The 288358-nt window shown below is 37.1% G+C and overlaps 1 protein-coding gene and 1 non-coding gene across 3 annotated transcripts; both read left to right on the top strand.

Moving 5' to 3' along the window:
• Positions 1 to 71143: 71143 nt before the first annotated feature.
• LOC129242754 (connectin-like) lies at positions 71144 to 272979 on the top strand. 2 transcript variants are annotated; one of them, XM_054879574.1, is made up of 4 exons: positions 71144 to 71222; positions 167252 to 168416; positions 174979 to 175195; positions 271910 to 272979. In XM_054879574.1, the coding sequence occupies exons 2-4, from the start codon at positions 167490 to 167492 to the stop codon at positions 272893 to 272895; spliced, it is 2130 nt and encodes a 709-aa protein (XP_054735549.1). In that variant the 5' UTR covers positions 71144 to 71222; positions 167252 to 167489; the 3' UTR covers positions 272896 to 272979. The 2 variants fall into 2 exon arrangements, with proteins under 2 accessions (XP_054735549.1, XP_054735548.1); XM_054879573.1 differs by lacking the exon at positions 71144 to 71222 and adding an exon at positions 150186 to 150228.
• Positions 99031 to 99221, top strand: LOC129243318 (U2 spliceosomal RNA). Its single transcript, XR_008582293.1, has one exon. It is a non-coding gene; the product is annotated as a U2 spliceosomal RNA (small nuclear RNA).
• Positions 272980 to 288358: the final 15379 nt, after the last annotated feature.

Here is a 288358-nt window from a genome sequence, read left to right as displayed (position 1 = left end):
ACTGGGCGAAGCTAAAGCTTTTAGTTTTGAATTGATTTCTTGTCCAAGCTTACTTACTCACACACTTAACCTCCATTACAAATCTGCACCTCCTACTATTACTTTATTAAATACTAGGGTCCCGTTTTGGTCTCTATCTCGCGACCCTAGTCACGGAGCGGCATGAAAAATACTCTGGACTAAAGCATTCACCAACAGCTTCTATTTGATACCCATATTGTACATACACATCCGAAGGTTACCCGGGTCCACGTTTTGACCTATATCTTGAGCCTTATTTCCAAAATAAAATATAATCCTCGTGGATGATGTAGCTTTCGAATGGTGAAAGAATTTTTAAAATCGGTCCAGTAGTTTTTGAGCCTATTCATTACAACCAAACAAACAAACAAAGTTTTCCTCTTTATAATATTAGTATAGATGCTTATTTTTAACCAGAAGTCCTATTTAATTTGCACCACGGAACTTAATAGATATACAGTGTATTCCCTCTTAAGTGGACATCTAAGCGACTGAAAAACGTGTCCGCTTATGGGAGGCGTCCGCTTATGACAAAAGAGTAAAAATATGTTATAGGAGGGTTGCCCGCTCAAGAGAAAGAAATTTAAAAAATTCTTTAGGATTTGAGGTATGTACTTTAATGTTGCGGTAATGAAATGGTGTGGAGAGAATCCTGAATCCTTAATGTTGCGGCTATAAAACTTTGCGGGGAGAGTCCTGTATCCAATCCTTGTCTAATAAGCGGCTATACAACTTTTGCGGGAAGAATCCGGTAGCCAATCCAATAATGAAATCCGTTGATTCAATTTGAAAATTACAATTTTTCTCATTTTATTTTCCAAAATATTCCCTTTATATACATATTTCTTTTCAATCAAGGCCTACTTATTTCCACAGAAAATTATAACAAATAACAAGAGTTTAAAAACCTTAAAGTGTTTATAATAAAAACATATTTCACAAAAGCGATAAGTTCCATGCATGTATGTAGGAGAACAAAGGACTTATTTTAATTCAATACTTAGTTGGACTCAACATACTTAAAAAAGTGTCCGTTTATGGGAGGTGCCCATTAAGCGAGAGTGTACTGTATATAATTAACTCAAAATAAAAGTGTTCTTTGGCTGTTTGCCCTAGCTATTTCTCATTTTGCTTTATGTGTCTTGTTGTTTCTCCACAAATGGGGGGACTACAGTTTTATGCCGCCTACACATGGCAGATGGTTTTTATGAGAAAACATGGCAGAAACACACTTGTAGGTTTCCCATTGCCCGCCGAGGAGCGACTGCTATGAGAAAAAACTTTTTCTATCATTGTGTTTCATGATCGAACTTGCGAACTTGAGCACCACCGAATGGTAATTACGTACTATTTTTCAATGTTCCATCTACACTTGAGTTATAATTTCTCAAATCAACAATTGAATCCTCATTTATATTTTTATAACAGCATTAAGTATTGGCCATAAAATTATACTACTAAGTTCTTAGGATATAAAGCTGCATTAGTTCTGCGTCAATCTCCGCTGATGTGTCAACTAACGCCGTATTCTCGCTATTGTTCTTTAAGCTTTTATTAAGATTTTTTTAAAAGTAAGAGTAGCGTGAAGAATATCTCTACAACAGGACGATTTATAAGGAGTTATAGCTAAATCAACACTCCCAATAGATTTTATAACGGAGGATAACATAAAATTTGCCATTGGCAGCTTCAAGCCTTACAAATCACCGGGACCTGATGGAATCATCCCCGCTGATTTGCAACACACAAAAGATACGATTGCACCTACACTCGCCCTAATTTTTGAGGCAGCGATACTTCTTAACTATATCCCCAAGAAATGGGCAGAAATAAAAGTGGTATTCATTCCCAAAGGAGGGAAAACCATACATACGAAACCGAAGGACTTCAGGATAATTAGTTTATCATCCTTTTTGTTGAAATCTTTAGAGCGGTTGCTAGATGTGCATATCAAAGGAAGGATTAGCGACAAACTATCACCTTCCCAACATGCATACAGCAAAGGCAAATGAGTGGAAACAGCACTCCATGATCTAGTTCACACAGTCGAGAAATCACTTCACTACAAAGAATATACCTTCGCTGCCTTCAGGGTGCCCTCAATAATATATATCCGGAAGCAATTGCCACTTCGCTAACGGAAATGGGAGTAAGCAGTGCACTAGTTTCGTTTATAGAACGAATGCTAACTGAGCGAACGATAAGCGCATATTTGGGTGACGCATCCATTAAAAAATTTCCGATCAGGGGTACACCACAAGGTGGGGTAATATCTCCACTTCTGTGGAACCTAACTGTCAATAATCTTCTACAAGAACTTGAAAAAATGGGAGGTAAAATAATATCATATGCTGATGATATTGTAATAGCAATCTCGGGGAAACACCTTCCAACATTATGTGATCTCCAACAAAGATCTCTCAACAGATTATCACTTTGTTGTAAAAGTCGAGGACGAGAAGTAAATCCGGTAAAAACGGATCTGATACTTTTTAGTAGGAAACACAAAACACCTGCACTTCAACAAATATTCCTAGGAGGGAAACCACTTAGAGTAACAGAAAGGGCAAAATATATAGGACTTGTACTAGATAGGAAGCTAAATTGGGGGCTCACAGTCGCAGACAGAGCACGCAAAGCAATGACCGCAATGTACTCCTGCGGAAGGCTTATTGGGAAGAAATGGAGATTGGTTAGGCAAATTCTCTACTACGGTATTGTAATATGGTGGGATGCCCTTCAGAAAAGTGTGAACATTAAAAAGCTTGACAAAGCCTTCCTCTTCCTCTGCTACCACCAGCTGGTACCGCATCGAATACTTTCATAGCCTGTTCAGTATCTGAAACCGAAAAAGTTCGGTTAAATATTTTTATGCGGTTGGGAATTCCTCTAACTGCTTTTAATCATCCTGTGATTTCTTTAGTTTCCGCTAATCTTTAGTTTCGAATATCTCGAAAACGGTTAAGTTTTGCACATCATATCATGAAGTTACCATTATTATATTGCTCTCAAATATCTAGGAGAGCTCTCCGTGTATATTAACCGTGTATAATATTTGGTTTCTGGTAAGAAAAAACCTGGTTTAGGATCAGATTTTTTTTGTCACGACAGACTAGCAAGTACAGCACTCAGACACAATTAATGCCATTGTACTCGGGCTCCTTCTTAATTTTCTTTAAAAGCACCTGACCAGAAATCTGAGTAGACCTTGTGGTGCCGAAGACCTCAGGCCTGATTCGAGCGAAGGCTGGACAGACGCACAGAAAGTGGTGCGCCATCTTATCCTCCTCTCCACATGCTGGGCAGAGTGCACTGTCTGAGATGCCCACCTTTTCCATGTGTTTTGTCCATAGAAAGTGGCCCGTCATCAGTCCAACCAGCTGCCTATAGTCCGTTCTACTTAATGACAGGAGGATCTGCGATAGTTGATCGGACATGACAGATAACATCAGTTCTGCCCATCTGATGCCTCTCTCAGCCTGCCAGACTTGCTTGTGGGTTAGAGTAACCCGTTTGCTAGCTGTGGCTTTGATGGTTGCAGAAGCGAGTGTCAGAACGTGCTTCGGGCTAAAGAAGTTGGCCTCAGAGCCCATCCAAGCTAAAGAGTCAGAGATCTCGTTACCCGCGATACCCACATGTCCCAGGATGTTATGTCTAACGAAGTAGTTCAAACTGGTTTTGCAGAACTCAACTACCCTTTGCTGTCGCTGCAGCCATCTGTTTTCCAACACTAGGTTCATTCCAAGAGCAAAATGTATGATAGTTTTGCCCCACTGGATTCCACGTAGACACCAGTGCGGGAACCGTGATGGGTCTTGTAGACATCCGTAAAAATGCGAGAACAGTATTTGCTGGGCTCATTTTCATAGTTTGACCTCAATTCAGCCTGTGGCAGCACCACACTGTATTTCTTAACAAGTACGATCTTGATTGCATGGAGTCAAAAATCAGTAAATATTTAAGGTTATTTGGCATTTCCTTGCCACGATGAGATTTTGCAACCTGGCCATCATTTCAGAACCATCTTGAAAGTAGAGAGCAATGAATCTCGTTATAATCAAACTTCGAACGTAATGAAATAAATCTTAAATCTCAAATGAATCTTAAATCTCTCATTGGGCTCTTATATAATTTTTTGTATTGAAAAGGTCTATTCACTTAAGATGTCTATGATTCAAAAAACCTTTACGCATACCAATGAAACAACATATTGATTCAACCCTCCTGCTTACTAAAATTGGCATGCCACAGCTACACATACGTGTGCACACATCTACTATCATACATAATCGATTGCCTAAGCCTTTTGGCCAGCTGCCAAATAGTTTGTCTGCGACTACGCCTACGCCGCTATGGTTGCATACCATATAACACAGTAAAATATTTCATAGTTCGACAAGTGCAACTAACTAAAATTCCACAAATGCCTTTCTTACATAACTGAAATAAAACGAAAAATTTTACTGTATAACCGATTCATAAAATATGCCTTTGATTTATTGACATCTTTAACCGAAGACGGTTCAAAAATATTTACAGCATTCACCACAGCAGCTAACTCTCACACTCGCTCTCTCACTCACTTCTCGTTAAGAAGACACTGCCTGAAATCGCCTAAGTGGTGGGCACGCATTACATATGTACGTATGTATGTATGTAAAGGCTTAAAAAGCCGCATCCGCTTCTTAGTTCCCAAACCTTTATAACCTTCATCGTTTTATTGAATTTTTTGTTATTCCCATTCTCTTAAATATTAAATTTTTTGTCTGCATTCCTGTTTTTTTACACTATTCATAACTAAACAAACAAATCAAGATTTAGTAGCCTTGCGCATCCTTTTGATTTCTTTTATATATTTCTCTTAAGCCTTTTCTTTGTGCTTTACGTCCTCCACATCTGCCTGCTGCGCAAGTTGTTGCTAACAGATAAACCTCTTTTATTGTGGACTTTTGCAAGATGCTGTGAACTGCAAACTTTGTAATGTATTTAGCGTTTTTTGCATAACTTTTTTGCTTATTCTGTAGTTTAGTGGACTTTTTTGTAATTTTTTTATCTCATTCATGGCGGGTTAGCCTGTTTGGTGATTTCCAGGTAACCAACCCTTGTAAGTTTTGCTGTTTGGCAGCTTATCCCAGCGTGTAAATCAAAGAAAATAGCAATTCTGTTCCTGCCTTGAAATGGAATTTAAAATTTCAGAATTTATGAAAACCTGTATATGTGCCTATGTGCACACTTATTCTTTTTAACCCATTCGGGTCATGGTCGACTAATTTAAGTAAACACAAATAAATTTGAACCAATAAGTGGCCTTTGATATGCAAGTAATCCCAAAAATAAATATTTACCTTTTATAAAACAAACAAAGAATGGAGTATATGTATGTTCATTTATTGCCGTAGCCATTTTTACATGATTTAATTTCTTAGCAAATTTGTTTCTAATATATCTAATATTATACATACACATATATATTTATATATATATATATATATATATACATATATAATTGGCGCTTCCACCCTTCTTGGGTGTTTGATCGAGCTCTTCCTCCTATTTGTCGCCAGCGTCTTGATGTTGTTGTACAAATGGAGGCACCTACAGTTTTAAGCTGACTCCGACCGGCAGATAACTTTTTTATGAGCAGCTTTTGCATGGCAGGAATACTCTCGGACGTTTAATGGCAAACGCTTAAATGCAAACTGCTTAGGGGCGACCGCTATTAGTAAAAAGCTTTTTCTTTTTTTTTGTTGTTTTACGGAGATTCTAACCAACGTTCTTCTCAGAATTCCGAATGGTAGTCGCGCACCAACCCATTCGGCTACGGCGGCCGTCAAGTAATATTGGATTGGGGAAAAAGTAATCCACTATCTTTGCGTATATCTTTTTGCAGAAAATCTCGCAGCAAAATCTGCAGGAAGACTAAAATCCCTAATGGAACAACATACAGGACCTATCAACATGGAACAATAAACTCGAACAATGCAGTCAATATGGAGTGGCCCCAGTTTTAAAGGGGGGAAAATGTTCAAGATCACTAACGAAAACAATGATGGCGTAAGAGCTGTAACTCCAAACGCAATACACTTATCTCTTTTAAGGACGGTTTTGAAATGACTAGTGGAGTAAGCGCTCGGACATACTGGCCAGAGTTAGACCTAAGGAAGTCGTATAAGCTTTCATATTACTGCAATCTATTTCAGGCTGAGGTTTTCGCAGTTGGAAAGGCAGCAGATTTAGCCTGTGTTAATACTGGTTGCAACTCTAAGGCTAGCTTTTACATTAATAGTCAGGCAGGAATTAAAGCAGGATCGTCGAAGATTGTTTTTCAAAGGACGAAAACAGTAGAGAGGTTGGCTGCGAATTGTAAGCTTTATATATATTGAGTTTTAGACCTTATGGGAGTTGGAGGGAACGAAATAGTAGACGGTATAGCGAAAGACGGGGTCGCTTTATCTTGGGATCCTGTAAATGAAATACCAAAGTCAATAGCATCGCTATTCACCGAACTAGACGAACCTTAATCTTATTGATGTCTTTCGGGCGAGTAAATTTTTTTTATAAAGTGTCGTGAATTTGTCTAGTTTTGAGATTTTTTCTATTTGAAATATGTATGTATGTTAAGTATGGCATGTATATTTTACTGGGTCGAAACAAATGGCATAAGTCCACCCCTGTATTTAAAACTTATGTTGAGAGAACTTGTTCGTCTTTTCATTAATTGGGGCTTCAAAGTGGCGGATCCGAAACTCAACGCGCTACCAAATATCCTTGATTGTTGCGCCCCCTCACATTACCTCGCTCTCAAACGGATGCTCAGAAGTTACCCAGAGGATATTTAGGCAAGGCCCGGTAGTTGTGAGTTGCTTATACCTTATGCTGAAGAATCGTTCTGGTCACTCCCAAGTGAATGGGAGAGACTTTCTCCCACTTGCGTCTGCATTTACACACGCAACTATCTAGCTATGTGAGAAACCGGAATCTTACGCGCAATCCCTAATTAGGTCGTAGCAGTGCAGTTTCAGATCTGGCCAGTCCACCGTGGGGTAAATACGGTCTTCCCCAGTATGAGGACCAAGCCAACACGTACTTGCAGACAGCACCTATTTGCAGACTACAAGGCAGCCTTTGATAACCCGATTGGGTATACCAACTATATCACCCTGATATGCAGACGGCACGCTACGGCTGTGCAGAATGATGTTGAGCAGCACACGAAGCTTCGTCTAGAGAGGAAAGGACCTCTTCGAATCTTTTGGTACCGTCCGAGGTTTCAAGCAAGGTGAGGGTGTGGCTCGCAGGGAGGGGGTAAAAGGAAATGGAAATTGTTCTATGAAAGTATCCAGCTCCTTGCGTATGCTGATGTCGTGATGATCATCGATCATACCAGTCGAGATATCGCCGCCGCTTATACGGCTACTGAAAAGGACTCCTCATGATTGGGTCTAAGGGTAAACGCAGACAAAACCGGATATATGCTAACGCCCTGCAGGGAGTTGCAGCGTCTTGAACCACAAATCGGAATTAACACTATAAATTCCAAGTGGTCATGGATTTCATTTATCTCGCTATTACCATCAAATACAATCTCAGCCTTAAAATCAAGCAAAGTATAACTCTTACCAACAGGTGCTACTTGGGCTAAGTGCGCAATTGAGTAGTAAAGCCCTCTCTGGCCGAACGAAAACAACACATTACAAGACGCTAACCATTCCTGTTCTTCTCTATAGCGTTGAAGACTATACAGTCAAACAATCAGATGCACCCGCTCTTGGAATTTTCGAGAGGAAAGTACTTCACAAGATTTTTTATCCTGCTCGTGTAGATGACAGTTACCCCATTCGAATGAACCACGAGCTGGATGAGCTTTACGGAGATATTGACATAGTCAAACGAGTCATCCTGCAGCGATTAAGATGGCTGGGTGATATCGTCTGTATGGAAGGAACTACTCTGGCGAAGAAGGTATTTAAAACGGTAATAGGCGGTCGACAGCGAAGAGGGCGTCCTCGTGTCTAGTGAAAGGACCAAATTGAAGATAGCCTGGCTTCTCTTAGCTTAAGAAACTGGAGAAGGTGCGCAGAACTTATTCGGTAAAGTAAATAAGTAAGTTGAGGGGACTTCGGCACCATAAAGACATTTTTTATTCTTTTAAAACAGTTTTCTATTTCACTCAGTTGTTTGTTACACGATTTTCAGTCCTGTCAATAAAATCTTTAAAAACATAAGTTTATAGCTTTTGCATTGTATAACGACCGACCTGATCTAAAGCAAATGTTTAAGATTTAATATTTACAATATATCATGAAATAATGAAGCCTGCGAATGTGCCAATAATAAAGTCCAAGTTCAGCATAAGAGGTTTGAAATAATTCTTTTGAAACAGTTGCGCATTTTTGTTGCACAAAAATTCTTGCAAGAGCTTGAAAAGTTTAAAATGCATTCTATCAAGTGTCTCGAAGTGTGGCATATTGTAGACTATTTAGTTAAAATGTACGAAACGCAATGTGTGAATGTAATATATATGTGAATAACATATTTTTACTACAATAAGTTCTACGTGTTCAGTAGATCTCAGACATTACATTGATGACTGAATGCTGTTACTTATAACGGGAGCAGCACAGTTTATTCGAATAAAATCCTTTTTAAAAGCGTTTCATAGTTCATGAGACACATTTTTTTGCATATTCGTATGGCACCACCAAACTTGTAATTGCTGCTGTTTTCACGTATGTATGTTGGTTGGTTGGTTGGTTTGAGTGGTGATTCTTCCAGAATCCAACTAGCGCTTCCGCACCATTTTGTTGCCACATCCTCATTACCAACTTGTTTACCATTTACTTACGGCATGCCTATGTCCAGACTCTCGAACAGCGGCCTGCCCAGGGTTAACATTCTGTCCTTCCATAGAGCAGGGCATTCACAGAGGAAGTGGAAGATTGTTTCCTTTTTCTCCGGTTGTTTACAACCGTGACAGTATGTGTTGTGAGGGATGCCCATTCTGGCTGTTTGTTCTCTGACAGACCAAAGACAGTTATGCCTGCCGTTAGTCTCCAGGCGTCCCGTCGTCTCATGTTTAACAATATTGACGATTGTTTGAGGTTGTAGGTGGACCATAACGTTCTGCTGCTTTTGCATTTCGTCTGGTCGATCCATCTACAATCCGCGATTCGAAGGTATTTTAGCGAAATTGTACTCTTGACTGCACCTAATGATGTGAATACCGATTCTTCAAGAGCATTATTCATGGCAGATCCTCCTCTTGCCAGTTCATCTGCTTTTTCGATACCTTCAATATTCCGATGTCCCGGCACCCAGATTAAGGTAACTTTATGGTTTACACTCAAGCTAGCTAGGTGAGGCTATTCCTACTTTGTTCCACCACTATAGAGATTGCAGTAGCTGAATCCAGTGCCTGGATGGTAACTTGGTTATCCGAAAGGATAGCGATATTGCCCTTAAAAGTGAAATCTGCGATTAGTAGCCTACAAGCTTCCCCAATTGCCAGTACTTTCGTCTGAAAGACACTGCAGGCATTGCGGAGAGGCACAGATTTTTCAATTTTAAGTCTATGGGAATATATACCAGCTCCAAAACCGCAATCCATTTTAGAACCATCTGTATAGACTGTAGTGCCGAAGTTGTTTAGTGAGAACCCTTATTCCTTTCCTCCATAGATGGAAAGAGAGTGGCAAAATTCCTATTGAATGTTACTGTTGGGACGTTGTAGTCAATCCTTACTGAGGTTAACTGAGTTTGTCGCAATAGTAGACTGGCATGACCATACCTTTTTTCTTTCCAGCGACCCGCTTTGTTTGACCAAATGCCGTATGTCAGTGCTTTGAGAGGCTCCCTAGGATATGATCTGATTGCACCGACCGTTATTGCACATACTGATCTTTGTATTCTGCCTCGTAATTTGGTATTGTTATCTCTCCCTAGACCTTTCCACCAAACTACCGAACCATACGATGAAATTGGCCTTATACAACCATAATGTATGCTTAGGTTGAAGACCCCACCTTCTTCTAAGCATACGTTTACTGGCTTATAAAGTAGCTTTTCTTAACCGTTTCACTGTGTTCTTAATTGCAAAAATATTCCAGCTGGTTTCTTACATTTTTGTTTTTGCTTTACTCCAAACTTAAAGTATGTACTAACCACATCAACCTGTTGTAAAAGAGTTTCGTAATACTCAACTGTGGCAAAAGCACATAAAGTGTGTGCAAACTGAAATCACTTTCAGGCATTTCTTCGGCATTGCTTTTACTCGCCCTACACTTTAACAAAAATGAACATTCCACACACATGCACATATACGTAAGCGCAATAAAAAGCAGTCTTCAACATTTGAGTAATCCATACGTAGAGAATGCACATTTACATATATACCCTGCAGGGAAAACCCAAGCTAGTAAGCAAGCATTCCAGTTCAAATGCTGGTACTAAAACTGTAGTACTGATCAATCCTATCACAATGATTAGAAAATAATGGTTCGGCAAGATTCTACGAGAGGGTCGAACTCCAAAATCCAAAAATCTTCCACAGAATCTTTCTCTCACACACTCCAAGCGTCAGTTCATCGGATGTTGTCATCGTCCACGCTTCTGCGCCATACGTTAGGACGTAGAGTGTTAGTTTTGTTTGTCGAGAGAGGACTTTACTACTCAATTGCCTACTTAGTCCAAAGTAGCACTTGTTGGCAAGAGAGACCCTACGTTGGATTTCAAGGCTGACATTGTTATCGGTGTTAATGCTGGTTTCTAAATACACGAAGTATTTTACAATCTCGAAATCATAACTGTCAACCGTGACGTGGGAGCCGATATGCGAGTGCGCCTGCTGTTTGTTTGATGACAGGAGGTACTTCGTTTTGTCTTCGTTCACCACCAAACCCATTCGCTTTGCTGCTTTGTCCAGTTTGGAGAAGGCAGAACTTACAGCGTGGTTCTGCGGCTCGCACTACCTTTACCAACATCAGGCTAATGATGTCACACAACAGCGAGTCACCCTGCCTGAAACCTCGTTTGGTATCGAACGGCTTGGAGTGGTCCTTCCCATTTCAGACGGCACTGCTGGTGTTGAGCAACGTCATCTTGCAAAGCCGTATTAGTTTTGTGGGGATACCAAATTCAGACATCGCGGCATACAAGTAACTCCTTTCCGGATTTTCGAATGCAGCTTTGAAGTCGACGAAAAGATGGTGTGTATCGATTCTCCTTTCATGGATATTTTCCAAGATTTGGCGTATTGTGAATATTTGGTCGATGGTAGACTTTCCAGGTCTAAAGCCACACTGATAAAGTCCAATCAGTTGGTTGGCGGTGGGATTCAGCCTTTCACACAATACGCTCGCTAGAACCTAATAGGCGATATTTTGAAGACTAATCCCGCGGTATTTGGCACAGATTGCAGGATCGCCCTTCTTATGGATTAGGCAGAGCACACTTAAATTCCAATTGCATAAGAGCTGATACATGTACCTTACCAGTTCCTCGCCGCCATGTTTGAATAGTTCAGCCGGCAGTCCGTCGGCACCCGCGGCTTTGTTGTTCTTTAGCCGCGTTATCGCTATTCTCACCTCGTCATGGTCGGGTAACGGAACGACAATTTCGTCGCCAGCAATTGGAGTATCGGGATCTTAACATTCTCTGTAACATGCGCAGCTGTCACTACCATATTTAAGGGTGGAACTCTACAAAGACTTAAGTAAGATGAATGAACAAGTGGTATCGGAAAACCATATTATAATGGTGTGTAACATCTACGAAAAAGGTTTACCAGCACCGATACACCAGAAATGCAATTAAGCAAAGCACTTCAATTGAATAAAACACGGATATGGCCATTGCAGACAAATCTTCGCAGCAACCGGAAACGGTAAAATATGAATTCGAAATTGTTGTTATTATATAGGTATATGGTATGTGTAATTGCCTCTTACACCCTCATCTGTTAGGATGTTCTCGACCAAACATTTCACGCATCACTACAACCCGTACAGGCCATTGGAAAGTAGGGGATCATGCAGCTAGACTCAACCTATCCTCAAATCCCTTCTGCAGAAGCTATCAAGCGGAGGGGGTGAAGGAAAGTCGTTTCCACTACGTATGTGAATGTCCAGGGCTAGCTAAGGCACGACTTCGCTCCTTCGGTAAGCCTTTCTTACAGCAAATTAATGAGATCTCAGACATCGAGATAAATAATTTGCTGCTATACTTGGACCTCACAGTGGTAGAAAAACGGTGCTGGTCACTACTTAGGATAATTTCAGTAGAAATACTTAACCACTTAAATAATAAAAATTAAACACCCTCTTTGTTTGTTTGGCCGAACTCCTCATCCCATTTGTGGTGTGCGTCTAGATGTTTTCCCCACAAATGGAGGAATCTACAGTTTTAAGCCGACTCCGAACGGCGGACGGTTCTTTAAGAGGAGTTTTTTTATGGCAGAAATACACCCGGAGGTTAGCCCTAGCCTGCCGACGGGTGACCGCTGTTAGAAAAAACTTTTTCTATTATTTCCTGTTTCGTGCACGCGAATTCAAAACTGTGCACCAGCGAATGGTAATCACGCATCAACCCATTCGGCTACGGCGGCCGCTATTATTGCTATTATTTATGTTTCTAAATTAAAAACCTTAAATTGTATTTCTTAATTAGTTCTACACCAAAATTGTTTTAATTTTTTTGATTCACTTAAAGTCTAAGATTGAACCAATGTTTAAATATTTCATTACTGTACCTGAAAAAAGTTTCATTTATTTTGAAGAAAAAACACATTCTATATGCCCTTTTAATATTATTTAATAAGAATATTTTGAAACGTTGAAATGAATATTTGAATATATGTACATTTTTTCTTTTACATTTTAACCGGCTAAAACTGGATACCTTGGAGACATATTGGAATAGAATTGTTTTGCCAAGTGTGAACTGATGTTTTGTTGATACAAGGCCGGACAGCTGACAGTTCCTAGGACATCGTCGTGGTAAAGTATCACTAACATAATAAAAAATAGAACCCGAAATGGTTGAGCTGGGTCGTAATCTATTATTTTACGACTAGTATTTTTACGTGCAAGGTGCCCCACCACATAACTCACCACATAATCGTCATTAAGCAACAGGTGTATACTGCACACAGAGAACACACAATGCCGAACAGCTCTACTTTTCCCATACAATTCCTCTTTGGACATTTTTTTTATTGTTTTTCTCACCGTCAACGCGTTTTTCGCAATGTATTTCACACTTTAATTTGTTGGGCGCTCAGTGTGCCAGCGCCAACAAGTGCTTTTCATGTTCGTACACACCGTTTTGTTCCAGTTCTTGGTGCAGTTGTTGGAATTGGGTGCGTTTTATATAGCAGTATATGCTTAGTAATTGTGTTGTAAAGTGTGAATGGAAGAAGGCAGCAAAGTACTCGTTTCCGTGGCTGCGCTTTTAGCGTAGCATACATTTGTGCGTTGTGATATAATATAAAGAATGCCTTTCTTCCGAGGCGCTACTATTTTACTTACGACATTAAGCGAAGTTTTTGAATAGTGCATAACTTTTTTCTATAGTTGCTATAGTTTATTTAAAAGCAAAAATTACTACAAATAAAACAAATATTACTCTAATAGATACGCAATTAAATAACATTCAATGCAAGAGTAAATGATTTTTATAACCGCCAGCTCTTGTGCACGAGGGTTAATAGATTGTTTGTACAACGATTGTATGTAACAGCTCAAGGCTCAGAATAAGGAGAGGAGTGGATATAGTCCTGTCTGTCTGTTCGTCCGTCTGTTCAATCGTCTACATGACAACATCAACAAAAATTAATATATTGTATTTTAGCGAAGCATGGTACACATAATACAATTTGTTCTTGGTTTTAAAAATGTTAGAAATCTATCAAAAACGAAATCCACCTCACATGTTACATTTATTTTCGAAAAAGCAACGAAAATTGTATCTCTGTTAAAAATTATATAAAATTTTAAAAACTGAAATTTTTACTTTAAGTGTAAAATTTTGCAGTATTCAAAATTCAAAATGAGCGTATTCTTCTTCTTGATTGGCGTTATAACACTTTATGCAATTTTGGCCGAGTTTAGCAGAGCGTGCCAGTCGTTTCCTTTTTGTGTTTTTCGCGCCTGTTGGGCACACCAAGTGAACCCAAGTCCTTCTCCACCTGATCTTTCCAACGCAGAGGAGGACTTCCTCTTCCTCTACTACCACCAGCTGGTATCACATCGAATACTTTCGGATCCAGAGCGTTGGATGCATTCGGACGACATGATCCAGCCAACGTAGCTACGGGATGGTTTTTATGGCCGGAATTGGATGGTATTGATCTGGACAACGTTTATTTTCAACAAGACGGCCCTAGGCGCTATGTGCCACACAAGCAACGAAACCATGATCTTTAACGGGAAAAGTTTCCGGATCTGTGATTTAACACCTTGCGACTTTTTTGTTTGGGGCCACGTCAAAGAGAAGGCTTACGTCAACAGCCCAGGGTCGATTCAAGACCTCAAAGATGGAATTCGTGAAGCTACCGAGGACATAGGGCATCTACTTTGCAGTTGGATTATGGAAAATTTCATGAAAAGGATATTGTCCTGTAGGCGTGTTCATTTGCCTGATGTTATTTTCCACTATTAACGGCATATCTTCCTCTTTATAATGAAATAAACATCCGATCATTTGTATTAAAAAATAGCTTTTTTTTTTGAATATCAAAATAACACTTCTTATTAAAAAACCCTTATAATTTTTGACGCTAAAACTCAGAATTGTTTTCCTCTGCTACTATTCGGAAGCCCAAATTATGCATTGTTTCATAGTTTAATTAACTTTTCTCTACTTTGTTTAAATTGGTTGAGAACAATTAAAGTTCCACACGATTTACACCATTCTTTCTTCTTCGACGAACACACCACATCACTCTTTCTTCCTATTTCACATGCTAATCGACGACAGACCAAGCGAAGCCAATGCCTTCTCCAGTCGGTCATTCGAACGAAGTGAAGGAAAGTGGATTTGCTCCTGCTGTGCTACTCTCATGCATCGTATCGATGGTTCCTCGCGAGTGGTGAACATTTTTGATCGCCACTTGGGCGTGGCCTGGACTCTCATGCTGCATACTGGTCAAGCAGCTCACAACGTAAACATTTCACGCAGGTATTATCTGAGTAACTCCCTAACACCCGTTGGTTGAGTGATGGCGAAAGCAGGTGCCGAGGTTATTGCGGACATCTTCATGAACTGTCTCCTTGTTTTCCAAACTCTGTGAAGTAAGGGCGCATTTGCTAAAGTTGGCACATAGTTGAAAGATTGCCGTAGGACTCAAATTTCTGCACAAGAAACTTGATTGTATTCAGTGAGGGCGATTGCAGTAACTTTGCCGGTACGCACGCTGAGTTAAGATATTCAAAATTTTTTCACAATAAAATTTCGCGGTAGGTTAAAATTCTGTCAAAACGCTATAGAAGAAGCTGGTCGAGCAATATTTTATTCTATCAAAGATGTTAGGTAGGTAGTTTAGATGGCAAGAGTCCCCTAGGTACACTACAAGTATAATTTACGTGCCGTTTGGATATCATAATGTGGACCACTACCCGCGAAAAAAAAAATAAAAGCAATAGAAAAAATTTTAGGGAAGAGGAAACCGTCCACAACCATCCAGTGCTCTTGATGTAGTCGAGAAGAGAGAGGGAATCTAGACTGGAGAATTTCTTCAAGCGATGCCTAAAGGGCACGCTAAGGAATCTCAAACTCCTAGCCGCCAGTGCCGGACATTTGCAGAGAAAGTGCTCAACAGTCTCTTTCTTTGCAGGTTCTGCAATAGGGGTTGAACGGAATTCCAAGCTTCTACGCATGAGTACCGCGCACCCAGTGAACACCGCAATGAGTTTGGAAATTGATTGGCGGGGGATTACCATCACCTTAAGAGTTCTGCTTATATCGTATTAAGGCCATAGTGTTTTCGAAATAGCACATGGTGAGACGGACCTTCATCTGTCTTGCGCTTTTTTAGAAAGAAATTGTATAGTTTCCTTTTAACAACGGTCAAGGGGCACCGATGTCTGAGAAGGGGACAACTGAAACCGATTCTGTAAACCTTTTCCTTGCAACCTCATCGGCAAATTCATTTCCCTCTATGTGCCTGTACCCAGGAACCCAGATAAGACAAGTGTTTCCTGCACGTTCGAGACGTTTGAGATCCTCCTTACAGAAGTTTACCAGAAGAAAGCTGCAATGCAGCGACGACAGAGCCTTGATCGCAGCTTGACTATCGGAAAAAATATTAATGTCTCCCTCACAATAGGGATGATGCCTAAGCATTTTGCATGCCTGCAGAACCGCAAAGACCTCTGCTTGAAAAACGCCACTCGTTTCCGGCAGTTTAAAAGAGACCGAAATATTTGCTGATTTAAAGAAAACCCCCGCTGCTACTCCAGATTCCATCTCGGATCCGTCAGTGAAAACAGAGGTCCTATATCCGTGCCAACTCTCCGCTCTTTAGAAACCTGCCTGCTCGGAAAGAAAGCCCTAGCACCACCCTCAAAATCCAGTTCGAGGATGGAAAGATTAGTGCGAAGTACAGAGAAGGAAGGGGAGATGTGCTTCAAGATGCTACTATGTCCTACAGAAAGTTGCCTCCAAAGGCCAATCTCCTTCAACCTAATAGCGCTCTGAGCAGCAATAGATTTAACTCGCAGATCCACAGGAAGTAAGTGCAGAATGGCGTTGAGGGCAGCAGAGGGACATGTTCTACAAGCACCAGTTATGCCCACACATGCAGGTATCTGCACTCTCTCTAACTAGTTTAGTGGTGTTGTAGACTTTCTGAAGAGCTGCCCACCAAACTAGGCACCCATATGTTAAAATTGGAAGAACCACTATGTTGTACATCCAAAGTACGACACGTGGCCTGAGACTCTATTTTTTGCCGAACATAGATTTACAGGCGTAGAAGGCTATACTGGCCTTCATAACTCGATTTTCTATGTGCAGCTTCCAGTGGAGCTTGAAGTCAACTATTACACCAAGATACTTGACTTCCGATGAGAGTATAAGACACTGGTTGTTTAATCTTGGAAGCTTAAAAGGTGGACGCTTGTATTTTCTGGTGAATAGCATCAACTCCGTTTTGTCAGAATTGACTCTGAGACCGCAACTGGCAGTCCAACTACTGAGTGTAGCCAGTGCAGTCCAGAGACCATAGGACCATGTCATCGGCATATGCTACCACCACCTTAACCCCTGGTAAAGTAGTTTGCATCTAAAAGGCTTTTCTACTTTACTAGTTTTTCCCTGTTAAGCAACAGGTATTCACAAAAATAAATGTATTATCCATCTCCAATAACACTAGCCGGCAGCGCCTTAATTACGCAAATCACATCATACAACCATATGCGTGCGTAGGTACGGGTGTAATTTTACATAGTGTAAAACACTATTTTCATTTCTGTAATTACTTATTGTCCTTAATACATTCACATGAATACTAGTTCACTTTGACGGCTCTCTCTTGTTACAGGGAAGACCTTTCAACAGCCTACAAATTGAATTACTAACGCCCATTTCCAAGCGCGGCCATTCCAAGTGCGGTAACTGTGCACTAAGGCAAGTACGTAATAAGGCTAGCATGTAATTATGCACATATGCATATGCATACGAGGTGTGTTCAAACAATAAGGTTAGTTTTCTCTAAAAATATTTATTTATTCATCAATATCTAACAGTAGTTACTCCCCTTCTTTAGATATATGCAATATAGTATGTACACTTTTTCCCAAGTTTTTTTCAATCCTCGAAGCGATTTGGTATTATCTTGAGCTCATGCAGCGATACCTTCTTTATCTCTTTCATAGTTGCAAGTGTCTATTGCTTTATAGGTTTCCTCAGTTTTGGGAACAGGTAAAAGTCACAAAGTAAATCAGGATCATCATTGAGGTCATTCAATATCTCCTAAGCGATGTTATTGCGAATAAATTGCATCCGAAAAAATTACATGTCACGAGCAAGCCGCTGTGCTTCGACGATTGCCTAAAACAATTTTCTTCGCTGCTTCATCGCTTCCAACCGTTGTTGACGTATTGGGGCGCCTACCTTGGAATAGTTTGAGCTGCTCGTAAGTTTTTTATTTAGACCAGGCGCTTCATTTGTTATTGTCAACATTTCCAATGTTTCTTCTCCCTTATTTTTGTCCGATTTCACTTGGAGTCAGTTCTCCTAGTTCATAGTGCGCTTTGGCTTGTCTCGGTGCACGTTTCATGTCGCTTTCTATCTGCTTTGTACATATGTATATTGAGGTCGCCTTGGCTTCTTCGGTGCCTTAACGATGTGTAGAACTTTCTTTGTGAAATCGAATTCAAACTTTCCCTAGACATGATCATACCAGCGAAGATATTTTGTTGTAATTTTGGCTCAACATTTTCGATTTTACGGCTTCCACGAATATATGGGTTTGATACCTTGCCCTTGCTTTGTGGACGATGTTGACCAGCATTCTCATTTACGCCGTTTAAGTGTTTCTTCGTCTAGGTTTTTATATACCATCTTTTGGCTACATTTGAAAAGCTCATTTTATAGATTTTGTTTTTCAGATGGACAGGCATCCTTCCATCGCATAGCACAACGGTTGGAAATTTCCATTTTAACAATTCTGAGTTTACCCTACGCTGCTAGTTTTCATTTTCTTCTCCGGTATTTGTTACAACCTCAACCCCAAGTACTTGAACCTGGAGACCTCATTTGGTGGGCTGCCACCCAGCAGAATCGTTGATATGCTCGTTGTTGTTGAATTCTTGGAAAACACGCAGCGCATTACTAAATTTCAAACACCTAATGGAACATTTTATTCTATTTTTTGCATACAACTTTATGCATATTCATTGATTGCATTTACGACAGCAGGAAATCTGCGGGCACACCAAAACACGTATAGCCTTTGTATGCATTAAAAATAATTTAAATATGCCTTATAGTTGAAAATGTAAAAATATGTCCGGGAAATGCGGGCAAGAAAACGAAAAATCGAAAATACTATATATGCCACCGGTGAAATTTGAAAATCACTCACTTATTGAACGCACCTCATATGCTCGTATACATGCAACCATCACGAAAACATTAATAAGGTTTCTGTTCACTTTGCCACAGAAACTTATTTATGGCTATACTACTTGCACAGATGGACATACATATGCATATATGAACAGATACGCACTTAAATGGTAAGCCTACTTTTATTGTCACGGTGTGCGCGTTTTACATGTCACAATCACTTCCGTTTTTATAAGGAAATTACTTTTGAATAGCATAAAGCTAACGAAAATATATCTACATCAGTATAATTGCAATGTACTATCATTTGTTTACATGTAGTAATGGATAGATGGATATTCCCTTTATTTGGTTTTGATTTGACACAAACGATGATTATAATAATAATGAAATAATAAAAATAAAATAATAAAAATAAATAATGTATATAAAATAAAAATAGCAAAGTACTTACAACAATGAGTCTGTAGTCGTCTGCCGAAAAAATATACAATATGATTTATCCAGAGTCCAACTAGCGCTTCCGCACCATTTCGTTGCCACATCCTCGTTACTAACTTGTCTTATGTTATTTACAGAATGACTTTATTCAGTCTCCGAGGTTTAAGGGGGCAGACGGACAGGGGACGGCCATATTTTCTCATTAAAATTATTTAAAAAGAAGAAGTCAATATATTTTTTTCAAAATTGGCATACAGTTTATTTATACATTTTGTTTATTTTAATCATTTAAAATGGCGGATGTACACTCAATTCTTCCAGGAAGGTGGCAGCGGGGCTTCTCAATCGGCGGGCATTGTAGCATCGGCGTCAGTGACCTGGATACAAAAAACCAATAATTTTGTTGTTTATTAATGTCATAATTTCTATATGAATTAAACAAAAATGGAAAAAAACAAATTCGCGGAATAAAATGCTTCGAAAAAGCAACAATGAATTGTGGGGCGAATTTTCCTACTATTTTTGCTTCGAAAAAAATAATTTTTCCAAAAAATTTTCGAAAACTTGTATTCACATAGAAAGTAATATCATAAAAAAGATGTGTGCAAAATTTCAGAGAGATCGGTCAATAACTTTTCGAGTTATCATGTACGCCAATTCGAAAAATATAGTTTTGAGAAAAACGCGTCTAAAGTTTGAATACAGCGTAACTACACCTCTCCCAGCGCTCGAACGCAAAGAATAGAGTAGTCATGGTTGACGATCTATAATGTAAGAAATACTTAAATTTATGTTCTAAATATTTTTTGACATATTCTTAAAGGGTTATATTAACATCTTATGAAAAAAAGAGTATTTAATTATATATGTAATATAATTTTACAGGTATCTTAAGAGGGTAAGTTGTTGACGTCAAAGCCAGCAAGTTGTTCGAGACTGTCGAATAATGGTTTGTGCAGGGTTGACATTCTCACCTTCCATAGGGCAGAGCATTCATAGAGGAATTGGAAAATAGTTTGCTTTTTCTCCAGTTGTTTACAACTGTGACAGCGTTTGTTGTGAGGATGCGCATTTTGAATGCTTATTCCCCGACAGACCAAAAGCCAGTTATGACTACCGTGAGTGTTCAAGTGTTCCGTCGTGTCATTTTTAACAATGCTGACTTTTGTTTGATTTTGTACAGGATCCGGTACTCGAAGGGTAACCAACTTCAGACCGCTCGCACAGTTGATGTACGGGCTGTTAGCTGGCTAAATGGCAGTCCAGAGTATTGTTTACAAGCACGAGGAAGCATTTTGCCGAAAGTAAACGCCAAAAAAGAAAATCAGTAATGGATTTCAAACGTAGTGCGATTGCAGTATATTTGGATGGAAAATCACAACCAGCGATGGTGATAATGATACTGGTAGCATAGCGAAACGTCATGAAATTGGTCATAATAAGACTGCTACATCACGTGAAATGGTTCAAAAAGTGAAGAAGCGACTTGGGCGAAATCCCCGACGGACTTGAAACTTGAGAGAGCGAAGGAGTTCCTTCGCGTGGCCGAAAGCGGTAAATTTCCAAACAGTGTGTTTTCTGATGAGAAATTTTTTCAAATTGAGCAATTAGTATACTCCCAACACAATAGGGCTTATTTGGCGGACCGTTCATACGAGAACCATCGACCAGGAGGCAGCACCCGCCATAGGTAATGGTTTGGGCCGCTCTAACCGCAGGTGGGCGCTCTCCAATCGTTTTTATCGCACCTGGCGTCATCGGGAAAGTATTCTGGAGATTGATTTCAAGCCGTGAGCAAACAAACATTTTGTTGGCAGACCATGGATGTTTCAACAGGTCTCGGCACCATCTCACAAAGCTCGAACGAATCAAGAATAAATAAAATACAACGTTCCGAACTTCACAACATCCACACAATGGCTCTCAAATTCACCAGACGCAAATCCGATGGATTATTCTCTTAGGGCCATTTTGGAGAGCAAAGTCCGAACAAAACGATTCACCAGTGTCAAGGTGCCGAAAAAAGCCATTGTCCGCGAGTGGGCCTGCAAGTCACATTCGGGTAGCTTGCGATTTGTTTCTGGACCGTCTCAAAGCCATAGTCAAGGCAAAGGTGGTCTTATCGAGCAAAAGTAAATTGGTTCTTAATTGTGTATTATTTTCACACAATTTTTACATTGAATTGAATAAAAGTAAACTAAATTCATGGCCGTTTTAATTGGTTACACTTCGAGTGCCGCACCCTGTATGTGAGCCGTGAGGTTTTGCTAATTATGCATGTCGTCTGGCCTCTCGATTTACATTGTCTCCAATTTTATCATCATTTTTAATATGCTATTATTTGTGGCTGTTTTTTGGTTGGTTCGTCTTTGTTACTTCTAGCTTTAGAATTACGAACTAAACTCTGTTGATTATTTAATTTTTTGATTGTCTTTTTTATTAATAGATAACTATAATTTAAATTTATTTTTAAGAAGTCATCACGCAATATGTCGGCTAATATATTTTCAGCCGACTGCCCATTGAATGCTAAAATTTTATCATTGCTAAAAGACATCCACTTATTTTCGACACAAATGTGAAAATTTCTTACAATTCATACATTTATTCTTACCTTTGCGAGATCTATTCAAAAAATAAATATCCTTTCTTAATTTTACAATGCTTTCTTGTTCTGTTGTTTGTTTGTACTTAAAATTTTGTCAATAAAAATATTAGCGCCCTTTAACTTTTTTGAATTTCGTTCTTTCCATTTCATTCTGATAAGCTTTGCGAACTGCAATATTTTGCAGCCTCAGCTGCTCTTTACACAATTTTTGAACAGCCTTCAATGGCAATACATCCTTTGATAATCCTTTTACCAATAGTTGATTTTGTTTGCTTTGACACACAAGTTTTTATATTTCCTGACGGTGCACTTCTCTTTCCCTTTTTATTTGGTTTAGTTCTTTAGCATTGCGTTTTATTCGCTTAACGTTTCGCTCTTTACACCAATAGACTCCTTGAGTTCGTTTATGTCGTCTTTAAATGCAATTCCTTCAAGTTTTTAATACAACAATTTGTTTTGATACCTTGAATGGCTATGAAAGCAAAGATATCTTGCAAAGACAGCTCTGGTGACATCGATATTTCTCCTTTTTGCAGCAATAGGTGTTGTGGGTGTACACTGCATTTTTTGCATGTTTTTGTTGGTTACACAGTGGTTTCTGTCTTCGCTAACAGATGTTTGGCTTGATCTGTTCCCACTTTAGAGTGACGAGCTCAGCTGTATTTGACACTTTTAACGAAACCGGTATTTCATTTTTTTGCTTTGTTCATTCAGTTTGTAAATTCACTCAAAGTTTACTAACTTCGCAAAAACTTCAAAATGCCGATTTTTAAATTTCTACAATTTCAGCTGGGAATGAGTAGTAGCACTACGCCGTCACTCGCGACCATGTATTGGAGCATAGAGCGTTAACTACGCCTCTTCGCCAGCGTACACGGATTTGAGCTATATATGTATAACACATTTTCCAGTTCGTTCCACGCAAGACCAAGAGAGTTCAGTTTAGCTTCTATTGAGTATCTCCAGCTGGTACCTGGCTTAGCCACTTTATCTAAGCGTATGCCCTACTACGACTTTGCTTTGCAGGCTCGTCTTGGTTATTGTACAGGGCGAAAAAGTTTGCAAAACACGGCGTAAGTAGCGGTTGACAAATATTTGCAAGCATCTCGTTATTGCCCCGGTAACTTTCCATGTGGTGCCATCATATGGAAGCACAGGTTTGACATTTCTAGACGCGAGAATGCCAATTGCTTTGCTAATTCTACGCACAACATCTACTTCAGTGCCGCCCAGGGATGGGACCATGCAGCCAAGGCAGCAAGATTTCTCTACACTTTCATACAGTTGTGTGTCTACTGCAACTGGTTGTGGTATGAACTCATTGAGATGCAACCCTTTCGTTTTTATAGCGTTGATCTTGAGGCCGGCAGGGCTTGAGTAAGCATTTTCATGTCGCAAAGTGTATACGCTAGTAAGCAGATATCATCCGCGTGTGCCAGGTATATGAGAAAATTATTACTTATCTGCCACTGAATGGCTGATTTTCATTACTGAAAGCAGCCCTCGATGACAAGAAGAAACAACATCGAGGACAATCTGCATCCTTCTCGTACGCCTCTCAGCACCTGGAAAAGCTCCAAAGCAATCCTTTCTGCAGGACGTAGCCGCTTGCGCCTCTATAGTTCTCCCTTATCAGAGCAATTAGCTTATCTGGAAAACCTCTTCTTCGCAAAGAAGACGAGATGGTTTCCCGATTGGTGCTGTGAAAGGCTTGCTTTTTCAAAATCATTAAAGTGACCATGCGGCCATTTACAGGATAAATAAAGCACTTTCCAGGTAAGTTACCGGTGTAACCACAATCTAAAGCTTGATATTACTCTATATTTTTTTTTTCAGGACACCTCTTGAAACCACAACGACTCTCAAGTTTTTTCTATTTTTCATATTATTTACATATGTATGTATAAATATAAGTATATATAAAATCTATCTATGTATAAATCTATATGTACCTATATATGCGTTAAATATATATACAAATATAGAAGTGTGTGTACATATGTATATGTTGTAGTGTGCATATACACTTCCAGTAGTTAAGTAGCAATCGCCTACGTCTGATATATGCAAAAAAAAAAGGAAAAAACATATATTGCATTATAGACGTCCAGTAAAGTAAAACAATATAATTTATTCTCTCTTAACGTGTAGAAAAGTATTGAGGCTTGTGCCAATTACTTCACTTTGCGAGAAAAGCCCTACATTCAGTTTGCAACGGTTGTGGAAATCATGCTTTGTTTGTATGGAAGTAAAACCGGAGCACACAATGTACTCACAAGCGCATACATATAGAAGTATATTTGTGTGTAAATCTCATTACGCGGCGTATTCAAGCTTTTACTATTAATAATGCAAAACCACTCATTCCAAATTCCTTTACAAACCGATTTCTCTACAGTTCTGGACAAGCAAACATTTTTGGTTTGACTGATTTTTGCTTTTAATAGTTCGGCATACATACGTGTATATCGAAAGAACATACATATTTTTCTCCCACGCGCACTTGTGCCAATTTTGTTCACATAACCGTATAAAGGAATCGATATAGATATAGATATATGCTTATATACTTATGTATAGATATATGCTTATATACTTATACAAACATGTTCAGAATGACTCACTAACCTCCCATATAACGGTAGTATTAAAAAATGTTTGTTTTGGTACGATTGATGAATTATTACAAATTGGCGGCCCCACGCCCTCGTTTGGGTAAGTTCATACATCTCCATAAGGACTTAATAAAACTCTAAGGTTAAAAACCGCGGCCTCTTTTAATGAGTTAAGACTGCATTTCCGTCCCTCCATCTGATGTTATAACCTAACGGGTGATCAGATTGGAAATACTTTTCCCAATAGGGTTTTTCTTATAGATCACGCATGACTACAGTCAAACTAAATGCATAATTTTTTTCAGTATTCATTAGCATTTCATCATGGAAAGACTTATGCCTCAACAATGTTTACAAATCGTACAATTCTATTTCTAAAATCGACACTATTCGGCAAGCCATCGCTAAAATTGAGAATACCTGTAATTTTACATTATTGGATGATACTCGACCGATTAGACCAGGTACTGCACGAAGTAAAGAGAATAATCCGGGTTTAGATGAGAGTTTTGCCAAAGACTTGGAAAACGTATTTTATGGCACTATTGGACCGATTTTACGCAAAAATCTGGGCATGAAACAATACAAAATAAAGCTATTGTAAGATTTGAAGCCAGCTGATCTTCTTAAACGTCATAATTACAGTCAATGGGCTCTTGAAAAACTCGCCTAAGATCCGTATTTTACGCCCGATGAGGCTCATTTTTGGCTTAGTGGCCAAAACTTCCATTTAAATCAATCATTTGGTGCGGCCTATATTTCTTCAAAGACGAGGCTAGCGCCAATGTAATGAATGAAAGTGAATGGCGAATGCTATTGCGCTATGATAAATGATTTTTTTTTATGCCGGAAATTGAAGGCCGTAATCTCCACAACATTTGGTTCCAACAAGACGGCGCTACTTGTCATACAGCCCATGAAGCAATGGAATTACTGCGTCGTATTTACGGTGAGCAATTTATATCTCGTCACGGACCAGTGGATTGGCCACCAAGTTGGTGTGATATCACACCTTTGGCCATTTATTTGTGGAGGTATGTAAAGTCTAAATACTTGGTGGATAAAGCATACTTAATGGGCATTGGAAGCCAACATTATTCAAATTGTTCACGAGATACCGACCGACCGAATTCCTCCAGCGCGTCATTCAAAATAGATTTTTACAGATAGCCGAGTTACGGCGCAGTTGGGGCCACCATTTGAAAGGGATTATCTATAAAAAAATAACTGTCGTGAATGGTTCAATGTTACATAAAAGTAATAAAGATTGCCCAATCAATTTGAATTTTCGTTGTTTTATTTCAATTCAAAACTCGATAACTTTAATTAACTCCATTTTCCATGAATTTGTTTAATTTCGAAAATTAGCAGCAAGACCAAATTAAATTTTACTAAAACATGCGACGATATTTACAGTTTTTCATTTTTTGTATCTTCTTTCTCTTATATTTTAGCCCACACGCCTATATGATTTACATTCATTTAAAGATTGGGGTACTTTTCATGCTCAGCTTGCGGCAAGAAAAAACTGTGCTCTGACTGATTAGAGTACTCTAAGATGAAATTGAAATTCGAAATTTGAAAAGGTCGAGCCAAGCAGTACCAGGAAATTTGGTGGCTCCTAAAACACTCAGGCTAAAAAGCGCATTGTATTTAAAGCTCTGGAAAGAGGGTAGATAGTCAAGGAGGGAAGGAGAAAAGTATCGGAGAAAGAGATAGGAAGGAATAGAGATAGTTAGTCCTGTGAGAATTTTCCAGATTCTTTGGCAAATCTGTAAATATCCTCCAGTTTTAGAGAACGAATATTACTCATTCTCGCGACATCGGAACCCAAAACTCGTAGCCGTGTACTGGCAAGCTCAGGATACTCACAGGTTTATGAAGATTGCCTATATAATCGCTTATCCAATTCACGATTCTTGCGGAACTGATTCTGATTATTGGCTCTGCCCCTTGTGGGGGAACCGCTAATCCACGGTTGGCCAATTCATCGGCAATTTCGTTTCCTTGAACATCGGAGTGTTCTGGAACCCATATAAGTACAAGACTGTTTTGTCTTGCGACAGAATTAAGCTTCTTCTTACATTCTTGAACAATCTTTGAGGTTTCCTCCGCGTTCTCTAGGGCCTTCAGGGCAGCCTGACTGTCACTGAAAACTCCAATCTGTTACCAGCTCCATCTCCTCTCGTTTATCCATTCGGCTACTGTCAGGATGGCAGAAACTTCCGTTTGGAAAACAGTTGCCCTTTCCCCCATAGCATAGTGATACTTATTACTATCGTTTAAGTACCATCCGGCTCCAGACCATATTGCATTCTTGGACCCATCGGTAAAGAAAATATCCGTGAAACCTCCCTGCATGCATTCTGAATTGCTCCATTGCTCAATGGAAATATGACATCAAATTTCCTTCCAAATGAAACTGTGGGTATCAGGTCGTCTTTAGAGGCAGTGGATTCTGCTCAGATACTCTAAGATAGTCTGAGAAGAAACAAAACAACACGACCGCTGTAAGACACCATCACTCCAAATTAGCCAACCGCTAAACACAATACACCTACAGTTAGGGTGTCAGGCCAGAAAGATGTACTAGTGAACTGTACAGCCGTAGAATTGGCGAGAAAAGGAATCTTCCTCACCTCTAACTTCTTGCAATCTCTCTTCTAACAGGCAAACGAAAGATTGTTGGTTGAGCCCACATATGGTAGAACCGACAAATCGACTTTTGGCCAGAATTATCCCTGCGTACTACCCAATGTGTATGCCGGCGAACAGGTTTTGCTACAGCTGCAATGACATCGAGGAAATCGAATGCGTCGAACACTACGCTTATCACTGCCCTACTATGCAAGCGAAATGAAACTTTACGGTAATCATGTCTAGCAGACCTGAATAAACGTCAATAACGGTATCATTTATGCAGTATTATTTGTTCATCTATCGCCTCTTTTGAATGATCGTTTAAAAGGTAGCGAAATGATGTTAAGTATCCTATAATAAAAAGCGAGAATGAGTGGTGTTGAAAATGTTGTCACACAAATTGTGGACCTACAATTGTAAAACGCCTCCGAATAGCACAAAATTTTCCGCAGTAAATTTACTAATGACAGAAATGCACTAAGAAATTTATTGCTACCTACTCAAATCTTTTTCGGTCATTTGCTATTTATGCACACAGTGGGCATCGAACCGGTGAAAGGGATGCACAAATCCACTCATCTACGGCGACCACCTTATGAATAACCAAGTGTATACCCACGTAGTTAGTATTCTATAAGTATTAATTCGCGCTATTAATTTTATTTTTTCCTGGCATGAGAAAAACGTAGAAATCGTTAACCTCGAAAGGAATTGAATAACAAATTGCATCAAATTCTGAATAAAAGCGGAGGGCATGAATGCATTGGCGTTGCTGAGGAAAATCAGTAGCTTTATAGATAATGGGAGCCTGCGAACAGATAGCAAGCGCTCACGACATACATACAATAAATATGCAAATATGTAGATACATACATATACAAGTGTATGTATGTACATGCGCACACATAATCAGATTTTTATTCAAATGGCTATATGAAAATGCTAAGTCGGCATTGGTATGTGAGCTTAACAACATCCGTTTCCGGCGCCTGCCCGCACAATCTCACTTCCGCCAGCTTGTAGATAAATGAATGAATGAGTTCATATGTGTGGCGTCAGTTGCGTCACAAATAGAAGTTGCTTCTTTTTTTTTGCCTTACTTCCCAACTTTTTTTGCGTTCTCTCTGACTGAATACTTTGCCAATTGGGTTTCTCACAGCACCCTAATTATGTGAAATATCATCAGTGAGTACTGCTACTGTGGGATAATATGGCGTGGGAGGACTGGAGTGAAGAGCATGTACAAACTTTTATTTGTGACGGATATCATTTACATACGTTATTAGGGTGGTATAACGGCTTGCCGAAATAAAGATAACTAGTGCTACGTATGTACGTATGTCGTTTTATTTGTGTGTAAAAAAAAATTAAAAAAAGCCTAAATGTTTATGCGAACTTAGCATCTCTGAAATTATTCTCTGAGCCATGTATGCATGTGTTTAATATTTTAAGCTTTATTATGTTTGTACAGTTTTTGTTAGCCATTTTATACATTTATTTCGTATTTATTGTTAATAGTGTACTATTTTAGTTCTTCGTTTGAGTTATCAGCAGGCACGTTAAACATAAGCAATTAATTTTAGGCTTAATGATAAAGCAAAGCACCCTTGTAGGCGCACTAACAGTTTTTGCAGTCAGTACGTGCTTTACTCACTCAGAATGACACAAACACAATGAAAAACTAGAGTCCACTCGATGATAAATTAAAACTTGCCTTTAATATATCACGTCGCATCAGAATATTTTTGGCTTTTGGTACAATAAATTACGAGTTCACTTAAGGAGGCGATAGTCAATGCGTAATAAACTTTATTTGTTTTAGTTCGCCTTCGGTATAATTAATTCAACTGTTCTACTCTCCTGGAAAGATTAACTCTCAATGTTCCAATAAGTAATCTGCGTCGGGCCCCACTACTTTATGATGCGAATTTCAAAGTATGTAAAAAAATGTTAAATTTGCTCCCTTGACTAGGGTTCTACCTGAGCCGAATTATGTTCCTGATTTGGACCCCCTTCTGCCTTGCGGATCTATCCGTAACCGTATTATATGACTATCTCATTTTCGAAGAATTTCGTTCATTTGGCTAAATAAATATATAAATATTGTAGAATTTTTTAACTCCTGCTTCGAAAAAAAATTATACCAGCAGAATTTTTTGCAATGTAAGATATATTTAATTTAAAGTAAAGAGAATTAATGCATGCTTTCTAATAGTATATACTTCCGATCAAGTGAAGCCCACTACAAATAACACAGAGTGCACTGTAGAAGATGTTAGTCTCTTTCAATCAAACTTGGAACACAAATTACTCTTTGCCCATGGTTTGCATTAAAGCTTACATTCCAATTTCTGTCAGTATATGTCAAAACATTCTACCATGAAATTCTATTGTCGATGAAAAGAGTATATGAAGCCTACCAAGAAGTTTAGTTAGTTCTGAAAACAATTTGGGTGTAAACTGATTTCCTATATCTGAAATTTAACCGGTACTTTGAAAACTGAATTTCTAGCCGTTGCTGCTGAAACGCCCCTAAGTATGCATATATGCTTCTGGTGAACGAGTAAACATATCAACTATTATAAAAAAGTAACGATATCTTTTCGAAGTGGTTAGAGGTCCATACAACATACAGGGTGCGCCATCTTTTATGTCGGTATGAAAACATTGAATAACTTTGAAAAAAAAAAACAACTGATTTGTATAAGTGTAGCCGAATGGGTTGGTGCGTGATTACCATTCGAAATTCACAGATAGAACGTTGGTTCGAATCTCGGTTAAACAGCAAAATTAAGGAAAACATTTTTCTAATAGCGGTCGCCCCTCGGCAGGCAATGGCAAACCTCCGAGTGTATTTCTGCCATGAAAAAAAAGCTCCTCATAAAAAAATATCTGCCGTTCGGAGTCGGCTTGAAACTGCAGGTCCCTCCATTTGTGGAACAACATCAGGACGCACCCCACAAATAGGAGGAGGAGCTGGGCTAAACACCCAAAAAGGGTGTACGCGCCAATTATATATAGGTCAGTGGCGGATCCAGGATTTCATAAAGGGGGGGTCCGGGGTATTTTAGACGAGTGTTTTTATTAAAAATCAATTTCGTGAATAAAATGTGGCATTATTCGCGCTGCATGTCGTGACTAGCCGATGAAAAAACTAATAGCTCTAGATATCTTGTAAAAAAAATTCTAAAAATAGTAAAGGACTTTGATTCAAAATTACAAGAATAATTGGCGGTTTTTATACATCGTGGGACACCTTCATAAATAATTACGCCTATTTAAGATACAATATATTATAACATGTGTTGGAGCCAACTTGCAATTCAACCATGTATAGTTTAAGTACGAAAAAAATAGCAACCCTGTTTGTAACTTCTTTACTTCTTCTTCTTGTATTAATGCTTACTGTGACTCAATTCACTCCAATAAAGTTCTTCAAACGAAACGATCGTGTTTATATATAATATTATATATTTAATTGCGCTTTTCTCTAACAACATGTGTTGCTATATAACGGCAAGAAAGTTACCATGAAAGAGCCGTTGCAGCTTTTCCTTATCGTAACGGCGACACCCTGTGTACTGTTAACTCGAAATTTTAAATAGCGCGCCAACGAAATCGCGATGACGGCGCCGAGTGATTTTTCCCTAAGTTTTTTTGGTGAATAACTAGGCTATCTTTAAACACGCATGAACATGCTTCTATTCTTTTGTTTCTTTCAACGAGCAGAATACATTGTGTCGAGCATTTGTTGACAAGTAGTTAATGTGATTGTTAATACGCCTCCTAACATGAAGAGAACATTATTTTCTTATTTCGAGCGCCTTGATCCAGAATCAGAACCAAAAATAAAAAAGAAGGAAAAACAGGTAAAGTTAAAAATTTGTATCCAAGAACAGTCAGTGTACAGTTGGTGCTCAAATTAATAGAATCACTATGAAAAATTCAAGTTTCAGCCATTTAACTGATAATAATCAAAGAATAGTCTATTTTTAATATGTTGTTTATTAAATTTCTATAATACGACAAAAACAATATTCAAACCAGTCTTTTATTAAAAAAATATCGAAAAAAAAATCAAAAAATCAATATTTTGCGTGAGTACCTCGTGCAGCAATTAAAACCGGAATCCTTTTGGGTATGCTTTCAACGCATTTTAAGCAGTTTGTTTTTATTTGGTCGTCATTTTTCCAAATATTTTGCAGTCTTTCGCTCAGTTGTTCTTTATTTGTAATATTATCTTTCGATATTTCTGTCTTTGTTGACTCTTAAAGGTTCTCAATTGGATTGAGGTCTGGTGAGTTTCCTGGCCAATTAAGAACCTGAATTTTTTGCTCTTACAAAAAGCTGCTCACAAAAAGCCAAATATATCGAACGGTAATTTCGACAAAGCAATGATTGCTACAATGTTTCACATTATACAAAAAAGTAGCACTTCCTAACATTTTTGCAAACTACACGTCATTAAGCTCGGCAATTTGTTCCTCTACAGTATGATTCTAATAATTTGAGCACCCACTGTAAGTAAAAAGTTAACGTTTTTTGTACAAGATATTTTACTGTAAACAATCATTCTGTGTATACAAGTGTTTTCACTCCAAATCTTTTTAACTCGTGCATATTTTTATTATAACCCAACATGCAGAGCTTGATTAAGGAAATGTATCACTCTACGTAGTTGGCTTTTTACGTTCTTTACCTCTACGAAATATCATTTTTAGTTTCAAAATTCACAATATAATTTACAATATGAATGAAAGTAAAAATAAACTACAAATTCTGGATTTCTTACTTATTGTTTTAGATTGAAAACACAGAGAAGTCGAACCTTGATGAAAATACAGTAGAACAAACTTTAGAACAATCTGTAGAACAATCTGTAAAACAATCAGCCGAAAAAAATACGTCAATACAAAACGAAACTCCACCCTCGTTCAAAAACGACATAGCTTCAGCCACAACGAAACTCTCGAGTAAAAAAAATGCAAATGAAATTCTAAACATCGTCAATGATTCGTGCGAATTACATTAAATTTTCGAAAGATCGTCCGCCATATTGGATCAGTCATTTTTAATTTTAAAAAACTAACATCAGATTCGTAATCAGCGACACCAATGTCGAACATACATAGTTTTTTAAGCATCTTTTGCGCCATTAAAGAGGGCGTTAAGAAAATGAATTTGCATGTCTAAAAGTCTTAAATTCAAAATAGTATAACTTTTTTTTCATTCATCCTAGAAGTCTTTTAAAAAATGGATTTTAAAGCTACAGAGTATTACTTTGTTGTGGAAAATAAAAAAAAATTTACCTTACTCAAAAAAAATTCATAAAGATGTCCAAAATCGGCATTTCTTGACTATTTAACCATAAATTGCCAAAAGTCCTGACGTGCTGAAGCATTTTCAAGATCAAATTCGTTTTCAGCACAAAAAAAACTTCAAGAGACACTCATAGCCGTTTTAGAAATTGGACAAAAATGAAATTACGCAGGCCTGTGTAATTATTCAAAATTTTGAATTGCGTCCGTCGTATTATAATTGTTTTTATTATAAAATAAATTAAAAGTGGAAGAAAAATCTAATAAACTGCTAATGCATATAAAAAAATATTGTTTTTTTTAACTTGACTCATACAGAATTGAACATAAAATTTTAGAGCATGATTCCAATGGGGGGGGTCCGGACCCGAAAACCCCCCCCGTGGATCCGCCCGCCACTGATATAGGTATATATATATATAAAGTTGTTTTGCAAACACTTAAGGCTATTTTATTCCCCATTGTTTAACCAATCACTGCACTGAAAGAAATTTTAATGAATTTCCATATGAAATAGAATATTTGAAAATGTTGGAATGAAATATAAATTATGTTTTTTGAATTTTAACTGGTCTCAAAGTAGATTATTTAAAATGATATTGGAATAGAATTTTTTTGGCATGTATGAAATGGTATTTTGCTAATGCATGGCCGGACGATTGGCATTTCGTAGGACATCACCATATCAAAAATATCACTTGCTGATAATACATTTCCGCCTAGGTTGCAGGTTTTTGATTTGAGAGAATTGTCAGCGGTTTCCACTGTGTGGACATGGTACTTCGTTACGTACAAGGCCTGCGAACAAGGAACTAATAAAAAGAATTAATTTAAAAAAGCCTTTTATATTGATTTTACAAAATCTAATTTATTTTAAATTCATTCAAGAATATTTAGCTTTCAGTTTTGTAAAAATGAAAGAGATAAATATTCCAATAACATATAATACAAACAGAACAAAACATGCATTCGCCTTCAAAATCCATTAGAAAAATTGTAGTTAAATAAAATTATTTTTCTTCCAAATTTTCCTTAAAATTTAATAAAAAGCCGGATACCCCTACATTTAAAAACTTCCTTCAGACGTTTTGACATGGCATTGACAATCTTAGAAATTTCCGTCGAGGATATTTCACCCCATACCTCGCACAGTACTTTCTTGGGCATAGCCATTGAGGTAATTTGCATTCTGGCGGGTTTTTTATTACAGTAAATCCCATTGGTGCCGTATAGGATTCAAATCTGGTGATTGTGGTGTTGTTCGAAGCTGATGAGAAACGTTATAGAGTAACCAAAGCTTTTAACTATGTCAGCAGTATGCCTCGGATAGTTATCCTGCTGAAAGTAATAGCCATGCCCGAGACCTAATTCCTCAGCGTTTTGCATAAAATTTTTTTTTTTTCAAGATATTAAGGTATTCATATTTTTCCATTGTGAACTCAATGAACTCCATTCTTCCAACACCTTTACTAGCCATGCATACCCATTTCATTGCTCTATCACTATCATGTTTCACAGTAGGCATTAAGTTCAAGCACCTTACCCTTTTGTCACCACACAATCGTTCGCCCTTTGATTCCAAAGACGCAAAACTTGCTCTCATCGGAGAAAATAACCGTTTTGCAAAACTCCAGAGGCTTATTTATTCGTTCGCTTGCGAAAGCTTTTGCCTATTAATTGACGATATGAAGAGATTTTTGCGCGCGAGATGTCCGGCAGCCTCGGTAGTTTAGCGTAAGTGCACTAGCCTGCCATCCCAGAGTTTGTGGTTTCGAATCCCATGTAACCCACGGTCCTCGCTCTTTTCCAACTTTACCTGTTTTTTAAAAAATAATAAACAAAAAAAAAAAACAAAACTCCTCTAATTCTATTCCTCAACCACAAAAGCTTATCCTTTCAATCCTTACTCCCGCACAACAGTCTGCGCATTAATTGCATAGCTGAAACAAGCAAAATAAAAACAAAGAAAAACACATAGTTACACATTGCAACAGTGGCGCCAATACGAGGAAGCGGGCAACCATGGTAATAGCGCAGACACACGAAATTTAGTGAAGTCCTTCATCATCTGTGCGATCCTTCGGCCAGAAAAAGGTAAGACACAGATGGCGCTCCAAACAGTAAGAAGACGTTGTTCCTAAGCAACGACAGGTGGGCATACCCACTATTTAGGACTGATAGCGGCAGGCTAATTACCTACATACCAAAATTAAAACAGATTGACGAAACCATCGCAAGACTGAGTCTTGTCGAGGACATATGCTCCCTAGGGGAGTGAACAAGCAAAAAAAAAAAAAAAACAACTGGCCAGGATATCCTGCTTTCTTTAAAATTTTGCGAATTGTGTCAGTACAAACAGTCTTTTTAAAACTTTATTGCACATTTCGGCTAATTTTGGATGCTGATAGACGTAGATTCTGCTGCTTTGCAAAAAACACCGGTATTTTTATGATTTTTCAGCACTCTTTGAAAAGTTGTACCATAGTTTCCCTTTCAGAAAGGCTCCTTTCCTTTAGTTGGCATTGTATATTTTAAATTTGAAAATAAATTGAATAGCATGAAAACCGTCTTAAATTTTTACTTTTACGAAAACAAGTAAGAATATAACTTTCCGACACTTTTACACGATTTATGACATGGGGAATACCCGTTTTATTACATGTACGCATACATTTTCTACGCTGTGAATGGATCTTTGTTATAAATTTATCGATAAAAAATGATGCCAGATTTCCATTGCTTTAACTGCTGTGAGATTGTACAAGAGACTAGCAGTAAAGCATAGAATGTGATTTTTCTCGGAAATTTCATAAAGATAAGAAAGAAAATAAGACAGAACCATGCACTCAGACCTTTTCTGCCGAGTGTATGTACATCTAAATTTTAGTCGTCGGCAACCAATTAAATTGTATAGATACTGACTATCTAACATACAAAACATTGTTGTACGCTTCGATAAGAATACAATAAAAAAATCTAATAAGTGATAAAATAAATGCAAAGCCAACACACATACGCTGTGAAAGATGGGTTTGAAATGAGTTTGAGTTATGATATTTTTATGAGATTTGACAAGTGTTTTGGCTGGTGTTTGCGCTAGGACACGCTAACAACAATAAACCCAAAAGTAAGCAGCGAAGGGAACGTTATATACAATGGAAAAGAGATAGAATATAAAAGTGAACTGGTCGTATTCTAGTTCTTAACTATAATAGTATCATCTCCTGCTGGGTATATACGTATGTGCATACTTAGGAAAGTATGTGTTGCATGTATCTAAGTACATATGTATATTGCTACCAAATCAGCCTAAGTCTGCTCCGTTCACATACCCTAACTGCAATAAGTAATTCGGATTAATGTCAAAGTGAAAGGATTTCGTATTTTGAGCCTCACTCTTGTCAATACCCTCTTGCCAATGAGACTAACGGTGAATCTACAAAAATTGTAGGTAATGCATCTTTAATCTTTTGTTCGCCATTCTCTTCATTTTTGACGTAAATACCATATGTACCCATGTATATTACAGTTTTGGATTTTATTTATTTATTTTTTCTCTAATAGGACGTTCTCGTTGTGCCGTAAGACCACATTCATACAGGGCAGCTTTTGCAGCAAGTAGCGAGTAGAAGAAGCAACTGGTATAAATAAACATAACCTTTGCATAAACCCGTTTACATATGGACATTTTTCCAAGTACATTTCGGGCGTTTTTTAGCAACATGAGAATTGTAGATATCGACAACTATGTTTTGACTGATGGGAATGGCAAACTGTTCGCGAAGTTTGTAGAGCACTTGCGGCATCATGGGTGCTTATTTTTTTCTGTATTGAGGAACGAAATGAATGAAATGGATTTTTGTTTCAAAATATTAATCAGCTGAGCATCGATGGCATTTAGTCATATTGAAGTCATCATTACAGCCATAAGGCCAGATTTATTAAAACAAGTAGTCAAAAATAGACTAATCAAATGAACCATGTAACTCAGGGTCGCGGCGGACATATGCCGGATATCATATTCAAAAGCAATATTTCTGTTTTGTATTATCAATTCAAGTTAGCAAGATCCTAAAAAACTTCCGATACGTAAAGGGTTTTTCAATTGGCGCGGGTCGATTGTGGCGCCCTGTGGCAGCCATTTTGTTTTGGTGACATCTGTCAAATCTTTTGCTTATTATTCAGTTGTTTATGCCAAATCATCATGGCAAGTTACACGATTGAACAGCACGTTCAAATGATAAAACTTTATTATCAAAATGAGTGTTCATTAACGCAAACGTTGCGCGCATTGCGCCCATTTTTCGGTAGACGTGGTGGCCCTTCAAAGTCGACTCTTCAACGTTTGGAGGCCAAATTTGAGACGACCGGGTCAGTAAACAATCAGCCAACACCCGTACGTTCAAGGAACGCAAGATCAGCCGAGAACATTGCCGCGGTCCGTGAAAGTGTACAGCAGATCCCGAGGCAGTCTATTCCTCGCCATGCACAAGAACTTGGCCTTTCGCAGACTTCAACTTGGCGAATTTTGCGTCGGGACTTGGGCCTACACCCGTACATGATCCAACTGACCCAGGAGCTTAAAGTTGATGACCATAGACAACGCCGTTTGTCCGCTGACTGGGCTTCGAATCGTTTAGAAGTGAACCCCAGTTTTGGGCGAAAAATCATCTTTAGTGACGAGGCGCATTTTTGGATGAATGGCTGTGTTAACAAACAAAATTGCCGTATATGGGACGACACCAATCTACGCGAGGTTCACCAGGTGATAATGCATCCTCAAAAAGTTACCGTTTGGTGTGGATTTTGGGCCGGCGGCGTCATTGGTCCGTACTTTTTTGAAAACGATGTTGGTGAGGCGGTCACCGTCAACAGCGAGCGCTTCACAACGATGATAACCAATTTCTTATGGCCCATATTGAACCATATGGACCTAGACGATATGTGGTTCCAGCAGGACGGCGCTACGTGCCGCACAGCAAACGCCACGATTGACATTCTGCATGAACGATTTGAGGGTAAGGTTATCTCTCGCACGGGTGATGTGAATTGGCCACTAAGGTCATGCGATTTGACCCCGCTAGACTTTTTCCTGTGGGGTTTCTTGAAATCTCAGGTCTATGCAAATAAACCACAATCGACCGATGCTCTAAAGGTGAACATAACACAGGCCATCGCTCAAATTCAGCCGGATCTATGCGGAACAGTCATTGAAAATTGGACCATTCGGTTCCGTTCCATCGTAAGAAGCCGAGGCGGGCATTTGAATGATGTCATATTCCACACTTAATGGCATATATGCGCCTTACATATAAAAAAATAATTTTGTCAATAACTCACACACAGCTTGTTTTATTTCATTTCAACATCTACCCGCCCTTATTGAAAAAAACTTTATAAATGATATTTAAATTTTTTCATAGAATAAGTATATTACCAATATTTTTTTAATACAATATTTAACTTTTTCTTTAATATAAATATAACAATTTCTGATGGAATATATATCAAAATATTTCTTGGCATACCTATGCAACAACAACGTAGTAACATATGCACAACATTAAAGTATATAGGTATGACTTTGTTTTTCTTTTACATTAATAATAAATCTTAAAGTAGTGTACCCCTAATAAACTAATAAAAGCCGAGATAGAATTTTGCAATACTTTTCTTATCAATGTTGCTTTTGACTGTAGACTTAGAAGAAAAAGAAGTTATCGTGCGTGAACGGGACAGCCAACAACAAAAGAGAAAGCGCCGATATAAAGCCAATAAAGTTTCCGCAGTCCAAGCACCAGTTTGACCCCACATCTACACCTTCTACTAAATGAGTTTTAATATCTGGAAATTTTCGGTTCTGACTTGGCGCCCACATGAGGCACTTCGAAATTGCATCGAGCAAAGTTGAGTTGTCAAACCACGAAATGGCAGATGGTCTTAAGGCAGGGTTGGTAAGAGAGAGATTTTTTAATAGTGACATTCGCGGTTTCCTCCTGACTAGTTTGTTTTAACATATGGAAAGTGTTGATGTAGGGTAAGGTTATGTGTTTATGAAGAACTGTCGAGTTTCCACGATAGGTTGTTTAAGAAAGTCATAGTCTAGTTTGACAGTTATTTGCTTACTTACAAAAACATATGCAAATTTATACGCAATACATAAATACGAGAAATTGGATGCTTGGATAAAAATCATTTCAATTTATCGGTCGAGAAGTAAATATTTATTGGGTACGATGTGGTATAGTTTGAATCAAATGCATTTGTTGCCTAATGAGTCGAACAGTGATGCCAAATTTAGCCAAAAATTAGGTTGCATATTCATAATTACCAATCGAAAGAGATATTTAACACATCTTTATTCGTATGGTAAACTCCGACTTATTTTGGGTAGTGTTTGCTAAACACAAAAGCCGCCCTTAAACTCCTGTCTATGCCGAACGTAAATGTGCTAAAAGTTTCAGTGTAACTTTGTTTTCATAACAATAGATGACTTAATTGGTCTGCGCCTGCTGTTTTTGACATTTACGTCTCCCATTGGCTTCAATTTTCTTGCTTCTAGGCAGGATTAGTTTAGTGACGTGCTATCGAAAAACATTTTCTAGTTAGGGTATATTTCATATGAGAATTTACACACTCGGCAACAGATATGCTGATCTGCTTGAAAGTCCTTGCTAATGATGGGTAATTGCAAACGCACTTGTTCCCAGGGGTATTATAATTTTGTTCATACCTATAACGGTTATATGTAACAGCATAAATGAATTAAAATTAATGTAAACATTTACATGTATATATACCAAAATTCGTCTGTCTATCCGCACGATAACTCGAATAAAAATGTATATATTATACATATTTGAATATAGCTTTGTTCAAAGGAATTTGGTATTAAAAATTGGGAAAATCGGTAATGCTTATTTTTTATTTTTAAAAACGAAAATAAAAGTAATATTTTTGTGGTCAATAAAGCAAAATTAATTGCATTTGGTACAAATGACAACCCCAGAGAAAGAAATATGCAAGTAAAATTCTGAACAATGCGCGGTCCAACCGCATTTCTATCCGGCACAAATTTAATCCTCATTACATTTTCCTAAAATGTATATAAATATATATACACATACTAGAAAAAGTCGGCGTTCACCTATGCAAATATTCTTTGCATTAGAAAAAGTTCAAAACAATAAATATTTCAGAAATTTTTTTTAATGAGTTTTATTTAGTTCACTTAAACGTAACTATCACACATATTTCGCTACCAATAACAAAATCACATTTAAAATGAGATCACATAAAATTAAAAAGGCCATTCAAACTAAACGGAAAAGTTTGCGTTCACTTCAATAATAATAAAATAAAAGGCTTAAGATCATAGAAATGTTTTAAAATTAATAGCTAGTTGGATATCCACGCCTTTTTATGACTTCTAGAAGGCGTCTTTTCATTGATCCAACTAGTTCGGCTGTTATTTCTGGACTTATGGCTTCCCATTCCTCTTTAAGCGCGTTCTTAAGCATTTCCTTACTAGTTATTGTACGCTCTCGTATTTTTTTTTCTAGAATGTCCCATAAGTGCTCAATGGGGTTAAGGTCAGTTGATTGTGGGGGTGTGCGAAGTTGTTTTGGAACATTATACAACAACCACAACCTAACAATCTCTGCTGTGTGTTTCGGGTCATTGTCCTGTTGGAAAACAAATCTTTCACCGAGTCTCAGTTAGATTGCACTTTCTCTCAAATTCGTTTCTAAAATATCGAGATAATCATGTCTGTTCATTATCGACTCAATAAACTGTATATTTCCAACGCCTGAACTAGCCATACACCCCCATATCATGGCACCTCCTCCCCCATGCTTTACCGTAGGTACCAGATTTTGCTTTCCAAGTGCCGTTCCGTTTTTCCTCCAAATAATTTTACGACTTTTTATCCCGAAAATGCAAAACTTGCTCTCATCTGAAAAAATCACACTATTCCAAGACTCAGGTGGCTTGTTTACGTATTCCTTGGTGAAAGCCATCCGCTTAAGTCGATTTACTCGCGATATGAAGGGTTTTTTTCGGGCCACTCTGCCGTAAAATCCGATTCTTTTTAGAATTTTTCTTACTGTATCTGGATGTACTTTCTTTTGGTATTTTACTTCTATGTCTTTTGAAATTTGGCTTGCTGTTAGTCGTAGATTAGACTTCACAAGAATAGTTATGTTACGTTCCTCTCTTTCCGTCAGTTTTTTTGGACGCCCAGAACGAGGCTTAGACTCCAAACAATTCGTTTGCTTGAAGTTGTTTATCACTCTTTGGACCGAGGAGTATTGCCTCCCAACAATTTTCGCGATTTCGCGATAGCTCTTACTATTTTGCCACAAACTTGCAATGATTTTCCTTTCACCAATATCTATTTCTTTTCGCCTTTGGTCCATAGTAACAAAAAATGTATTTCTAATATCAATTTTTCCCTCTTCAGATTTGTTCTTAACCACGTCAACTACATGAATGATTTAAAATTAAATTTAACGTAATTGCCATGAAAATAATCGTCACTATTCGAAATGAACGCACACTTTTTCTGCTCAGCCTATTTAAGTAACTGTACTACAATCCCGTTATCTGAACACGACGCAGCTCAAACTCCAAAAAATTTTGTTCATACCCTCTACGAATAATTTTCTTTGAAATAAGTGAAAAGAAATAACTGAGAGTTTTAAGATAAACACGTTAAATTATTTTAATACTTTATAACAGTGGGTGAACGCAGACTTTTTCTACCATGTGCATATATATAATTGGCACGTACATCCTTTTTGGGTGTTTGGACGAGCTCCTCCTCCTATTTGTGGTGTGCGTCTTGATGTTGATCCACAAATGGAGGGACCTGCAGTTTCAAGCCGACTCCGAATGGCAGATATTTTTTATGAAGAGCTTTTTCATGGCAGAAATACACTCGGAGGTTTGCCATTGCCTGCCGAGGGAGACCGCTATTAGAAAAATGTTTTTCTTAATTTTGGTGTTTCACCGAGATTTGAACCGACGTTCTCTCTGTGAATTCCGAATGGTAGTCAGCAACAACCCATTCGGCTACGGCGGCCGCCAACCTAACCTATGGTTAAATTTTGGTTTGTGAGCTTGTGAGTTTTATCAATAGATTCATAAATCGGAAAGCTATTACCAATGTAGAATCAATTTGTCGAAAACCAGCTGCCTTTTATTTAGCATACTTCCCATTTGCTATATAATTTAGCAAATCATATAATAGTTTCATATAGATTACATTTATGTTTTGAAAAACCCCCAACTTATATAAAAAATTACTAGGGCTGAGATACGGAAATAATATACATGTAATTTATTCTAAACTTTCCATTTTAAATTTTAATATATCTGGCCACACGCGTTACACTGTGCGTTGCATTTATTTTTCTTTCCAGGCCAGTATGCAACATGCCCCTGATATAAAAGTATTGTCTTATAATTTTCGCTAGTTTCAAATTAGTGCTTGATTACATCATATTAAATCCGATCCACCGATTGATTGCGTAATCTGGTTTAAATTTGTACTGATATATTCTTTTCTATCTAGAAGTGCTTCTAGAAGCTTGGTAGAAGCACATCCGATAGATCTAATTTTAGGTCACTTTTTCAGCATTTGCATTTTGAGTTTTGAATAGCTTGATCAAAAGTATATTTAAATGCATAACTTATGGGCGTATTCTCGATATTGGTATGTAAAGGGTGGTTAAGTTTCAAGGGCCGGTGCTAATTTTTAATAAAATACATTTTTTAGGAAATGCTTGTCGATTATCTTTATTATGATAATATTGGTAGGGCGGAATTACGTATAAAACAAAATATCGGCCAAATGGCCGCCGCGGTCTCAAAGGCACACCTCCATCCGATGGTCCAAATTTTCGATGACGCTTAGACATAATTGAGGTTCTATGCCGTTAATGTTCCGAATTATCTCATCCTTCAGCTCTTGAAATGTTGCTGGCTTATCGACATACACCTTTTCTTTCAAATCACCTCAAAGAAAGAAGTCCAACGGTGTCGTTGACGTTGAGGTATGGTTCACACTCAACATTTGCCCTTGAAATTTAACCACCCTTTATATATTTAAATTCACTAAAACTAGTAAACTAATCATAAAAATTTAAGAACTCCGTACGATGAATGAAATAATCTTTAAGTAAAGCTGTAGGTAAGGCTGCTGAAATAGCATTTGCAAAGACATCAAGCAACGCTCAAATAAATATGGGCCTCTTCTTTTCGCGAAGAGTTAGCAAGCGGCGAATAGATGAAGTAACTGCTACAAATGAACACATGTCGGCAACGCGGGAAAAGAGCGGCCTTAAATTACATGTGTTGGTAAGGCAGTGTGACTAATGAGCTGTAGCCATACTCGGTAGCAGCGAATCTTACTCGATAACTTTTTTGTTGCCTTCGCATGAAGATTTTTCGTCAAGTTGATCAAGCATAGAGTTAGCGAGCGGGGAAATGGCGAACAGAAGAGGCCTTATGTACGTTGACAGCCAAGCGGCGATAAAAGCAACATACTCATATGAAATTTCATCTAAAAATGTTCTAAATAGCAGGAAAGCTATAGTAAAACTAGCTGCAGGCAGACGGCTGCACATCTATTGGATACTCGGACATAAAGGCATTGCAGGAAACTAAATTGTACATGCCATTTGAACAAGAAAACGTCATACATATTAGAACCCTTAACGACGATCTACAATGACATCGTTGCCGACATGAAAAGACGGATAGACAGGTCGTGGAACGCAGATAAATACGCCAGATCTGTACTGGCTCTATCTAGAAAAGAAAGCAGAACTATGGTTGGTTTACTGACAGGCCACAATTTGTTAGCAGAGGTTAGAATGTCACTCCGGGTTAGAGCTTGAAAGCTTACTGAGAATCGAAAAACACGCAGGCTTATTACTAGATGTGCTTATTACTACAGATGAATGTAAAGGTCTAGCTCTATCTAGCACCACTAAGGACCAATAGGTCTATGTGATGGCTTTCGGCCAGCCAGGTCAACCTAATCTAACCTGTACTATATATGTGATGGCTTTCAGCCAGCCAGGTCAACCTAACCTAACCTAAAATATATGATCAGTTTCTAACCTGCTGACGCACAATGCAAAAAACGTGTACAAATCAGCTGAAAAAAATTCTGGCAGCAAAAAACTGACGGACAGTATAAAAAACTGACCAATGCAACAGTTCCAATTTAGAAAGCCTTATTATAGCTTCCATGGTAACTATCCCCTCTAACTAGTCTAGTCAGCTCATATTATATTATTGCATATTATATAGAGTGATTAGCTTTGAGGTACTTTTTGCAATAGGGTTTCTTTAATAGATCATGCGTGACTACTATCAAACTAAATACATCATTTTTTCAGTATTCATTGACATTTCTGAGGGAAATACTCATACCTCAACAACGTTTAAACATCGTACAATTATGAAAAGTTTTCATCCCTGGCAAACTTATATTGTAAATACATAACCGATCAGCGATAGAGACCATCAGCCCCTACATCCATTCAAAACAAATGTTTCGTGCGGCTTATGGGGTGAATATCGGCCGAAGTCCTCCAGTGAGTCATTCAAAATAGGAGTTTACGTAAAGCCGAATTACAGCGCTATTGCAGACAACATATGAAAGGGATTATCTTTAAAAAAATAAATTTTTGTGAATCGTTCTACACAAAAATAACAAAGATTGTCCAATCTATTTGAATTTTCGTTGATTTATTTAAATTTAAAATCCAATAGCACTAAATTGAGCACCCTTTATATCTCTAAAGGATATGCATGTTCATATGTATTATGTATTCTTATGCAGACTTGTGTTAAAATATGGAGAATTGGCTAATAATAGCATCATCAATATTTTTCAAGTTTGTATTGCTGAAGGCATTTGATGAATATACAAAATAACGAGCTCGAAAAATTTAATTTGATATCTATACATAGTATAATATGTAGGTATGTGTGTAGCTTCTATGTATTCTTTGTTGGAAGCAAAATGTCTTAATAACATTGCTTTTATTCCAATATTTTTATTTACAATATAAAAAAATAACGAATAAAATTAGATTTCATTCAGCAAGCAAAGCTACCTAGCAGGTACATTTCTACTATATGAAAATCTACTGAAAATAAGCGACGCCAAGTTATACGAATATATACACATACTTATGCACTTGTATGTACCCAAGCAACTTGTATGTAGCAATTTGTTAGCAAATTAGTCCATTATTTTAGGTAAGAAATATCGAACTACAGATTACTATCATGAAAACATTCTATAACGCAACTATTTTTGCGAATGAAAAAGCCCTCTCCGAAAGTTTTTCATATTTAATAAGGGAGAAAAACAAGAAAAACTCAACACTTCTACAAATTAAATCAAATAGCTACAAAAGGTGCCCGGTAGGAATGTATATATATGTATATATATAATTGGCGCGTACACCCTTTTTGGGGGTTTGGCCGAGCTCCTCCTCCTATTTGTGGTGTGCGTCTTAATGATGTTCCATAAATGGAGGGGAGGGACCTACAGTTTCAAGCCGACTCCGAACGGCAGATATTTTTATGAGGGAGCTCTTTCATGGCAGAAATACACTCGGAGGTTTGACATTGCCTGCCGAGGGGCGACCGCTATTAGAAAAATATTTTTCTTAATTTTGGTGTTTCACCGAGATTCGAACCTACGTTCTCTGTGTGGATTCCGAATGCTGCCTTACTAATACGCATTAAATGCTTCCAACTCAGTGCTCGTTTCCAGTGCTGCCAACCTATGTTTATTAATGCGAGTAGCTTCATCTATGCGCCACACGCTAACTCTTGGCGAATCGAAAATGTTGCTCTCGAACTGGGTAAACGGGAAACATGTTCTACCCTATATAAAAAGTTAAGATCAACGTTGCCCCTCAAAATAATTTTTATAAAAAACTTCAACTAAATTTTATTTTATTTATTTATTTTATAAATCACATGGAATTTGTGCAAGTCTTAAGTTTTCCTGTTTTTTTTCTATTATGAAATATGCAAAATTTTCCGAGAGTGTTTTTCATTCGTAAAAATACTTGTGTTATAGTAAGTATTTTATAAAATGACTTTTTTGTGCCGATTATTCCCCACATATTTTTCTATCTCTATTACAATGCTCCAGTGGCAACGGTCTACTACCTAGGACATGCAAGTATTAAATAACGTACTTATACATACATATGTACATAGATCAAAAGTCAACTTTTAAAACGAGCTGATGGTATTGAAGCCCTGCTCATGTTTATTCTGTTAAGCTTTCAAATTATTATAAGTTTAGTAAATAATAATAATAATAAGCACTTGTATCGAAAGCAATTCAAAGAGATTGGAGCTATTGATGTACACCCAATGGTTGACGACTCGTCAGCCCATGACTGGTGAGTCTCTGGTATTGGCGAGTAGTTACGCTAAACAAATCCTCCCACCTCATTTTTATCACTCCATTTCGTTACAATCATTGCCATGGATATGCATTTCCGCAGAAAAGTCATCAAGCAGTATGTAAAGTTTAACAACCTCACTTATTAGCCTTTATTGCACCAATTTCGGGCATCAAACATTTCACTATGAATAAATATTTACATACAACTTAGGTGTGAGCAAATGCGTGGGAGTGATGCTTGGCATAGTCGAGCATATGCACACAAACACAGCCTTCTCGGCTTATTCATATACAGGTTCACTGAATCCATTTGGTTGTTTTTCTATTTTGGTGGACTGTGCAGCACCATAAAATAAACAAACTTTTCTAGTTCCGTAGTGATAAAGACGAGAGAAATTACTACTTCCAATCAAGTGACGGCCAACTGACAATGAAATGAAACAGCAGCGCTTGCGGAGAAATGCTGAATAAAGCGGATATAAATGAAATAAATAAACGAAAGCAAAAAAATAAAAATAGAAAAAAATATAGCAGCGACGCTAATATATCAAGCGCCCACCCATTGTGCGGTAGGTAGCAGTTCGAGCTGTTAGTCTTGCTGTTTCAGTTGCCTCCTCACAAATTTCTTTCTATGCGTCCGCATGGAAGCGGGGAAAGTAGCCATCAATTGTAGTAATGGCTTCACTTGATGCAATGTCGGCGGCAAACGGAATTCACGGTCAACACATCAGCGCAAATAATGGCCATGATGGAGAGATGCCTGGTAGTGACGAGTGCCTGATGATGAACGCCTTCGCCGGCTACAGTGTCATATTAATGGAAATAGGAATTACATTACAATGTACGTCTGTATATGTATGTATGTAAGGACAGTTAAAGCTGTAAGCTAGTGGTTGGAAAAGGGATGGACGACGAGGTCAGTCTATCACACGGACTGCATGCTGATAACAGAAAGGCTGCCAGATCCTTGGTTGTTCTTAGCTACTGACAGCATGACAACTTTGTTAAAGGCGTTGATAGAGCTGGAAATAAAAAATAGTAGGCAGACCAATCGTAGAAAAAAAAAACAGAAACTGGTAACTAATATAAGTTCTCAATTTCTGGCACATTGGCCATCTTGTTTTAGTTAAAAAAAATAAAAGAAAAAACTTCTAAAGCCTTGAAAAACAAGTAAGAAAGGTTAGGTGTATATTTTAGTAAAATTTAATTTAGGCTGGCTGTTATTTTTTCAAATCAAACAATCTTATAGATAATGAGCATGAAAGCTTGTAGCATTAAATGGAGGCAGAGAAATTTTGCCTTTACATGTGCTATAAAAACTGGTCGGGGCTTTTATCTGAACTCAATAATATTTATGTTACATCAAAATGAGGTGGGGAGCAACGAAAAGTGGGAGTGGATAATAACTTATGAACTATGGCTACGAAACACATGGGCAGAGAAAAAAATACTCAGTACAACTATATGTACAAAACTCGCAGCGGGTAATTATAGTAGTAAAGCTGGGCATTTCGCGAGTGCTCAATGTCACTAGTCGGCTTCCCCAACTACGGTTCACCCCTCTTGTCTGAGGCCTGAGTGTATGACCATATACATATATACATATATATTTTCTTGGAATATAATACTCGTACCAGAATTGTGTCAACTTTTACGTTCACTCAATCAAATGCAAGCACGCGTTACGTTGAGCGCGTTTGTTTCCATGTGAGCAGCTTCTCATATTCGCAGCTCTCTTAAAGCTTATAAGACCTAAGTAAATTTTATCTTACCCACAGCAGCTTGTTGGATTTCGAACAAAAAACCAAAAATTATACGAGTACGTTTCAGCTGTAGTGTAATTCAGTCAAAATTGGAATCCTGAAGGAAAAAACTGTGTAACTTTTTTTTTGGTTTTTGTAGGCCTACAATTGGAAAAAAATGGAAGTCCACTTCAGGGCATCCTTACTGGTTGAAGTCAGTAAAAACAAACCGAAGCGTAGCCTTACCTATGCTACGCAAATTTACCGTGATTTCAAAAAAATGGTTTCCATTTTTATTTCCAAAGAGGGTAGTTAAAAAACACATTTTATTTGTTGAACAAAACAAATTTTGGTTGAATTTGGGCTAAAACATTGTATGTCGGAAACTACGCATAGCTTGCATATTTTTTGCCGGTCTTGTTTCATTCCCGTACAATTCTTGCACAATCGGCAGCTAAATATGTGCGGTTTCACATTTCAATCGTAACCGCGCTATTTAATCAGATTGCTCATTTTCGTTTGATCTTTTAAACGCCTGAACTCCAACATAAATAGATGCCAATCGTATGGGTTTGTTGCTCTTCACCAACACTGTATTCATACAGCTCCATAAGAAACTACACATACCTGCTCCTGTAAATCCACTTCAAGAAGGGACGTTAGAAGAACCAGCAATTTTAAGAGACGGGAACTGAGCACGAGGCCTAAAACCCACACTGCTGCGAAACCAGATTTTTTATCTTCACCATCGATCGAACTAATATTTATAGACAAATAAGCGGATGGAGTAAGTGAGTCAGCCTTTGTTAATTAACCGCAGGCATGCTGAGACATTTCTTCCTCAACCGGAGAGATTTCTTCTGGCTTGTACTTCGGGCCTTCCAATTCATCTTCAACTAAAGGGTTTTCAAATCAGAGGCTATATTTCGATATTTAACGGAAAATGCTATTTTTTACAATAATATAAATGATCGGATGTTTATTTTATTATAAAGAGGAAGGTATGCCGTTAATAGTGGAAAATAACATCAGGCAAATGACCACCACGACGACGCTTACAGGACAATATCCTTTTCATGAAATTTTCCATAACCGAATTACAAAGTGGCTGCCCTATGTCCTCGATAGCCTCACGAATTCCATTTTCGAGGTCTTGAATCGACTCTGGGCTGTTGGCGTAGACCTTCTCTTTCACGTGGCCGCAAATAAAAAAGTCAAAAGCTGTTAAATCACAAGATCTCGGTGGCCAATTGTGATCACCTTTTCGAGAGATAACACGATCCGAAAACTTTTCCCGTTAAAGATCATGGTTTCGTTGCTTGTGTGGCACGTAGCGCCTAGGGCCGTCTTGTTGAAAATAAACGTTGTCCAGATCAATACCATCCAATGTCGGCCAAAAAAAAAGTGTTAATCATCTCTCGGTAGCGCAATCCATTCACCTGTAACACCTGTTATTGGAAAACCCTTTACTAAAACTTTCATTATTTTCACCTAACTCAACTGATTCCATTAATTCCAGTAACTCTTCTTCGCTCAATTGAATTCAATAAAATTGAAAAATAAAATAATTTTAACTTAAACCGGCAAGACTGCTTCAAGCGGTCTTAACGTATTTGCTTTTAAAACTCGAATCATTTTACCTTTTTATTTAAACGTTATATATACGCTAAATAAACTCACTTTAAACACTAATGATTCTTTGTTTTATAAAACAGAACTTTTAGCGAAATCTTTTCGGACTTACTCGTTGACTTTTTGCACTCTCCTGGCCATAAAAGCAAAACGAAACACTGTGATATACCTGTTGTTTCCGCCAAAATAAATGTGGATGTGATTTCTAAAGGTTTCTTAACCAAATTGAAGGAAACTTTATTAAATTTTTTTTTCTGGAAAATATAAGCAGCCTCAGGTCAGAGTTGCGTGTTTATTTTTCTCTAGAAAACTTGCCATTTCCTGTAACGCTTGAGCAATTTACAAACTTAGATTAACTAACACTAAACGTCTTTCTTCTTCTATTTATTAAAATTCATAAAAGGTGGCATCTCTGTCAAATTAAATGTCACAATGAGCGAATAACGGTAAGAGTAGCATAAACGACTAATGTAACATAGTAGCCAAACTATTAAATGCAGTTATTTTTCAGCTGCAGAAGCCGCACCATAGGAATCCTTAACTTTGCGCAAAATATGGAGTGATTGATTTTATCTGTTACGTGACGTATGCTATGAACGACTGGCTCATGGATATTCGCCATTCCTTACCTGCGGGTCTTTAGCAGCCAGTTGCAAAAACTCGCAATGCAACTAGAACCTAGTAAAATAAAAGCGGAATTGGGAATTGCTTAAATTTGAATATAACAAAATTTATCTGTTTTTCAGTCGAAAGCGCTGTTATTCTGGAACTTCTTAGTTGACTGTCAACAGAAATTAGGTCCGCAACTAAATCTTGAGTTAATAGAAATAGTTTTTTGAACTTTTTCGAACTCTTCATCTAGCCATTGTCTACATCCTCACGTTAAATCATAAGCAAAATACTCGAAGGACATACTCCATGATTAAAAAGTACCGGGAATGTTTAAATAAAGCAAAACAGAGTTAAATTGCAGGCGAATTTATTAAATCTCCTTCAAAATATGACCCGTCTGAAGCAACACATGTGCCAACGTTTAACCCAGTCCTCCATGCACCCCTGGTAGAGCGACGAAGGGATGGCCTTCAGCTATTGCATCGCATTCTCTTTGATCTCCTCTATCGACTGAAATCTCCTTCCACGAAGTGGTAACTTCAACTTGGGAAACAAAAATAAGTCGCATGGGCCATTTCAGGTGAATACGGTGCTTGCACGATGGTGTTTGCTTAGTGTTTGGTCAAATAATCCAGCACAATTTGGGCTCGGTGCGGTGGCGCATTATCATCATGAATTGGTTGCCCACATTTCCGGCCAGCCAGGCAGATACTAATGATCTGATGACGCTAAAAAGTGGCAGATGTATGTTGGAGTCCTACCAACATAAAAAAAAAAATATGGACCGGTTCCCACGTGCGTGATTAGTTTAAATTAAGCATTTCCGGTATATACCAAATACGGCGATTTAACTAAATTTTGCCGTTCCGCCGTCCGTCCGTTCGTGCGCACGATAGCTCGGGAAAAATAGATATAGTTCACAATAGTTTTTTATTCTCATTTTCTTTATTTTGTTTATTGAATCTTTTTTGAATAAGAAACTAGCAATAAGTTTACAAGTCTTATGTGCTAGAGTATAATGTTTCCTTGAATTTGCTAAGAAACTAATTATTGTTCAATGAAACATGTATATGATTAAATCGGAAGTGATGGTGATGCAAGTGAGTGAATGGAAGAAGCCAGAAAGGACGGGTATCCAGTCTCCGATTCTTTATGGCTGGGAGACGGAAAGACCTTGTTCCCAGTCACTCTTAAAGCTTCCGTTGCCCCTCACGACGATTAGTGCGAATTCTTTTTTTTTTTTTTTAATGTGATGGAATTGGAGGGAAAGAGCTGGCAATGCTGTCGTTTGGTGCACATATTACTTTTTGTTCAAAAATGTTTTAAAAATGGTTAAAATTGCTCATAACCAATGGGTGGTGCTACACCCGCTTTTGAGTAAATGCATATATCTTAATAACGACTGAATAAAACTCGCCCCAATTTGGTACATGCACTGCTCTCCATCTCATTTAGATCCGGCTCTAATAAAGGGTCTTTCAAAAGACGCGCCCAATGTTGTGCAAAAATAATTTATAAAGGGTTTTTCAATAAGGGCGGGTAGATGTTGAAATGGAATAAAATGGCATTTGCTGTGTGGCACGTAGCGCCGTCCTGCTGGAACCACATGTCGTCTAGGTCCATATGGTTCAATATGGGCCATAAGAAATTGGAAGGGCCACCACGTCTACCGAAAAATGGGCGCAATGCGCGCAACGTTTGCGTTAATGAACACTCATTTTGATAATAAAGTTTTATCATTTGAACAAGCTGTTCAATCGTGTAACTTGCCATGATTATTTGGCATAAACAACTGAATAATAAACAAAAGATTTGACAGATGTCACCAAAACAAAATGGCTGCCACAGGGCGCCAAAATCGACCCGCGCCAATTGAAAACCCCTTTACAATAATTTAAATTCTTTCATATTTCACGATTTTTATTTAAAATACGGAACTCAACATTTTATATAACATTTTTATATATATATATAACATATAATATATACTCGTACAATATATAGTACTTAAGAATGTTGGTTCACACTGCAATCGGTTGCAAATAAACTAACGATCAGTACAATTTTAGTAACAAAAAGATAATTTTATGAAGAGATTTTCATAGTCCCTTTCTTAAGTGAACAGCCGTTATGAAACGCCATGTTGTTTAACTCGATGGAGTCGTAGGGTTTGGCCTGAGGTGTTGAGGAGTTTACCAGCATTCTCATTCCCGTGCCTTTGTAGCCTGGGTAGTGAGATTTTGCTTGTTTTTTAATTTCTTCACCGACCGTAGAGACCTTGAGGACACGATGAATAACTCGACAATTATTTGTGAAAAGTTGAATCATTTAAATGTCCACATTGAGGACGTCTACAGGTAAGATCCGCCGAACAGTCGATCGATTCGTGAATGCCTATTTGTTGGGAACGTCGAGAAGTCGAGTACAGCAATATCATCAACAGAATATCCAATTTTCGGTCTATCAGTTCTTTTTCTATTCTCGAGATACCAGTTTCTTGACATTTTTTCAGCAACCTTTGAATTGTCGACTCATTTGGACAATTATTTCTACCAAAAAAATCACGAATATTACGATATGTCGTTCTTAAAGATCAACTATTTTCATAATCAGTTTGAATAATTTTAACGCCCTGTTCTAACCTTCAAAACTGTACATATGTCTACTAGACAAATGTCAAAGAAGACATAAAATTACCGTATTATTCACTACAGACATCTAGGCGTCACTTTTGAAAGACCCTTTATTATTGAGATCCGATAGAAACGAAAAGCCTCTTGCTCAAACTTTATATGCTTAAAAAAAGTGTAAAATAACGCAGTTCATGCTCAAAAATATGCGCGAATGTCCAAATGTATGTACGAATATATGCTGCATTTCAACGAAAATCACGAACCACGTAATGGTGAACGAACTATAGAAAAAGTAAGAGGAACAAGTATGTATTAAGTCAAAAGGTAAAACGTGCAGGTACAGTTGGTAGCTACGGTGGGTGGATATGCGGGTAAACAATGCAAGCAAAATAATAACATTTCCCACTTAAAATCACAGGAATAGAAATAACAGCAGCTTATATATGCACGAATGCATTGAACACATTAATAGCAACAATATGTAAACAAAAATGCAGGAATAATAAACGATAAAAATGGGGTTTCGTACAGAATGAAAGCAAATACACCAATAACAATGCTCGTGCAACAAAAGAACTTATTTTTTTTATATCAAATGCAACAACCAATAGTTACAACATCAACAGCAAATAGTACGAATGAAAAAAATGAAATTGGTCATCATTGGCAGTTGAAGCAACAGTTGCTGCAGCAACAACTGTACCTGCAATGCAGCAGGCCGAAAATATAACAGCAGCAAATGCGTCTACTCAACACACCACGCATACTCACACACGCGCAGCCATTTACATATGGATGCATATATGCATAAGTTTTCATGCCCAGCATTCGCTATAAACTTTCACGCCGAAAACAAAAAATTGAAACAACGTAGCATTTCCTCCATTGTATATTTCTATATATGATACATATCAGAGAACTGCACCGTCTCAGTGTAAAACATTCATACGCTTCGCTTGAACAAAAAAACAGGCCTTTGCGTTCAAACGATCGAACTTGTTCAAATAAGTTATTGTCATTGTTTATTTCAGCTCAATCAAATCATGTGCTGCGTTTTAGCTCTCCGATGTTATCACCAATCGTCTTCATAGCAGCCGTTTCGGGTATTTGCTCGTTCGGCTATACATTCATTTTTTTGAGCAAGAATAAAAGGGCTATAGAGCCAAATGAGCCGGTTTGAACACATATGATCCCGCATGAGTTTTTGCTTGTAACTAACGATAGCAAAGTAAAAGCAAAATTTAAAACAAAAACACTATATTTTCATATTTGTTTTTTTCTTAAAACTTATAATAAAACACGAAAGAAAATAATGTAAATAAGGAAACATTGCTGAAACCAACTAATCCTTTCAAATACGAAACGCAATTTACAGCGTACATTGTACGCCAACGCTCGTTTGCTTGAACATGTGCTATTTACAATAATGACAATTACTTCTTTGAACAAGTTTGATCGTTTGAACGCAAAGGCCGATGCTAATTTCATTCAATGCTGCTTTTTGTTCAATGATTAGATTTGAGCCGAAGACATTAGATCATACGTGTTGACTGAGCTGAACTAGCGTTCGCCTGCATGAGCTGACTGCACTTGACCAAATATTTTGGTTCAATTGACTGAATGTGAGCAAGAAATTTAGCGTATGAACAACTCAAGCAAACAGTGAGCCATGCAGGTCTCTGATACATATATACATATGTATACGAAGGTGGCGGCCGCCGTAGCCGAATGGGTTGGTGCGAGACTGCCATTCGAAATTCAGAGAGAACGTAGGTTCGAATTTCTGCCATGAAAAAGCTCTTCATAAAACATATCTGCCGTTCGGAGTCGGCTTGAAACTGTAGGTCCCTCCATTTGTGGAACAACATCAAGGTGCACGCCAAAAATAGGAGGAGGAGCTCGGCCAAACACCCAAAAGGGGTGTACGTGCCAATTATTTATATAGGTATGCATATGTATTTTACGTAAGTTGATAGAAATATGCCGCTAAAACAATTTTTGCTGAGAAACAACCCCCTAAGTTTCTACGAAAACTAAGTAAAATTTAAGTCTAACAAAGCTCTAATTTTGCATTAGGAGAATGTAAAGGAGATGTGTGAAAGAACTAAGACCAGAGTGTGAAAATTTGTGTGAATTTTGTTACCAAGTTTGGCTAGGCTAATCTGACTACATATAATAATAAGAGAAAGAATTGAAAGAAAAAAGTTATTTGAAAACGAATTACACCAGCCCCACTGCTGATTCTGTCAAATTAGTGAATACTGAGTAGCGGTCGGCGAATTGTGTAAATTTTGTCTTTTAACAATCCATATTTCAATAAAAAAATCGTTCGAATTACGCTCTTTCTTTAATTTTATTTCCCTTCGGACTGATGGAGAAACCTGGAGCATTCAGAATCGATGTTTTTGACATTTACCACCTTTTCTCAGACGTAGTTACAAAAACATAAACATATAAATATATAAATTCACAATTCAAGCAAATACCAATTCATGATTTAGAAGCTCTACTGAGAAGTTTGGATACGAGTCGATAGAAAAAGCCATCTGAAATTACATAGAACACAGTCTGGCTATTAAAACGAAACACATACATATTTCTGTTTTTTTAAGGTTTTTTCCATAGACTGAATCGCTTCATTTCATCCACCTCAGGAAAATATCCTTGAAATATCAAAACCTTGACTGAAAAAATATTTTTTTTTTGCTTCACATTTTAATATTTGAACTTTAATTGTAGCGCCTATCCATCAACTGCCAATTGTCAAACAGCTGACTGTTGTTTTGCCGACTACCGATCAAATTGCCAAGTTTGCCACTGTGGCCACGTCGTTACTTGGCGCTTTCGCTGGATTTACAAAAACAAAATATAGATACGTAAAACTGCCAAGTAATGAAAGAACGAGCTCGGTGTGAAAACCTCTAGTAGTTCAAGATGAAAAGCAACAATAATTGAGTAAAGAAACAACCGTAAAGTAAACAAACACAAAAATTCGAGAACTGTGCTTGTGTAAGTTAACCCAAACCAAGTTAACAACTCTTTGCTTCTTATATTTTTCATTTATTCTTTTTAATTAAATTGCTTAATCAAATTTCATACTGATTTCTGCAATAAGCTTATAATGCAAGTATTATAAAATTGCTTATTTAAGTTCCTAGAATTAAGTCACGCCACTATTTTTATTAATATAAATTAAGTAGTTTACTTGTTAAGCGGCTTTTTGGTTTAAGAACTTGAGTGAATACAGTGTGGTCAGTTGGACCGATAACAAAAATTTTTTTAGAACTTGTATTTTTCAAGTTCTTAACTGGCGCCCGAGCATTGAGTAAAAAGTCGGTAACTAGGCTCCGGAGTAGCGCAAAAGCAAAACGGGGGCATATACATATGTGCCAGCCTGTGCCGCAACAACAAAAAAATCCGTAAAGAATAAATGCAACAACAAAATCCGTAAAGGATAAGTGAAACAAACAAAATCCGTAAAGAATAAACGCAACAACAAAATCTGTAAAGGATAAGTGCAACAACAAAATCCGTAAAGGATAAGTGAAACAAACAAAATCCGTAAAGGACAAGTGCCATCCTTGATGCCAACAAAAATCCGTAAGGGTTAAATATTATATTAACAATTTATAAAAGGCAAGTACTGAAGGGAAGGAAGTCTCCTGAGAAGCAGAAAAAATTAACACCAAGTCCAAAAAAAAACATAAAAGAGAAGTGATCCTGTGAAGTGAAGCGTACCATCATCAAAATCCAACAAACAAATCATCAGAGAGGTGCTTCAAGGGTTCAGAAAGATTATTTGCATCGTAAGTTAAGTTTATTCTAATGATATAATAACAATCAACAACTTTAATTATCACATAAAAATAAGAAAGTAAATAAAAATTTGAGTTGAGTTAATATTTCTGTTACAAAAAAATATATATATATATTATATAAAATGGCGAATCCGAATAATTTGGTAAGGCCCCCCATACTTCCCTCAAATTCCGCTCCTAGTACTTCGCAAAATGCTCAGTTAAGTTTAGACGATTTAAGAGTTCTTATTTCGGATACAGCGGCGGACGTTTTTAGAAACCAAGGACTTCCGGCTATCCGAGAAACTCTCAATCCAAACGCTGGATTAGCCAATATTAGGGACCAACCAATAGACGAACAGGGGGAAAATCTAAATGATATGGACAAAATACCGGACGTCGTGAAATCTTTAAAAGAATTCTCTGGGCCACCAGGAGGATTTCATTCGTGGAAGAAAAGTGTGGACAGAATTTTGACAATATACGAACCTATAAAGGGAACGCCGAAATATTACGGAATTTTGAGTGTGATCAGAAATAAAATCACAGGTAACGCTGACATAGCGTTAGAGTCATATAACACACCGTTAAATTGGAGTGCAATCTCACAATGCTTAATCACATATTATGGGGACAAACGTGACCTATCTACTCTGGAATATCAGATGACAACTCTGGTACAAGGTAGTAATAGCATCCAAGAATTTTACCAAAAAGTGTACTCACATCTTTCACTAATATTGAATAGATTAGGATGTCTTGAAATGGGTAATGAATCTCTTACTCTGCTGACAAAGGCATATAGGGACAAAGCTCTCGACACCTTCATTAGGGGTTTAAATGGCGACTTGCCTCGCCTCTTAGGGATCAGAGAACCGGTGGACTTGCCACAGGCTCTTCACCTTTGCCTCAAGCTGGAGAATCAAAGCTTTCGCTCGAACCATGCTTACAACGTAAGATGGAAACCACCTTCACAGCAATACTCAAAGCGAAACTCTGGACAACAGCAGAAACCAATATTTCACCTACAATTAGCCTATATTCCGCAACCAAGCCACTTATTTTTTAACCAACGAGAACAAAATAACGCGATCCCTCCTCGTCCACCTAGGCAACAGCCAAAGCCAGAACCAATGGTAGTGGACTCAAGCAGAATAACTCCTAGAATAAATTATATGAATAGGCCACAACCAAACCAAAATTTTGGAAAAAGGCCACAACAATTCGGTAATCATCAACAAGCAAAAAATCAGAGAACGTATCATATTATATTAATACGACTGGAATAACAAACGAACAACAGTTAGATGAAGATAAGCAGTTTGGCGAACCAAGTGACATCCATTTATTAGCATGATAAGCTCTTCGTTGCCATATTTTGAAATAAGGACGGAGAGCGGAAAGACGCTAAAATTTTTATTAGATACAGGATTAAGCAAAAATTATGTTAAGCCGGAATTAGTAAGTAAGCGTATAGCAAATAAAAATCCTTTTTTTCCAGGTCAATAGTAGGCGGCATAAAAATTAGCGAGCATACATTTGTAAAACTCTTTAAGTTAGATAATAAAATAAAATTTTACCTAATGCCCTCTCTAAAAACATTCGATGGTATTTTGGGGAACGATACCCTTAGGGAAATATTATGGTATTAAGTAATGGTTTCAAAGTACACCTTAAGCAACTCCCGACGCAATGTGTAAATGCAATAAACATTGAAGAGGAAAATGTGTCAAACGAACAAGAGAAAGGAATGAAAATAATTGCAAATACATATAGTAACCTTTTTTCAGAACCAGATGAAAAGCTTACGTATACAACTAGAGTAGTGGGCGAAATTAGAACCACGACAAACTCGCCGGTGTACACGAAGCTCTACCCTTACCCTGCTTAATTGAAATCCGAAGTAGAGAGTCAAATAGAAAAGCTTCTAAAAGATGGAATCATAAGACCATCTAGGTCTCCTTTTAATTCTCCGGTATGGATAGTTCCTAAGAAACCAGACCAAACTGGAAAAAAAACAATATAGAATGGTCATAGACTACAGGAAGTTAAATTCAATCACAATTGCCGACAGGTATCCCATTCCAGAGATTTCAGAAGTCATCTCTCCACTACGAACTAGTAATTTTTTTTCAGTTCTCGACCTTAAAAGTGGATTCCATCAGATTCCCCTAAACAAATCTGATTTGGAAAAAACTGCGTTCAGCATAAATAATGGAAAATATGAATTCACACGGCTGCCGTTCGGCCTAAAAAACGCACTGTCAATTTCCCAGCGTACGCTTGACGATATCCTACGGGAATACATTGAAAGATGCTGCTATGTTTACATAGATGACATCATTATTTTCAGTAAGTCAGAAGAAGAACATTTTAAACACATAAAAAATATATTCAAAGCTTTGGAAGAATCCAATATGAAAGTGCAATTAGACAAATGTAAGTTTTTCAAAAAAGAAGTAGATATTTTAGGCTACGTTATTACACCCCATGGGATTAAAACTAATCAGGAAAAGCTTAGGGCTATACAAAATTTTCCTGAACCACAAACCCTTAAAAAGCTTCGTAGTTTTCTTGGCATGTGAGGATACTATAGGCGGTTCATCAATGACTACTCAAAACTTGCTAAGCCCCTGACATCCCCTTTAAGGGGGGAGGAAGGACGAACGTCCAAAAATAAATCCGCAAAATTACGAATAAGTTTAAATGATGATGCTAAGGAATCTTTTGCCAAAATAAAGAATGCACTCACTTCAGAAGATTTAGTACTTGCTTACCCAGATTTTAGTAAAGATTTTGAGCTAGTAACAGATGCCTCAAACTTTGCTATCGGTGCAGTGCTTTCACGAACTGATAGACCAATATCATTTATCTCTAGAACTTTAAATAAAACGGAGGAGCATTATGCGGCTAACGAAAAGCAAATGTTAGCTATAATATGGGCTCTTAACTCTTTGAGAAATTACCTGTATGGGTCGGTTAAGGTCAAAATATTCACAGACCACCAACCGTTAACCTATGCGCTAAGCAATAAGAATAACAACAGTAAAATGAAGAGATGGAAGGCTATACTCGAAGAGTACAACTAAGAAATGTTCTATAAGCCAGGAAAGGCGAATGTTGTAGCAGATGCTCTATCTAGGATAACGGAGCAAGGGTTAAACACGCTATCAATAGCCACGAACTCAGACGAAAGTTCGACTCATAATTTAATCCTTGGTTCTGAGGCACCTATAAATGCCTTTAAGAATCAAATATTTCTGAATAGGGACGTAATGTCATCATATCAATTTAAAATAATATTTCCCACGTACCACCGTCATATTATAACAGAACAAGATTATTGCGAGGAGAAATTGATTTCCATTTTGAAGAGATATTTAAATCCATCAGTGATAAACTGTATAAAAACAGACGAACAAATTATGGGAAAAATACAGGAATTGTACCCATTACACTTCCTGAAATACAAAATAAGATTCCCCCAAGTAATGGTGACGATATAATTAGCAAAGAAGAAGAGGAGAATATCATAATCAGGGTGCATGACAGAGCACACAGGAACTGTAAAGAAAATCGTACTCAAATTCTTGAAAGGTACTATTTCCCCTCAATGGCGAACAAAATTAAAAAAATTATAAAAAAATGCGTAATTTGTAAAGAAAACAAGTATGATCGTCACCCAATGAAACCCCAAATCCAGCCAACACCCACACCATGTTGCTCCGGTCAGATAGTTCACCTAGATACATTTTGATGCAAAAGGAACTTAGTTTAATTAACGACTACGATAGCTATAGCAATACGAAAATTGTAGTACTTTTCCAAGAAAATAACATTATCCTCACTTTACTAATACCTCAATTCTCTCTTAGTCCTCTAGCCAAAATCCAATTTGAACCATTACCAAATATTGCAAACAAATCAGTGTTTTTGAACCCATCAGAAATATTAACAGATAACTCTAATAAAATTTATAGTATAAATGTGAAAGGCAAATTAGAAAAAAAAATTGATTTCAATACAAGCCTATCTTATTGATATATGTATACAACCGCTATGTAAACGAAATTATGATACCCTTAAGCAAAAGTATGCGTGGGAATAAAAATGACATTGTCTGTAATTGATTTTTGCAGAATATATTATAAATATCATACTTTAGAAAATTCTTTTAGTTGTTTTTCTTGCACTAATTTAAATTCTAATTTTTATAACGGTTGTTATTGATTTCAAAGCATTTTTTATTTATTGTTTTCATTTGCGCCTGACTTCCGCCGTTTTGTCTGGTGAATTAAATGAATTTTAAATGTTTACCTATCTACGAATCGAACTAGTCTTTCTCTCAATTTTTCTCGTATGCACTCATACAGGCAGGCGTATAGGACACTTGAGAGCACGTAACTCTTTGCCAACGAAAATTTACCAGGACATTGTCATTTTACGCCAGCTAACGAAAGCTACTCGTAAAATGAAAATATCTGGCGAGTAGAAATATTTCAGAAACAAAACAGCCATTATGGAACGAATTGAAATGAAACAAGTTGAAACTGTATGGCAATCCGAACGGATATGAAAGAAAAGCACTAAACACAAAAATACATACGCACCATTCTAGTTATGAGTGAGCAAACGATGATTCGTAAACAGAGCGAGTTGCTAATGATAAATATTGAGCATCGGACAACACGCAACCGCTGCAATCGGAGATAATGTTAATGTTTCAATTGGAATCGCTGACTCTGTACTCTCTGCTGTTGTTAGTGCATAGGTGTTGGTAGCAGCCCTGCACCGGGCAAATAATTTCCACCACTCACCACCCTCTATGGGCAACCGAACGCACGAGCCTATATCTAGCAGTAGCTGTGGTGGCGGAGTAGTGTTCTGCTTTGGCAGTTGTTGTCGTGCGCTTAGTCTTCGTTGGACGGTCTGTGTGTTAGCAACGTGTTGCTCCTCTCATTTTTCACATTTGACAATTTTTCTATTACTCAAAAAGCAATTGTGCTGTGCATTTAACGTTTGCGAATATTGCGTATCTATGTGCTAGATTTGGGTCAAAATAAATGCGAAAATGTGCTAAAACGTAAAAAATTACTTTTCTTGCTTTAGTGAAGCAACAGAAAAAAACGAAAAGTAGTTAGTCAAACTTTTAGATGCGATCGGGCTTACAAACAATTTGGCGGTCTGCAGACATTAAAAGCACGTGCATGTAATCGTTTCGTTTTCGATTTGCGTGAGTGTAAGTGAAACGTTTTTTGCCTAACAGCAATGCAACAAGTTTTGATTGTTTATTGAAAGTGAAGCGTAGCGATTTTAAAGCGAATACAACAAGAAAACTGAAATAGCTCAAGGAAAGTCAGAAATTTAGTTTAAAAAGTGGCAATTAAAGTGAAGTGCATATTTTGAAATTAAAATATTTGCCAATTTTATGTGCTGGTTTGGTGTTTGTTTATTTTTGGAAGAAAAAAGTGAAATATTTATGCGGTTAGTAAGAAAATTAAAACGATAAAATACAGCAACGCAAAGATTGTTACACCTTTAATTAAATAGATAACTAAAACGTTTCAAAGTTTTCAAAATAAACATCAACGTGTATTTTTTCTACATTTTTGCAAATGCAAATTAGTAGTTTTACAAGTTTATTATTACCAAAATTAAAAGAAATATATAATTTGTGGGGCACATGGGGAAATTTATTAAAAAAAAGTCAATAGGGGTACTGGTATATGTGTTTGTTGCTATAAAAATACCGTTAATATTGGCAATAATTTGAATATATTAGTTGATAAAAATTTGTACAATGTTTGAATGCCAAACGAAAAATTAACCAAATGATGCTTCCTTTTGTTAAGGAGTAGGTTTAGAGGGGCAATTATTCAATATTGTAGGATTTAAATATTTTCGAATTATGGGAGAATCTTTCAACGTATTTATATAATTTGATATAATAAATTAAAAATAAATTTTATATAAAAAACAACACCACATATTTGACCTGAGAGCTAAAAGTGAAGGATCTGGGGAAAAAGAGCGTTTAAATTTATAAATAAAATTTATAAAATATAAATAGAGCGGCAATACTAAGTATCGTTTGGTTAACTCTTCGCTCTGCACTCAAACATTGTGCACATTTTTATTGACTAATATATCGAATTTCTTGTCAGTATGTAGCGAGTCTTGTTTAGAAAAGACCCCTGAATGTAGTTACTTTCTCGTATTCAGTAATAGTTGCTCTACATTATAAAAGTGTTTTTTGCTAATAACTTCTGAACGCGAAAAAATCTATTCGCTTCTTCAAATTATTAATACGGGGGACAATATCCATCGACTGGTACTCCCATCGTCTTTTTTATTTTTTTCATGTGTCCACAAAGTAGATAATTATCAAATATATTTCAAAAATTTTTTTGGTTTAATTGCGAGAATTCTCTAATTAGCATATGTGTAGCTTTTACAAGTAAATAAATAAATATAACCAAAATGAAAATGGAAATAGGAAGAAACCATCTGAATTGTATCGATTAAGAAGAAACATACAATTATCCAATGAGAGTAGTTGTAGATGAAGGGTGCTTTCGCTGGCACTGCGCTTGTAATCAAAAAGTCATGAATTTGATGATTACTAGTCATTAACGTTACGCATGGAAATGTAGTAATTAAAAAAGTTGTACTAACTAGGTGAAGAAATGCTGATTTCCGATTGAATAGATTTTTTTCCAATAAAACCTGTACTGTGTAAAGTAGTCCGCTTGCTCATTTAGCAGGAAACGATCAAAGAGCTGCGAATGAAAAAATAACTTAGGCCCAATGTTTTAGAGATTGTTGAAGCCTTTCTATACCTATTGCTGTTATAGTCACTTATAACCACACAAAAAAAGCTATTACTTTGCTGAGGAGAGTATATCACTCATTTGCGGCAAGGCTATCGTAATCCAACACAAATTCTTTTAGACAAGTATACAGAAACGTCCACTAGCTCCGAAAAAAATTAATGGCGATACCAATTAGCAGTATGCACTTACTTTTACTTAAGAATACATAGTGAGTTAAAAACTTTGAAGTTGCTTTTCCTCGCAGCAAATGAGCGAATTTTAGGTAAGCAATGGAATTTTAGGCTTTTAAATAGCCCTTTTAGAATTTGATTTCAAAGGGGAGGTGTACTTTTGACACTTCAGCTTAAACAATTTATAAGATAGTTTACAAATCCTTTACTGTTTTGAAAAGATAGTTTTACATTTGCGACTTCGAAAGAAAATGCTAGCGCACGTATGTATACATATATAAGTATAACACATAGCTATTTTTGAACAAAAGAAAAAGTATTTTCTTTGTTAGGTCCGGGACTTTTCAGCCCATGTGTTATATATCATGGGCGTGCAGGAACTGCAACTGAATTAAGTGGCGGTTAGCTATGGCAAGGCAACCGTTTTTACAATTAATTTTGCTTTCAAAAATGCTTGCTCTGCCTTTATAGATTACCAAACCTTTGTTCGAGGCAGTTCATTTCAACTTTATTGAAGCTTATTTCTACCTGGCGGTCCTGTTTTTCTTTATGTTTTTTTATTTTTTTTATTGGGAGCGCTGTAATATGACACCAGTGTTGCCGTTTAAGAAAATTAATAACATGCCAACAATATGTATTGAACTACTCTTATTTTTTTCTCCTTAAGTTACATGCAATATTTATTTATTGTTTTTAATATGAGTAACTAAGACTTTGGAATGTGAGAAAGCATAAAATTTTTTTTATTTATTATTAAAAGTTGTATCTACCTTTGTCTGCCAACATTGTCGGTTAGGTGTCCATGAGTTGAGTTGAGTTGAGACTTGGTATTGCTACATCTTGAACCATCTCAGCCCCTTCTTCTCAGCTACCCTTCTCTCCTCGGACAAAGATTTAGACATCTGGGCTGTCACTTTTTTACTACACCTCCGAGTGTTACGGGTTTAAATATCACACACCTAGTGAAATTCATCTAGTAATTAGCCACTGTTGGTCGTCATCCTCTAATGGAAAGCCTCTTCTTCCTTTTTCCACTTGTCTGGTTCCTTTCCTTCTGCTTTAATTTTTCGTATCGCAGCCGCAATTCAATTTATCATAATCAAATACATTTTTAAGAAGAAGTTATCGCTATTACTAATAAGTGTTAAATAAACAAGCCTCAGAGTCTACATTGCAAATTAATTTAGAAAGGTCTGCGGGAAAGTGTGATTAACCAAAAAGTACAATAGTTTAAGAGAGTTGACCTTTATGCCCGGCTTCTTGAAATTGAACGTACGGTGCTAAATTGACTGATATAAAACTGTTTATACTTCATTTTATTTGAAAGGGCCAGCCACCGCTTGTATTTCTGCTCCTCATAAAAAATGCCTGCCGTTTGGAGTAGCAATGGCTGACAAAGGCTCCGCATGCTTTTTAATATTATATTATAAAAACTAATAAAAATGTATTTAAAAATTCTCAGATCGGTAAACGATGCTGCTTTGTTTGTTACGTGAAGATTAAATGAAAAAGATTTCGCAATAAATCGCCATGAGGAACGACGTAAAAGAGTGATGTGCGCGTAACTGGGAACAGCCGCATAAATTTTATCAAACCAGGATCGCCCACAACGCGCAAAAAATGGCGAAACTTTTTTTCTGTTTTCGTCACTTTCCTCCAAAAAATTTTGTACTAACCATTTTACGTTTTCTTTCCGAAATCTGTAGGTATAAATTGCGGCTTCTCTCCTTTGGCGAACAGACAACACGAATAAAGTATATTAGCAAAACAAAAACTTCTAGGACCTCAATCGCCTGCTTGCCCAAGTCAAAGTATAAACTAGTAATATAATATAATAAGGGCGCGTACACCCTTTTTGGGTGTTTGGCCGAGCTCCTCCTCCTATTTGTGGTGTGCGTCTTGATGTTGTTCCACAAATGGAGAGATCTACAGTTTCAAGCCGACTCCGAACGGCAGATATTTTTATGAGGAGCTGGCGGCCGCCATAACCGAATGGGTTGATGCATGACTACCATTCGGAAATCACAGAGAGAACGTAGGTTCGAATCTCGGTAAAACACCAAAATTAAGAAAAACATTTTTCTAATAGCGGTCGCCCCCCGGCAAGTAATGGCAAACTTGTATTTCTGCCATGGAAAAGATCCTCATTTGTATAACTAGCACCAAATAAAATAAAAAACAAAAATCCGAAAATAGTTTAGATGAACAATTTTTTAATTATGTTTTTTATGGTATTTCTAATGAGCGAAGAAAGCGCCACTTTACTTTCCTTATATATTTTTTTATAAATAACAATTTGTTAAAATCCCCATCTTCATCAAATACAAATTATATTCATCATCAACATTGTTATCATAATTATCTTCATCACTATTATTTTCATCAACATCATCACTTTGCGGAACTTCCATGGTTGATTTAATGCGTTGAAACTGTTCAAAAGCTTATTGATTATATCTTCATTTGTTTTTTTTTCGGCTGCACTTGCGAGACAAGTTTTCTGTATAGTTCTTAAAGTCTTTGTTTCGTGCTTCCGGAGCTACTTCAGACAATTGACCGGTACATAAAAAAGCGTGCGATATCTGGTCCATGCATGATAATGCTGAAAGTCCTGAACGAAAATATTCCGTTAGAATCTTTGTTTAATCTTTAGGTGTAGTACTAAATTCGCGTTTAAGGATAGTTTATCTCCACAGCAGTGCAATGTTGCCAGAATCATGCATTTGACTTGCCACGAAATGTTGCTAGCAACATTGATTGTCAAATGAGAAGAAGCGTCCAATTCATGAGCATCAGCTCAGAAGCAATTGGCAAATTTTGATACGAAAATTATTTTTAAACATATTAAGGGGTTTTATACCTTGTGAGCCCGAAAAAATGGATGACTGTCATAATTTTTTTTGAATATGTTTTAAAACTTTTATTCAAATGAGGCATACTACTGTGGGCAAAAAGGAAGGTGAATTTGGTTGTAAAATGAAAAATCTTTATTTATTCTTGTAAATAAATTTCATCCCCTTCAAAATAATCCCCTCTCGATGAAATACACTTACGCCAACGATTTTTCCAATCCCCGAAACATGCCAAATAGTCCATTTCCGGTATAGCCATCAGCACCTTCTTCGATTCAGCTTTTATCTCCTCAATCGACTCGAAACGCGTTCCCCGGAGTGGTCTCTTGAGTTTTGGAAATAGCCAGAAGTCACACGGAGTCAAATCAGGCGAATACGGTGGTTGCAGAACGATATGCGTGGAATTGTTGGCGAAATGGTCACGAAGAACGAGTGCAGTGTGAGACGGTGCATTATCGTGATGCAAAAACCAAGAGTTGTTGGCCCATAATTCTGGTCTTTTTAGACGAATTACTTCACATAACCGAAGCATAACGCTGAAATAATATTCCTTATTAACAGTTTGGCCAGGTGGAAGGAATTCGTAGTGCACCACACCACGAAAATCGACAAAAACTGTCATCATGACCTTTATTTTTGAACGACTTTGACGTGCTCTGTTCGGTCTGGCCTCGCCCTCAGCACGATATTCGTTTGATTGGTCGGTTGTTTCAGGGTCGTAAGCATAAATCCAAGTCTCATCTCCCGTAATGATGCATTTGAGCTTGTCCTGATAGTCTGAAAGCATTGTTTCACACACATCAACGCGACGACTTTTTTCCAAGAAATTGAGAGTTTTCGGTCCCAAACGAGATTTGACTTTTCGTAGGCCCAAATGGCCTTTCAAAATGGTTTTCATAGATCCTTCTGATATTCCGATCATATCAGTAAGGTTTTTAACAGTCAACCGACGATTTTTGAGCACTAACTCCTTCACTTTATTGACTTGTTGGTCATCTGTAGACGTCGATGGTCGTCCGAAGCGCTCCAAGTCATCAACACATTCTCGACCCTCTTTGAAGTCTTTGTACCACCTATAAACATTTTTCTGCGACATGGTCGAATCACCAAATGCCTTCTGCAACATGCTAAACGTTTCCGCAGCCGAAATTTCATACCGCAAACAAAATTTGATGGCACTTCTCAATCAAATCAGACATTGTAAAAATCGAAAAATGCACTCTTGGTCGTTTGGTAAACACAGCGTAAATATATTACTGATAATGACATTCACATGAAAGTTGGCCCGGATGTTATTAACAGTGCTGCCAACTCATGAAAAAAATAACTAGAGCGAAATTTTAATCCCGCGAAGTTTGACAAATAAATTCACCTTACTTATTGCCCACAGTAGTATATGATACTGAAGGGTAATTCTCGAAGAATACATTTTGGTGTTTTTATTTTAAAACGAAACGCCGTTTTTTAGAAGAGGCTCGCGGTGACCACGGTAGCGCATGAGCAGCTCAACTGAAATAAAAAAATTAAATGATTATTGTAGAAAAATGTTTTTTAGTGAATCTGAACGGTTTATTTACCAAAAAAATTTTTTTGTCGATATGAAAACCGCTTTGCACCAAAAAAAAAACGATTTTGGAGGGGTTGAAAAATTAAAAAAAAAAAATTAATTCCAGCGAATTATGCAAATATTTATAAAAAGTGAACCGTTCATATTCACGAGGTTGTAATTTCGAATAATTAAAAAAAGTTTATGCAAATTGGTCAAATAGTTTTTGATAAATAATGATCACCGCGACGGTAATTGTCAAAAAACACGCCTTCGAGATATTCGCGTCTAAAGTTTTGCGTGCACTTCATTTATGGATAAGCTCGCGCGCTTCCACGGTCTGTAACTTTCGTTCTAGTGCTCCGATATTTATGATTTTTTGAATTTATATTTTTAAGATGATGCACTTTTAGAATATGCCATAAAAAAGTTTTCGATTTTTTAGTCCAACACAAGGTATATAACCCTTTTACACACGTAGAGTATTTTACATTGACACAAGAACACATAAAAAAGTTTTACTAACTCTCTTTGCGAAAACGTTTCGCTTAAAAATGCCATGTCGACGGAGGATTTGAATTTAGACACTTCACTCGCAAACAAACTATCAGTTTTCGCTCAATTTTAAATGATTTTAATTTAATCTTACGGCGTGAACTGAGCATTACTTTGCCGTGAGATACATACGAAAATTCACGCATAGTTTACGTCGATGCAATTTTTAGGGATTTTTACAGGCAATTCACGTGAATCGTGTGCTTAGTACTATGACTTAAAAACAACTTAGATAAAGCTGGGCAATATGAAATATTAAACTACGTTTTTTACTTGGGCGCATACACAAAAGAAACAAACGCCAACCCTCAGAGCGATATAGAATTTCATTTCCTTTCTTTCGGTACTAAAGGTTTCTTTGCGCTTTGAACATTAGTTTTTGAATTATAGGAGTTTAATTCGATATCAATTGGCCCCAGGTGCGATGCTGGAAAAATTATTTTCTGATAGTTAGCAAAAAAAAAAAACTTAACTGAAATTTTTATTCATGCTGATGCAAATTGGAATTAATGCATTGAATGTTAAGCATTGATTAGTTATTAATTAGATTCAAGTAACGTCTTGACTGCGACTGGGAATTGTGTGTTTCTAAACTATGTTGAGTCGTTGTCGGCTGTTGTCTTGGACTAGCCTATCACATCTTCTTCGTTTTCCTTTATATCGAGGTGGAAAAGAATGATTTTGCCATTTGTTGAAATATGCAATGAAATGAAAATGCACAGTTTGCCGCTAAAATTCTTCTCAAAGCTAGTTCAAATTTCCCATTTGCTAGCATTTGCCACATTGCTAGCATGAACTACATTTTATTCACACGGCCGAATGTATCAGTGAAAGCACATAAAGGGAGAAATGCAATAATTTTAAACTAATAAATAATATTAAGGGGGTATTCTGGTCTAGACGCCTTAATTTTAGGTATTTTTAAAACTAAGATAAAAAAAATGAAACACATTTTTACTATCCATTTTTTTATGGTTTTTATTAATTTTGGAAAAGTATAAAAAAAAAATAATAAAAAAAATAAAAAAATCGTGGAATTACAGGCCGGCAGAGTGGGGGCTACATAAAAAACGGTGGTCCATGGTTGACATGATTCCAACCCTTTAAGAGATCTTAAACGAACAAATTAAAAAAATTCTCCATTAGTTAGGATGTCGCTATCGAATTACGCCAAATCAAAGAAAAAAAATTCCCAACATGGCGCCAACTTGAAAAAAACATTTTTTACCCTCTTTTTTTACCTTTTTTTTACCCTTTTTTTCAAAAATACTTCAAACATACATTTTTCAAAAACCGAGGCAGGCGCGATAGATAAATAGATGTATAATAAAAAGTTCTTATCAAACTTCAAAGCGATCACCAAGCCATCTCAAAAAAAGTATATTTGAGAAAATCGCATTTGAAGTTTGAGCGCCAATTCCAATAGAATAATTTAGATCATAATGTTTACTACTTACTCTGCATTAATCGGCGATATATTTCCAGGTATATATTATAGAAGTATAAAGTATATATATACCTATGTATAGAATAAATAAAGGTTGCGTGGGATACGAAAGATTTTCTGGAAAGAACGAGTCCTCAAGTCGTCCGGTAACATCTGCCGTTCATTGTGCGATTCGCTCCACTCGGCCGGCTTACACGCCGCCACGTCACTAAATCCGCTGTATCTCCGAAAATAATTCGAATTTTGGAAAATCCATTGAAGGGAAAAATTTTGAAGGTCTAAACTTTGAAAATCGATTTTTTCAACTTTCTAGACCAGAATACCTCCTTAATTAGCATCATCTGAATAATGAACTCTACGTTTTAGTTGACTTAAATTTTATTGTTTGCAAACCTTCATATTATCTCTAGGCAAACTTTTTAAAGTTTGTTTTCAGTTAGAAATTTTAATTTCTTTATTTTTTACATAAAAAAATATATGTGCATACATATGAACATATGAATTTATTCCATTAAAGCAGAACGTTTGTTTAACCAATTAAGCACCGTGATTTTCCTATAATAATTTAAAATACATAAGAGTATGATGAAAAGTGGATTAAAATTAAATAACATAAACACATAAAGCTGTGAGTAAAATTCTTGATTAAAAATTTTATAAATATATTTTAATTGCTAGGCGATTAACACATCTAACTTTTACTGAGAATTTACAATTCCGTTAAAGAAATGTATTAAATACATGCAAACACATATATACATACATATATATATAAATATATATATATATATATATATATATATATGCATAGGTATGTGTTTATGCATGAATTAAAAACAACAAAATTATTTTCTTTTACTAAATTAATTTCATTTACATACCAATGCCTGGCAAAGCTAAATTAAACGATGGTGCAGAAATAAATAAAGCAAAAATAAAACCCTTAAAGGAGCAACAAAAGTGGAATATTAAACAAGAAAGCGCACAGCAAAAAACAGCAAAAAAATCTACACTTAAAACTCAATTTAAATTTTATCGTGTTTGCATTTAGAAGAAATGCCGATTGACAGCTATTGCTGAAAATTACATCAACTATTTACAAAAGGGAAAATATAAATAAATAAAAGTGAAATTATATGCAAAGGCAAACAATAGCGACAACAAACAAGTGAAAATATAAATAAAATACGATATTTACAACCTGCCCACAGCAACGCGTTGCCACCTCTACATCACAAGCAACAAGTAAGTCCTTGCTATCGTCTTATCATTTTTTCTTCCTTTTTATAGAGTAATACTTCCCTTCTTTTTCTTTGTAATGTTTTGTGTATGCAAATCCGGAACAGCTTAGGCAATCGTTGACGACTACATGAAATGCTACCACCTTTTCATGAAGACTCACACACATTCATACGTACATATGTACTACATATACACACCATATACGGGTATTCGAGCGAAATATTGCGCAAGTTAATTCCGTTGCCAAAGCACTTCTGTGCATAAGTAAATTATTCGGTGAATGTTTTTTAAAAAACCTTAAGCAAAAACACGAGTAGTTTGTAAAAAATTTAAAAATAAAGTAGACATTCGGTTGTTGGAAATTTTACGTCAACTTTCACGTCACTTTTACTACCTGCTGCTTTTTGTTTTATAAATGTCGCCACAGCTGTACCGAGCATAAACATCAATCAACATCAGCAACAAATTTCGTAACATTAAGAGTTCGCCGTTGCTTTGCTTCGCGTTCATTCTAGGTTTTAGGCAAGTTCCACCATTTTTGATTTATTTATTTGCACCTTCTTCTTATTCTGCTTCTTAATTACCTGCCCATAAAGCGACCACAACTCCACTCAACATTCGCAAACACTCACGAGCACACCCACACATACACGCACCTATACATATTTATGTATACATCTTAGATATCTGATTTCCCTGCCAACCGGGGAGCTCACACTTTTGATGCCTCACTGCCACTGTTGATGCCTTTGGCATCAGTCAACACGCTGTCGACTCGCTGTCGGCTGGCTGATGAGCACTCATGACGGTTGCTGGCAGCGGTAGTTATATACCGTTATTTACTTGATGCCTACGGCTCAGCCTTCTGTTTGTGCTTTGTTGAGTCCGTAGGCGACCATTACGTTAATTTAAATTTCAAATGAAAACAGTAAATCACTCTTTGACTGCTTTCTAACTACATTCGTATTTAGCATGTGTGTGTGTGTGTGGGTATCAGTTTTAGTTTAGCTTTAATCCTTACGTAATACTCGATTTGCTACAAGCACATACCTTGAAGGCTCTCTCTACCTTGTGCCTAAGATACTATTACCTTCATCAAATTCTTATTGATGTTCATTAAGGTCCTCACAGTTGGAAATATTTATGGTGTTCACAATCGCTCTCCCTAATCGGCATACGGTGCGAAGGATGCAGATGCGCTTAATTAAATTTGAGTATAGCTATATTTTTAGTATACACTATATTTTATTGTAACGGTATTTTCATCTATATATAATTTGATGGGCATAACATTATTTTTCAACCGAAGATAAGTTAAATACTTTAAAATGAAAATAAAAAATGATATGAAATAAAAATAAATTCTAAAATCATTGTCTAACTGGTAGATATTGACCTACTTGAAAACCCTAAACGGACAGTCAGGCTGAATTCTTCCAATGAAAAGAAAAATACGACAGCATCTGCCTTATTGCCTTAAATATGGGACTCAACAATACCAATTTTTAAACTGACGTAGCTGAGTAGCTGAATGGGTTTCTGCGTACGTAGACGAACGAGTAAAAACATCAATATGTAGAGAAACTTTTCTCTAAAGAGATCGTCCCCCAAATGGCAATATTAAAACTCCAAGTACGTTTTTTCTCATAAAAACCATCTGCTCTTCGGGATTTGAAAAAGAAGATTAAGACGTACACCACGAAAATGGCCGATTTACTACTAATATTTCATAACTCTTGGTTGACCTTAACAAGAGTCTTTCATCAGTTTGGTGGTCGTAAGCAAGTGTCTATGTGGGCACCAATAGATCTCGGGTGCAAACGCAGCAATTTCCTTAGAAATGCTCTATAACACTGCATAGAACAAGAAACAACTATACGCAAACTCTCTTACCCTCGCACAGTGGTCGAAATAAGCGATCTAGGAGGTCTTAATTTAAAGAGATTGAAATTCAAAGTGGCGAAATGCCGCAAAAATTCTTTTCCTAGCCAATAATCCACTGCAGGGATTAGCATTATCTTTTTTATTGTTTTTGTTTTGCTTTGCTTTCAAACATAAGAATCGTTGTGTCAAGTGTAGATCAAAACTTTTTCGCCTTGCATACTGAAACTCGCTACATCAGTAAGCAAATTCAGTTTTATGACATAACTAAAATATGCTGTTTTATGATATGTCTACAAATTTTTTAATTAAAAATTGTAGTCAAAGTTAACCTTGCAAAAAAACCTAATGCGAGTATTGCGGAGAGCAAAACTCATGAAATTCAACCCTATTCAAGGTCATCTTTGTTTTGCTAATTGATGTGATTCGTAAATGTGCAAAATAAGTTGCTAACTTTTGCATACCCAAAACACATCTTCGCCAAGTTTCTTCCATTACTAACCAAGCCTTTACTGACGAGTTTATTGTAGCGGCGATTGTGCCAAAGATGAACTCTAATAAAGGTGTGGTTAAAAAAATCAGGTAGTGTCTTTGTCCAGATGCCCAAGTTCCTTTGTTTTGGATAAAGAAATCGAATATGAAGAGCTTAGTTCAGATGAAAGCACGCAGATTCTGAATGAAGAATGAATAAAATTTAATGTAAATAAGTTACAAAATATAGCTTAGGTTAGCTTCTTGTGGCAGTCGGCTTAGAGTAGCCCACACACTTAGCGCCTACTGTTTACTTTTCATGGAACCAGTTAGACTCTCTTATGAAGTGTAGGATAGATTTTATCCCGACACCGGATAGTTCCTTGAGAGAGTCAAAATGGTACTTTCGTAAGGACCTTGCTCTACTCCTCTCTATGCCTCGACAATTACTGACATAATTTTTCTTCTTACATCTATCAAATAAAACTAATTTTGTGAACATTGTAAATCATTAAAAATATCACTTCAACTGTTACTGGAAATAAAATAATGGAAAATAATTTTTTGAAAACTTCTTTAGAATCGTTGGGAGTGATTTGAGAATCGCTGAAACGAAAAAGCGACACTATGAAGCGTTATATGTTGATATACTTATATGTGTATGGCTGCGTACTGCTGAGCCACGCTGGTGTAGTGAGTATTGTAGTATGTATACTACACTGCCTAATACTTGCTTAGACCAAGCGCCCTACGAATGTTTGTGTGTATGTTAGTACGTCTGTATAGTATGTATGTATATACGTTACGACGCTCATAATAGCAACCGCGTGTGCTGTATTGCGTCCGTATTTTTATATTCCTAAATATTTTCATTTTTAAATATTTACCGCAATTGCAGGCAGTGTTGCAATATACCACAATCAAAATGACGGTGCTCGTATTGTAACTCCACAGATAGATCTGAATGCACAGCAACTAGAATCACTGTCTGTTCAGCTCTCTAAAGTGGGAGAAATATGTGCATGCGAAACCAGATTGAGCAATGGAAAAACAGTTTTAATTGTGGCAATTTATATTTCACCGAATCAATCAATAAATAGCATCACGGAATTCATTCACGAAAATTTAATAAAGTATACACCAGAAGTATCGCGGATACTTAGAAAAGATTGCGATAAAGTTTCAATGATTTTAAGTGGCGATTTTAACGTAAATTTTGCATTGGACACAGCGGTTCCTTTAATTGACTTTCTCAATAAAACATTCAATTTAAAAATGTGTAACAATCGCACTGAATCGACAACACGATCAAAAACAACATTTGACGCGGTATTTCAAAGATATGTTGACAACATCGAAACCAAAGCATTTGTATCATATTTTAGCTATTATAAGCACATCGTATCATTTGTTGAAATTGAAAACATTGAGGATGAATAATAATAAAATGAAGAAAATAAAATATGAACTTTATAGCAATATTATAATGAACCTATAATTATCCCGCTCCTAATGCTGCTTTCGTCTCATTCTCTCTCAGTTTGTTTTACGGAAGGTTTCACTTCTATCGCGTCTAACCGTTAAACTGGTATTTTTTTTAAATGTTCCAGAAACTTAGTCCGTATGTACGTAAAACAAAAAATAGTGTAGCGCTTCTTTTTTCGAGATATGAATTAAATTCCGCTAGATTGACCAATCCGACCACTGTGTATCGTTGAGTTTCAACTTCACTGTACTATTCTATATTCTATAATAATAACAAAAAAATGTTTGTGGGTGGAGGCGAACTTATTAAATAAATTGAATGGAAATGGAATTAACTCTTTCTCATTATTTAAGTGTAGCTATTATTTTTTCTTTTTCTTAATTTCATCGCCAAAATATTTGCATTCGCCTTTTTCGACAAAAAAAAAACACCCCTTTACAAATAAAAACGGGATTAAAAACCAGTTTCACTCATAATATACAAATTTTAAGTTGAAGATATATATATATATATATATATATATTGTAAATAGGAAATATATATAATATATATATTTCGCGCGTACACCCCTTTCGGGGTTTCAAGCCGACTCCGAACGGCAGATATTTTTGCATTTTACCGGTCTAATATGCGGCCCAATCAGAGTCACCACTTTAAGTAGTTGGCAGCACTGGACTGGTGAGCAGCTGATAGACGAAATGTTGTACTACTAGAACTAAGGCCTCAAAAATAACTAACGAAAACAGTTCGTTTTTACGTTACTGGAAAAGTGTTGGGATTTAAATATTTCTAGTTATTTGGTTTAGAATCAATTCAATTGAAGCGAGATAATTTAAATGCAAGTTTTAATTAAAGTTTATTTTTAAAATTTTCACAAAGCCTCTTATTTACTTTTTGGCTTCTCATTTTAATTCATGTTGGGTACATACTTATATATCTATGTGCCATGAAGGATGATTGAGTGTTGGTTTATGTAAATAGGTATATATGTAAATATTCTAAACTTTGCTTTAAAACTGGAGGTAATTAAATTTTATTTTGCTTTAACTTATTCGGTTCGCCGTTTCACAAACTTGTTTTTTGTTACCCACTTTTTATGTTGTATTTAAAAATTGCAATATTTTATGTATGTACTTCTTTATTTTTCGTGTTCATTACTCTTGAGTTTGAATTATGAATAATTTCATTTAAACCTCATTTTCTGAATTTTTTGCTTATTTATGTATTTTATACTGATTGTGCTTTCATTATATGTATTTGCATGCGGGTGAACCGCGCACTAAATAATAATAAAAATAAGATTGGTGGCGTGGAAACTGAAAATTCCCTTTTTTTTAAATATCCAATCAATGTTTCTTCCAGTGTGGCATCGCTAACGACAGTTATAAAAAAATAATTTTTCCACAGAGCTCTCACTAGAAAAAGAGTTTAGCATCCAGTCATATACTTAAATATGTTCTGAATTAAAATCACTGGATATCAGAGCCGTCGACTTTAATTAAATTTATGATTTAGTCATTGAATCTATAGTACAAAAAATAGAATTAATTTATGGTTTATTGATAAGTGAGCAAATATGAAAACTATTATACATAAATATAATTCATTTTAATCGATATGAGGCAGTTGGAAGGCTAGGGCCGAAGGATGATAGATTGATAGGATTAACCATTCGCTATTGTGAAAAACGAAATTGTGAGAGTAATTTCGCCAAATCTTGGAAAAAACCCATGAAAGGAGAATCGACACCCACCATCCTTTCGTCGACTTCGCCAGTACGAAAAGGAGTTACTCACGTGCCTCGGTGTCTGAATTTGGTATCCCCGCAAAACTAATACGGCTATGCAAGATGACGTTGCTCAATACCAGCAGCGCCATCAGAATTGGGAAGGACCTGTGATTCAAAATGAAGCGCGCTGTAAGCGTAGGTTATGTTGATAAAGCATTTAATAACTTTATAGTGTTTTATTTTAAACTAGGTATTACTGTTGTTGCGAAAGTGGCACTGGCAACCCATTTCGCATTTTCTCATCCCCCAGTTTCTCTCTCACATAGCTGCAAACCCAGTTCTTTTTTATTTAACCGATGACGAATACGCCTCCACGGCGCAGAAAACGAGTGTAAGTTGCATATACATTTTGATATTGAATTGTAAAACTTATTGATCTCAATAAAGTTTTCAGCTCCTTATTACTAATATCGCTACTTCACAGCTTTACTGATAGGTTTGAAATTAAGCTAAGGAAAATTGTTTTAACTGCGCATCACACTGCCGACATCAACATCTGTATTAAATGTTTTTATATCCACTCATTCTAAGAGAATTATAATTTTTTCATATACCATAATAATGTGGCAGCATACAGAATTGAGACAGAAATATGTATAAAGGTATATAATAAAAGGCTCAGGATAAAATGAGGAGGCGATTCAGTCCTGAATGTCTACCCGTCCGTCTGTTCTTATCATATATGGTATATAAATATATTTCAATGAAATTAAGTACACATATTACTCTTAGCCCAAGGAAGTTTGCCACTCCCACTTTGGGGTCCGTACGTTTATCTCAGTATCGACTCCATAAAACTCGCCAAAAACGTGGTACACATATTGCTCGCCAGCTCTTTTAGGTCAACCAGATCTGTTTGTTTGTTTTCTTTTTTTTTAAAGATTAGTCAAAAAAACAAATTGTCTTACAGACTAATACAGATACAACTGTACTAATACAATACACCTGCAGAACCATCGGTCACACCTCAATAGGAAACTGGAGTTCAGGTTGCAAGGACTACATGACTCCGTACTTTAATTGGGAGTGAAGGTTTCGCACTACAATTGAAGAGGAGGGATGGTACAAAGGCATGAAGCCTGGCCATAGAACTTTTCACATCTATACAGACGGCTCTAAGACTTTAGACGGAGTGGGAGCGGGTATTTACTGCTCAAAACTATGGATAAGGCAGCCTATGAAGCTGCCAGACCACAACAGTATTTTCCAAGCGAAAGTTTTGCTGTGGGGAAAGCCGCGGAGCTAGCCTACACTAGAAAAAGAAAGAATTCAACAATTAATATATACGTGGATAGTCAAGCAGCAATAAAAGCAATAAGCTCATATTGCATTAAGTCCAAAAATGTTCGATGGAGCAGGGAGGCCATAGAAAGGCTAGCCACATACAGTAGGCTGCATATCTACTGGGTACCTGATCACAAAGGCATTATGGGGAACGAAATAGTAGATGAGAAAGCAAAAAGTGGTGTTAGACTACCTTTTGAGCAAGATATCAACACACCAAAACCGTTAAACACAATATACAACGAAATGGATGACCACATGAAAAGGCGAGTGGAAGCTAGGTGGACTAATCTGACGACATACAAAACAGCAAAAGTCATGTGTAGAACTAACGACAAAAACTGACTCAATTCGCACTTACGCTCTCGCAAAAGGACTACAGAACTATCACAGGAGTTCTAACAAGCCAAGCTGCACAAGCGTACAAGATCGGGATTGTTAACACGGACAAATACAGGATATGCAGAGAGGATGTTGAGGAAACTTTAGAACACCTTCTGTGCGCTTGTCCGGCATTATTAAAAGCGCGACTAAGATGCCTGGGATCCCCACTGTTTGAGGGTCTGGAGGACGTCTCAAAAGCTGATCTCCCAGCTCTACTTAGATTCGCCAAAAGCGCTGACATCCTACATGATGTCTACTTTCAGTATTCATAAAGGTCGGCCTCCATCTGGTATCGCTAGGGACCAAAAGGCCTATGCGTGGCTTATTGCCAACCAGGCTAACCTAACCTATATAATTATTATAATCTTAATCCGTAAGAAAAAATTATAGGAAAACATACTAAAAAGGTTTATTGAAAGAGTGTTTAGAAAAAGCAAAGTCTATTCCAAAACATTTGTAAATAGTAATGAAATCGATCAAAGCTCTCATGACAGGACAATTCTTTGCACAGAGTTCATATAAGCTAATATGGGAAAAATCACAATTACGAAGGGCTCTAAAGAGGGCATTAAGATAGATTCGCTCGATAATATAGAGGCAATACATAACACCTTAAATAATATTAAACACGAAAGAAAGAGAGAGAACAGATCGCCGAGACTGCAGAGATTTCAAATTGATAAGCGGAAATTTAGAATAGTGTGAGTGTATGCTGCCATGAAAACGAAGGGAGCATATAGCAAAGCCTTTGAAAACCTTTTGGATAGGTTCAACTCGAGATATATGACAGGTCTGATAAAATCTCCATATGAAATTTTCGGTTGTTCAATAAGTTTTGCAATTCCATAAGAAAAACACAATTTTATGGCTTGAAATACATTTTCAAAATTGATGTTTATGGATGGTCGATTTACACCGCAGCTGCAGCCAACATTTGAGAGGGATTATCTTCGTTTAAATCCAATATCTTTAAATTGATCACCCTTTAATATAACTTGCACTTAAACCCTTTTTTGCTTATTTGGCCGAGCTACTCCTTTAATTTTGTATGTGCGTTTTGATGTTTTTCCACAAATGGAAGGAGCTATAGCTATTAGAAAAAACATTTTCTGTCGTTCGGCGTATCATGCCCAGGGTTTTAAACCTGTCATGATATAAGCCTTATAAGTAGCTCGAAAATTTTAAGTTTCAGAGAATCTCAAGAATTTTGTACGTACTGAATCAAAATGTTTAGGTATTAATTGCGAAGAAAGGCTTTGTTAGTAAGAAATATTTGTGGTCTACAACCTGATGGTTTATTTACAAATGGACTTATGTATGCTTAATAATGCTTATACCCCCGCACGGCAAGTGTCTTTTCCGCGGGTCTTTCCAATGGCTATGATGCATTCAGTAGAACACCGTTATGTGACTAAATTATTGAAGCTTTTTGCTGAAATTCAACACACTCAGTAGCAACCGCTTCATTACAAATAGTTTTCCAGTATATTGAAATAAAATTGCTCAAGCATGTGTTTGAGTACTTACACAAATTGTAAATTGGATTTTCATTCATACATACATACATACATACATGCATATATGTATATACATATAAAGATAACAACTCTTCGCAAAATATAAATTTATAAAAGTCTGAATTTTTCTTAAGTTCATACATACGCATTGCTCTTAAAAAAATTGTATGTACACATAGTTCAATGATTAATTTTAAATTTAATTGTTTTCAAGTTGATTTGCTAACATTTAAATTCCTCAAAAACCACGGACAGTAGTGTGGCATTTGTGTGGTAAACATACATGAGTGGAAATGTGTCAGAAGAAGAGAAACGTTTTACAAAATAAATGCAACTGTAAATGCACATGCATAACATAGTTCAACATACATAGCAGAAGTTGCAAGTAAATCACTGTCTCTATGGAATTTCCCATTTCTCTGTGTTTCTTGAATGTGCATGTATCGGGTGTTTTTTAAGAGCTTGAGAACTTAAAATGATAATATATATATAATTGGCGCGTACACTCTTTTTGGGTGTTTGGCTGAGCTCCTCCTCCTATTTGTGGCGTGCATCTTGATGTTGTTCCACAAATGGAGGGACCTACAGTTTCAATCAGACTCCGAACGCCAGATATTGTTATGAGGGAGCTTTTTTATGGCAGAAATACACTCGGAGGCTTGGCATTGCCTGCCGAGGGGCGACCGCTATTAGAAAAATGTTTTTCTTATTTTTAGTGTTTCACCAAGATTCGAACCTACGTTCTCTCTGTGAATTCCGCATGAAATATAGTATTGTTGGAATAACTTTTTTTATAATCTGGTAGATAATTCCATGGCATTTAATTTTTCAATGTCCAGCATACGCCCGTCGCGGCTACGAGTTACATGGTCTATTCAATCAGTCCATTTTTTAACTATTTTCTCCAATAAATCTTTATAATAAATTTAAATGAGCCTAATCAGCAAAAATGCGGCCCAAACTATGGCCTTTTGGCTTCAATTCGTGCACGAGCTGTATTTTATAGGCACGTAAGCCAAAATCTTTACATACAATTTTCCACGTAGTCAAAGGACATATGCCAAAAAAATTGAAAACGACGACGGATCTACATTTCGGCATCTTCTTCAACGCTTCGCTCTATGAACTACGCGAACAGATAATTTTTGTTTTTTAAGTAAATTTCCACAATTTGAAAGTGTTTTTCTGCCATGAAACGAGTCATGTTGACTCGCCCAACCTTAATGAACAGAAACGTCAGCACAGTTTGTAATTCTCAGTTATAGTTGTTGATATCCACAGTTCTCTTGCAGCTAACAAAACACCCGATACCTGAATTGGGTATTATCTATTAGTATATACGAGTGAACACATAGTCAAGTCTGTATGTTTTTATGCCAGTAAATTCATATTTGAATTGGATGGGTGTTTGAGCAAGGCGCTATGTGCCTTTTGTGAGAAATATTAGGAATTTTCCAATGAAGCTTACAGCAAATGTTGTCTTAGTGTTTATTTTGCTAAAGCTAACACCATCACTATTCAGTTAATAATAGTTTTTTAAGTTATTTGTTCGTAAAGTTTGTTCTCAATCTTCACCAAATTTTGATAAAATAATTGCACTTACCACATATGTATTTTTGTCTAGTTTATTAGATAGTTTTACATATGGGCGATTTTTTATTCCACATTTTCGCCTGTACAGACAATATTTTAATATATATATACATAACATTATAAATATTTAGGCAATCAAAATCTATAAATTCAAAATGGGGGCAAGCAAAATATAGGAGATGAATCATCCAATTTTGTTTTTGAGTGAATTTTTCACTAAATAAAAAAATGTATTCTTAGTGCTGGACATTTGTATTTTGACCTTTACACACTCTATTGCTTGTCTGTTTATCCACTCCAACTGCCAGTTCACAAATGTGAAATATAATTGGCGTACGACTTGCGTACGACTTCACTTGCAAAAATTATGAATCCTCTGACAGGGTGATTAATTTTGTGCCATATATGGTGCTTTTATTCTTTTATTATCTTCTATGCCTCTTTTATACCGCTTGTTTTTCCAGTGTCCAGCAGCACTTCTTTCTGTTGAACGATGACTATTTATCACTATTTATGGTTGTGCTAAATACCTCCTGCTGAGAATTATATTCAGTTAACGAGTAATATCTTACCCTGCTCCTTCCATATGCCTAGCAAAAAAGTAAGCTCCAAATTGCCTAAGTCTTAGCCTGGCAAAAGCAGGACAGCTAAGTGGTAAGATGATTCCATTACATATTCCATATTACAGAAGCTGCCGCAAAGGAAATTTAAAGTACAATTCAAAGCGCACATGAATTGTACCTTCATGACTTTAAGTTAGCTTAGTTTTAAGTTAAAGTGACAGCTGCTTCACGCGATGCTTGTTGAAGGTCGGCTAAGAAAAAGATCTTTCCTTTTCCCGCCTTACGAAGCGTAGGATGCTGCGCATGCTTCTTGAATTTACGTGCAACATAATATTTAAATACCTAACAGCATCGCCTTTAGCTGTATGAAACAGTAGCAGGGTTACTTTTCAACGCAGTTTACTTCGTATGCGTTTTTGTAGGTGCAAAAGTCTTTAGATATGAAGTCCTCCTGTTTTTTACGAGAAATTCCATTAGTCAGTGACCAGCTAATAGTCAGATTTTTCTGATCTCAAGTGCTATCTGTGACCCATTCATCTTTTACTCTTCTAATCGAAGTGGATCTGAGCCAAGGAGTTTATGAGAGGAATGTGTAAATCTTGTGTTTTGACCAAAACTTACAAAGAGTTAATCGGTTATTTTTTGTCAAATATTGTAAAGCAGCGTAAATTTGTTTAAGCCAAAGTGCGTTCTTCTACTGTTCTTAGTTACAGTTCTCAATAAACAGTTCTGCATGTAAACGTAGACTAAGGCTTAGTAAGTAAGTGTAAAATTAACGTTTTAGTGGACCACATTCCCCATGCGTTCGTTTAGATGTGAGTTAGAGGCAAATACTCGTATAGCAGTTGATCTTGGGTTTAGATGTATTACTCGCACCTCTCAGACATTCTGTGTTTTGATAAACTGTAAATATACAGAACTTCCCTGAGTCGAAATCTAAAATCTCTCTGGGTTGCGTTGCTGCTGGCCCTGATTTTGTCAATGAAGTTTGCTGGAAGAAGACTTAGAAGAAGTTTTAAAAGTATAGCACATTGAATAACGGAAGCTTTTAAATTCTTTCTACATAGTCTTATTTAAAGCAAAAGGAGTACTTTTTACAAACGGTACCATTTAAGTGCGTTTTTTGGCGGTTTTGGCGCAATGTGTATTGTGTAAGGGAATAAGTTTCTGCCCTTTCTTAGCCAAAGTTACAAATTATTTAAACAATTTAATAATATATGATATTATGTTAAGTATGTGCTATTGGAAGCTACCATACCACTCTACTCCATCTGCCAGGCAGCATACGAATTCTTCTGACGAACAATTCGAGTTCTTTGGACTTGATCCATTCATAGAGCCAGTTTGCGATTCTCTCGTAAGAAGTGAACTGCTCTCCATCAAGGGCTGGTAACCCAAAGGTGCAATGTCTGGGGAGTCCGGCAGGTGGGGCAAAATTTCCCAATTCAGTCCCTCCAAATATTTCTGGACCGATTTAGCAACGTGTGACCTGGCGTTGTCATGCAGCAAAATCAGTTTGTCATGTCTACCGTCTAATTCCGACCGCTTTTCTTTGAGAGCTCGCTTCATATGCACTAGCTGCAGTCGGTAACGATCTCCAGTGATGGCTTCAGATGGTTTAAGGAGTTCATAATAGATGACACCCTTCTGATCCTACCAGATGCACAACATAACCTTTGAAACATGAATAGTTTTTTTCGCTATCGATGGACCTGGTTCACCTGGCAGGCTCCAATATTTTCGACGCTTAGGGTTATTATAATATATCTATTTTTCATCGTCAGGGACGATGCGATGCTGAAAATCTTTTCTTTTCTTTCAGAAAATCTGTTCTTTTCTGCCTCAAGAAGCATCTCACACGTGACCAAACGTCTCTCCTCTAGATATCCGTCTCCTTCAATTGATGTGGCACCCAGTTAAATGATTTCTGGATCATTCCTATCGCGCGCAAACATTTACCGATGGTTGACCTGTGGACAGCCAGCTCTTTATACATATCAACAAGGATTCGATATGCGTCTTCATCCAATAATTGTTTTATTTGAGTATCACCGGTGCGCCTTTGCGATCTTTATCACGTAGAAATTGCCACTTTGGACGCATCAAAACCACTCTTTACAAGTTGTATTTCATGGAACGTGATCACCGTAAATATTGATCCATATAAGACACGTTTCAGCTGCACTTTTCTTTAAAAGATAATAGTGAGCATTGACTTTCCGCTGTGTTTTGGGACGAACGTAGATATTTGTGACGTCAGAAAAAAGGGGGCTCTTTACACTTCAAACGAATGTGAACTACTGCGATCGAGACCTCACATATACAAGTTAACACGAGCGACCAGCTAAGCAAAAACAACGGATACGTCGATGCCAACAATGCTGGGAGCTATGCCTCGCGCCGTAATATTATTCCTTGCAGTAAAATGCAAGAACGTAAAATAGCAGTTCCCACACAAATCATAGAGCGGAAACGTCGACGCACATAAATGTTGCGAGCTATGCCAAGCAACGATATACGGTCCCTTGCAGTAAAATGCAATACCAGCGTCTTTGGAGCGTAGAGCCAGCTTACGTTTAAGAATTAAGGTTATTATTAAGTCAGTTGAATTTGTGAAATAAAGGCCGACGGTTATCACCTCGCTAAGCACTAATTCTCTCATTTAAGCGCAACACCGCGTGTCATAAAAACACTGTGAAAAACGCATATAATTAATTTACACCTTCAAAACACCAGTATATTACTAAAGCGAACACAAAAATAATATCAGCAGTCACACCTCTTTTACGAGGGTGAAGACTTTTTCTCACACCCAATACCCTAACTACAACAGATATTTGCAAATTCCAGGACATTTGGTCCAAGCTCGGCCATAAGCTATGATTTCACAATTTGTAGGGTGAAAAGTAAAGTACTGAGGCTGGGCTACACCTAAGGTATGGTCACATATATTTTCATGAATGTACTCTCAATCCGCCGAGTTCAGAACGAACATCTAACAAAAATCTGTGTATCAAAAAAAAAAAAAAAAAAACAATTATTTCAATTCTATATAGACTAATCCTCTCTCAAAACTTTGCACGATTTTGTGGTCTAAGCGTATGTGCCTGTGCCTTTGGAATATTCAAGCTGCCATTATGAGAGGATGCCCGCATTAAAAATTCTGTCTGGCTTGGGTCATAGTAGCACAGGACATTTCAGTCGCTCTATTACGCAAAAACTGCAAAAACTATTTCCTAGAAGATTTTCTAAAGATCCTACCCCTAACTCACACAAATATGCTTAGCACACTCTGCAGATTCAGTTGCCATGTAGATGTCTAGACAACCCTTATCAAGATACATTTAAATTTTACTTATGAAACCATAAAAAATCTACAAAAACGTCAGGCAATAAATTAATTTCCGGCATTTATAAAAACTGATGAAAATATTGTGCCTCTATTTATTTTTCCTAAGGACCTTATTAACTACGCCATCGTTAACAAAACCGCGCAAAGGTTTACAGTACATTTTTCAATAATTTGCATAGCTCTAAGTGCTAACAATTTCATGTATGTGTTGACGCTGTTTTAATATAGTGGCTTCCAATTTATTTTAAAAATTCGTTTTCGACCACAAAATTAGCAAAAACATGCCGACAAATAAAACACAAATTAAAACCCAAAAGAGAAAAAGCCGAAAAGAAAATAGCCACATTCATAGAGGAAGAATTTAAAAGAAAATGGGCAAAAACTGTTGCCTATGCAAAGGCGCACAAATCGGCTTAATCGTGTTTACTCATATAAATAGCATTCTACTAACTTATTTGCTCACATTCGTACACAATTGCCGCTTGTTGCTGACACAGGAAAATAAACAGGCTATGCAAATATATGTACATAAATAAATATCTACGAGTATGCAATATACATACACATTCATATATATGTATGTACATACAGCATTAGACTTACATACATTGGTATATCAGCTGAGTGGTGGCAGATGAGGTTGCAGGAAGCCGGCAAATAAATTTTAAAATATGTTAAATAGTGGCAAATAAGTAACATAAGAAAATTATAGCAAAAGTGCCACTGAATCACTGCGACCACTTGAAATATTTGCATTGCAACAGTAGTGCTCAGCAACAACAACAACAACAACAACCAAAGCCAACTGCCTGCTTCGCAAAGCCATACAAAACTTTCCAAGTTTTTGCCATACGACCAGCTATTTTTTTCATGAATATTATTGTTGCTTTGTATATCAACAGTTTGCAAGCCAAGGAAAAGCAGAAAAGCATGGCTTACATACTCTCTAATTTTTGTTGGTTGCCGGTCCGTTCTCCAAACTGACATTACGTTGCATATCTTACAGATGGCATACAATTACGCGCGAGCTGCAACAAATCTGAATCCCTAACTGTACTCGCACTGCTGCTGTCACAGCAAACGAATGTGAATCTGCAGCTGTATAGAATATAAACCCTGTCGAAAATGCCGCTTGTGCCGAATGTGTCCTTTGATGAGACTAATTGGACCCTTTTGTACCCAAACGGGTATGAAGTAAGACTAGTCGTTCACGAAATTTACATATGTATATATTATATGTCGTTCTCAGAACTCGAAAATAAATTTGATTTAATTTAATTTAATAAAATCTACGCGAAACAACACTGAAAGTTGGATATTGTTGTTGTAGCAGTAACGTTGCCCTGTCAGTGTAGTGTAATCACCGGTCGTCTTCGTCTAGCTCATCTAACTGTAGACCCAGGAAACTAGCTGTTTCGAGATGTTGGGTCCAGAGGGAGGAGTGTTAGATGAGTGGGTTTGATGGGGCATGTGAAGAGGTGGTTAGTATCGTGCGGGGTGCCTTCACATGCCGAACATCATCAGACATCTTGTCGCGGTCCTTATGTCAGTGTCTGTAGCTTCGGCCACTGCGTATAACTGGTTCCAGGCGCCCAGACGGGCGCAGCATAATTTAGGACCGATCGGCCTATTGCTTTGAAAGTCGACAGCAACATCTATTTGCCTTTGCCCCAAGTGCTTCCGGTAAGCGACTTGAGGAACTTGTTGCGATTCTGCACTTTAGTTGCAATAGCGGTTGTAAGCGCTGAGAGGGAGAGTAAGCTGTCAAAGGTTGGCTTAATGCCGGTGGGTTATAGCGTTGATGTACCGCACTTGAAGTCCGTAGTTCAATTTAAATTTTATTACAGGCAACGGCACTCTCGAATAGTAGACTATGCTAGCTGGGTGCTCTCAGCTTTGAAAGGCTAGAATCCATGCCTGAACTGGAGCTTGAGCTGCTCCTAAAATTCGCGAACAGTACACGCATCTGGAGTGATGCATATTTTCGCCAAATAGGACTCTGATCTGGTAGCGCTATGGATCAAAATGTTCTCTGCGTAGCTCCGGCAGCGAGTATCACCTAAACCTTATCACAGACAAATTTTATTTGTTACTTTTTTTTGTTCTGAATGCTGCAGTGTTGTTTTTAATACAAATGTTGCAAATGCAATTTTAAGTTTGATGTGAAAAATTCACAGCCTTCAGTATCTCAAGCTGTAAGTTTCATATTTGCCATTGTCGTCATGTGAAAGTGTGTGGTTATTTACGGGGTCAGCTCAATCTTGTTACTTCGAAGCAGCGTTTCCAAATTGTAAGGGGGTCTTCTGGACTCGAGGCCCTGAAATGAAGGGTTTTTTTGGGGATTGATTGTGACAAATCCTGTGAATATTTAAAATTTTTTTTTTTTTTATTTTAAAGGTACATGTCTTGGCTTTTAAAAAATGGTTTTGACTTTGAAAAAATTAACACCCGCGACCTTGAAATGGCGCTGAAGACGTCCACCTCCAAACGAAACAGGTATCCATTTTGGTCACGGTTTTTCCATCTGGGTAATCAGAAAGCAAAAATTAGATATGCGTTGTCTTCAGAGTTGCCCTGGTTAAGTTTTCCCGTGACAGATTTTTTTTTTTAATTTTTTTCAAAAGTTATGCAACAATTTGCAAAAAAAATTTTTTTTTGCTCATTTTTTGAACTTTAAAAGGTTATAAAAATGGAATGAAAAAAAATTTCAAAAATCGTACACGGGGAAACTTAGCGGTAAGTTTTCCGAACCTTTTAAGACCAAAACCATTGAAATCGGAGTATAACTACTATGAAAAGTGTGACCAAAATGCTTAAAAAACACGATTTTCGGGGAAACGCGTTTAAAGATAAAGTTTATGATAAAACGACCGGAGGAGGGTACACTTCGGTGCCCAGAAAAATGTGAAAAAATGCGATTTTCAAAAAATCCTTTCTGTGGCGTATTCTCGCATACACATACAACAAAATTATGGAAAAAAAAAATCGATTTTTTTTCGCTGAAGACCAGAAGACCCCCTTAATACCCAATTGTTCCGCATGGAGAGTAACCCCGGAACACTCTTTTTAGAGATTAGTCTCACAATTTCTGCATGGTAATATGTGAATTTGTCACAGGTTTGTGTGTGTGCGTTTGTCTTTTGGTGCGGCAAAAACGTGGCAACGCAGTGGAAAATAGCTCAAGTGCCTTGGGAGATTTTGACTGTTTGTGCAACAGCAACTAATACAGCATGAACACACTCACACAGTTAAATATGAAGCAGTGGTTTTATAAAAAAGGGGAACTTCTAGCTCTTAAGCTACTATGTATGAGTGCATGAACTGATATGTACATACATACATACAGCCATGCATTCATATACGAGTATATATGTGTTATATGAATTTATGCATGTTGGTGATAGTGTGCGTGCTTGTTTGGCAAATATTTAAATTTGATTTTCATGCAACTCACTTGGAAATGATGTCGGGATTTATTGAGCGAATTATAAACAATTTTCGTTACAAGTGAAAAAGAGCTCTTATGGCTTGAAAGCAAACGAATGAAAGTTGTGGGACTGTAACACAAATACATATACAAATACACTGACACGCAGTTACACTCAAAAAAGAACTAAAACAGAAAGCTTCTGCTCGTCTTCGCTACAAACGTACAACAAAAACTTAAGCTTACTAGACTAAGACTTAAACTTCATGTTCATTTGTGTATTTGTGTAAAGTACAATTATGTGCATGCATCCCTGCACACAGAAACATACACGTAGATTTTGAATATATGTACATGCATACACATATATCTGACTGTGTGTGTATATAAAAACTTTATGTGCAAATTTAAATTTATATCACATGCTTGGTGCGTGGAGAATCTCAGCATTTTCAAATAAATTATAGTTCCTCAGCAATTTGAAAACTCCTCGTGCTTTAGTGCACACTTACTGTTACTTGCACGCATGTTTGTTTGTATGCCACATATATGTATGTACGAGTATGCATGCCAATATATTCATTAGCTGGGTATATAAGCATGTGCATCCAACCATTCACAACCTGCACAATGCATCGTTTACTAATCTCGTTACAAATTAGTTTGTTACACCTCACCCCACCCGACCCTGTTCTAAACGCCATACTCTTCGCCATTGCCATTCCTGCAGTCGAAGTGTCTCGACGAATTACTGGCGAGACTTTCTTTGGTGCTCCTGCGTCTTCAGTAGCAAAAGATTAAATTGAAATTTATGTCCTTGACAAAACGTTAAGTTAAGACAAATTTTTTACTTGTTGCACATCGAAACTGTCTTTGCACTCCTTCTCTTTTTTAGATATTTAGCTTCTGCTTAGCAGTAACTAACCGCTTCACACAAATCTCATTGTTTTTTTGCTTGTAGGAATTTTTATGTACGAAAGTGTATTTAGCATATGTACATATGCTCGCATGTTGACTTCCTATTTCTGGTTAAAGCTTAGCCTGTTGTCTGTTGTCGATGTTTGTGGCAAATGCGGCCTGCAAATGTAATAGACTTGAATAAAGCAAAATACTAAAATTTGTTTAGGTTGAGATGGTTGCCCAGAAAGAGGGCACACGTGGTCGTAGAAATCAAATTCGTCGTTTGTTAAACCATTGCAGGGGAAACAAACTGATAGCATGGAAGGAGGAAAGAAGGGCGGCGGAGGGCTGAGTATTTGTGGATGACGACCGAGTGAGTTACGAATGTGTAATCCTAGTTTAGTTTAAATAAGTTTATCAGGTTTTGAACCCAAAAGCATCTCCTCCTTCGCTCTATCGAAAAGTGGCCTGATGCTGAGGACGGATCCCGGTACGGACGGAGCTTCACCAATACTGACAACATGCGACCTGACAGATTATATATTCATGTCGAAAGGAACTTCCTCTACTGTAGACCTATCATCTCGCATCACTTGCGGATGGGTAAGCCATTCCGTCTGACATCTCTTTCGTAGAACTTGAGATTTGGTAGACTTCAAATCATGATATAATCTTCAGCGCGCTTAACACTGGATCTAAGGTTTATGAATACTTCCAGTCCAAAAATGTTATACTTGCTTTCATCACTAAAGATTAGGTTTTCCCAAAAACTCACAACTTTTTGGTTTATAGATGTTGGCGAATAAAAGTCGTTTTTCTTTATTTATTTTTATATACGCGAAGGTTTTCGTCATACACTAGCGTGGGAATAATGTTACTCCTGAGTACTCTGCGCTCTGTCTCATCGGATGCTTGAATGTGAAACGTTGTCTCTAGTTGTTAGTTGTAGTTGTTAGTTCTTGGGGCTGATACATCGGGTTCGCTTTATTTTCCTTCAATACTTGGCGTTCTTCTCTGGTTGTCAGCAACTGTAGTCGACCACCACGCATTATATTTTCTAAATTACCGCAATCTTTACAACGTTTTCTATCTTTTGGCGACATCGACTTTGTTGTCAGCACTTTTTTTAAGTTTTAAAAATTATTCGAAAATAAAACTATCATCATTGGAATAATAATGATGTTACAACATAGCTGAAAAAATTAAACATTCGAAGAGTTGAGCTCTACACGCGTCGAGCTACTCTCACTACTCGACATCCGAGTATGAAGAGCTCTATACTAAATTTGAATTCTACCAGGAATGAACTTGGATCACGTACGCGTAAGTGGATACATTCAGCTTTTAAGATGATTGCTAGACCTTGGTAACAAAGTTTGGACAGTAAATTTACTGACAAAAAAACAACTAACTTTCATACCTGGTTTATCACAATTCGAACACTTTTTCAATATTTTTGCAATGTTTAAGAACAAACGTATTCTCCCTTTATAAAGGGTTTTCAAATAACAGGTGTTATTACCCAAAAATATCAATGGTTTCGTTGCTTGTGTGGCACGTAGCGTTTCCTGTTGAAAATAAACGTTATCCAGATCAATATCATCAAATTCCGGCCATTAAAAATCATCTCTCAATAGCGCAATTCATTCACCGTAACTGTTGCTCCAGCTTCATTTTCGAAAAAGTAAGGTCCAATGTCTTCGCCGGACCATAAACCGCACCTAACAGTCACACGTTGAGGATAGAGAGGCTTTGCAACAATAACTCTTCGATTTTCTGATCCCCAGAATCGACAATTTTGCTTGTTGACGAAGCCAACGAGGTGGATATGGGCCTCATCACTCAAGATGATTTTTCGATGGAATTCCGGATTATTTTCATGTATTTCAACGACGCAATCAGCAAATCAAAACACGACGTTGTTGATGATCGTCCGGCTTGAGTTCTTGTGTTATCTAGACTTTATAACGACAAGGAATGGATAAACCTGGGTTTTCTTCAACACTTTCGGCTACAACAGCAATATTTTCGGCTGTTCTTGAGCGACGTGCACGGGTTTTATTCTTCACATCACTACCTTGTCCCAACAGCTCGAGTTTTTTCACCAATTTCTTGCGGTCCGACAAGGTGCTTCACGATGATGCAAAAATTTCCTAGTTTTGCGAACCGTCTCTGCCAAATTTTCACCATTTTTATAGTGAATTTTAATCATTTCAATGCTTTGTTTGAGCGTGTATCGTTCCATTTTTATTAATGGCCTGGTTTCTACTTGTCAAATATCAAAAACTGACGGCTTCAAAAGTGATATCTACCGTAATAGCGACCTATTCAAAATAACACCTGTTATTGGAAAACCCTTTGCTATATTATCGGGCAAGATAATTTTTATCTGCAGTCTGAAGCATTTTCCTTTCCAGTTGATAGCAAAGGCAATGTATGTATGAATGAGACCAACGTGTTTCCATTCGTAGTTTTGTTGCGCTCGCATGCACATCACTTTTATGCTATGTCACTTGCCAGAATCGACTAAGTTCGCATTCGGTTCAAATGGATCTATCTACGAAGAGAGAATGCTGACTACAACCTGAAAATGATGAGATGCCTATACATATTTTATTTGAATATCCGCCCTTCACTAGATCATTTCTCCAAGAAATGTATAAATACTCCTATTTCTGCAAGGAATGCAACAACTGAGAACCTTTCTGTTTTTACTTGGATTGTAATTGTATCATACCAGGTACTGCCAGAGGAGTCGTGAGCTTTCAGGTTTGATCATAATTCATCAACACAAAGCAGTTCTTATTTAAGTGAATCTGTGATAAAGTGGAATGAAAGAACAGACCCACGATAAGATCATCGTTATAAGGAGAGAGAAACCCTAAAGCCGGAATGATTTCACCCACATCAATCAGTAGTAATGCAGAAAGGCCGAGCCTTCAGCAAACCCATAATAGAGCTTTCCTTAAATCATCCAATTTTGTTTTAGCATAAATTTTTACTAAATAAAAAAATGGCTTCATATCTTCGAGTCACGCTTTGTGTTGATTTATGCGCCAGTTGTGGAGGCAATCGGCTTCAGCTCAGTTGATTTTGATAACTGATTGACCGTCCATATTTGCTTCCCTCTGAGTTTTGCTTTACTATTGCTTAAATATTTTCAATATGGTTGGAATAAGTGGACTGTCAAGGCCAATCAATCCCATTTTAATGTTTCTACTCTACACACAATTGGCTTTAATGCTTGGGATCATTGTCTTCTTTTAAATTCAAGTTCTCCCAAACATCTTCGTAGCTGAAGGGAATACTTCTTTTTGATAAATTTTATTCATCAACACTGCATTCAAATTGTCGGTAAACAAAAATTAGTGGTGAAAAAGCCCCAAATATGAAATGTAACTGGTGAACAGTTTCTTGATGTTGTCGATTATCAGCAGTATGCCAGGACCGACGCGTCAAATATTCGCCGAAAAGAAAGATTCATCCGTGAATATTTGCATTCTGAATTCGCCTTAGCCTATGCAAGTCTTTTTTCAATGTGTGATAAGGAGAGTAGCGGTTTTTTCTGTACGTAAACATCCTCGAATCATGCCTTTGAATGCAGTAATACCACTTTCCTTAAAACTGCTTCAGCTTCAAGCAACTATAAGTTTGTTTTTGTCACAAATAAATAAATGACATTCTGTTCTTACTGTGGAGAGATATTTTTTAGATGGGCCTCGTCCCGGAAAGTCAACGTTTTTAACTTTAGTATACCATGTAGTATACCAAATTTTTCCGGTCACACGGACTTTAAAGTTTATTAAACCTACTAACTGTGCAAGTCAGTTGTAATATAGAAGTGCATAACAAATGTGAATCGAAGTACTCTATTATCCCATTCAAATTAAACTAAACAGTCGCACAGAAAAAAAAGCAAATCACTGATGTAACTGTGAATATTTAAGTTTTTCGCTTAATACTCAGCTACGCGCTTAATGCATGCAAGCCCAAAGAAAGAAATTTCCAAGTCATACATATACATATGTGTGTGCGCATATATGTATGTAAGTGGAAGTATGCTGCCAAAAAAGTAGCAGTAAATACCATTGGAGCAAAACATGTGTTTCGGCTGGATTTAATTCAGTTAATTGTCTCCGCCATGACTAATGTTTTAAGCGCGCGGCAAAGTTGACTGTCTCTGAAACTTTTTATGCCTAAACAAATGCATGTTTTGCAAAACTGTATAGATATAAGTACATAAGTATGTACACACATACATAGCCAGGCATAGTTTTTGTGAATTCAACTGCGATGACTATGCAAAAAAGGTGGCATGTCTAAAAATAAACGAGGCGCCTCAAGTAAAACACGCAAATATTTTTACAAACGCATATCTAGGAAAGTATGTTTAGATGTATTTACTTATGTAGATACACATACATATACACATGTATGGATGTAAATATGTATTAGCAAGCAAAACTTATGTATATACACATACATGCATGCATAAACGTAAATGTGTATTAACAAGTACACCCGCCGAGTGTCAGCAGCGCCAAGTAGATGGTTTATGCTTCACCTCCAACTTCATGCCATTTGTTCATTACACTCTTTGTAGTTGTTGTTGCACTTGTTTTTTCCTTGTCATGAATTTGCCTTAATAAACAAACGTATAAAAATTCTTGGCTATATAAAACCAAAATGGCAAAGAATAAATAAATGAAATAATGGCGACTTCTGTTTTTGTCAACGTCACTGCTGCCACTTTTGATGGTGATGTCGGCGGTGTTCCTCGCTGTTGGCTGATGTTGCTAAGCGAACGTGACAGTGTCGTAGGCAATTTCAGTGGTTGTAGGTTTTTTTTCATTTTTAAAGTTTTAAATTGTTGTCACTTAGTTGGTAATAAAAAAAGTAGTAAACTACGTACTAGCAATAAAATACTTACATGCATACTTACATAGATACGTGCATACATACATACATGCATATTGAGCAGAATAATAGTGTTGCTGTCGCGCCACTTGTCGCGCCAAAAATTATACCTTGAAAAATATTTAAAATTTACTAAGAGCTCTTTTACTAACGAAACACTCACACATTCATGCATATATTGAAATAAAGCCAGTAGAGAGCAAAGTGGCCAGAAGTTTTTATTTTTTTGCATAAATTGAAATTAGCCAAACTTGATAAAAAAAAAAAATCTGTACCATGAAAATATGTGATGGCACTTGAAAACTTGTCTAATGATTGGTAGGAAAATTTTCTAATTTTTGTCAGCTGTTTGCTGCACATCCGAGATTATGACAGCTACTGCATTATATGTATTGGCTTGAATTGATGTGGCAAAAAGTTCGCTCGTGTGCAGGATTGTGCAACTTTAACATTACCCCGTCCTTGGCCATCTACTCGTACAAATGTGGGTGTATAGGTTAGCTTAGGTTAGCCTGGCTGGCAACAAGCCACGCATAGACATTTTGGTCCCTAGCGATACCAGATGGAAATCGACCTCTATGAATACCGAAAGTAGACATCATGTAGGATTTCAGCGCTTTTGGCGAATCTAAGCAGCACTGGGAGATCAGCTTTTAAGACGTCCTCCAAACCCTCAAACAGAGGGGCTCCCAGGCATTTTAGTCGCGTTTTTAATAATGCCGGACAAACGCACACAAGGTGCTCTAAAGTTTTCTCAACATCCTCTCTGCATTTCCTGCATTTGTCCGTGTTAGCAATCGGTATCTTGTACGCATGTGCAGCCAATAGATTATGATCTATTAACATACCTATGATGGTTCTGCAGTCCTTTCGCGAGAGCGTAAGTACGAATTGAGTCAGTTTTTTGTCGTTAGTTCTACACATGACTTTTGCTGTTTTGCATGTGGTCAGATTAGTTCACCTATCGTCTATGTGGATGTATAGTTTCTTATAATTATATTCACTTTTTTATAGTAAAAAACCAGCCATAATAACTTATTCACTATATCATCTCAACAAATGAAATATAGAGTTTATAAGAGACAAAACAACTGCCTCTAATGAAATTGAAAGGGTTTATTCAAACATTCCTACACTTCTCGACTATGATTGGAGAACATTACATCAAATACATTAAAAAATGGTTATTTTAAGTTTAAGGTGGGTAATTCTTACTGAACATTAAAAAAATTATTAAGCATAATGAAAAGTTCTGAATTTTGTTCGCTAGATGTCTCTTGAAAACTATACCCTATGATCAGAGAGTACCGGGAATGTTTAAATAAAACAAAACAGAGTTAAATTTCAGGCAAATTTATTTTATCTTCTTCAAAATATGGCCCGTCTGAAGCAGCACACATGCGCCAACGTTTAACCCAATCCTCCAAGCACCCCTGGGAGGCCGACGAAGGGATGGCCTTCAGCTCCTTCGTCGCATTCTCTTTGATCTCCTCTATCGACTGAAATCTCCTTTCACGAAGTGGTAACTTCAACTTGTGAAATAAAAAGAAGCCGCACGGGGCCATAATAGGTGAATACGGTGCTGGCACGAGTGTATTTACTTGGTGTTTGGTCAAACAATCCAGCTCAACGAGAGTTGTTTGCCCACATATCCGGCCGTTTGCGACGTACAGCATCTCTCAAACGCTTCAAAATGGATAAATAGTGACAGATGTGTGTCTTACAGTCCTACCAACATAAGAAAAAAATATGGACCAGCTCCCACGTGCGCGGTTCATATAAATTAAACATTCCCGGTACTTTTTGATCATAGGGTATCTCACAGATAAGTGACATAATGCTTCAAAAAATTATATTTGCTAGTTTGTATTTGAAACTGTCAGTTGTGTGTTACAGCATTCGTAAATGTTGTTAAAAAGGGAAATTTTAATGCGTTCTTGAGTACAACTACCACCAATGTATGTAGAACACGCGGCCAAAAACAATAGGAAAGCGGTAGTTCCAACAATTTCGTTCTGGTAGGTCATTTGTCAAATATGTTTATAAGTCATGAAAATTTGAGAATTGGACCGGCAATGAGCACTTATTCCAGGATTTGAAGATTGGTTTTAAAACCTTTTGAAAACATTTGCCTAAAAGTATCTATAAATCTTCGCAATAAACGCTATATTTCTTTTCTATCGATAGTGTATTTTCTGTTGTAATATAACTACTTGTGATTATGTTGAATTTGAAGTATATTAAATAAATAAGTGTTTTTGCAGTGCAGTGGAATTCTTTGCAATTTAAATATATTTTTTACTGTTACTCTCCATTTACTCTCCTTTTCCTTTATATTCACTTGAAATATTTTGGACAAATTTTATCTGGCCGCACTGGTAGAAAGGCAATTAAGTATGCTGCATTTGTTTGTATGCCATTGTTTTTATAAAAAATACGCAGGTGCAGCGAATGAGCGCGCAATCGTTTTCAGCCTTCGTTCAGCTTCGGTTCGCTCATTTGACTACAATTTGTCCTCCTTCTCAGGTAACCGCACAAAGAAAGCCTTTTCCGCCATGCGAAAATGGCTTGCTCGCATATGCGCTTATCGTGGAGCAGTAAAATGGCACTTTCTTTTTTTTTTTCTTTTTATATTTTTTGTTCATTTCAATGCTTTTATTGTCGTCAACACCGACAGCCGTTAAATGGTACCCGTGGTAATAAAATATTTTATGTGGCGGCAAAATTCACCTGCATGTGAGGGAGTGGTAATCTCTGACAACACATACATAAATGCCACGCGAGCGAAAGTGGGTGGGGGTTGTTGTAAAAGTGCATTTTTTGCAAGCATAAAATACTGCCGCCATGCGATCACACTTACGAATGCAAAAATCCATGAAAGAAATAATGGCAGCAGGTGAAAAAAATTACAGCTTATCGTAATACTCATTGCCGCTGAACTTTAATTACTTGTCACATTCAACAATTGTAGTAGCACTTAGTGTTTGGAAGCTTAAAATTCCATATACATATGTAAGTACATACATACTTGCGATTGAGTTCATGTTGAATAATTCATGGTGAAAAGATTTTTAAAGGTGTGGCCAAGATTAGGCCGTTATCCTGCTCTCAGCTCAATTTGAGAGAACCAGCTGATTGGCTGACATTATTCCGTATCATCATAGCGGTTTGCTTATGAAAAAACTGAGGTCGTATTGGTGATATATTTATAAAAAAAATTAACACAGCCATTACTTTGTTGCTGCCTAATGGATGGCGTATATCGCATTTGTTTCGGGGGTTCAGGGATTGTAACAACTTTCCTTTTTTTCATTTTATTAATAGTATCAGAGATATCACGTACTTTTTTTATTTTTTGATAGCTACCATAATTTGCAGAGGTTCGGTGTTCCGATCTCGCACATTTTGAACTAAACTTACCTTGGTCGAAGAGTGACTTTTGTACCAGGTTTCCTTGAAACGTAATGATTTTTCCTCAATCGATCATATGCACGGACGGATGGACGGACGGACGGAGAGACAAATGGATATATATCTATATCTCTCTCGATTATTTATTCTTTTACATACAACCGTGTGTGAACAGACTTCTAATACTCCTGTCCAGAAGTACGTGCAGATATAAAAATAGATGCCAAAGGATTAATTTTGCTATACAAAACCTCTAGAAATACCAATCCAATTATATTTTGACATTTGAAATGATTTAGGTAATTTGAAATAAATATAATATATTATTATAATATATTATTATATGGTAGCATGAAAAACTCATTCTCTATATATCATAAGCTAAATCTATATTAATAGCAAGTCCCATTGCATGGAATACAAAACTTTAGAATTCGAGCAATAAATCCACTGTTCAAGAGTTTTATAAGACTAAAGAACTCATCGTATTAAATTTATAAAACAGTTTCTTTTATATATATATATAATTGGCGCGTACACCCTTTTTGGGTGTTTGGCCGAGCTCCTCCTCCTACATATTTGTGGTGTGCGTCTTGATGTTGTTCCACAAATGGAGGGACCTACAGTTTCAAGCCGACTACGAACGTCAGATATTTTTATGAGGAGCTTTTTCATGGCAGAAATACACTCGGAGGTTTGCCATTGCCTGCCGAGGGGCGACCGCTATTAGAAAAATGTTTTTATTAATTTTGGTTTCACCGAGATTCGAGCCAACGTTCTATCTGTGAATTCCGAATGGTAATCACGCACCAACCCATTTGGCTACGGCAGCCGCCAAAGCGCTTTCGGCCTTATGGCTAAGACCAAAGTGTATTATCTGTTCTTATCAGCTTAACATCTGATAGATCCTCCATCGGAGGACAACAAATGTTAAACTTATTTTTGAAAATGGACGGCGTGTTTTAGGGGCTTGCTCCACCTCTTTTACTTTATTATAATATACAAGTATATATTAATGACATATAAATTTTTTAATTCTGCTACTTCTGGCACTTAGTTTTCTAACGACCTTTATATATCTACTTGTATATACACCTAAAGTCGCACCTTCTAAGTTTACTAATCTTCGTCTCGCGTAAACTGCACATTCCCAGGAAATGTGCTCTGCAGTTACATCATTTGCAAAAACGTTAGATGCTTGTTTCCACCATTTTTGATGTTCTGAAATGATGACAAAAACTACTGCGTCCCGTATAGTATCCAGTGAGAGTTCTTGAGGTCTCTCTATCTACGTTTAAGAGTATAGCTGATGCGCTTCTGCTTCTTTTGGACACTCTTCTAGTGTCCCTCTCCTTTTCTCTCTCGAAACGGTGGAGGGAATCGGAGATAGTGTAACATTCCTCAACCAGCTTTCATGTTATTATAGGTATGAAACTGCAGTTCATATGCGGTTGCCTGGCTGTCTGACAAAATGCAAATGCCCTTCCAAAGAAGCAGTATCACTTCGAAAAAGTACTCTCTGCCATAAATTTGTGTATCGCGGATTTCTACTTCGAAGACTTCAAGTTATCAACCCATAATGGTTTTTTCCAGGTATTTGTCTTCAAATGTGTGTCCTGCGGTATAAATGGAGATGAGTTATAGGTATATGAAAATATGCCACAATAAAGGCAAAAACAATTACAGCTGCAAATTCCTATTGCGTTTAAATATTAAAGTTATAATTAGGAGTAACTTAATAAATAAAAATAGCTGGCCACGAATACCTAACAAATTATAGAAAAATAACTCGTAATCTCAAAACATTTTAGTCCAAATATTTTTAGAAATTTCAAATTTCATTGGACTAGTATTAATTCTTGTGTGGCCAAATATGTAGAAAGCAAATTAAATAATTTAGTTAAGTTATTCAATTAAGGATTTTCATTGTGCATTTTACATTCTCCCATTGTTGATACCATCGAACTTTCATCTAACGCAGCCCAAAAATGCAAAGTCACTCATATGTGACATGAGATGAATTCTGCATGCACGTACGTACACTCCATACATAATTTATATGTCACTTTAGGCAATTAAATAAATTCCATATATAAAATACATACACACCTGCAAGTGGTCCGCATATACCGTTAGCAACAAACAAACTTGTTTTGACTTATAGAGTGGGGGCGAAATAAAGGTTAGATGGAGAGAGCAATTGCTTAACCGATGGAGTTTTAGTAGGCTGCTAGCGGCTACTACCTTTCTCTATATGTATATATCTAAGCTTTTTGTAAAGTAGGTCATAATTTACCAAGTCAAACGCTTTAGGCAAAGTATTAAATTATCATTGTCAATTATTTTCAACATGGATGTAGGGTAGTTGTGTTCAGGTCTAAACTTGGACAGTACTGATGACACCAGGTAATTTCGATCAACATAAGATTAAATTTGTGATGTCATCAGGGATTCACACACTTTAGAAAGGCTGGCAGAATGCTTATCGCCTTATAATTACAGGGGTTAGTGCCATTACTCTTTTTGGTAACTGGAATAATGATAAACTTTTTCCACTCTGTTTTGAAAAGTTATTTTCACTCTTGCACAGAACGAAATCGAGCAGCAGAAGTATTCTCGATCTGGGTGGCTCGGAAAATTCTCCAAGCACCAGAATGACCTGGGACTGGTGTTGGCAAGGTAATATAAGTGCCGCTTCCGTGGCTTTTTGTCACTGTTTTCAACTTTAAGTTACATTTTATGACATTAAAAAGACGTATTTCAGCACTAATTCGAAATGTAATCAGTAATAAACATAGCATTTAAAAAATTAAAAATTTACGCAGTGGATCAGTTGCATGGAAGGAACAATAAATATAAATCAAATCTTTAAAATCATTAAGAACTAGATATTAAGTAGAAATTTGTTTTCGTGGTTCAGATTTTCCCTACAATCTTCTAGCGATGAAACGAATATTAAATTTATTGTAATTTCCAGGAACTTCTAAAACCTTTTTTAAAACTTGTCATAGGGTATGTAGTACTTTTTTTGAGATAGCATCTCGTTTTATCTCATTTCGGTGTAACAATGCCGACGTCATACGTTCTTTAAGTAAAATCTTGACTATCATCAGTAGCTAATCAAGCGCTGTCTGAAAGCTTTCAATGCGGAGTTGAAGTGGAAGAAGAAAACAAAGTTCTTATGAAATGAAGTTCAATGTTGTTTGCTTATTGTTTTTAGCCCGTTGCTCATACATAGGTCTAAATTTTTTAGCTGAAATGTTGGTACAACTGTCCTCTATAGTGTCGCAGAGTTTGAACGCGATCTGTCGATTAGCTTGTTTTGGGCATTTAATTATATCAGTCAACCGCAGGTGTGATCTGCGATTTACACTATGGATAAAAATATCGAACAAAGAATTTGTCTTAAATTTTGTCTTTTGAATGGGATTTCGTGTGCCAAATCGTTGAAAATGTAGCAGAAAGCCTATGGCGAGTGTGATTTATCAAAAATACAGGTCCACGAGTGGTATAAGGCTTTTGCAGAGGGCCAAGAAGTCGTGGAAGATTAACCCCGATCCCGATCCCAGATGAAAACAAAGTCGTCGCCAAAACACCATCATTTAAGTTTGAGGGAGGTAGCTCTTGACCTTAGCGTGTCTCACGAATCAATTCGCAACATTTTACACCATCAATTGGGTATGAGACGCTTGCCTGCTCGACTCGTGCCAAGAGAGTTAAATTGTTTAAGACATGCTTGAGCAAGTGAATTCGGACCCAACGTTTATCCAGCGCATCATGACATCATAACAGGCGATGCGACGTGGGTATATGAGTTTGACATGTAAACCACTCAACTGGCGGCTGCATGGTGCTATCCACATGAGCCGAAACCCAAAAAACCACGTCAAAGTATGTCAAAAGTGAAAGTCATGCTACTCGTTTTCTTTGATTGGCATGGTGTTGTGCACTCGGAATTCATTCCAAATGGTTCTACGGTAAATAAAGAATATTATTTGGAAGCTATGCGACGTTTGAAAGAGAATGTGCTAGGAAACCTCCCAATTTGTTGAAAGAAAACTCATGGAACTTGCACCATGATAAAGTAACGTCTCACAAGGCTCATATTGTGAACACTGACCAAAAACTCAACAAATACGAGTATTATCGAACAACCACCGTATTCATCGGATTTAGCCCAGTGACTTTTTACTTTTTCCAAATCATACATTGCCAATCCGCGGACGCCGCTTTGAGTCGATAGAGGCCATTAATGAGAATTCGCTGAAGGAGCTGAAGAAGAGTTCTTCAAACGCGTTTAAAAGGTACTTTGATAAGTGGACTAATCGTTGGCATATGTGCATTGCTTCGAATTAAGCTTATTTTGAAGGACAATTATTATATTTTATTGAACAATTCCCGGTACTTTTTTGACAGAATTTATGTAATCGTCTAAACAAATGTTTTATTGTTACCTTCTACTAATTGTAGAGTAGACAAAAGCATTATACTTAAAAAAACCGGAAATGAAGGCTTTGGGCGTTAGTTTCGGCTCATAGCTGACACTTGAAAGAAATATGGACTTCATTACATCTAAATAGTTTACAATTATTGGCACATAAGACTGATCACTGCGGAGCTCAAAGATCTGTATTTGTTGAAATCACTTTAAATTTCCCTGGTGAAGAGTTGTCCTGAGTATTGCTCGTTAGTCCATATTATGAAGCATACTTACGTAAAACCAAAAGAATTCAACAAATATTTGCAGACACCAACTGGCGGAAATAATCTTGAAAAGGTGATCTGTCGTCCTGCAGCCCTTGTATGATAGAAAAACTATTCTTTATAATATTTATTTATTTTATTCAAAATGGCAACCTCAGAGCATTCCACTAATTATGCCAAAAATGAATCGATTGCGTTAGACTGTGCAACGAATATTGTTAACGTTATTGATTTTAATCTTTGCATAAATAAACCGTAGACGATTGGACTGGTGCGTGACTACCATTCAGAAATGCATAGGTTCAAATCTGCGGCCATGATATAATATATCAAATGATTGAAAAGGACTTTTCTAATACCGACCCCTCGGCAGACAATTTCAGCCCTACGAGCTTTGTTTTGCCATGAAAAAGCTGCTCATAAAAAATCATTTGCAACAACATCAAGCGGCACACCAAAATACTAGAAGGAGATGGGCCAAAAACCCAATAAAGGTGTATACTATATTATATATGTGTGTATATAAGTAAATTTAAGCTGAATTTGTAGAGTATTTTTAATTAATTTGAAATATTATAAATACTTTATTAGGACTCAATTCAGTGGACTGAACTAAATAAATTGCTCGCTATCAATTCCTTATCCTTCGTAGGACTTAGGTTCCCAATCATTAGAGTTAAATTGAAGCTGGCATTATTTGTGACTGTGTCTAGTCTGTGGCATAATATTTGTGCGTTTGCTTGCCTACCTCAATGCCACTTTGATTATCGTTATTGCACTGCAGGTCTAATATTGGTTTATGCATTATCGTCTGTTTTTGGTACTTTAGTCATTTATTTATAGCTATCCAGTTCAGGTGTAATTTATGCAGTAACGTGGCAAGCTTTTTGGGCCTTTTAGAGTGCATGCACAAGAGTATGTATTTAGTATGTACGTGCCTACAAATTACATGCCTCGGCCACATCATTAGTAGATTTATTGTAATTTAGTACCACATATACATACATACATATTTTATAATTAATATAGGTACTGTTTAGTTATATGCCATTAAATAATTTAATCCCTTGTCGTAGAAATATAATTGCTGCATAGAGCTTATGTGACTTTTTTGATTACAGCCCGGAACTCATTGGCAGGAGCTGCGTTAATGTTTCACTTGCCGTGATTGGTACGCAAATACTTGTAGGTGTGCATACTTACATACGTGCGCGATATGACTCTGTTCAGTGTTTAGTAAAGTATGTTCGTCTAAATTTCTTTGTTCATGGTTGAGCATAATTCGAAATTGTATATACATTTAAATGCCAACTTTATTATTTTTCCTAGAAAAATTTAAAGGCATTTGTTGTATGACTTATCTGGCAATTAAGCTTTATATATTTTACAGTCACTAGGTATTTATGGCTCAACACTTTTAATTGTATATCGTCTGCAAGAATTTGTAAAGGATAAAATATATCCCTCACCACTTCTAATCATTCTGGTGGCTGAAAAAAGGTCTAGATAGTTAGGAAGGTTAGATGGCAAAAGTACCACCGATACACTACAAGTAGCACTGGAGTGCCGTTTTGATACAATTATGAGATCTCCAACAGGCAGAGATATACAGCCAGCCAGAGCTGTTGATATATTGGAAGAGATTGATTGAACTTAGGTTGGCGCACTGCCCCAGGCTGTCGAAGAAAGGAGCACCCAGTGATCTTTGTCGTCTAGCTGCCAAACCCGGACATTTACAGAGAAAGTGCTCTACAGTCTCCTTCTCTGAAAGGTCCCCACAGCTTTTGCAATGGGTGTTAAATGGTACCTCTAGCTTTTCAGCGTGTGTGCTAATCGTCCCGTGACCGGTAAACACAGCTACGGACTAGGAAATTGAATGGCAAGGAGTCCAAAGGACTTCCTGAGTTCCGTATATTGTACTGGGGCCAAAGGGTTTTCGAAATAGGACATGAAGAAATGGAGTTTCATCTCTTCTGCCCTTTCCTGAGAAACAATTTCTGCAGGTCCCATTTAATAACTGTCAGGAGGATGAACTGGTAGGAGGTCTCTGAGGCCAATTCAGTCCCCTTCCTGGCAAGCTCATCAGTAATTTCACATCCCTCTATGTTCCTATGTCCTGGAACCCAGATCAGAGAAATGTTACCTGCACTCCCAAGAGATTACCGTCGTCAGACGTCAGAGGCTTAATCGCGGCTTGACTATCGGAGAAAATGTTAATATCTCCCTCGCTCCTTTCAAAATAAGTGGAGTTTCCGGTTCTTTTAGATTCTGCGCTTACGCTTACGCTGACAAACAATATGTTTGCCGTCTGATATAACAACAATTTAACTTGCTTCCAGCTAAAATTATGCTATTCCTGAAATTCTCATGCTTTTTCAACTGGTCTGTTGCAAATTTCAACCTGACAGTACGGTTTGTGGTCCTAATAAATTGTTTGCTGCGGGCTCTGCGTCCATGGACTTTAGCATCTCTTAGGAATCTGCGGACATTTTCAGGATGGCACGTGCTTCCAATATATTTTTCAGCTTTATTTGTAAATGCTGGAGCGCTTACATCATTTTCAGCTCTTTTCGCAAGATCCGTCTGGCATTACTGCGCAACTATGTATGTGTTGAACAATGACAGGTCTCAATTTACCCATTTACGCGATTTTTCATTAGCTATTGTCATCTTTATAGTGATTTAATATTCTTTCAAGTGCTTCAACAGATGCTTGACCATTTCGATTTTCTGCACACGATCACCTTCTTTTAGTATCAAATATCGTGTTTAAAATGTGGCACCACTTTGATGCAACAGTAAATGTGTGTGCCTCCATTTTTCTCAAAAAATATTTATTTATTCATCAATTTCCATTTTATATCCTTTTGATATGCAATTTTTGGTATGTTCTTGAGTTCACTCAGCGATTCGGTTTTTATCTCCTCAATCATCGCAGAACGCCGTCCGTTCATGAGTCTCTTCAATCTTGGGAACAGGAAAAAGTCGCAGGGGGCCAAATCTGGTGAATACAGTGGCTGAGGATTGAAGCAGTGTTTTTGTAGCCGAATAATCTCTCACAAGCAAAGATGAATGAGCAGGTCCATTATAATGATTCAACAGCAATGCATTTGTTTCCACAATTCCGGGCGTTATTTCATATTACTATACTTCACACAAACGGTCCATAACTTCAAAATAATCCTCCTTATTTACCGTACGACCTTGTGGTAAGAATTCGTGATGCACTACGCAAAGGTAATCGAAGAAAACAGTGGACAAAACCTTGATCGAAGTTGGCGTGATTTTTTGGTCTTAGCTCTCCTGGACTTCTCCATTGGTGCGATTGGGCTTTGGTTTCGATGCCATAACCATATACCCATGATTAGTCACCAGTTATGACCCTTTTAAACAAATCGGGTCATCGTTGACGTCATTCAACAATTACTGAGCGATACTCATGCGACGTTGTTTTTGGTCAAAATTCAATAATTTTGGAACGCACTTCGCTGCTACACGCTCCATGCCCAAAATTCGCGAAAAGATTGCATGGCATCAGTAAACCGATATGCCGATATCCTCAACAAATTTTCTAATTGTGACTCGACGATTCTCCATAACAATTTTCTTCGCTTTCTCAACATTTTCATCGGTTGTTGATGTGCGGGGCGTCCAGAGCAAGTGTCGTCATTCACATCTTCTCGAACTTCTGTGAAAGCTTGTATCACTTATGATTATTTTTTGACACAGAGTACTCTTACCGTATGCCACTGTCAATATTTTAAGTGTTTTTGAGCACTTAATTCCATTTTTTACACAAAATTTGATGCTCAATTTTGCTCCATAGCAGAAAATCACCGAACACGTAACACTCTTGTCTTATTTATGCCACTCACAAACAAGTTTAAGATGCTACACATATGTTGCTAAAACCGTCTACATATCTTGGAGACGAGTGTACCAACGTATAAAAACAATAATTGAAAGTCGAATGTATGTAGCCCGTAAAATTTGAAAATTCGCCTTATTTTCTGAATACACCTCGTACATATTTGCATATACGTGTATATTTTACGAGTTTACAAAATATACTTATAAGTATACGTAATTAAAAAATAATAGCAAAAAAATTATTTTGCGGTTATGCGTACCTATATTTGATCGATTTTAACTCTTATATTGCCTTAAGTGATTCGAGCATTATTTTGACTGGAATCCATTACATATTCTTTATTATATTCGATAGGTATAATATGTACTTACATATACTTATATACTTGGCGTTAAAGATGGCATTATTCTTCTTTCTCTTTTCGTTAGTTTGCCGTGTAATGAAGTTATATTTTTTTCAAGACAATTTTCTTGACTGCGCCTGCATAGAATACAAGACCGTTAAATTTTTTGTAAAACAAAAAAACATTCAGTTCCAAGTCGATTCAGCAGTTTTACTTGTACAATAATATGTATTTATAGATAAAGAAGAGAAAAAGGCACAACTCCATGAATGCCGAAATAAATTTAATCTACTTCAATTTAAATTCAATGGAAGATAAATTAGAAAAGGGTTTTTGTGCGCAAATTGCGATAAAGCAATTAATTTATTGTTTCTAAAAAAACAATAGCATTAAAAATTAGCTAGGCAGACATAAAGTAAATAATGAAGGACAACAGTAAAAGTAATTGGTGAAACAATGGCAAATTTCATTGCAAGACAGACGAAAGAGTGAGTGAACCGAGACGAGAGCGGGGGGCGGGCGGACGTTTTAAAATGTAAGTCCCGTCATGTATTTTAAATTGTAATGTTCTTCAAGAATTATTTAGATACTCACAGCAGTACACAACTTTTGGCTGACTGTTTGGAATCTAAAAAAGTCATAGATAATGGGAGTACTTTCAGAGGGACGGAAAGAAATTTGGAACTAACATATAATATAAAAAGTGGGCTTGGATTTTGACTCATCTCTGCAAAATTTAAGTTGAATTTAAATAAGTTGGAGAGCAACATGTAAACCAAGCTTAGGCGTGTTTTATTAAGTCGTTATGGAGATACACGCATCTACCTAAAAGTTGGCGTAGCTCATTTTTTTCTAAATTTTAGGTTAAGTTAGGTGAGAATAGTTGCCCAAAAGAGTGGGCACACTTGGGCGAAGAAAGCAAATTCATCTTTTGTGATGCCATTGCAAAGAAAATAAGGTGGAGGAAATCGATAGGACGAAAAGAGAGAGAATAAAGGTGTGATTATTTGTAGATTACGAACGATAGCTGAGTTACGGTTGTGCTAACCGTTATGTGCTGCTAATGAAGTTAATCATATTTTAAATATCAAGGTTATATCAGCAGGTCTAGCAAAGAAGTGAGATGCGTAAATCTAAGTCCCGCGAGAGCGAGGCAGCTGAGAAGAAGGTGCTGAGATGAGTCCCCTTCATCCTCCATACAGCAGACTCAAAAAGGACTCGAAGTAATTCCAGATCTCACGGCATGTATACCTCGTGGATAGTGTCCCGTGAGAACACCCACGAAATTCGAAAACTGAGATTTTATCAACCTCAGAAATTACTCAAAGGCCTCCGATTAGCACGTGCCCAGAAGTATTTCGCGACTATATAAGTTTATGTACTTGCCCAGTGTTCACTGAGTTGACGCGATCAGACCGTAGGTGGGTTAAAGGGATCCCAGTTCACTTCTTTCGCGGGGAAACTAGCTTACAGGTCTGGCCAACTGATCAGCTTCGCAGATTCCCGCAATGTCGCTATAACCAAGTACACCGATGAGCCTTATATCAAAGAAATCGAAAGTGAAGCCGGGCATTACCAGGGCAATAACTGCAGTTTGGTTATCGGAGTAAATATTTACTTTCTTGGCAGTTATTAAAGTTATTAAGTAAGTGAGCAGCCAATAAACTGCTTCTTTGTTTCCGGCTATCTTTACTTGAAACACACTACAGTAACCGGTAACCTGAACTTGAATCTGTTGGTGAGCTCCTCGCAGAATACTCCTGTGTCAACCCTTCCTTCCAACTTCGAGCCAACCGTGAACAGTTTAACCATACCCTATCTCCGAGTGTTGCGAGCCGTCCACTCATCCTTTCATAGAATGTGAATGGAGAATGTTTCGCTTAGACTAAGCGAGGATGTACATTGATTCGGTGTTAGGAGGATGAACCCAATCTTTCTAAGATTTGCGTTATGCCCTACAGTTTTGTCCTCTATGTCTGCATGTACCACATTTAACATCGCATTGAGTGATAGATTATGATTTTACGTACGTCACATTTATTTATTTGAGTTCATGAATCTTACCAACTTTGTGTAACTTTTCTTCATTTACATTATATCTTTGACGTTTTTTCTTTTTTGTAAACTACCTTTCAGTTTGAAGATGGCCTTAAGATTCAATCAAACGAGTTATTTGCTCGAGTTATCGTACGAAGGGACGGGACACAAGGCCAGGCATAGCTTAATCGGTTCCCATTCTCATTTTTGAGCATTTTGGTATAATATACATATATATAAGTATGTATGTATGTATGTCTAGATCTCTCTCGGTTCTTTCATGCTGTTGCATATAACCGTTGTGTGAATGAAATTATAACAGCCAGGGTACAAGTGCGCATGTGAATACATACACACATTTGAAGCATAGAAGGACTAAACAGTAGATCACGTACTGTCAATAAAATATAACCAAATCACACTATAAATGCAATTACAGCAGGCTACGAAGAAAGAGAAGCATTCTCACCCTCTTCAAAGGACGAAGTATAGCCAAACGAGGGAGGAAGAGTGAAAATAAAGTAAACAATTGAAACGAACAAATAAATAAAGAACAAAATTAGAAACCCCAAGAAAATGCACTACGTGATAAACAATTACATCGCAATGGGCGAACTGCATCAAACTCGGGATGATTCAAGAAGTGAGAGCCTTTAAGTGCTACTAAACAATAACAATGACAACAATGCTGTTTCCCAAGTTACGTTGTGCGAGACTAATAATGCCGGTAAATTGACAAAGTTGCCGTGGAAAAATAACAATACGGGTGAGGAGGGAAATAAAAATATGCAGGGCAGGTACTTATAACTAATATTATATACAGTGGCTCAATAAAGAACGCGAACACCCAGGTGAAATGGTTTTAAATCAAAAAACATATATTCAAATGCAAATCCAAGGCGTTTATGTGTAACATTTATTTGCGTTCTTCAAGCGTATTTTTCAAAACTAAAAAAAAACATAAATAAACTTCAACGCATTCGTACATAGAAAATATAAACATAAAAACTTAGCTAAATACATGACAAAAAAGAACTCGGACATTTATACAATATAAAGTAGAGTTAGGCAAATAATATTTAAGAAAAATCAATATAATTAATGCTTAGTCGGCAAGCCTTTATTTTTTTCACACCATTCAGTTTTCTTGGCGTCGATTCGACCAGCTTCTTGCATGTTAAAGGATCTATTTCCCCCCCACTCTTCTTCGACAGCATCTTCTAGGCCTTTCTTGTTTCTATTAACATGCTTTTTCAGCTGGTTTTCCAATTGAAGCCACGGATGCTTAATTATATTGAGGTCTGAAGATTGTGGAGGTGTTTCAAGTAGACGGACATCAGGTATCTTATGCTTGGGATCGTTGTCATGATAGTATTGGAAATTGCCCTTAATTCCCAACTTATCAGCTCTCCGGCACAAATCTTCATTCATAATTGTTAAGTATTGTTTGTGGTGCTTATTGCCGTTTATGAGGCACAAATATCCTTGTACCAGCAGCGGACATACAATCCCATACCATTACCGACCCACCCTCATGTTTAACTGGCGGACGTAAGATTTTTTCCAGCAACTCTTCTTCTTTGTAAGCTTGTTTTCATCTGCAAATAAAACGTATTTCCAGAACTCGAAATCTTTAACTTCATGACGCTTTGCGAATTCTATTCTCTTGTGTCGATTGAACTCATTGATGAAAGGTTTTTTTCCGTTCAACTCTTCCATTATAATTATTCTTTCGCAACACTATACGTATATTTTCGGAATTGCAGTTAATATTAATGTATTGGGCGAATTCTGTTGCGAGCTTAGGAGCGCTCAAATTTGGATTTTTCTTAATTTGTTGCACTATCCGCCATTTATCTGATTCCGAAAACCGTTTTGGTCATCCGATGTCTTCTTATTTACCACAGATTTTGTTTCTTTGAATCGTTTTATCACGTCGTATACAGTCAGATGGGGTCTATCCACTATTTCTGAGATTTTCCGAACGGTCTTGTCCCTTCCTTGAGGACTAGTAATTAAATTTCATACTTCAGTAGAGCTTTGTCCACGCCGTCTACCCATGTTTATAATTTGGATTTATATTCAACAAAACAAAATTTTATTTTGTTTTATTACGTGTGGTTTTTTCTTTGCACTGTTCCACTGAGAGAAAATTAGTTCTGGGATTTCCCTTTTAAAATGCCAAACAATCGTAATAATCCAAGATGTCCGATGCAGGAATGACTAAACTCTGAGTTTACATTTGCCAAGAAAAAGCTCCTCATAAAAAATATCTGACGTTTGGAGCCTGATTGATACTGTAGGCTGAGAAATAACATCAACACGCACACCACAAATAGAAGGAGAAGCTTGGCTAAGTACCTAGCTAAAGTGTACGCGTATAAGAAAAAAATGAATTCGAATGCAAGCTACTATTTTCTCAAGACCCGAGCACAAAGCTCTTGTTATAAAGTTGTGGCTCCTGCGCAACTGTCTACAGTGTCCCGACCTAAGCCCCATCTTACGGACCCCATCAAGATCTTACGGAGCTATCTTGATGAAAAAGTGCAGCTAAAGTCAACTAAGTTCTGCTGTAGGGACAGAAAAAAATGTGGCGTTGTTTTTGTGAAAAACTTGAACAAATAAACTCAGTAAATTGGAAATGCTATTAAAAACCAAACAACATAAAATATTATTATGTGTGCATTATTATTACAGACTGCTATAGTTTTTCTCTATTGAAGAAAAAATTTATATACATATATGTACATATTTTTGTATGGTTTCATTTTTATGTTCATTTTGTTCGAGTTTTGATCAAAACTATTTCGTTTTTTTGCTGAAAAGCAATTCACTAATTAATTTTTAGGTCGCTGTGCGAATTTCGATTTCACCTACTGTAGGCCTATTCCATTTTCTGGATGTTGGCGTTCTTACATCATTTGCCTAAGAGACAAGAATTTTTATAACATTGTTTGCAAAAATGTTGAAAGAGAAATAAAAAACCGAACAAAGTTTATTTACTTTGCTATGAAAATACAAACAACCACAGCAGAAATCACATCAATAACCAACTCGCAAGTATTTGCATACTGAAGTATTTATGTATGTATATTAGGGTGGTCCAAAAAAAATTTGTATGCTGCCGCCCCCCAAAATAGTAAAGAATGAAAAATAAAAAGACCCGTATTTTTTTTTTTTTTAATCAGACCATATTTAATGGTGCCGCCGGGGCTTTGAAATATCCCATGTATTTTGCATGGGAAAAAAATACTTTTTCGTAGATTTCATGTAAAAACCTGGAAAATGAATATATTTTAACCGGATAACTCAGTTTCTCTTCATAATTGGTCAGGGAATAACAACCAATTATGAAATAATCTCACAAAAAAATATCATAAAAGTAATATAAAATATTGTTTTTCGATTTTTTCTTAGATTTTCGTTTTATGGGGGCTTTTTGGGGTTCTATAAAAAATAGTTAATACAAAAAAATTAATTATTTCATAATTGGTTGTTATTCCCTGACCAATTATGAAGAGAAACTGAGGTATCCGGTTAAAATATATTCATTTTCCAGGTTTTTACATGAAATCTACGAAAAAGTATTTTTTTCCCATGCAAAATACATGGGATATTTCAAAGCCCCGGCGGCACCATTAAATATGGTCTGATTAAAAAAAAAAAAAATACGGGTCTTTTTATTTTTCATTCTTTACCATTATGGGGGGCGGCAGCATAAAAATTTTAATATAAATTTTTTCCCATGCATTTTTGGACCACCCTAATGTATATATATATTTGCAACTATTTTAATCTTGAGAATGGTGTAACGGCCAGCTAGTAAAGTGTTCTACACGCAACGTGTCCAAGGAAGTATTTTAAATCTCTCTGTGGCAGACAGGAACATCGTGTTAAAGAAGAGCACGCAAAACATGTTTGGCCTTTATTAAAAATAATTTTTTCCAACAAATACAATAGACGTCGATAAAAGTACATATAGTGTAAGTACATACTTGCCTACGATCTAAGGAAATAATAAGCAAAATTGTGAAAACCTTCTATTTGTTTACTTTTTGTGGGTGCTCTTATAGATTTGTAAATACTTATTCATCCTTGTAAGCGCGCTATGAATGGACAAAAAAAATGTGTGTTTGGTTTTCGCAGAGAGGTGTCCAAAAGAATAAATTGCTCGAAAAGTAAATAAGCGAGAGCTTTGTTGATTTTGTCAGTGTTGGAACCTATGTATATAGATACTTTCCATTAAATTGAAAATTAAAGGCAAAGAAATGTATTGGTGCGCAAAGAGTACTGGTTTTATGGCTTAGTAAAACCATAGAACCAGATTCAGGAATTCGAATGAGAATGAATATGGAAATGAACCTTAATTGGATGGATTTAGTGTTGGTCTCCTATAAAATAAATTATTCGTTCATTTTTGAATTCCTTTTTGATGCATCTTAAAGCTGTCAGATAGCATTTTAACCCAAGAAAAGTAATATTTTTAAATAAAAAAGTAAGGAAGTGCTAAATTCAGTACGAACCAAATTTTATATATCCGCGAATATTTTAGTAAAACTTTATTTGGCCTCACTGCTGATTTTAGGAATCTAACAAACTCACAGACAATGAGACTTATAGTTTCTAATATACAGGCGAAACTTAGTGTTAACATATAAAAAGTGGGCATGATTAAATAATAATAATTAATAATTAATCTCAATAAAATCTAAGTCGAATTGAAATAAGGTGGAAATGTGTGTGGTAGGTATATGTGTACCAGGTTTGAGCGTGTTTTATTAGGTCGCTATCGAGATGAAGTAATTTTCACAAAAGTGGACGCGGCAGCACCAAATTGATCTTCTTCTTAATTGGCGCGATAAACGCTTACAAGATTTTTGTCGTTTTAACCAAGTGAGGTCAAGTCTTCCTGCCTTCCTCTACCTCTGCTATCACCAGCTGGTACCACATCGAGTACTTTGAGAGCGGAGCGTTTGTAACCATGAAGACGCTGGATTTTTATTCGTTGCGCTATGTCTATGTCGTCGTAAAGCTCATTGTTCCCTCGCCCACGATACATGTCGTCGCTAACGTGCAAAGAATCTTTTCGCAAAATCTTTGTCTCAAGCACTTCAAGGGACACCTCATCGGATATTGTCATCGTCCAAGCTTCTGAGCCATACGTTAGGGCGTGCATAATGAGAGCCTTGTATGTAGAGTGTTAGTTTTGTTCGTCGAGAGAGGACTTTATTACTCAATTGCCTATTTGGTCCAAAGTAGCACTTGTTGGCAAGAGAGATTAGATTCTCCGTTGGATTTCAAGACTGGCATTGTTTCCGTTCTTAATGACGATTCCTAGATAAACGAAGTCTTTTACAACCTCGAAATTATAACTGTCTACAGTGACGTGGGTGCAGATACGCGAGTGCGCCGACTGTTTGTTTAATGACAAGATGTGCTTCGTTGTGTCCTCGATCACCACCAGACCTTTCGCTTTTCTTTGTCCAGTTTTAAAAATGCATAACTAACAGCGTGGATGTTATGGCCGATGATATCAATAAAAATTGTACTATTCCTATACTAATTATATATGTATGTGCATATAATCATATAGAAAACCGTTTTCTCTTCCGTTATTTGTTACATATCCGCCCATTTCCCGCCCATTTGATGGCAATTTTCCCAACAAACGTAATCACCAATAAGTAATTGCTTACTCACCCTCCTCTACCCAACCTAGAACTATCATTTATTCTTCCCATCTAATTTCACATTGAGTGTATGCATTCAATTATTCAGAATAACGTGTGATCAGTGACTTCAATGTATTCTATAGACATACTTTCCCCATGCCCTTGTCCTTTTTATTGTTGTCCAGCTGTCAAAGAAAAGTCAAAATATTGCGGGAGCGGACCATAAAATTTGGTATTATAAGTGGCAGTCGCCAGTGTGAATGATTATCAATACCTAGTGTTCGAGTTCAAAACCGGCTATGGGCACGAAACACTAAAATGATATAAAACGGTTTTTCTATTAGCGGTTGCCCATGAAAAAGCACCTCATAAAAAAATCATCTACCGTTCGGAGACGGCATAAAACTGTGGATTGCGCAAATTATGGCAAACGTATTAAGACGTACAGCACGAATCGGGTGTGGGATTCGGCCAAACAGTCAAAAAAGGGTGTAATCGCCAATTATATATTTTGTATGTATGTATGTGGATATGTGCATATGTATTCGTACATCTGTATAAATACCAACAAAATGGAAATGGTAAGTGCGAAAGTAATGGGAACCCTACAAAGCGAGGAGCTCATCAAATATTGATGGGGAAATGACAGTTGACCATAGAAAGCAAACAAAATAATAATTGTGCATGTGTACAAGTTTTATTTTAGTATATCCCAGCAACATGTTAATGCTGTTATTTTTTTGTGTACTCTGATAAAAACGAACAAAGGCCATGCACATACATACGTACATATGCACGCATGTATGAATGTAAGTATTTAAATGAAATCAAATTTAATGAAATTACGACATACTAGAGTAAGTCGATATTTTTAGTAATTACCACCTAAAATTCAGTTTTGTATTCAGTTTCGAAGTATACACTTTAGTTAGTTAAGGTTATTTTTCTAACAATGGGCAAAGGTGCGCGTGCGTGAAATAATATTCTTTAATCCGAAATTTCATCTTTAAATTATTTGTGACCTTCATATTCACCGCTTTTGAGCCAATTACTAACACTGCCAAACGCATATCTTCTTTGTGAGGCAATAATAGTTATTCATAGCAAGTGCAGGGTCTTTCATGTTCAAGCTTCTTTTTTAGCAGCATTTTGTTTTGTGGGCTGCCGCAGTTGAATAGCATCTTTTTGAATAAATGTGAAGTAAAAAATCTATGTAGAATTTTGGGAATGACGCTAAACAGTTATTTTTGACATTTCCATTTGAACCTCAGACAGTCAAGAAAAATACCCTAATGAACTAAGTTATCGGATCAAGGGCAAAGAGCGGGACTATCTAAAGCAGGGCGAATCCAGCTGTGTGCATAATAGCTCGAGATTGTGTGGGCGGAGGTGTATATTCTGAATATCTGGGGATCTCCTTCAGTTTTCAGCTTTCCAAGTATTGCAGTGTCTCTCATGCTGAACTGATACTAATAATAAAAACCCTGGACACTGGTAGAGTATGATGTGATACCTGCAGATGAGATCCACATATTCACTGGTAGCCGACAATCTCTAAGGTAGTCATGAAATGTCGCACATCCCAAAACGATATGGCTGAGTTGTTTCACCCAACGGTATAATGGGTTCCTGGCCATTGTGACATTGAGGGGAACTGCAGGGCCGATGAAGTAGCGCGACCTGATACCAAGTTGGCTGGTGAGTACACAGACAATGACTTAGTTATTCCCTTACAGACATGTAAGTTACTTATTATATGTGTGAAAAAATTTTAAAAGCAGCAAACGAAAGATGGCGTAACGAGTCCACCTGCAAAATCGCTGATCAGCAATGCTAAAGACACAGAATGTATGCTAAGCCTAAGTAAGCATTGTTTTAGCATCTTAGAGGATGAGTGGGGAGATACATGACTTCTGCAAAAGTTGTATGAATGAGGAAGAGATGATCACGCACTTTCAATTTTCACTGCATTCGTTAAGGGGAACAGGAACAACTTATTATTTTAAAAGTTCTTTCAAAAGTGACGCCAGGATGTCAGTAATGAATAATTCCTAGACGGTACCTCTTTTTTGGCATCATTGAAACTTATTGTGAAAATGGTAGATCTTTAAGAAAAATAATTCAGGGGTTGGTGAAAATATTTCAAGAAAGTCTTTGTTTCACGGATGCTTTGTTGATAATGTTGCTGCTGTAGCGCAAAGTGTTAAACAAAGTGCTGAACAAACTTCAACATCGATATCTCAACTTTCGCAACAATTAAGCATTCATGAATCGACGGTCTGTGTGTTGTCTTGATGAAACGTATTTTTTTTCTTTGTCATATGCGGGCGTTTCTTTGTAATTTCGGCCTCCAAACTAAATACATATATATCCTGCTATATAATATTCATTTTTGATGGTATTGCCCTTCTTAAGACAGTCGTTGACTATTAAAACACGTGCATACCAAAATACCGAGGCCATAACTTTTCCAACGGTTTGCTGTGCTTTCGAACGCTTTGTACGAGGTTCCCCAGTTGCTGTCCACTCAGTGACAATTGTTTTGATTCCGGAGTGAAATAATGGATTCATGTTTCATCCAAGGTCATGTGTCGACGAAAAAATCCCGGTATATTACGTTTAAATATGCCAAACATTGCTCAGAATCATCAACACGTTCTGGTTTTTGGTCAACAGTGAGCAAGAGAGCACAGAGTCGCGACCCCACTCTGAACAGGGCTTTCTCATAGTCAAATGCTCATTCAATATAAAGACAACATGTTCTTTTGATATCTTTACGGTGTCAGCTAACTCAAGCAACTTCACTTTTCGATCACTCAAAACGATTATGGGGATTTTTTGCACGTTTTCTGGTCTTAATTAGGCTATAAAAGAAATTCTTTACCTGGGATTACAAAAAGCTTTCAGGGTTTTACTCTTTATACAGGGTGGGCCATATAGCGTTTGCACAAATGACATGTCAAATGTGTTCATAATTTACTTAAAGGTTTGACATTTACGAAATGGGATGCTATATGCTTGTACAAAATTGGGAAATATTGAAAACCTATTTCCATATAAGCAAAATTGTCGGATTTGGGGCTCAAAAAATCCACACGTTACTGTAGAGAAACAAATGCATCCACAACGAGTCACTGTTTGGTGCGGTTTTTTGTCTGGCGGCATCATCGGGCCATTTTTTTCGAAAATGAGCGAGGAGCCGCTGTTACAGTAAATGGCGAGCGTTACCATGACATGCTCAACGAGTTGCTTCCAAGAATTGAAGAGGATGACATGGACGACATTTGGTTTTAACAGGACGGTGCAACTTATCACACTGCCAAAGTTACACTCGAACTTTTGGCTACCGTTTTTGAAAACCGAATAATCAGCCGAAATTCTGATATCAATTGGCCGCCTCGGAGCTGTGCTTTAAGCCCGTTGGACTATTTTTTGTGAAGAGCTGTTAAAAACAAATGCTATGCGAACCATCCAGAGACGACTGATGCCTTAAAACACGAAATCGAAGTTGCCATTCATGAAATTGGAGCCCAAACAATCGAAAATGTGCTTAAAAATTGGGTTGATCGAATGGCCTATCAATCTTCAAAATAAAAAAAAAATTTGAAAAATATTGACTAGTTTTTTTTATAGCCGATTCAAAAAGCAAATTTTACATGGCCCATCGTTGCGCTATGTCTATGTCGTCGTAAAGCTCATTGTTCCCTCGCCCACGATACGCGTCGTCGCTAACGTGCAAGGAATCCTTTCGCAGAATCTTTGTCTCAAGCACTTCAAGGGACACCTCATCGGGCATTGTCAACGTCCAAGCTTCTGCGCCATACCGTTTTTGAAAACCGAATAATCAGCCGAAATTCTGATATCAATTGGCCGCCTCGGAGCTGTGCTTTAAGCCCGTTGGACTATTTTTTGTGGAGAGCTGTTAAGCACAAATGCTATGCGAACCATCCAGAGACGACTGATGCCTTAAAACACGAAATGGAAGTTGCCATTCATGAAATTGGAGCCCAAACAATCGAAAATGTGCTTAAAAATTGGGTTGATCGAATGGCCTACTGTAAAGCCAGTCGTGGGAGTCATTTGAACGATATTATTTTTTATTCAGAAATGACAATGTTCAATCTTCAAAATAAAAAAGTTCAAAAAAAGTTTGAAAAAATATTGATTAGTTTTTTTTTTATAGCCGATTCAAAAAGCAAATTTTACATGGACCACCCTATATGTACCCTAATAGCGGCTGCCGTAGCCGAATGGATTGGTGCGTGACTAACATTCGGAATTCAGATAGAAGGTAGGTTCGAATCTCGGTGAAACACCAAAATTAGGAAAAGCTTTTTCTAATAGCGGTCACCCGGCAGGCAATGGAAAAAATCCGAGTGTACTTCTGTCATGAAAAATTCCTCATAAAGAAATATCTGCCGTTCGGAGTAGGTAGGTCGCTGTAGGTCCCTCCATTATATGCAAGCATCAAGAAGCACACCACACATAGCAGGAGGAGCTCGCCCAAAATCCCAAAAAGGGTATACGCGCCAATTATATATATATATCTACATATATATATATTAATACTTTCATTTCCAAGCCGACATGACTACGCTAAAATAAAAGTTAATTTTATATTTATTTAATGTGCAATAATCATCGTTTTTATTTACTCAAATTAACTACGTGGCGTAAAATCGGGGGTTGTTTGTCGGCATTTGCAAGTTTAATTAACCCTTATAAAAGAATTAGAATCCGTCAAATGGACATACACATTTCCGTATGTGTGTATATGGTATACTTCTGCATTCATATGCACTAATCTTTGTATAGTACACATTTATGTGCAATCGTGGGCGTACAAGGCCTGCACACACTGCGTCACAAACTAACAAGCCGACATACATACTCTTATATATGTACACGTATAGGGGTAATTATTTAGACCGCTCGAACTTTAAAAGTAAATGAAGCATTCAAAAACAATTGATAAATAAATGTTTTCCGTATGTATTTGATAATACTGGCATTTTTTAGGGTTAACCCGATCTCAGTTTTTCGATCAACTCCCATAGGAAAGGTCCGGATCATTTTAATGGGTATTTACCGCACTAATATAAAACTCTCTTTCGGTAGTAATAATATATATAATTATATGTGCATATATTCTTTGAAACATTTGTTTTTAACATGACAGCACTGAAAAGAAAAATTAAATGATGGTATATGAAGGACCTGTAAATAATACACATTTTCAACGGAACGATATTTTAACTTATGCGAGTACTTCATATAACTTCATGCTTCTGTATGTATTCACTTGTCAGAGTTACCAATTACAAAATCCAGCGGTATCGATTGGATTCCGATCGTTGAGTAGTAGCTATTATGTGTCGAATATCTCTGGTCGCAGTGCGTTATGGCCTTCTAATGTTTGGATTTGGGCTCAATTTCATGAAGAACTCGAGTTAAGTTAGCATTCAGCGCGGCATTTGTCTGTCGTCTGTCGGGCGAAGAACTCGAACTTCTTATCCAATAAATTCTATTCGTCGAGTGCAGTGTGCCAAGTGGGCCATTTTAGATCACGAAAGTTGCTTTTATTGGCTGATAGCGCAGCTACTTTTTCCAGAAAAGAAAGACTTCTGAAGAATCTCTCTTAAACTTTCCTAGCCTCCTTTTAAACGAAGGCTCATGAGGCTTATCGCTGCAGTTTACTTACTTCACACTCACGCCACTTACGAAACGTTTGACAAACAGAGCACTAATTGTGATAAAAGATTTTGAAACTTTCAAGATGTTGTTGAATCCTGTGTCATTCTATCATTAAATGTCAAAGCTAAATAAGTATTCATGTCAAATTTGTCTGCTGTGGCTTGACGAAGGTGGTCGTTAAGCAGGAGCCTTTAGAGTTACCATACATATGTCTAAATTTGAATAAAGCCGCGATTCTGCTTTTGTGTTAATTCAAACTTGTCAAAGAGTCCTTTTTAATACACACACATACATATACACATAAATATTTGCGTACTAATATGAAAAATCAACAAAGGCAAAGCGGGGTCATTGGCATGTCGCATATGTTTGTCTCCGTACGTAGGCACATAAATGCACCAACTTAATTATGTGCATATATGAACATATGAGTAACATTAACTAAGTTCCATTTTCATAGTGAATAAGAGCGAGTTCTCGTATTAGATTATTGCAACCAAAGAAGTGTGAGTAAATTTGAATTTGAAGGGAGCGGAGCTAATGTGCAGCGGACCAACACGAGTGTGAAATCAGAGCAGTAGTCGAGTTGGCTCCCTATGTAGTTTCTTGTCATAATTTAATATTAAATACAAACACCAGTACGAGTACATTTATGCCAACAAGAGGGTGTGTACAGATACTAATAAATATATGTGCATATGTATGAACACAAACGAATTTGAATAAATGCCCAACTAACCTTTTTGCTTGATTTCAATTTGAGATACATTTAGTATAAAGTAGCGCTTTCAAATCTACAACGTTTATTCTCAACAAGTTGATTATAGTTTTTTCAACTTAAGTAATGTAGATTTTCTTGTGTACGAAATTGAGAAATGAGTAGCTTTTAATGAAGTATTTTTTTATTTATTTTTTTTGTTAGAATTTTAATTGATATGATTGAGTTGATGGGGAGTATTCTGCGAGGAGCTCTCAATCAAGCTCAAATTTAGGCTTTCGGACCAGTGTAGTGTTTTCGCAGCGGATTTAGCCGCACTTCTGTTATTACTGTAAAGGATGTAAATATCTACTCCAACAGCCAAACGGCAATTACGGCCTTGGACTCATGGTTTGTGCGTTCGAAATTAGTCGGCGAATGTCTGACTTCTCCCTCGATTGCATCCCAATATTTCGATATTAGGCTCATTTGAGTTCCCGGCCACAGCAACATAGAGGGAAACTGCTGAGCTGATGAACTGGATATACAGCGTAACCTGGAGATGATTTCATCGCAAAATGAGAGGAGAAACCCTTGAAAACCTGCGGTCTGCTCCAGGAAAGATGGGCCTCGCACCAACTAAGAGAGCACTGCAAAGTCGGGCGTTCCTTTTGGCCACGGGTAGGTCGGGGGCGCTCGAAGGAACTTCTAAGGCTAACAAGCCCGCAACTTCCGAATTTGATAGGTATCCATACCGGATTAAACTGAACTTGACAATTATGAATTTATCAATCGTTGGAGAATATTTCTTCTTGTGATTGCTGGGTGTAATTATATTTAATGCTCCATTTGCATACAAGTGTGTGTTGATTGGGTGTCGGTGATGGTTAGAGTAATTGATTTATTTATTTATTAAATTTTTGGCTTTTTTTCTGCAGCAGCATGCATGCAATGGGCGTTGGTATTTTAACGCCCACTACTAAATTGGTTTCTTTTGAAAAAAATTTTCGATTTTTTTTTATTTTAACACATTAAATGTTTAATGGAATGCTTTTCCTTCCTTTGCTTTGCTTTGCTTTGCTTTACACAAGATGATTGAGATAATTGTTTGGATAAATTACTCATTTATATATACAAACGCTTGTGGTTATAAATGCGGTTGGCTGACGCGTCGTGACCAAATGAATACCAATCGGCTTGCGCCAAGTTCGATACCCATTGGTAATACGATGCAGCAAATAATAAAAAAGGATTTTTTCAAAGGAGTTATCCACGCCGCACTAAATTTTAAATACACTGATTATTTCACTAACAATGTTTTTTCATTGATAGTGAAATTAAAAATTCATTTCATAGAGATAGGGTAGTGAAACTTTAAATGCATTATCACTAAATGCCTAGTGTGGGCTGGTTCACTTCCACTAAATATTTAGGGGTAATGGGACTTTCATTTGATGATGGCACAATATCTTCATCAACTATAAAGTCAGGGTCAGCAATAGATCGCCACTTCTAAAAGGATTTTCTTACTCACTTCAATATATATATTTTTTAAATTTTTTCTCAAATACTGCTTCCAAGTTTCTCAATAATCCTGTAACAAATTAGATTAGAAAAGGAAATTTGCAGCTGATAATCTTACAGCTTAGATGTTACAGAAAATTCTTAATATTAGCTTCTTAATCACTATAATAAGTTCAAAAGTTTTCCTATAAATAATGGGAAGTAACCCTAGCAGCAAAAAGAGATTTAATTTTCTATAGATTTTATTAATTTCATTAACTAGTCTAATAGTGAAAAAATGTAAAAGTACAATAGTTAGATTTAACTGCTACAAAATGAAAGGTGTAATGGAAGCGTAATATTCTGTTTGGAACATTAAGCTGCCGATGCAATGGAGGTGGTTGATGGATTTAAGGTTGCTTCACTGCCCCAGGCTTTCGAAGAAAGGGGCAATCATTTACCTTATTCGTCTAGCTACCAAAATCGGACATTTACAGGGAAAGTGCTCAATAGTTTTTTTCTCGGAAAGGTCCTCACAGCTGCAAAGGGGATTAGTCCTAGATTCTTCACAACGTCCAATGGCCGGTAGATACAGCTATGAGTTTGGAAGTTGAATGGCGTTGAGTCCCCAGGACTTTCTGAGTTCTCCGTCTATTGTATTGGGGTTAAAGGGCAGAGAGATAAATTCAGCCCCTTCCTAGCAAGCTCATCTGCAATTCCTTTCTCTCTATGTTCCTATGTTCTGCAATCCAGATCAGACAAATGTCACCTGCGCACCCAAGATATTTGATCACTAGGTTCAATCACTAGGTTGATCACTCAGTTCACTAACCATTTTGCATGCCTGGAGGATCGCAAAGACGTTTACCTGAAAAATACTAGCAGTATTCGGTAATTTTAAGAGAATAGATAAATTGGCTGATTTAGAGAAAGTCCCTGATCCGACACCCGTTTGCATCTTGGAGCAGACAGTGAAAACAGAGGTAACAGCTTTGGGGCAGATTTTCGCCTCGTTCCAATCCTGTCTACTCGGAAAGATTGCTTTGTTCCGACCCTCAAACTCCAGTTTGCGGATAAAGAGATCTGTATGAAATTCAGAGAAATACGGTGTTATCTACCTAAAAATGATACCGTGCCCCTTGAGAGAGGGATTCCATTAGAATGTTTCGTCTGCTTGCAGATGTTTCAGTAGTTATAAAATGTTGTTGCTATATCCTTATTCTTAGTCTGTATTGATTATAGTTATACTATTTTTATGAGGTACAAACATATTCTCTAATGGCGAGTCCTGCTCGATAACTTTGTTGTTGCTTTCGTCAAGCACAAATTGAAGGATAAGCTTGGCCAAAGCTCAACAAACCTAGCAAAGACAATACGCGCCAGTTACTTACTTATTACCTACATTTCAGCTCTCGTTCCCTTAAAATTATGTCTGTATGTGCAAGAGCGAAAATAGATATCGAAAACAACAGCTTTAAAAAAACAATCAGTTATGCGGTGCACTATTCCATCCGCCTTTATTAATATTTCTACATCACTTGCGCAGCAAACGTCATAGCGGATCCATAACCTACGTACCGGTGGACAGTGGGACGGAAATGGGCTCACTGCCTCTAAAATGTGAAACTTTAAAAATTGAAAATATGTACCTTTTAAGGAAATAAATTCTAATGAAATTAACATTAAACTTTATTACAAAAAAAGTTTGCAAATTGAAAAGCCGGAAATGATAAGTAAAATATAAAATTATGAAATATTGAGTACCTTTTTATAAAGACAATCACTGATTATTCTTACACCATAAGTCTGAGCAAAAAATATTGTTTATAGTATTTTTTGCTTCTAGGCAGATTCAAGTAATTCCTTTTCTAAAGTGCTTTTGGTGCTCTTAGGCATGAAATATCATATATGCATCTAATGTGAATAGTAGTGTAGAACATTTTCATAAGGTACTGAACGAGAACTATTCCTAACTCTGAGTTTAGCCAAGGTTGGACAATTGTAAAGGAAGTGCTCAATTGGTTCTTCTTCTTCTTCATCTCTACCAATTCTACAATATTCACGACAGACTAGCTTCTTAGTCTCAAGGAATGCCTGCCATATAGCAAATGACCAGTTATACAAGCCACGACCTAGGAGATATCCTCTCTTGAATTCTAAACAGTTCGTTTGACTTTTTCTTATTTCTAGCTCATCAGCTCTAAAATTTCCCTCAATATCTCTGTGCCTCGGAACCCAAATAATGCTGACCTTGAATATGACTCTAATATCATTTAGGGCTGCCCGGAAGTCCTGTGCAACTTTTGATTTTAGTATAGCCGCATTCATTGATTTAATGGCCGCTTGGCTATCCGAGAATATATTTATAGTCGTTTTTGTTACGGTATGCGCATTACTATACGTAGCCAATTCTTTTATAGCCAGAGTTTGTGCCTAGTAAAAGATAATTCCTTAACCCTTTCAATACTAACGGGACACATACGTCCCAATGAGTGTTTTCGTTTTACTAAATGTCAAATATTTCTTTGCATCGCTGTGTATTTTCTTCCCATCAGTTTTTTACGAGATATACCATCAATTATGCTTCGTATGACCCGTTATACTTTGTATTTTTCTCTACACATGTTTTGCAGTCGTAGTTAAATCGTAGCACGTGCTAGGTCAGTAAGTGGAAAAACGACAATTATAGATCTACTGAGTGTGATTTTTTTGTGAAATTGGTGGAAACATGGACAGGTAATATCGTGCGAATAAAAATAAACATTTGTGAAATTGATAGTGTTAAAACTGTATATGATATAGATCATAATCTAAGTCTGGGACATATGTGTCCCAGCAGAGCTTGCCATTGGGACGCATGTGTCCCAACAGTGTCATATTAAACAATTACAATTTTTAACTTTTTTCAACCAGCGACACAACCCGGGATAGAAAGCGTTTACGAATAAATGTTGAAGACGTAATACGAAGCTTATTAGAAGAGAGTGATTCTGAGAGCTGCAGCGACTTCGACGATGATAGTGTTATTGACCCAAATTATTCAGATGAAAGTTCGTACGAAAGTGATTCGGATTTAGAATATGATCATACTTTGCCAGTGCAACGTGTTGAGGGGATGCAAGAGCCAGTCCCAGAACACTTAGTATGGGACAACAATAATTCCGATTTCATTCCTAGAAAAACTATTCCGGCTTTGCAAATGCCGACCATTCTTGCTAAAATTGATAGAAATTCAAGAGAACTCGATATCTTTTTCAAGATTTTCCCAAGAAACTTGTTTATACAAATTGCCGACTGCACAAATAAGCGAATCAAAATACTTAACAATAAAATAAACAATAGTAACCGAAATGCTTCTACATCTAAGAAGGGAAAAGCCTTAGTACAACCAACTGATCAATACGAAATGATGATCGTTGTCGGTGTATACATGGTCATGGCATATAACCAACTACCCCACATGCATATGTATTGGTCACAAAACCAATCTTTGGGCAACATGGCTATAAAGAACTGCATCAGCCGAGATCGGTTTTTCCGTCTGTCATCAAAACTTTATGTCACTGATCCAATAAAGCCATCAGATGCTACTAAAACTTATTATATTGATGAAATGGTGTCTTGCCTAAAATATACTTTAAAAAAATCTCGCACTGACTGCGTTTATCAATCGATTGACGAAGCTATGGCAAAATTCAAAGGAAGATCTACTTTGAAACAATACAACCCAATGAAGCCTATCAAAAGAGGAATTAAAATTTGGAAAAGATGTGATTCCATAACTGGGTACAGCTATGATATTGATATTTATTTGGGAAGGAACAGGTTGAAGCAGAGAGTACTCTTGGAGAACGAGTTGTAAAAAAATTGTGTGCAACAATATCGAATCCAATGGCAGTAATTTGCTGTGATCGGTTTTTTACTATCGTACATTTAGCACAATCTTTGGAGTTTGGTTTAGTCGGCACCATTATGAAGAATAGGAAGCTATTACCAAGTACTGATGGACCAAAAATGGAAAGGAAATTGAACCCAAGTCCTTCTCCACCTGATCTTTCCAACGCAGAGGAGGACTTCCTTTTATAATAAATATATAGGCGGAGTAGACCTTTCAGATCAATTTTCATCTCTCTATGATCCAAATAGAAAATCTGGGAAATGGTGGAAAAGAGTTTTTCAAAAACTTCTTATGGTTTGCGTTTCTAATTCTTGGATCATTTTTGAAGAAACTCGGCATACAAAGGTTCCATTGATTTCCTTTCTCGTAGAATTATCAGAACAGCTTTTGGGATATGGAAAAGATCGCGCAAAAGTTAAACGTCGTAGTACAAGCGGCCGGCCCTCTCACCGATCAAAATTTTTATCCGGAGTTGGAGAGCATCTTCCAATAGAGGGGACAACTCGACGTCGTTGCAGAAGTTGTGCCGATAAGAAAAAAGAGCAACGTACGAAAACTGTATGTTCTTCTTGCAATATTCCTTTATGCAAGGCCTGTTTTGCTAAATATCACACAAGCTAATTTCATATACATAAACTTTGATTCAAAATACTGTTTGTTACCTTGTAAAAGGAACTAAATGAATTCAATAAATGAAAATACAGAAGGATATCACCGAGTCCTTAATTTAATAGTTTACGTTTATAGGTACTATTGGGACACGTGTGTCCCACTGTTCATTACGGGTAGGACAATGTTTTCCCAGGACATTTTCTCAATTCCTAGGTATAATTTCTTTATTTATACAAGAGGACATACTATTTAGATCACTAGTAATAACTTTTCATGGTTAAATATTTTTTCCCCTTAAAAAAAAAATCCGTATTGAAAGGGTTAATGCAATACTCCCAATAGAGGCTTTATCTGATTCGTCGATTGATCTTAAGTATTGAACATAAGCAATGTGCATTGTGTCTGACTTTTTGAAAAAATCACAAAAAACTTTCCAAGCACAAGCAAAATCATTCATTGTGATAACTAATTAATATACAGAGTAGGTTCTGTTTTTATGCGGTAGATACGTTCCGCAAGAAACAGCATAAAAAAAGCTACTAGTTCTATAGTAAAACTACAGATACGTTTCAAATGCTAAAACCGCATAAATCTGAAATAATGTAATAAAATCGCAAAAAAAGGGCACTAGTCCCATATTATAACTATAGATACGTTCTATAGACCGCATGAATCTGAAATAATTAAATAAAATCGCATAAACAAAATATTGTATTTTTGAAAATTATAAATAAATTGAAGTAAGAAATAGAATCAGACAATACCCACATGTTGCGCGTTCGTTTAGGATTTGGCGTAAAATCACTTTCGTCACTTTAGGAAATGTACACGTCTGATCTAGATAGTTATGCAGGCGGTTCCATACTTGTAGGGTTAGCATTTCTGATGTAATCTGTGATGATTTTTTGCTTAGCTGGTCGACATGCATTTTGTAATTTAAAAAAAAACCGCACTATTTCAAAACCGCATAAAAAAAAGCCGCATAAAAACAGAACCTATTGTATGTACTTTGAGGTACATTTTTTCAAATCGCTGTATGCAAGTAACTCTTTTATAAATTTGAAAGAAGAAAAAAAATTTTATTCTCTCCTTACTACAGACTCACATTGCTATCGGAACTAAATATTTTCAACACATATTTTTGTGCCTGTCAAAGAAGCAAGCAAATTTTGTTTACCATTTTAATAAAATAAGTAAAAAGCCAGCTGCAGACAGCGCTAAACTTCGAAAGTCTTATTGAATACAAAGAAAACCACTCAAAAAAGTTTGAAAACGATAATATCCTCTTGCTTAAAATTCATATTATAATGGTTTTGCTCTTTGTCATTACCTAAAGATTTCTGCTTTCTAAAAGTGTATAACAAACTCATAGTTCTGATTGAAAAAATTTATAGGAAACTTATTTCAAATGTCTGAATAAGTAATTTAATGGAATCAATATTCTCTCTTCCTGCCGTTCCGAGATTTATTTTACTTATACTACTTGAGTTATAAGCAACAAGAATTCATATCGAAATTAAATTGCCTATTAAATTAACTATTGATTTTCATAAAAAAAATGCGAAAAAACCTATTTTCACAAAAATAATTTTTTTAAACGCCGTTATAGAGAGGCTTACCACAGTGCGGCGGCCTTTCAACGCACGCGCATTTCATCTAATATACATATGTATAGTATCATACATGCAACATATTATCAACATTGATCATCGCTGTTGATTGTGCTCCACTGAGCCTAAAATGCTCTTTAATTGGTACGTTGATAGTTTGGAGTGAAGTTGCGGGTGGATAGGTTAAGTAAGCAGTTGGCCGTTATTCTAGTGATAGTCGATTGTTGTTCGCTTGACAGTGGCTCTTAGCAGTTTTTTCCATCAACATTACTTTACACATTCTGACAGTCATTATGCCATAAAACAAACAAATGTGCATGTGAATGTATTTGTGAATGCATATGTGATTCTGAAGTGTGGAGGACTTGTTGTTTAATCTTACTTTACGTTAATTATGTGAATCCGTACAGTCGTCGCTGTTTCGCTTATGTGCAAGAAATGCATCCCATTTTAAACTAAGAGTGCTGAAGTTGTGAATATTTAATTCTTTGTTAGGTTAACAAACCAGTTGGGTAATATTTACAAACTTATTTGTACACTTCATTAAAAGTAAAAGTTGGACCTTTCTACATTGTAAATAGTTGCTACAAGTTGCTAATTACAGGACTTCCCATGCTGTTGTATATATGTAATACAGAATATGACATCGTTCAATATTGAATGATTCTGCTACATAGATCCAGCTGAAATGTATCGGCCTGGCTTATGTCAACTTTAAGTACATCGGTCGATGGCGCCTGTTTGGCAAAAAACTGAGACTAAAGAAAATCCTTAGAAGAAAAAAACTCGCTCGGTCATATCGCATGATATTTGTGGCCAATTCATATTATTTCTACGGGAAATAATTACAATAAATGCCATGAAGACAGGTCAGAAAAGCGCCCACTGCCCTGAATGTATGTGTTCAAAGCGGCTAAGGGTAAAAAATGAGGTTTAAAGCCGCGCATAGTACATTGGCTGTACATTGCGGTTATGAGGCCTATCCGCTTCCACGGGTTTAATGTATGGTGGAAAATGTGGTATTCAAGAACAAAATGGAAAGGCTACAAAGGGCAGCATCCATGCTTATCACATGAATTCATGGTTTCTATTCCAACCAAGGCCTTTGATACTCCATTAGATCTTCTCGTTATAGATACATATCTATGACAAATTTCGGGATAATTGCAACGCAATATGCCTACCCTTGAAAGATTTCAGATTTGGACACTCGAAAATTCTGGGGAATAAATAGTGAGATAGATTTTACTGCTCCACAAACCTGTTTTAAAAATAATTGTTCCACCCGAATCTGAGAAAGATGGTAACGGGATAATGATAATAAAGACCTTGACCCAGCGTCAATGGCTATCTTCATCGACGGCTCAAGACTAAATATATAATAATAACAAGGCCGGGAGTGGCATCTATTCAGAAGTAATGCAGCTGATTTTAAGTCTACTCGTTTATACGAGAGGCGAAGTGCTTCCACCGTGTTAGAAATTAGATGGGGAACTTTAGGCCAAACTAGTGATATAACAATTATCCTCCAGGCCTAAGTGGGACCTTTAAATACTTTTATGGAGAGTGGCAACCACCGTAACCTAATCTAACCTAATTTTCTAATCAAAATGTTTCTTTGACTTATGCTTGCCTATTTATATATTAGTACATAAGTACTCTGCTGCAACGTGTTCTCGGAGTTCATACATCGTTTTCAATGATCCTAGACACGAGTTCGGCTATACTCTCTTTTATTTTTATACAAAAAATTTTTAAACTCACCTAATAAATTTACGACGGCCGCCGTAGCCGAACGGTGCTCAGGTTCGAAAGCCCGAAGTTCGAAAGACTTCTGACTAATCTGCAATAGAAACCAGAAATCATTTGATTTAAAGTTTTTATGTTCCATTATGTACTCGGTCCATAAATAGCTCAGTATACACAGTCTAATTCAATTGACTTCCACGGTTCGCTTAACGCTGACCCACAAAAGATTATTCGATTACACATCTCAACCTTGATTTGTTTCCGGTTAGTTCATGTAGCAGTTACTAGGAGGCTACTTGGCATCACCATTCTGCTGATTATACTGGTTTAGAAATAGTTAGCGAGTATCAGACCACTCAATTCTTATGTAAAGTCGAAAATCCACATAATTTTTTTTCCGTAATTTAGTTTTTGATGCCTCAAATAAAGGTTAAAGGAAAAAATGTAGACCATGAAAACCTCTTTTATATATGTTAGCCGATCAAAATAAGTGATATATCAAAATAAACTTCAATCAAATAAATTACTTAAAGATATTTATTTGTTAAAGCTAAAAAAAAACATGAAATCGATTTATGTTGTAAGGAACGCATACGGAAGAAAACGAAATTATTATGGCTAACATTGTAATTTTTTACCATAATAAATATTTTTAAGATATAAGCGGAAAAAGTTCTCAAATAAATATAAAAGTTATTCAAATTTTCGCCTTTACCATAGTGAAGTTGAGTTTAAAAGTTTGAGTTAAATAAATGCAATGAAATCGCAAAATGTAGCGTATACTAATAAATTAATCTCACTGCTCTCAATATTGTACACAAGTAGGTATCCACACTATACGGAAACCATCTTCAATACCTTCTTAACAATGTGTGTAAGTTTGGTTTAATTCGGTGCAGACACGGCGGGTCCACGTTTTGGCATATATTTCCAGACCCTTGTCATCAATAGGTATGAAAATTACCCCGTATTAAAGCACTTATCAACAGCTTTCATTTGATATCCATATTGTACAAACACATTCTAGGGTCCACGTTTTGGTCTCTATCTCGAGACCCTAGTCACGGAGCGGATGGAAACACTCTGAACTAAAGCATTCACCAACAGCTTCCATTTGATACCCATATTGTACATACACATCCGAAGGTTACCCGGGTCCACGTTTTGACCTATATCTCGAGACCCTATCTACCAATAGGTATTCAAACTATACGGAAATCATCTTCAATACCTCCTTAACAATGTGTGTAAGTTTGGTTTAATTCGGTGCAAAGACACGGCGGACCCAGTCATCCAGACCCTAGTCATCAATAGGTATGAAAATTACCCCATATTAAAGCACTTATCAACAGCTTTCATTTGATACCCATATTGTACATACACAACCAAAGGGTACCCGGGTCCACGTTTTGATCTATATCTCGAGACCCTATCTACCAATAGGTATTCAAACTATACGGAAATCATCTTCAATACCTACTTAACAATGTGTGTAAGTTTGGTTTAATTCGGTTCAAAGACACGGCGGGTCCACGTTTTGGCATATATTTCGAGACCCTAGTCATCAATAGGTATGAAAATTACCCCGTATTAAAGCACTTATCAACAGCTTTCATTTGATATCCATATTGTACAAACACATTCTAGGGTCCACGTGTTGGTCTCTATCTCGAGACCCTAGTCACGGAGCGGATGGAAATACTCTGAACTAAAGCATTCACCAACAGCTTCCATTTGATACCCATATTGTACATACACATCGGAAGGTTACCCGGGTCCACGTTTTGACCTATATCTCGAGACCCTATCTACCAATAGGTATCCAAACTATACGGAAACCATCTTCAATACCTCCTTAACAATGTGTGTAAGTTTGGTTTAATTCGGAGCAAAGACACGGCGGGTCCACGTTTTGGCATATATTTCCAGACCCTAGTCATCAATAGGTATGAAAATTACCCCATATTAAAGCACTTATCAACAGCTTTCATTTGATACCCATATTGTACATACACAACCAAAGGTTACCCGGGTCCACGTTTTGACCTATATCTCGAGACCCCAGTCACGGAGCGGCATGAAAAATACTCTGTACTAAAGCGTTCACCAACAGCTTCAATTTGATATCCATATTGTACAAACACTTTCTAGGGTCCACGTTTTGGTCTCTATCTCGAGACCCTAGTCACGGAGCGGCATGAAAGATACTCTGGACTAAATCATTCACCAACAGCTTCCATTTGATACCCATATTGTACATACACATCCGAAGGTTACCCGGGTCCACGTTTTGACCTATATCTCGAGCCCTATTTCCAAAATAAAATATGATCCATGTTACTCGTGGATGATGTAGCTTTCGAATGGTGAAAGAATTTTTAAAATCGGTCCAGTAGTTTTTAAGCCTATTCGTTACAAACAAACAAACAAAGTTTTCCTCTTTATAATATTAGTATACATAATAGATATAGATATATTCGTAGGTACATACATACATACATACACCCCAGTCGGAAACGGTCATGTCAGGGTAAGGCAGAAAATGATATTCCCTCATTTGTAAGCTCCTTTTTTGCCTTCTCTCTCTCGTTCTCTGCTTTAGGATTCATGCTAGCACATTTTGTTGAATGTTTGGCCGAGCAGCTCCTTCAATTTAGGGCATGCATCTCAATGTTTTTCCACAAATGTAGGACCCATAGTTTCTTGTCGCCTCCAAACGGCATATGCATTTTTTTACGAGGAGTTTTTTCATGACAGAAACACTCTCAATTGTTTGTCATTGCTTGCCGAGGGGCGATCGCTTTTAGGAAAAAACTTTTTCTAACATTTGGTGTTTCATGCCTTCAGTTTCGAACTTGGACACTGCCGAGTGGTGGTCACGCATCAACTCATTCACCTACATCGGCCGCCATTAATTCATACATGTGGAAATTTCCAAGTATGTATGTAGTTATATGTGCATAATTATGTACGTACTTTTGCTCAATTTGTCCATTCATGGAGTTATCATTAATTTTCATCAGCTTATCTGTATGATTGTGTATGAGCTATATTAATAAAATGGAATGGAAAAATATCATTTCAATTAATTGAGCGTAAATTGCAAATAATTAAAGAATGCAGTACTTTTTTAATGCAGCCAAATAAAAGCCGATTCATCAGCAATGTTGCCAAGTTTAAAGATTGATTTTCAAAATTTATATATTATAATATTATAAATAATTATAAGAAGCTCAAAATTGCATAAAAAATATTCACAGTGAAATTGAATTTTTCTGGGCAACTATTCTAAGTTTCAATTAAATGGTTACTTTGTTAGCAATAAACGATTTTTTTTTGTTTTTTAAACATATTAATTTTTATATACTGACATATATGATTTCAGCAGATCATTAAAATTTTGCTTTAGCTTACTTATATGGACTCTTTTTTTATCTTTTTGTAAAAGATACCAGGAAAATTTAAACTTTTTTTTAATTTTCTGTGTATTGCTGTATTTCCTTTTTGAAGATTTTGTTATCACTTGACAGATCTTTGAAAACATTTTTCTGGCAACACTAACCAACAGAGCGAAATTGCATGAATGGAAGTACATATCGCTACTTTAATAGAAAAAACTCAACTCTTATTCTTTTTTTTCACTTTATGGGAGAAAGAAAAACCTGAATGAAAAATTAGGCAGAAGAGAAAATATTTGTATATAATGTCCATAGCAATGCAGTAATTTCTTTTTTTCTTTTATTTTTTTTTATTAACTTATTTTTTTTTAATGGTCAAAATTTGCCAAAAGCTTTATTTGGTTGAATCATGATATTATTAATTATTAATTCTTACTCTTATTTGCATAATAATAAAAGTTAAGGTTAACTCTTTTCCAAACCAACCACACTTTAAAACTGATTTCATTGAGGAGAATTGATTTTTTTCTCATTTCATCGAGAAGTTCACACAGTCCCGAAAGAAATGGAATCTAGACTTTTTCTTACATACATAATCGACGTAAATACATACATATATCGTCATTGCACGCAGTACTGGATATTACATAACCGTATAATATGACACAGAAAACTATAAAAAAAGCGCTTGTTAAGTCCAGAAAATGCTCACTTCGCTCGGTAAGCAGCAACGACTGAAGATTTATAACCGCTAAGGTTGCAAAGAATGCCTTAAAGGATGCATAACTCGCCGAAATTAACCACCCAGCCTACAGTTTTTATTGGCTTTTTGTGACTTCTTTCTTCAAAAGAATTATGAGCATTTGAACAATGTTTATTCAGTGGCCTCAACAGATTAGTTTACCGGTGCGTAAAGTGTTTTTCACTTAAGGGGTACTACGTACATTTAAAATTAAAAAAAAAAAATATTCTTTTTCATCTTTGCAGCGTGTACTTAATGCGCCGAACTTGTCGACCACCTCTCGTATATGGGGTGGAGCATGAAAGCTTGTATTTAATATTATATTTTAAAGCGAGTTTAATAAGAATTAATGGCAGATAAATTTTAAGTAATAATCATGATAGTAGGGTTCATGAAGTTTTGTATTACTGTATTAAACATATAAGTATATTATTATATTCACACCCACATGGCACAGGGACATTGTAATTTGTTGATGTAACGGTTGTATGTACCAACATAAAGGAATTGTGAAAGATATACATACAAGGTGAAGTCCAAAATAAACAAGATTGGCGTCATACAAATATTTTTGATGTCGCCATCTTTTTAACGGATAGTCAGATTTAAAAAACAAATGGATTCCATTTTCTTACTGTACGAGTATAATAAGCCAGGCGGCCATCAAATCAATGAATGCGGATTTACTATGATCGAAGGTTGCACAGGAATGCCGGGCGGCCCTAAATGATATTAGTGTCGTATTCAAGGTCAGCATTATTTGGGTTCCGAGGCACAGTGATATTGAGGGAAATTGTAAAGCTGATGAGCTAGCCAAAAAGATAGAACTCTTCAAGTGCTCAGTGATAAAAGTACCAATGGAATACCCTTGGCCACGAGTAAACTAATAATAAAAAACCACATTATCCAAGAGCCCAATAGGTCGTAGAGAAATGAAGATACGTGTCTAACAGCTAGGCTTCTGTAGCTGCAAATAAACAACAAAAGAACAAAGGAATTGCTTAGTCTCTCAAGAGACAATATCTCGAAGGTCGTGGCTTGTTTAAGCGGTCACTGGCTATTTGGCAGGCATTCCTCGAGACTAGGAGTTTTCTCCCTTGAATATTGTAGAAGTTGCAAAGATTAGGAATAGGAAGAAACAGTCGGGCACTTCCTTTGCAATTGTCAACCCCTAGCTAAAATCAGAGCAGGCTGTCTAGGTAAATACTTTTTTAATTCTCTTACAGAGCTGTCTGGCGTGGGGTTGGGATCAATACTACGTTTGATAAGAGCCACAAAATGGTTCCACGAAGGAAGATAAATGAGGTTCCCGTGTAGCACAGTGGTAAGGTCTAAGTAAGTTGGTCGTGCAAACCGACTACCACCATAACCTAACCTAACGAGTAAAAATATTGTGTGCAAATTTAAAGTGAATCCGACAAATACTTTTTGAGTTATTCAACAATTAACAAAGGACGCTAGGGCACTCCGGAGCAGATGGCAAAACTTTAAATGCGTTTTTCTCAAAACTACGTTTTTTGAACTAGTGATCACTTTAACTTAAAAACCGCTTAATAGATTTCAATAAAATGTATACTGCTTTTGAAAAACAAAAACAAAACCTCGCGCCTGATCGAAAAATTTTTTTTTCAAAAATTTCGATTTTTTTAAACAATTAATTGTCGGTTTTTTTCTGGAAAATCTGAAATATATATTCTGAGGCCGCCATATTGTTAATTTTGAAAAGAAGAATTTTCGACCAGGCAGACGATTATCTATTAGTAAAGCTTATATCTCTTGTCCGATTGACTTTAAATGAATCTCCAAGGACTCTCCCACAAGGGAGTTCTGAAGAAACGGGCTCCACACAAACAGCGATAACTTTTACAATTATTAATAATTTTTTTTTTTTTTGAAATTTTGCGAAAGTCAAGTCGAAACATGAGGAATTAATGCTTTGTTTTTATTTTTGCAAAATAAAGCAACTGACTAGCAAAACAATGATTGAGAATCATAATTTTTTCGGGGCTCTGACTACCCACAACCCCTTAATGAGTTAATGCGTTGGAAGTTACATTCCTAGCTGACTTCCAGAGAAAACTTGCTGCTATTTGGTTCAGTAGAAGCGAAGTTATTGCGTCTAAGGAATCAGTATGTTTGTGTCATCGGTACAAAAATGAGTTTCGATCAAAGAGCTAATATCAAATTTTTTTTAAAAATCGGTGATATGTTTATCGAAACATTTGAATTGATGAAAAAAGTTTATGGCGTTGATTGTCTATCTCGTGCCAGAGTTCATAAATTACAATGATCATACATTCTTGAACAATCTTTGGGGTTTCCTCCGCGTTCTCCAGGGCCTTCAGTCCAGTCTGACTGTCACTGAAGACTCCAATCTGTTTCCCGCTCCATCTCCTCTCGATTATCCATTCGGGTATTTTTAGGATGGCAAAAACTTCTGTTTGGAAAACAGTTGCCATTTCCCCCATAGCATAGTGATACTTACTACTATCGTTTAAGTACCATCCGGCTCCAGACCCTATTTAATTCTTGAACCAATCGGTAAAGAAAATATCCGTCAAACCTCCCTGCATGCATTCTGGATTACTCCATTCCTCAAGCAATGGAAATCTGTATTCAAATTTCCTTCCAAATGAAACTGTGGGTATCAGGTCGTCTTTAGGTGCCAAAAACAGTGTATCTTAAGATCCAGGGGGAGCAAATCAAGCATAGTATTTAGGGCATCACCAGAGATTGTACTCATGGCACCCGTGACGCATAAACATATTTCTTTGCAGGCTGTATAGTTCCCGGATTATTGACTTAACCATGCTCCGTCGCCACCAGACCACCGAAGCGTAAGTGATGATTGGTCTGATAAGTGCTGTGTATATCCATAGGACGACAGTGGCTTTACCAAAGGCTCTGCGGCATTGCTGAAAAATCCTCAATGCACGATTAACCTTCAGTAAAACATGTGTCTCCCAAGTCGGCTTCTTATCCCAGATTACTCCTAGATATTTAACTTCATCGGAAAGACCAAGTGTCAGACCTTTCAGTGTTGGAAAACTGAGTCCATCCAATTTCCGTTTTCTCGTAAACAAGACTATGGTTGTTTTGTTTGGATTAACAGAAAGACCTTGTCTCATGCACCAGTCATCAATTTTGTCCAGAATAGTCTGCATTTTCGTGCAAAGCCTCCTTAGGGATCTATCCGATGTGGGCGCACAGACATCGTTAGCATATGCTTGGACATGAAAACCGAGTTCCTGCATCTCCGCTAGTAGAGAATCTACAACCAAGCACCAAGGCAGCGGAGAAAGAACACCCCCTTGGGGACATCCTTGCTTGGCTCTGACGGTGATTAGTTCGTCACTGTTCCTACCAGCAGTTAACAGTCTCTCAGAGAGCATGGAAAATATCCATGAAGGTGGTGCTCGTGTCCAAATATTATACTTCTAAAAATCGTATTTCTGGTGCGCTTTGCATCTATGGAAAATGTTTTCAAAAATTTCAATTTACTGTGCCTCCCTAAGTGAAAGTAAAAACAAATTTTCAATTAGTAGGATTATGTTAATAGATAACGGGATGAATTTTTTACATAGCATAAAAGGCGGCTGCCATAGCCGAATGGGTTGGTGCGTCACTACCATTCGGATTTCAGAGAGAGAACGTTGGTTAGAATCTCGGTGAAAGTCTAAAATAAATAAAAAATTGTTTCTAATAGTGGTCGGCCCTCGGCAGGCAATGGCAAACCTCCGAGTGTATTTCTGCCATGAAAAAGCTCCTCATAAAAATATCTGCCGTTCGGAGTCGGCTTGAAACTGTAGGTCCCTCCATTTGTGGAACAAATAGGAGGAGGAGCTAGGCCAAACACCCAAAAAGTGAGTACGCGCTTGTGGTCACCTGCAACATTATTTATGTATATAACTTACAGCAAAATACTTTCATGTACATATGTATGTACGTATTACTGTGCGTCTCTTGACGATGCCTAAGATTAGGATGACGCAGTTGATTACGCACGTCACGTCCTCATCGCGTGGTGGCTATTCAAAATTTGATCACGTTTAAAAAGGAAAGACTTTTACTTCAAACGGCTTACCAGCACCATAAGAAAATAAAAGACAAATACACAAATAAATAGGAAATACTTCAAAACGGCGTCCTAATAGAAGTACAGGGCACATAATTTTATCTCGTTTGTCGGAGTATCGATTATAATAAAATAATGTTGGAAATTCCATAATTAGATAAACATTTACTAGTTATTAAGATTGTATTAACACTATTATTTGCACAGGGGCATTGCGGGAAGCAGCTGGGCAGATGAGCTAGCAAGGCAGCGGACTCCGGAGACAGTTTCCCACGAAATAAAAGGATTGATATTCAATTGAAAAGCGGTGGTATACTGGAAAAGTGGACTACACGTTGACATAGTGAGCGCTGGGTTAGTACGCAAACATGCAAATTTCCACGATTCTTCAGGCCATGGGTAGATCGAAGGCACTCGAGGAACTTCTAAGACAAACAAAGCCGCAGCTCTTGATTTTTATGGTTATCCTTATCCGACATTGTCTGTTAGGCATCCATGCGATGAGTTCTTCTACAGCAGCTGTTTGGAGGATGAGGTAAAACTATTTGAACACCTTCTCCTAAGCTGTTCTGCCCTCAACTTACTAGAATTCAGACATCTTGGTTCTCACTTGTTTGCTACACCTGCAGATATTGCGGGTTTAAATAGCACACACCTGATGAATTTCATTAGTAGCTTGAAGTGGTTAACACAAACATAATTAGTCATCGTTCGATCGGCATCCTTTTCCAATTCCTTCCTTCTTCACCTCTGTTCTCTTCTTTCCCCTCTCTTTTCTTCAGTATGTTATCTCAAAGGACGAAATTGATTATTTTTTGTTCCAGTAGGCTCCTGTATGGGCAGCTCATCGATTTAAACAAAAAAAACTGAAAGAATCATGATTGTACTAGAATATACCTATGTACTTATGTACTTATGAATCAAATATTACAAGTTCACAGAAACAAATACGGAATAATAAATGAAAGAGTTTAGTTGTATTCATACATTTTTAATTTTTTCGTTTCGGGGAAGAGTTGCTTTGGGTAGTATGGCAAACAAAATTGTGAGCTCTCGCGCTTTCATACTAGTCTGCATACATATATACATATATATGAAGGAGGCAAAGTGATAATTATCACTATATTATAATTACTCAAATGAGCGGACTTAAGCATACAAACTTATCTCTTGAATAACTGAATGATGGTTGCTTTTGTCTATTCACTGCAACAAACCAACCATATCCTGGAAAATCACACACTCTTACTACGAGGTGCGTTCAAAAAGTAAAGCGACTTTTCACGTTTCGCGGGTAATGTTTTAAGGTTTCTCTTACATATAAAACAGCGCTTATTGTTCAGAGGTGATTCGAGGAATGGAAAAAGCATTGGCACAAGTTTATTATAAGTATATCTGAGGTGGATTACTTTGAAAGTGACAAATTAGATATTGATGAATAAAACAATATTTGAACACCCTTCGTAAGCACTACATCTACAATATGTCGTCCTTTGAATTTTGAACAACGAAGAACTCATCGACAAAGCAAAGCGCATCCATGGGAAGAGCCTGGTTGCATTTAATTACATGCTTTTTGACTTTTCGAGAGTGTTGAATATATTTTATGCAAATTACCTCACTTAATTACAATCAAGTGGTCGTTGGCATTGCTGCATGCTTATCCATGATACAACCACATATTTTGTTACATATTCAAGCAATGCTGGCAGTTTTTGTTTACAAGTAACTCATTCACAATGCTGGTAGAGTGCTTGTGTGAGGATGGGCATATTTGATAATACACACAGCTTTGTGTAGATATTTTACCTATTTACTATACGTAAAATATTAATTATAACCCTTACGGGTAGTCCTTATTAGCGGACTCAAACTATACCATTTTAATATTATGCAAATAACCGAATACAACAAAAAATATCGAATATTTCTAAAAAACGTCTTAGCCTTTTTGCTTTATTTTTTAAATGTATGGTATGCCGTGTGCGTCAAGCAGATGGTGTAGCCCATATGCGCATGGATAAGTAGGTGTGCTACAATACGAGCAACGTTCAATACCTAAGTACCATCGTCAGAAATGCAGATACCATTTTTTAGAAATTTTTTTTTCAACATAGTTTTCAACTTCTCCCAACGCTCCGGCCATTTCTTTAACCCTTCCAAAAATAGGATTTATCGAACTCTTCGAAATTCGCCGCTGTCTCGGCGATTACTACCTCGGTTCAACTAATTTTTTTTTCCGCGAGCCATTTCTTCATGTTAGGGAACGAGAAAAACTCGCAGGGATCCAGATCGGGTGAATACGGGGCTGCGGCACCAATTCATACATAACACAATTCACGCACTTTGGCGGCGACAACTCCGAATACATGTGCTGGTGCGTTACCGTGGTGAAACAGCACCTTCCTTTTCGACATATGCGGCCGTGTCTCCTTCAATTTTTTGTGAAAACGATCCAGTAACAAAATGAAGTTTTGTCCAGTTCTTTAACTTTTTTTTTAAATCTATGAAGATGACACCGTTCCATCCCAAAAAATCGTCACCATGTCCTTTCCGGCCGATGGGACTATTATCGCCTTCTTTGAAGCAGATTCAGCAGGAAAATGCCATTGGTTTGATTATTGCTTAGTTTCTGTGTAATGATGAATGCAGGTTCATCAACGGTGACAATTCGACGCAAAAATTCCTTCGGATCTCGTTATTTTGCTCCAAACACTGCTTCGAAGTTAACAGCCGCATTCGCTTGCTGGCATCCCTCGGACCGACATTTTCGTCATCGCCAACTTATCACGTAAAATATTAATGGTCGACAAACCTATGGCATGTGATACTTCGCGAACTTTTGTTCGTCGATCAGCGAAAATCATGACGTCGATTTTTTGCATGCTTTCCTCGGTAACCACGTTTGCCAATCGTCTTGGTCGCTTCTCATCAAAAACGGATATTCGCCCACGTTTAAATTTCTTCTACCAATATCTAACTGTGATCGTGGATGGGAAGCAACCAAAAACAAAAATCGAATTACCAAACGATACTGCTCGTTTGATAGGCGACAGCATACGATACTAACACCAATTTTCCCCAATTGTCATCAAACACGGGTACTTATTGAACCGCCCTCGCATATTAATACATCAAAAACAGAGCTGTTTAAAGACATCAGCAGCTTTTTCAGGAAACGTTGAACTCGCCTTTTACCTTTAATGTTCGGGAACATAAAGAAATCAATAACTGTGAGGCAAATATCGATTAATCCGATTTAGTGCTTAAAAACTCCGTTGTGTGAGCCAATATAAGAGAGCTGGCATTATCTTGGTGAAAAATGATTCGTCTTCGGTGGTTGGTTTTGTGAATTCTGCGAAAATTTCTGGCAAGCAAATAGATACGACCGTGTCTTAGGCCACGCAGAATTGACTCTTTTAAGTTTCTCTGGTGGCACAGTTACGACATGACAATATTTACCGAAAAATCTGGTGACCATTTGCCTTGAGTTGCTTCTCCCGGGAACAAAATTTGTTCACTTAAGCTCGTCTGGAAACACTCATACCGTCAATTTCTGTTTAGCTTCCAGTTCATGGATCCAAGTTTCGTCGCATATTACGATGTAAGTCTAGTGCTCTAAACCATCTTGGCGGAAATTTTTACATTTTTTAAATGTTTCCTTTTTCTTTATACCAATCGACCCCGTGCCTTTTTTGGGCAATCGTTAAATTATGTGGCATCCAACGAGACCAAATCTTCTTGACAACCAAATATGCCACATTGAATGTATGCTGGTCCAACTAACGCCAAGGATGTCACATGGCGATCTTTTGTTATCAATTGACGCACAGCATGGACTGTTTCTGGCACAATAATTGTTTTGGACAGTCTTCACGAAATTCATCTTACAAGGATCGACGACTACGCTGGAACTCGTTGTGGCAGTTTTTGAGAGTGACTAAGTGTGGTGCTTCAATGCCAAAAGCCAATGTAAGTTGATCAATACACTCCTGACTCGATAATACACATCAATAATCGTACGAAATCATCGCACGAAAATTTTCACGAGTTATGTAATTCTATCTTTTGGGTGAGATGCATTTTTGAATTTACGGCAAAGAGAATAAATAAAGGTCATAAGTGAAAACAGTAAAAATATTGACTTGGAGTTCATCACACGTAATGTTACAAATGCGTGAAACATAAAAGGCATCCCTCGTAATCACCATAGAGATCAACCACCACCCTATAATAGTCGTTTTGTGTAGTTTCCCACAAATATTTTTTTGGATTTTTCAGAATATCAAAATTGTGGATTCTCCTTTAAATAAAGGGGTTTTCAATTGGCGCGGGTCGATTTTGGCGCCCTGTGACAGCCATTTTGTTTTGGGACATCTGTCAAATCTATTGTTTATTATTCAGTTGTTTATGCCAAATCATCATGGCAAGGTACACGATTGAACAGCACGTTCAAATGATAAAACTTTATTATCAAAATGAGTGTTCATTAACGCAAACGTTGGGCGCATTGCGCCCATTTTTCGGTAGACGTCGTGGCCCTTCAAAGTCGACTCTTCAACGTTTGGTGGCCAAATTTGAGACGACCGGGTCAGTAAACAATCAGCCAACACCCGTACGTTCAAGGAACGTAAGATCAGCCGAGAACATTGCCGCGGTCCGTGAAAGTGTACAGCAGAACCCGAGGCAGTCTTTTCCTCGCCGTGCACAAGAACTTGGCCTTTCGCAGACTTCAACACCCGTACAAGATCCAACTGACCCAGGAGCTCAAAGTTGATGACCATAGACAACGCCGTTTGTTCGCTGACTGGTCTTCGAATCGTTTGGAAGAGAACCCCAGTTTTGGGCAAAAAATCATCTTTAGTGACGAGGTGCATTTTTGGATGAATGGCTGTGTTAACAAACGAAATTGCCGTATATGGGACGACACCAATCTACGCGAGGTTCACCAGGTGATAATGCATCCTCAAAAAGTTACCGTTTGGTGTGGATTTTGGGCCGGCGGCGTCATTGGTCCGTACTTTTTTGAAAACGACGTTAGTGAGGCGGTCACCGTGAACACAACGATGATAACCAATTTCGTATGGCCCATATTGAACCATATGGACCTAGACGGCATGTGGTTTCAGCAGGACGCCGCTACGTGCCACACAGCAAACGCCACGACTGACATTCTGCATGAACGATTTGAGGGTAAGGTTATCTCACGCAGGGGTGATGTGAATTGGCCACCAAGGTCATACGATTTGACCCCGCTAGACTTTTTCCTGTGGGGTTTCTTGAAGTCTCAGGTCTATGCAAATAAACCACAATCGACCGATGCTCTAAAGGTGAAAATAACGCAGGCCATCGCTCAAATTCAGCCGGATCTATGCGGAAGAGTCATTGAAAATTGGACCACTCGGATCCGTTCCACCGTAAAAAGCCGAGGCGGGCATTCGAATGATGTCATATTCCACACTTAATGGCATATATGCGCCTTTCAAATAAAAAAATAATTTTGTCAATAACTCACACACAGTTTGTTTTATTCCATTTCAACATCTACTCGCCCTTATTGAAAAACCCTTTATATGTTGAGCAAAATATTGTGTAATCGGAAAGTTTAAAATTCAATTTGTAGAACAAAACAATATTGTGGACATAGCATAAGTGATTTAGATTAAAAAAACTAGTGAAATGAATGAAACCATAATGCTTTAACACCCATGAGGCGTATGTACTATATACTCGTAATATAATATTAAATTTTATTATAGTTTCCTCTTACTATTTCAATTCCAAAAATGCCGCGACTTCAATCTTCAACTAAAAATGTGCTTCATAAAATGCTATGTATGGTAAATTTTACTATGTGGCTTGGAAATATGGACCATAAAACTCTCCAACATGAATAGATTGGGAGCATCTGAAATGTGGCTTCTCCGGAGACAACTAATCAAGTGCATCAAACGACGAAATACTTCATATTTGGGACATATTCTGCGAAACTTGAACTATGAACTGTTGCAACTCATATTGCAGGGAGAGATCGAAGGAAGAATAGGTATCGGGCGTAAGCAGTTTTCTTGGTTGAGGCACATAAGGCAGTGGGCCGGTATACTACTTGTGGGTCTCCTCTTGGAAGCAGCGAATTATTTTCAAATATACAAATAAAATTTGTATACATAGTAGAATCAGTCTACAATCGCCTATTGCAGTTCGCTTTTTTTGCAATTTTTGAACATAACGAAGGTCAATTTGGACACAGATTCGCCCGTAGTGCTTTTGGAACTCTGCTGCCGTGAGGTTCATTTGATTGACTCAATTGATTAAATATATTAAATACGGAATTCGTATTTTAAAAACTGTTTTTCAATATGCTTTTGAAGAGTTTTTCTTACCTTCAGTTGAAAATTCAATCAATTTATGAATTACAACTCAATTCCCGAATAAAGATGCAGCCTAGGAAGAATTTACACTTTTCAGTATATCGCTGTACGCCATATACCGTAGAAAGAGCTTGAAAAATTGAATTTGGTTCTCACCAATTTCCCTGCAGGTGAGCACCACACATCCTCAAAGTAGACGCGAATATATGAATATCAATTTCACTTTTCAATGTTGAATGTTATACGTCCATATATATACATATATGAACGCGTAAATATTCCGTTCGCAACCCAACAAAGTGGGTTACTCTTGATATCGCTAACGTCACATGAAGTATAGACACAGCTCATATGCAAGATTACAATACATTTATACGTATTTGTGCATATACGAGTGTTTACGTAGTTATGTATAAAATGCATTCACCCTGCTTGCTTGTGCTATTTCCCCCCTTTACCGTCGCACTAGTACGGTTTCATATATTTTCGTCATACGGATTTTGTGTGCTCGCTCTGTTGAATTTGCATGTGAGTGTGAGAAGGACATTCTCATCTAAAGTCATGCGATTTTTTTTACTAATTTAAATGCAAATTACACACACACAAATATATTAATCCAATATTTATCTTTGTATTGCGAAATAAAAGCAAGTAACCGTTTTTAAGTACCGCACATTATTTCTATTTTGATACTCGCGCACTGGTGTACAGCATAAAGAATTCGAAATAGAAAGAAGCTTTGTCTTAATAGCCAACAAACGGGATATGGAAACAAATAACGATGTGACTTTGGTAGAGATCAGATGCAATTTATGATCTTTAGTTTGGCAGCACAGCCTTTTGTAATTGGTAGCACTGGCAAGTAATTCTTCATATTCTATTGATAGGCCCCTTCTATTTGTCAAGCGCTAGTAGTAGCAAGTTGAAAACAGTGAGTATGAGACATCACCAAGAATGATGGAATAAGAGATTGGGCCTTTCGAATTAGCTGTGTCGTCAGGTCGCAAGAATATGCAAACAAAAGGAAGGAGAATTACTTGTTTGTGAAGAGCGAGGGAAGACGAAAGTAATAGAAGCTACCAAACAAAAAAATTGTGCACACATACTTTCTTGCCACGGCGCCATCCGCATAAAAACGCCGAAGACTGCATTTAGATGCTTTATATTAATTTATGCCTTCACAATTTAACACATGGCACTTCCTTTTTATTTGTTTGTTTAGTCTGAACCTCACAAATCACAATTTTACCAAGCCATTTACTAAATTTTCACAAGCATTTACTTTCTCCTCCTTTTGTTCGTTTTGTTCTCTTAATTTGTGTTGCGATGGAAGCTGACGTAACACTTGACAAAATCGGGGACACCACCTTTTGTATTCGATTCGCCTTGAGACATAACAATACTCGCTTGCGGCGAATCTTACTCTATAACTTTGTTGTTGCTCTCTCATGTAAATCTTTCGTCAAGTGAGCAGAGCCCAGATATAGCGAGCAGAGCAAAAACGAATATGAGGCGCCTAATGGTTCATCTCCAATGCTATCAACTCCAAGCAACAAATGTATATAATACCTCTAGACATAATTATTTAAACGATAGAGTCAAAGCACGAAATTTCGTTTATATAACGCAATCATCTGAATCTTGTTTTAAGTATCACGAATACATTTTCAACAACAATTCTTGTGAAATAATTTAACAAATTGTTACGTTTGTTCTTCTTCGTACTACAACAGAAGTTTTCGTACCAAAACAGAAGTTTTATGTCAGTGCCAATTTCTTCTTCATCTTAATTGGCCCGTTTGTATCCATTCGGACGACATGTCCCAGCCAGCGCAGCCGCTGGATATTTATTCGCTGCGCTTTGCCTATGTCGTCGTAAAGCCCAAAAATCTTGCGCAGAATCTGTCTCTCAAACACTACAAGCGTCGCTTCATCGGATATTGCGTCGTCCACGCTTCTGCACCATACGTTAGGACGGGGATGATGAGAGTCTTGTAGAATGTTAGTTTTGTTTGCCGAGAGAGGACTTTACTACTCAGATGCCTACTTAGTCCAAAGTGGCGCTTGTTGGCAAGAGAGATTTTACGTTGGATTTCAAGCCTGACATTGTTATCGGTGTTAATGATGGTTCCTAAGTATACGAAGTCCTTTACAACCTCGAAATTATAACTGTCAACAGTGACGTGGATGCCGATACGCGAGTGCGCCGACTGTTTGTTTGATGGCAGGAAGTACTTCATTTTGTCCACTTCTCTTTATCCAGTTTGGAGAAGGCAGAACTAACAGCGCGGTTGTTAAGGCCGATGATGTCGATATCATCGGCATACACCAACAATTGTACGCTCTTATAAAAAATTGTGCCTGAGCGATTAAGTTCTGCGGCTCGTACGATCCTCTCCAACATGCGGTTAAAGAAGTCACACGACAGCGAGTCACCCTGTCTGAAACCTCGTTTGGTATCAAACGGCTTGGAGAGGTCCTTCCCAATTCTGACGGCACTGCTGGTGTTGAGCAACGTCATCTTGCAAAGCCGTATTAGTTTTGTGGAGATACCAAATTCAAGCATTGCGGCATACAGGTAACTCCTTTTCGTACTGTCGAATGCATCCTTGAAAACCACGAAAGGATGGTGTGTGTCGATTCTTAAGACTTGGCCACCAACACCCATAAAAATTATCCGGATCGTTACAGGGTTGATCGTGATACTGAGTTCGATAAGCCAAGAAAACAAGCTAATAGACATACATTTATACATATCGAAGTGCTCAGAACGATGAGGAGAATCGATTTAGAACACGAAAACACGAACCAAAATCAATTTATTTAAATTAAATTTGCTGTGCATATTGGTCTCCAGCTCATTAGGTTCGACTAAGATTTAAGATAATTTGTTGGGATTGGACGATAAGAATATCCACTTCCTACATTTTGACACTACATTTTCGTCCATCTCTTTGATGTTACAAGCTCAAACTCTTAATGTTTATGAATTTTTTTGATCTCAAAAATTAAAGTGTCCTTAACTTGTTTAATGGTTTTTTTTTCTGTTCATGTTACTGTTACTCGAACTTTGGACAACGAAATGGCGTAGTCCTATTTCAATCAATAGTTAAGGTAATTAAAGCTAATTGTTTCGGCAACTTCTTGTTTGTTATAATGCAAATATAATTGTTTCCTTTAAATCGTTATTGGGCAGGAAAATGGGAAGATGACCTCACTGCTCACTTGAAAAGAAAAACATTATTTGGCACCTTTACTAAAAAGGTACAAAACAAACGAAAATTACAGAAATAATGGGTTGTTTACGTAAAATGGTATACCACGCAATCAAATGTAGTAGTACACACAAAAATATGTTCAATTTCGCCTACGCGAAGAATTACAATATGCACAACAAGGCTATTCTTGTTATAGCAAGCGATAGCGTTGGAAATAGATGAAAAATATAGGCTGAATATATCAAGCAGACTTGTGCGATTGCGCCTGAAAACAAATAAATTGTATGGAAAAAACCGTACCGTGGAAAAAAATATCGAGACAGGTTTGTCTTTCGCAAATGCCCATGGGAGCAAATACGAAAAATTCTGGGAAATAATTCTTTTTACGGGCGAAACTAAAATTAATATGTGGAATGACTGGATGGAATAACTGTTTTCAGCGAACCAAGAGTTCAATACTGGTACACAGCAAAGACCATAAAGCACGGTAAAGGTAACTTCAAATTTTCATCATTTAGCATCCAAATTTAACTGTTTACCGAATATGAGCCCATTTGAAGTATTGCAGTCTTGATTTAATTTTATTTTCGAATTAAGTATTACAAGTCATTTGAATCCAATAATAAAACGCCAACAACCTCATATGTGGGCAAGTGGCTGAAAAGGCAGAATTGAAGTGCGAGTGAGTAATTTTCAAAAAACGATACGGCATTAACATAAATGCGTCTTGGAAAAAAAATTCATGGAATCGATATGCTCATCTTTCTCGTCGCATAATAGTTTTTGTGCTTTTCAATTAGCCTTCATTATTTTACAATTAGCCTTCATTATAATTGTATTTGTATTATGTATTCAACTTATTCATTATTTTTCTTTAACTATGTCTTATTGATAATTAAGTAAAGTTATTTTCGATGTGAAAGAATTTTTTCTTCTACGTTTTAATATATTATTTCATGCAATAAAGGGTTAACGATTTGACAAGTTTTCGTTTGCCATAACTGAGGCATATCGAAATCGCCAGATTCTTTCGCATCGTTTGTTTGTAAAAATTCACCGAAGGTTGTGGGGTACCGATCCATTAAGCAAGCAGCGCTATTTACCCGACAGATTGAAGTACTGACATTTTCTAGAGTAGAAGAAGACTCCATTCCTCTAGTAGAAGATAAAATTATTGTAAGGATAAAGCATAAAGCGAGGTTTCACTTGCACGCCTAATTTCACAGACTTAAACTCAGTTTAGGAATTCACCACCGGCCCTAACTCTTTAATTTCACTATTTTTTGCTGGCAAATTAGAATCGTTGGAATTGAGAGAGCTTTCATTGAAATGTTCTTCTGTAAATGGGCTTTTAATATGAAGTCTAGCAGCTTTTCAAAGTTCTGTATGTTAACGCAAAAAAAGAATAGAAATATGAATACATACATACATACAAGGGTAAAGAAGTTACGTATGGATGCCACTTTCACTACTTTATAGCTTTTGCGCACTGTGCGAATTGCCTAAGTTCCAAAATTTTAATTTGATTTAAAAACTTCGAATTTGCACACACAATAACTAACCTTCATTTTATTCAAACTTTATAATTTATTTACTTTACTATATGGTTAGGTTTATTTGCTCAAATATTCATGCGCATATTCATGCGTACGTGTGTATGTAGATATTTCTGTAAATATTTACTGTCTGCATAATTTTTTTCTTTGATGTTCATAGGTGGTATCATATGCCTGACATTGTTTTATAAAGAAAATACGCAAGGAATTTCGAAATATCACAAGCATGTTCTGACAATGTGAATACGAAAAGGAAACTTTGACTGTCAATAACAGCAGTTATGGTATGTTGGTTCTTTTTGTTGTGTTGTTGTTTTATTTATACATAACTTCAAACGGTGAAATGCTTCGCTTTTCTTGAGTTGAGTCAGCTGCTCAGTAACTTAATACTTAAAAGCATATTAGTGTGTATGTATTCGAGCATCTTTAAACGAGTCTCTACTGCGCAACGTTATATGTATCGGGTGTTTTTTTAGCTGCAGGAAAACAATTGATATCAACTATGATTTGACAGCTGAGAATGCCAAGCCTTTTCTGTTCAGTAAGGCTTGGAAAGTCATCAAAAATGGTTTAAATTCCAAACAAGAACGATTAGATTACCAGGTATATCAGATATAGTAGGTATATCACCAACACAATTTCAGTGTTTTAGTAAACATACCGATTCTCACCTTTTTGAATTCACAAGATACTGGTTTCATTTTAGTCATCATTAGTCACACTGAATTCTTTTCCCCCCGGCTTTCAAATTGGAAATTTACTTTGAAAACCAAAAAATCAAAAAAATCTGTGCACGAAGCTCATACAACGAAGTATTGAAAAAGACGGCGAAATATCGATACGGCGTCATTCTCTAGCTGTTGGCCTTTGCCCTTTGACTACGTGGAAAATTTTGTGCCAGAATCTTGGCTTAAAAAAAGAAATAAATAATTGGCGCTTACACTTCTGTTAGGTGTTTTGGCTGAGCTCCTCCTCCTATTTGTGGTGTGCGTCTTGATGTTGTTCCACAAATGGAGGGACCTACAGTTTCAAGCCGACTCCGAACGGCAGATATTTTTATGAGGAGCTTTTTCATGGCAGAAATACACTCGGAGGTTTGCCATTGCCTGCCGAGGGGCGACCGCTATTAGAAAAATGTATTTCTTAATTTGGTTTTTCATCGAGATTCGAACCTACGTTCCCTCTGTGAACTCCGAATGGTAGTCACGCACCAACCCATTCGGCTACGGCGGCCTATAAATAAAACTCGTGCACGAGTTGAACCCAAATGTTCATCGTTTGCCTCGCATTTTCACTGATTGGGCACATTTGAATTTATTAATTAGATTTATTATAAAATATTGTACTACATATATGATCGAATATGCCGCGTAAGTCGTAACCACTGCGCGTAAATGCCATAAAATTATCTACCAGGTAATAATAAAAAACATGCATTCCAATAATATATCTGATTTATATTATCACTTTAAGTTCTCAAGCTCTTAAAAAAACACCCGATAGAACGTGTCAATTTCGGAGTATGTGTTGCCTTGTATGAGAATTTGTATTATACATACTATACAAGAGACAGTCTTAAAAGGCACGTTGTACGTCACCGTGTATGCTGACGTTAGAGTGTAAATATATTTATTTATATTACAGCTGTCATTGTCAGAATTTATGGAAATTGCAAAAATATTTGCAAACAATTTTCTACGAAATAAAGCACATATTTCATTTTGAGAAAGATATAAGAAAAAGGAGAACAAAACCAAATTCAACAACAAAAACAAATTCAACAAGGTGTAAATAAAAACAAATTGATTAAAGAAGAGAATGAAGATGAATGTGAACGGTTGTTGTGAAAACTTTGGCTGCCAGAGCATTGTTTATACACACCCAGCAGTATTTGTTTAATCTGTAAATCTGTGAACAATATTTGTCATCATATATGCGCACTAGCAAGAGGATTTGCACCTGTATTTCCTTGTTCAAAAAAGAGATGATAGGAAACGAAGGAAAGGGGTGAAAAACTTTTGCATTGAGAACAGCATGAATATGCAAGAATCTGCTTAACTTGGCAGCCGTAGTACTGCCGCGGATAATGCCAGGTAAGAAAGTCGCATTGGTTAGCTTGAGTGTGGATTGTCAGCTTACAGGGAAACTGGCAGAAGCTAACCTAAACGACATGGTGTGACATCGAAATATGTATGAAATATATTACATTTCCACGATTGTATGTATGTACGTATGGGAGTGCAAAGAGTGATTACACAAATACACACGAATTACTTTTGGTTTGCTTATACGGAGGATCCCACCGGCACCACCGTTTTCCGATGGGAGCCTATTTGAGCACTAAGTTGAATGTGCGTCGCTGCTTTTATGCAATCCGTGGAAAGTTTTATCTCCTGCATACTGTAGGCGGCTTTGAATCAAACCACTCAAGTCGGACCCTCTCGCCCCCAACAAGAACATTTTTGGTATGTTATCTGAGTAGCTCATCTCTATGCTACTTATACCGCCCTGCAACATTTCATTGCCATTTCTTCACGACCAAGACTCCTACTTTTCAAAGAGCGGATTTTTTTTTGGTCGCGGTTGTTACCGAGAACTCGTCGTTGTTATCTGCTCTTTGCATACATTCTTTGAAGGTTTCGTAATCTTCACTATTAATGTTGTCAGCGATTTGGGCCATTAGATGTTGCTCTGGTCATAGCTTCTAACAAAATAGAGAAGAGTAAAGGAAAAACCACCGCACTTCATCTAGTTATATTATAAGGCATCTAAAAAGATGGATCCAAGTTTGGTAACAGTACAGACCTATCTGCGCTTTGCACCGTAATGTCTTGTAGGGTCAGTAGAAGGGCTCAAGGTATTGTCATGTTTAATTCTAAATATGGGCTAGGCTTGCGTCAATCTCTGCTGAAGAAACAGAAAAGATACCACATTATCATGAACTAAAAATAAACTTCAAAGCAAGGAAAACTTCCAATAGATGGTACGACCAAGCGGGGAAGGGTTTGTATATTCACTATCGTTAAAAGTATGTCAAATCAGTACCTAGTAGGAAGATATATGAGAAGGTTAAACGGATCTCTTTGATGATATTACTGCAACTGTAACCAATATAATGAGCTCGGCAAACACTGTTTTCGCATTTTTATGGATGGCTTGAGGACCGAGCACGGTTGCGGCTCTGGTGTCTACGTGGAATCTAGCGGAACAAAACTACAAGCGATGAACTGTGCTGTGGAAATCAGATGGAGAGGCGAATCTGTACGTGTCTGCAGCGACAGCAAAGTTACGCCCAGGACCTTAGACAACCCTCCAACCATTTCAAGGGCAGTTGAGTCCTGTAAATCCAGGCTGAACTATGTCGGTAGAAATAATATCCTGATGCTAACACAGGTTCCACGACACATGGGTATCGTGGATAACGAGATCTCTGATTCTTTAGCTAAGATGGGCTCTGAGGCCAACTTCTTTGTCCCGGAGCCTATCGCGCCACTCCCTTCTATAACCATCAAAGCCACGGTTAGCCAACGGGTTACTTCAACCCAGAAGCTAGCCTAGCGGGCTGAGAGAGGCTGCAGATGGACAAAACTGATGTTACCTGTCATGTCCGACCGACTGTCGCAGATCCTCCTGTCGTTAAGCGGAAGGCACTGTAGGCAGCTGGTTGGACTGATTACGGGCCACTTTCTGTGGACGAAGCACATGGAAAGGTAGGCATCTCAGACAGTGTACTCTGCCCAACATGTGGAGAAGAGAATGAGACGGCGGATCACTTTCTGTGCATATGGCCGGCATTCGCTCGAATCACTTTGGCTCCTTGGCACCCAAGATTTACTCAGATTTCTTCATAGGTCGAGTGGATTTAAAAAATGGTACAATGGACTTAATGTTGTCTAGAGTGAGGTACTTGCTAGTTTGTCCTGACAAAAAAAAGAACATAATAATAAATAATCTGTATTGAAATGAAATATAATGAAGTTTAATTAAAAATTTTAAGCAAATATGAGTTTACTCTTAAGATGTATATGCAGGTACATTGTATGTATATAAGAATAAGTATAATAAATATATGAAAGTCATTTAGTTTTATGTCAAATTGAAATTCGACATATGTACATTAATATCTTGTATTAATATGATTTCCTTTTTCACATAAAGCGCCACATTCAATTGAAATGAATTGAATTGCATGACAGCTCCGCAATTTATTACAAATCGCCTGCTACATACAAACAACTAACTGCCACGACTAGCTGTCTGCCTGGTCACAGGCTTTGACATCTAACTGTCACCTCCTCCAACGTGGGCATGCGTGGGTCAGCTAACTGACAAAATAAATGCCATAGCGGTTGTGTGACTGCTGTATATCCGTTAGTCTAACGCAACTCGCATACAATACTCATAAATCTCTAAAGCAAAAAAAGTTAAAATTGGCAAAAAAATGAAAAATATCAGCAGCTAAAAAGCAACAAAACGCTAGTTATGTAACGCTTATGTGGTGGTGTATCATAAATTTGTGCGCAAGTTTGTGTGGCTGCTGACTCTGTCATCATGATTGATGATAATGCAGACTTGGCTTTATTTCATACGCAGCTCAAGCGGAGATCCCGACCAGCCATCAACGACATCATCATCGTCATCGCACTCATAAGAGACAGTGTCGACACAAACACATGCACGGCACACCACACGAGTACAACAACAACAGCTATAGCAATAACAAAATGATGAACTACGCTGCGACACACAGCTTGGACGCGTCAAAAACTTCACCCACAGCAAAAGCAATATCAACAGAAACAGAAACAGCTGTGATGCTGCAACTGATGCTATTGAAACACTCGCTCGTCCTTCTCTGTGGTTTATGCCGCTTTGCTGTTGTTGTTTTGGCTGTTGACAGTAACTGTTGGCAAGCTCCGTCCGTCTGACAACATTCAAGGCAAACACTTTCATAAACTCATACCCATTTTCGCCCAGTCTCCTTGAGCGTATGTATGTGTGTTCGAATGTCTGTCTATCCCTTCATCTATTTCGGTTCACTGTCTACTGTATACTATCAGTCAGTAGGTCTGTGTGTCCGTCCGGAAGGCTGTCTGTTCGCACTTAAAGGTTTGCCACAGCGGAAGTGTCACCATTTGTCAAATGACAAAAATTGAAAACAATTTCCATGGAGATTACTCATACGCCACAGTGCACCATACTAAACTACAAACGGATACACAGGCGCACAAATATTTACGTACACAAATATTATTTACAATATGTTGGTTCGTATGTGGTAGGTAAGTTATATGCATACATTTAGGCGCACATTCTGCGCACGCAACATATTTATGGCCAACAGGATATGCGTGCCTGTCAGCAAAATGTTTCCATATCCTTATATATATGTACGTATACCTACTAGTTATACATGTGTTTAGATGTGATTTAACAGCTCTTCATATCGCACGTACACTTACCTAAAAAAGAAGGATTTGTTCATGTGCTTAGGCAATTCGTAATACTGATTTTGCTTTGTGAAGATTTTCTTTGTATATCTATAGAATTAAGTCTTCATATCGGAAGTCACTTCTACAAATAAAGCAATTTCCCTTCCAGTCTCACTAAACAAAATTAAAGCAATCAAATGTTTAGTTTATGCTTGGTGAGGACCGTAATTGAGTGTTAAATGGTTAGAGCTAAAGTTCAAATATACCTGATTTTCTTAGATAGCTTACAACAAAATTTTTATTATAACTAGGTAGTATTTAGCGTATGTGAAAAGTTGCATCGAAATCGTTAAAGGAAAGTCAATTGTTTCTCGCTGTAGTTATTTAAAATACGTCAAGCTGGCAATAAATTTTTATTCCATATACTTTCATACACGCAAACGGGTAAACATTATTTCAGAATACCAGAATGCATTCATAGAAGAGTGCGCCACCTCAGAAAGAATAAGAAGAGGCGCGGAAGAATAAGTAAAACAAGCGGAAATCAAGGAAAATGATTGGTTATGAAGGCTTCATTATCATTAGCATTCATTCATATAATATTTCAGAATTAAAAAAAACAGCATTTAATTTTTATTATTTATTTAAATTTAAAAATCAAAAAATTCGCTGATTGATTTCCTTGACCTTGCTTATTTTCTATGCTGACATCACTTCTTCTGTCCATTTCATTAAGAACGAAGAAGTTTTGTACGTCTAAACTTTGCACATATTTTTTTTTTTTTTAATTTTATTTAATTTAAAGTTTTTACATTGCATACAAATTATAAATAAAAATATGTAACGTACTAAAAAATTAAAATTATATAATAAAAATATGTACCGTACTAAGTGGTTGAGTTTCAAGGGCAGGTGTTGATTTTCAATCAAATACAATTGTTTCAGGAAATTATTGTCATTTCTCTTTATTGTGATAACATTGGTATGGCTGAATTACTATTCATGTAGAAGAAAATATTGGCCAAATGGTGGTCGTGGCCTCGGCGGCACACCTTCATCCGATGGTCCAAATTTTCCATGACGCTGAGGCATATTTGAGGTTCTATGCTGTTAATATGCCTAATTATCTCATCTTTTAGCTCTGGCTTGTCGCTGGCTTATCGACGTACGCCTTTTCTTTCAAAGAACCCCAAAGAAAGAAGTCCAACGGTGACGTTTAGGTGTGGTTCACATTCAACATCGGCCCTTGAAATTTATCCACCTTTTACAAGCGTTAGAGACGCGCTTCTCGGGACAAATAGCTTTCCGAAAATTTGTACCTTTCATCTCCACCTTTAATCAGACTAAATTTAAATCTTACAAAATTCAGCTTTCTAAATTCCTATTTATTTTAGAACATAGGAAACTAATTAGTTTTTTTTTTAATTAATCGTTAATTCAAGCACAACCACATCCTCTTCACTAAAAATGTTTCCCCAAACATAATCCAATTTTACATATATATTTATGAATAGTTGCAAAATATGTAGACACGTAAATATATCTTCAAATTAATATTCAAGCGGCCGCCGTAGCCGAATGGGTTGGTGCGTGACTACCATTCGGAATTCACAGAGAGAACGTAGGTTCGAATCTCGGTGAAACACCAAAATTAAGAAAAACATTTTTCTAATAGCGGTCGCCCCTCGGCAGGCAATGACAAACCTCCGAGTGTATTTCTGCCATGAAAAAGCTCCTCATAAAAATATCTGCCATCCGGAGTCGGCTTAAAACTGTAGGTCCCCCCATTTGTGGAACAACATCAAGACGCACACCACAAATAGGAGGAGGAGCTCGGCCAAACACCCAAAAAGGGTGTACGCGCCAATTATATATATATATATATAATTAATATTTATTAATATTATATTGGAAGGCAGTTCGAAAATAATGAGAATAATGAGTAAAAATGATAATAATGGGTAAAAATGATAATAATGAGTAAAAATAATTTGAAGCAAACGAATGGTAAACTCTCCAATGAGAAACGAACTATGACGAATTATTTCAAGTTGTTGATTCTCCAATTCTGACCATAAAATGAAATTAAAGGGCAGTTTCTTATCGCAGTCTACCGCATTTGTAACCAAGCACAGAGCTATAGACAGAAACCCAACGGCATTCGTCAAGAGCAAATAAGCATCTTCATAAGTGTGCCTTTATCAGTAACCAACCACTCACTACCCATCACTGAAAGCTCAAGATGCCTCGAGATAGCAGCCTAACCCAAGCAAAAAACAAAGGACTAAACGTCAAAAATGTGCTAATAAAAAAAAAATACGAGAAAGCGGTAAAAGTAACTAAAAATGTTTTATATGTTTTTACTAAATACTTCAGGTGCGTGATGGCAAGGATGATATATGCATTACAAAACTGTGGGAGTAACTTCGGCTGCTACGGCAACGAAGCAGAATTTCGCCCACTATTTTCACTACTGAATATGAATACACTCGGCCAGTCCGTCGTTGTTCAGACGGCAATGATACATTGGCTGCATTGATTTTTTCTTATATAACCTAGATTTTCTTAGTTTTATGGTAAACAAACCGCTGTACGGTTACGTCGAAATCACTTAGAGCCAAATGTACGATTTTTTTTTTAATCCCAGCCCCTCAATCGTTAATACCATAACCAAAGATAGCACTTATAATATTTGGTCCTCATTGGATACGGTTAAGGTGTGTCCTACAGGAAGAAAAGTTCAGGCTTTGGTAGTGTCGACGTTGTGGCTGAGGTTTAAAAAATATGATGTAAGAATATTTTTCCAACATTTAAGGCCCATCCTAATGTATATATTGAGTATGATTTATAATATATAAGGTACTATTTATGCTATCGCAATATTTTATTATTATAATGCTAATGTTTGCTTGTAACTAAACTTATACTTATCATACATATATACATACATGCATCGTAGAAAAATACTTAAGAACGACCGCATGTTTTATGGAGTACGGTGCCGCAACAGTACTTTTTTCATTTGAATATATTTACTGTGATCACATTCGTTGAAATGCATTCATTTATATATTTCTCTTGAAAGGTTCGTGTGGAATTTTTGCATTTCAGTAGAAGCACTGATATTTTTGTGAGAACTGTTTTGTGTGAACTGTTTTCTGTTTTATATTATAACAGGTTAGTAAGTACAAAATAAAGTACAAAGAGTGTTCTTCCAGTGTTTTACAATTAGTTCAACGAGTTCATGTAAAACAAATCCTATTCGTTGTCTTGCTGTCCGGCTTTAATTAATAATTTAGCTGCTCCTTTTCGGGTGAATTTTCGCTTTGATATTTCTGCTGTGCTTTGTTTCTGGGGCTCATGTGGTTTGTGGCATTTAACTTCCCCGAATCTGTAAAAATGAAATGAAAATGAAGTTGTGCAAGTAATGAAAATTCTTTTTTCAAAAACAAACTAAATATCAGTGTTTTCTTGTTAATATTTCAATACGTAATTTTCTAAATGGTTTATATAAGTATGGATTGTATGTACAGGTCTGTCACTGAACCTTAAATATTACGAATATTTTCCTTATTATTTACATATCTGTGAGAAGAGGACATGTATTTCTTATTTATTTTGCTTCAAGGTTTATTTATTTTGTACAAGTCTCAAAATACCATTGCTACAAAATACCATTGGTTCTTGAAAAACCGTCTTTTGACCCCTTTTTGACTTTAAAGGTGCGAAAAAATACTACATTTTTTTTCCTTGTCGCAGAACACAAACCTTTGTATGGAAGGCCTTTGTTTAGAGGCTTCCACCTTTTTGAACGAACTTCGTTGCCATACGAAGAAGGCTTATTTTATAACAATGGATCAAAAAATAAAATATATATATATACTTATAATTGGCGCGTACACCCTTTTTGGGTGTTTGGCCAAATTGTGGCCTATTTGTGGCGTGTGTCTTCATTTTGTTCCGCAAATGGAGGGACCTACAGTTTCAAGCCGACTCCGAACGGCAAATATTTCTTTATGAGCAGCTTTTTCATTGCAGAAATACACTCGGAGGTTCGCCATTGCCTGCTGAGGGGCGGCTGCTGTTAGAAAAATGTTTCTCTTAATTTTGTTGTTTCACCGAGATTCGAACCTACGTTCTCTCTGAGAATTCTGAATGGTAATCACGTACCAACCCATTCGGCTACGGCGGCCGCCAAAAAATAAAATACTGAAAACAAAAATAAAAATAAAAATCTCTTTCCGTTTTACACGCTTTAAAAAAACACCTAAAAAACACCGCTTGAAATGAGGCGCGGCCCTTAACTCGCGTAAATTCTCGTGCAATGATTTAGGTGGTTTCGAGGTGGATTATCGAGGCAGGAGTGTATTAATCAACTTACTTTGACTTTTGGCGTTGATGTCTGACTCTCAGCCACTCTGAGACGTTGGTACAAAGAGTTCCAACGTGGTCGTCGATCCTTGTAGGATGAATCTCGTGAAGACTGCCCAAAAAATTATTCAGCCAGAAATAAGCAATGCTGTGCATCAATTGATAACGAAAGATCGCCATTTGAAGCCTTTGGCATTAGTGGGACCAGAACACAAGAAGATTTGATATCGTTGGATATCACATAATTTGTCAATTGCCCAAAAAAGGACTCGTGTCGATTGGTGTAAAGAAATGTTGAAGAAATTCAGCAGAGGACGGTATGTGTGTTCCACAAAGAACATAAATCAACAAAAGTTGTTCACGGAGGAAGCACATTACATCAAATGACTATCTGTTTTTTCGGAAAATCTTGTCATGTCGCAACTGTACCACCAAAGACATTTAAAACAGTCAATTCTGCGTGGTACAAAACAACTTGCTTGCCAGAAGTTTTCAGAGAATTAAGAAAAACCAACCACCGAAACGAACACATCTCTCACCAAGACAATGAGAGTTCTCTCATATCGGCTCACACGAGAGAGTTTCTAAACACTAAAAAGATCGGATTAATGGGTAATTTGCCACACAGTCATTGATTTCTCAAGATCAAAGTTTTTCAACGCCAGAAGAAGCTTTTGAACCCTTTAAATCGGTCGTTTTGAACGTATCCACTTTTCGGTGGCAAAAGTGCTTTGGAATTTGGTTCAAGCGAATACAGAAGTGCATTGACTTCATTATTGTGTGTAAAATACAAAAAGTAAAACTCGCATTTAAAACAAAATTTAGCGATTTTTTATGTCTAGTAATTCTGAACTTCAGAAAATAAAAAAAAAACTTTTTTAATTAAAAAACAAAAATATTAATCTCGCTTTGTAGTCGTATAGAGTGGTTTTTTTAGGTGCATGAGACTTATCGATATCGATAAATATGCCAGCTGAGAATTGGAAGCTGCGTTGATATTTTTCTTCAATAAATTTTGGCAAGCCATCACGAATCGTTTAACGCCAGAACAACGCCACAAAGTTGTGGAAATTTACTTTGCAATATTAAAAAAAAAGTTCAACAATATTTCTGTTTATTTTATCATTTTAAGTTCTCAAGCTCTTAAAAATCACCCGATACATTGCACAAGTTCTGCAATTCACTTTCAAAGAACTTTAATCAATTGAGTCTTTCATCCAGTTTCACTTGTATTTCAGTATGTGTATGTACCTATATAAACTCATATATATAGAAGTATCCCAGTAGATATAGCAAAAGGTCAGCTCTAACTTATACGCAGAATTGGCAATCGCAATGGGATGAATAGTGGAATTGCTCGTTTCAATAACAAAGCAGTATAAAATAAAAATTAATATTTTTTTAATGTACATTGTTGGAATTTTAAAGAAAATTTGTTTTTGTGGTTTAAATTGAACCTATGATATATATTCGAACAGAGAAATAAGTAGACTAATTTTGATTTAATAAAAAAACATTCCAAGTATCTCACTTGAGCGACTGTTATAATAAACTGAATGACGGAACAATAAATAAAGGGGAAACAAAAAAAAAAAGCCAACGAGCATCAAATTGTGGAAAGTGCAACCAAAAAAGTACCCATTATTATTAATTCATTAAATCAAGACCTACTTCCATAAGTATATATAAAAATGATGCCACAATTTCAAACAAAATATCAAGAGCAAGTTAAAAAAATAGATGGTAGATGTTGCTATTGTTGTTTGCAATAAAATACACGCGAACAACTATTTCACAGGCAATTCACGGAATTCAACGGAAGAGTTGTAAGAGCTATTTTATTATTAAACTGCTTTGTTACTTTTCTCTTTTATACCCAGCGCTTTTATATTTTATGTATTTGTGATGCCGAACATTGTGAAACACCCTGAGAACACAACGTGATACTTGTCATACCAATGACGTTTATACCCTGCAGGGAATAAAGTGTAGTAGTGAATAAGAATACCACCTGTTCACTTTTCAGCTCAACTAATTCGTCTTACGAGATGTCAAATGCATGGCCAGACATGCTTCAGCAAAATACCAATTCATACTAGCGAAAAAAAATACGAGTCCGAAATGTTTGTAAAATAATGAGTTTAAGGCTAAAATATCAAAGAAATCATCATCACTCCATTCTATTCCTAGATAATCTATTTCATAATAAATTTGTTTACTCTTAAAATTAAATTAAATTTAAAAAATATATAATTGACTAATGACTTAAGGAAAATAATGCTAGTTATTTTGAAAAACCCATTTTTCATTGAATTCAACTGCTTTTCCTTATTGTTATGTCAAAGTTCATGACTCAAAAAACCGTACAGAAATTGTTATGTTCCTCATTTCAGTGAGTGCAGTCTATGTTGTTTGGCGTTGAATACGTTTTTAAGATTTTCAGAAATATTTCGAAGTTAAATTTACATTCTGTGTTTTTTAGTGATCAAAAATAATACACACCATCATAATATGGTTTTCCAGCATCACCTTTTAATTCATCCTAATTAAGATATTATTGTATCATTCAACTATAGCCGGACGAATGCATTGAGTGACGGGTTGATATGCCATGTAATTTGAAACCAATATGACACTTTTATTGTTAAATTATAAAATCCATATTTAGCCATGTTATCGTCCAATTTAAACACACAAATTTTTAAGCGGTTGTTGCGAATCGTTCTGTTTTCTTTTAAGGCAACCACTAAACTTGCAAATGTAAACCAGTTATCAAAAAAATCTTAAAGTTTTGATTTTCTGGTATATGGAAAGTCAAATGAAGGACAATATTTGATTATATCCCTGATTCAAAAGAATCACAGGTCCTATAACCAACATAGAGGCAGAAATCATATACCAAGCTAGATATGCCAGCCATTGAAAACAAGAGAAACTATTTTAAGTAAAGAAAATATAAATATGTTTTATGGCAACATACATACCCTTAAAAGGAATCATTTGCTTATTAACGCTTAAATACTGCCCTTTCGCGAGACTATTGCATACTTCATTAATTCTCGTCAGTAAAGGATAGATTTTATACAATTTGTCATAATTTTCTGCACCCTTCTGAGGTTGATGAGCGTTCTTATTGAAATGAAAGTATATTTTATTTTTTCGAATATATTTCGTGGCATTGAAACGATAACTGCAGACAGCCTAAATTTCGATGAACATACCATTCGCCATACAGATATTTTGACTACACCCAAATATAGCAACAGTCCCACATTGCACTTCTATTCCACTCCATCCTTTTGAAACGCGTAATTTCAATTTCCAATTGAGCCAAGCCTTTGATTTGCCGCATATTTGGTCTAAGAGAATTATTTGAAAATTTTTGCACCAATGTAGACAACAGGTAACATTAATATTGAATAAATCCTGCGTACAACTAAACAATTTTTCTTTAAAAATTAATGTTTCTAATGACAATTAACTTTTTCTGAACCAATAACTAACACAATACTTTTGGAATTTCAACTGATATATAGAATTAATTTAATTAAATTCACTCATACCTTTCGCTGGAATTTTTTTGCCACCTGTTGTCGCAACGAAATCGATTGAAATCCTAAAAGCACAAAGCAGCTTGCAAAATTGTGTTTGCATTAAAGTGCACAAAACTGAACAGCTGATTAGAGAAAAGGAAAATAAGGCGCAAAAAAAAGGCGGTAACGTTTTTTTCACATTGGTTCAAATTGATCATTTTACTACAAATATTATTCTTGGTAATGGCGAATTAGCGTGATTTCTTCTATTAAATATCACTTTTTGCTAAGAAATTCGCTTCAATGTATTCACGGCTAGAAAATAATATACATAAAATGTCAATTATCGCCTCCTTATCAGCAACACTCGCTGCAGCCTGCAAAAAATAAGCACGAACCTCTCAATAAATCAGTTGAACCTCTCTTACATAATGAAAGTACTCGAATGCAGTTGTTTTTGGGGCCCAGCCTGGGGATATGTGTATTTTTGGAAGCCATCCGAGATTTTTTATTTAAAAATTTCAGCTAATTAATATACTCGCAAATACGTGCGTTGGGTATATAAATTTTGTTCTGTTTGAGCTAGAATTTTTTTTATTTTCATGTAACCATTGATGTTGCATTTCTGTTGGCTGCTGCAGTAATTTATGAGCGTCATAAATCCATGCAAAAGGAAACAATTTTTAACAATTTAAAGAGAATACAAAAACGCTGAGTACAAAGTAGGACATGACCAAACCAGGGGAGCAAAGAAACGAAAGGCAACTAAACAAGCAATACATTCCAAAAAAAGAGAAAGCATAGAATAGAACAAAGCTTTATATGAAGATAGCACCAAAGCAAAATCAGCAATTGTAGATATTGTTGTGCTTTTTTGAAGGCTTGCAGGAGGAGGATATTACAATGCAGGGAGACCATTCGTGCCAAACGGTCGGTACCCAATAAATTAAAGTTATTATATAAATAAAGGGAATTTCAATATTCGGGATACTCCAGGATGATTGAGGTCGGTATTTCATTCATGCGTGTGGAATTGATGGGTGATGCTGACGCCTAGCATAGCCTTCTACCTCGACAAAATGTCTGAGGTCGTAAGTCAAGTGTTGTATGCTGAAAGTTGGAAGTTGCAATGTGTTACATATTTACATACAAGCTCCCTTTTTTTGTAGATAAAAAGTCTGGACTCTTTTCAACATTTAAATGCAAATTTACGAAAAATCAATAAAAATATTTATTAATTTAATCGAAAGAGCAAGCTTTCCCTCGATTTATAGACCACAACTTCATTACTGTGGTTGTTTCAAGTAGCTTGGCTGTAGCGCATCCTATTAACTCAGTTTTCAAAGGCCTTGGTGAAGGTTTCTTTCTATATCTCATAAATGGCTTGCTCGACATTCACCTAAACGGTATGAATCGTTAATGGATTGCTTGCATAACATCAGCCATTCCGAGGTGGCCAATTGACATCGCCGAAAGTGATAGCATGATTACCGAATTCGGAGCGCAAAATGTCAATTGTGGCATGGCATAACATCCTACTGAAGCTAAGAATCGTTCAAGCTCATGTCTTCAATTTTCGGCCACAGAAAAGTCTTTATAATGCCTCTGTACCACTTACGGTTCTCCGGAGTAATGCTTTCAGCAACATTTTCAAAGAAAAATGATCCAATGATACTACCGTTCACATTCGCACCAAACTCTCTCTGCATGAGAATGCGTTCACTTCTCGCGAAATGAAAATGTGCCTCGAAAAAAAATATGATTTTGACTTCTTGAAATTTGCAATATTCCCGATATTATTCAAGCGTAAGGCATCATTCCAAGGGGATAGTGATATTGACTCCATGTCAAGCACAAAAGATCAGTCATTGTCAAAATACTATATGATTAAAAAATCGCCGAAATCTCGCTTGCGGATTGCTTAATCTTCTCGTAAGCGAGATAGAGTTTTGTTGGCTGGGTATTTGCACTTTCCTCAAAATTTGACCAAATTAGAAAATGTGCAAAAGGAAGAGAGAATAAACATTCACAAACTTTTCACTTGCTGTTATGATATTGGTACGCAACTAAGCTTTCGCTGTTTCTTTGAAGAAAATACAACTTTATTCTGTAAAAATGGTGACAAGTAAATCGTTGAAAGTATTGCCCATCGCTGGCTAATACTTTTTTCCATCTCGTATTTTTTTTTTAATTTTTTTTTTTGGTGGGTGAGGTAGGGTTCAAAATGCCTTCGCACTTACAGCGACCGTCGTCTACTGCGTCGTGTGGTGTGGCCACTAAAACGATCCCTCCTCTCCTTCTGGGGAGTCACACCTCCCGGAACTGCTTTCTATATTGCTTTGGCAGCGCCCAGAACGGCATCCATCCAATTATATTCACCCACATCTGGGTCCACCATATTTGTAGCCAGCTTTCATGCTATAGGCTCGCCTTCTTGTGTCTCTATCTGTGCGGCTTCACTTTGTTACACCGTGTCGAGGTAGATCCCGTATACCGTCGCGGTAAAACTTTGGCGGCTATCCACGGATCAAGCCATTTTTTGATGTTTTCATATGAATAGAACTGCTGGTCAGCTAGACCATGTGCCATCGATCGGAACAGGTGATAATCGGACGGCGCAATATCTGGAGAATACGGCGGGGGTACGATTTCCCATTTCAGTGCTTCCAGGTAGGTTTTTACGGATTTGGCAACTTGCATTGTCATGCTGTAGAATCACTTTTTCATGCCTCTCCGCGTATTGCGGCCGCTTCTCGCGAAGTCCTTGGCTCAATCGCATCAATTGAAGTCGATACCGATCCCCAGTGATGGATTCCCTTGGTTTTAACAGTTCATAATTAATAACACCAACTTGGTCCGGCCAAATAAATAGCATAACCTTCGCAGCGTGAATATTCGGCCGAGGCGACGACGTAGAAGCATGACCAGGCAGTCCCCAGGACTTTCTTTTCTTTGGATTGCTGTAATGAATCCATTTTTCATCACCCGTCACTATGCGATGAAGAAAACCCTCCCTTTTTGTCGCTGGAGCAGTTGCTCACAGGCGAAGAAACGACGGTCCACATTCCTAGGTTTTAACTCATAAGGAACCCAAGTCCCCTATTTCAGAATCATTTCCAAAGCATGCAATCACTTGGAAATGGGTTGGCGGGTAACTCCTAATACTGAAGCAAGCTCTTCTTGCGTTTGAATGGATCCTCATTGAGCAATGTCTCCAATTCAGCGTCTTCGAAGGTTTTTGGCCTTCCTTCAGGCGGACGGTCGTCAACATTATAATCACCGTCTTTGAAGCGACGGAACCAATCGCGACACGTTGTTTCACTTAAAGCAGCATCTGCATAAACTTTTTATGGCTCTCGATGCGCTTCAGCCGCCATTTTTTTCGAATGAAAGAGGAAAATCAACACTTCCCGCAAATGACGATTATTCGGCACAAAATCAGACATTTTTACAAAACCAAAACAAAATTACTAATGTGTCGAAGCAGTTTGTTTGCCATATGTCTAAGCTTGGTTTATGACGTCTAGGTTATGTTAGCATCGACTAGCACACACTGCTGGCATCTATTGATAAACAGCGGGAACTTAGTTGAGCACCTAATACATTTTTCAGCTGAAAAAGTGGCAGCCTCTAAAATAGCTATTACCGCAAAATTTAAGTGATACGAAATGGGGAAAATAGCTATTAAACTACAAAAATGGCAGTGAAAGTAAGCGACATCTCGCTTATGACCAAGCAAGGGATATAAAGCATACTCCTTCCTTTAGTGGTCTCCGCTCGTGATATCTGGCTTGTTTCATCAAGTAAGCTAAGGAAAAGAAAATATTTGCCAAGGTATTTGAAATAATGCTTATAGTGGGATAGCAAATAACTCTGATAAAGATCGCTTGTTTTGTATTTTATAATTATATTCTAATATCTCAACAACTAGAACTAATACCTTTTTTTTATTATTTCTTTTATATTTACAGGTTAACGTCTAGAGTTTCAACATTTTTTGAATCCATCTGAGGTATTTACCAAAAGCACCCAAAAAGCATTAAGACAATAGTCAGGTCAGATACGAATCAATCAGCAAATCAACCAACCCACCAAACGACCCACTTACAATAACTTAACTACAATTTATTTTACATTCTTGTAAACAACTCAAATCATTCATTCACCAACAGCAGGTTAAGACGTGCAAGCTCAAGTATATAAGTCAAAATGTGGCCGTCTCACTGTCAACGGCTAGTTCTGCTTGTCATCAGCCTCACCTGCTTTGCTTGCCTCTTCGCGCCTGTGGCGTCACGTTCACGTGACAAAGAAGGCCGTCGACGTAGCGATCGCCTGTCAACTGTTTCGTCCACCTCCGCATCAACCTACTACAGCAACTATGCGGGCATCTCCCCCGTTGCCACTAGCATATATACGGGTCCCATGGATACAACCGGATTTTGTGTACGTCGCCGCGACATGAAACTCATGTGCTATTGCACGCCTGACGAGAATCATGTACCCGTACAAAAAGCAGAATGTTGGATATTCTCCGATGTCTTGTTACAGAATGACACAACTTGGACGCGCTTCTTTCAACAGAAGCGTTTGCGTGAATTGAAATTTGTTATACAAAATCATGGCCGACTCGATTATATACCCACAATGATAATTGAATCATTAAAGAATTTGTCCAGTATTATTATTGAGTATTCACAAGTGGATGTGGTGAGGAGTAACGCTTTCGCAAATCTCCCATATTTGGAGCGTATCATATTGACGAATAATCACATTGTGGCATTGGCTCAGGATGCTTTCGCCAATCATATACGTTTGCGTGAATTGAATTTGGAGCACAATCAAATCTATGAAATCGATCGGAATGCCTTCCACAATTTGCCACAATGTGAGCGTCTTTTCTTGAATAACAACAACATTACCAACCTGCATGACAGTTTGTTTGTGGAGATGCCACATTTGAATTATTTGAATTTGGCTTATAATCAAATTTCTGTGCTGACCAGTGATATCTTTAAGGGCCTAGGCAATTTAAATGTGCTGAAGTTATCACATAATAATATAAATTTTATTGGAGACACTGTATTTGCGGAGCTATGGATATTGTCGGAATTGGAATTGGACGATAATCGAATTGAGGTGAGTTATAGCAGTAGACGATATCGATGTAACGAGATGAAAATAATTACACATATGTATACATATATTATATGCGCAATAAACACTGCGAAAGGTGGTAAAAAACAGTATAAATTGGAGAGACAAGTTTTAGAAATCAAATATGACATAATTTTGCTTTAAGCTTAGTACATCGTGCGGATATTGCACAAAGTTCAATCATACCATAGAAAAAATTATTTTTATATAGACCTTCAAAATATGCCGTCCGGGACGTAAATGTGCGAGATGTTGAAAAGTCTCGCTTTGATGTGGATTATTACTAGACCCTCTTCCACCGGACTGAACGAAAATACTTCACGACGAAGTCTCTCTCGGACTACTGAAGTCTTTTTCCAACACCGAATGTATGCTACTTTACATATCAGCTGCAGTAGACGTCTCTCACAATGGCAGCGATGCCACTCTTTGTTTTAATGAGTGCACCCATCAGCCGGGTAGAGACACCTACCTCATTAAATGCCGGACATTCCAGGTACATCCCCTCACATCCTTGTCCTTAGTTCGTTTGCAGTAGTCGACATCAGAGTAGGCAGACCTATCCAAGACTATGTTTGTTTTTTCATTGGCAGAAAATTTATACGTGGCGGATCCCAGACCCAGCCCACAACCGGGTATCCTGGGTCGTTTCGCCTTCTCACATTAGCTTGCTTTTGAACGGATGTTCGGATACTTGGGCAAATCCCAAAAGTTGTGAACGTCTTGGCCACACTTCAATGAATAGCGATCAAGGAATTTCCCTACTTGCGTGGACTATTCCACATGGAACCAACCTCCTCGATAGAATGGATAATTTAATAATGGCGTTAAGTAGCACCGTCGTCTAGTCAACGGCGCATAATCTTTGCATTATAAAGTTAACGATGCTCTTCCAGGATTAATAAGTTTTCTTCGTGGTGATAAATCAGTGTCCAAAAAAAAATGTAGGAAAGAAGACTTGTATCGGCAGGAGGGCTGTGGTGCGAATGTTTCAGCACATCATCGAAGCTGCAACTTTAGCAAAGTCTCTTGCACATTTTTTGTACGGGGGTTGCAGTTAACCTTTGAGATATGACAGTGAATATTTACACATTTTCGAAAATGGTCATATTCCTTTAATATCAATTTAAGTTTCTTTGCAATTTAAGTTGCCTTACAAATTATATGGTACACAGCGCGAATATTTGTGAAGAAGCATAGCTCAGTTTCACGTTACGTTACATGACCATCTTCCAATATCAGCTCGATTTTTCCTCGCACTCTAAACAATTGTGGACGACTTTCATTATATTTTTCCTAAGCATCCGCGAATGAATTTCAAAAAACCCGTGAGACCCAAAGCACACAGAATGATCAGCATTCAGCTAGTGGTTCCATTCACATCGAAATCAGTAAAAAGTTATCGCACGATTTAAATCAATTCCGTGTTGAGTGTTGGTAGTACTTATAATTAACACAAATATCAGACGTATAAAAAAATGTTCTAAGTACTATTAGCATTAAAGATGCCAGACTATACGGTGTGATTACCTAATTTGAAAGTTGTAGCCATTTCTCAAGACCGTGGCTATAGTGGCTATTTCAAAATACCGACCTACCCCTATCAGTGTAAGAAAACACACAAGCCAGTAAGAGTAATTAATTCGTTGGGGATTGATTGGCTCTTAATAAGGTAAGGCAACCATCAGTAATTGAATTAAAAATACTGTAAAATGTTTTTGAACTTTACTGCTAAATTATCCTTTTCCTTTCCATCCATATGAATTGTGGGAAAGATAAAAAAGTTGGTTTATTTCCTTCAATTAGAATTTTCCTATTTACTTTTCCTAGCAAGTATTTTACCTATACCCAAATGCATTGTATTTAAAACCCCATTAGTCCCATTTGCGTTATATAAGTATGTGTGTCTGTACATCTAGCTTACTGTAAATATTGAAGAACTGATGAATAATTTGGCTTAAACATGCCACCTCACTGTTTACACAGACTAGTGAAAATCATCTTTTGACTACCAGCACACATTTTAACGATAATGTCCAACAAATAGGCAAGGCGGTGCATGTCCAGAGTTAATAAGGAAATAATTAGTTCGCATTAAAAATGCCTCAATTGCCAAGTCTGTTAAAATATAGAAAAAAAAAAAAAGAAATAAGGAAGTGCTAAATTTGCTGCGGACCGCAAACTATATACCCGCGCCCATTTTTAGTAGGATTTTATTGGAGTTGGCTGTTAATATTGTCAATTTCTGCAGCGGACGGACAGAAATTTAGCCCTAACGTGGGTGTGGCTTTTATCTGATCACAATAATATTTATGTCGGATCTAAAATGATCTGGTTGCTCCAAAAATCACCTGCTCTGGTGTCAAAGAAGTTGTTGAGCCAGTTTTTAAGAACCTCTTTGTTACCGAAGTTAACGCCCTTTATTTGGTTTGACAGGAAGAGGAAAAGATGGTAATCAGTTGGTCCAAGATCCGGAGAATACTGCGAAGGACATCTCATTCGATCTCTTGGAGTGCGGCTTTGACGACAGAAGCCTTGCGGTGTCGTGAAGGAGTTTGGTTTGACCATGTCGATCAGGCCTTTTCAGTCGAATAGGCTCATTCACGCGGTGTGGCTGGGCAATGTGGAGCTCCTTGTTGACCGTGGCATTCTTTTCACGCATTTCCCAGTACACCATGTCCTCGCAGTCCCACCAAACATATATCATATATTTGGATGAGATCCGACTTGACTCTCGGCTTAGGCGTAACTTCTGGAGCCACCCACTCCTTTCTTTGCTTCACATTGATGTATAGGCACCATTTTTCATCTCCCTTTTTCATCAGATTGAGATTCGTTTTATGATCGTAGTTTATTTTTTCCTCCAATTCACGAATTGTTTGGCGACCGTTCCGCTTCAAAAGTGATTTGCGACGTTCTTCATCGAATTCAGAAAGACTTTTGCTGCGGGACGTGTGATCGACGTCAAAGTCGGCTTTTTTGAACTTTGCAAACCATTTCCGCGCTGTAAACTCACCTATGATTCCATCTCCATACAAATCGTAATGTCTTGGGCTGCTTCGATAGACTATTGAAAAGCAAAGAAGACAGGTGTCGAAAATGTTAATTTTAGCCTTCTGTGCGAGGGTATAAAAATGGTCACATAAGGGCTAGTGAGCAAATGATTGCGTCACTTATTAACTTCGTCTAAATTTGAAGTAGATATAAAAGGAGAAAATTAACACTTTTTGGCACCAATTAAATTATTTAATGACTCGCAAATGTGTTTTGTGCGCGCGCCAAGCTCGTAAATGGCCATTAAGTGGGTAGTAATTTCACTTCAACCCAAAAGTAGCACTGCTCAGGAAACCAAATATACTGGAACTTGAACTATGCCTTTAATGTATGTATGTTAGTGCATGTAAGTACATTTCAGGAGTGGTTATGGCTGTTTATAATAGCGAAATTTTAGTTTTTACGGTCTCTTAATTAAGTATCATAAATGCAACGTAGTGATTTTAAATATTTTTATATTATAATGATTTTAAATATTTGAAAGAATTTAATTTTAGCTAAAATGTTACCTTCAAAGTGTTATCGTTGCCTGAAAAGTAGGTTAGGTTGGGCCTAGAGACTAGAAAGTGTCAAATTCTTAATCCAATTTTATTTTACTGCGAAAATTAGCTTTTCTCATATCTCACTCAATTTCTCAATTATGCAATGCACTTCAAGAAACAAACGAGACTTCGAATTAAATATCGTTTGATTTTTCTTTGTGAAAAAGGTCTAAATAATATTTTAGTATTTCTCTCGTGATGCTGCAATTTAGATTGTCGAAGAACTTTCGTAGTTTGTTGATTTTTTCAATAAGTAAATAAACAAAAAAATATATATATCAAGCAGAGCCGACCCTAATTAAGATGAAAAGTGATTTGCGCATACTTTTTATACATCGAAGGTGCTAGTATCTTTCAAGTCTAATAAAGATTTGAGTGTGGAGATCTTGTCAGGTGAAATATGAAATATGGTTACCTGTAGTAGCCCTTATGGCTTTATAAAATCGTAATACACATCAAACTTTTCCTCATTCCCTAGCCATTATCAGTCTAAAAGTAGAAAATATGTGTGCGAAATATATATAGTCAATACTTCATAATTTTTGGAGTCGAAATTCGAGACATTCCCGTTCTATTCAAAGCACGTTAATGATGCATGGAAGCCATCATATATTCTTTATGATTACACTCCGTAGTAAGACTTCCACGTGAGCGCCTTTATATTCGTTTAGAACTCACTGAATTTCAAATCAAAAAACAAAAAAGCTCACGATATTGACGAATGCTTCCTTACTACGATACCAAGGCGAATCCATTACAGGTGGTATCAGGTGATTTATTTTTTTTCTCTCGCCGTGTCCATGTGTCTGCCAGCCCAGAATTAAACAAGACGAATTCATTCTTTTGTTTTCTACTTTGACAATAATTTTCTTTGACAATAAAACGTACAAAATATTGTTCTTAGTCTAGTCCTTTATACTGAATGCGCCTTGCTACAATACTATCAAAAACATCTTTCCTTGATGACAAAACTCCGATATGGCATTATCTGCATAACTTGATGCAAATTTAAGGTAGGTGGGTAGGTGAAATGGTTGAAGTACCACTCTGACGTTCCTCAACTAGCACTTAAGCGCCCTCCAACAGGCATGTATTATATCTACAGCCAGCCAGAGCTGTTGATGTAATGGAGAATATTGATGGGGTTTAGGTTGGCGCACAGTCTGTCGAAAAAACGAGCACCCAGTGACCTTAATATCTAGCTGTCAAGCCCGGGCAATTACTGAGAATGTGCTCAACAGTCTCCTTCTCTGATAGGTCCCCGCAGCTTCTGCAATGGTGGCTGAATGGTAAACTTAGCTCTTCCGCGTATGTGCGGATTGACTGATTTAGAGAAAACCCCTGCTTCGACTTCCGATTCCGTCTTGGAGCTGTTAGTGAAGACAGAGGTACCAGCTTCAGAACAGATTTCCAATCCTGCCTACTATCAAGGAATGCAGGATATCGCTCTCGCTCATCCAACAATACCGCACCATATCTTGTTGGGTTCCCGGCCACTCTGGAGTGGAGGAAAATGAAAAAGCGGTTGAGTGTTCAAAGATAGGCTCTAAGTTTGACCTTCAGCGAATGGTAGAGGACATAAGCATTCCTCTAAAGGAGTTATACACTGCGACTGACCTGTGTGTAATCGCGGAAACCAATAGAAAGTGGTATTTGACTACTAACTGTAGGGCTTCGAAAGCGCTCCGGCCTAAACTGAATCTTAGAATGACAAAATGTCTGCTTGGATTCTACAGATCAACTACCAGCGTCCTCATAGGTGTTATAACGGGTCACTCCACTATTGACACCAAAGCCAGTAGACCTCTCAATGACTTATGCAGGAGCTATGAATTAGAAATTGAGTCGGTACAACACCTCCTCTGTGAATGTCCTGCACTTCAAAGAAGCCGTGCCAAACATCTTAGCGATTATTTTTTTGAAAACCTGGGAAATTTCCAAAACGTGTCACTGCGGGGACTACTTACCTTCTAAAAAGATCTAAGTGGCTTAAGCAACTTAGTTAGGGAAAGTAAATCAAATGCAGGTATCACAATGGGCATTAAGTCCATCGAGTGTCTTGTCTTAAACATGCATCCTGCCTAATTTTACCTAACCTAACCTAATTGGAGAGATGGCCCTGGAACGAACCTCAAACTCCAGTTGGCGGATAGATAATGTTACCCTTAAGAGGTTACGTCCAGAGGTCAACCTCGTTTAACGTGGATGCACTTTGAACAGCGATGAAAATAACGTAAAGGACGATGGGAAGTAAACAAATTTAAGACAAAATCAACAAATTTCTATCAAAACATCTGAATTTTTAATAAGAATTTTTAGAAAAATACAGTTTTGTAGCAATTTTGCCTAAAAGGAGTTAACATTTGAAGCAGCTGATTTCTGAAAATTTGTTTACTGGTGGTGTTGGGTGTTTTCTACTATATACTAAGAATATGGAACGTTCTTTATATGGAGAAAATGCACAAGACCGCCAGCAAAGAAAAATTGTGATAAGTCAAGACGAATTTTGAACCGCATCAAATTTAATAAGGTATTACATCAAAATTCAATGGACTATACACCTGCATGGCGACCAATCCAGCTGAATGGTTTGCGCGTGACTACCATTCGAAAGTCTTCGAGCCCAAAACCTGTTGTACGCAGGCGAGCGATTACCCCTCTGCGGAAAATGGAAAGCTGCTCAATGTATTTCTGCAACAAAAAAGCTTCTAATAAAAAACCAGCTGCCATTGGGAGCCGGATAAAAATTCCCTCCATTTGTGGGACCACATCAAGTCACGCACACGAAAAATTGAGGAGTTGAGCCAAAACACCAGCAAAGGAATTATTCTAATACATACATACATACTTGTGTAAAACTTCATACTAAAAAGAAGATTTTTTTCTAGTACGTGTAATAATATTAACTATTCACTTCTAAGTCCTTTTACTCCTTTATGTATTTGCAGCGTATTTCGGAACGCGCTCTAGATGGCTTGAATACTCTAAAAACGCTGAATCTACGCAATAATTTACTGAAGAAACTCGACAATGGCCTACTACGTGGCACACCAGCACTCCTATCAATCAATGTCCAAGGCAACGACTTGGAAACTTTGACATTTTATACATTCCAGCCAATTATGGATAATTTAGTCAATAGCACGAGTGAACTGCTGCTCTCAGGTGAGTTTAGTTCAACTCAAGTAACGGGTGCTCTTAATATGTGTGTATATATGTAGAAGGCACCTACATATTTCAGATACATAAAATTTCGAGTTTGCCCTATTTAAATTCGTTGACTAGTTAATTCCGAGTCAGACAAGTTGCAAAGTCTCAAAAGACCATTAAAATATTGTCCAGCCAGATACAAACACTTTCAAATATTTTCCTAAGTATTTCTTGTATGTCCATATGCATTAATATATGTATATATGCCAGTACAATCCCAATTAAATATGCATGCTCACGTGCCGTTTATACATTTGTCAATGTGTAGGTGAATGTCCTGTATGCTTATGAAGTAGCCAACGAAGTAGCTAGGCTGCGGCTCTACGCGAGCTGTACGTGCGCGCCGTGACAGATGAAAGAATGTTGCTTATTCGTAATTTTTCTACAGTTATACACGTTTTGCATACAAAATGAACATTAATGTGTACGAGGTGTGGTAAAAAACAAACGAAAGTTTTCAAGCGGGTGCATGGGGAAAAATTCGCTATTTAGAATAAAAATCACCGAACGAAGAAGCTCCAAATTCGCTATTTAGACCGAACGGCATGGCGCGTAATACTTATTGCAATATTCAATATAATTATAATTAGAATAACTAGTGTCGCCCATAATCGGAAGTTCGACTATCAATTTCTGTTTTATCTTTATCTGTATGCCTATCACTGCCTTGCGCATATTTATACGCTGATTCTTATATTTCATTCTTTATCTTTATAATTTTCCTTATCTACTACGAATAATATATTCCCCTTCATCTTATATTGAGTATATACTTGAATTTAATGTTATTTTAACTTTACATATCTTAATTTTTAAATTTATTTCTGCTTTTATCCCTTTCCTCATCAACATGCGCTCCATTCCCTTCATCCTTGCATTAACCTTAATGAAAATCTTATCCTTGTAATATATATATTAATCAATTATATAGGCTTACACTCTGTTTGGATGTTTGCCCGAGCTCCTCTCCTATTTGCGGCGTGCGTCTTGATGTTGTTCCACAAATGGAGGGACCTACAGTTTCAAGCCGACTCCGCATGGCAGATACTTAACATTGTTAAAGAAATATTTAGGCATTGGATTCCGCACCACATAATTAGATTCTAAAGACAAATAGTTGTATTATGACAATAAGAAATCGAAGCGCGAATCGGATTTTAAAAAATGTTGCTCATTTCGCTATTACTGACTTAGATGAATGCAAACGTATGAAATATCAAGGAAATAAAGCCAAAAATATAATCGTTTTATTTTCGTTTCTTTGCGATAGATATTTACATCCAGTTTGATGAGTCAACTGCGACTAAAATTTACATTAATTGTGATGATGTCCTATGTGATGAATATTTACCTCATCGTTGGCTACAAAGAAGTGGTACAGTACGCAGAATAATGTAGGTGGCAAAATAAAAAAGTTAGAGGAAAATACCAAAGTACACGTCGTGTAAACGACTCTAGAAATTTTTACACGTTAGCAATAAAAATGTGAGAGCTTTTTTTCTCTGAGCATAGCCGAATATTTCCATTAACAGTGACCATCATACGATCGGTCGAATGAGTCTCGCTGTTCTTGCAGTGTAGGCTTTTCATAGACAAGTATACCAACTTTCCAATCAATTAAAAACATCAGACGCCTAACCATAGTACTCGTACGTACATCGCACAGCACAAATGCCTAATTTTACTAAATGTTTTGTAATTTTCAAAACTCATGTCTGGCGCCTACACGTGTGCCTCTGGCTCAAAAGCAATTTTCATAAAATTAAATGTGAATTCATATGAACTTTCATATGTGCATACATACACACCTGTGTGTAGTGCCTAATAGTCTGCCTAATTGTCGAAGTACATATTTCAATTTTTCACCCATCCCAAATGACCTGTCGAGTGGAAAGTGTCCTAAACTACATGCCACTCGTCGCCTCCTTTTAACCTTCAGCACTTTGCTAAATTAGCACCTTTCTGTTGAGAAATAGTTCACTGGTTTTTGTTTGCTTCGTTTTTGGTGCTTTCATTTTGCTAACACCCACCAATCGACCAATCGCAACATGGACCCATTTGCCTTGTGGAGAATGAGGTCTACCACGATACCGGCGACGATGTGAAAGCATTACAAAACTGAATTGAAGCTAATGACAGCCATTTACGTAACTTACTTATTTACACTTGCTAAAATGTGCATATACAAGTATACACATACATACATACATGAAAGAGTGCACTAATAAATAATACACATGCATATGTATATGTAAATATAGTACATATATTTTGTTAGATCAGCCAAAACCAGATGATTGTGTGTATGTATGTTTGTATTTTTATGCCTAATTGACTACGGGTTGAAAATGTATAAAATTAACGTACTGAATATATGAAAGCACTTACATGTACGTGTCGATGTGCATGCGAGTACATTTGTTGCGCGCTGTAATTGCATTTGCTAATGGGTAAGCGGCGGAAAATTGCCTCCAAACGACTGCAAATTACTTGAAAACATTCGTTGAACTTTATTTTCGTGGCTCATAATACCCGTGTGTGCGATTTGACATGCTTGCGCATAAGTTTTTAATTCACTTACACATTGATTATTCTTATTCATACTAGTACCACTCACTCACACTGACATTAGGCAAATCAAAATATAATATAATATTTTGTGACGATTTGCCATTAACTAAAATATCCACCGAATATTTAAATGCACAATTTTCAAAATGTAATTATTCGTAATCACACTATTGTATATTTGAGATACGAGGGGGATAAATACCCGTGTTAGAAATGAAACAGCATTTTTTCAAAAAATTATTTTTTATTTTTTAACATAGTCTCGTTTTAGATATACGTCACCCAACACTCTGGCCATTTTTTTTAACCCTTCCAAAAATAGGATTTGTCGAACTCTCCGAAATACGCCCCTGTCTCGGCGATGACATCCTCGTTTGAACTAAATTTTTTCCCCGCGAGCCATTTCTTCATGCTAAGGAACAAGAAAAAGTCACAGGGAGCAAGGTCGGGTAAATACGGAGGGTGCTGCAGCAATTCATAACGTATTTCATGCAGTTTGGCGGCGACAACTCTGGATGAATGTGCTGGTGCGTTATCGTGGTGAGACAGCACCTACTCTCTCGACAAATGCGGCCATGTCTCCTTCAATTTTTTGTGAAAGCGCTCCAATAACGCATTGTACCATTGTCCGGTGATCGTTCTTCCTTTTTCTAAAAAAAATCTATGAGGAAGACGCCGTACGTATCCCAAAAATTGTCGTCATGACCTTTTCGGCCGATAGGACTGTCTTCGCCTTATTTGAAGCAGATTCACCTAGAGAAATCCATTGGATTGATTATTGCTCAGTTTCTGATGTGTAATGATGAATTCAGATCTCGCTTAAATTTCTCCAAACATTTCTTCAAAGTTAACAGCCACATCCGCTTGTTGTCCATCGTGAGCAATCGCGGCACCCATCGGGCAGATAAATTTTGCATCGCCAAACTTATAATATAAAATATTAATTACCGTTCCAGTTGGCACACACCAGTTGGCCTCTGTTACTTGGCGCACTTTCCTTAGTCGATCAGCGAAAATCATGACGTGGACTAGGTTAGACCGTCTGCCAGGCGCCCTGATCGCTCCTCGTCAAAAACGGATGTTCGCCCATATTTAAATTCGTTGAACCAATATTTAACTGTGGTCATAGATGGTGAAGCGTCCACATAGACAGCATCCAACTTTGCTTTTATCTCCTCGCATTTTTCCCATCCAAAAACAAAAAGCGAATTACAGAACGGTACAGCTGTTTTTCCGTCTTAGCGAAAATCACGAAACACGTCTCACTCGAATAGCTGCCAAATCCAAACCAACCTATCAATCAATGTGAGACTTGTTTTCCCGTCGTTTAATAGATGTAAGCACACGAGGCCAACTCCAACTTCCCTCAGCAACGCCCCCTGGCATATTTTTATTGGGGATTTTGGATTTTATAAGGGGATTTTGGATTTTTGAAGATGTTCACATGGATTTAAGTCAAATATAGCTTTAAAAGCCATGCAACTGTGCCGAATATACATATGCACAGGGTGTCCCGATGCAGAATGAAAAATTGAAAGCCAAATTAAAAAATTACTATTGATAAAAGTGCATTGCAATAACTTTTGACAAGTGTGAATTTTATTCTTTAAAAATTATTTCCTCTTTGGATCTGGCCTCCGTGTTACGTGGCAATCGTTGGAGAAGTGAGGTCGAGATACCAATAACCATCCATCTTCCTTCCATCCTCCTGATTACTAGGTGTGTGCATCCAGGTCCAATTTTTTCATCCGGAGAATTTTTTCCGCGAAACCACTGATGATCTCCCATGTTTCCTCACTGCTTAGCATCTTGTCGGTTACATTTTCAGTAGTTATGTGACGGACTGCATTCCCCAGCGTTCGACGTTCTTGTTCCCAACGCATGCATTGGAAGAATGTGTCTTCAGTCTCAACAGTCATTTTGAGAATGTGAAGTGACTATTGATGTTTTAACTGTGGGATGTGTCTTTTAGGTGAGCACTAATGGCAATTTTGCTTATTTATCAAAATAGGCTTTATCATTCAAATGAAAATAGGCTTCATCACTCCAAAAGATATTTTTTACGATAAGAAATCGCACCAATATTGTCTTGCAGAAATTTTTGTGCTAATTTTATTCGTTAAGCATAATAGTTTAAGTGGTCGGACACTTTGAGTTTTGAAGGAGTGAAATGGAAGATCCTTCCTCAAAATATTATACACAATAGTTTTTGGAAGTTCCAGGGCAACCGCTCTCTTGCGCACGGCTTGAGGCGGATTATCCTTCAAACTGTTATTATATTTTCATTCATTTGTTCTCGGTGTGCAGTTGGATTTCGGCATTGGCCAATGGGAACCTTCGCACGCACGAGCGAATCAAATTTTCCTTCACTTTGGGCATTACGTAAACGTCGAATATTGTAACGTAATCAAAATCTACGACGAGCAGTTGCACTCCAATCATTGGCCTTGAAATGCGCTTCGATTGCGAACGTACTTTGTTCACCCATCTATTGCGACATCGTGACTAAATTACTCGCTTGAATAACGAAGCTAATGTGGTAAAAATTCCTAAATTATTCAAAATAAAACCCAATTCTACCGCCGGATACCCTGCATATAATTTTAACTATTCCAGCAACTGTTTCCCTTACATTCTGCGAAAATGACATATTATTTTCATTACTACCTCAAACTCCAACGGTGCAAAGAAACATGCAGCGAGTCAAAATCGAATTATAGTTTTTTTATTGTATTTTCCTGCGACTTAATGCCTTTATTTGTTCAACTGTGTCTTGGATTTAATTTGTTTTCATTGAAGAAATGTTGCAGTTTTATCGTTTTTTTTACAAAAATTGAGAGAATTTATATGAACTGCCCGAAAAAAACCTTAGCGCGCTTGATACATATGAACCTATGTATGTATGGCTACACTTAGCAAATATTTATAACTGCACTTGTTCGGGGCAAAAAAGTCAAGAGAAATTGCAAATGCTTACCTTGAAATGCCACAATCCAAGCATACTTGTTTTTTAAACAAAGCACCACCGCAATCTGCACTTTATACCTGCTTCCAGCAACATACGAGTAAAATTGTATGCAGATAAAATCAAGCCAATATGCACAGATATCGCACACAGATTTGACGTACTGTTCTACTTTCGCAGTTCCAGCAGCAATTAGTGCACAGAAATTAGAAATTTACTTACAAACTATATTTTCGTATTTTTGGTTATCGAGTCGATTGGTCTTTTGATAAATTTACTTTAAGAAATATTGTGATTATTTACGAAAAATTCTTAATTTTGAACATAAATCTTCTTCACACTGACTGAAACGAAAACTGTTCCAGTCAACAATTCCTAAATTGAAATGAAAATTCCTGTTATGATCTACCTAGTTTTCTATTTGCCGTTTATATTTTAGTTACCAAGTAATTGATTATGAGTCAATGCAACGTACGAAATTTGAAATATTTGTATAATAAAATCGAAAAATAGCTGGTAAAATGGAGTAAAAATTGATAAATACGAGAAATAATCGACAGAAGGGTACTGATGTGCATATTACGAAATTGGAGTGAAAGAATTTCAAAAAAACAAAAAAAATGCAGTCTGGCTTATCAACACTTATGCAACAAATACTCATTTCAAGTGATGGATCTCCATTAGTAAATGAATATTTTTAACTTCCTTCGGCAGAATGTACTTATAAAGTTCTCACTGCTATGACTGTTTGTCGAAGTGTGGTAAGTGTGTGGCTGATTGATGAATTCAAAGTTATTATGTAGTAGTTCCGGGTAGGGGTCTCCCCAAAAGAGGAGGAGGGATTGTTTTAGTAGCCATACGACTCAATGCAGTAGACGACGGTCGCTGGGGCGAAGGCATTTTGAACCATACCTCAACCACCAAAACAAACAAAAAAAATTATTATATGTGTGTGCATGTTTCATACCAAAGTGATGCAAATTTTCATTACCATAATGAAAACAAAAACAGATAGCAATGCCAATACTTATTCCAAAACACCCATAAATTGCTCTTAAGTGTGCCAAAAGTGCCAACACCATTGGCAACAGCTGTTATCACAACCTTTGATTTTGGCGATAGTAACAACTAGGATCATCCCCGACGTTTTTACGTAATAACAATGGTCTCTATACCTGCGTACAAGGGTATTGCATTATTGTTCACATAACGGTTGTATGTTGCATAATAAAGGAAACAAGCTTGATCTAAATATATATACGTATATACGTATGTATACCATACATAAGATAAGTAAGTCATGCATTCGTTACTTGGAGAAAAAGCGCAACACTGTCAGAAAAAAAAGTATCAAAAATCTGGGAGAATTTTGAGTCTTTTCAAACAGGCACTTTATTGTACCAAAATTAATAGTCATTTGCTTACTGGCCTATATAACTAATGGGGTATAAGTTTCCAGCGTTTTTACCGAAGACTTTGACAATAAACAATAACTGTATTAATAAGTTAATCAATTATACATTCGTCGTTTCTGTTTACCACCCCTTCCGACTTCTCGACCAACTTGTTAATGCCGTTCCGCCAAAAACCACCTGGTCTGGTGTCAAAGAAGTTGTTGAGCCAGTTTTTAAGGACCTCTTTGTTATCAAAGGTGACACCCTTCCTATCACGCAGAGCGGAAAAGATGGTAATCGGTCGATGCAAGGTCTGGAGAATACAGCGGATGCTAAAGAACCTCCCATTCGAGCTCTTGCAGCGCTGCTTTGACGATTAGTGAAACATGAGCAATGGTGTTGTCGTGAAGGAGTATGGTTTGGCCATGTCGATCAGGTATTTTCAGTCGAATAGCCTCATTCACGCAATGTAGCTGGGCAACGGAGAGCTCCTTGTTAACTATGGCATTCTTCTCGAGGATTTCTCAGTGCACCATGCCCTGCCAGTCCAACCAAACACATAGCATGATCTTCTTTGCATGAAGATCCATCTTGACTCTCGACTTTGGCGTATCTCCCGGAGCCATCCATTCCATTCTTTGATTCATATGGATATATAGGCACCATTTCTCATCTCCCGTGACGATTCGGTGCAAAAAGCGCTGTTTATGACCGCATGTTGCTCGATGGTTGTCGAGATGCTGAGAAGCCATTGGATGACGAAATTTATACAAAAATTGAAATTGAAAAATAAATAAATAAAGAGCCAAAACCAATAATGACGCAAATAATAAAAATAAATAAAATAAAATAAAGAATAAAAATGTGAAGAGTAATGAGAGGAGGCGATTGAGCCATGTCTGTCAATTCGTGCGCACAATAACTTGAGCAAAAATTCTTTGTCGAAGGTAACAAGTTATGTCTTTGTTAAAAGTGAATCCACATTACTCAAATTTGGCGGAAGTTATAAGCCCAAGAAAATAAGTAAAATCTTGAAAAATGGACTGTGCCCCGCTCACATTTGTGTAAATTCGTGTAAGAACTTGATAAAAATCGCCTAGTTTGGCACATTTAGCGCACCTTACCTCCACGTAATTTTTTTTTTTATATTGAGACAAAATTTCCGTGAGTCCGCCATTCTCTGTGTGTTTTTTTTGATTACAAAAACCAACAGGCAGCCCAAAATAAATTTTACTTAAATTTGTACGGGTACATAAAGCTCGGCCGGGTCGAAATTTAGCACTTTCTTATTTGTTGTTTTTATTTTTTATTCATGTCATCACCACTTTTCGCTAACAGCAAAACGTCGCCCTAAATATTTTGAGAGCATTCAAAATGTCAATAGATTGATGATGTTGCCTTTGCATGCCATGCCGGTGAACGGTTAGCGGTGTGGGAGTACATAGTTTTCTTTCACCGCAGCTATACGTTTGTTGTTGTTGCCGCCGGTTTTTTTATTGGCTGCATGTAATAGTATAGTAGTTGGGCTTGTTATTGTTGTTGTTAAGTGACTCTTACGATCTTGTTGCCAATGTCACAGAGCATTTCCGTCTGTCGCAACGCCTGAGCGTTCATGAATTTTTTATGGATCGCATTCAACACTGTCACCCGTGTATATGTGCAAGGCAACTACTACGATGCATCTCCTATCCAGTGCTTGTTGTTATTGGGGTTGTTAGGTTTGTGCTTGATGCGTACAACAAAAACTAAATGGATGGAAAGTGTTTCGACGGCGCTGGAGTGTTTTTACTTAGTTCATGGCAACACATCGAATTTTATGTATATTTTGACACGCGCGTAAATTTGTTGCTGGTAACAGCGAGGACTTGAAAGGATGTACCAATTGGTGTACAATTTCACCAAATGCATTTGTGTGCATACACATTCATACATAGTAGCTATACAACTAATTGCATTGAGTAAAATAAAATTTCGATGTAAAAATTTAAAAAAAGTTGTATCCTGTTGAAACTGCTAGATTGACATATGGAAAATATAACTCCTTTCAATTGCTAAAGTTACTCAAAGCTACGAGTATTGGCTCACCACATAGATATAGAAGTACTCTACATACGACCAAGTTGAGTTTGTGCCTACAACCCGAGTAGGTAGCCATACAAAGTGTGGTATTTGAGTTCTGGAACGAAACAACTCGTCTGGCTTGTGTTTTATGCGTCTTCTTCGAGAGTAATTTACATGGCAACGTCGTGTAAATTAGTTGTTTTTTTATTCTTTGAACTAAGATAATATTAATAAAATAATACAAGAGTAAATATAATTAAAAAACAACTGAACCTTCACTCAGAACCGCAAACTCTGACTTCACATTAAAAATAATACTTGGTGCCTCTATATCTAAATGTATGGGATTTAAAAAAAAACGAGAAAGAGTAACTGTGTGATCAAGTAATAGTGGCAAAGGCATCTCAGCCAAATTTTAAGTTACTCTGATCATATCAGATTAGCATCGCTTTTTGGCGGATCGTAAAACGTCGTAAGTTGGATAAATGTTGGCTGTTTGCATTTTCGTATAGTTCAATAGTTTCAAGTTCTTCGTGTAGCCAACATCAATGTACTAGGCTAAACCTTCTTCTGACTTGTACTGAATATGAAACTGTGAGCCTGATTCAAAGAATTTCTTAACTTTTGTATATAACAGTATCCGAACTGTTCAGCATTGACGCAAGTTCCGAAACACCATGTTTTCCAGTTTTACACAAGCTCGTCACATGAATTTTTTCCGAGTAATTCCAAACATTTCCTCTCAGTTATATATTTTACGTGGCATTCTGCGAGGTACTTTGCTAGTCACCCTGCCCCAGTTTGAATACCTAACTCAGAGGGTAAAAGTTCTCCTTTCAATAATTCCTTGTTTTTTCTCTCAAATCTCGCACTAACCCTGTTATACTCCTTGCATTTTTCAACAAGTTTGCTGCTGAAACTCAGGAATATTTTGCCAATTTCTTGGAACTTTTACTCAGTGTTGTTAATTTAGTCAGTAGCATTTGGGAAAGCATTCGCTTTAACTGCAGCAAATAGATTTGAGGGGACATTTTCAGCACGCCACATCAAAAAAGAAGAGCGGTTGAAAATCTACACAGTGTCTGAAAAGCAATGTTATTGGTGCAGGTTGGTTCAGATTCTTTTGAATATTTCCAAAGGCAACAAATTACTTTAGCAAAAACAAAGTTAGACCGAATCCGGTCAAATCTCCAACGTTACACCCTACGAAAGTCTAAACGACATTCGCAAGCTTCAGAACATATTTATTTTATAAAAAAATATGCCTTCAATTAAATAAAGCAAAACTAAAAACTTGGAATATAAACTATTTATTTCCATTTGCAAGTCAAATCTGGGACATACATGTGTTATGTTTGATATCTTACAGCTGACCGATGTAGATAACAAAACAAAAGCATCGAAAGACACAATAGTCGATTGGTAATTGTTAAAAAATTGTAGACTTATTATATTATGTTTCCAAATTTGGATTTTCTTTCCCTAGATCAGCGATTTCATTCTATTGTGAGGGCAGAAATTGTATGAGTTAGGTTGAAACCGCAGATAAGACCTGGATATTTGATTATGACCAGAGACCCGTGAGAAAAGTCTAAAGTGGTTGTTAAAGGGTGGAAAGGGACTAGTGAAACAGAAGATGCCTACCGGGTCCGCCACTCGAAGTGTCACCAAAAAAGGCTATAAATTTAATTTGGAAAATTCTTCTTCTTCTTATTTGGCGCCATAACCGCTTACGCGATTTTGGAAGAGTTTTACAAAGCGCGCCAGTCGTTTCTTTCTCATGCTAACCGGCGTCAGTTGGACACACCAAGTGAAGTCAAGTCCTTTTCCACTTGATCTTTCCAACGTAAAGGAGGCTTTCCTCTTCCTCTGCTACCACCAGCTGGTACCGCATCGAATACTTTCAGAGCCGGAGCGTTTGTATCCATTAGGACCACATGACCCAGCCAAAGAAGTAGCGGGATCTCTATGCGCTCCGCTATGTCTATGTTGTCGTAAAGCTCATACAGCTCATCGTTCCATCTCCCGTGATATTCGCCGTTGCCAACGTGCAAAGGTCCAAAAATCTTCCGCAGAATTTTTCTCTCAACCACTCAAAGCGTCGCTTCATCAGATGTTGTCATCGTCCACGCTTCTGCGCCATACGTTAGGACGGGCATGATGAGAGCCTTATAGGGTGTTAGTTTTGTTCGTCGAGAGGGGATCTTACTGCCACTCCCAAGTGAATGGCGATCAGTAACTTTCCCCACTTGCGGAGACTTCTTCTACCATCCTCTAATTTGGAAAATTACTTTTATTCCATTCAAAGTGGAGATGGTCCAGAAACGAATGACAAGCTGCCCGAATGTGACTTGCAGGTATTTTGACCCACTCGCGGGCAATGGAGTTTTTCAGCGCCTCGAGACTGGTGAATCTTTTAGTTCGGACCTTGCTCTCCAAAAGGCCCCAGAGAGAAAAATCCATCGCATTCCCGTCTCGTGAACTTGAGCGCCATTGTGTGGACGTTATGAAATTCGGAACGTTGTTTTAAGCCATTCTTGGTTTACTCGAGGTTTGTGAGACGGCGCCAAGTCCTGTTGAACCGCCCATGGTCTGCCACCGAAATGTTTATCTGCCATGGCTTCAAAGCAACCTCCAGAATACTTTCCCGATAATATTTTGCATTTACCTTGATGCCAGGCTCGATAAAAACGATTGGAGAGCGGGTTCTGCCTCCTGGTGTCTAATCGATGACTCGTAAGAACGGTCAGTCAAATAAACCCTGTTGGTTTGGGAGTTTACGAATTGCTCATTTTGAAAAATATTCTCGTCAGCAAACACAATGTTCGGAAATTGACCACTTTCGCTCCCTCAAGTGTGACTCGTTGCTGTTTTGGGGAGCTCTTGCGCCTTTTGGTTCTTGTAAGGCTTAACTTTAAGATCATTTTTCAGTATGCGGTAGATGCTACGGTCAAATATTTTCAGTTCTTTCGCCCTTTGATTGGCACTTCGCCGAGGATTTCACTCAAGTCGTTTCTTCACTTTTTGAACCATTTCACGTGACGTTGCTGACCCCCTCCATGACGTTTCGCGATGCTAATAGTATCATTATAACGAGCAATAGTGTGATAAACAAAAACTTTATTAACTTTAAGGTGCTCGAGCTCACGAACAATCGCTGGTTGTGACTTTCCAACCAAATATAATGCAATCACATGCAATTACGTTTGAAATTAATTACTTTTTTCGCGTTTACTCTCGGCAAAACGCTTGCGCGCGATTGTAAACATTACTCTGAACTGTCATTTAACCAACGAACAGACAGCTCGAGCGGTCTGAAGTTGGTTACACTTCGAGTGCCGAGCCTTGTAAGTGGTATACCAAAAATGAACAGCTCAAATAAAATTTTACTTAAATGTGTGTGGGTATACAGAACAGTCCGGACCGAATTTAGACTTTCTTAAATTTCAGTATCTGTTATTTATATACATTAAATCGTATATGTGCACACGGGATCAAACATTTAGTCCTACTTTCCTGATCTTAATATTCTACAATCTACAGTACATAAGATACGAGGTATGCCATCTACGTCCCGGGTAAACAAAGTTACGAAAAAAGTTGTATTGTCGATGTTTGTATGTAAATGGCCCCCTTTTATGTCTACCCAAAGGTTTCAACCTTGCGCCCACTATTGGAATCACTCTTGGTAATCCTATGGAGTACTCTGAAATTAACTCAGTTCCCGAGTTGCATCTAAAGTCCCGGACCTTAATTGCCACATTTCGTATCTTTCGCGATTTCCCAATACCAACTCAGAGAGCACAAGTAAATTCTAGAATTAAAGATTGTAAAACAAAACCAAAATTTAAGGTAGCGACTATAGAGAAGCACACCACAAACTGAGCATGCTTTCACACTTACATATAATATATTGACTGACAGACAGCGCCATACTACTATAGACCCCAAATGTGAGCGTGTGCGTTCCTACACAGAGAACGACATATGCAATTTAACGCTACCACCGCTGATGAGCTATGGTGATAATAGTAGTGGCGGTCACTTGTATACACATGAACAATGAAACTAAAGTAATTGCTAGTGCTTTTGCTGATCCAATTGTGAAGAGGAGAATAAAGGCAATGCAGGGAGTGGGGCAACATTTGTCATACAGCTATTCGAAATTTCACGTGAACACGCTAGACTAACCTACAATACGGTTGAAGTTCAGTGCCGCATAAAAAAAATTTGGTAGGACTCAAAAATACCACAACGTACTGCCACCCGCTATAGCAAACCAACCGACACTCAGCGTGGTTTGACCACTCTTTTGTGATATAAAAACACCAAATTGTGTTGCATTGAGGGATGAGTGCAGAGCGATAATAAAAATTTCACGTATATTACATAACAGCAGCAAACCCAAACACGGAAAGCAGTATTGAGCAAACTAGAAATTGAAACCAAATGGAAAAAGGAAATAAAAATCCTCCATAAAAAAAATTGGAAAAAACTAATTTTTGGGCTGAAAAATTTGCGCGTTATTTTGGATTTTAAAATAGTAACAGTGTACGAATTTGTTAAAAATAGGAGAACTGCACTCAATTTATGTCCGATAAATATTTATTGCGTATGCCTGCGTGTGGCATTTTGGCCGTTAAGCGAAATGTGTGGTTTTAATTACCCAACCTTCCAAATGTAAGGCTACAAGAACCGTGTAACAACTGCGTGTGATAAAAATTGTCCCCGATCATGTCGAGGCATAACTTGGAGGAAAATTTTATGCTTAAGATAGGATAATGCCATTGTCCCATTATTCTTCTAATTAACTGATTATGATATTCAGCAAGCAATAATGGCGGCCGCCGAAGCCGAATGTGACTGCCATTCGAAATTGCACAGGTTCGAAACTTCGGGCACAAAACAACAATTGGCAACAAAACTTATTTCTAATAGCGGTCGCTCCTCGGCTGGTAATGGCAAACCTCCGAGTGTACTTCTGCCATGGGAAAGCTCTTCATAAGAAAAAAACTCTAGGTCCATCGATTTATGGAACAACATCAAGACGCGCACCAAAAATAGGAAGAGGATCTCGGCCAACCACTTACAGAAGTGTACCCGCCGATAATTTATTTATTTTTTTATGAATCAAAAATACTCTCTTAAGGCATGCGACAGTTATAAAGGGTGATCAGATTGGAGGTACGTTTTCTAATAGGGTTTTTTGATGGATACCGCGTAACTACTGTCAAACTAAGTACATAATTTGTATCAGTATTCATTGATATTTTATCATGTAAAGGCTTAACACATTTACAAAACGTACATTGCATAAAGAAAATCGACGCTCTGAGAAAAGTTTTCATCGCGCGCAAAGGCTAACTTATGGTCTACATAACTCTTCAGGGATGAGGCCTATTTTTGGCGTAATGGTTATGTCTATAAACAAAATTGCCGTGTTTGAGCTGAAGAGCAATCCGAAGTCAGCCATTGAAAACAATTGCTTGGTCCGGTCTATGGGCTGTGAATGGCGAACGCCATCGTGCCACTATAAAGACTTTTGATACCGGAAATTGAAATTCATGATTTCCACAACATTTGGTTCAGACAAGACAGCGGTACTTATGATATATCCCGTGAAACAATGGATTTACTGCGTCGTCGTTTCGGTGAGCAATTGAACCACTCGTCTCGAAAGTCTGAAGTCCACCCGCGAGTCATTCTAATATAAATTGGTGTTGACGTATGTTCAAACTAGGGTTACAGCAGTTGTGGCCAACATTTGAAAGAGATTATCATAAAAAAATAAATGTCATTAATGGTTCTAAACAAAACTAATAAAGAATGCCCAATCAATGTGAGTTTTCGTTGCTTTATTTCAATTTAAAATCCGATCCCTCAAATTGATCACCCTTTACTAAGAACTCACTACTAGAAAAAATTATTGATACGTTTTTGTCCAAATCTGTCCAGTTCGTAAAATAATATCCCGTGGACAGGTATTGGAAACGGCTATTGGTGTTAATCGTATTTTATTTTACATCTGTTACCGAGTACGGCTTTTTCGAATTAATCGCTACACTGTTCTGTATCTCAACTCCAAAGTTACAATTCTTGTTGAATCATTTTTATAGTTCACAGCTTCAATCCGTTCCCATTGTAAAAAAACATACCTATGCCGGTATCGGCAATTGAGCATTCAAATAAAAACTTCGCATACAGAGTGACTACCAATTCGGATGAGGGCCAAATTTGTGTGAAACGCCAGAGAAATGAATGCAAACCAATTCGTATGCACATGTACACGAGTATCCATACATATCGGGTGTTTTTGTGGTTGCATGAGAAATATCAATAACTACGGTTCGGCAGCTGAGAATGGCAAACTGTGCTGTCATTTCTGTTCAGTAAAGTTTGGCAAGTTATCTTGAAACATTTAGCGCTACAACAACGCCTCTCAATTGTTGTAATTTGCTTCACGAAGTTCATAGCATACTGGCCGCATTACTGGTACTTATTTCTTTCGAAATGAGGAAGGAGCTGATGTTACAGTAAATGGCGAGCGTCATCGAACCATGCTGACAAAATTTTTTGTTTCCAAAAATTAATGAGCTAAACATGGATGACAGTTTTTTCCAACACAACGGCGCAATATGCCATATTCAAGCCACCATTGACGCCAAACGGCCAAACTTATTGGAAAAGGTAGTCAAAAGTTGGACTGATCGAGTAAACCACGTCACTCATACGCGCGGCGGATATTTGCCGCATATCGCATTCGAACATAAATGCCATGAAATTAGCTTCAGAAAATAATAAACAAATATTAATTCCAACAATATTTATGTTTTATATTATCCTTTTAAGTTCTCATGCTCTTGAAAAACACCCAATATAAAAATTCTACATGTGAATACAGGTACATGTTTAAAAATGGGATCTAAGGGACACTCAGTTTCACACTCGATAAATACATAAACTCAATACATACATTCATGCATCCATATATATATATATATACATACATACTACATATGTACATTATTCTCTCCAATTGCTGGTTGAAAAAAAAACAACAAAAAACAACTCGTTCTGAGTTTTGAAGCTTCTGCTTCTTTTATTGGGTCTTTTCTTCAGACTCTCGTACAAAATGTTTATAACTTATATTCATTATATTATATTTCTTGTTGATATTACAAGTTTGAACTAAAATGCCCCGGAAATTCTATTTGCAAGACAATTATAGCTGATTGTTCAATTCTTGCTATAAATGCGCGAAGGGCCAAATTTAGGTGTCTGTATGTAGTCGGTTAAAGTGAAGTGTTTGTACGGTACGTATACTCATTTCAAGTGCACCAGCTTTGCTATAACAATGTGGCTCATAAGCCATTTTATTTGGCTATTTTTATTTGGAAATGATGCTTGTGACTGACTACCTCCGCGGCTATTCGACGCACATGACTTGGTAATAAATTTCACATTCGACATTTTTATGTTGTTACTGCCAACAGACAGCTGTGCCAATTTGGAAATAAAATAAGGCCAAGACAAAATAAAAACGCATATGACTACATGTATTTGAAAATAAAAACAAATTTATGTTTACAATTCCTGTAGTAATAGTACAGGCTTTTTTGCTAATAAATCATTTGAAAGTGCTTAGGAAAAAGTGCTTTAACATTTCACGTCTACTAAACGAAGGAAAAAATGTATACGTATAAATACGTTGAGTATTCAAATCCAAAGTTAACTTTTTTTCTGAAATTTCTTTATTCGCTTAAATTTTGTTTTAATTACATAACTTAACCTAAACCACACATAATTCTGTGGTGAGTTGTGAAAATTATGGGCTTTAATCCGAACGATCAAACAATCGAAATATTGCTTACTCAAGTTGTCTCACATATATTACTATACCGATTTATATATACAGTCTGTCTAATGGAACTTTCTTATTTTTGATTTTGGGCGAGTTTAACAAAGTGCGCAAGTCGTTTCCTTCTCGTGTTAACCGGCGTCAGTTGGAGGCGCCAAGTGAAACCAAATCTTTCTCCACCTTCCTCTACTACCATCAGCTGGTACCGTACCGAACATTTTCAGAGCCGGAGCATTTGTCGACATGACTATTCGGCCAACGTCACCGCTGAATCTTTATTCGCCGCACTACGTCTTTCTCGTCGCAAAACTCATACAGCTAATCGTTCCATTGCCTAATACACGCTGATGCTAACGTACAGAGGTACAAAAATCTGCCGCAGAATCATTCTCTCAAACACTCCAAGAGATACCTTCTACATTGGATGATTTCTGCGAGTAGAATCCTACGCAATTCTTCCCTGAATGCCATTCACTTGAGATTGGGCAGAATGATTTTTCGGCATACGGTTCAAGCAACTCACAACTTTCGGCGTACGCCCAGGTATCCTCTGGGTAGGTCTCGAAAATCCGTTTGAAAGCGAGCTAATGTGAGAAGGCGAAGCATCCCAGGGTAACTGGTTGTGCGCTGGGTTTGGGACACGTTATGTAAAGGGTGTTTTTTTAGAGGTTAGGTTTTCAAGATGAGATAAAACGTATATTAGTTTAATGTTATGGCCAAGAATTTAGCTTAATTATAAAGATAAGGGTTTGCCATTATGTTTTAAAAATGATTTCGGGCAAGTGGCCACCGCGGCTGGCTCGAATAAATTCCAGCCGAGAGGCCCAATTTTCGACCACTTTTTGCAGCAATTGGGGCCGTATGTCAGCAATAACGCGCCGAATATTCTCTTCCAAGACGTCAATCGTCTCGGGCTTATCTGCGTATACAAGCGACTTCACATAGCCCCACAACAAATAGTCCAGCGGTGTTATATCGCACGATCTTGGAGGCCACGCCACAGGTCCACGGCGCGAGATAATGCGCTCACCAAAAGTTTCCTTCAATAAATCGATTGTTGCGTTGGCTGTATGGCATGTAGCGCCGTCTTGTTGGAACCAAAGGTCGTCCACATCAACATCGTCCAATTCAGGCACGAAAAAGTCATTAATCATAGAGCCATGACTGTAACACTTTCCATTTCTGTAACATTATGGCCGGCTTCATTTTTAAAGAAATATGGACCAATGATTCCCTCTGCCCATAGAGCACACCAAACAGTGACTTTTTGAGGATGTAACGGCGTCTCAGCAATGGCTTGTGGATTATGTTCACTCCAAATGTGACAATTTTGCTTATTGACATACCCATTCAACCAAAAGTGAGCTTCATCGCTGAACAAAATTTTCTTGATAAATTTGCACGATTTGCAAACGTTGTTCAGGTGCAAGTCTATTAATTATGAAATGGCAAACCAAACTGAGCATAAATCAAGTGACAGCTGTCAAAAAGACCATCTATGAAAAAAGTAGTGCCAACTTGAAAACCTAACCTCTAAAAAAAACACCCTTTAAAATACTCCTACAATGAAAAACCACGCAAAGCTTCGAATAAGAACTGCTTACTCACATGATGACCTCTGCAAGCGAACTAAGGTTTAATGGAAGCGTGAACGGCAAAATTCAAACTTATGCTAAATGCTGCCAAATAGACGTACCTTCTTCGCAATACGCGTTGTGCAATTTTATAAAAAAACGGCTTGAAGCTGTGTTCTAAGAGATCCAAAAATATCACATTCATATGCAGCAAAATATTTGAAGGAGTTGAAGACGATTATAAATAAATGAGTTTAACTGAGAACCGAAGTTAAAAACGTTGACGCCTCCAGTGTACGAGGCTAAAAGGAAAAAGAACCTCTCCAAAGCAAAACAAGATTTGTTTGTGACAAAGCGGAACTTATCGTTGCGTGAAGCTGAAGTCCTTCTCAGGAAAAGTGGTGTAAATGCATCTACAGACACGACTGGAGGACGTTTACGTGCAGAAGATCTTCTAATTCCGAAGCACGTTGAAAACAGACTTAGGTAGGCTAAGGCAAATTCAAAACGGAATTGGGCAAACGTGCACAGATAAATTTTGTGTGCCGAATAGTAGCATACATCAGTCCTGGTGTCCTTCTGTTAATCAACAACTTTAACAAATTTTTAAGCATCCAATTAATCCCTTTGCTTGGCACTGCATCTCCGAAAGAGGATTTGGCTGTTTATTTGTGTTTACCGCCAATCTGAGTGTAGTTTGATGACTAAAAACACAAGAAGACAACGATCCCAAGGAACAAAAAAATGGGATTGAAATATTGGATTGGATTGTTGACCTTCACAGAGGTCTGATGGCGATCCCATTGAAAACGTTTCGACGATAGTTAAATAAAAACTAAAAGGCAAACATATATGAAGCAGATGACTTGCACAAGTTGCGCAGAAAACAACACAAAATGTGGCTCGAATTTGTGAAGCCATTATAGCTAATGACTATAGATTTCATTGAAACAGAGCAGTTTGTTAGAATCGAATTGCTAACATAGATATAGTAGTCACGCGATTTTGGCCGAGTTTAACAAAGCGCGCCAGTCGTTTTTTTCTCGCGCTAACCGGCGACAGTTGGACACACCAAGTGAAGCCTAGTCCTGCTCTTCCTCTGCTACCACCAGCTGGTACCTGGTATATCGAATACTTTCAGAGCCGGAGCGTTTGTATCCATTCGGTCGACATGACAACGTAGCCGCTGGATCTTTATTCGTTGCGCTATGTCTATGTCGTCGTAATGCTCATACAGCGCATCGTTCCATCGTCTGCGATATTCGCCGTTGCCAACGTGCAAAGGCCAAAAAATCTTGCGCAGACTCTATCTCTCAAACACTCCAAGCGTCGCTTCAACGCTCTTATAGATTATTGTGCCTGAGCGATTAAGTTCTGCGACTCGTACGATACTCTCCAACATCAGGTTAAAGAAGTCACACGACACCGAGTCACCCTGTCCGAAATCTCCGTTTGGTCATTTCATTTGTGGAACAACATCAAGACGCACACCCCAATTAGGAAGAGGATCTCGGCCAAACACCCAAAAACGGGTGTACGCGCCAATTATATATTTATATTGTATATTGTACATTTTATTTTATGAAAATATTTTATTTTATTAAAGCGATATTTCGATAATATTTTGTTATTTTCTTATAACTTTTCTAAAAAGTAATATATAAAAACTTTCACGTTGCAGAAATAAAATCTTCAAATCTAAAGTACCCTCTCGAGTACCAAAGCCTTGTAAAACAAATTGTCACCATCTCGATTGTTATGCTAAGATTTTAGTTTTCATTGCAACACTTTTGATATATCTGACTTGCCTTACACAGTTAAGAAATCGATACCGCCCCGTTTTATTAATATAAATAATGGTTGACGATGGTATACCTCGGTAGCAGAATGGTTTTATATAATTTTCGCATCTAACAAGCTCTTGCCTTTCTAAGCAATGCACCAAACCAAAAATTATCTGTACGTCATGCGGGCTGCGGCACTGATATTAGTTGATAAGTAGAAATGCTGATTGCTTTTGCTTTATCTTTTTAAAAACTGTATCCTCAATTTGCGAGCTCGACGAGTTAAAGCCTTTTTTTTTGTCTTTGTGTGCCGTCAACTTATGTAAGTTCAACAGAATGAACAAAGCTTTAATTAAAATTATTTGTGTAAGGCGTGAAACCAAACTTTTAAGACAAAAATAAAACTACCTAACGATAATAAAGCTAAAAGTATTGTATACAGAGGAGCACTTGAAAAAAAGAAAAGAAAAACATAGAAATAGTAATACTAGTAAATATTTTCATTAATGGTACCAGCTATCATGAGAAATATTTTAATTCCTTAAGGATTATGTATAAATACTTATGACTAGTTCATCAGTAGTCGGCTTGTTCAGTTCAATCAGCAGCAATCGAAATGGGAATGCGCAACAATCACTGCTTACTTTGAGGTGAAAGAGATTTCATTTAAAATTTGAAATCGCTTTTGATTGCCTTAGTTCATGCTATTAAGTTCAGTGAAAAGTTCAAAGGTCATTTTTCTTTTTTGTTCATTTTTTGTGGAATTTTTGATTATGTAAATAGCCAAGTGTTTGGTTTTGGCGGCACAGCGTGCAGCGGTAACGGACTCTAACTGCAAAACGGAATGCTAAAGTTCTTGCACTCTCGTGAGCGACGCGGTGCTTAACAAAATGAAACCAAAAACAGCGGCAAAGGCAGTAGTAAACCTACAAAGTAGGCGCATCAAACCAAACCTTAAAAAGAACCAACGAGCAGCGGTCTGAGAGCTGAGCAAAAGAGAATAAAACTGTATTTACACACACAGTAATTTGAGCTCTTTCACGGATGAAAAAATCTTCACTAACTCAACTTAATGCTAACAGTACTAGGCTAAGAGACTTGCCAAAAGCGAAAGCGTTATTCATCATTTCCCAAAAAGCAGATGGCCTAGTTTCATTCTAATAACTTTTATTTTCGGGCCGCCATATAAATTTTACTTGTAATGTTGATTTTTGCGTTCTGACGCTTTCACCCCGGTTTCATAAATGCCTATGTTTGCATGTGTGTATATGAAAACTCACACATATACACATACATATATACTTATGCAGCCAAGAGAGCACCTTGTTTTTAAAAACAAACCAACCTAGGAGGTTTCTCACTAACCGTCGCTTCGTCTCTTCGTCGTTCGTCCAAAGTTGGCTGTCCTCTCGAGGGTTTTATCATTTTTATTACATGCCTCAAGAGCCTTGTGTATGCAAATTAAGTTTACAGCTATGCGACTATAGCGAAGCTATCTCCTACAACTACATTAGCTACATTCAGTATACAGGACACTTACAACTGTTCATATATAGAGTATGTGAATGTGTGTATGTGTGTATGTTGCCTATCGCCTCTTAATGTTACAGACTCAGTGGGCCTACGTTGCGCTTATCAGCCTGACAAAAACGGTTATAGTCGTATGTTCCCGCTTTAGCACTTCTCTTCTATAATATTTACTTCCTTAAATCGAGGCAATTTGACCTATAGTATAAGCGTATGAGTGTTGTTTACGCGCAAGATATTTGCATATGTACAAAAGAGTACATATTTACTTGTATACTTGAATGTTCAGATATGTTGAAGGACTTGCTCACTTATCTCAGTGGGATGCTTTTAGGCTTATTTATTTGGGTACCTACTACAATTTTTAGAAATAAAAAAATAAAACTAAAATTTCCTGTTTCTTACTTTTTAAAGTTGTGTGGAATATACATAATTTTTCTTTTTATATGTATGTATTGAAATTGAAAAATATAATACAGTAGGTTCTGTTTTTATGCGGCTTTTTTTTATGCGGTTTTGAAATAGTGCGGATTTTTTTTAAATTACAAAATGCATGTCGACCTATCGGGAATTGTACATATAAACAAGATTCTAAACCAGCTAAGCAAAAACTCATCACAGATTACATCAGAAATGCAAACCCTACAAGTATGGAACCGCCTGCATAACTATCTAGATCAGACGTGTACATTTCCTAAAGTGACGAAAGTGATTTTACGCCAAATCCTAAACGAACGCGCAACATGTGGGTATTGTCTGATTCTATTTCTGACTTAAATTTATTTTTCGATTCTGACGTTTCTTAAATAAAGATATAATTTTCAAAAATACAATATTTTGTTTATGCGATTTTATTTAATTATTTCAGATTCATGCGGTCTATGGAACGTATCTATAGTTATAATATGGGACTAGTGCCCTTTTTATGCGATTTTATTACATTATTTCAGATTTATGCGGTTTTAGCATTTGAAACGTATCTATAGTTTTACTATAGTACTAGTAGCTTTTTTTATGCTGTTTTTTTTTATGATGTTTCTTGCGGAACGTATCTACCGCATAAAAACAGAACCTACTGTATATACATTTGCATATTTTATTTATTTTTCCATTTTCTACTCACGCGTATTATACTTAGAGAAAAGCAGATAGTTTTGAATTTACAATAAACCTAAAAGTAACAGCAATCATGACGATGTTAGACTCTCTCGTAATGAGTTCTGGGACATTTTTTTTTAAATATGTTTAACCGATTTTATAAAACTAAGCAAATATCTCAGCTTAAAAATAATATTTGCGTACATAAGTTCAATTTTAGACGACTTTCACCGGATTTCGTTGCCTGAAAGAGTAGCAAGAAGTCTAGAATCCATAAGTGCTCGCACAATGGTCACATTAGATGATGAGATTTCTCATAAACTTAACCATACCAATTTATTCCCCCAAATGTTTGGAAATTAATAGAACTCTGTACTTATTCCCTTTCAAAGAAATCCTCCACAAATTAGACTAACTTAAAGCAAATTTCTTGCTTTTTTCTCGAAACAACCACTAAATTTGATTTATTGATCGACTTCTCAGTGCACACACTAATTTAGGTTGCATCTCTTTCAGTGGGCTCGAAACAAGGTCCCTGCAGTGTTCTTTTTTATTTTATATATTTATATATTTTATTTATTTATTTGTATATTTATAAATTATATATATTTATATTTAAGTCATACGGAGCTAAATCATTCAAAACCGTACTTGTAAAGTTCAGTGATTAATAACACCGCGTTACACACATTCTGTCCTATGAACTAAATATACTTTTTCGGAATGGGGATAAAAAATAAAAATAAACGTGTATCGGCGATTTTCATGTAAACGCCACAATTTTTTTTTTTGTATTTTATAACTTTAAACGAGCAATTGTTGTATGCATATCTGTATAGCCACACTATCTCAGGAATAGCTTAACGGATTTGAATGAAATTGGGCACACAGATAGTGTATCACATTTCTAGACTTTTCATCTAGGTGTTGCCACTGACAATGTTTCACAGGGTTCCACCTGTTCGAAAAAAATTGCATGAGATATGCCGATGTGGGTATCAAAAGAAAGGTATTTCACTCCGCATTACAATAGAGATATAAAACCCCGAATTTTTTTATTAATTTTATTATATTAAAATTAAAAATTGTTATATTAAAAATTTTAATGCTTTTAAAGAAACTTAGGCCTTTTATTTTTGCGTTTGTAAGCATTTGTGTCAGTATCGCGACAAATAGACCAACAGTATTCGCCAAGCATATAAGTAATGTCTTGTCCTTTAAAGCGCTTTTCAATAGCCGCAATGTCCTGATGGAGCCTTTCGCCATGTTCATCGCTACAAGCTCCTAAATCACCAGGGAAACCATCTAAATGATTGTGAAGGAAATGGATCTTTAGCGACATTAATATGCCCATTTCGCCATATGCTGAAATAATTTCTGCAACAATATTTTTATAATTGTCAGATCGTTTGTTGCCAAGAAACTGCTCAATAACGGCAACAGTGCCTTTCCATGCACATTGTTCGATAGCATTCAATTTTGATGAAAATTCATAACTTGCAACTATTTTTTTTATCTGCGGACCACTGAAAACACCTTAAATTATACACATCATTAAAAAAATAAAGTTACTAAAAGCCTTCGTAAAAAAAATACCTGCATGAATTTTTGCGCCGCTCAGTTTCGGAAAAATATTGCGCAAACTTGCAATCGCCTCGCCCTCACGATCCAGTTTTTTTAACAAAATTTGATACGACACCGAGCTTAAGGGGTAACACCACTGTACACGCGTAAAATAAACACGATTTTTAAAGAATTTTTTTGTATAGAAGGAAAGGGGAAACAATCACTCTGATTTGGGAAGTTATTACTTATATACTAAAATACAAAACTACAAAGTTTAATCGAAAAATTTTACAAAATGGCGGCATTGGAGACATTTTTGTAATGTGGTTTCTCTTGAAGGAGCTCCGCGGCACGCAGCACAGAGGGTGCAAATTTTAATCTGGAACAAAGAAACATTTTTGAAGTGAAACTTCTTTTGTCTCGAAGGATGAAACGCTGTGAGGAGTAAAACCATAGCGTTTCATCGATATGTGACGCTACGCCAGCGCCATCTGTTAAAAGCGTGGCGTGGATGAAACGCTGTGAGGAGTAAAACTACGCTAAACTACGTAAAACTCACGCTATGCCAGCGCCATCTGTTAAAAGACTGGCGTGGCGTGTCGTCGTGAATGTAATGCGGTCGTTTATTATTGCATTCTTATCGAATGTAATTTGTAAATATGACATTTGATTGACGGCCGCCGTAGCCGAGTGGGTTGGTGCGTGATCCCCATTCGGAATTCACAGAGAGGTCGTTGGTTCGAATCTCGGTGAAAGCAAAATTAATGAAAACATTTTTCTAATAGCGGTCGCCCCTCGGCAGGCAATGGCAAACCTCCGAGTGTATTTCTGCCATGAAAAAAATCTGCTCATAAACATATCATAAAACAAAATGAAATAAATGTATAAAAAAAAAAAAAAAAAATTTTCTTGTGATTCGAACCAAGGATTTCGGATCGGAAGCCCACATTGCTAGCCGCTGGGCTATCGCGCTGTGCTGTCGCCGCAAAATAATGTATCATAAATCTGTTTACCATACCAAAGACCATACACTTTGCGAACGCATTTCGGTGGAAACAGTTGACAGTTATCCCAAACACAATATTATTAGTAACGCGAGACGCGTCATAGAGTGTGTGTGTAGTTTTGAGCAAATCTTACAAACATATTTTGTTTTGTTGATTGATTTCTGTTAAATATGGCATCAAATCAACAAAAACGGAAACCGAAAACAGGTGCTGAACGGCAACGTGAGTATTTGGAGCGTAAAAAATTAAGAGCTACTGTTGAACACCGTGACAGGGAATCCTCCGGTTGTACGATAAGTGATAATTTGTAGTACCAACAACAAGATGCGGAACTACCATTGATGCAGTATTTCATCGATACCTTGATAGATTAGAATGTAGATCATTTTTTACGTATTTCAGTTACCATAAAGCCCTTGTTTCATTTTTGGAAAACGAATCCAATAATGATAATGACAATGCCGAGAACCAAATGTAATTGAGTACAATAAATTCATTTCTTTTTATATTAAAATAAATAAATAATTCTGTTTAATAAAACTCCATTCCATGCTTTCCATGACTTCTGCATGCATTATATTGAAATAATAGTTAAATTATTGATTTGTTGATAAAAGAAGTTTCACTTCAATCGTGCGGGTTCCGTGAACTACCACACACTTTCTTTTTTTTTCTTAATCTAGATAAGAATAGCTAGAGAAACACGTAGGGGATTTAAAAAATATTTATTTTTGTGGAATTAGCAAGCATTTGAAGGAAAAAACTCTATTTTGGACTAAAAAAACGGCACTTAAATAATTATAATAATCGTTTAAATTAATCTATCGAAAATCCTCTACGCTCTTCTCTTAAGAAGGTTATTATACAGACGTAGTGAAAAACCTGATTAAAAATATTTAAAATTGTTTGAGTTATGCTGCGTGCCAATTTCAGAAAACGTGTTTTGAGAAAAACGCGTTTAAAGTTTGGAAATTTGGAGAAGTCGTTAGGTAGCAGTCGCTAACGCTTGGTTAAAAGCTTAAAATATTTATGAAATAGACTTCGGTAACGTATACAACTTTTTGTTCAGTATTTTAAAAGGTTCAAAGAATTTTTTAAGCTTATAAAAAAAAATCATTTTTTTGAAATTTCTACAGTGGTGTTACCCCTTAATGTGTAGTGATGGCAAAATGATTTGAGATGGCTGCACTAATGGTAGATTTTCTATACTTTCTACGCCTACTTTGTAGCATGTTCGCGGCTTCCACTTAAATTCAATGTAATGCTGATCTCTTTTGCGACCTTCCCATGTACACAAAAAGCACTGGTGGGTTGGAAATCCACGCTTAACACCCATTAGTAATCCGACCACTTTTAGATCGCAGCATATTTTCCAATTATGCTCTTGGTAGTTTATCAGCTGTAATATTAATTCCATGCCTTCGTACGTTTCTTTGCGGTTGGTGGCATATGCGATCGGGACAGCTGGATGTTTGTTACCGATATGAAGCAGCACTACTTTAAGGCTGTTGACCGATGCATCGATGAAAAGTCGCCACTCCTCTGAAATATGAGGGTAACCAATTTTTTCAAACATCGAATCAATATCACAACAATAAGCCAGGTTTTTTTCCCGATCTTCGTGCAATTTAAAAAATTCGTCATATGGAATACTGCTACGTCGATCACGAGCGGCTGTTATTTTAAAATCAGCCGCCACTATATTCCACTGCTTAAAGCGTGATGCAAAGAGTTCGGCTGTTCTCTTTGACAAATTTCCTTCTCGTACAAGGTCATTGAAGTCGGCTTGCGTTACTAAATGCGGCACTGCAGTCCCAAGTTCACTGGGTGTTGGTACAAATTCCGATGCTTCTGGTTCTCCGCATCTCGATGCAAGAAATGTTGATAGCATTGTTGGTGCTACTGTTGGTTCTCCATCCCTCGGGAACATCATCAAAAATCTCCGTTGATGCCGCTATACGTTCTTCTGATGAGTACAGAACCGCTGTAATAACCGATTCTACATTAGCGTAGCGAATTTTGTTGCGGCGAAAGTATTGGTACCCTTTAGTTTGAGTAAAAGTTACGCAAAAGTAGCACAATTCACTGCATAAATTTCTATAGCAATAGTCGCACACGACTTCCGGAGTATACCACAAGTAAGGAACGTAAGCAGTCTTGAATATTTTCTGAAACGAATTAACCACTGTTTTCGTTATATTTTTAAAATTTTTACTTGGTGCGAATAAGCCACAAACGTAACAAAAGTTATTTCGAGTCGGGCACTGCATTTTTCGTAAGATGAAATATACAGAAAGACGTTTTCGCGCAACAGAACTTAACACAATTGTCAAAGTATACTTCTCCTAGTAGCGCAACTGTCAGATGATCGGAACTTCCGGTACTGTAACAAACACACAAACGGCACAGAGTGTGTTGTATGAAACAATAAATTAAAGGGTAATAAGTTGTTTAAAAATTTGGAGTCCCTTCAAGTTATGCCGAAAATTTAGAAAAAAATTTTTTTTTTAGAAAAAAAAAATTTCAAGAAAATCTGAGAATTGATAAATTTTTTTTTTTAATTTTACATAATAAAAACATTTCCACGAGTCTGGCTGCAGAAATTCAGCGCGATTGGATAACGGAAAAAGGGTTAAAAATTTATCCAAAGTTTTTCACACAGGCGGACTACGAGCTCTATACTTTATACATAAAAAAAAAAAGTTCTGACGTGTACATGAAAATCGCCGATACACGTGTATTTTTATTATTTCATAGGACAGAAAAAAAGTTCGTTTTTGTAACGCAGTGTTATGAATGCATTTTGAGGCGGCACTCTATCAAGATGATGAGATCGAGTTGTCTCGGCTTAAAAAGAGTCTGATCTCTTATGAGAATAACTTCAGGTGAACGACGCATAAGCCTCAGATAACATTCGCCTAGTAGAAGAAATTCATGGTGTACCAAACCATATGAAAGGTAGAAAAGTTTTAGCACGCTAGAGATTTTTGAAACTTTTTTAGAGATTTTTTCGACCTTTCTTCACCTTTAAAAATCAAATCGCTCGATGAGATCGTAAGCATACACCCATGTCTTGTTCAGGCTTTGTGGTCAGAAATTATTGTCACTGTTGTTAATTCGGTCAACGCTGGTGAAGGGCGATCAGTAATCAGCGATCAGAATCTCTCTTGCCAACAAGTGCTACTTTGAACTAAGTAGGCAAATGAGTAGTAAAGTCCTCTCTCGACGAACAAAGCTAGCACTCCACAAGGCTCTTATCATGCCCGTCCTAAGGTATGGCGCAGAAGTTTGTATGATGTCAACATCAGATGAAGCATTCCTTGGAGTGCCTGAGAGAATTATTCTGCGTAAGATTTTTGGATCTTTGCTCGCTGGCGACGGCGAATATCGTAGGTGATGGTACAATGCGCTATGTGAGGTTTACGACGACATAGACATAGCGCAGCGAATAAAGATCCAGCGGCTACGCTGGCTGGGTCATGTCATCCGAATGGATACAAACGCTCCAGCTTTGAAAGAATTCGATGTGGTAACAGCTGGTGATAGTAGAGGTAGAGGAAGGCTCAATCTGCGTTGAAAAGATCGGGTGGAAAAGAACTTGGCTTCACTTGCTGTGCCCAATTGGCGCCGGTTAGCACGAGAAAGAAACGTCGAGCGTGCTTTGTTAAACTCGGCCAAAATCGCGTAAGCGGTTATCGCGCGAATCTAGAAGAAGAATAGGTATCATAGTGTCCTTGTGTGCAAGTGGAAGGCACTTCTGTAGTATTCGCCAAAAATATGAAGTTAATCTTTTATGCTGCTGTAAGAAAAAAAAAGCGCTTAATCTATGCCGATTGATTACAACAACCTCTATATTAGCTGCGAGTTCTCAGTATGAATGACCTACACCATCTTCCTTATAAAATGTAAAGTAAAATTACCCATTACGTTCGTGCCTATAAATTATTCAAAATCAAATTTTTTAGATACCGGCTGTGCCTTGGGACGAAGGATATTAATATTTCACTTCAAAAAGCAATAAATAAAAATTTCGCGCAATTTCACCAAAACTTCACCAATCATGCAGAAAAAGTATTGGTATATTAAAAGCAATCTAAAGAAAAACACATTTTCTTACACTTCAGTAATCACGCATACATATACAGAAGTATCCGAGAACTGGCATATGTATGTATGCGTCTACGAAGAACTGGCATGTTATTATCCATGAAAATTCAATATCATAAATTTTTTGCAATAAAGCCAACGCAAAACGATTTCAATTTCCAATCAGTAATCGCTTATTTTCGACACACCACCACTTCAATAATGCTTTACCTTAGAAATCTCTGCCACACCCTCTATATACATATGTATATACGAGTAGATATGAAACCCCTTACAACAGTTCGCGCGATTCCTTGCTCCTTATCGAATTATTTGATAGATTGCATCAAGTGAAAATAAAAGATCAAACAGTTCAAACCTTCCTCTAAGGAAAGACAAAAAAAAGTGAAGTAGAAATGAAAATTCGTAACAAATTTTTTGCAAATCCGTACCAATGAAATGAAGAGGGTGAGTCAAGGCAAATCTTCATTGCGTAAATTCAAGCTGCGAAAATTTCACACAGGCTCAAATACAAACACAAGCGCCATAAGCAAACACCCAAACAAGCAAAGCAGTAAGCAGATAAAAAGTCACTCAAACAAACAAGTGGCGGAAATGTGAAGAGAAAATAGTCGTTTAACGAATGCAAGCATTAGCCAGTCAGGCCGCCAAAGAAGTCATTGCTAACGATTTAGCATTACCAACGAAATATATTACGCTTAAGGATAAATATTTTTATGAAAATAACCAAACAAATCAATGAGGAAATCAAACAATTTTCGATGAGCTGAAAGTTAGGACCGACACAAGTGATTGGGGGAGTAGTCGACGGAAAAGAGAAAACTAAATTGCCAGTAAACGGAATTTCGAGCACGCCATGAACGTGGAAGATTGATACCATTGACTGCCAAATTTGAATTGGGCAAAACATGCCGCTTAAGTATTTTATTTCCTCAGCTTTTTTTTCAGCTGTTGCTCTGCGTGGGGTGCGATTCACAATTCCATTAAAGTTGTCGAATTAATATTAAATACGCTGCGTTATTTCAGCGCTTCGCCTTGTCGACTCCGCTAGCACACGCCCACGCAAATATAGTTATTAGGAAAGCGCACACAAAAGTTGAGCTAACATTCGGCCATTATACTTACTGGTCGAATCACTTCATTACGCTTTAACGTTATGGTTGATATACATCGAAGGACCGGAGGAGGCCGTGCCAATGCCAACTGATATTACAGTTTAATGATGCAATTGTTTTGTTATTGATTGAACTTTCAACGAATTCGCTATGGACGTTAACAGCTGATGAACTTCGAATTTATTTCGCTTACTTGCTCCTGCCATCAACTGGTGGTTACTTCTGGGAAAATAATAATAAAGAGGTTTGTGGAAATTATTTCAAAGCACGTTTAGAGGCAAGGAAATCGAATAGAAAATAAATGGTAGTGTAATAAACGTTGAAGACAATAATAAATGGTACTTTTCCATTAAATTTTGAATTGCAAATGGTATGAAACGTATTATATTTGATTTTTCTGCTGCATTTGCATGGAAATTAAGATCCCCCAGTCATTGCAAATGATTGCGAAAATGGAGTAATTGCGTTCAATTTATGAGAAGTTGCAGTGTGAGTAGCAATTTCTCAATAGTAATGACTCATAATTTTAGGAATACGAGCGTATACGAGTGAGGAGAATTTGCTAGAGACGTTTAACTAATTACCTATATTTTAAATAAAATGGACTGGCGCGTGACTACCAATCGGGAGTGCGTAGGTTCGAATCTCCGTACATGAACATCAAATATATTAGAAAAAAGTTTTTCTAAGAGGGATCGCCCTTTGGCAGGCAATAGCAAACCTCCGAGGGTATCTCTGTCATGAAAAAGCTCTTTAAAAACCATTTGCCGTTCCGAATCGCCTTAAACCTGTAGGTCCAGTTGTGGAACAACATCAAGTCGCATGTGATGGATACCGACAAGTGCACTGCATAACTATCCGTGAACTCTATTCATATCATTGTCAGATCTCTAGACATTTCTTTTAATAATAAAATCACTATATAAATATTACCAAGTATTCAAATTCATCACATGTAGACCAAAAATTAAATGTGCGAATGTGCATAAATAATACTTTACATACCGTACTATGGTGAAAAGTGGTAGGTATTGGAAAAAGGGAGGTGCTACATCTCATATAAACTAAAATTTTCAAATCGCATTTTCCGGAACTACAAAAGCTAAGATAATAAAATTTGATAAAGTCCCACAAATTACTAATACCTGGATTATAGTAAGAGGTGGGAGCTATTGGAAAAAGGGGCGTTTAACCTTCTCTTCAAACTGAAATCTCATATCATGTGCACAAAATGAATTAATAAATGCTACCAACGTTACCTGCGTTAAAAAAAATTTACATATTTTATCACATTGCATAGTTCAATTGGAATTGGATGAAACCTACTATTCACAGTGAAAATTGTTATTGATAGAATTTTCAAACTCGGGCAATACTAGTAATTATTAATACGCAAGGATGATAGATTACAAGGTTTGGCCATTCGAAGCAAAATTGTGGGGGAAACTTCGGCTGTCACGTTACAAGGGATTCGGCAGCGGGTGTCTCTCATTTCCCATGTTGGTCATGTTGTGAATTCTTTTAAGCATAATTACTACTTTGCGCAGTAACTTTTTCAGTTAATGAATGGGATTAGGTATAATATATGTTAATTTCTGCAGAAATTCTGACATCGCCTACACCTTTCGTTCGCTTTCACAGCTCATTTACTCCATTGGGGAACTCGGTTAATTAGCAAACTGTGATGTGACGTGGCTCTACAAATTTTGAATTAGATTTATGTCTGGGATTTGTGGAGCACATTTCAAATCTGCAAACTTTTGCTTTTTAAACCAAATTTTTACAAAGTAAGATCCAGTAAGATCCATTTTTCAAGCTACACTTGGAAATTTCAAGTTTGACTGATACTTTTCGCATAATACCGTCTATGTAGGTATACTAACCATTATTTACCAGCCACATTGTTTCAGAGCTTGCATTGCATGATGCTTTTTTGTTACATTTGATTCAGTGGTCCAATTCCGGACCTGACCAATTGATTAGAAACGGCTGATTTTAGTCTAGTCAGGCCCAAATAAAAAATTTAATTTTAAAATTACTAAAAATATGTTTCATAACACAGTCATAAAGATTTCTTGTATCCCTATCTGCAAACTACAAACTGCGCAAAGATTTTTATTCGTAAATGCGGAAACAAGGCACGATGGTTTTGTTTGGGAAAATAGTGATGCATCAACTTATTTCCAACCGTTGCATGTGTTTCTAAGCGCAATAGAAATGAAAAGAAGCCGCGCGTGAAGATCCATTTTATTATCGGCCATATTTTTTCACTTTGTGCCTGATTTTAAATATATTTTTCTAAAGACAATACACAGCATCAAAAACGCCATATCTATTCGAAACGTCACTTTGTAAATATTCACTGGTCGACTGGCAGTGTTTCCACTTGACCACAATTGTGGTATATTTTTCACAATTTCACAACTCAGCTGCCACATATTTTGGAAAACCGCTCACAATTTTGCTGAAATAAAATTATTAACCAATTTTGCTAAAATTTTGCTTTCATGAAAGTAATTCCTTGAAGCTTTTCTAAATATATAAGTCCATTTTTGTTGCGCATTTCTGTGCTTGTCTAATAGGGGCAGACAATACCATGTCCTTATAAAAACATCTGAAGCAGCATAAAGCTTTTAGTGCCAACATTTGTGGAGCAACAGAATACCGCATACCGGAAACTCCAGGAGGATCTCGGTTGACATAACAACTTTGCTTGTCTGTTCATACAAACCGAATTAAGCAACTCCGTTTGAAAGCTGAAATTGTTTTGATTTTATTTGTGAAAACAAAAAAAAAACTTTAATGAGTCTACTAAATCTCAGCGTTTATGTGTCATTTTTCCACGGACTGTAAAGCTTCATCACTCGTAAATCAAAAGAAGCAGCATATACTCTAATTCTGCACCAACTCTTTTCTTAATGTTGACTTTGCGATTTGTTGTGCCATTTTTAACAGAATTTTCCTTTTAATTTACTCCACATAAATTTCAAATGTGGACATGAAAGAATCCGAGTTGACCTGTAAAAGCAAAACGATTACAACAAAGCCCAAGTTGGTCGAAAAGAGTGAATCGCCGACCAAAAGTAGTCAAAAGAGTAAACAAGTATACAAAATGTTAATTTTAAACAAAGCGAATTTTAAATAAATTTAAATAATTTAAAGTTTAAAAAAATATTTTTTTTAGCTTTATATAATTATAGGAACTGAAAATATGTAACATTCTTCAAGGTTGTATTTATAATTTAAAATCATATACAGCGCACGCTCGATAACGTGAACTAATTCAAACCAAGACAGTTCACGTTAACAAAAGTGTTCACGTTTTGGAATGCCCAAAAATACTAAGTAAATATATTTTTTCACATTTAAATTCACATTTTATTCTTGTTTTCGTTACATGTTAATTGAAAATTAAGTCATACGATGGTTTTATTTAAAAAAATCAGTCTTCTTTTTTGAACTTGAAGCACAGCTTTCTCCCTTAAAAGTCTTAGCACGCTCATATCATTTTGATCGACGTCTTCATGACCAGCCCATATTAACGCCTTATTGATAATTTCAACTGCTTCAGTCGGCTTAATTTTTTCTAGTTGCTCTGATACGCCGTCATCATCGGATTCGTCCTCTTGTTGATGATCGTCATCTGCATTGCCCTCCCCGATATCTTCGTTCCATTCATGAATACATATCTTTGAGGATATCTGCGAACATGAACGAACCTCAGGATTTAAACTATTATATTAAGGAGATCGACGGTGTTGCTCATCAAGGTGCGAAGTTCAGCTTCCCATTTTCCTTTTAAAACCGCCAACGGAACATTATCTTCGGGATCATCATTGTTTACCGCAAAATTTAAAATACTGTTCCAGCACTTAGCTAATGTTGCTTCACCAACACGAAACCAAGCCGCATCCAAAAGAGGTTTAGCTGTTTTTAATTTAATTTTTTTCAAGGACTCGAGCAAATCAATCTTTGTCGCTGCTATTGAAGCTAGAAGGCTGTTTCTGTAATGCAACTTAGTGATTTTTATTGCATTTTGATCCATCGGTTGAATGAGGGGAGGGAGTAACGTTTGGTGGCATAAACTTGGCCGAAATTTGCCCATTCTCCGTTGTCAGTTCAGCTTCATTTGGGTGAGAAGGAGCGTTGTCGATTAGGAGGAGAGCTTTAATTGGTAAGGCTTTCTCATTTAAAAACGGCATAACTCTAATAAACAACCAGTTAACCTAAAAAATCGGGCAAAACTTAAAAGGATATTCACCTGTGGAACAAATGACTCATGAAACCATTGATTGAAAATAGCCGACGTCAACCAGGCGGATTTCGAGCTCTTATAGTCAGTGGGACACTGAAAGTTTTTAAAGCAGCGCGGATTCTTCGCATTTCTAATTGCCAAAAGCTTAAGCTTGTGGGATCCAGTGGCGTTTGAACATCATAAAAACATGATTCGCTGCTTCTCGGACTTTACACTTGGGACGTTTTCTCTGACAAAAGTCTCCAGAATAACCCCGACTCATCAGCATTATATAACTGATCGTTGCACAACTCCAATTCGGTCATTTTAGCTTTAAGTTTTTCTTTAAACGGATTTACTAGCTGAGGTTGCGAAGACAGTTTTTCGCTTAATATTTTAAGAAGACGAATACCGTACCTCGATTATGAGCAACTCTGAAGAACGCAGTGTTTTTCTATTTCCAGGTCCACAATATGTGTTGTTTACGCATTTTAAAATCACTTTCGCTTTAATGTTACAAATTGTTGATTTAGCAGCATTATATTTCTTTGCTAAAATCGTGACAGATGAGCCTTTTTTTAAAAAGCCGAGAATTTTAGCCTTTTGTTTTAATGTCAAGCACACGGGTTTTTACAACTCATTTTCACCAGAAAACATAAGACGAAACACTCTTTGCAAAACCAAAACCGCGACTGAAATATTTCTCTCATTACATACAATTACGAATAAAATGCCTATTTTATAATTAGGGGATTGCTCAATTTCAGAATTACTTGAGATCAACGTAAGCTACATTCAAATAATTCATGTTATAGAGCTTTTTTGGTTTCTTCACGTTTTAGAGTAGTCAATGCACAAAAATGTCTGTTCACGTTTTGGGGTGTTCACGCTTTAGAGCGTTCACTTTATCGAGCGTCCGCTGTAATATTTATTTACTTATCATATTTGCATCACTTCAGCCGTGGATTTGCTCCTTTTATTATTATAACTAAAGGTCTTAGGAAACTTTGCCGATGGTAATCCCATACATCAATAAATTAATGTGCTGAGAATGCCGAATATTATCAACAATAGTAGTAAACTAGCGAAGCATTTTCAGAGTTAAAGCTTTTACGTATGTACACACATACATACGAGTATGTATATTAGTAGCAGAAATTTGCCGTATGGTAATGGCCTCAATATGTCGCAGAAAATCCACACCAAGACGTGAATATGTGCAAATACACTTAGCAAATACGTGGCTACTTTATATTGAACTTTCCGCACAGATCGCAGACATATAGTATAAGGAAAACAGTGATTGCGTTGCAGGATCTTTCAAGCTCGGGTTTCTTTTTTAAATTCAAGCTAAACGCATCGCAACCTTACCACAAAAATAACGTAATCAATATTTTCCCCCAAATTTATTTTTGGTGTAGAACTTTTCTAAAATTCGTAAATTTTTACAACTGACGTGGTAAACTATTGTACTCGTATTGCTAATCGTCGTAATTATAAGCAATAGAGGCAAGAAATTTATAAATTTACGGTTAACTGTAAACTAGGCGAGGGCGTGGTTTTCGTCAACTGTTCTTAAGATATTTTTCAATGTTTTTTTACTTCGGATGTATGTATGTATGTATACGTGTCCATGCATGTACAGAAAGGTATGGGAGAAATGCAGTCTTGCTTTCATTTATGATTTTACGTCTTTTCAAACTGAACTTGTACTTCTGCGTTCAAAATAATAGTAGCGCGATGAATTACTAAGCTTAAACTGTTTGTTATTGCATTTAATTTTTTTATGTTCTTATTAAAGTATTGTGCATTTTTCAACCAACGCTTTATTACTCAAAAATCCAAACTCACAAAAATTTAGCAAATTTCAAAAAAAAAATATGTACAAAGAATTTTCTAACTTTTTATACAGAATTTTTTGAAAAATACATACATACACATATTTAAAAATCCATATAATATTAAAAACCCAACGAAACAGGAAATACAGGAAATACGTTTAATCAATTGTTCTTTTGCTCTTTGCTTTTTTTGTTTGACGATATTACAAAGAGCGTTGGTCTGACATCCAGCTAAAAAGTGCAGGCGGAGATTTCCTCCTAATGACCTCATGCGCTAGAAAATCGACAACTTAAAATCCGATCTGAACTTGTTTCCCAAGATATCTGTGAGGAAAAATCGCATGCGCGTTCAGACACAAGTTTTTACAATATAACTACTTCAAAAACCATGAAATTTTGTGGGCTATATACTCGAAAATTTCGCAAAGTGTAGTAGAAAAATATTCGAGAGTGTCAGCTTTTGCTATATTTATATCTTTCATATCACTGGTTCATCATATATCACCAATGTAGCGCGTATATCTTGTAGATCACTGATCATGCTGTATTCTTACATCTACTCCGCGCGTTGCAACACGTTGCAACTTATTTTTACGTGTATCATTTAAAACTTCTCGAAAATTTTCCAACTGATATATTTGCGTTTTTTTTATTTATGTTTCCAATGTCAAAGAGGAGGGTTTTTCTCAAATAAATTGTAAATGTATATATTGTTCTACTTATATTTAATATTATTGGCACTTACATCCTGTTTAGGTGTTTGGTTGAGCTCCTATTTGTGGCGTGCGCCTTAATATTTTCAGTTGAACGTTGAATGTCATATTTTAAATGGAAATTCATAACCTGTGTATTGCCATATGTGTGTACATATATATTAGAGAGTCTACAATTTATGAATAATACAAGGTATTTTCCAAATATCCTACGCGTGCATGCTTGCAGATGCTGATTATTTTTATGGAATGGTGTTTTTCGAGCTTCAATTGTTTCTGGTTTGTAAACTCACATATAAACTCTATCTTTTATGCGTTAAATCGACAGATCTTGGCGTTCAAATTTCTGCAGAACATCGTGAAGTTTTCTTCCCGAGTATTTCGTTTGAAAGTAATTGATCGTTTTATTAGCTGGTTGACATATATCGTCAATATATTGGGTTGGGGAAAAAGAAATGTCGTATTTGTGATCGAAATTTGACGCTTTATTTAACGTACTTAGAATTATCCGATTCAAGTCAAATATGACCCGTTATGTTCGCAAACTTGTTGCCATTTAAAAGGCAACTTCATTATCCCCCCTTTATAAAACCCTCCCTCTTTATTTGCAAAAAACTCAGACAACCAGTTTTCGCAAGCCTCTTTTGAGGCCAACTTGGTATCACCAAGGGCGTTTTGCATGGACCGGAAGAGATGATAGTCACTTGGTGCCAGATCCGGACTATATGGTGGGTGCGATAGGGCATCCCATCCGAGCTCCCGTAGCTTCTGGCGGGTCATCAAAGATGTGTGAGGACAGGCGACCCACAACACCATTCCTATTGACCAATTCTGGCCGCTTCTGGTCAATCGCCTGCTTCAGATGGTCAAGTTGCTCACAGTAGAGGACTGAATTAAGGGTCTGGCCATAGTTGAGCAGCTCATAGTAGATAATTCCCTTCCAATGCCACCAAACACACAGCAAAACCTTCCTGGCGGTCAATCAGGGCTTAGCGATGGCTTGGGGCGGCTCGCCGCTTCTCGACCACGATCTTTTTCGCTTGGCGTTGTCGTACGTGATCCACTTTTCATCGCCAGTCAGCAGCCGCTTCAAAAATGGGTCAAGTTCGTTCCGTTTTAGCAGAGAATCGCAAGCGTTGATTCGGTCCAAGAGATTTTTTTGCATCAACACGTGCGGCACCCAAACATCCAGCTTTTTTTGGAATCCAATCTTCTGCAAATGGTTTTGTGGTCTACACCTAATTCCTGACTATTCGAGCGAATCCTCACATGCCGGTCTCTTTGGATAATTTCAACGATTTTATCAGTCTCTACGATTGGCCTACCAGTACGGGGTGCATCTTCGACATCTGCTACACCAGAACGAAATCGATCGAACCAACGCTGTGCTGTGCGAATCGTTACAGTATCAGGCCCATAAACTTCACAAATTTTTGCCGCCGTCTTCGTTGACGAATTTCTTGCTTGGTGGACTCCATCTTTGAGGCACTATAACTTAAGACTGAAACGTACGATCACAACACTGTCAAAGAGACACTTGTAGCACAGATTGTTATCTTCAAATCGCCGTTTAGTGTGACCCGATGCAATAAGTACAACGCAAGATATGTTTAAATGTCGCGCTCAATTGACAAAATACAACATTACTTTTTCCCCAACCCAATATCTAAATAAACAATAAGTATTTAAAGAAAAGAATTGTTAAAAAATATATCGATATTGCATTCCGTTGACGGTAAACGCTTTTCTAGCTGTATTTCCGGAGACAAGGTTCTAATAACACCGCCGCTCCATAAATACTCCAGACGAACATCACCACTGCATGTTTTTTATGTACGAGTATTGAACCGAGTTAGTTGACAAAAAATATTCATTTAACTTTTTACATTACTGTCCTAAAAATATCCATAAATTTCCACTGATCTACCACTTGCGTAGTAGACTTTAATAAATTATTTACGGCTCTTATAAAATTCGGTCAAAAGAGGCGCCAAGAAACACTGCGAAAACATGAACTGTAACTTAATAGACCCTGCACTTGCTTACAACCATATACATATGCATAGATACATACGCATATACCAAAATTACCTACCTTTATACTTTGTAACAAATTTTGAAAAGCAAGAAGGAATTAAAATGATAAAAGAAACTCAACAACACAGAGTTGAATGAAATTTTCTTGTTGATGAAGATGGATTAGAGCTGTCTTACTGAGGTACTACGTAGTTGCTTAAGGTGTAATGTGTGCTGTTTATATGTACGCATGTGATATACTTATAAAATGAATGCACATGGGGTTGGTAGGAGTATGAATATTAAACTTTATTAACAAACATGCATTAGCATGTGCATGTGTGAATTAAATTGAAAGTTTTTACCTCTCCGTCGGTGATAGTTTATTCATGTTTAATACTGTTGCTTTAGCCCAGAATCATAAACTGCTAAATAGTTTTATTATTTTTGTCCCCAAATCGCTTTTCTCATTGCGGTTTTCAGCTCTTACGTATGTATATGAAATGCGCAAGACTTAAACAATAGTTCCTTTTGTCCATAAGACCATCCGCAATTACATATTTCGGCAAGACATGAATATCTTGCGACTTAGAAACGGTTCGAGCTCACTGCAAAGTGTAGCGGAAACACACCAAACGAACCAAACTGCCGAAAATTTCGGAAGTTGAAATGATGAGAAAAAAAATTTTCATTTACATTTACAATTCCCAGTGCCATTGTTCCCAAAGAGTTCATTTCAATGAGCAAAATCGTTAATACAAAAATTCTTCTTGCTACTTTGAAACCACTTTGATACGTGCCCCTCGTATTTATCGTATTCAAATAGAATTTCGGGCAGAATAAATTTGGCATTTATTGCTCGAAAATGTGCCATCTCAATGGTCGACAATTGGGACTAGGCAGAAAAAAGTTAACCAATTCTCGTACCTACCACCAGATTCACCAGCTATGGATCGCGTGACTTTTATCATTGTGCAAAATTTGGCGCTTGCCATTGAGAGAAAAAGGATAAAAAAGGTAAAAAAGGCTTTCATTGAGGTACTGAAGAATTATAATTCATTACTTATGACGACTTAAAATGGTAAAGCCTTGAAAGCATGAAAATTGCAATCATACTGAGTCAAAGAAAAACTACCTTCAATGAAATAAATGGTTTTTTTTTTTGCTTTTTTATTTAAAAAAAGTTCGATTTTCGTTAGAAGTTTCCTTGCATAAATAGTTTTGCATGGACATTGTTGTTTTATCAGGGTTTTAAATTGCGGTATAACAACTCCGTATTTATAGAGTACAAAGTTACTCTTTATATTTTTTTTATAATGCGGCAATAACAGGAAATTATTCACGGCAATGTTTGTAAAATATTGAAAATTATACCAATGTCGATAGTCATAACTTCAAGTCCTTTAAACCTATCGTAATAATTTTAAATAAATTCCGGATTTTTCTGACTCGTGTCAGCTCCAGCCAGATCTTGATAACATCACGACATGGTGTGATACAAATCGTCTTGAAATAAATTTCAGAAAATATTTTTAGATATCGTTCTCTCAGTCTAGCCAAATGTTTGCTACCTGATTATGAATATCCGGTATCTATCATTTCGCTGTTTCATTTGGCTGTTTCGCTGTAAAGGCCAAAAATGGTGATATTTTTAAATTGGGGGACATCAGAATTAGTTTTAGAGGTATGGTTCCTTCGGCAAAGTTTCTTATTTTGATCCCTAGAATACGATTTTCACAGAGCAATGAGTGATTTTTAAATCGACCGCCCTAGTGACTACCATTTGCAATTCAGAGAAAGAACGTAGGTTCGAATCTCGGTGAAACACCTAAATTAAGAAAAACATTTTTCTAATAGCGGTTGCCCCTCGGCAGGCAATGGCAAACGTCCGAGTGTATTTCTGTCATGAAAACGCTCCTCATAAAAATATCGGCCGTTCGGAGTCGGCTTAAAACTGGGGGTCCCTCCATATGTGGAACAACATCAAGACGCACACCACAAATAGGAGGAGGAGCTCGGCCAAACACCTAAAAAGGGTGTACGAGCCAAAATCGTTCTCTTTTGGCTAAGTTTAAGCGCCACTAGTTTTCTTCTCGTGCTAACTGGCAGCAGTTGAAAACACTAAGTGAAGTCAAGTCCTTCTCCACCCGATCTTCCTCTTCCTCTGCTATCACTAGCTGATACCGTATCGAATACTTTAAGAGCCGGAGCGTTTTTACGACATGACCGGACGACACGACTCAGCCAAAGAAGTAGCCGGATCTTTATTCGCTGCGCTATGTATATGTCGTCGTAAAGCTCAGTTCAATTGCCTATGATACTCGCCGCCGCCAACGTGAGCCAAAAATCTTCCGCAGTATCTTTCTCTCAAACATTCCAAGGGATGCTTCATCGGATGTTGTCATTATCCAAGCTTCCACGCCGAACGATAGAAGAGGTACAATGAGAGCCTTATAAAGTGCCTATATCTTTAAAAAGTTAAAATAACTCAATGCGTAGAACCATTCCGATTGCACTGTTGAAATGTACCAGTATACTATACCAGATCCCTATTTAGAAGTCCTTCATTTTTCTAAAGTTAAAACACACAGTTTTATTTCGAGTATTGTTAGAAACCTTTTTTAACCTACTCTTTCGCAAATATCCTTAACAAATAATTAAACTTAAAGTTAACATACATATATACAAATATATAGGAAGCGCATCAGACGGGATCAATAAATTATTCGGCATCAGCAATGCATGAGTAGCTCCAAGTATATATAGTAAGCCTCTGCTTGTTATTCTAATTATTAAAGTGAAAGCACTGAAGTAGAATTATAACAAAAACCACGATACTCAAACTCACGCAGAAATATATACGCTTTCTGTACTACTTTTATAGCAAGCATACAAAGCCTCTGCAGCACAAAAACAAAATTAAATAAATAAGTGCGTGGTATTCAGAAAGGTAAACTCTACTATGTTTGTGGCTGCGCATAGAGTTTGTGGTATATATTTGGATGTTTTGTGTTTCTGCTAGTAAAGCCAGCTAATAAAGTACTCTATTGTTAATCATCAACTCGTGCAAGTTATCTACATACACATATATGCAGTTACATTTCCACTACAACAACGCTTTGGGGCATATATTAAGCAAATGCATACATATTTAGATCCTTACATTTTCACTTCCATACATATTCATACCAAATGTCACTAAGCGTTGTGCACGAGTATACTGAGCTTCTGATTAGCTGAAAAGGAAATAAAGTCACGAAAACCTCAGATACATATATGTATGGGTGGTAAGTCTTTATATTCATATATAATATATAAATATTATATATTGTGTATACAAGTGATACATATGGACATATGTATGTATTAATGGTACTTCTTTGCTATAGGGTGATTCAAGAGTCATGCAGATCTGTGAGAGCAAATTCAGAATTAATCATCCAATTTGGTTTTTGAATAACTTTTTTATTAAAGAAATAGAAAATAATTTTGGGTGATAGAAATCTTTATTTCGACCTGCTTGGTTGTATACTGCACCCGTCCAGTTCACAAGTGTCAAATATGATTGACATACGACAACATTTGTAAAAATTATAAATTTTGTGATAGGGTAATTATTTTTGCGCCACTTTATATATGTGATATGTTAAGTTTTTTTTTTTTTTTAGACGATTTGCACAACAGATTTTGGCAAACAGGAAGTGCATTTCGCGCATAAAGTCAACACATTTTGTCGGTCAACACATTTTCACCTTAACAGACGTTAATAACCAAACTGTGGTATTAAAGCACATGGAATTTAAGGAAAAACAATGCACTCACAGCCAGTCACTATTTGGTGTGTTGGGCTAGCGGAGCCATCGTATTGTACTTATTCGAAAATGATGCCCGTAACGCTGTTCTACGCTGAACGGTAAAGGGCGAACGTTATTGTGACATAATAACAAACTTTTCATAGCCTGAACGTATTACGGGCTTGGTCAATATGTGGTTTCCAAAGAATGGTGCACCTTGTTGCACAATGCACCGCAGACCATATTGCGACGAAGTTCCCTGGAGCTATGACATTTTTTCTTTGGGACTATGAGAAATGTATTGCCTATGCCAATAAGCCCAAGACGATTCGAGAGCTGAAGAATGAAATAATTCGCATTATAAATAATCGAGGAAAATTTCGATATGCGCATCCTGTATAACCTGAGGAGCCGTGATCGTCATTTAACGAAAATTGCATGTCATACATTAACGCCATCGACTGAGATACTTTATAAATGGAAAAGAAAATAATTTCGGCAAATTTCATAAAATTTCAATTTCATAAAAGAAAATCCGCTTCCTTATTGAATCACCTTGTATAACAACTTTCACCTCTTTTATGTGTACTGATACTATTTAAGTATATATCCAGTGTAGGGCATATCACAATGTAATTATGAGTGAGTCCTTGGTAATGTGAATCTATGTGCATACATACATATTTAAGATATATTTTCTCCACTCTAATACAATTTTCGGGTTTGTTGTTATGTTAAAATACGTTGCTATTTAATTAGGATGTCTGGTTATGTGGTTGTACCACCGACAGTTATTTACTGCAAGTGCAAAATAGGACTGTTTTAAGTTCACGCTCCAGTGTACTATAATGGTTCTTCATTTTATTTATCATTCATAGTGATCAAAACGATCAATTCTGTGATTAGAGAATGATGAATCATTCGCATATTCAAACTAGCGCAACATTACTAAAACTTTAAACATGTAACATCTCCAACAATGCCTAGGAATTTAGTCGATGTCTTCGCAACCTCGAAGGTGGACAGTTAAGAATTTTTTACTTCCTTGAAAAGACTAAGAAGTCCATCTTTTCTATATTTACTTCCAGGCTGACCATTTCCGGCCACTTGTAGATCCTTGCGTCCTTGTGAGTATTTCACTCATCGTGGATTCTTACCTGAGATGGTAACAGATTGATAAACTACTGGATGCGTCACAATTTCCTAGAGTTATTAGAAATGGATATAATTTGATTGGAAGATCGAAATAAGCAGCCTATTTTCGTGCCACTTACATTGGAAGACTTGCGCGTGGTACTCATGGGAATAAGTATGCTAATTTCATTGAGCATTTTGGGTTTCGTGTTGGAGTTATTTTGGGCGAAAATTAAAAATCTCTTCAATTCTATGAAAAAGGCAGTGAGGAATGTAACGAACATTTCAAAGTAATTCGGTTTGTCCATAAAGTGTTTAGACAGCCTCGACTAGCCTTGCCGCGATAACTAAAATCAATCTGGGGCATTATACTCACGTCAAAGGATTTTAAATAAATAATATAATATTATAATATATTAAATATTTTTTTTGCTTAATTCTTAAATTTAGCGATGTATATATTGCTATTGTTAAGCCAGAAAAGCACTGCTGTTGTATCTAATTTTAGTTTTGTATTCCTGTTGGCGGCCGCCGTAGCCGAATGGGTTGGTGCTTGATTACCATATGGAAATCACAGAGAGATCGTTGGCTCGAATCTCGATGAAACACCAAAATTAATAAAAACATTTTTCTAATAGCGGTCGCCCCTCGGCAGGCAATGGCAAACCTCCGAGTGTATGTCTGCCATGAAAAAGCTCCTCATTAAAATATCTGCCGTTCGGAGTCGGCTTGAAACTGTAGGTCCCTCCATATGTGGAACAACATCAGGACGCACACCACAAATTGGAGGAGGAGCTCGGCCAAACACCCAAACAGGGTGTACGCGACAATTACATATATGTGACCTGGTCTACGAAAAGGTACCTTACGTGCGAAAACAAGTTTTCGAGAAAACAGCAGTTAAAGTTTAAACTTCTAAAAACCCTTGTAACTTTTTTAAAAATTAATATTTTTCAATCCGGTTTGGCTTATTTTCTTCAGCATAGATCACATTACCAATAAAATCACTTTACTTATTACTTATTACTTATTACTCCTCGTCCAAGGTAGTTAGTTGGATAGCCTCTCTTGGTTGAACCCAAACTTAGTACATCCGTGTATGAAACACCAAATGGCAGAAAAGTTTTCGTGGTAGCGGTCACCCCTCGACAGGCAATGGCAAAACTCCGAGTGTATTTATCCACGCCCACTTTCTTATGTTAAGGCTAAATTTTTTCGACAATTGCAATGCTTGTCTGGCCATAACTTCTACGGGAGCCTTGAAATACTGCACATCCCTTCACAAGATGGTTCGAGGTCGTTGCGTCATCGAGGCGAATTTCACGGTGGATAAAACAGGGAGACCTGGTCCAAAACTGCCCAACGAGTACATAAACAATGAGTGCATAAACATTATTTTTCAGTATTTCTAAAAATGGCAAGAAAAAGATGGTGTGATAAGTCTAGTAACAGAATCGTCTGGGAGCTTCGGTCAATTTTTAATACTAAACACACATAATACCTTCTGCCGAATCACACTAATTTCTGTTATAACGGGGCACATGGATTCTGCAGCAGCTGTCAAGGCGAAAAGGAGCAAAAGATGATTTGCATCTTCTATGCCACTGCCCTGTGCTTAATCCAGACTAAGATTCTCCATTATAACGGGTGGGCCATATAGCGTTTGCTTTTTGAACCACCTATTTTTTTGAGAATGGTAACACAAATGACATGTCAAATGTGTTCATAATTTACTTAACGGTTTGACGTTTACGAAATGGGACGCTATGCGCTTGAACAAAATTGGGAAATATGGAAAACCTATTTCCAAAGTGGTGAGTCTTCTTCTTCTTTTCTGATTTTCACATCGGTGGCTACGTCAATAAGCAAAATTGTCAGATTTGGGGCTCAGAAAATCCACACGATACTGCAGAGAAGCAAATGCATCCACAACGAGTCACTATTTGGTGCGGTTTTTGGTCTGCCGGCATCATCGGGCCATTTTTTTCGGAAATGAGCGAGGAGCCGCGGTTACAGTAAATGACGAGCGTTATCGTAACATGCTTAACAAGTTGTTTCCAAAAATTGAAGAGGATGACGTGGACGACATTTGGTTTTAACAGGACGGTGTAACTTGTCACACTGCCAAAGTTACACTCAAACTTTTGGCTACCGTGTTTGAAAACCGAATAATTCCGATATCGATTCGCCGCCTCGGAGCTGTGATTTAAGCCCGTTGGACTATTTTTGTGGGGAGCCGATAAGGACCAGTGCTATGCAAACCATCCAGAGACGATTGATGCTTTAAAACACGAAATCGAAGTTGCCATTCATGAAATTGGGTGGGCCCCAATCAATCGAAAATGTGCTAAAAATTGGGTTGATCAAATGCCCTACTGTAAAGCCAGTCGTGGCAGTCGTTTGAACGATATTATTTTTCATTAACAAATGACAATGTTCAATCTGCAAAATAAAAAAAAAAATTGGAAAAATATTGACTAGTTTTTTTTTATAAGCGATTCAAAAAACAAATTTTACATGGCCCACCCTATATTTAGGGAGGCAATTCTTCCTACAATAAGTTGGAAAACTTCAGCTCTGTGCACACTATGGGTCTAATGAAGTTTCTCGTTAGTGTACATTGATTTCAGAATAAATCGGCGCAAGCTCATATTTCGATCCGAAGGCAACTTCGTATCTAACACGTGACATTAATACGTGATTAACATTTGACAGCTGATTTAGTTACGCTGCAATGACGGCTTCACCGATTGCCAAGCTGCGACGTGGCAAGCCCCTCTCTTTAGGCGAGCAGAAAGAAGTTCATTGCCAAAACCCAGAGGATAGGGGAGAGAACCTGCTTATTATTGTGTTGCCTAGTCTTGCAGTTACCATTCTTCTGGCAAGTATAATCTCGATCAGAGTAGCTTAGATTCAGAGAAGATTAGATTCGATTCCAAAATCTTCTTATATAGTAGAAGTGATGCAATGCGTTTTCTCTACGTTGACTTATAACATCGAATCTGCCAAGCAGGCACCGTTAGCTTAACGAAAAACACAGTATGCAGACGGCATATAGAAAAATAAATATGAGTACAGTAATATACATATGTATGTACATGCAATGGTTATTTTTGTATAGTTACAGAAATCGGATGTTTGTACAGTTATTTATAAAGAATGCCTGTAGGAATAACAAAGAAAGAATGCCTGTAGGGATAACAAAAAGTATTTTCTATAAGGATAAACTATCAAAACAATTTCTTTATATATGACTTAAAACTAGATGGGGGTTTATACAGGTTCCTGCTGCATACATAGCCCTTATTCAAGCTGCTTCTAGCAATGACAGTAACGAACAGAAAGTGCTAATAGCTCATTCGATCTTCTCGTTTCCAAACCTCTTTATTTCCTAGATTTGATTGCCTTCCTTTATTAGCAGAGTCATTATGATCTACCGGCTTGTTGCCTGGGAAGTGTGTGTCTAGAAGGAGACCTAAGTATCTCTTACTTAACGTGGTCCATATAGTCCCCGAACCTTAAGATAGCATAGACTACATGGTGTATTTGTAAGAATTCTTCTTAAACTGGCCGCTTCTCTAGTTTCTCAATTTCCGTACAATAGTTTCACCAGGATTCGCATTGCGCAGTTCTAATGGTTTTTGAAATTCTTTAAGTCAGCTATGTAGGTTTGCCAGTCATCGGACCTTCCTGTGACCCTAGCCAAATTGAATAGAGTCCTATTGGATTTTCATAACGAGGTTATTTATTTTGTTCACCAAGATTGTTTTGACTTTCCTCTATGGCGTACAGCCAGACACCCAGCTTCTAGATAACTATTCCTAGCTTTCGTTACCTGATCAACCAATCCGTCCAGTTCACCATATATGGTGGGATATTGAGTGGGTAACTTTGGCAATAGTCGAGTTTTCGGGTGTTCCTCATCTCATAAACTTAGGGAAGCTCATGATCAATGACAATTTCTATGCCACGATGGTCAAAGAAGGATTTTTTTCTCAAGACTCGCCATCTCTTAACGTGGGTAAAAAATAAGTTAGCCAGGGTTAAGTACAAAATTTCTGACCTCGTTTTCGTTTCAAGCCTAAATTCAAGACACGAAGTTTATTTTCTAAAATCTAAAGTCTAATAATGACTCACTTCTGCCATTAGTTTTTGTAGTCCCCAACAATTTATTGTGAGCATTTGCATCGTGAGAGATAACCAGCACCCTTTCCTCCTCTGGCAGGCCGTCGTTTTCGCGTGCCACATAAGCGGAGCTATGGAAGCAAGAAGATATTTATATTATCTCTTGCTAGTATACAAGTACGAGTCTTACCCATATGTTGACTGGCAATCAATATAAAGCCCTTCACTCCCAAACCGTAGATTTTGTTGCCATTGATCCACGGCTCTTGGATGAGGGCTACATCGCGACCACCAGCAGCCAAGCGGACAGAAATATTCGCAGACGTGAGCCTAGAATGGTGGAGGCTTATTTGGATAAGTTTCATTTGAATCTGTCCGTTTCGACGCCTTCCTCAGCGAACTCCTCACCCTCGGTACCGTTAAGGAGAATATCATCTTTGTTGAACAACGGCCCCACACCGTTAAGCCTCTCCGAATCGTCCGAGTACTGGCTGCTTCTTCATCACCGCTGTTGAGTCAGCTCTATCGCCTTCTTCTCTAAGTTCTAGAACTGGCTCGTCATTTCGGTAAACCCGAGCGGTCAACGAAACCAAATCAGACCTTCCAATCTTTTTTTGCCAATGGGGTGAGTATTTCGGCGTTGAAATGCAACAACACCTGCTTCTACTGGCTCCTCGTTTCTCCCTACCTTCCAGTTATATGTTGGCAGGTAACCGTTGCATGAACTAGAGATCTGCTTAATTTTTTCGCTCCGTCGGCCTAGCCAGGATCCATACTCGAGCTCTTGGTCTGTTTGGAATTTCTTCCCTATTGACTGCTTTGAGTTTGGCCCCCGGCCAAACCTCACCGATTTTAGTTACGGCCAACCTGTAAAGCTGAGCTAACTTATTGTCCTAACAAGCGGGGAGTTTCATCCTACCTTAGTAGCAGCTGTTATCGTGGCAGAGTGAAGGAGGTCCGTCTTAACCGTTCTCCATTCTCCTTATTGGTAGTCCCTTTTTCCTCTGCTCTGGCAACGATGGCCAGTACCTACCGTCACCATTTACCACTTCGCTAAATCACGGGTACTTATGGTCACCTCTTTTTGGTATTTTAGTACCCCCTTCCTCTGTGTTCTCAGCCGATATTTGTATTTTTGGAGCCCCTTTGCCCATTCAATCTTTTAACAGATCTCTTAACTTAGACCCTGACGGCCGCCACCTTTCCATATAGACCTGCTTCGAGAGACGGGTTGTCTATATTTGCAACCTGTTTTTTATTATCTCGTCTCTCAATGACTACCTGCCTGTTAAACCTTAAAGCAGGTGCCATCTCCCGTCCTGTGACTAGTGTTGGGGTGGAGTGTGGTCTGGCTAGTCAAGCCCACAATACCCGCCGTGAAACAATTGGAGGCCGGTTTTCTCGGTCCTCCTTTCCCACAATGCCTCTTGCAGTAATCATAGTAGGACCAGCCCTATCGCTAACGCCCTCTCTTCTTCCTGTCACTGGTGGTCTGACTTCTGGTGCGCTCGAGACTGAAGCAGTAATCAGAGCCACCTGAATTTTTTGTTTTATTGTTTTTTAATTTTTGTTCATTTCTGGTTCCACGAGTGTCGAACAAAAGAGATACCTGCATAGAGATCCGTGCACACAAGTAAGGCCAGATAAAACTGGGGGTCGCCAAGTATCCGGAGCACTCCGTTCGCTATCTTTTAAATCTGGCTCTACAGTCAGGCTGAACGTCGACATGAGTCGAAACTTGTTCCAACCCGGAGCTGTTTCAGAAGGTTTGGTCATCGTTCCAAAAAGGCAGCCCGAACATAGAAATGGAATGCACTCGCTCAATACTGGAGGTTACGTAAACGGGCACACTAACCGGAGGTTATAGGATATAAACATAGGAACATGAGAGAAATGATTTTGCTGATGAGCTTGTCAGCAAGCGGACTGACTGAATTAGTCTCAGAGACCTCTCACCTGGTCATCGCTGTCTGTTAAAAGGGAACTGCACAACTTATTTCTGAGAAAAGGGCAGAGAAGATGGAGCCCCATTTCTTCGTGTGCTATTTGGATTCGGTGCAATAGACGGAGGACCAAGAAAGTGGTAGAGACTTCCCGCTATTCAATTTCCAAACTCGTAGCTGTTTTTACCCTTTGTTGCAGAAGTAGTGGACCTTTCAGAGAAGGAGACTGTCGAGCACTTTCTCTGCAAATGCCCGGATTTGGTAGCTGGGCGATTAAGATCACTATGTGTTCATTTCTTAGACAGCCTGGTGCAGTCTGCTTACCTAACGCCATAAAACTTCTCCATTACATCAATAAGTCCGCCTTGCCTGTGGGAGGTCTCAAACAGGTATCAAAACGGCGTTTTTAGTTAATTCAGGAGTGCCAGGTCGGTACTTCAACCATTTCTAACACCTAAAGCGCAAAGAAAATGTCGCCAGGGAAATGGTTTTAATTAAGTTGAAAGTGTGAAAATGGCAGCAATAAAACAAACACTTGTGTCATAAAAACAAAAATATTAACTCTTCCATGGATAGTTGAATTCACTTGTTTAACAACGAAAACAGTTTAATAATCAAATCCAACCGAAACGGTTCGAATAACGAAAGTTTTTAATTCAAACATATAAACGACAAACATCCAAAGTTCAACAAAACATGGAACTCTTTCGCAATCTAACTGCGCTGCTCAGTTTGATCGAGCTATCACCTATTTTTCAACAATTCGCCCAAGTAGTCAAAGACATTTGCGTAGTTGAAGCTTCTGAGCACGAAATTAGAACATTCGTATATACGAGTATCGGGAACACAAATTGCGGTATACCCAGCCACACCCACTTAAATGTGCCACTTATCTTGCACACACTTTGCACTCAAAATCCAACAACAACCGTCATCAACATCGACAACCGTACGCCCATCGATCGTTTTAGGGATCACTTCAACAGCAAAGTACTTAGCATTGTGCAACTTAGCCAACACAAGCCGAGAGATGAGCAATTATTACAAACATTGTGGAAACGTTTGCACTGGAATATCCAGAGTCGGATCATACTTCTCCTTGATGACACAGCCAATGAGGCATATGTTGCGACGATTCTTACATTTTGTGCCAAAGAGCGCGCTATAAACATCATCGCCTTGCAGCCTTATATGGCGGTGGAAGAACGGAGTTACTGGACATTGCAAATATTTCCCATTCAGAAAACTGTTAAACGAACATTTCAACCATTCTACCGAGATCTTTTCCCCAAACATCTGAAAAACATGCATGGACATCCTTTACGTATAATAGACAATTCATGGTATCCAGAATTTTACAACTATACACCTAAGAGGGGCCCATTCTCATTTAGCGGCTATATGGGCAGAGCCTTATCGGAATACGCACATCATCATAACGCAACAATTCAGTTGCCTTTTCCCGCTAAGCTACAGTATTACTCTCAAATACGCAAGGCTTTTGACAGCGATACTGCAGATATGTGCTTTCTTTTACCCTTAATACTTCCTGAAAACAGGGCAAGTTCCACGTCTGTTGTGCTCCGTATGAATTGGTGTTTTATGGTGCCAGTAGAAAATCCGATGCCTCCATACACTTTTTATTACAGTATAATGGGCAAGTGGGTAGTTGTTTTGTTTTGCGTCAGTGTAGTATTGACCTCCTTGATTTGGGCACGAATATCTCACTGGAAATATCATCAGCAACAGCCCATTCTCGAGAACTTTGTCAATGTATCGATACTTCAAGGTCTATTGGGTATGCCATTTTGGACAAGGAAATCCATTTCAACCATTCATAAAGCCCTGTGCGTCATCATCTCATTAGGCGGTGTCATCCTAGGTACTGCTTACAGTACTTACTTGCAGAGTCTTCGTGTAGACCCACCCATAGAGCCCTGGTCAAAGACTATTGATGACTTATTAGCACGCGGTATCAAGGTGGCAGTGTCAAATATTACCATACACTGGTTGAAGCTTAATAAAGAATTTGTTGGATACCTTCAAAATTTCACATACTTCAGTAATTATACAGAGCTACTATTGCTACGAGACACATTAGATACTAGTTATGCATTTCCAGTCTCCGATATGTGGTCCATGTACGATGAGCAACAAAAGTATTTCTCGAGACCTCTTTTTCGGATTTCAGACATATGTTTGGGAAGAAATGTGCCATTGGCATTGCCCCTGCAAAAGAATTCCGTATATCGTCGAAGTTTAAATAAATTCATTTTGAAACTACAGGAAGCTGGGTTGATAAACTATTGGATGCGTCACAGCTTCGTAGAGTTATTGGAAATGAATGCGATTTCATTAGAAGAGCGAAACAAGCAGCCTCTTTTCGTCCCACTGAAATTGGAGGACTTACGTGTGGTATTCATGGGAATGGGTGTGCTAATTTCTTTGAGTATTTTGTGTTTCGTGTTGGAGTTATTTTGGGTAAAGCTTCGAAAATATTTCCGTGGAATGAGGAAAATAGTAAGGAAGATAATGAAGATTTAAAGATTCAAGTAGAGTATTTATTTTTGGCTATATAGGTAGGTGAAGAGAAAGTTTCCAATGATGTCCGCTAGATGTTTTCAGTGCGCTAGATGTTTTAGAGTGGCATTATACTTCATAGAAAGTGATTTGTTAATTTTTTCATTCGTGAGGCTAGTTAAGTATTATAGCGTTCAAAAATAAAGATAAAAAATGAAAAGTTCCATATATATTAATTATTTAGTTCTCTCACGCCGGAGATACATTCAGCTAAAAAGATTTGTGTTGTTCATGAAATCATTTTATTATGTAACAGCACAGCGGTGATTCCAACGATTGTGTTCTGGTATTCATCGAAATAAAGCAAACATTTTACTTCACCTAATATTTACATACTTACACTTATCAATGTCAATCTATATATTAAACTATTACAAATAAAGAGTAGTTGAAAAAGTAATAATAATCTTGTCTACTATCGCGCTGGGGTAAGATATATAAAAATTATTTAGGATTGGTACAGGAAGGGGAGAAATGTATCTACTTCTAGGACTCTAATTTATTGCAGGTAAACTTTTGCATTCAGAACACATATTTAATATATGCCTAGGGGTGGGAACGTCTCCAACGATATGGAAGCGACAAAGGCTGGTTCTACAACCCAAACCCAGCAAACCTCCCATGGAACCGTCTAGCTAAAGTACTGAAGTAATTTATTTGCAACCGCGTCGAGAACCAGATCGAACCCGGAAGTCGACAGATTTAGACAATCAGTTTGGTTCCAGAAAAGTAGGGTTCACCTTGAAGCTGTGAATACTTTCACAAAAATTGCACAATAGGTGATAAGTGGTGGCGTATGGCTCGAAGGTTCCAAAGATTACTACTTATTAGTAACTCTGGATGTAAAAAATGCATTCAACACCGCAGGCATCTTGGTTTTGGCTTTTTTAGCTATTATCTTTTTAAACAGTTGGCTTAAAAAGCTGACGCACGTTTCGTGTTTTGTTTCACTGTCAAACATCTTCAGTTCGGTCTATAGTTTAACCATGAATCGTCTCATAAACGAACAACGCTTGCAAATCATTGAATTTTATTATAAAAATGCGTGTTCTGTTAAGAAAGTTTATCGCGCGCTTCTTCCATTTTATGGTCAGTTTAGTTTAATCGACCCACTGAAGCGGCTATTCGAGCTATTGTGACTAAATTTAGAACCAAATTTACATTATTGGACAGCGAACCACCAACACGCTTACTGGAAAGAGTATGCCCAAATTGGACTAAGCGGATGGACCATTTGAAGCGCAGTCGCGGTCAACATTTGCATGAAATAATCTTCAAACATTAAATTATATGTACTGTACTATCGATTTAAATAAAAATTTCATGCAGTTTTCTGAATTTTGCATGTATTTTTTTTGAAAAACTTTCCTATATCTCTTAAAAAATCACCCTTTATTTGTGGTGTGCGTTTTGATGTTATTTCACAAAATGGAGGGACCTTCAGTTTTAAGCCTACTCCGAACGGAAGATATTTTTTATGAACAGCTTTTTCATGGCAGAAATACACTCGGAGGTTTGCCATTGACTGCCGAAGGGCGACCATTATTAGAAAAACCTTTTTCTTAATTTTGGTGTTTCAGCGAGATTCGAAATGACATTCTCTCTGAATTCCGAATTGTAGTCACGCACCAACCCATTCCGCTACGGCAGGTATCCCCTTACCAGCGAGCAATTGTACGAAGCTACTTCGGAAACGCGTACTGAATTCCGATACAGTAGCAGGCATGAAGAGTTATAGGGGTCAGGTGGCGTCCCCCAATGTTCTGTGGACCATTACTATATACCTTCATGTACGATGGTGTTCTGGGCCTCAATATACTAATGGTGCAAACATCATCGGGTTTTCTGACGATATCGCAGTAGTCATTAAGGGAATAATTATAGACAGCAGGCTATTATTTAAAATACACCTGGAATATGCGACGGAAAAAGCATCAGCGACTGTAGCAGCACTAAACGTGCGCGGGCCAAAGCAACGGCGACTTCTACTTCTAGCAGGCGTGGTGGAAAACCAAAGTTTGTACGGCGCTCCCGTCTGACATACGAGGTGTGTTCAAAAAGTATCGCGAACTTTATGTTTTTTCAAAAATTATTATTTATTCTTTACTATCTATGTGTATTTTGTCCCCTTCAAAGTAATCCCCATGAGATATTATGCACTTGTGCCAACGTTTTTTCCAATCTTCGAAGCACTTCAAAAAATCATTTTTTTATCTTTTTCGGCTCCTCCTTCGACGCCGTCTTTATCGCGTCAATCGTATGGTAGCGTCGTCCTTTTATGGGTCTCTTCAGTTTCGGGAACAAGAAAAAGTCACAGGGGGCCAGATCTGAGGAACACGGTGGCCATAAAATACTGTCGTAAGAGGCCAGTCGACGATGCTTTTACAAGAATTCTTCAAAACATAGGCGGACTGCAAGGTGCCAGAAGCTCCCCCTGGCTGGCGTGGTGAATTCGGTCATATTGTATGCTGCTCCTATATGGGTAGAAGCTACGCCATCGAATGCTAGACCCATAGCTCAAGTGCACCGACAAAATGCACTAAGAGTCGTGTGCGCATACAGGACCGTATCAGACGACGTGGCTTGCGTCATCGGTGGAAAGCTCCCTATAGATATGTTTGTGCAGAAAATGGGACAACTTTGTGACAGACAAGGAGTAAGGCCGACAACTGAAAGCGGAAGCTGCAGAACGCCTGCATTCGTTTGAAAAGTGGCAAAGCTGATGGGAGTTGTCTGTTAACGGACGTTGGACCTATTGACTTATGCCCAAAATTAGCGAATGGGTGACCAGAATGCAAGGAGCCGTAGACCACTATTTAACCCAAATATTGAGCGGTCACGGTTGTTTATTGGAGTACCTTCATCGTTTTCACATGGAGGACACTTCATTCTGCCCAAGTTGCAACAATACAATAGAAAGCCTGGATCTTTTGGTAGTCAGATATTTCACAAAGGAGTTCAACTTATCCATGGCCACTCTCAGAATTCCTGGCAAGAGGAGTTTAATCGTCCGATAGTTCTACGTTCCCTAGAGGTGAAGACACTTGAAGTCCTCCCACTCCCACTCTATAAAACGAAACATCTGAACCCAGGCACACATCAGTAAACCCCCAGATAAATCGCTGGTCTTACCAAAACCTCTCCTGCGACTGTCCTAGCAATGCTGGATTTAAAGACGACTTTCGGGCTATGTATCAGATTAATAAATCTTATTATTCGAAAGTGATCAACAAACTACTGGGTTGGCCATATTCGACGGACCCATGTGTTTTTTTTAAATCAAAGTAAAACAGACTTTTTTTGATGTTGACAATAATAATCATTTTATTTGATTCAAGTAGATTTATTGACATCACTTTTTGAATATGATATCTCTCAAATGGCCGCCTTGAGCCTGTACGTTTAGTTTTAACTTATATTTCGGCTGGAATAGCGGCTATTTCCTCACTGATGTTGTTCTTGAGCTTTTCTATGGTCTTTGGCTTATTAATATAAACCTTTGATTTTAAGTATCCCCACAAGAAGAAGTCTGGTGGTGTTAAATCGGGCGAACGCGGTGGCCAATCAAAATCGCTATTTTTCGACATCAAACGACGAGGAAACAATTTCTTCAAAAAATCGATTGTGGTGCCAGCTGTATGTGGTGGAGCGCCGCCTTGTTGAAATCAGAACTGTCTCATACGCTTCCGACGAATAATTGGCATCACAAAAGTGATTATCATATCGCGATAATGCTCCTGATTGACGGTAACCGCTTGATCATCTTCATCTTCGAAGAAAAACGGCCCAATAATCGTTTGCGCACTAACGCCGCACCAAACCCGACATTTTTTCGTTGTAAAGAGGTACGTCTTGAACTTCGTGAGGATTTTCAGTGGTGTATGTACGCCATGGTGTAAATACGCCAATTTTGCTTGTTTACCGTCCCATTCAATAAGAAATGAGCCTCATCGGACATGATGATTTTATTCCGAAATTGCTCGTCATCTTCAGCCATTTCGATGACTCTTAGGGCCCATTGCCCGCAGGGAACAATTGAATCTTATACGGGAATAAATGCAAATCAAACCATATAATTCGTTGTAAAGTGGTCCGAGCAATGTCCAACTGCTGAGGACGGTGATTTTGGGATGTCCTTGGCGACGTCTCAACAATGGCCCCTACAAGAGCAATATTCTCATCCGATCGCCTTGGTCGGTTTTGATTTGGCCTCTTTGGATTAGAAAGAGCATTACCAGTCGAAAACCTTTCGTACAAACATTCAATGGTGTTCTTAGAAGGCGCACTTTTCACATTATTTAATTTTTTATACGCACGTTAAGTTTTCATAATTGACTTCTTTTGTTGAATGTAAACTTCAACAACTTGGGAGCGCTCGCGTGGCGTGCACTGTTCCATGGTAAAAATCTGCTTGGAGTGACGCTTCCAACGCAGTATGTCATTAAGCGATCTTACGTCTCTGTCGAAAGATACAGGGTTGTCAGATGGGTCCGTCGAATATGGGCAACCCTGTAGAACAACATTTGGACGAAGCTTATAATCCTAAACGGAGACCAATATAGCAATCAAAAAATGGCCAGTACCCCACACGGAAATGAGTGCAGTTATTTCTAAGTGAAATTCAATAGAAAAAATATGTCCTCATACACCACTAAAACCAATTAACTAAAAATTAATTAAATCATTACATTATACACTGTGACCCTTAACACCTAAGGCACAATAAAAAATATACTAACAAAAATGATATTAATTAAGTTAAAAGTGTGAAAATGGAAGCAATAGAGTGAGCACTTATGAGATAAATACAAAAATAATATTTATAAAATGGATAGCAGAACTCGGTATTTTACCATTTACCAAGAAAACCAGTTTAGTCATCAAACCAAAACGACAAAGTTCAGACAAAGAACGGAAATTTTCAATTCAAACATATAAAAATCAAGCATCTTCAGTGCGACCAAAACATGCAGCTCTTTCGCAATATAACTGCGCTGCTCAGCTTAATCGAACTATCACCTATTTTTCAACAATTCAACCAAGTGGTCCAGGATATTTGCATTGCCACAGACTCGGAGCAGGAAATTCTCACTTTCATCTACACGAGCATCGGGAGTACAAATTGCGGAACACCCAGCCACACCCACTTAAATGTTCCACTCATCTTGCACACACTTCGCACTCAAAATCCAACAACAACCGTCATCAACATCGACAACCGTACGCCCATCGAGTGTTTTAGGGATCACTTCAACAACAAAATACTTAGCATTGTGCAACTTAGCCAAAACAAGCCGAGAGATGAGCAATTATTACAAACATTGTGGCAACGTTTGCACTGGAATATCCAGAGTCGGATCATACTTCTCCTTGATGACACAGCCAATGAGGCATATGTTGCGACGATTCTTACATTTTGTGCCAAAGAGCGCGCTATAAACGTCATCGCCTTGCAGCCTCATATGGCGGTGGAAGAACGGAGTTACTGGACTTTGCAAATATTTCCCATTCAGAAAACTGTTAAACGAACATTTCAACCATTCTATCAAGATCTTTTTCCCAAACATCTAAAAAACATGCATGGACATCCTTTACGTGTCATGGACAATGCATGGACTCCACAGTTTTATAACTACATACCCAAACAAGGACCAAAGACGCTTAGTGGCTATATGGGAAGAGCTTTAACGGAATATGCACATCATCATAACGCCACAGTCAAATTTCCATTTTCTTTTCGAAATGAATTTTTTACTATTACCAGAATGCGTGAAGCTTTTGAAAACAACGAGACAGACATTGGTATGCTTGCACCCATAGGAATTGTTAATAATATATTTAGTTTCACTTCTGTGGTGCGCCGTAAGAGTTGGTGTTTTATGGTACCAGTGGAAAAACCTATGCCACCATATACTTTTTATTACAGTATAATGGGCAAGTGGGTCGTTATTTTGTTCTGCATCAGTGTAGTATTGATCTCTTTCATTTGGGCACGAATGTCTCACAGGCAGCCTCAACAGCAACAACAAATTATCGATAACTTTGTCAATGTATCGGTGGTTCAAGGTCTAGTAGGCATGCCATTTTGGACAAGAAAGTCCATTTCAACCATTCATAAAGTCATGTGCGTTATCATCTCGTTGGCTGGTGTCATCCTAGGTACCGCTTACAGTACTTACTTGCAGAGTCTTCGTGTAGACCCACCCATAGAGCTCTGGTCAAAGACTATTGATGACTTATTAGCACGCGGTATCAAGGTGGCAGTGTCAAATATTACCATACACTGGTTGGAGCTTAATAAAGAATTTGTTGGATACCTTCAAAATTTAACATACTTCAGCAATAATACAGAGCTACTATTGCTACGAGATACATTAGATACTAGTTATGCATTTAAAGTCTCCGATATGTGGGCCATGTACGATGAGCAACAAAAATATTTCTCGAGACCTCTTTTTCGGTTTTCAGACATATGTTTGGGAAGAAATGTGCCGATGGCATTGCCCCTGCAGAAGAATTCCGTGTATCGTCGAAGTTTAAATAAATTCATTCTGAAAATACAGGAAGCTGGGTTGATAAACTATTGGATGCGTCACAGCTTCGTAGAGTTATTGGAAATGGACGTGCTTTCATTGGAAGATCGAAATAAGCAACCTCTTTTCGTCCCAATGAAATTGGAGGACTTACGTGTGGTATTCATGGGAATGAGTGTGCTAATTTCTTTGAGTATTTTGTGTTTCGTGTTGGAGTTATTTTGGGTAAAGCTTCGAAAATATTTCCGTGGAATGAGGAAAATAGTAAGAAAGATAATGAAGATTTAAAGATTCAAGTAGAAAATTTATTTTTGGCTATTTAGGTAGGTGAAGAGAAAGTTTCTAATGTTGTCCGCTAGATGTTTTTAGTGCGCCCTCGGGTCATACTGTACGGTGATTTGAGAGTGGCATTATGCTTCATAGAAAGTGCTTTGACAATTTTTTCATTCGCGAGGTTAGTTAAGTATTATAGCGTTCAAAGATAAAGATAAAAAATTAAAAGTTCCATATACATATATTAATTATTTAGTTCCTCCGCGCCGGAGATACATGCAGCTAAAAAGATTTGTGTTGTTCATGAAATCATTTCATTATGTAACAGCACAGCGGTGATTCCAACGATTGTGTTCTGGTACTCATCGAAATAAAGCAAACATTTTACTTCACCTAATATTTACATACTTATACTTATCAATGTCAATCTACATATTAGACTATTACAAATAAACAGTAGTTGAAAAAGTAATAACAATCTTGTCTACTATCGCACTGGGGTAAGAAATATAAAAATTATTTTTGATTGGTACAGAAAGGGGAGAAATGTATCTACTTCTAGGCCTCTAATTTGTTGCAGGTAAATTTTTGCATTCAGAACACTTTTTTAATATATGCCTAGCGGAGGGAACGTCTCCAACGATATGGAAGCGACAAAGGCTTGTTCTACAACCCAAATCCGGCAAACCTCCCATGCAATCGTCTAGCTTCAGACGAATCCGACTATTCGACTCTGGAGGTGAAGTACTGAAGCGAATTATTTACAACCGCCTCGAGAACGAGGTCGAACCCGCAAGTTGACAGATTCAGACAATCAGTTTGGTTCCAGAAAAGTAGGGTTCACTGTTGAGGCTGTGAATACTGTCACAAAAATTGCACAATAGGGGATAAGTGGTGCCGCATGGCTCGAAGGCTCCAAATAGTACTACTTAGTAGTAAATCTGGATGTAAAAAATGCATTCAACACCGGAAGCCTCATGGTGCACTGGACAAGATCAGAGTATCGCCTTATATATTTATATATGTATATATATAATTGGCGCGTGGACCCTTGTTGGGTGTTTGGCCGATCTCCTCCTCCTATTTGTGGTGTGTGTTTTGATGTTGTTCCACAAAATGGAGGGACCTACAACTCCGAACGGAAAATGCTTTTTATGAGGAGCTTTTTCATGGCAGAAATACACACGGAGGTCTGCCATTGACTGCCGTAGGGCGGCCGCTATTAGAAAACCTACATTCTCTCTGAATTCCGAATTGTAGTCACGCACCAACCCATTCCACTACGGCAGGTATCCCCTTACCAGCGAGCAATTGTACGAAGCTACTTCGCAAACGCGTACTGAATTCCGATACAGAAGCAGGCAGGAAGAGTTATAATGTACATTGCTTGAACTGCAAGCGAGAGCGCGGAATGAACGACAAAGAGCACAATCGGCCCCCGCGTTCGGCAACGTTCGACATCTGGCTCTGTCCTACTTGAGTGAGCATATATATGTATGACTTGTTAACGTCTGATGCACAATCGAAATTGAAGATATCTTTCATGAATTTGATAAATGTTTCATCATTTTTCAAGTTGTGTAAATGTAATTCCATTGCGATTCCGTTTACCTTCTTCTCTATATCCATACAAAATATCTATCAAACAAATAAAATTAAAATTTTGTTTTGAAAATTGCAACCATTACATCAGTATTTTCTTATGGCGTTGTCACGTTAAACTATCGTTAAACCGACTTTATAGACAACCTCTTTTTTTACGAACAGCTTTTTCATGGCAGAAATACACTCGGAGGTTTGCCATTTACTGCCGTAGGGCGGCTGCTATTAGAAAACCTACATTCTCTCTGAATTCTGAATTGTAGTCACGCACCAAGCCATTCCGCTACGGCAGGTATCCCATTATCAGCGAGCAATTGTACGAAGCTACTTGGAAAACGCGTACTGAATTCCGATACAGAAGCAGGCAGGAAGAGTTATAAGGAGTCAGGTGGCGTCCCCCAATGTTCTGTGCTTGGACCATTACTATGGACCTTCATGTACGATGGTGTTCTGGACCTCAATATACCTACTGTAGCAGCACTAGCGCGAATAATCCTAAACATGCGCCGGCCAAAGTAACGGCGACTTCTACTTCTAGCAGGCGTGGTGAAAAACCAAATTTTATAGGGTGCCCCTGTCTGGCATACGAGGTGTGTTCAAAAAGTATCGAGAATTTTGTGTTTTTTTCAAAATTATTGGGAGGTTGAATTAGTTTTAAAGGTTTTTTTCGAAGATTTGGGCCTTTGTTGTGAAAAAACGGTACAAAATATTTTATTCGAAGTATTGGCCATCGCTAGCTACAACTTTCGCCCATCTTTCGGGCAATTTCCGGATGCCGTTTCTCCAAAATTCTGGCCGCTGCTTGGCTATCCATGACTCAACCCATATTTTGGTAGCCTCGTACGAGGAGAACCGCTGGTCCGCCAAATCGAGACTCATATGCCGGAACAAATGATAATCGGAGGGAGCTATGTCTGGACTATACGGCGGGTGGGGTAACACTTCCCAGCCAAGCGTTCCAAGGTATTTTTTGACAGGTTGAGCAACATGCGGGCGAACGTTGTCATGTTGCAAAATAACCTTGTCGTGCCTTTTTACCGTTTCCGGCCGTTTTTCTTTCAATGCCCGGCTTAAACGCATCAATTGAAGTGATTGTTTCGCCCGGTTGGAGCAGCTCAAAATATACGACGCCGACCTGATCCCACCAAATGCAGAGCATGATTTTCTTGCCGTGAATATTCTGCTTGGCCCTCGACGTTGATGCGTGGCCGGGCAAACCCCATGATTTTTTGCGTTTTGGGTTATCGTAGTGGATCCATTTTTCGTCGTCAGTCACCACCCGATGCAAAAAGCCCTTTCGATTTTGTCAGCAATTCGCACGTAAAAAATCGCCGTTCGACGTCGCGCAGCTTCAACTCGTACGGGACAAAATGTCCTTGCTTTTGGATCATTCCCATCGCTTTTAGACGCTTGCAAACGGTTGATTTATCAACGCCCAATGATTCAGCAAGCTCTTCTTGGGTTTGACACGAGTCCTCGTTTACCAATTCCCCCAATTCCGCGTCCTCGAACTTTTTGGGCTGGCCAAGACGCTCCTTGTCTTCGGTGTGAAAATCACCACTTTTGAATCGTCGAAACCAGTACTCACATGTTGAAATCGACGGAGTATGGTCTGGGTAGGCCTCCTGCAGCAATTCACGGGCTTGGGCTGTATTTTTTTTTCAAATTGAAGCAGAAAAGCAAAGCTTCCCGCAAATTGCATTTCGACGGCACGAAAGTTGACATACTCGGAGCACGAAAACACTGCGTTGTTTATACTTCAGCGAAATGACAGATACTGATAAACAAAGCCTAGGGATGAGGCTTTGTCATGAATATATATTCAGTATTGCCAACGCGATAAAGTGATAAATAGCGCCATCTGTGTGTCACCTTTAAAACTAATTCAACCTCCCAATATTTATTTATTGATTAATATCTATTTTGATCCCTTCAAAGTAATCTGCATGAGATATTATGCACCTGTGCCAACGTTTTTGCCAATCTTCGAAGCACTTCAAAAAATTATTTTTTTATCTTGTTCAGCTCCTCCTTCAACGCCGTCTTTATCTCGTCAATCAAAAGGTAGCATGTACGAATACGGTGGCTGTGGCATCATTAGAGTGTTGTTGTCGGCCAAAAAGTCGCACACAAGCAACGATGTGCGAGTTGGGGCGTTATCGTGATGCAAGAGCCAATTTTTGTTCTTCCACAAATCCGTGCGTTTCTGACGGATTGCTTAGTACAAATTGCGCATAATTTGCAGGTAAATTTGGGTCGTCGCGGACAGAGACCAACAACTCATTGTCACTGTTCATGTGATGCTGCTTTTGGTCGAAATTGAGTAGTTTTGGTACGAATTTTGCGGTGACCCGTCTCATGCCCAAATCATTGAATAAAATCGAATGGCACTAGCCTATCGATGTGTCTAGGTCCTGCATCAACTTCTCTAACGGTGATTCGATTGGCCAATACCATTTTTCTCACTTCATCCACTTTTTCGTCTGTTGTTGAAGTGCTCGCGCGTCCGGCACGCCTTTCGTCATTCACATCTTCTCGGCCTTCTGAGAACATTTTGTACCACCGATAAACGTTGCTTTGGTACAATGCTTCCGCGCATTTAATTTCATTTTTCACACAAAATTTGATACAGGTTCTTTGATCCATCTTTTAAAAATCGAAGACGAGCCGAAACACATGTAAGCAAAGCAGCTGTCAACAATTAACTCATCATTCAAAATGGCCGAACTCGTCGGTATGAGTGAGAGGCATTAGTAGCAACATCTCATCTTTCGGCTATACAGCTCTTTGTGAGCTTTGGCCTGCTGTGTGGGACCTCCATACGACTCGAAAGCTTGCGACGTTTTTCCAGTTCGTTATCCTAAGTTTCTTGATGTCGTCCTCCAGTTCGTCGGTCCATCTTGTTCTCGGCCTTCCTCTTGCTCTAGTGTTGAACGCTCTGGCTTCTACGATTTTCTTCTGCGCCCTCGTACCGCCCATTCTTGTTACCGCCCATTCTTGTTATGTGACCTTAACCGCTCCGCTTTGATGAAACGTATAACATTTTCGCCCTTTATCAGTTGATCTAGCTCGTCGTTCCTTCTTATCCGCCACTTGCCGTGATCTTTGATTGCACCGAAAATTCTTCTGAGTACTTTTCGTTCGAAGGCTTGTAGTTTTGTTTTATCTGCTTCAATTAGCGTCCACGATTCAGCTGCATAGCATAATACTGGTCTACTGATGGTTTTATACAGAGTCAATTTGCATTGTCTGTTTAGTAGTTTTGATTTGAAGAGTCTCGTTAACGACGCATACAATCTGTTCGCTGCTAGAATTCTCTCATTGATGGTGAGGTTCATTGAATTGTCTTTACTCAGTTTGAAGCCTAAATAGGATTCAACGATTTCAAAAGAAAAATCGCCAATTTTCAGTTTGCCTGATGTTGGTTTATTTTTTCTGGACATCATCATATATTTCGTCTTATCTTCGTTGATTTTAAGACCAATTTTACTAGCAGCAATTTCAATATCAGCGAAGGTTTTGGTTAGGGTGTGGATATTTTTGCTGCCAATTGCTATGTCATCTGCGTATGCGAATATTTGGGCAGTTCTGTTTAAAATATGTCCAGTCCTTTTTGCGTCACTTACTTCATAGATAGCACAGCATATCATAAGGTTGAATATTGTAGCAACATATCGCCACAAAAAAACCGAAATTCGAATATACATAACCTGCGAAAATTCAAATTTGGCAGAATAAATGAAACAAGATATCGAAGAGCAGTTGCATTCCTGCTTTGTGAAGCCGGCTCGAAAGAAAACACAGAGAACTGGATTTTTACCTGACTCAGTTTTTAACCAGGCATGTATGCTTCAAAGCATACCTCCATCGGATCAAATACGAATCAGATCACAGTTGTGAATATTGTAGGGTAAATGGCATGGCAGATGTCCACCACGTATTCGTAGAATGTAAGCGATTCAATGGCTCTAGATTGAAGCTTACTGCAACTCATTCTACAAAGTAGGGAAAAATGGGAGGCAGCATGCGATGTCATAGCAGAGACGGAAGAGAAACTACGGACTCTCGAAAGACTACGACGTAGGACTGGCGACTAATTCGCCATAGAGATCCTGCTAGTTAGTTTAATGCCGATTTTTGAAGTGAAAACTTCTTTAGAATCGTTGGGAGTGATTTGAGACTCGATGAAACGAAAAATCGACACTACGAAGCATTATATGTTGATATACGTATATGTGTGTGGCTGCGTACTGCTGAGCCACGCTAGTATAGTGAGTATTGTAGTATGTATACTACACTGCCTATTACTTGCTTTGGTTTTTAGTTCAAGCGTCATACGTATGTATGTTTTTATTTTTGCTAGTACGCGTTATTGGCATCGTCTAAGCTTCCGCGCCATACGTTAGGACAGGATAAACAAAAGGTAAGTAGCAGTCGCCGTCTGCTATCCCTTAACGAATAAAATAATCTTTAAGGCTACCCACCGTGGACAGAATATTTTTATTATCAACGTACTCGAGCATACATAATCTCACAAATATCTGTCGGTTGATATAACATTTCGCGTGTTAAATGTTTATCGAAATTGTGATGAATAGCGTCGGTTTTACTACAAATTGGCGCTAATTTTAAATAAATTATGAAGTTAATATATAATACTTTTGTATTGGCGAATCTCAAAACAAAGTAGATGCTTTCTTATCAGCATTGCCTGACTTATGGAGAAGTTTCTATTCAAGCTCACCTAGGCTTAATAATATGCCCAGCGAAGTAGCTTATATCCTGCATGTGGTGTGGATGTGCGAATGACGCTTACAACCTGAAATACGTATGAGTAGTTATCGGTCATGCACTTTAATAATTCCCCTACGCAAAGTATTTTTTTAATTGCTCGATGTATTTTATTACCATTTTTATGCACGAAGTTCAAAACATACGATCTTTGCTGGGAAGTTTGAAAAAGCTCTCCCAAAAGCGCATAAGGTGTTTACAGATAACTGCCATGAAAGTAATTCAATTTTCAAACCCTTTTTTCCGTATTCAGTATTTATTCAAAATTTAAATAGGAGTAAAGCAGAGAGATGCGCTGTCAACGCTTGGGTTAAGTCTGATCCCAGGCTATGTAAGTAAAGATGCTGATCCCTCAGAGACAATAATCACCAAAGTTTCCCAAATGTGTGGCTTTGCTGATGATTTGGTTATTCTCGCAAGAAAGGCAAAAGTAAATTTCTTTGCATTAAAGACCATCGGCGCGGCCCCCGTAGCCGAATGGGTTGGTGCGTGACTGAAAAATATTTTTTTATGAGAAGCTCTTTCATGGCAGAAATACACTCGGAGATTTGTTATTACCTGCCGAGGGGCGACCGCTATTAAAAACAACATTTTCTTCATTTTGGCCTTTCACCGAGATTTGAACATACGTTCTCTCTGAATTCCGAACGGTATTCACGTACCACCTCATTCGGCTACGGCGGCTTTGGTATAAAGAATACCCACATACTAGGCAGAATTTACTACATTTAATATCAGTTCGTTTCCTATGCAGCTCACCAGTGACACTGTTTCCAGGAATATCTCTATTTCCATGGCCCCAGACAACGTTCATGATTACAACTTAGCCGGATAATTTAGAAAAGTGCTACATTAGATTGCTATTTGGAAGAACTACGTGAATCAATAAAGCATTTCTTCCACGAAAAAGCTCCTCATGAAAAATATCTGCCATTCGAAGTCGATTTGTGGAACAACATAAACACGCACGCCACAAATAGGAGGAGTAGCTCAGCCCAACATCTAACATAAGTGTATTATTTATTTTGTTCCAGTTTTTAACCTAGCATTGTAGCGCTTTTATGGTAGCTTGGCTGTCAAAGCTGATGGTGAATCGATAATGATCGGTTAATTTGCGAGAGATGAGTCCCTGACCAAAAATGCAGCCACTTTTATAGCTATTGACTCTGCTTGAAAGAAGCTGTTGTAGTCAATGAGTCATAGACATAAGGTCCGCTACAGAACTACTTCTACGAATAAATGATAAGGTTTGAATACAAGTTATGAAATTCATTCATGGAAAGATCTGTTTCCACACCCCTGACAAGTCGTCAAAGAAAAAAAAAATTTACTCAACGTCATGGCGATCCGAAAACCATCGTCTCCGCAACTCTTATTTTAAATTGAAAAAAGTTAAAACCACTGCCTCTATGAGCGCCTGCAGCATTTCTGTAAACGCTGCCCAGCCACAACATACAAATTGTGCTTGCCGACTTCAATGTCAAGCGGAACAAGAAAGGTATTTTTGGTCTCAAAGTAGGAAAATCCAAGATACACAGCAAAATATTTGCTGACGGCATAAGGCTGATCGTCTTCGCTGGGACTGAAACGTGGTAGTCTGAAGCAATAGCTAAGCAATCGTAACAAAGAAATTCATCCCGCTACATGGCATGCCCCCTGAACGACAACCGTGAAACTTCGCTCATGTTGAGATAGATGGAAGACACGTTTTCAGTGCTTTAGATGTACATGCAACCCAAGGACGCAATATCGATTCGAATCATTACCTTGTTGCAGCCAAAATTCGCACACGTCTCTGTACAGCAAGTGCAAACCCAATCCGCTGCGACGGTCGTTTTTTGTTTTTTACCGTTTAAATTCATTCTTTAAATTCATGTAAGTAAATTACCATTGACTGAAAAAAACAATAAATTCTTAATTTTTTAAAGCAAATGTTTTATTACCAAGGTTAATAGGACGAGTTTTATCGCATAGCTACCATAAAAATTGATTTATTTTTGTTTAAGATATAAATAAAAGTTCGATACTGGGATGAGAAATTTATGAATTCTTTTCCAAAACACTTCCAACACAAAACAAAAAAATGCTTAAAGTAATCAATGCACTCATTGCTATCAGCACAATACGCAAGTCCTCCAATTCCATTGGCTCGAAACCGGGCTGCTTATTCTCATCTTCTAAGTAAATAAAATCCATCACTAAAAATTCCAAAAAAGTATTACGCCACCAGCGGCCTTTCAATCCAACTTCATGTAGTCGTAATATAAAAACATTTAAGCGTTCCTGGTGAAGAGAGTTCTCGGGTAACATCAAAATCATCGGATGACTTTTACCAAAGCAAATATCTGAAAGATGAAAGAATGGTCTGGAGAAATACTTTTGTCGCTCATCGTAGATTGCCCACATGTCAGTGACCGTAAGTGCATAACGTGGATTCAGTGAATACCGCATCGATTGAAATTCATAAAAATCATCGATTAGAGTAAACTTTTCAAAGTATTTAGTGAATTCTAATGATTTCTGAAGAAAAGAAATCTCAGCGCTGCTAACAGCAATTCCACGATTTAGTAAATCGTCCACGGTTTTCATTGGTGCGGCAAGAGGTACATCTACACTGAAACTCTGCTAGTAAGCGTAGCATACTAGCGCCATAAGCCGTTCCAATGGTGATGCCTGCCGACGAAATGGTCAAGTGAATGACACTCTAAACGGCTGAGTTGCTTTCGTTTATCCAAAATAAAGCGCCCATTAAACCCTGAAGCACATAATCGAAGAAATAATCGATGATTGGCAATTACTTTTGTTGGGAACTTTGCCAACGATATGTGAAAGCCCAAAAGCAAGATATAAATATTGCAGTAGCACAGAACAAGATCACAGCTTTTTCACTATGATATAATAGAAAGTAGGTTTCGGCATTGCCTGTTCAACTGGCACCAATCGATAAGTTCAAAGACAATCGATAAACTGATGTTAAACTCGACAGTTTCGATTGGTACCATTGCGCCTATATTGACAATCTCATTTAGGAGGATACGAACAAAGTCCTGTTGTATTCTTGTATGCTTGTAAAATTCTTATGTAGTGTAGCGAGCGGATACTCCCTTGAGGCATTGCAATGATTTGCATACTCAGTTAAAGATCGAACCTCCGAGTGTATTTCATTTCTGACTCGAAAAAGGTCCTCATAAAAAACATCTGCCGTGCGGCTTAAGACTGTAGGTCCCTCCATTTGTGGAAAAACATCAATACAATCACAAAATGGAGGAGGAGCTCGGCCAAATAACCAAAAATATATTTGTCCATTGGTAATGAAATTTTAACCTAGTTCAACAATTAAAAACGGTTATTTGAAAAATTTTGAACTTATGTTTCCTACGTCACATCTTTCTAACTACCTGAAAAGGCATCAGATTCTAAGGATAATGTAATCGAATAGACTCAGCACATAGTTCAGCTTAACAAAACATCGATTCCAAATACTACCTGTTTAGAACCTGGCATAATTCGTATAATCTAAAAATGTCGAGTGCACTTGTGAATCCTATATGCACTTCGCGAAAAGAACCTTATTTTTGTTTGACAACTTTTAAATATAAACACTAAATCGGATAATTTTTTTTACATTCTGTGCCAGTATGTATTAAAATTCAAACAAATAAAAAAGCTATAATTGAAACTCAAAAAAAATTGGCAATACTACAATATTTTTTTTTGCTTTTATTTAAATGCGAATATCCATTCAAAAAATTCCGAAAAATGCGTGGGAAATGTGTGTAAGTGTAAAATGTGAGCAAGACCTCTAGATATATTTGTCACTTTAAAAATTGGTTTGGCATCGATGCAACGACATTTTCAAGCTCTGAAAGGCGATTCAAGCTCTTCCGAGCGTTCCGTAGCTCTTTTAACGTCTGAAACTTATGCCTTCCAGCATAAAGTCGACGAAATGATTTACTGCAAATATTCTTCAGCAGGTTTAAGCCGGAAGAGCGCCGTGGCCTTAATTTGTTTCTCCTGAAGGCAACTTGGATGGCGCGTGTCGTATGCTGGGCAGTGTTACCTTGCTGATATGTAATGAAATGTTAGTGTTTGGCAGGTCTTCCATAAAGTTAATCAAGACATTGCCGAATTAATTAACGCAGTCTTCAAGGTTCATAAGTCTAGAAATTTCTCGTATGGGTGTCCTGTTATTGTCACTAAAAGCCCAAGCCACCAAAGAACCATCTTTAAAGTTTCTTTTGGTCGGAAAACACTTGGAACTTTTCAAATCATGCCAGTCGTAATTAAAATTATCTTGTTTAACTAATTTCTTTTCAACCGAGAGTATCACATTTGTATATTTCTGCAAATAATGAACTTCCATCCTTAAATATAAAGACTTGGTTTCAGCAAGAAGGCGCTATTCCGCACACGGTCAGAGACACCATGGCGTGATTTCACCCAGGGCACTACCACACGCCTCCCTCTCAACCTACAAACTGCGTGGTACAAGAGGCATTGCCACTTCAGCCAAGATGAGATGGGATGATAGTCTGAACTGTAATAATACAAAAAGAATTTGGACAAAATGAGGCGTCAAAGACTCTATGTACTTAATCGGTGAAAGAAAAAATCACTATTATTAATGAACATCCTTTATTACTCCCAATATTATGGAAATAATAGGTTTGCAATTACTTGCTTTCAAAGGGTCTTCGGCATCTTCACTATAGTCAGGCACATAATAATATATTTTCTTCCAAGTTTCACTCAAATTTATAAAATATACTTTACAGTCACATGAGTCTTTTGACTTGCTTTTATACTTGTATTCGAAATATTTCAATGAAAATTAAATGCAAATGCATTTTTTCAATTTTCAAAATTCATTGAAATTGACAATAGTATTGTGCTGCCGGATGAAAACGAAAGCGACTCAGTTCATTAAATAAATTTTCATAGTGTTACATTTGCGTCTTATTGAAAAAAAAAATGTTTATAAATTACGCATTAGTTTCTCTGACGCAATGCCTCCTTGACTGGCATTTTGACAATATTCAGTTCATTCATTATTCATTTCCTTCATCTTAATCACTCAACTACTATTGTAGTTTTTATTCTCAAGTAGAAATGAAATGAAATGATTACAATTAAAAAACAATCTGCAAAAAATACGAATGGCGAGAACCTCAACCAAAAATTGCGCGCTCGCTAAAGAGCAAACGTCAAAGGCTGACGAATTTCAATGTCATCTAAAGGCAATTCTCAATTTCATTTAAATTGAATTCTCTTAACGTTTCTGCCAACTTCTTTGCTTTTAACAGGAATAACCAAAATTAAAAGGGCCAACGCAAACGTAATCTGCAAAATAAGCGAAAGGGAGAGCGAAAATAAAAATAAATGAGGCACTTTTATAAAAAGTAGTTTACTTGGTTTGGGGCAACTTTTTGAATTTGAATAAAAACCTAATTTAATTTTCTGTAAATGTGCACACTTTGATACAGAAAATAAGAAATTACTTAAGTAGCAAAGCACAGCACTACAAAAAATTCTACAAAACAAAAAGCGAAAGTCATTAAACTTCAACATGTAATTGAAGTGAAAAAGCGAAAGTAAAGCCCAAAAAATATCAACTTAAGATATAAGCAAAAGTAAAAGAGTGAAAGTATGAATAAAGTGTGAGTAAAATGAAATTAAATAAAATGGCAGCAAATAAAATGAAAGCGACTACATGGAAGCGTAAAAGCTTGAATTTATTGAGCACAAAAATATGTTTATAAAATATAGGGTTGTTTATCTAGCATTCTGAGTTTTAGCTACCTTTTAATAGCTTAAACAAAATACGTGATTTGATAATTTTATTTAGTTTATAGTTGAGCATTGGCAAAATGCGTCAGTTTTTACTTGAAGAAAAATACTTGGTTGGCGATAAGCATTTTTACTGAAAACGCATGTTTCACCTAAACAATCATTCCGGCCTCGGCGTCTAAGTTGACAAACATATTGGGGTCGAAAATTGCCAATGCATACACATCGAGGGACCCATTGAGTGATCGCGCGCATGACCGCGTAATGTATGCTACGCTAACCTTTGTTGAATAGGAGCGCATACATATGTAAATGACAAATGGTTTGAACGGGACAACGCCACTTGAAACATAACTATCTTTAATCGATATTTCGCGCGCTGTTGTCGAAAATCGAATAACCAACCGAAGCGATGATGTTAATTAGCTACCTAAAAGCTGCGATTTGGTTGTATTCGACTATTTTTTAAGGGCAATATTAAGGATAATTTATGCAAAAGTTAAAACATTAAATCCAAGTAGTTGGTTTTACTGAAAAATTGGATACATTATAGGAAACAGGATAACAGGATAGGAAAATTTGGATAATATGTAGGATAGTCAAACAGTGGCGAAAATTGTAATGGAATTGTGTTGCATGCCTTATGACAAGATTAACTCCTTCCAATAAAAACTAACAGTTGAAAAATATTCATGCTTCCGTCTTAAATTAAATTCAAAACATTAGATGGACCATCCTGTACAAAGAAGTAAGCAAAATCAGACAAAAAAGACAAAAATATGGAAAGTTTGGATGTTTTTTTTTTCGTTTTGTGAGTGTTAAATAGATGTATCAGGAAAGTACTAAGATCTGTTGATAAGTGTGTGTTAAACGACTTCTAAGCAATTTTACGCAATAATGGGGAAAATAAATAAGCACCGTTAACACATACACAGAACCGTATTAACAATGTCGGGGTCTCTTTACCATTTACTACAGTATTTTGAAATATTACATTGCATAATAAGATAAAAAAAAGCAAAAGAATTGTCATCGAGGATACAAATCTATAGGTAACGTTTTACTCAATGACACATTTTCAAAAGTATTTTTTTTTCTCGGCACATGCGACTCTTTCTGGATGTGTGGGGTCCAGAATTGCCTACACTGTCAGTTAAATACTCCCGTCCTGTATGTATACTCCGTCCCTGTATGTATATACACATTTGTGCAAATACACACACAAGCAAAGTTCGTTGCTTCATTGCCGTTCCAAATTCTTACGCAAATTTTCTTGTGAGGTAAACTGTTTGTGCTTGTGTCGATAAGGTGCGGTGGCGAATGAGTAAAATGTTTCGGAATTTATGCTTCTAGGAAAAAAATACACGCGCGATGAAAATACATACTCGTAGGTGCACATGGAAAATTGCGTTTGTCTTAACTTATGTGAAAAATGTGATTTTTGAACAAGCTGCAAAGCGAAAAGGCAAAGAGCAAAACAACTATGCAAAGGAGAGTCGGTGGAGCGAAAGGAAAAGATACAAGAAATATTGCAATGAATGTGAGCACCCGACAGAATGTAAAACTGGCGAGAGAGGAATGGAGTAACAGTCCCTTGCCGTTCTATATTCTAACGGAAATTAAGTGTTTAAAATTTATAGCTACGACTGCAGTCACACGAGTTTAAGTAAAACTGTACAGTTTATTTACATATTTTATGCGTGAGACCAATAGTATGATTGTATGTGTATATGTATCCACAGCGCATGCGTATATAAACTTTAAAATGTTTACGAGCGAAAGCATTGCTCATGACTATCCGGTTAGGGAATAAATTGGTAGCGCTTTTACCGAGGACTTTTATTTTAACATAAAACAATAATTATAACAATAAGTTAATCAATTATAGCGTTTTTCAGTAAGAGCGCTTCAACTTTTGAACTTTTTGGAATAAAACACAAACGGTTTGACTTTTTTAACTAATTTTTTTTTATTATCGATTTTGAACATATACATTTAAGTATGAAATTCGATTTCTTTTGCATGACCACCGCGTGCACGTCTTACGAAGTCCAATCGTTGAACCTAATTTTCGACCACTCTTTTGCATAAATCGGCCGAAATTCCAGCAATTTCGCGTTCAATATTGGCTCTGAGCTCACAAATCGTCGCCGGCTTGTTACTGTAGACCAATGACTTCACATAACCCCAAAACGGGACGGCTTGTTAAATGGACCGTAAAATGGCCGTAATGCTCTTAAAGTAGCAGCAACAGAACGATTATTTTCATAAAATCGTTGTTCAAGTGTGTAGCGTTCCATGATGAAATGTATACTAATGAAGTTTACAAATGACAAGCGAAAAATAAAAAAATATGGCGTCGTTCGCCCTCCCTATCGGAAAAAAGTTGAAGCGCACCTAATGAACAACCGTATATATGTATATTCGCCGTTTCTGTTTACAACCTCTTCCCACATCTCGCCGCACCGCCAAAAATCGACTGGTCTGGTGTCGAAAAAGTTGTTGAGCTAGTTTTAAAGGACCCCTTTTTTATCGAAGGTAACGCCCTTGGTAACACATAGGGCGGAAAAGATTGTAATCTGTCGGTGCAAGATCCGGAGAATACGGCGGATACTGAAGAACCTCTCATGCGAGCTCTTGGAGTGCGGCATTGGCGACTTGTGCAACATAGGGCCAGGTGTTGTCGTGAAGGAGTTTTACCATATCCATCAGGTATTTTCAGCAATATAGAGCTCTTTGTTGATCATGGCAAAATTTTCGAGTATTTCCCAGTACACCATGTCCTCCCAGTCCGACCAAACACATATTATGATCTTCTTTGGATAAATATCCGGCTTGACTTTCGACCTTGACGTATCTCCTGAAGCCACCCTATCCTTTCTTTGCTTTATATTGATGTATAGCCACAATTTGTCATCTTCCGTCACGATTCGGTACAAGAAGGACTGTTTATGACCGCGTATTGCCCAACGGCGGGCAAGATGCTGAACAGCTGAGAAAAAATTTGAAGGCGACTTTATTTGTTTTTTTCGTTGAGCTCGTGAGGACCCAGTCTCCCAATTTTTCGGTAGATCCCATTGAATGAAGGTGTTTGAAAATCGTTTTATAATGGCAGTTCATTTTTTCCACGATAGTTTGACGACCGTTCTCTTTCAAAAGATACATATTTGAGACGCTCTTCATCGAGTTTACAAAACCTTCCACTGCGGGGCGTGTCATCGACGTCAAAGTCACCATTTTTGAACTTTGCAAACCATTCTCGTGCTGTAGACTTGCCTACGGCACCTTCTCTATACACGTCGCAAATGTTCCGGGCTGTTCGGCTGCTGCGGCAGATTTTTGACCTCGATGAAAAGCAAAGAAGAGCAGAAGTCGAAAATGTTGATTTTCGCTTTATGAGTGTTCCATTTCCAAACCTCAAAATTAATAAAAAATTAAATAACTGAAAAATACAACTAACACAGTTTTGTAGAGCTGGAAGAGTTCTGCCGAATATATTCACACATATTACATACTTACCCTTTGCCAAATAGCGAACAAATCGCTGTAAAATGAAAGAAAATATAAAAATGCCCCAAGCAAATAAAAGTTAACACACACTTCTCGAAAATGTTCCCTACTAGCAATACCTGTAGTCAAACAACGCAGGGGCAGTACCGGACAGAAGTAAAACTAAAAGTATATTTTGCTCACTTAAGCTACAGAAGGGATTGTCTTAAATACATAGCAAGAAAAAAAAATATGAAGGAGAATATTTTTCAAAAAGACCAAAAAAAATTGGTTTCCAAAAATTTATATACGTACATACATGTATATATATACTTATACGAGTATATATACCTATGAAATGAGACTTTCAGCTATTAGTCCATAGATGTCGCTAGGAGTATTTTTAAACCTTCCCAAATGTCTTGTTTTTTCGTCTGTCATCTTTCAATAATATTCAGTTCATTGTTTGTTACGTTTCATACAACAATGCATTTTTGTCGCTCTTAAAAATGTCAAATTTCGTGTCTTCAAACTACGATTTGCGGGCATCATTGATTTTCTGTTATCAATTGAAGAAAAACGCTTCTCAAGCTCATCAAATGCTTATAGAAGCTTATGTTGGACATCCTCTAAGTAGAGCACAGTGCTTCAGGTGCTTTGAAAAATTCCGAAGTGGTGATTTTAGCGTGGAGAATGAGGACCGTGGCCGTCCACCAAAAAAGTTTGAGGACGCCGAATTGCAAGCATTGTTGGATGAAGATGATGGTCAAACGCAAGAAGTGATGGCATAGCAGTTGGGAGTGATATAAAAAACCATTTTCAAACGTTTGAAAGACATGGGCATGATTTTAAAGGTCGGAAGATGGGTGCCGCATGAGCTGACTATGTGACAATGCACCGCCAGATCGAACAAGAGCGACCCGGAAAGTGGTGGAAACGTACGATTGGGAACCGCTGGTGCATGCGGCTTACTCACCAGACTTGGCGTCTTCCGATTATCATTTCTTTGCATAGATGGGCCACGCACTTTCCGAGCAGCGCTTCATTTCTCACGAAGAGGCCAAAAAATGGCTTGATGATTGGTTTGCGGCCAAAGACGGCCAATTTTTTTGGCGCGGCATCCACAAATTGCCTCAGAAATGGGAAAAATGTGTCGCTAGCGATGGCTATTATTTTGAAGACTAAATTTGTAACCATTTTTTATTAATAAACGTTTGAAATTGAAAAAAAGTCTCATTTGATACCTATATAATTGACACTTACTTCCTATACTACTTGGTATTTAACCGAGTTCCTCCTCCAATTTGTGCTGTGCATGTTGATATTTTTCAACAAATTGAGGAGTTTACAAATTTAAGCCGACTCGAAACGACAAATAATTTTTTATGAGGAGCTTTTTCACAGCAGACACACACTTTAAAACTTTTTCTGTCATGTGATATTTCATGTACGGGGACTCGAATCTGTGCACTTCCGAATGATAGTCACACTCCAAGTCAGTTGGCTACGGGTGTGTGAAATAAATACTCATACACTCCCTTTGTCCTTTAGTTAAAGCATCCTTGCTTAGTAAGTGATTATATACTACTAGTAAAAAATATATTTTTAAAGCTCCTTTTATGCTAGATTTTGTAAAGAATTCGTACCTTTTCGTATAAAAAGTTGTAGCGGACATCACTGAGCAAAACCTTATAAAATTTATTAACATTCGCATTATTCTAATCTGGAGAGTAATGCTCTTTGCAGTTCATTAGTGCATAGTTTATTGCATCTAGTTGAAAGCGGAATTTGTTTGAATCTACTAGTAGGAAAACCATTTCAAGCGTATGTAGATGCATGATATATATATTAAGTAAATGCAATCATGCACTAAATACTCCTTTGAACACTTAATTCCAAAGCAACGAATAAGGATTTGGAATACTGGGGTAACTATGTACATAACTACTCAGTGGGTTAGTAAGGCGGTCTTTTAATAAAGGGCATTTCAAAAGACGCGCCTAGATGTTGTTTCAAAATAAAACATGTAAAATGTAGTAAATGCAATAATTTCAGCGCGTGGTGTTATCCTATAAAGTTGTACATCCATCTACTTGACAAATGTTATTACTGACATCTAGACGTCACTTTTGAAAGACTCTTTATATATGTTTGTGTGCTCATTTGAAAGTTTAATTTATCACTTTGCATATCTGTAACCACAAACAAGCAGTGATTAAAATATTTGTTTGTTATTAAGCCTATGTGTGCAAATATGTATTAAGGAATTTATACATACATAAATGTGAAGTAAAGTAATAAAAAGTATTTTACATGTGGTTTGATAAATTTGCTAAACTCTAAAACAAGTGTCATATCCTCCTAACCGGCTACTATCACAACCAGTTTTCGTTAAACATACATATGCATGTATGTATCGGGTGTTTTTCTAAGAGCCTTAGAGCTTAAAATGATAATACAAACAGAAATCTTGTTAGAATGCATTTCTTTTATTATAATCTGGTAGATAGGTTCATGGCATTTATTTGTGGAATATGATATCCGGCATATTTCTGTCGCGACTACGAATTACGTTGTCCATTTGGTCAGTCCAATTTTTGACTACTTTTCGGCATCAATGGTGGCTTGAATATTGTCTTAAAATGATTTTAGAGTTGCTGGTTTATCGGCATACTCGTAAACTTGTGGCTTACCATAGCCCGATAAGAAGTAATCCAGAGGTGTTAAATCGCACGAACGAGGGAGTCGTTGAACGGGATCACTTCTGGAAAGAAAGTTGTAATCAAATTGATTTTGCAATAAATCGATTGTTAAGCGCGCTGTATGGCAAGTGATCAATGAGCTTCTCGAACAGATTTGTTTTTTTTTTTTTCAAAGTAAATTTCTACAATTTTTAAACTTTGTATTGGCGTTAAGCATTTCATGAAGACTAGCCAAACCTTACTGAACAGAAATACTAACCCAGTTTGCCATTCACAGTTATCAAACTATAGTTATCGAAAGTTCTCATGTAGCTGGAAAAACACCCGATATATTTAGATAAACAATTAAACCAACTAATCATCCGTGCATACCTATGTATGTAAGTAACAGGTATTCAAATCTTAATTTACATGTGGCCATTTATACATTTTATTGTATGTATGTATGTATGCACATTTTTGAGGCTATAAAGGCTGAATGCTATATAATTATTATCCATTTGGTTGTCACAAAACATTGAAGCCACAACTCATTCAATTGCTTTAGATCTACATCGGCATACGAAGGAATTCCACAGCAACTTATAACCAACGACAAACAAATGCTCAACATATGTTCTTCTGTACTTCACTTACTAACTGTACATGCTTCTTCTTTCGGTATTGTTAGAAAATGTATTTTCTTTTTAATTAGAATGCTTTGCCACTGTAATTCAATTTAGAAACATTTTACATTGCAATTTGTGGTTTGACTTTTGTGTGTTTGTTATGACATTTTAATGGTTTTCTAAAAGGTGCAATGAAACAAACAGTTTGCTGATTACTTCCTGCTTGGAATGGAAACCTATAACTGAATAACAAAGAGAGGAACACTTGTGAGGAAGTGTACTAAGTGGTTCTTAGTATACAATTTTTCAATTTAAAAAACAAATGAAGTTTTTGAGGTTTATAAAATATTATTATGCAATTTGTTAAATGGAATAATTGAGAGTAACTTCGAAATTTCTTTCTTTGGGGTTTCACGCAATAAGAATTAAGTACAATAAGTATTAAACTTACATATGTGATTTGTCTATGCGATTATGTATGTATATACAAAAAAATAATGCGAAGTTCATACTGAGGTAAGTTTCACCCAATCACTTTTTTAGATCTGCATAAATTCGGTGCGCACCAACTACTGAGGACTTATTGGATGTACGCGAAGAGTAAAATCGGCGTGGCTAAAATACAGCTAAATGTATATAGTATTTTCAGATTTTAGAGATTAACAAACTACAACTCATCAAACATTCTGTGGTGTGACTTACCCCCTGCTGTGCCTACTGAAGGTTAAAATTAATTAAGCGATTAGTAAACGAGTTTCATATGGTTGAAGCCGAATCCAGTGCCTGGATTGCAGTTTGGTTATACGAAAGAATAGCGAGAAATACGTGATTAGTAGCCTACAAGCTTCCTCAATTGCAAGTACTTCTGTCTGGAAGACACTACTGTTATTAAGGAGACACACAGATTTTTCAATTTTAAGTTTATAAGAATATATATTAGATGCCCACCACAATCCATTTTAGAGCCGTCTGTATAGACTGTTGTGTTGAAGTTGTCTAGTAAGAATCCTTTATTCCATTCCTCCTTAGATGGAAAGAGAGTGGCAAAATTCCTATTGAACGTTACCGTCGGGGCGATGTAGTCAGTGCTCTCCGCGGTTAACTGAGTTTGTCGCAATAATAGCCGCAATAATGCACCGATCGTTATTGCACAGGCTGATCTTTGTATGCTGCCTACTAATTTGATATTGTAATCTCTCCCTCGAGCTTTCCACCAAACTACCAAACCATACGATAAAATTGATCGTATAACTGCCTTATATATACAACCATAATGTATGCTTAGGTTGAAGACCTTCTTCCAAGTATACGCGAACGCATACAAAGCATTTTCTACTTTAGCGTTCTTCGACGTTTAATTTCCAGCGACGTTTATGTCTAGAATTACCCCTAAGTACGTCGCAGTGGGTGAAAGTGAAAGAGTTTGTCCGTTAATGGTAGGGTAAAAGTTGGTACCTTGTAAAAAAAAAGTTGTTTTTTCGCGGGTTTAAACTTAGGCCACATCCTGGAACTCAAGAGGTAAGCTCGCCTAATGCCCTTTGGATGGTTTCACTGATCGTATTGGAACACAGTCCTGACATCATTAGCACCACAACATCAGCGTACGCCACCGCTTTTACCCAACCTCTATTAAGTTTTGTTAAGATTTTGCTAATAATGCATAACCAGAGAAGTGGAGACAATAGAAGGTCTCCAGGTGTCCCCCTGTGGAGTACCCCTGTGGAGTACCCCTGGAGACCTTCTTGATTATGTTGATATTACCCCTATTAGTTTTGATGATCCTGGTTTCTAGCATAGAGATGACCAATTACTGATGCAATTATCCACCTCTAAGTTTCGTCTTTTATATCCAAGAATGCCGCCATAGTGTAATGTTTGTTCTCTAGAGAGCCCTCTATTTTTCGGATTACCTCGTGAAGGGCTGTTTCCGTAGATTTGCCTTTAAGGTACGCATGTTGAGCAGTTGTTATACCAGAGCTGTCCAAAGAGCTTCTGAGATGTATATCCAAAAGTCTTTCAAAGGATTTTAACAGGAAAGGCGAAAGACTGATTGGCCTATAGTCCTTCGCTGATTCATATCCCCTCCTACCAATGTTTGGAATGAAGACAACCTTGAATAGTTTTCAACCATCTGGCATATAACGTAAGATTATACACGATTTAAAAATTTGCTTTAGCCATGGTAGGATACAGTCCAAGGTTTCCTATAACATCTTTGGAATGATCCCATCTGGCCCCGGAGATTTAAAAGGTGGAAAAATTTAATTGCCCATGCAACTTTCTCCTTTGCAATTATTTCTTTTGCAAGAAGCTCTGGATTATATTGGCTCCGCCTGATATTTTCCCTCCCTCTTTCGTGTGAGCTGCGCCCCGGAAAATGTCTGTCTGTCTGTCTCCGACTCTCTCTGTACAATTCCCAATTTCCTGTCGAATAGCTGAGGTTAAATGTTGATCTAGATTTTTCCTTTAGTTTTGAGAGCTCACTGCTCCACCATGGGAGGTGAGTTGTTTTGGTAAATTTTATGGGGCATGTCGTTTTGTAGGCCCTACTAAATGCCTTCGCCAGTGTTATAACCCTACTCTCAAAGTTTTCGATGAGAGTGATTTGGTGGATGGGAATCCCTCCTATCCATTAATTTACTACGTTTTTTAACCTCTTCCAGTTGATTCTTAGAGAATTTCTATGCGGTAACAGTAGACATTAGACATCGATCACTTCACCCATCCCCTGAAGTACTCCGTACTTGAAAAGGTGAAAGTGGGAGTGTTACTTACGGACAATTTAGTATTAATTATGAAATCATAATCGTTTGTTCCGAAGCTTCCCCATAACGCGTGCCTCGCATTGACATCGCATCCGAGAAGCAGTGTTTTGCTTGAGTATTCATTCACAAACTTACGAGCCTCCTCAGGCGGTGTTGGTCTATCATGTGCCATGTATATAGAGGCAAAAGTTATGCTGACTCCGTCAGTGGCTTCCACCTCAACAGCCGTCACATCCGGTGAACTATTTTTAGTTTAGTTTTTTACATGTTCTGAGATTACCTTCCATCCGTTTATAGTAGATATTATAGCTTTTTCCAGTGAAGCTGTAACCTGTTAGTTTAAGCTTTCGATTGGGTTTCCAAAATTCTACTCATTAGTAATAAATAGTAAACACTTTGAACTATTTCGCCAGCTTATATTCAATACCCCATCTGCGAAATGCAATTCAAAAATAAATAAAAAAGTTGTATCTTTTTATATTATTAACCCCTTCCGGTAAAATGACGAGTCTGGCTCCTCATTGGCTTTTCATGACATATCGCACAATGACGAGCTACACTTGTCATGCATATTGTTGAATATGACAATTAATTTAGTTTAAAATTTCTATTGTACTGAATTTGGCAACATCTTTTTACTTGTGGAAATAGCACAGAACCCCTATCACACATTGTTTACCGTCAAAATTTCTTAGCACAAATCACGATCGAATTGTTGTTAATCTGTAAGACTTCAGTCTAAAAAGTTAATGTAAGCATCGGTCAATATATGTTTCTGTAAAGGAAAAACGCTTGAAGACTATTAACTATATATACCTTATTAAAGTTTTGCAATGAGTTTTTCTTAATTTTACCGTTTTTAATGTCATTTATCAATATGTAAAACTGAATATTAATTAAGAATACGTAAGAGTTATAAAATGAAACAAGTTTTTTTAAAATGGTTATTTCATGCACTTTTTTCATTATTAAATCATACCGGAAGGGGATAACATTTGTACACAATCATTCGGTACATATACAGGGTTGGCCATATTAAACTGACCCATGTGATTATTAAAAAAATATGGAAAAAGAAACATTTTTTTGTGTTTCATTGTGAAAAACATTTAATTTAGTTCAAGGAGATTCGTTTACATCACTTTTTGAATATGATATCGCGCAAGTGGTCGCCCTTAGCACGTATTTGGATATGTACAGGGTTGGCCATCTTAAACTGACCCATGTGATTATTAAAAAAATATGGAAAAAGAAACATTTTTTTGTGTTTCATTGTGAAAAACATTTAATTTAGTTCAAGGAGATTCGTTTACATCACTTTTTGAATATGATATCGCGCAAGTGGTCGCCCTTAGCTCGTATAGCGTAATGTGCCCGTTTTTCGGCGTTTTCCATAGTTTTGACCAGCGTCTCGGCCGATATGGCGGCTATTTCCCGTCGGATATTGGCCTTAAGTGCGCCTAGTGTCTTTGGCTTGTTGACGTAAACCTTAGATTTCAAATTACAGTAAAAAGTTATAGGGCTACTCAATGGGTCAGTTTAATATGGCCAACCCTGTATATACAGATGTACATACATACTTGCACCTGTAACTTACACAGCCTATATTTGCCGTGTTGCAATTGTGTTAATAGAGGTTTTTACTCTCGTAATAAATGTTATTGCTATTCATTTTGCATGTATACTTTTAAAGTAAAATTTGAAGATATTCGTCAAAACTACACCTTGAGGGTATTGAATGTAAGCCTTTGATATATCAGAAAATGTTTATCGATATATTTTGATGCATTTTTGTTATTTACTTTTTTTGCAGTTTCATTGAATACTGATATCATTCTCTGATGCATATACAATATAATGTTTATTAATGGAAATTCAGAGAGTGATTTTGGCTAAAATCCTTTCAGTAAGATACAAACTTTCGTTATAACTGTTGCATGCACTTCATGCTCATACATGCAAACAAGCAGCCTTATTTGCGATGCGTCCATGTAGCTCCAAAGGCTGACACCGAAAACTGCATCAAACATTTATTTTTAAATTCGAAAGTTGTGTTCATGGTTGTCTTTACTACATTCATATTCACCGTAATAAACTACTAAAATATGAACAAGAGTGCACCCTGGGGAGGCGGACACAACAAGTAAAGTACTACGATATAAACTAGCATCAATCATATATGTAGTAAAACTGTATACCACATCCATACATATGTGTATATATAGATGTGTGCATATCCATATCTATGTGGCAGGTATGCATGTAATATTCTGCTTGTTAGTTGGCCAGAAGTGAACAGCAAACCCTAAAAACAGTTATCTTTGCGACTCTTTTCAAAGATAAAAATAATATTCATGCCGACATTGTTGAATACATCCCAAAGGCCAATGTTGGTTATAGCTGCTGGCCATATAAATAGACAACTGCAGCAGCATGCAAATAAAATTTTGTAGCAAGATAACTGGGGGGGGTGGCTTTTCAATGGCTACGGTAGTGTAATGTGGTGGGGTAGAGCAGAATTTCGGAACGCTTTGAAAATACGTTTCTACAATTAGCCGATAGGCGATTATGACAGTTTTTTCATTCTTTTTAGTGAAACATTTACCATTTGCTGCCTTTCAAAGCGTCCAACTTGGCAATGGCAAAAACAGCTGGTGTTGAGCGCATCACAGATCGGGTGGTTGTTGGTAAAGTCAAAATGTGTCCCTATTGTGTACACCCAGCTAACATGAATAACAAGTCGACAAATTAGCTTGAAATGTGGTTGTAACACGCTCGGGAAGTGTGAATGCTTTAGTAGTCCAGTGGGCATTGTTCCGTTTTCTTATTTCATTTTCCAAACTAGTTAAACTCTTTATCTTTTATTTGTAATATTTTATTTTAGATTGTGCTTGTGACATGAGGACGTTATCGGCGAATACCGCTAAGCACAACTTTTTTTCTACATACACATATTTTTTTATTTTCTATGTCATCCTATATACTGGTACTTGTGCTGAATTGTTATGCCCGAAACGGAACTGTATCACGGTACTACTTTTATCGAATTGTAAAATAGGTTTTTTTAAATGTTTTAAAATCTGAAATTAAAGAGATTGGTTGATATGAGGGCCCAATGTGTAGATTTTTATCTGGCTTAGGTAATATTGTCACCCAGCAGCCATAAATTTTGAAGAAATTTGATACGAATCGATTACTTGAAATTAATTAAAACGATACCGTAGCTTTGGTAGAAATCGCCTTGACCGTTGTTTTAATACTTCAGCCGTGATTAGATTAATGTCTGGACATTTTTTTGCAATTAAGTATTTTTGTTTACCAAATAACGGTAAACCTCCGAGTGCATTTCTGCCATGATAAAGCTTGTTATTAAAAAACCATCTGCCGTTCCGAGATGCGTATAGCGTAAAACTGTGAGTCCGCCATTTGTGTAAAAACACGAAGACGCACAACACAAATATGAGCAGGAGTTTTGCCCAATAGGCAACACAGGCACAAGAGCCAATTATATACATACATACATACATATATATATATATATATATATTTTTTTTTTTGTTAAGTGTTCTATACTTCATATTTTGCGGAAATGATAAAAAGAGACATTTTATTTATTTTGCTGTATGTAAATTTTCAACATAAAATACAAACCTGTGTTCAACTTTAATTGTAATACAAACAAAAAACAAAAAACATGTTAAGAATTCACGCCACAGCTTAAATGATACAAAACGAACAACTATTAATTTCTACTTCTTAACATTTTAAGGTATTTAATACTCACATGGGTCTCCTTTATTATCAATTACAGATTCAAGACATGGCATGATGGCATGGAGTCAACCAATTTTTTTTTTGTGTATTCCTGACTAATTTGGTTCCACTCTTCACATATCGTCTTTTTAAGATCAGATTTGTTATAGATGCTATATTTTCACATGCGCTCTTGACTCTGAAATGATCCATTGGATATTTGCCATGATGATTAGACAGATCGTCACCTAAGCCTCCCCCACTAATCCAAAATCTATATTTAACCATAGGTCTGAATTCATAATCTCAGCACGCGACGAATGGGAACTGGGAGGACCTTGTGCCGATCCCAGTAGGCGCGAATAGTTCACAGAAAGTTCGAAAACAAATACTAGAGTTGGAGTCGAACCAATGGGCAAATGGCCTATTGTCTTTTAGGTTGAAATTCAAGCAATTTTAAGCTGTGCGAGAATAAATCTTGTGAAAGGGTGCACACGTAACTATATACTCTATATACAGTTAAGGAGTCCCGGTGGTCTAGGGCGTATTTCTTAAAATTTTTGTTTTCACAATAAAAAAATGAAAAACGATATTTAAATTTTTTTGGCTTTTTATTTAAATTTTGTAGGCTTTATTTCCATACTTTATTTACATACAAAATTGAAAAAAGTTTTTTTTTAATTTTAAAAATTGCTCTGAATTTGATCCTCCCGAAAAATTGAACCTGGACGGTGTTGTCCATTTTGATTCTTCTATTTATCTGAAACACAAAAACCCAAAAAAATATTAACCAGTATGACTCCAGCTATTTCCCGTACTAAAATAGAAATTTTTTTTTTTTTGAAAAAAGGCGCGGTTTTGAATTTAACACTCTAAAAATTGCAATAATAATATGATTCTCGTACGGGCGATAGTCATTAATGTTGTGCACAACATATTAAAATTTCAGGCGATTCGGTTGAAAAATTTTATTTTCTTGACAACGCCAGACCGATGAAAGTAGTTTCGAGATATGTGAATGAGTTTAAAGTTTGAAGTACAGGAGCGCGGACCGCTCTCTGCCTAGTTAATGGGCGTTAGATCCTATAATATAGGGTATTTCCGCATAAAAATTTCACAGTATATTCTTCAGATGCTATACTTTCGAAATATCGAAAAAAACCAAAACTCGATTTTTTGAAATTTCTCTCCTTAAGCTGCATTAAAATGGCTCGAAACAAGAGTAGAGCCATTAAATGGCTAGAAACAAGTGTACAGTTGCCTTAGCAACCTAACCCAACTTAGTTCAACTAATAAAATTGTACTTTGTTGGGTTTTGGGTCACTCTGTAATAAAAGGTAATGAAACTTCTGATGAGCTCGTCGATAGTATCATAGATGTTCACTATCCAAAACCGTACTGTGATATCATTTCGGCAGAAGCTAAATTCAGGGTTGGGAGTTGAGAGAATACTCAAAGAATGATCCATTAAAAAGTCACACAAGAACTCCGTCAAGACCAAAAGTTCTTTTAAATACAGGGTATTACCTATAGGGTACTGCCCAACATGCGTAAAGTAGATTTCAGAAAAATTGCAGGTCACTATTATTTAAATTACCACCTGTCAAAAATTCACACTGGGAATGAGACAAACTGTATACTCTGTTTGAAGGATGATGAAACCACAGAGAATATCTTGTGCAACTGTATTGCCTCGGCAAAGACAAGGCTGCACATCCCTCATCGAGAACAAATGGATCTGAATGAAATTAACAATACTCCTGTTGCAGATATTTTGAAATTTGTATAGTAGTAGGAAAAATAATAGTACTATTCAATGCGACTAGTATTAACTTCTTCTAATATATCATTTAGGTCGAAGTGTCCGGCAATGGGCACACTACGGCAGATGGTTTGTTTTCTTATGCGGAGTTTTTTCATTGCAGAAATACACTGAGTATGCGCAATTGCTTGCGGTCGCTCTTCCGTTTTTAGAAAAAACGTTTTCAATAATTTGGTGTTTTATTTCCGAGTTTTCAAACCAGGACACTACCGAATGGTAGTCGTGCACCATTCGGCTATGGCGGCCGCCAGGATACGTGTACCTATATAAAATTGTATTTGAGAACATTTTCACTGGTATTATTTTTAAGTTCTATACAACGGACTACGACCCTCTATATTTGCAGCATCTAAACTTTGCAGGAAACATTGGATATGTGTGGAAATGTCACACAGACATGCCAAGGCTAACTTTGATATTTCTGCAACCAGTTACTTTGCTTGCTACTCAGTCGATTAGTGGTTGATAAGTGTGGTCTGAACTGTGCTTGATATGTATCTAAGTGCACTTACTTGCTAAATTGCAAATTGACTTTTGTACAGTAATACGAGAGTGTATATTATAGTATGTTCTCTTACACATACATAAATATACACAAACTGGTATGTAACATAATAAACAGGCATGCAGTTCAATTGAAGTTTACAGTTGATCTCAGAAAGTGTCAATTACGAAGTTAAATTTAGATAGGGAATTGAGTTTGGCCATAATTAACACTATAAAACTATTACAATTTAATTAGTTAGGTTAAAAATATATGGAGGTTATAGCTGCCTCAGCTGAATGGATTGCCACGTGACTACCCTACGGAAGTGCACAGGTTCAAATCTCCATACATGAAACACTAAGTGATACATAGAAAGGAGTTTTCTAATAGCGGTCGCCCCTCAGTAGGCAATGGCAAACCTCTGAGAGTATTTCAGGTTTTTATGGTTTAATGTAAAGGTTTATGGTAAAGTTTTTATGAAAAACCATTTGCCGTTTGGAGTCGGCTTAAAAGTGTAGGTCGCTTCATTTGGGGAACAGCATCAAGACGCACTCCACAAATAAGAGGAGCTCAGCCAAATACTCAGTAAAAAGCCAATTATATACGTATATTCAAAGTATCAAAAGTATTTACACAAAGCTGAAATTGTCACACTATTTAGTAGAAGCTCTTTGTTTGTTGTTATTAAAGAACTGTATTGAAAAATGGTGTTGAAATCTTTAGAGTATGCAAAAGTACTTAAAAACTAGTGCAATTTCAAAGAAAACGACGGTCGTTGAACGCATTGACAGAGCATTAAAACGTAATTTGTTTGTGTAGTTAAATACTATTGGGTTGTGGGTTCATATCCCTTTCATATTTTCTTTTATTTTACAACGATTTGTTTACTGTTTGGCAAAGGGTAAGTATTCATTCGATAGAACTCTTTCTGCCCCAAAAAAATGTGTTAATTGTATTTTTGAGTTATTTAATTTTTTATTAGTTTTGAGGCCTAGAAATGGAATACCCAGGAGGCAAAAATCAACATTTTCGGTGCCTGCTCTTCTTTGCTTTTCATCGAGGTCAGAAATTTGCCGAAGCAGCCCGGGACATTTGCGGCGTTCATGGAAAAGCTTTCCAGGGCGAGTCTACAGCGCGAGTTTTACGTCGATGACAAGTCCCGCTGCGGGTCTTCTGAATTCGATGAAGAATTTGAAGGAGAACGGTCGCCAAACCATCATTGGTCGTCGATTGGCGGAAAAAATTAACTATGATCATAAAACAATTCTGAATCACCTTCATTCAATGGGATTTACCGAAAAATTGGGAGCCTTGGTGCCTCAGGGGCTCAATGAAACAAACAAAGAGTTGAAGGTAACTCTCAACATCTCGACCGTCTTCGAACAACACGTGGAGATGAGAAATGGTGCCACGGGAGATGAAAAATGGTGCCTATATATCCATATGAAGCAAAGAAAGGAGTGGGTGGCTCCAGGAGATAAGTCAAAGACGAAAGTCAAGCCGGATCTTCATCCAAAGAAGATCAGGATATGTATTTGGTGGGACTGGGCGAGCCTGGTGCACTGAGAAATGCTCGAAAAGAATGCCGCGGTCAACAAGGAGCTCTACATTGCCTATCTATATCCATATGAAGCAAAGAAAGGAGTGGGTGGCTCCAGGAGATACGTCAAAGACGAAAGTCAAGCCGGATCTTGATCCAAAGAAGATCAGGATATGTATTTGGTGGGACTGCGGGAGCCTGGTGCACTGAGAAATGCTCGAAAAGAATGCCGCGGTCAACAAGGAGCTCTACATTGCCTATCTATATCGCATGAATGAGGCTATTCGTCTGAAAGGACTAGATCGGCATGGTCAAACCATACTCCTTCACGACAACGCCTGGCCCCATGTTTCACAAGAATTTGCCTAATTTGGGCCGAAATAACATTCGTAAATTTGGTAACAACTTCCGCTCGACTCTCAGTGCTATGCTACATTGCTTTATAAATTTAATCATTGAATTTTCAGAAAAAATAATATTTCGCACTAATGAATCCGACAGGAACCACTCTTTATCATAATACTTAGGACGGCCAGAGTCATAAAATCAAGCGCGTGCTTTACTATCAAATATGCCGCTGTTTTCTTCGAACTTACACTATTTATCTTTACATAGTCTAAATATTTCAAAAACGATAATATTTTCCAATACAGTAGCTTAACAACCACAAGTGTAACAATTTAAGCTTTGTGTAAATTTGGAACAGAGTGCCGAAAATCTTTGCTTATCAAGAACATTTTGGTTCCAAAAAGGTAATGACCCTAAATATAGTGCCGAGATCGTTAAGATTTGGCTCTTGTGTTTTTTTTTTTTTTGTCCTTGTTTGTGTTGGTTGCGTAAATATATTTTGCTTTCTGGCAGGGTAGGTGATTAGACTGCCGCTAATAGGCCAAAAAAGCTCAAAGCTGTTAGAAAAACGAAGTCGAAGTCGGCGAAGTGTTATGCGGAGGAATAGGAATGGGCGAAAATTACAACTGAGGAAACAGAGAAATTACATAGTAAACTCAATGTCAAATAGATTGAGTGAAGTCCGGTTTTGTTTATTATTTATAAAGCTTCTCCATATGTTTAATAACAGTACACAGACTTTCTTTTCTTTTAGTTTTGTAACTTAAGAATGTAATGGAAGAATAAATAAATAAAAAATATATATAAATAATTAATCAATTTAAAATTATTTGTAAAGTGTACACAGACTTTATGGCACACGCGTATAAAAAGTGAAAAAAGTTAAATTCAGACCGAACCGACCTTCTTATATCAGCGCTCATTTTAGTAAAATTTTGTTTGGGCTGGCTGTTAGAAGCATCCAAGGTCATAGAGAATGAGAGCTATTATTTATTACATCAGGCGGACGAATGAAAATTAATCTTAACATAAAAAAGTAGAAGTCCTTTTTAAATTAATCTCAGTAATAATTATGTCAGATCTAATATATATCAGAGCAATATTGTACCAAATACGCACGAGTTTCATAAAGTCATTATCGAGATATACGCATTTACCAAAAAGTGCAAGTCGTTACGCCTATTTTTCCACTTTTCCCCGAATTTCATTGAGGTATCAGCGCACGGACAGATGGACACATACGAGTATATATTTATATGTCTATAGGCATATCGCACTAAAATTAAATGCAACACGAAAGGTGACTGAGCTGATGGTGTAACAGAAGCAACACTGGAATTTGGAAATTTAACATCAAGTCACAATATAGCCAAGATTTTGACTGTAGCAGCAAAATAAAATGACAGCGACATCTCAATTGGATGCCAATTCGAACGAAACGGAATAGTGACATCAAGAGCCAATAGAGCAAGAAAAAAAGAAGACAATATGATACAGAGGAGAAAAAATGACTACGAATTTCTATTCAAAACAGGATATGGCAAGCCCTACGAAGATTGTGTGGATGACGGATTGCTGAATGAATGGACGACCGGGTTCTGGTAACGGAAAAGACAATTGTCCTCTTGTATGGACATTGACTGTACATACATTTGTACTCATGTACCTATGCCCATATACTAAATTGGAAGGTAGACGGTAAGGCTAAGCCAAACATTTTACGAGCGATTGAGGAAGCGAGCAATACATGCAACTGTGTAACTAGATTCGATGAGGAAAGGAGCCATTGTACTAACTTGTTCAGAAGTGTGCAAATTGGCCACTCGTTCTCTGCCGGGGCGTGAAGGCTAATAATTGATCACGTAACTGAAACGCTTGACAGCACTGGAACGCACTAAAGAAAAATAAAACAGGAGCAAAGTCACCGGTCAGTAGACGTTGACGAACAAGAAGTTGCAGAAGAACATAATGGGGCACTATGTGTGGAATTGTAAAGCCTACAGGTTGAACGCATTGAACTCTAAGTGATGTATTTGTACATGGATTTAGCTAAATATAGGTATCACAAAGCAATGTACTTGTAGATAGATGCCCTTAATATATAAAGGGTGATTTTTTAGCTATTATCTTTTTAAACAGTTGGTTTAAACAGCTGACGCACGTTTCATATTTTGTTTCACTGCCAAATTTCTTTAGTTTGGTCTATAATTTACCATGAATCGTCTTACAAACGAACAACGCTTGCAAATCGTTGAATTTTATTATAAAAGTGCGTGTTCTCTTAAGAAAGTTTATCGCGCGCTTCTTCCATTTTATGGTCAGTTTAGTTTAATCGACCCACTGAAGCGGCTATTCGAGCTATTGTGACTAAATTTAGAACCAAATTTACATTATTGGTCATCAAACCACCAACATGCTTACGTAGAGTGCGAACTGAAGAAAATATCGCAGCTGTATCGGCCAGTGTTAATGATGACCATCAATTATCGATTCGTCACCGTTCGCAGCAATTGGGCCTCCGTTACTCAGAAACGTGGAACATTTTGCGAAAGGATTTAGGTGTGAAACCTTCCAGAATACAGCTGGTGCAAGAATTGAAGCCGAACGACTTACCGCTACGCAGAATTTTTGGTGAATGGGCCCTTGGAAAGTTGGCCGAAGATCCACTTTTTTATCGAAAAATTGTGTTCAGCGACGATGCTCATTTTTGAATCAATGGGTACGTAAATAAACAGAATTGACGATTTTGGAGTGAAGATCAGCCAGAAGAATTGCAAGAGCTACCAATGTATCCAGAAAAGGTCACAGTTTGGTGCGGTTTATGGGCTGGAGGTATCATTGGACCGTACTTCTTCAAAGATGCTGCGAATCGTAACGTAACTGTGAATGGTGAGCGCTACCGTGAAATGATATCCAACTTTTTTTTGCCCAATATGCAAAGGCTTGACTTGCATGACATGTGGTTTCAGCAAGACGGTGCCACATGCCACACAGCACGTGTAACAATGGACTTGTTGTTACGTGTGTTTTTTTGAAAAACTTTCCTATAGCTCTTAAAAAATCACCCTTTAGCTTGAGTGATTGCAATTTACATAATATAACTGTGATGTAGAACATAATCTGATAAATAAATACCAATAAACCTAACCTAAATATGATATCCAGAAAAGAGTGCTGCTTATTGCCAACTAACCAATATTTCAATAGGTAATTCATACAATCTGAAAGGACAAATTCGTTTTCTTCGTTCAAGTGTGCCTACTCCTTGGGTCTCCAATCTAACCTTACCTAACCTACTTCCTCCAAGAAGAAGCAACTTTGTGGGGCATTTCGGCTCTAACTTCAAGTAATCCCGGAATTAACCCATAAATTTATTCAGAATATATCTGTATATACTTGTATAGAGATATAGGCCGGATTTGCGAAGCGAATATTTTTCCACTACACTCGAAGATATTATACTTCTAAAGGGTTTTTACGGGTTTTATTCTTCACATCACTAACTTGTCCCAACAGCTCGAATTTTTTCACTTATTTCTGTATTGCGGTCCGACAAGGTGCTTCACGATGACCCAAACATGTTCGAGTTTTACGAACCGTCTCTGCCAAATTTTCAACATTTGTATAGTGAAATTTAATAATTTCAGTGTAAACATGTATTGTTCCATATTTATTAATGACGTAGTTTCTACTTGTCAAATACCAAAAAATGACAGCTTCAAAATGACATCTACCGAAATAGCGGGCTATTCAAAATAACACCTGTTATTGAAAACCCCTTTAGAATTCTGAAGGTTATGAGCGTAAAAACAGTTGTGGAAGTGAGAGGATTCTATTGATCATGACTAACGCTGTCTATCCAACCTTAATGTAAGTTCAACAATAGGGATGACATAAGCAAACAGAATACGCTGCATAAATGAATTGCAAAGCATTAAGGAAAGCTCAAATAGGTGCCGAAAATAAGTTGTGCAACCAGAATACATCGTGAAATGAAGTCGAAAGGCGTTGGATGATTCGCAGTTTCAACAAAATATTACACGTTTTGGATGGCGAAAATTATTTTCCTCTCAGCAAATCTGAGCTGCCTGGAAATGATCGATTTTGTACAAATGACTTGTCCAAATGTGACTTCAATGTTAAATTTAAGTTCAAGAATAAATTTGAACTAGTAATGATGTTGTACAACGTAATGCCTGTAAAAGAGTTTCAAAGTCTTGATTCAAGCCAAGTGCCCTCTCAGGGTGCAAAGGAATATTCTAGAAGTGTACAAAAGAGCGACATCCCTCAAACATGACCCAATGTCGTCAAATAGTCTTCGGAAATTAAAACTGGATGGCATACACGAACAACTAGAGAGCTACAAATTTTTAAAAATTCAAAAAATACTTTGTACCTGTGTTCGTAGGCAATAATGCGGGTCATTCGAAGGTACCTCTACGCACGGCTGAGCAAGGACATTTCTCAACTAGGCATTGATTTTTCAAATGATCCAACTCTGGCAAATAATTTTATTATAAACGTTCTGTAAAGAAATAAAACAGTGGAGGTGGTTATAGATTTTATGTATAGATATCTTCTATTTTAAGCTACGCTATACGACCTGGCTGCACTAATTCGCACGGGTACAAATGTAAAGTATTATAAGCCGTAATTTTGTTCATTAGCATTGGATCAAAATGACATGCTCTTTCATGGCTGATATATTATGTTGCAAATAAAAGGCTCGACTCAAAATTGGAAATTGTCAGCCTAAAAAATACATATGCACTTACTATTGACTAAATATTCGTCTTTATTTTACGGGTGCGAAGCGTGGAATGCGACGAGAGCTGGCACAAGCTCACTACAAGTCTTTGTAAACAGAAGCCTCCAAAAAATCCTAAAATATTCTGACTGAACACTATAGTGAATGCCGACCTATGGGCCAGAGCAGAAGCCAATGCTGTTAGAGATCTGAAAAAGAAAACTAGGCGGAGTCGGTTATATTCTGAGCAGAGCAAATGGCGGCATAACAAAGTCCGCCATGGATTGAAACCCCCAAAGAAGCCGCAGATAGGGAGACAACCCGTGCTGGAGTCGGAAACCCATGCTATGCACCTTAGCTGGAATGAAGTAAAGATATTGGCGCAAAACAGAACTAAACGGAAGAAATTCGTTGTGGCCTTATGTTCTACACTGGAACTCCAGAAATTGATGGTTGGTTGATTGGTTGGTTAAAGTGGTGATTCTTCCAGAATACAACTAGCGCTTCCGCACCATTTTGTTGTCACATCCTCGTTACTAACTTTTGTAATGGTTATTTACAGCATGACTATATCCAGTCTGTGCGATTTAAGAACTTTATTAGGTTGTTTTCGTCTAAGCCAGACAGTTGTCGAGACTCTCCAGCAGCGATTGGCCTAGGGTTAACATTCTGTCCTTCCATGGGGCAGGGAATTCACAGAGGAAATGGAAGATTGTTTCCTTTTTATCCGGTTGCTTACAGCTGGGACAGTATGTATTGTGAGGGATACGCCTTTTGGCTACTTGTTCTCCAATAGACCATAAGCCAGTTAAGACTGCCGTTAGTCACCAGGGGTCCAGCCGTTTCATGTTTAACAATGTCGACGATTGCTTGAGGTTTTATGTGGGCCATAACGTTCTGTTAATTTTGCATTTCATCTGGTATTTCTATCTGCAATCCGCGATTCGGAGGAATTTTAGGGATATTATATTCTAGACTGCACCTAATGGTGTGAATACCGAGCATTATTCATGGCAGATCCGCCCTCTTGCCAGTTCATCTGCTTTTTCGATACCTTCAATGTTTCGATGACCCGAGACCCAGATTAAGGTAACTTTATGGTTTTCCCTCCAGGTGGAAAGGCAATTCCTACTGTGTTCCACCACTTTAGAGGTTGTAGTAGCCGAACCCAGTGGCTGGATTGCACTTTGGCTATCCGAAAAAATAGCGGTATTGCACTTAAAAGAGAAATCTGCGATTAGTATCCTACAAGTCTCCACAGTACTTCCACCTAGAAGACACTTCTGGTATTAGGGAGACGCACAGATTTCTCAATTTTAAGTCTGTGAGAATATATACCAGCTCCAATACCACAATCTATTTTACGGCCATCTGTATAGACTATTGTGTCGAAAATCCCTTATTCCATTCTTACTTAGATTCCTATAGAATGTTACCGTCGGACGATGTAATCAGTCCTCACCGAGGTTAACTGAGTTTGATGATTGTGAACTAAAAAATATTCGTACCCTTTTAATTTTTTATTGCTAGGCTTTTAACAACTATAATTGTAAGAAATATTGTTTATACCTGAAAATTATTGCTTTAACGGTCCGCAAGTACTACTAGCTTACTTACCACCTGATCAAAACTATTTTTGAAAATTGGAAAACAAAATATTTATACTTTATTAAATTAATATTATTTAAAATATTTATACATACATATATTTAGGGTAATAGAGTAAAGAGACCATTTAAATTTTACATTATTTTAGGATGTGTTACCCTCCGAAGTACTTCCCTAACTTTAGTTTTCATTAGGAAATAGCGCAATAAAAACTTGTGGGACGTATTCCCCGCGAAATAGAAGATTAGAGTATTTTTAAGTTGCAATGCAAATGATGTGGAGTTTCATATTTTACTTACATACTTACTTACCTACCTGATCGCCTCGCATAGGGTCTGTCTAGTCGTTGCAAACTCTGTTCAGCATTTGCGCATTCTTGAGGTACACAAAACTCCAAGAAATGACAGAGACAGATAGAGAACAATGCTTGAGACATATTTGCAAATATAGTGTGACAATATAAGAATTATAAAAATACTAAAATTATTTTTCCCGCCATATGGGCGGTATTTGGTCTAGTAAGTAACATAGTCATGTCGCTTATATGGCGGCATTGGTTCGTTAAGGGCTAAAATTTCTTAAGCGTTGTTGAATTTTGTACTTTTTTCATATACTCGTTGGCATGTACATGTGTACGTGCACATACAGCGCTTTGAAGTAAGCCCACCAATTGGTAATTCTTAGCTGTAAATCTATTAATAGACTTTCTCATTTTTCTCACATAAATGACTAGTTTCATAAGATATTTACATTCATTTTTGTAGCACGCATATAACTTACACCGCACCGCTTTCTTCTTTATTACAGAAAATAATTTCGTTTGTGATTGCCGCCTCCGATGGATATTTGAATTGAAAAATCGCACACGGTTCATGCAGCTTCGTGACATGCTCGAGGATTTTGTTTGCACATTGCATGATCCAAAAATTTCCAACTTTATTGAGCCCATACCAAACCACATTTTAGATCTATTGAACATCGGTTCTAGCTACAATGGTGAAAACTTAGGTGGCAGCAACATCGGGCGCAAGCGATTCTCCAAGTCCCGTGAAAGTGGCACCCAGCGAAAAGTGAGCAGTAGTGGCAGCAATGGGCATCGTTTCGAACAAATGCAACTAACAGCCGATAATGTGGAGGTTGGTGAAGGCAATGCGGCTGCTATTGCCAGCATACCCGAAAATAGCGCACACATTTTGACGCTAAGCAAACGGTCGATTGCCGCCAAAGAAGAAGTAGTTGCAGCTGCCAGTAGCCAGTCGGAAATGTATAACGATGCAATCTTAGCCGCATCCGACATACCAATCGTCGCTACCGCCAATATAATTGGTGAAAAGAAAAAGAAATCTATATCATCGGCCAATCTACGAGATGATTACTATGACGAAACCACCGGCGTTGGTGGTAATCCTGCTCCGCATGAACTACTGCTTGCGCAGCAAGTAGAACTAGGCGACGGTTTGGATGCATTTAAACAAAACGCCTTGTACAATCAGCAAACCAATGATGTCATCGCCATGACCAGCTCAAACGCCGAACATACAGCCAGTAGTAAGCCACAGCCTTTGGGCATTAAGGTACGTCTCTTCACACTCAAACCGGAGTATCTGCCGTGTCACGATGAGCTAAGCGATCCCACAGAATTACCACTGTCGCGCGATCTTATGGATGTACGTAGCAATCAGGCGCAGAGCAATATGTCATCCGGCGGATATGGCCTGACAATGGCTACACGGACATTTGGAGGTGTGGTGGCGTTAATTTTACGCTTCAGCAGCAGACGGCGAATCGGTTAAGGGGATGTAAAGGCGCAGGGTACAGTAAGTATCAGATATTTTTAAACATGGGTACATTTGGGGATATTGCCAAGATATTCGAAAGGCGGCTAACCGTGCAGATCGTGGTAAGCAGCTGTGTATATTTAACTACAATTATTAATACTTAAAATAATTTTAGTGTTTAAAATTATTTATTTTAATTTTTTTTTTTTGAACATTTGAGATTAAGGCAAAGTAAAAATAGCAAAACAAAAAAGTTAATGATAATTCAAGCAACGATTCTTAGACGTTTTTATATTTACAAATGCTTTAAATAAACATAACTATTAGCAATTTTTTTTTCAAAGATGTTTGCCATTTTAATTAATTTGAAGTCTCAAAACATTCAGCAACACTGTAAATAGTACATAAACACTTTGAATCTAATTAAAAAATATTATAATTAAATGCCTGGTGCTTATGTAGGCAAGCTTAAGGAATCTGAATAATTTTAGAACAGGCCAATATAATTCGTAGGTAGCTTACAATTGTATATAACAATTCAGAATTTAATGGAGAGAAGCAAAAATTAATTTTTAATAATCCGTAAAGTTCATGGAAACAAAAAATATATTTAACATATTAAAATGCTTTGTGAAATAATAAATAATTTTATAAAAAAAAAATATTTTGAAGACGAGCTTCAATTAATTGTATGCTTATTTTTTATTGAAAATTTTACTGAAAAATATAAACAAAACTATTACTATAATACATTAAGAATTTAAGCCGAAAGGACTGCAAACGGTAAAGCACTCAGCTTTAATAAGCTCAAATAAAAAATTTACCTGCCTGTTTGGCAGTAAACATTTGAGAGGTAGTATAGCAGCGTATAATAAAGTGTAATAAAGAAATTAGAAATAAGGTAAAATTTATGGAAGATGTATTTGTACAAGAAGTAATTAAGTGTAACAATAAATTACATACTTACTAAACTTACTTCTGTGGAAGTGTGTGAGTATTTTCTGGCAACCCGAAAACTTGGAAAGAACTTCACTACATATATTCTCAAACCTTTTTGGCAGAACTTTTTATGTAATTTTAGGAATATGCATAAGCACTCAAATTACAGTCATAATAAAAACAAGTAAACCTGTATAAATGTAAAACCAACCAAGCGATACCTACTAATTTCAAATAATTCCATACAAATCTACGTTCATTTATATTTGCTAGTGGGTAAATTTATTTTTTAAATCAAGTATTAATTTAATTTTTTTAGTGGGAATGCGCCCTTAACAGCTCTATTCTGTATTGCGAAGAAATTATCACAAAAATGATTCGTATTCTGGCGCAATCGCCTGCGATCAAAATTCAGTTGCTTCTCACTCTCTTGCGTTTTGTATTGCGGATCTTTTTTGTCAAAACTTTAAACCGTTTTCGAGCAGATTGATGACAAAAGTGTTTTCATCAGCATTTCACGCTCAATAATAGTACGCTTGTACTCAGTTATTGATTTTCATGTATTTTGCATTCAAAAGGAAAATTTGGTTTTGGAAAGGTGGAATAATCTTATTTAAAAAGCCTACAAATCTTCAATAAAAAATGTTTCCTATGTATATTAGATTCCTCAAAAAGTTTGCAATTTACAAAAATGTTGACCCTCGTGCTAATAATTATCTACAGATGGAAATGTTTTCAGACAAAAGTTTCCTCGGTGTTCTATACAGCAGTTTACATTAATTTTCCTACGGAATAGGGTTGAGAAGTCCTCACCTTCTTCTACTCCGTCCCCTACACTAAAATCTTAAATGTTACTCATCTCAACGTAAACCTAATCCTTTCCTTCGTGCTAAAACATTCGAGCTTGTTAGTTTTTTGTTTTTGAATATCCGGCTTCACAATTTCTACCAGCATTTTTAGACATCCTGTAAAATGTCTGAAATTCGTAATCATCCTCCTGTAGCTCCCTCACAGTAATGGATAATCTGTTATTTGAGTTATTTCAAATGTACGGATGCACCCGGTACCTCCTTTTTCTTTTATTTCTCCTCTGAATGGAAAAAATAAAATAATAAAACAAATTCTTCTTCAATGTTCGACACATTGGCAATTCGTACTTTGACGTAGCTAGTCGTATTGTGTGCGGACATTTATGCTGCCAACAGTGACCGACGTATCGTAGTCCCTTACTGCAGCCCCTAAAGAGCACAAAATTGAGCAAAACTCATCCCGTAGAGTAGTTACATATTTACACAATACATCGGTTTGTGTGTGTATGTGTTTGGTTGTATCGCCATTGTAGCCATTGATATTTTTGCTTACACACTTTGTTTAATAAACCAAAGCCAAAAACCAGCAAATGCAAGTAGTTCATTTATCTAAGTATAATTAACATTATTCAACATTGTCGTTAAGTTATTTTAACAAAAATTAAAATTTTTCCAAGTTTATTTCGCAAATTATTTCAAAATATATTGCTTGGGAACACTGTGTGGTGAGAGAGCAATCAGCTGACACGGTTCTACGGGAATTTTCAAAAATCCTGCGATAAAATCTACGATACTACGATACGGAGAGGAAGTAATTTTTCATTTACATGAGGCTCTCATTAGTTTGATTGTAACAGCTGACAGGTGACTGCGTTTACGTCGGTGACTGTTTGTAGCATAAGCGTATCGGCATCGTCGCTGCTTTAAAGAATATATCTTGCCGATGACGATACGAGCCGTGTGCGATGGGCTAAGCACTTCATAATTACATTTAATTTTTTTTTTTTCAATTCTTCCATTCCTCTTCATTTCTGAAACTATTCATTTGTTTTCGACAAAAAAAAATCTCCTTACATAGTGAAAATCAGACTACATATATAGGTGCAATCCTGGGAACGCGAATTTGTTGCTCCAAGCAACACTTAAAAGTTGGCTTTCACAGAGCTTTAGAGTGATAGATCACATTAAGCTAGAGCTGCTCATCTGTTGTACCCATGAACTAAACTACTCAGGCTCGTAACTCCTCCCATTTCAATTAATTTCATTACATTAAGAAAACCAAACTCCTTAGTACAAAATGATGTGATCAGCTAACGGATTGACTTTAAACTATTCATATAAAATTCACTTACCAAGCAACTGCAGTAAAATTATTTTAAGTATCATTATATGAAATGAATGCTCAAAAAATGATCTGAAATGCGCCTATAGATGAGTAATGACGCTCAATAGCCCAACTCCTAAAAGTCTTCACTCAAATGTACATTTTTTGAAATTTACGAAGAAAAACACTCCAAAAAAGCAAAAATGCGACTTCGTTTGGATCCTATTTCGCAATGCTGTATATTTGTTAACCGAGGAATGCCCCAAGAAATAAGTAAATAGATATGTAAGGAAGATAAATAAAAATTTTCACTTTTTTCTTTGTGAAAGTCCATGAGCCTTTCATAGGAACCATTTGCCGTTCGGAGGCTGCATAAAACCGGACAACGCAAATTGAAGTAGAAGCTCAGATAAACGCTTCGCAAAGGCATTATGACACAATTATATGGTTATTTTTAGTTTAAATGAAAAATAATTTCAATATTTTAATTTAAATTATTTTTTGATTTCATTTTAATTTCTGTCTCCTACAATTTTGATTTATTTTAATCAGAATTTTTATGCTATGCGCTTGAAAAAAATATGTATGCCAACAGAAAAAACCAATACAAAAAATTTTTTTCATAATTTAATTAAATTTTTTATAAACATTATAAAAACTATACTGCATTCATACACTTCGCAACAAAACGAAAGCTCATCAACATTTTCATCCTTTTTGACTATTTGTCTTGACTATTTGATTTGATTAATTATTTTTTGTTTTTTTTGTAATGTTAACAACATTTTTTCTGAGAGTGTAGCTCGCTGTCTAACAAAAACCGTCTAGACCCAATTTGCAAAACTTAAATAAAAATTTAAAAAATTCCACTCATAGTAAACACTTATAAAACTCAAGCTGATGGCCCAGTCGCTAATGCTTTTTAATTCATTGTGATTGTAATTCATTTATTACTTTTCCAATTTTCAAATAATTAAATAAAAACAAAAAAATTAAAACTGAAGGGGACGTTTTAGCAACTTTAAACTCATACAAAAGCTTCAGAACCAAAACGTTTTCTAAAAATTTCAATTAAAAGCCATGTAATTGGGGTAAAAAGTTCGTAGAATTTTTCTTACAGTTATATAAAAATCTAAAATTGCATTTGTGTGGTTTTTGTAGGACAAAGTGCTATATTCTTATAAAGGAATAATGGGCATTGAAAAAATGGGCAGTCAAGACTCTTCAAATTATTGATGTGCTATACCTTGTCGCGGGGTGTACATACACACAATCATATGTAGTATGCATACTAATAATTTAAGAGAAAATTCTTTACACAATAAAATAAAAAAAATTATTATAATTAAAAATATTTATGTATATATGTACTTTATTCAGCTCTGATGAGCGAATTTCACCGCCAGATTTGAAGAAAATTAAACATGTACGTAATTGTATGTTCATATGAGTGTGCACACGTATAAGTATACAAATAAAACAATTTGATTGAAATAATTAAGTAAATTATATTAAATCTGTATAAAAACTACTAAAGAATACAAAAGCAAAATTTCACACACATGTCCGTATATGTATATGTATTTAGGTGTATTCAATGCAAGGAACCTCCGATGTACTGGCGTTTCATTTTAATTTACGAAATACAATAAAATGAATAATGAAATATGAAAAATCTACAAATAAAAGTAAGCACAAAAGCATAAATTCACTGTAAGAAGAGGAATATATTAAATACTCTAAACAAAAGCTGAACAAAAGTGTAAAGCCATGATTTTATTCTTATTGATGAACATTGCACCCCTTACAGGCGTCAAATTGGTTGTTGAATGTACGATAAAGAATAAAATTCAGACAAAAAAATGTTTACAAGATTTTCACTAATACAAAGGACCTTTTAAAGAATCTCTTTTGTATTGTATTAAGACCACTCAAGAAGAAGATGAGGAAGTACCTAAAATGTTTTCGAAATAATTTTTGTTGATTGTTTTTTTTTAACATCTAACTTTTCTAAACATTGTTTACTTAACCAAAACCTCTATGCCTTGACTTTAACGAAATCAACTATGGTAGACGCATAAGATATAGGCACACAACCGGCGCGCTTGTAAAGTTTATATACAAACATACATACATACATAAAATTTTAAGTAAGTACAACCAAGAGATATACATAGTTAGAGACTCGTAGGGTTAGTGGTAGCTCAGTAGGAAATTAGCAGCAGAAAGGGGAATACTCTAATCACGCAACTCTACTAAAACTAGTGGACAACTATAATGCATACGAGTATAGAAAAAAAAAACAATAATTTATAAAAGAATAATAATAAAATTATAAACACATTAAATAAATAAAAAACGGTTTTTAGCACGCGTAAGCAAGTGGCTTAGAAGTAGTTTTTAGCCAAGTGTGTTAAGAAACTTTTTTTTTTTTGCTTAAATTTTTTTAAAAAGCAATTTTTGGAGTTCAACGTATGTTATACAGTTTGTCGTGCTTAATTGCAACAACTGTTTATAGTGAATTCGAAATAATTGACCCAAATTTCCGGATAATTAAAAAATTTCGAGTTTTTATTGAATATCTTAGTTTAATTGCTTTGCAAATATTTCCAAATTTAGCTTAACTGCCTCAATTTTGCTCCTCAAATAATTGACCCTATGTAAAAGAGAAAAAAATAATAATATAGTATAAGTGCGCATGCTGGTTTACAGAATCTTTTTAACATGCTTTCTATAGAAACACTCTGATCAATATACTGATGTGAATTGGCAAAAATTTTATAAACAAAAAATTATATTAAATATCTTCATTTAAAAAATATACCTGTAAAATTTTAAAATTGCATTTAAAATATGCCAATAGGTAAAATTTGTAAATATTTTTTTTTAACTTATTTGTACATTGGCTGTAACTCCGCCGTTATAAAAAATGTACTAAAAATTCTAGCAAGATTTAAATTTTACGCCACTTCAGCGATAATGGGCTGGCAAGCTTCACTTGCTTTTTGATTGGCGTGATAGCCGCTTAAACGATTTACACTGAGCTTAACAAAGCGCGGCAGTCGTTTCGTCCTCTCGCTAAACGTTGCTAGTTGGGCACACCCAATCCCATATCTACCTGGTCTTTCCTAATCAAAGGACGCCTTCCTCTTTTTCTATTAGCACCAGCAGGTATCGCATCGAATACTTTTAGAGCTGAAGCGTTTTGTGTTTAGTAAAAATGGTATAGGTACTCCACTAAAGAATAACTAATTTTCATTGTTTAATGAATATTTATGACTTATTTAGTGAATATTTGTTAACAATGAATATTTAACTGCCACATTTCAAAAATTTCGTACAAGCTATGAGCCGAATATTCATCAACTGCAAAGAGAGTAATTGAAATATTGTGAAAGACTGAACCACTAAGGTAATGCTAACAATACTGGCCGTCCAACATCAAAGCGCTCAATTGTTATTATCGGATCACAGTGTGAGGGTATACATAACTGAAACTGCATTAAATCTGTTCGGCGTGCTAAACTAGAACCTCGATTTTCAAGAAACTCTCTACAGCATATTCAGGATTGTCCAGAATTGAAGTGGAAAAATTATTTTAACTCTGCGTGACGTAACTATCCGAACTAAAATGATAATGCCACAATGGACAGCTTTTATACACAAAAATTACGAGGAAGAAAGATAACACGGAACTACAGTAAAGGGAACGTTTTAAGTGGCCTTGTAGAGGTCGTAGATCTGGTCGAAAAGTTCACAAAAACGTGTTTGGCAATTTTACAACAGACTTATTCAAAAAAAAAAAAAACAATTTAGCATGGCCTACTTTTGTAGCAATATAAGACCTTAATAAATCGTAGCAAAGGTGAATAATAGCATTTCTTAAAAGAAGAATTTCTTTTGCGAAAGTGTTTTTAATGGAACAAATTTGCAATCAGTCTGAAATTTACACAAATTTTTTTATATGCTCAAATTTGGTACGTTTTTCTAGAATTTTCACTATTACATTTAAGTTATTTTCTGTGAACAACGTTTTTTTCAGAGTAAAATTAACTGAATTAAGATATTCTACATAATTGACGAAAATAAAAAAAATCTTAACTGCAATAAGAATTCTGGGTTTCGTTGAAAACTTTGAAAAAAATATGAAAGATTTATCGCGCATAATTTCAGTTAAAATTATGTTTTCGTTAAGAACAAATACTTAGTGTGAGATAAACTTAACCGGCAATGTTTTGTCTCTGTATTATTCGTGGATAAGCGCCATCGATTTAATAAGTTAATTTAATAAGACAATTGCCCAAAAAATGTTAACAACGCACCAGTAGTGCAGTCTGAAAACAATATGCAAATTTAAAAATCATCAAAGGTGACAAACCTACAATATACCTATAATGCATTTCTTCAAACATCTACACAAATAAAGTGTGATATTTTTTATAATCGAAATCAATATTTCCCAGACTTATGCCCCCTTCTGCCTACTGAATAATCTGTAGACTTTCAGCGGTGAAATCTCATTTTCAAACCAGCTGCTATTCTGAAAGCAGACTAGTGACTAGTGACGTCTTAAAAAAACAGTGCCTATTTTGTCAGCAAACTGTCAGTAGATCACAAAAAGAAAAATATGGAGAAAAGGATAGCTGAATTTTATTTCATTAACTGAAAAAACAATCGCGAAAATGCAGCAAAGTAATTTCTTCTTGAATACAATATTTATTAAGAATAAAAAAATGTTTATCTTCTAACAAATTTACAGAGGAATGAAGTCCCATTTTTACAGGGAGAAAATATTTTCAGCACCTTTTTAAATTAGCTTTTAAATCATTATAAAACAAAATATATTAAAAATAATTGGCGCGTACACTTCTCTTAGGTCATCGAGCTCTACCTAGCAACAAATATGCTACTGAAATCGATTCTTAAAAACAAAGGATTTCAAGGAATCGATTAATAATTTTGTTTGCAGTCCTTAAATATCATCTCTTATTGGAACACAGTACTAGATGACTATTGCATTTCACCACGAAATTTGGTGAACATGTTTTGCGTGCAAGTTACGTCGTAATTCGCAAAAATAGGCTCTAATACAAAATCTCAAATTTAGTGAGTTACATAAATTACCGCATGCAGCACTAATGAGGAAGTACTAATTGCATACTTCTTAGCATATTTTCTTAATTACTAGGACTTTTCTTCGTACCACAAGAGTTTTATGAAAAGTTAAGCTAATTTCTTGCAATAATGGCGTTCAAAATTCAATAGAAAATTATTTATTGCATATAATTATTCTCATTTTTATCATTTTCCTGAAAATACAAATATATAATATTTCAAGTTCAGTAAAGAACAGGTGAACGACTGTTCAAAGTTCAACGATGCCCAGAATTTGTATGCATTTTTTATGTTTTTTATTTGCATTAGTATAAGATTGTTTGTATAAAATTGTATAAATTTCAAAAGTGCAATCATTACTTTATTTCTAAAGAACCAAAATTGCTAAAAGTCAAGGACCGAGAGCATATTTCGTAGGTGAAGTCATGCTAATTTTTTTTTTATGAATAAGTTATCAGTGAGATAGTCAGGGTTTTGGAAAATTTTCAAACACATTTTCGTGCGTTACTCGGCTAGATCTAGGACCTCCCATCACTTAAATCACTTAAAAAGTTAGTGTTCTTTTTACTTCGTAGCACCGCGTAATAGTTAGAAAGAAAAAGTTGTTTGTAATCAAGAAAACAAAAATTAAACCAAACTTTCAATTACGTCAGTTCAACAGCTGACTCTCTCAAAATACACTGAGAGACGAGTATACTGCCCACCATGTCAAAAATTTGCATTTCCATGCGTACAATAAGCAATTGACACTACTTTTCATGTACAGCGAAAAGAGTAACAAACTCAAACTCTGGTTCATTGAACAGCAATAAAATGATGATTCGAGAAAATTCGAATAAAATCACTCCAAGCCATTAAGCTCCTTGAGGGCTCCTGTAATCATCAAATCGCCGTATTTAGGTTAGGGTTTAAGGTTGCAGACTTGACTGAGCCATACCTCGTTGAGGATGGAGCTGGTCAAAAAGTGACTGTTACTGTGTTGTGTCTGATATAGCGATATTCTAATCGAGTTCTTTGTGCTTAAATTGAATAAAATTGATGTAGAATTTCGATGTCGACAAGACCACTCAACATGCCACACAGTCTGTGCAATAATTCATTTACTAGAGTGTTTTGTCGGACGGAATTGACGCTCTAAATCATATGATTTACCTGGATTTCTTGTTGGGTGTTCAACATATTTAAAGTCCATGCGCACAGAAGAAGTGAATTCAACGCTTTACCAACGAAATTTAGACAAAATGATAATGAAAAACGTCGGCAAAATTATGTGCGTAAGCTCATGCTAAGGTCTCTTCTTTTCGCCAAGCGCTAGAAAGAAGCTGGAAGATGTGAACTATACCTGTCTAATAGGCTATAACTATACTCGTTAGCGGCTAATCTTACTCGATAACTTTGTTGTTGTTTTCACACGCAAATGTTTCGTCAAGTTAGTCGAGCAGAGAAGGGGCGAATAGAAGCGAAGAAATTGCTACCTACAGCAACTGTTTTTTTCTATGCACTTCATTTAAAACTGGCTTGCATTTTTAGACACCCTTAATTTTTTGAATTGGAGTACTGTAATTCTTACTTCTAAACCCTCTCCCTTCCAAATAATTTTCTACCTACGCGCAGATTTCATTATATTTGATTGTATTCGATTTCATTAGCGATTAGGAACCCTTTTTGTAGTTAGACTAAGACTGATAGAGCGATAATGTAAAATAAAAACATTACTATTTAATAGTATGTAGTAATGGGGAAACTTATGCAGAAAACATGCTGAATTTGGATGTTTCAAAATACACAGACATGGAGTGAAAAATTATGCAAAAAATGTTTCAAGTATAGGAAGGACTATCAAAGATAACGATTTCAATACGTTACTTATATATAAAAAAAAAAAAAACAAATAAAAAAAAATGATTGAAAATTTGCGAAAACTTCTAGTAAGACAAATAGAGAAGCTACAAGCAGCAGCTACTTACTTACATACATACGTTCTCAGTATAGAATTACGTAATTTAAGTAACCGAATGTCAAAGAATAAAAAATTACGCGGGACACATCATCACTTATGCAATACAATAATTTAGAAGCTATGGATTATGAGGGCAGCTAACTTGCGAAGGATTTGCAGTACTTTATGAGCGTTCTTCGTGATATGATTGTTGCCATAATAAAGTAGGCAAAGACCCGACCAAGGTTGTCCAGCCAACACTGATGATGATGATAATGAAGTAGAATTAAAATGTGTGTACTAGGAAGTATCTATTGATCGTTGTAAGTGAAATGCAAAGGGAGGGTTTTTCGAAATATGCAACCATTTATAAACGTAACACAAAATTAAGCAGCTGAAAAAGATAATTCATATTTATTTTATATGTATAAATATATATGCTTTAATAAGGGAAATCTTAGTGCACATAAAAAGCAGATGAAAACAAAAAAACGCTATAAATGCAAAATCTTAAAAAATAAGCTAATTTTAGTTGACAATCAAAGAAACAGGCAGAAGGAAAAGTGATGGTAGAAGCAAGAAAACAAGCAAAAGAGAATTTTGGTTTAAAAATGTATCTTTCAGTATCAATATCTGGTTTCCTGAACTTTATTTTGCTTGATCACTACCTGTTTTACGTTTTCTTTACCAGGAAATTTGCTTTGCATTTAAGAGCTTTCTAAGGGGCAGATACTCCACTTAGAGTGGCAGTTACACTAAAGGTATTCAATTTCAAAACTTCAATTTGTCTAGTCTGAATAGTTCCAACGCAATTGTCAGGTTTATGTGAAGAAAAGTTTCGAATAACCTTTATAAAGGGTGTTTTTTTTAGAGGTTAGGTTTTCAAGATGAAATAAAACGTATATAATTTAATGTTATGGCCAAGAATTTAGCTTTATTATAAAGATAAGGGTTTGCCATTATGTTTTAAAAATGATTTCGGGCAAGTGGCCGCTGCGGCTGGCTCGAATAAATTCCAGCCGAGAGGCCCAATTTTCGACCAGCAATTGGGGCCGTATGTCAGCAATAACGCGCCGAATATTCTCTTCCAAGACGTCAATCGTCTCGGGCTTATCTGCGTAGACAAGCGACTTCACATAGTCTCACAAGAAATAGTCCAGCGGTGTTATATCCCACGATCTTGGAGGCCACGCCACAGGTCCACGGCGCGAGATAATGCGCTCACCAAAAGTTTCCTTCAATAAATCGATTGTTGCGTTGGCTGTATGGCATGTAGCGCCGTCTTGTTGGAACCAAAGGTCGTCCACATCAACATCGTCCAATTCAGGCACGAAAAAGTCATTAATCATGGCTCTATAGCGCTCTCCATTGACTGTAACATTATGGCCGGCTTCATTTTTAAAGAAATATGGACCAATGATTCCCTCTGCCCATAGAGCACACCAAACAGTGACTTTTTGAGGATGTAACGGCGTCTCAGCAATGGCTTGTGGATTATGTTCACTCCAAATGCGACAATTTTGCTTATTGACATACCCATTCAACCAAAAGTGAGCTTCATCGCTGAACAAAATTTTCTTGTGAAAATCGGGATCGGTGGCCATCTCGTTTTGGGCCCATTCACCGAACGTGCGACGCGCTTGATGGTCGTTCGACTTCAATTCTTGCACGAGTTGGATTTTGTAAGCCCGCAAACCAAGATCCTTCTGCAAAATCTTCCATAAAGTGGATGGGCACATCTTCAATTGCTGCGCGCGATGTCGGATGGACTCATTCGGGTCTTCTTCATTGTTCACGTATGACGCCATTTGAAAAGATTGTAAATCTTTCGATAGGGTGATTAATTTTGCGCCAGCTTGTGCAACTAAAATGCTTATCGAGCTGTGTTAAACAACAACAACCAAGCGAAAATTAAATTTGCATAGAAATTTCGAGTAAAATAATAAAAGCCAAAAAGTTCCATTTAAAACTCCAAGCAACTTTTTTCCATCGATAGAGCTTGAATGCCGATAAATGAATCTATTGAAAACATCAATGACGATTATAATTAGAAAAACAAAGAAAAATCGATTACTCATGCCTACCCGAAGTGAGATCTATGAAAGTATGTTTAAAAAAGAGACAAAAGCGAGAGGTAATCTTTTTGTTATTTATTTTATTTTTTATCTCGGAGCCCAGAACTTATTTCTGATACCTATTTGTCATTTACAGAACCCCAAAAAATTATATGTAATTTTTTAATATGGAAGCAGGACAAGTGACTGTAGATACGTTTGTTTTTAAATGTAAATCCAAAAAGAACTTGCAAAAAAAACCAAAAAACATTAAATAGTACATTATTTTATTAATTTATTTATAACAGTTTTTTCTAATCACATTTGTTTTTAATTTTAAATTTAACAACGCTTTTGAAATTATTTAATTTTTGCTTACTTTTTACTTTCCACAAGGTGTGTTCTTCCTACTTTCAATCGTAGCCGATTAGATTGGTGCATGACTACCACTCGGAAGTGCACGGCTACGAAATCGCGGGGACTAAATACTAAAGGATAGAAACAGATTTTTGTAATAGCGGTCGCTACTCGGCAGACATGGCAAACCTCTGAGAGTATTTCTGCTATGAAAATGTTCTTATTAAAATCCAATTGACATTCGAAGTCGGCTTAAAACTATAGGCCCCTCCATTTCTGGAAAAATATCGAGACGCACACCACAAATTGGAGAAGACACTCGACCAAACTTCCAATTAATGGTGTAAGCGCCAATGAATCAATTTTCGTAATTTCGTAAAAATTACTTCTTTTAAAATTTGGTGAGCTCGAAATGACTAGGAATGATGTCGAGATAAATCATTCACTACAAATCGACGCAGCCTAATGTGCATGTAATGTAATGTTCGTTCAAATGCAAATGTATGCGTTTTTTCGTGAAATCGTAAAATTTAATTTATTTATATTAGTATTTTTGCTTTGCAAAACAAGCTTAAAATTTAATTACATTTTTGCGCACGGCAATATCTTATCAAAAATTAAATTCCCAACCAATTTGAAAACCATTAATTGATTGATAGCATTAATAAAATTGTAATTTACACAAAATAAATAAAACGAATTGCTAGTTAGGCACGCAGAAGCTTAACCACATACAAATACCATATACAACTAGGCATGGCATAAGACAGTGGAAGGATGTAGTGTGTTGTTATTGTAGCATTTATAAAATCCTGTTAAGTGCAGTGAAGCCATCGGTAGTTGTAGTCTATCTTATTTAACGGTAGACCCAGGAAAAATGTTGTTTCGACGGAGTGAGCCCAGAAGGAGAGGGGCGTTAGATGGGCGCCTTGAAGGCAACTCGTGAACAGGTGGTTAGTGTCATACGGGATATGTCAAATTTGATTTTGAATAAGTAGGAGCTTAACCTACTAAAGTATCCGACGCGTAATTGTGCCATAGTAAGGCGGGCAGGACTTCAAACTGGTTTAGTGTGGGGAAGAGTGTGAATGTATTGTGACTTCAGCGAAATTTTCCATGCATGCTTACCCTTATTACATGTACAATAATAAATCGATAAACCATATTTAAAAGTCAACATACTGGGCGCCATAGGAGTTGATCGACTAATCTGATTTAATGCACATATACGAGTATGAATGGATGTATTAACAAAACATTTGCATACACAAAAAACATTCAAAAATCAATGCAGTGTTACAAATAAAATAAAACGAACAAAAAATCAATAAAAACTTGTCAAATAAAACATTTGAGGTATAGAAAATAAGTAAATTTTGTATATTTAAGTGGTTATGAGTAAAATATATATATATACATATATATACCTATACACATACACATATATATGCATACATCTATTTGTATATTTTGCGTACATATGTATGTAGGTATACGCATGTCGTGTATGCGAATTTACGTTCAATGGATTCAAGCCAAAATAAAACACGAGGTAAAGAGAAAATAAGGGGAGAAAAAAATCTTGCGATTTGTGCAGCATTTCCCTATAAAACCAAATCAATTACAATTAAATTGATTTCAATAAAAATGTAAAATGGATGATGAGATAAATATACACATACATAGTGCATAGAATTTAAGTTAAGTTTAAGTGCGCGTACTTGAGCAGCCATATAGGGGTGATGCAAGAACTTAAATTATAAGCTAAGAAGCGTTCAAATTTATTTTTATTATTAATCTTACTGAGATATGTATTCAGGCTAGAAACAAGAATGTTGTTTACAAATATAGGCATTCGTACATTTTTTTAAATATTTATTTACAGACTTAAAAAAAATTCACAGAAAATTAATTTAATTTAAGTAAATATTTAGTAAGGGGATAATATGGCTTTCTAGCAGAAGTAGCGAATGTATTCAAATTAAATTAGGAAGGAAAACTTTGATATTTATCATAAAAAACTTGAAATTGTTAAAAGAAAAGCAAAAAGCATTGAAACGAAATGCAGCTTAATATTCACTTCTCAATTCTATTTAATGCAAAGCAGCAAAGTTTTGCAAAACTAAAAAAAAAAATAAATAAATAAATAAAAAAACAATAAAGAATTTCACAAAAAAGAAAGATTTATGTTTTCATATTAAGCCCCTTATAGGGTACGTGCAATTTCGCAATAATTGTTTTATACCTCGGTTTATAGCTTTTGAGTAAATTTTTTTAAAAATTCAGCCATTCATTTGTATGCCTTAAATATATATAAAAGTAAATAAAAATAAAATGTTTAAAAGATTGACTCCGTAAATCCTACTTTTTATGTAAAAATCACAATTGCAAAAAAACTCCTTATGTGCATACTAGTGTTGCATTTTATTCTTTGCAGTTTTACCTCTATCCCTCTCTTTGCTTATGCCTTGTCATTTATCTCTATTATTTCCCTTATCTACGTACTCACTTGCGCCTATGTTTTTCTATTAAGTACTTAAACGGACCTTCTAAATATTTTGTCTTAATTTTTAACTATCTTCATTTTTATGTTAATCCTTACTCATCTATGTACGTATTCGCTTCGCCTTCCTTATCATCCTTGTCTTAACCTGAATTTAAATCTTATTCTTGAACCACTGCTATGTTTCTTGAATTCACTATCAATTTTAAAGCCTCTAGCCACCGCAGCTGGTGTTTAATAAATTATTTATTATGTATGATATAATTTGAATTATCAAAAGGAGAGTAATAAAGCATACATTTAGGAGGCATATACTCTTGCTTGGCATTTGTTTTAGTGTCAATTTAGAGTATAATTTTGCGCTTTAATTACAATTTCAAATATGAGTAACTACACTGGTTTACAGCCAAAATGCACCAGAGACGCCGTTATGAAATT

The sequence above is a fragment of the Anastrepha obliqua genome, chromosome 3 (assembly GCF_027943255.1).
Source record: "Anastrepha obliqua isolate idAnaObli1 chromosome 3, idAnaObli1_1.0, whole genome shotgun sequence".
Taxonomy (NCBI): domain Eukaryota; kingdom Metazoa; phylum Arthropoda; class Insecta; order Diptera; family Tephritidae; genus Anastrepha; species Anastrepha obliqua.
The sequence above is the reverse complement of the archived record's forward strand: the minus strand, read 5'-3'. Positions and strand labels throughout refer to the sequence as shown.

Coding starts and splice junctions, on each gene's coding strand:
- LOC129242754 (XM_054879574.1), top strand. CDS start 167,490: ATGTGGCCGTCTCACTGTCAACGGCTAGTTCTGCTTGTCATCAGCCTC. Junction 168,417..174,978: donor TGGACGATAATCGAATTGAG/GTGAGTTATAGC, acceptor ATGTATTTGCAG/CGTATTTCGGAACGCGCTCT. Junction 175,196..271,909: donor GAGTGAACTGCTGCTCTCAG/GTGAGTTTAGTT, acceptor TCTTTATTACAG/AAAATAATTTCGTTTGTGAT.